This window comes from Cetorhinus maximus, chromosome 3 (assembly GCF_964194155.1).
Source record: "Cetorhinus maximus chromosome 3, sCetMax3.hap1.1, whole genome shotgun sequence".
Classification (NCBI taxonomy): domain Eukaryota; kingdom Metazoa; phylum Chordata; class Chondrichthyes; order Lamniformes; family Cetorhinidae; genus Cetorhinus; species Cetorhinus maximus.
In genome coordinates, this window is record NC_135881.1 from 182814434 (window position 1) to 183040110 (window position 225677).

The 225677-nt window shown below is 44.3% G+C and overlaps 4 protein-coding genes, 1 long non-coding RNA gene and 1 pseudogene across 11 annotated transcripts in view; 4 read left to right on the plus strand and 2 right to left on the minus strand.

Annotated features, from left to right (window-relative positions):
* The window catches only part of LOC144679077 (catenin delta-2-like), a 1449546-nt gene extending 1388196 nt beyond the window's left edge, over window positions 1-61350 (plus strand). For 6 of the 7 annotated variants that reach the window (XM_078539356.1, XM_078539354.1, XM_078539355.1 and 3 more), the window contains 5 exons: window positions 13279-13363; window positions 33196-33322; window positions 46376-46507; window positions 56707-56783; window positions 58704-61350. In XM_078539356.1, coding sequence (XP_078395482.1) covers window positions 13279-13363; window positions 33196-33322; window positions 46376-46507; window positions 56707-56783; window positions 58704-58964 — 682 coding nt within the window. In that variant the 3' untranslated portion in view covers window positions 58965-61350. Of the gene's footprint in view, window positions 1-13278; window positions 13364-15841; window positions 15972-33195; window positions 33323-46375; window positions 46508-56706; window positions 56784-58703 lie in introns of those variants that run through there. The other variant, XM_078539360.1, reaches the window with a different exon arrangement.
* Window positions 61351-90537: 29187 nt separating this feature from the next.
* On the plus strand, window positions 90538-152713 carry dap (death-associated protein). Its single transcript, XM_078539361.1, has 4 exons — window positions 90538-90711; window positions 100741-100843; window positions 148218-148263; window positions 152397-152713. Exons 1-4 carry the CDS (start codon window positions 90657-90659, stop codon window positions 152514-152516), a joined length of 324 nt encoding a protein of 107 aa, XP_078395487.1. The 5' UTR covers window positions 90538-90656; the 3' UTR covers window positions 152517-152713.
* Window positions 112062-119325, plus strand: LOC144679080 (uncharacterized). The gene is made up of 2 exons (XR_013576240.1): window positions 112062-112152; window positions 118376-119325. It is a non-coding gene; the product is annotated as an uncharacterized LOC144679080 (long non-coding RNA).
* Window positions 152714-154927: 2214 nt separating the features above from the next.
* On the minus strand, window positions 154928-155290 carry LOC144674367 (histone H2AX-like). Its single transcript, XM_078535768.1, has one exon. It carries the CDS (start codon window positions 155288-155290, stop codon window positions 154928-154930), a length of 363 nt encoding a protein of 120 aa, XP_078391894.1.
* A 7360-nt stretch (window positions 155291-162650) lies between these two features.
* Window positions 162651-209868, minus strand: LOC144679081 (ankyrin repeat domain-containing protein 33B-like). The gene is made up of 4 exons (XM_078539362.1): window positions 209234-209868; window positions 186594-186723; window positions 168220-168360; window positions 162651-163718 (listed from the first exon to the last, which is right to left on the minus strand). The coding sequence occupies exons 1-4, from the start codon at window positions 209579-209581 to the stop codon at window positions 162868-162870; spliced, it is 1470 nt and encodes a 489-aa protein (XP_078395488.1). The 5' UTR covers window positions 209582-209868; the 3' UTR covers window positions 162651-162867.
* On the plus strand, window positions 184898-185451 carry LOC144679082 (ubiquitin-conjugating enzyme E2 N pseudogene; annotated as a pseudogene).
* Window positions 209869-225677: the final 15809 nt, after the last annotated feature.

A 225677-nucleotide genomic window follows, 5' to 3' on the forward strand; every position in this document is an offset into this window, starting at 1 on the left:
TAATCTGGACTGTTGATAAGACAATCTTTTTCTCCCCAACTCCAAGATTTTATAACTAATAAATGAAAGTATTCAAAGAAAATTAACAAAACACCATTGTACTTATTTTATATGATTTATCTCCTGGTTGTTGTCCTGGAGATAATAAGCCTTCGATTCCTTGGGACTCCAGGACAACTCTGTAGGGTTGGCAATCCTATCTGAGGGGAGCATGCTTAATGGTTGGACACTGTTCAGAACTCAAAGTTGACTCCAGACAGTGTCAAGAATTCCAATGAAGGAAAAAATGTAATTGCAATTTTGCCTCAGAAAATCCAAGGAGTTGTGCTTTAGGTAGCAAGAATTTGGAGAAACATTGGGGGTAATATTGACTTTGAGTGATGGTGTATAATGGGTTCAGATGCCCATTACACACCTTTCCAAAATGTTTGTTTCCATTTGGATTTCCATTTGGAAATGAAAATTGGGGGCGATGCATAATAAGCGGCTGAATCACTATCATTACTATCACTAGTTTTATACTGTCGGTCAAAGTCAAATTTTTTATTTCAGTGCCTTTTTCATCCCTTCCTGTTTTCCCACTTTGAGCTCCACGCATCATCCATGGTTAATATGATGAGCAGGCAGTTGAACCACAGGCTCCTGGCAAAGTCCTTCTGTAACCATAAGCTAGGAGGTGTGCAGCAAAGCACTCTATCCAGCACTTCTTCACCCATTAATGCCTTTCACCTCCAACCTCACAGGTTTTAAGTGCAGTGAAAAGGATTGCCAGACCACCAGGACTTTCCTGGTGCCTCCATAAATGAGGGCATAATCTCCAGGTACTACTGCAAATAACCCAGGAGAAAAATCACAGGAGCATTAATAAAGTGTATTTCTTTATTGGAAGAAAGATGGTCTGACACAGCCAAGAAGCATCCAATCAAGTAATTAGGAATTTGTTTGCCTTCCAATTGGTGGGGGAAAGGCAGTATATCGTGAGGCTGTATGTTTGAGGTGATCAACACTTTAGGAAAGATGTGAAGGCATTAGAGAGAGTGCAGAAAAGATTCATGAGATTGGTTCCAGGGATGAGGAATTTTAGTTACGTAGATAGATTTTGGAAGAGTTGGGACTGTTTTCCTTGGAGAAGAGAAGGTTGAGAGGAGATTTGATAGAAGTATTCAAAATCATGAGGGGTCTGGACAGAGCGGACAGGGAGAAACTGTTTCTGATCGAGTACTACAGATCTGCAAAGCACCGCCCGAGAGCGTGGTGGAGGCAAATTCAATCGAGGCTTTCAAGAGGGAATTAGATTGTTATCTGAAAAGGAAGAATGTGCAGGGTTACGGGGAGAAGGCAGTCGGTGAATTGCTCATTTAGAGAGCTGGCGCAGACACGACAGCCGACTGGCCTCCTCCTGTGCTTCACTATTCTGTGATTCTGAGAAGAGTGAGGCAGGGGTGGTTGGAGGTACTCAGTCATGTGATGAAATCTTCAGGAAAAGTCCAACCAGAGTTGGTGACCCTGGCAGTGGACGGAAGAGCTCTTTCCAAAATCACAGTTACTGACTATATCCCAAAACTCACCCGACTTCCCAATAATGCCCTGGTAACTGCTGTTACAGAATATCTCAAACATCCACTTAAGATCTAGAAGTAAGTGTTAAAATGGCCAGGTTGCAGCTGCATTGCTTTCACCTTCTTAGAACCTTTCAAAGATAGAAATCGCCCTGCATCCTATCTAAATGAAATCGCTTGAAATTCCTCTCATCCTCGTCAAATAAAACTGTTAGAAAATGCTCCAGAGTGCTATCTAAATGAAATCATTACTCCATTTAAAATGACAGGTTAACAACTGTTAAAATAGCAAAGAAATACATTTAACTGAATTCATTAACCGACTCATTACAGATACTATGTAGGGGTAGCAAACAGATGGCATAGTCGAACTGTGCAGTGTGGCGAGTTAGACACAGGCTTTGCACCACTGGGACCTGGGTTTCAAATCCTCTCTCTTGAACACAAGGGTCCTTTATGAAATTAACCCGAACAGTCCGAGAAGTCATCGGAACTCCACCATGAAACTGCCATGAATACAACCCTGATTGACAATAATTCTGACAGGGCTAGGGATGGCCTGTGTGAGGCAACATTTTTCCACGTTAAAAGGACTATGTCAATGTAAGCTGTTGCACTTCTGAGGTTGGGCTAAGGCACGCTGTTTGGGAGACCGTAGAGGGAACTTTACCCTGAATCTGGCTTGTGTGACACTGGGGCTTGATTTTCAAATTGGTGTCAGGAACCCAACGCGCGGATAATTTTGCACCACATGTGTCGTTCACATGATGCAATCTTCAAATGTAAATGCCCTAATTGAGTCGGAGGTGGGTTTGGCGCTCGATTAGTGGCGCCAAGTGTTGCAAGGAGGCGGGAGCTGCCTGCAGGGCATGAGAGGCAAAGTAAGTTGGTAGCCAGTTGGCATCTGCTATTGCCTTGCAGAAGAGAGGAGGCATCACCTCGGAGGGCCTGCAGCCTGGATGCACGTGAAAATGGCCAAATTAAAGGTAATGCGATCAATCTGGTGCAAGGTCTCCCTGGCCCCGAAATTTTTCATCATAAAAGAAACCTCTAACTTTTTCCGGTATTGAACTGGACACCTGTGCGCTAACGTGTACCAGACCGTTTTGGTTCAGTGATTTACACAATGAAAATCGCCTTCTCGCCCTCCCTGGCCTTCAAGGAGCTTAACAAGCCGTTAATTGGAGGCGAGCAGGTTCCCAGCTCTCTCATCTCCGCAGTCACTTTGAAAATTTGAGCATATCCCAGAAGAGTCGGGACACTGGCACACCATCTGGGAATTATATTTTCAAAGCATGTCCTCCCTTGTTCCAATCCGGACAGGCAATTGAAAATCACAGCCTGGGTTTCTGAGACACAAAGGGTGGAATTTAATCCAGGCGACTGGGATCTCGTCTCCAATGGGGAAGGCCTGCTGTACAAAATGCCAGTTGGGCACTTAAGTCGCCAGCACCAGGCTTTCCCCGGGATCAAGGACCTTGGGGAGGAACTCCCGCCCCCTGAGAGCTGCTAGCCAATCAGAGGCCAGCAGCTCATTATTGCCGTCAGCACCATTGGGAGAGTGGTAGTAGCTCCCAGCAGTGCACCCACCAGAGGCCCAGGATCAGCGAGGGGCCTAGGCCACAGGTGAATGAGGGTGGTGTGGAGGTCATCACTGGCTAGGAGGGAGCAAGGGGTCAGAAGATATGGCAGGAGGGTAGGTCTCAGCCCCGTCCTTCCTGATGCTACGTCCCTCAATCAGGCACTGAGTGCCCTTCAATGAGGGACTCCCCTGGGAGCCCGCAGGCAAGTTTAATTTTCAGGCTTCCCACCTGGCAAGCTCCCCGCCCAGTGCTGGTTAAATACCAGCAGTGGCAGGATGATGCCATTAATTGGGCATTAGAGCCTCAGTTAGCATCGGGGTGGAAAGGCTGTCCACGAGCCTTCCTGCCCCAGACTTAGTTGGATTAAATGCCCCCCCGCCTCCAAACTCAACTCAGGGCAGGGCATTAAATTCTGCCCAAAGTGTTCCATTGCTCAGAGCTAATATTGCTCATCCTAACAGGTTCCATAATTACAGAGCTGTGCAGAACATTTTTGTGAATGTCGTGCTTATTTTAGTGAGGTGACGTCAGTGCTGGCAAATGAGTAATTTGACCATCCAGCACCAAGCACTCCCAGGTTAGATATGGCAATGTGAAATGATGAAGAGCAAAGCTCCATCTGCTCGACTCCAATTATGTACCTTGAACCCAACCTCAGAAGAGCCCCTCCTTTCCACTGCACCAGTATCATACCTCTGGGTGAACTTACCAATTGAATATAATTTAATACCATAGTTAACAGGTCCTTTTGTAGGAACTGAGTTAAGTCTGTTTAAAAGTAGTGTATCTTCAAGACAACTATTTAACAATAAGAATGTTGTCCAAGAAATAAGCACCACAAAACACAGTGTAAAAATGATATCTTTGTGTAGGTTGATGTGAGCTACATAACTGGGAGCATTTTCTATTCATCAGGGACCAATATCCTCGCATGCAGGTTAATTAGTGCTCTGGGGAAGGCATTTGGACATGAAGATGTTGTGTTAAAAAGTAGAGAAGTGAAAGTTAGAAAGGACTGGGAGAAGCATTAGAAATTATACAGAATTAGTGTGACCATAGAATATAGAGAGCTCCATGTTAGGTTTGCAGTGTAGGCATATAAATTCACAATATGTGGTTACTAAGGTTAGTGAGCTACAGACAGAAATAGCCACACAGGAATACAATGTAGCGGTGATAACTGAAACCTGACTGAGAAAAGAAGAGGATTCAATGTTTACTATTCCTGTTTACAAGGTATCCAGGAAAGATAGCGGGGGAAAGTAAAAAAAGGAGGGGTAGCAGTTTTGATTACGGAAAATATTACAATACTAGAAGGTGAATGTCCTTGAGAGCATCCATTTGGCTGGGCTGAAGAAAAAATAAAGGAGCTATTATGATATTTAGTCTATTTTATCGGCCACCAAATAGTGGGAAGGAGACAGAGAAGCAGATTTACAAGGAAATTATTGAGAGGTACAAGAATGGTAGAGTATTGATAATGGAAGACTTTAACTCAATATTGAATGTGACAGTGACTGTGTTAAGGACAGAGAAGGGGCGGAATTAAGTCCATTCAGAAGAATTTTCTTCAACTCTATATTTCCTGTCCAATGAGGAGGGAGTCATTGCTAGTCTTGGGGGATGAAGTAGGTCAAGTGAAAATTGTCATAGCGGGGAGCATCTCAGGGATAGTGATCATAGTACCATAAGGTTTGGATTAACTGTGAAGATGGTCAGGAGCAAACTAAAATAAAAATACTTAAATGGAAGAGGCTAACTGAGGACCCTGGGTGAAGGAAGCTCAAAGCCTATAAGGCAGAAATATAACAGAACAAAAAGAGATGTTTTGGGTGCAACCTAGGTACATTTCCATAAGGGGAAAAGGAGAGACAACCAAAGCCAGAGTTATCTAGTTGATGAATAAATTAGAGTGTAGGAGGAAGCAGAAAAAGAGGGTGAATGGCAGATGTCAGCTTGATATTGCAAGAGAGAATCAGGCTGAATATAAAAAATACAGAGCAGGAATGAAAAAGAAAATGAGAGGCAAAGAGGCAGTATGAGAATCGATCAGTGGCTAACATAAAAGGAGATCCTAAGGTCTTCTGTAGGCATATTAACAGTAAAAGGTTTGCCAGAGGAGCACTTAGGAACCAAATGAAGATCTGTTCATCAAGGCAGAAGGCATGGCTGAGATACTAATTTAAGTATTTTGCATCAGTGTTTACCAAAGAAGAGGATTTTGCCAAAACTATGGGAAACAAAGAGGTTGTCAGGATAATGGATGATATAAAAATAGATAGAAAGAAGTTTCTAGAAAGGCTGGCGTTGCTTAAAGAGGATAAGTCACCCAGCCTTGTTGGGATGCATCCTAAGTTGCTGAAGGAAGTAAGGGTAGCAGTTGCGAAAGTACTGGTCACAGTCTTCCAGTCCTCCTTAGCTATGGGACTGATGCCAGAGGACTGGAGAATTGCAAATATTACACCCTTGTTCAAAAAGGAGAGAAGGATAATCCCTGCAATTACAGGCCTGTAAGCTTAATGTCAGTAGAGGGAAAGCTTTTGGAAACAAATATCTAGAGAAAATTAACAACCACTTGGACAAGCATGGACTAATAAAGGAGAGCCAGCGCAGTTCTGTTAAGGGAAAATTTCAATTGACTAACCTCATTGAGTTTTTTGATAAGGTAGCAAAGACGGTGGATGAGGGCAGTGCAGTTGATGTTGTGTATATCAACTTTCAAAAGCTGTCTGGTGAAATAGCACATAATAGTCTTGTTAGCAATAGTAACGCCCATGGGATAAAAGGGGAATTGCCAGCATGGTTACAAAATTAGTTAAGGGATAGAAAACAGATTTGTGATGAATGGTTATTTTTCAGACTGGAGGAATGTATATGTCAATGTCTTATCAATTACATTGTTAAGGTTATGGGAAACAGGGTGATGGGTATTTGACACTGTGTGAGCGGGAGGAGAGCTGTGAGACTGAACAAGTCAATAAACTCTCTCAATCAGGAAAAGTTCCGTGTCTTGGTTTTGGCTTCACCAACTGGTTTGGATCCTGTTAACAGTGTACAGTGGTATTCTCTACAGTTCAGTAATAAGCCCACTGCTGATTTTGATATACATTGGTGACTTTGGCTTGGGGGGTACATGGCACAATTTTGAAATGTGCAGATGACATGAAACTTGAAGGTGTAGTGCACAGTGTAGAAGATGGTGATAGACTTCAAGGGACATAGACAGGCTGATGGAATGGCCAGACACGTGGCAGCTGCAGTTCAATGCAAAATAGTGTGAGGTGGTACAAATTGGTGGGAAGAATGAGGAGGGTCAGTATAAACTAAAGGAATACTTTTAAAGTGGGTACAATATCTGTGCGACCTGGTTGGTGATTGTGCCCAAATCTTTGAAGGTTGCAGGACAGGATAACGTAGCAGCTAATAAAGTATATGGAACTCAGGGTTTTATAAATAGAGACATTGGGCGGAATCTTAACATAATGATCTACCCACGACAGATGGAAAGCCCATGGCAGGGCAAGAACCCGTTTGTAATTGAACCGGGCTCTGCCGTGGCTCTTTACCTCAGCCATGGCATTAGCATTCCGCTTCTGGGTTTCCCAACCAAATGGAGAGGGCAGGCAGGTGATGCGCCACATCTGTCAAAGGAAGAATTTTGAGTTCAAGGGAATCTCAGCAGGAGTGAAAGAGCAGGATCTTCGTGGTTCCATGGAGGCTTGTTTGAAGGCAGACTGGAAGGAAAGTGGGACTGGAAGGCACAGGTCGATGGGCCAGTGGAAGCGGCAAGCGCTACCCGGCTGACAGCAATAGGTAGCCAATCTGAATGATTAAGTGTCTAATTGTGGGATCCTTTAGCAGTGGACGGGCCTTCTGCTGAGGCCAACGCGTGGCAGTGCCTGGAGGCACCCTTCCCACCATTAGATGCACAGGGATTAACAGGCCATAGATGCAGTTTCCCCTCCATGGGGATGACCTGGCTGTGGCCACAGTCTATTTTAACAAAGTTGTCTTCAGTGGACACCCCAAGATGGAGGCACTTTCATGCTCCCCATCCTTCAGAGGTAGTGCCCACCTCTGCCAGTGGGGCTACTGTCCATCCAAGGTTGCAGGCTCTCTGATTGGGCCTGCAGTCTCTGGAACTCACCTGCTTACCTTAAATGGACAGCAGACAGAGAGGCAGCCAATTAGGAAGCTGCCTCATGGAAGATTGCGCTGCCGGGCAAGCTGGACTAGACGTTAATTTCTGATGCTTCAGCAAGCACATGAATGGAAAAGAGACTTGGGAAGGCTACCCCTGTGTCTGACTATTGCCTGGAGATTCTGCTGCAAAATCTGAGGAACTGTAGTGAGTTGTTGGCCTGTCAAACCAAGAAGGCGTGGATGGAAGTGGCTGAGGAAGTGAGCAGCAGGAGGGTGGTGCCTCCAACCTGGAGACAGTGCACCAAGAGGATCCGTGGCCTCAAGAGTGCAGGAAAGGTAAGTAGCATAACACTTCCAGGTACCAACCCGCATGCTCTGACTTGCCCAGCTTTCTGCTGAACTACTCTCCTCAGACCAACACACTTTGCAGCTCCAATCATTCCTCAATCTCTCCAGACACCTCCCCACATCTCCACCTGAACAGCCAGCAGACACACTCACCCTCATCTTTGTGCCCTGTCTCCCATGTCTCACAGTCAGTTTCCATAAATGTTATCCTCCCCTCCTCTCTGCACGTAAGTCTCTGCTTTCTCTCCTTACGGGAGATGAGAGCACGCAACATCGGGGAGAGGCAGCAACCCAACGTAGGGTATGGGGGTGGGGGGAGGAGCATGGTGGGGGAGGTTACCCCTCTAATGACAGTCACCTTGACTGCCACTGGCAGTGTGTGCCCACCTGATCCACTGGAAAGGGGATCTTGATCCCAGAGGTTGTAGATGTCAGCAATGACCTGCCGTGAAAACCTGAGCCTCCTGAGGCACTGGTGTTCATTCATGTTGTGAGAGCTGATCGGCTGTTTATTGACCTGTGCACTGGCTGTTAAAACCAGGTATCTGGTTAAGTTCTGAGTTGAGGATTTAAGTATTGAAATTACTTTCTCAACAGCTCCACATGGGTTCCATGCTTTTCAGGGCTTTATTCCCCTACCCGCAGCCAAACTCACAGAATCTTGACAATTGACAATCTGCCCATACAGTACATAAGGCAGGACGTTACACTAAACTGATATAAAACAGTAGTTCAGCTCCAGCTGGAATATAGGGTGGAGGCTTGTGCCCTCCCCTGTAGCGAGTTTGGTGGCGTGGGCCATTTAATTGGGTGGGACAGTGGCAGGCGGGGACCCCACCACCTTCCCACCTCCACACAGATTAAGTCTGGAGAGGGAAGGCCCGGTGGACAACCTTCCCATCCTGCCGCCAATTCAGGCCCTTAACTGGGCAATTATTGTCCACTTAAGGGCCTCATTCCATCGGGCGTGTGGGGAGGGGGTCCACATGCAGGGAGCACAACAGGCAAACCTTGGCATGCTTGTTTGTGGGCTCCCACGGGGGTGGGGGTTCCCTTATTCAAAGACATTCGGTGCCTGATCGAGGGGCCCGGCACTGAACGGACAACCACCCTCCCCCACCCTTCCCTGTGACCCCCTTCCCATGACCGTCTTCTCCATCATTTACCTGTGCCTGGAGGGTCCCTCCATGATCCAAGCCTCGGTGGATGCTGTACCGGCAGCAGCCACCACCTTCCCAGTGGCACTGCTGACTATAGACGAGCTGCTGGCCTCTGATTGGCCGGCAGCTCCTTGTGAGCAGGATGTGTGCCCCTGGGGTTCCCTGATCCAGGGGAAGACCCACCGTTGTGCTGTCAAGTGCCTGAGTGGCACAAGGTGAAGTGGGCCTTCCTGAAAAAGAGGCAACATGGGGGTCTTGTCAGCTCTCCAGCCAACAGCTGAGACCCACATTGACTCCACCAGATTCCACCCATTATGTCCAATACTGGGTGCCACACTTTAGGAAAGTTATGAATGTTTTGGAGAGGATGCAGAAGAGATTTGCTAGAATGATTCCAGGAATAAGGGACTTCAGTTACCTGAATAGACCGGAGAAGCTGCTTTTTTCTCCTAAGAGGAGATTTGATAATGCTGTTTGAAATCATGAAAAGTTTAAATAGTGTAAATAAAGCAAAAATGTTTCCAGTAGCTGAAAGGTTGATAGCCAGATGGCATAGATTTAAGGGGATTGACAAAAGAACCAGGTGCAACATGAGGTAAGATGTTTTTTACACAAGTGTTTAGGATTTGGAATGGGCTGCCTGATACGGTGGTGGACAGAAGTTCAATATCAGCTTTCAAAAGGGAATTGGATAAATATCTGAAAGAGAAAAGAAAGAGGTATAGGGAAAGAGCAGGGAAGTGAAACTAACTGGATTGCTCTTTGAAAGAGCTAACGCAGATTTGATAGGCCAAATGGCCTCCCTCTACGCTGTACTGTTCTCATTCTCTGCTTCTCTGAAAGTCATGAGCATACATTTTGCACAATTGTGATTTGATTTTTTTTTGGAGATTAATTTTAAAAATTGAAGAACCACTGAAGGGGTAGGGTTAGGTGTTAGGTTTCGGGTTAGGTTTTGCCTCTCATTCAGGATAGGTGCAGCACACTCCTACACAATAGGCATGCACAATGGTGTCATCTGGGCATTAACCTGGGTTCGGCGACTGGTTCTGAACATGGGACACAGCCAGCCACTGGCAATCATCATCTACCTTTGTGAAAAGCATTTGAGATGTGAAGAATCTAGCAGACTGAGAAATTGTTGAAGGTATAAAGAGGTTATGCTTTGGTCTTAAGCAGGAGTGTTAATTGGCCAATGGCAACTCGGCAGTCTCCATCCAATTTTCTCTTCCGTTGACTTCAATCGGGGTATACAGATTTGTCATGATCCATTTTCCATTGCCCAAGATGAATTTACACACCTGCTAGAAGTGTAGGACAATAATCTGTGCTGTTGGATGCATGTGTAATTTACACAATTAACCACATTAGTATCTGGTCAGCAATAAATCCCCGGCATTGATAAGTGTTTCTGGGCTGGGAATACAATGCAAATCCCTAATGGTGTGTTTAGGAGGTTCGTCGTTCTCAGGTTCCCTGTCATTGCTGTCAATAACACAGCACTTTTACTTCCAAGACAGGTGCAGACAAGATCTGATCCTGCCTAAATTAATTTACCACCTCCTCCTCTTTTGCATCACTTTTGGAGATTACCGTGCCCTCCCCTGTGGGATTTTGCTGATTGCCAATGGGTATTTGTCTTGGCATTCTACATGGCTTGCGGCCAAGCTGAGGGGGTGGGGGAAGAAATTCTTGAAGGAAGAGAGGAACAGGAGTAGGCCATCCGGTCCGTCAAGTTTGTTCTAGCAGCCAATTAGATTGTGACTAATCTGTATCTTACCTCCAGTCATACACCTACATTCTGTAACCCTTAGTACCCTTGCCTAACAAAAATCCATCAACCTCAGTTTTTACATTTTCACTACCTTTTGTGTAAAGAAGTGCTACCTGTTATCACCCCAAACAGCCCAGCTCTAATTTTGCCCACTTGTTCTGGACTCCCCGACCCGAGGAAATAGTTTCTCTCTCCACTCTCAAACCTTTTAATTTTCTTCAAAGACTTCAATTTTATACCACATGACACTGGGTACCTCCATCAGGTTGCGACAAGCCTGCTTCGAAAACCATAATGCACATATGCAAATCAGTTGGGTAATCATTTGTTAACATTTTAAATTCCTTCTCGCAGTTTGACTAAAGGGGAAGGCATCATTCTGCTGAATTGCCCTACAATATAAAGTCTGAAGTAAGGGAGATTTGTGAGTCATTTATTTGTATCCCCGGGGATACGATTTAATGTGATAGTGTAAAACAGATGATAGAGAATCAGCAGACGATTTTACATCTCTTCCCATTGAATGAAAATAAAACTTGTGAGATGTGAAATGGTCTGCCGACTCGCTATTGCCCATTCTACACATTCGCACAGTCAAAAATCTATCCCCTTGTCTCATTTTATGCTTTGGATCCTGCTGATTGGTGGTAGACATTTCGGACCGAGGCAGTTTTCCAAGTTCACTTTGCAGAAGGTGCTGACAAGGTGCCTCCTCACTGCAGTTCCCCCCGTACAATAAGTCCTGGCAGCAAGTGAGGCTTCCTTGCCCCCGCAAAAACCCTCCTCCACCCTCTCCACCATCAATGTTTACCCAGAAAATCAGCCTGTCAGTGCAGAAGTGTCCCCTTTCATGAATTAACTTGGTTCTTCTGCTGACCACACTTCAAATGCACCTCATTGACTGAGGAGACGCAATGCGCTGTCTAAATACAAGTCTTTCTTCCCATTTCCTTCTATGGCTTACAACGTGAAGGTATTTGTTGTAAGCACCAGAGTTTTCGGCAGGGTCCTAATCCTTGCCCTGGCCCTAACTGTCCAAAAAGTACAGCAGCTCCCATCCCAGCATTTATGATGCCAGAACAGGACATGTTGCCACTTCATTCTGAAATGGAGACCCCCTGGTACAAAGACAGGGGGAACCTTGCTGGCGCAAATGGGTAGTCTTGATTTGAATCCATTAAAGAAACATTTATCTGTCAGTTAAAAAATCAGAATTAAACATTAAGAACTTTAAGGTGCCTTGGGGGTTGTGGGGTTGGTGACTATTTTGATATAATAGAGGAGCCAACCAACTTTTCACTGAGAACCTCGGCATTGCCAGAATAATTTGTTTGGCCATAAGCTGCTCTGTACATTTGTAAACTGCACCCAAGTTCAGGAGCATAAAACACAGAGAAAGTCCACCAGACAATCTTTGGTTTGATCTAATAAATGTCTGTGCATGACTCAACTTCCAACTGACAGAAAAATGTTTCTTTAATGGATTCAAATCAAGGCTACCCATTTGCACCAGCTAGGTTCCCCCTGTCTTTGTACCAGGGGTCTCCATTTCAGAATCAAGTGACAACATGTCCTGTTCTGGCATCATAAATGCTGGGATGGGAGCTGCTGTACTTTTTGGACAGATAGAGACAGGGCAAGGAATAGGATCCTGCCAAGAACTCTGGTGCTTACAACAAATACCTTCACGTTGTAAGCCATAGAAGGGAATGGGAAGAAAGACTTGTATTTAGACAGCGCTTTGCGTCACCTCAGTCAATGAGGTGCAATTGAAGTGTGGTCACTGTCGTAATGTAGCAAACACGGCAATCTGTCTGTGCACAGTAAGGCCCTACGAGCAGAAATGAGATAATGGCTAGAAAATCTGTCTTAGTAATGTTTGATGGATAAATACGGGCTAGGGCACCAGGCAAATTATCTCTGCAGTTCTTTGCAATAGTGCCATGGGATATTTGACGTCAACCTGAGAGAGCAGACAGGCCCTTGGTTTAATGTTTGATCCCAAAAACAGCACTTTCAACAGTGCAGCTTTCCCTTAGCGCTGCACTGGAGTGGCGACCTAGATTATGTACTCAAGTCTCTGGAGTGCGACTTGAAGCCATGACCTTCTGGCTCAGAGGTGAGAGTGTCACCACTAACCCACAAGTCACACCTGAGAGTCAATTGACTTGTGCCATGTAAAAAAAACAGATATTTGGTATCGGGCTTATGTTTAGGAAGTTCCAACCCACTCTCGTTCAATATCTAGGGTGGAGCTCTGCTCCCTCGTTTTAGCCATTGTACCAATGACTGAGTATCTCAAATTCTCACTACAGTTTCAGTCATTTCTACACTGGTGCTCTTGCCTATCAACTGCAGATTCACCCTCATTAGCCCTATGCTTTGAAGGAGAGTAGCAGTTCAACATTTTGCCTCTTGTCGTGGAGAGTAAATATATAGATCTTCAAGCTACAACTACTGAATAAAATCAATCATACACTACATTAACCTTTAAAAACCATTTGATGAGTCTTATTTATTTCAACCTTAATTAAAAATATCAGCTTGCTAGATAACAAATGTAAAGGTGACAGATTCATACTAACTTGGTGTGTCAACTTCATTCCTATTTTCCTCTGCAAAAACATTCCTTGACATTTTCACTCATGCCAGTCCTGCCAGCCAAAGTGTTAACGTGGTTTCTAACTTGTGCTATGGTGTTTTACACACAGGCATTCACCGAAGGTGGTGAAGGCAGCATCCCAAGTCCTGAACAGTATGTGGCAATATCGAGATCTGAGGAGCCTCTACAAGAAGGTAAGGCATTTTGTTCTTCACTTTCCTATTCTCCTCCTCTTCATGTTGAGACCATTTTCAGCATTGATAAAGTATCTCAACTTGGGCACAAATTTGCAGACAGCAAAAATTAGAGGGTGTCGTTGACATTGCAAGGATTTTAAGTGACTTAATGAGAACATAGATGGGTGGCAGGAAATACTCAGCAGGTCAGGCAGTGTCTGTGGAAAGAGAAACAGAGGGTGAAATTTAGTGCCCCTCCAGGAGGTGGGAGAGCCATTTGATGGGGACCCTGCCACTTCCTGCCTCGCCCCGCCTCCTCCACCATCCCCCCACAACTGATCAAGTTCAGGACAGGAAGGGCAGAGGGTGACCTTCCCTCCCAGAGACAATTTAAGACCCTTAAGTAGGGCCTCCTGCCACTGGTAGTCAACCAGTGGAGGCAGAGAATTCTTCATGAGGGTAAACCGCCCAGCAAACCCTGTTAGGGTTTGTCCGTGGCACCGTAGAGGTGGCCCATTCTCAAACACTCTGTGTTTGATAGAGGGATCCAATGTGGGGGAGAAAGGCCATCCCCCTATCCTCACCTTGCCAGCGACCCACATCCCATCCACATTCACCTCTACGTGGGGATCCAATGGCAATCTTCAAGGTAGGCCCAAGTGTAGCACTGTCATTGGCCGCCAGTACTGATGGCGCTGCAGTACTGGAGAGCAGCCGGCCAGCCCTACTGGAGGCTTGATTGCTCGATTGGTAGGCCTGACACTGTCCAGGTCAGTAAACAAAAACAGAATTACCTGGAAAAACTCAGCAGGTCTGGCAGCATCGGCGGAGAAGAAAAGAGTTGACGTTTCGAGTCCTCATGACCCTTCAGCAGAAGTGTTCTGCTGAAGGGTCATGAGGACTCGAAACGTCAACTCTTTTCTTCTCCGCCGATGCTGCCAGACCTGCTGAGTTTTTCCAGGTAATTCTGTTTTTGTTTTGGATTTCCAGCATCCGCAGTAGTTTTTGTTTTTATCTCTGTCCAGGTCAGTGCCTGATTGCCTGGTATTGAGTCAGGCCTCCCGGAGAGAAGCGACACAGGGTTCCCACCGGTTCTCCAACCAGTCACACGTATTAAATTCCTCCCAGAATTAACGTTTCAGATCGGTGACCTTTCATTAGGACTGAATTATTAATTCTGTTTCTCTCTCCAAAGAGGTTGCCTGAGTATTTCCAGCATTTTCTGTTTTTATTTCAGATTTCCAGCACCTGCAGTATTTTGCTTTTTTAGATGTGTTGCGGAATGGACAGATAGAGATTGGGTGTAATTTTCAGAAAGAGCTTGCATTTATATTGTGACTTTTATGATCTTTTTAAAGCTGATGAAGTACTTTTATCTTCCTAATTGCCCTGAATATTTATCTTAATTTTCACCTCTCCCAGGAGATTACATGACTCCGGTGGTAGGGGAGTGTCTGTATTGTGATGCAGAAGACATCACAACTTTATGGGCAAGCTGGGTGGGTCAGTGGGCCTTTTCCTAATCGCCATTTCCATTTGTTTGTCCGAAGTGTATTCACTTTTGTTATGTATAATCAAGAAAAATGTGAGATAGTAAATTTGGGGATGAAGAATAAGGAGAGAAAATATAAACTAAATGGAGTGGAGAACCAATGAGACTTAGCCCGGATTTTTGCTCCTGGGCCGGGTGCACAGGGTTGGAACGTTTCCCGGCTCCGCAAACCGAAACTGGGAAAAAGGGGCACAGAAGGTCGGACTTTTGTACCGGGGTGGGGAGGGGGGGGCCTCCACCCCTGGATCGGGAGCGGCCGCTGCCAGGTACGGAGGTGGGCTGGGTGGAAGGCCCAGTGATTCAGAGACCCAGGGTAATGCTCTGGGGGACCCAGGTTCGAATCCTGCCACAGCAGATGGTGGAATTTGAATTCAATAAAAATCTGGAATTAAAAGCCTAATGATGACCTTGTTGATTGTTGTAAAAACCCATCTGGTTCACTAATGTCCTTTAGGGAAGGAAATTGGCACAAGTTCAAGTTATTGAGAAAAATGAACAGAACAAAAAACAGCTCTCCAGCCTTCACCCCTCACATTCCCCCCCACACACTCTCCATGCCCCATTCATTACAATCCATGCCACCTCGTGCCCTCCACCCGCTCCCTATGGCTCCTCATACCCCCATGGCCCTCTATTGTGGGAATAGCATTTCTTGATTGAATTTATCCTCTCACAATAGAGCTGTTCAAATTTGTATCATTTTTAAAAAAACTTTCTTTGCTATGTTGAAGAGTCCTAGTTTCTCTCAACCCTCTAAGGGGAAGAAGAATGGGACAAACTGCCTGAACCACTCAGACAGTTGGCACAAGTGTGATGGCCCTAATGTTGGAAAATTCTACGATTCCTAATGTATCCCAGCAGCACCCAGTGCTTTATATTTAAGCGTGATAGTAAAAAAATTAACGTATCAATTGCTTGTGTATCTTTTTGATGACATGAATCAGCATGAAAGATGTCAGCTTTCAGTGATGCCGACATTCAGAACAAGGGCAGGATTCTGGAAGGGCTGTAACAGCCAATCCCAACAATCCCACAAGCACTTCTCCATGTACAGGCTGCTTGCCTGATTGCCAAACTTTGTAAGTCGGTCCATTGCCACTGAATTGATGACATGCCCAGAAGCGAAGGCAGTTGAAATGTCTTTATTGGTAATGGGAACAATTCATTTAGAGCCTCGGGGTAAAAGCTGCAAAAACCACCGGCTTAACTGGGAACATAGACAAACACTGATTGATTTCAGCAGATCCGCTTGCAGGCAAAAATAAAAATGTCTTTTTTTTGCAATATTTGTCCTTCTTGTTTCTCACTCTTTAATACTTCCCATCAGCTATTCTCTGCCTTTCTGTTCGTCTCCTGCTCTTTCCCTCTTAAAGGCTTCCAACCAATTTCTTTCATTATTGTCATTGTAGCTGTGGCAGAAAATTTCACTTTCTCTCTGCATCCATCACTGACTATTTTTCTCCCTGTTTCTGTAAGCTCCTTCTCCCCTCTATCTTATTTGTGTTAAACCCTCCCTGCGCTATGCTTGCTCTTTTGCAGATTTACTCTGTGTACCCAGTGTATTTTCAGTGCATGAGTTTTAAACTTTCACTGTAACCTGTGTGACTGCAATGTATTCAGTATACCGCCATGAGTTGCAGAGCTATGGTGTGCCTGGCCAGCCATATCAGTCTCCATGCTACAACTGATTAAAGACAGGTAGTAATTGTATTCTTTGTGTAAAATATCAGTAGATCTGCCTGACAGGGAATTAATTTAACGTTCATCTGAAAAGCAGCACCCCGACAGTGCAGCCCTCTCTCAGTACCGCAGTGGTGTTTTAGCCTCGATTATGTGCTCAAACCTGTGGAGTGGGGCTTGAACCCACAGCTTCTAGCTCAGAGGTGGGACTGCTTTGACTGAATCATGGCTGACATACATAGGATAGATAGGGGAATGAATTAATTGTGGACCAGCTCTGGCTCCTAATAGGAAAAAAGCCTCTAAATTTGGCTTCCATTACTCTTATTTTACCACGTGTATTGACTGGATTCCCTGGAGCATATTTGTGCTGTTCAGTGCTGCAGAATCCCAGTGGGAGTGTCTGTGATTCACAGTCTTGTGGAGATAAGCAACGCACAAAAAGGAAGAAAGGACTTCACTGAAACGTGTGTCGAATCTTGAAGTTTAAAAAAAAAACGAGCAGTGTAATTTGTTTTGCATTGTGAGCTCCATAAGCGTTCTGGAAATGGCGATGTATGGAGGCAAGTTTCACCGATTCCCCTGAGTGCGGAGTCAGACCTGAAATTTGCACGGGTTGCCGTGGGTAAGTCCATAGCTAATTCTGTTCAAAAGAAAAATCTCACAGTGATATTAATAGCGCCCTCTCCCCATTCAAAAGAAAAGTCTCAAAGGAGGAGTAGAGAAGATGGATCTGCACGAATTTGGTGAGGGAGAAGACAGTCCTCTGACCTCTTAACTGTGCCCAATTTTCAACACCTGACCACTGATGGTTATGCCTTCAGCTGCCTGGACCCTAAGCTCTGGAATCCCCTCCCTAAACCTCTCCATCTCTCTTTCCTCCTTTAAGATCTCCTTTAAACCTAACTCTTTAACCAAGTTTTTGGTCACCTGTCTGAATGTTTCCTCCTTTGCCTCGATGCTAGTTTTTAACCTATTATACTCCTGTGAAGCGCCTTAGGACATTTCTTTCTATTGTTGTAGAATCATTCAGGTAACCATTTAGCTGCTTGCCTGGCTCACCTGACTAACACTCCCACTGACTGACACCAGTATTAGTGGCTTTCAATAGCTGTCACATTAGGGATTACCAGCTCTGGTTGGATGTCTTCCTGGTGGTCTTATCACATGACCTCTCACTTCCATCCACATTACCCAGGGAAACAGCCGTTTCTTTTCTTTCCCATTTTTAATGCACTTTATAACAATTAAACAGAAATGCTCAAAAAGAATTTCAAAAAAGACACGCAATTTCACTGAGACAAGGGTAAGACAAGGAGGGAAAGGGGTAAGGAAATGGATCATTTGGTGTACTTTAAAAAGAACTTCCCAATTAATACCCTCATCGTCATTTTTTTAAATGGTGACAATATTCACTACAATCTGGCGTCTTAAATCGTACAGCAAGGAGTCTAGCATTCATCAAGGTATCCAGTCAGTGTTCACAAGCTGTGCAGTGTAAGGTCACATGCTGTAGAGCATATACCGAAAGTTGAGCGGCACAGACCCTTTCTGCCACCTGGTGGTGAAGCTGAGTAATACAGATTGCAACTGAATTACCAGGACAATGGCGATCAAGTAAATTTCAAAACAAAAAGCTAAAAGCTACTGCGGATGCTGGAAATCCAAAACAAAAACAGAATTACCTGGAAAAACTCAGCAGGTCTGGCAGCATCGGCGGAGAAGAAATCAGTTAACGTTTCGAGCCTTCATGGCCCTTCGGCAGAACTGAAGCATAGTTAGAACTAAATTTCAGCTTGCTAAATGGTCAGCTAATTTTTGTTGCCTTGACGAGCCCAGTGCCTTGTTTATCTTCATGTTTAATGTTGATGATTCCCTGTGAATTCTAGGTTCAATGGAATGAAATAAACATAATCAAGAAAATTGATATTGTCAGTGCCATCTATTTTAAGCATTCTGTTAGAAATCAGGAGCCTCTACGTGACAATGTTTCGTGATTGTAGCCGTGATTCTTTTAGGCTCCTCGAGTATTTCTCTCATGCTCAGCCCAGTAAGTGAGTGCTCACATCCTACAAACAGAAGTATGAATTTACACATACAGTGGAGGTAATTGTGACTTTTTGCGATTGTGTAAAATAAGCAACCATCCATTGTACATCTCCCCAATTTTCATTTCCATTGAAGTTGGACAGCTGAAACTATATCGCCTGTTTTAGACTACCTCGCAGAGTCAAAATACCTCACCAATACGGCACTATACAAGTAAAGAAATGAAAGTCTTGCATTTATATAGTGCCTTTCACTACCTCAGGACATCTCAAAGCACCTTACAGCCAATGAAGTACAATAATGTAGGAAATGCAACAGCCAAACTGTGCACAGCAATGTGTTACAAACAGCATTGTGATCATTCTCAGGTAATCTGTTTTAGTGATGTGCATTGAGGGACAAATATTGGACAAGATATCGGGAAAACCTCCTTGCTTTTCTTCAAAATACTGTCATGGGCTGCTTTATGTCCACTTGAAGGGTGTTGTGGGGTGAGGTGGTGTGGAATGGGACCTTGCTTCAATGCCTCATCCAAAAAAAACATCAGTCAGTCCCTCAGTACTGCACCAGAATATTGACCTAGGTTTTGTACTCGAATGGTTGGAGTGGGACTTCAAGCCATGACTTTTTGCCTCAGAGGTGAGAGCCCTACCACTGAGTCACAGCTGATACTGAAGGTCAAATAGAACACTTCTAGTATTGTTACGATCCCTATAGACAGCGTTAACTTAAAAAGAAATTCAAACATCCAGTTACTGGCTGAAATAATGGCACATCGAGATTTCACATTTTAAGACATTTACAGTAACAAATGACTAAAACACTGTGAACTAACCTCTATCTTTGTAGGCAACTTGTACTTTAAATCACAGAACAGAGTACTCACCTTCTTATTCTTAGCCCAACTCATAAAATACATTTCGCACATGTACTTTACATTGTTGTTCATGTAGACATTCAATTTCTCCAGAACCAATCCAAAGTGATTATTAGCTCCTGAGCGTTTATTCCTGTTCTTTTCTTTTCTGGTAACTTGCAATCTTAGAGCGGTCTTTCACAGTGATGTTTCTTTTCCTGGAGTCTCTCCCTCTAGCCCAAGCTAGGCGACTCTTCCAGCCTCATTTTAACTCCACACGAACTTGACCTTTCCAATCTGAGTGCGAGCTTCACGTACATTCCTGCACAGCGAACCATAGACACTTTTCTTGGCCACTGACTGCTCCCTCTTTCCTGGATCCAGGCAAATTCAAAATACTGTGATATTCTAGGAAAGCATGCAACCTGACCTTTATAATGGCTTCCTCTCTGTCCTTCCCCACGGCGACATCAATCACTTGGCCCTAGTATCTAGGTAGAAATGCGAGTGAACTATCCTTGAGAGCCCAAGTCTCTTTCGCCTTGGAACTAAATGGACTGTTTAAAGCATAACTCTTTACAACCTGACATTCTCAACACTTTTCTGGGATTTTGGAGACTTGCAATCTCCACTGTTAACACACAGGCTGCTACCATTGTCTCCAAGCATGAATACCTTGCACCTTCTTCCCAATAAAACAATCTAAACTTTCCTTTGATGTCTAACAATAAAACTACCCAGGCTTACTGTCAACCAGGCTTCAGAACAGGTCACATGACCTTTTCCTTTTATCTGAAAATTTAAAAACACAGTTCCAAAACATAACAATCTTATAAACCTCAAAACTGTAACAGATTAATCAATCCACTGAATTGATAGAAGCTCTCTCATGTTAAAATAGATGCAACACTTTTCTAAATAATAATAAACATTTACCAATGCCTGTAACTTAACTTATACCTGAGCTTTAGTCGATCAACATCACTCTATTTCAATGGGCTCAGAAAGACTGACAAACCAGGAGATAGCTCAGAATGGATGTTCCTGTCTGCACAACTGTTTGTCCAATGAACTTCAAAATATCAAAATCCTCTCCCCTCAGAAATTTGTCTCAAGCCCTTGCCTGAATTTGCCTGAATTTTTGAACCTGGGTGGGAAGTGCAGAGTCGGGATAATTCCCAGCTCTGCAAACCCGATCCGGGAAAAAGTGCCCCAAACAGTCGGGTTTACATGCCAGAGGTGGTGGGGGTGGGGGGGGGGTGGTTGCGGGCGGCAGTGAAATGAGAGTCAGCACAGGCTGCCGAGTGCAGAGGTAGGGTGGCCGAAAATGCCGGCTCGGCGATCCAGCACTGTGAAGAAAAGAATAAAACCAAAAACAGCACTCCAGCCGTCGTCCCTCACGCCCCCTCAACCCCACCTACCCACTCCCCATGCCCCATTCATGCCGACCCATGCCATCTCATGCTTCCCACCCACACCCATGGCCCCTCCATTTCAACCTATGCTCCTCTACCCACCCCCATGGCCCTTATAGCCCCTATGCCAACCTATGCCACTCTACGTATCCCCCTTGGCACTTTATAGCCAATATGCCAACTTAGTGCCAACTCATGCCAACCCATGCCCCCCAACCTTTGCCTTACGCCCTCCATGTAAACTTACCCAGTATCTACTATAGGCAGACCTCAGGACCCATGTTGAGATTATATAAAGTTCTTAATGGTCTGTCGATTAATTCGCTTTTATATTTCTCGTTGATTAAAACCTATTCACTACGTTTAACTTCGTTTAATCCCTTATAATTCCATTTGATTTCATAGACCCACTTCAAAGACTTTATAAGCACTTGGAACTGTGAAGCAAACTGTGAACTGACAGGCACCTCACCTGATAATGAAAGGTTGTGAAATCAGTGATGCAGCACTAATCCGGTAATGGTAACCTTCAGGCTATGTCAACAGACAGAGTGAAATAACAAACACTGATTTTTTTCAACACTGCAGACAATTTTTTCAAATAGTTAAAAAGCAAGATATTTAAATGCCTTGATAGCTCCCTTTGACAGTTCCAATGAGCTTGAAAGTTACAGTGAGTTTATGCGCTTTTTACACACATTCACATCTTATTTTAACAATCCAAAAGGTCACTTTATCTCTCCCAAAGGGCACCTTACCCCATCCAAAGGACACCTCACTTCTTCCAAAGGTGTCCCAGGACCATATCCGAAAGAGTACCTTACCTCTTCAAAAGAGTACCTTACCTCTCCAAAGAACTCTGATAAATTTAGACTTTCTCCTACCAGGTTTAATGTTCACAAGTCATGTTTTCCACTCCCTCCTTGCGAAAATCAGATCTGACTGAATGCAGCTGCACTCGAACATGTGCAGATGCCTCTGTGAAACACAGATCTGCCAAGTTTCACCCGCCCTGTTCCCCCCTCTGCGAAAATGGTGGGGGTGAGTTCGGGGGCAGGCCTTCCGCATTCAGGCCTTTGGAGCCATTTTCACAAAAACGGAGAGCCTTTCCATCTATGCAAAAATTTGTGCGCTTGTTTTAATTGTGAAAACTGGACAGGAGAAAAATAAACCAAGCGTTTCATACAAATCAACAGAGCTATCACAGTAGGTGTAACATCAAGCAAGCTAATCGTCTGCCAGATTCAATGGATTGATATCTCTGCAGGTGGTTGTCAGTAAGTGTTTGTTTCACTCATTCTCAGGATATGGGCATCACTGGTTTTTATTGCCCATTCCTACTTGCCTTTGAGAAGACCTGGTAGGATAAGTTCATGAACTGCTGCAGTCTGTGCAGTGAAGGGGTCCCAGTATTCTGACCCAGTGATGATGAAGGAATGGTGGTACATAACCAAGTATGGATGGGCTGTGACTTGGTGCAGAACTTGGAGGCGGTGGTGTTCCCATGCACCTGCTGCCCTTGTCCTTCTAGCTAGTCGAGGTCAAGAGTTTGGGAAGTACTGTCTCTGGTGAGAACAACACTACTGTTTTTTCAATTAAAATCTATATTGACGCCTGCTCATCTGACTCCAGTAACCAATGGCAGCATCACCTGTACAGCTTCCTTTTCCCACAATGCAGTTTTAATGTAGCACAGACACTTTGGCCCTGATTTAAACCCACCCAGAAGGGTCTTAAAATATCAACTAATCATAACCTGACCCCATTCATGCCCTTTTAAATTATAGTGTGCAGAATTAGGCCACGAATGAGGCTCCTGCACAAGGCAGGTGGGGAGCTAATTAACATGCCAGAGTCACAGGAACGTAGGACTTAGGAGCAGGGGTAAGCCATCTAGTCCTTTGAGCTTGCTCATCCATTCAGTAAGACCATGGCTGATCTGATCTGTGGTCTCAAATCCACTTTCCTGTCTGCTGCCCCATAACCCTGACTCCCTTGTCTATCAAAAATCTGTCTAACTCAGCCTTGAATAAGTTCAATGACCCAGCTTTCAATGCTTCCTGGAGAGGAGAATTCCACATACTAATGATCCTCTGACAGAAGAAAATTCTCCTCATCTCTGCCTTAAAAGAGAGACCCCTTATTCTTAAACTGTGTCCCCTAGTTCTAGGGCGCAATCATCCCAGATTTGCACAAAATGCGGGTAGCGGGCGGGAAAAAGGATGTTTTACCTACTGGCCGCAATGTTGGGTTTTTGCGCTGTATCATCCCATTCCCGGAGCTTCCCGCCTCATTAATAACGCATTCCCAGGAAACAGGCCAGATCGCTAGAAGGGCGACCGAGTCGTCACCTCAGGCCTTTCGTAATCCGGGCACCTTATTTAAAGGGTGCCCCTGCCCAGAGCTAGCACTGCCTAAGGGAGCGAAAGCTGCTGGAAAGTCATGGCTGCCAAAGGGAGGAAACAAGCTGCCCCCAAATTTAGTGACGCCTCCCTTAGGCGTCTACTGGGCACAGTGGAGGGCTGCCGTGAAGTCCTCTACCACTGCTCTGGGTGAAGACTAGCAAGCAAGATGACAAACCACACATGGGAGGCATTGGCAGTGGTGGTCAGCACCAACGCCTTACAAAAGAGGACAGCCACCCAGTGCTTCAAGAGGATGACTGATCTCTTCTCCATTCCGTCAGGGCAAGTCACTCTTTTCATCACTCTCACTCACACACTCACAAACCCAGCACACATCCACAGGGATCACACTCACTGCCAGTTCAAGGGACACCACCATTCACTCACTCACACACACCTTCATCTGCCCTGCGGATCATGTCCTCATCCTGTCCATGGCACCACTCACCACCCACACATGCCAGACATCCTTGTCATCTGGCTTGCCAAGCGTCCTGCTTACTCTGTCTCCATCTGTCTTCATGCAGGACAAGCTGACACACAACAAACAGAGAAATCGCAGACTGGTGGAGGAATGCCTGACATTAAGGTCCTCACAGATTTTGAAAATAGAGCTATCCAGCTGGCCGGCGACGATCTGGACCATTCTTGTGCTAACAGTGAGGTAGGCGGTGCTGAACCAAGTGAGGATCCAGCAGTGCAAGATCCATCAGACAACCACCTATGAGTCAGTTCCCCTGTCTCACAGCTCCCTACCATGCACTAATTATCTTTCGTTGCTTTCGCAGGCACATCTGGGAAGCAGCTTCAGTGTCCACAAGCTACGTCCTTGACTCAAGCCCCAAAGACACCTCGGAAGAAGAATTTGATGACACGCTAATTGAAGTCCCGTCACAGCACTCACCCACACCCTCCACCAGCGCAGAGATACACACCTCGGTGAGACCTAGTTCTGGAGTAGCCTCGGGGTCACAATCTGGTGAGCACATCGTGCTGTCTGATCCACAGCAGGTGGTGGCAGGGACTTTCCAGATTTCGGGCACTTGGAGACCTGCTGGAGGCCTGAAATCTGCTGAGTCCGAGTCAGAGGAGGACCCTCTGGACTCGGTCATACCTCAGTTGCTGGAGCTGCAAAGGTAAGCTCGGGAACATCAGGAAAGGATGTCCAATGCACTCCCCAGATTGCAAGGCATGATGGAAGAGTCTATCTGCCGTCAGCCTGAGGTGATAGTGTCGGCATGGCAATGCACCGAGGTCAACACTGGTAGGACGGTGGCCACCTTGGAGACCTTGCTTCAGGACATCGATCCTGCACTGCTGCGTGCGCTGAACTCCATCACTGACACCATAGTTGGCCTCCAATAGAGTCAAGGCGAGAGGGGTGTGGGGCAACTCGATCTCAGTCCAGCTTCCCCTTCTCCTCAAGGAGTCAGCCAGGGGTCCATGGTCGCCTGTAGGGAGGAGGATAAGCAGGCGCCTACCCTGGGCCCATCCAACCAGGTGACTCGAGGAGTGTCCGTCCCATCCGAATCCCCTCTTCCTGTGACCCCAGCAGCTCTAGCTCCACAACTGAGGAGGGTGCCACTGCCACACAGTAGGACCCCCAAAGACAGGCCAGGGCCCTCCAGGTCTCAGCCCTCCAGAGGATGCCCACTAATTTCATCACAGACAGGGAGTAGCAATCAGCAGGCTGCCTCCACCTCCGTTGTGGATATCGGGGAGCACCAAGGCATAGCGGCAGGGTTTGGATGTAACTCTTTCAGAGTCAAACAATTAAACTAAATGAACAAAATGAGGGATAAAGTAAACACAGCCCCTAAGTTAGGTTAACTATAAAACCAAAGACAAAGTTTAAAGAAAAATCAAATCAAAGTGTGATTAAGAGGGTCGATAAAGCACCCCAGCCCCCGCGGTGCCCACCGGGCACGGAAGGCCTCGATAGTGCTGGCAGACACCGCGTGCTCTCTCTCCAGGGACATCCGGCCACGGAAGAGGGGCAAACAGTCGGGTGGGACAGCCCCCTCAATCGCCCACTGCCTGGACCTGTTAATGGCCAACTTGGCCAGGCCCAGGAGCAGGTTCACGAGAAGGTCCTCCTCCTTCCTGGCCCCCCTCCGCACCGGGTGTCCGTAGATCAGGAGCATGGGACTGAAAGGGTTTGGATGTAACTCTTTCAGAGTCAAACCAATCAAACTAAATTAACAAAATAAGGGGTAAAATAAACACAGCCCCTAAGTCAGGTCAGCTGTAAAACCAAGGACAAAGTTTAAAGGAAACTTACAAACATCAAATCAAAATGTGATTAAGAGGGTCAATAAAACACCCCAGCCCCCGCGGTGCCCACCAGGCACAGAAGGCCTCCAGGGTGCCGACGGACACCACGTGCTCTCTCTCCAGGGACACCCGGCCGCAGAAGAGGGCTAAACAGTCTGGTGGGACAACCCCCTTGATCGCCCGCTGCCTGGACCTGTTAATGGCTAACTTGGCCAAGCCAGGAGCAGGTTCACGAGGAGGTCCTCCTCCTTCCCGGCCCCCCTCTGCACCAGGTGTCCGTAGATCAGGAGCGTGGGACTGAAAGGGTTTGGATGTAACTCTTTTTGAGTCAAAACAATTAACTGAATTAACAATAACAAGGGAGAAATCAAGCACAGCCCCGAAGTCAGGTCAGCTGTAAAATCAAGGAAAAACTTTAAAGGAACCTTACAAACATCAAACTAAGATGTGATTAAAGGGGTCAACAAAACACCCCAGTCCCCGCGGTGCCCACCGGGCACGGAAGGCCTCGATGGTGCCGGCAGACACCGCGTGCTCCCTTTCCAGGGACACCCGGCCACGAACGTAGCCGCGGAAGAGGGACAAACAATCGGGCGGGACTCCCCCGTCGATCACCCGCTGCCTGGACCTGTTGATGGCCAACTTGGCCAGGCCCAGGAGCAGGTTCACGAGGAGGTCCTCCTCCTTCCCGACCCCCTTCCGCACCAGGTGTCCGTAGATCAGGAGCGTGGGACTGAAAGGGTTTGGATGTAGTTGCACAGCCTGGGCATGGGTGTTAATCACTTGTACTTAATGTTCACTATTGTAAGTGAACTCCCAAGGATGTCTCTTTGCCTATGGCTCCTTCTTATGATGAGCAGTGTTCATGTTACTCAGATATGAAACTGTAGTTCCGCCATAAGATAAAGGCAGGTGTCTCAGACCAGGGCCTCTTCCCTGTGCCGTGTGTAACCTTCAGAACTTCACACTCACTGGACACATTAGTGGTGCCTGAACCTCAATGGTGCTTGTAATTGCTGCCAGAATGTCGTGGGCAGGTGTCACTGAGTTCCATCATTCTCTCTGTGTGCTCTCAGCACCTTTGAGGTGGGACTTGCCCCCCTATTCATCAACATCTGTGACCAGTGACGCTGTGCTCCTGAAGGGGTCAGGTGCTGAAGGCTGACAAAGGATCGGGTGCTTTTAAAGCACCAAGGCTGAGTCTCTATGATATGACCCTGATCACAGAGCGCAAGCGAGCTGCCCTCAGCCAAACAGGAGTCAGATATTCACAGAGGCAATGTGAAGATCTATGGCATGTCCTCACTGCATGTCGGCATCTTCCTCCTGGAATCTCGTGACTATTAGGGCCTCCGCTGCGTCTCCATGACATGAGCCTGAGCACTGAGGGTATGTGCACTGCCATCAGCCACACAGGGGTCAGGCATTCACAGATGCAAGGTGAGGATGTCAGGGCTGCCCTCACTGCAATAAAAACAGAAAATGTTGGAAAAACTCAGCAGGTCTGGCAGCATCAGTGGAGAAACAGAGTTAACATTTCAAGTCCGACAATGATGTCATGGACACAAGACAAAGGGAGTGTTAACAGTATTGTTAAAAACTAAAGAAGGTGCTGATAGTGGCATAAAGGTAAGCTAGCAGAAGATGTTAATAGCAGAACAAGGTCAGCACTCAAAACACAACATAGAAACAAGTGTTGGATTGGGAGCGCTGTGGGATTGGGTGGTGGGGGGTGGGGGCAGAAGGGAAGGATATAAAAAAGGATTTTAAAAACCATATAAAAAATAAATAAAACATTTTTAAAATTTAAAAATGAGTAAATAAAAATAAATTTTTTAAAATTGGATTAACAAGGGGCTAAAGATAGAGGAGAGAATTCATGGTCTGTAGTTGTCCTCTCTACATCTCGTCATCATCCTCCACAAATCTTGCAGCTATGAGGGCCTCCCGAATATGCTTGCCTCATCTGGCCAGTGCGATGACCTCATCACCGGCATCCTCACCTTGGAGGACCTCATCATCGTCATCCCCTTCAATGTCGTCGTCATCGGAGGATATGTACAGCTCCTCCACCTCCTCTTCAGCCAGGTTCCCCCCTGTTGTAGCGCCAGGTTGTGTAGCGTGCAGCAAGCTACGATGATGCACATCACCCTTTGGTGACTGTATTGTAGTGCTCCACCAGACCTGCCGCGGCGTTGGAACCTCATTTTCAAAATGCCTATAGTTTGCTCCACGAAAGTCTGGGTTGCGGCGTGAGCCTCATTGTACTGTCGCTCTGCTGCTCTCTGTGGATCTTCAGCTGTGGGGGCAGCAGGCGCTGCTGCCCTTTCATCTTGAGGGAGTTGCACCTCCACTGCTCTCATCTTCTTCTTCTCTGCTCTCTGTAAGCTCTCTGTTCTTTTCGTGTGTTGCATAGAACCCTTTGCTGAGTCCATCAGGAAGGATCCGGGCATAAAAGGAGTGACGATCCCAGGCAGTGGAGGCACTCAGATCAAAGCCTCCCTGTACATGGAAGATGTCGCCGTCTTCTGCTCAGATCCGCTGTCGGTGCGCAGACTGATCCACATCTGCGACCAGTTCAAACTGGCCTTGGGAGCCAAGGTAAATCGTGGGAAGAGCGAGGCCATGTTCTTCGGGAACTGGGCTGACTGATCCTTTGTCGCCTTCACTGTCAGGGCTGACGGCCTGAAGGTGCTGGGGATATAGTTCAGAGGGACCAGGGCATGCGTTAGAAACTGGAAGGAGCGAGTGTCTATGGTGAAAAGGAAACTGGGCATGTGGGAGCAATGCTCGCTCTCCATTGTGGGTAAGAACCTGGTCATCACATGTGAGGCACTCTCGTTGTTGCTGTACGTGGTGCAGGTCTGGCCTATTCCACACTCCTGCATGGTGGCGATCACCCGAGCCATCTTCCGCTTTATCTGGAGGTCGAGAATGGATCGTGTCCGCAGGGTCGCGATGTACAAGCCTCTAGATAAAGGGGGAAAAAACGTGCTCAACATCGCCCTTATACTGATGGCCACCTTTGTGTGTGGCTGCATCAAGCGGTGCGTAGACCCTCAGTACGCAAACACCAAGTGTCACTACGTGCTGAGGTTCTACCTGTCCCCGGTGTTGCGAAGGATGGGTCTGGCCACGCTGCCGCGGAACGCTCCAAGTAGTTGGACCGTGCCGTACCACCTGTCCCTTGTGGAGAAATTTATGCAGAGAAACACCTTTGACCACAAATCCATCAGGCAGAGGTCGGCACGTAACGTCTTAGAGGCCCTGAGGAAAAAGGAGAGAGTGGATACTGTGGGATGGTTCCCCGAGCAGACTGTCAAAGTCATTTGGCAGAATGCCTCATCGCCAGAACTTTCCAACAAGCACCAAGATGTAGCTTGGCTGGTGGTGAGAAAGGCCCTCCCCATCAGATCCTTCCTACACGCCAGGAGTCTCACCCCCTTGGCACGTTGCCCTTGAGGTGACTGTGGTGGGGAAGAGACCGTTGTCCACCTCCTTGTGGAATGTGTCTTTGCAAAGAAGGTCTGGAGAGAGATACAGTGGTTTCTGTCGAGGTTCATCCCGAGCAGTTCTGTGACACAGGACTCTGTGCTCTACGGGCTGTTCCCAGGGACACACACCGAGACAAACATCAACTGCAGCTGGAGGATCATCAACTCGGTTAAAGACGCTCATTGGTCTGCCCGAAACTTGTTGGTCTTCCAGCGCAAAGAGTTGTCCCCGACCAAGTGTTGCAGACTGGCACATTCCAAAGTCCAGGACTACGTGCTGAGGGACGCACTAAAGCTTGGGGCAGCTGCTGCAAAGGCGCAATGGGGAAAGGTCGCTGTCTAAGACCTTTCTGCCACAGTGCACCGAGGGACTGGGAACTGTGTAGAGCCCCTCGGGCTGTACAGCTCAAAATGAATGTCTGCAAATGATTGTAATATTCATTGTTTGTACTGATGCACCTTGTGATACATGTTGTAAAGGTTGAACCTGATTGTACTTTTGTAATGATGATTTTGAAATGGTTTGGAATGTGGTTGAAGATATTTTATGAATAAAGTATATTTTTGCAAACAAAAAATAAAAGCATAAAATGCTGGAAATATTCAGCAGGTCAGGTATCACCTGCGGATGAGAAACAGAGATAACAGTTCAGGATCAGACCTTGACTTGAACTGTTAGCTCTGTTTCAGTCTCTACAAATGCCATCTGACCAACGCATTGTTTCCAGTATTTTTTTTGTTTTTTTGGTATTGCATACAGTTATTTCAGGCTTACCAAAAAAGCCAAGAATATTGGTCCTTATCACTTGCTCCCCCTCACATGGTGAGAAATTGGAAAGGAGAAAGGAAGAACTTATATTCGCTAGTGCCTTTCACAACCTCAGGATGTCCCAAAGCAGTTTACAGCCAATTAAATATTTTGAAGTGTAGTCACTATTGTAATGTGGGGAAAATGTAGCAGCCAATTTGCGCTCAGCAAAAATGCCACAAAAAGCAACGAGGGAAATGACCAGATAATCTCTTAACAAACTAAATGGGATTGATGTGGCCAGACTACTGACAGAACCTTCTGCTCTTCTTCAAATAACGCCATGGGATTTTTTACATCAACCTGAGAGAGCAAACAGGTTCTTGGATTAATGCTTCCTCCAAAAGACAGCATCTCCGACAGCCTAGCAGTCCCTCAGTACTGCATTGGAGTGTCAACATAAATTATTTTCTCAGGTCTCTGCTATGGGACTTGAACTCTTGACCTTTTGACTCAGGTGAAAACCATGGTTGGCAGATGGATGAATGAGGTGCAAAATAATATCAAGAATGTAGGAAATAAAAATTGCAAAATAAAGAATGGAAGCGCTCAGCAGGCCAGTTGGCATTTGATAAAGAAGGGTTAGCATTTCATCAGAACGAGCCATCAGCGAGGTCTCAGTAAAATATTAGCCTTTTCCTTCAGATGCTAACTGGTCTGTCATGTCCTTCCAATTTCACTTAAGTTGATGGTTGACCCTCTTTGCATGCCTGGAAAAGTAAAGAAACTCCTACTTTGAAACATGTTTGGCAAACATTGCCTATTAGGAAGAGTGTGTGGTTCTGTTGTGATTGATAACGTTGAATATCAGGATGTGACAGGAAGCTTCAAACAACAATCAGAGAGAGCAGCAAAGAGCAAACTCGGGAAGGTGGGAAATCTGGCCTTGCTGATCTTAATTTCAATTTTAATTTAATTCATAGACTGATGCAATTGATGGGTTGGAAAGGATTTCTGAGGTTTAATCCAGGGTCAAGTGGATTTGATAAACTATCAGTGCTGATGTTAACAGCACCAGACTTGAGTTTCGCTGATGCTGCTGTTTGTCTTGTACAGTTTTTAGGGACTTTTTGATCTTGAACCAAGTGAGAACAATCCAGTGGTACTGAGCCACAGGCTGCTGACTTACAACTCCACTCTAGTCCCAGACCACTGACTCTCCAACAAGTTCTTCTGACCATCTTGGTAGAAATTTAGATTTGTATGCCTATGTCTTAAGTGACCTATAATAAGAGCATAAGTGGAACATTTCATTTTGATATTGTGGCAGGTTGCTGTAGAGATGGTGTAGCAACATTACCAACAAGCCCTCCACTCATCCTGGTTGCTGTAGAGTAAAGGGTTAATGGTTATGTTAATTAGACAATTATGTTAATGATGCTTTATATGCATGACATCAGGGTCAGATGACAAGAAGTTCCAAGACAACAAGACACAGAACAGCCTGGGTCCAGAGAACAATATATTTATCATGATGTCTTTGTAAATAGTGTAAATCAATAGTTTCAAGAAAAACTACATACTGATTATCTCCAAGTCACTCAGAATAAGTGCAACCTCTTCAAAACAGTTGTTACTGTATTTCCTTAAGTATAGAGAATTCAGAAAATGAGCTAATTGAGACATTTAAGATGATTGAAGGATTTGATAGGGTAGATGAGAGAAACTATTTCCTCTGGCGGGGGAGTCCAGAACCAGGAGGCATACATTAGAGATAATGGGCTGGATTTTTGCCAAGTTGGGATGACTCGGGAGCCCGGTAAAAATATTGGTCGGGACCTGATTCAGGGATTCCCAACTCCCTTCCTGGGGTTTCTGATTTTTGGGAGTGCCTTTTAAGGTTGAGGGCTGGTTCGGGTTGCGAGCCCATACCCCGGACCCCCAACCTGGCTGGCTCCATCGTGAGGATAGGCATGTCCTAGCCCTCTGCAATTTTCATGGATTGGGCCAGCTTTTCAGAGAGTCGTGTTTCACAGCATCTCCGAGGTGTCATGAACCATAGTCAGCATGAGGGGGCCTTTTGAAATGTAAGTTCAAAAAGTCCTCCTCATGCCCCCAGGCCAAGGTATGGGGGGGGCATTAGGGGCTCCAGGGGGTGTGTTGGGGGCATGAGATGGCATGGATGGGGCATGGGATGTGTGTGGGGTGTGAGGGGTGAGGGTTGGAGGGTCCTTTCTGTTTTTCTTTTAACTGGGGTGAAGTCCCACAGCACTGAGGTGGGCCTTTTAAACGGCCCACTTCAGCACCCAGCAGCCCCTGTGGCTCCTCCAAACTTTTTCCTGGATTGTCTGGCCCAACAGCAGCTGGTACCCAACCACCACGCACCCTCCTGCCACCCGCCCACGCACCCCACCCGCCCCCCCCACTCACCCCCACCCCCTCCCCCCACCACCACCATCCCCTCCGCAACCTCCACAATGAAAAATCCCATCCTTGTGGGCACTTTCTCCTGAGGCAGGTGTGCCAAGCCGGCAATGTTCCCGCTACCCCCCACCCCCAAGGATGAAAATCCAGCCCAATATCAGGAAGCAGTTCTTCACAGCTTTCAAGTGATGATTATAAATATTTTAAATTTTGCACTGGTGATTCAGGAATTCATCTGAACCATTATAATAGTGTTTTGTATTCATTCCCTGATGGCCAGTTTGGGAAACTTGTTTGAACCCTCAATTAGCTTTCTGGCTTTCTGTCTGGTAATAACTCCCAGGTAGCTGATATTGTGTGGAGTGTCTGAGCTCCTTGATCAGATGTCTGCCTGGTAATCATACCAGGTATCTTGTTTTTTGTCATTGCTCTCAAACTAGCAATCCTTCCTTGCTTGTTGAAAAAATGTTGCATTTCTCTCATTAACCTGTACATATGATTTGAGATGTTTGAGAATAATTCATCCTAACGATCATGCCTGCCTTTCATATTATTGCAATCCTCGCCTCAGTATTCGATAATGAGCAGGACTTAACAAGTTCTAGAAAAATTGAACTTTTTTTGACTTTATGAATTTGCTTATTTTGCCATCCCTGTCTGTTGCTATTGAAATTAAGATTGAAGGTTTTCATCTGTTGTTAGGCGGAACCATAAATCTGAGGCTAGATTGGATCAATTCACAGGATATTTAAATAGTCAAGTGTGACTTTGAAATCTTTACAGTGGCTGATGGGCCTCCATTTCCCCTCTTATTTTTCTTTCTATCTTATTTCATTGTGTCAGTGGAGATCCCTTACCTTCTGAGAATGCTTCTGGGGTGTCCTTTGTCCCAGCCTACATTTGTATTATAATACTAATAACATATAACATACTGATTTTGTTTTTTTATGTAGGACGGATGGTCTCAGTATCATTTTGTGGCCTCATCTTCCACAATAGAGCGGGACAGACAGAGGCCCTACTCCTCCTCACGCACTCCCTCCATATCACCGGTAAGGATGTCCCCGAACAATCGCTCAGGTAAGCCTCACCACAACACAGGTAATTTCCCAATCTGGCTGGCAGGGCAGATGTCTTTCCATTTGCAGGCACTTTAAGTCTCCACCGTTTAAAAAGTCTAGATTTGAAATGGCCAGTCACTTATCATAGAATGATAAAGGAAGGAAGGAAGTCTTTTAGCATGCTGCGCCTATGCTGGCTTTTTTAAAGATCGATCCACTTAGCACCACTCCCCCTGCTATTTCCCATTAGAACTGCAGATTTTTCCCTTTTAAGTAAATGCCCAATTCCCATTTGAAAGTTACCAGTGAATCTGCTTCCATCACCCTTTCACGCGGTTCATTTCAGATCATAGCAACTTATTGTGTCAAAAAATTTTCTTCACTTCTGGCTTTTTCGCCAATTATCATAAATCTGTTCCCTCGGGTCACCAAACCGCCTGCCTTTGGAAAGTTTTATCCTATCTATGCAATCAAAGCCCATCATGATTTTGAAAATATTTTTGGACAATGTGTATCTCCATTCAACTTTCCCTGCTTTAAGGAGAACAATCCCAGCTTTTCTAGCCTCTGAAGCCTTTCATCCCTGGTGCAATCCCAGTAAATCTCCTCCGCACACTCCAAGGCCTTGAGATTCATTTTGAAGTGTGGTACCCCAAATTGGACGCATTACTCCATCTGAGCTGTTTAGAGTGATTTAGAAAGGTTTACCATAACTTCCTTGCCTTTGTACTCAATGGGCTGAATTTTATACAGGGGGCAGGGTTCCTGCCCACCTCCAGCGTAAAAGTCAGGGGCAAGCCAACCCCATTTGGCCGGCTCGGCCCGCAGCCATTAAATGGCGATCAGGACTTTAATTGGCTTGAGGCGAGAGTGCCACCCGTCATGGGGGAAGAGGTCCAGCCTCTAAAATCTGCCAGCCAATCAAATGGCCAGCAGGACTCTTGCTCCAGCAGCACCACAGGGGGGAGAATTTTTCGCTCAGCAGGCGGGTACGTGCCCGACCCGCTTGGGCGTGAAATAACGCACGATGACGTTGGCCAAGCATGCCGACATCAACGCGCACTCTCGCAATATTTCACTAGGTGGGCACGCGATGGGGACGGAGGCACGCCCGCCATTAAGTAAGAGGCCAGTTAAGGCGCTTGACACACCAATTGTCTCTGACTTTACGTAGTCCGTGCAACTTTACGGCCATCACATGGGCAAAACAGGCAGGCGGGCAGACCACAATTATCAAAACCTCACCCGCAGGTGGGGTAAGAAGGATCAGTGGCATTGTCAATGCGAGTAGTGAGAAGTTTTGGATATAATTTGCTGCTGGTTGCTTCTGTGAACTGGACAGCTTCATCACGCTTCAGAGCTGCATTCTGAGCATTTCTAGGCTTCACTTCAGGACTCATTGTTGTCTTCCAGGCCCCCGGAAGATTCAGACTGCATGGACCCTTCCAGCTATCAGACAGCCTTCCTTTACCCTGGTAATGGGGGTTGTGGTCTTCGCTGGAGGCACCTCCCCTGAGGAGGAAGAGACGGGCAGAAGGGAGAGGAGGCCAGGTGTCCCTATGCAGCTTCCAGGGGAGCGACCTGTGGGAGGAGAGGCGCAGGCACAAGGGGGGCAGGGTCAATAGAAAGGGGCTGCAGAAGATGCCACTATCCTGCGGCCAGGGTTTACAGACGGCGATGCAGCTATCTGAGGTGCAATGCCGAAGGAGGCTCCGTCCCTCAAGAGAGACGGTGACCGTCATCTGTCAGAGGATCGGGCCTGAGATCAGCTCCGACTGTGTGGGTGGACACCCCATGCCAGTGGCAATGAAGATCACAGTGGCCCTCAACTTCTATGTCTCTGGCTCTTTCTAGGGCTCGGTGGGGGATCTTTGTGGATCACAATCAGCTGTTCAGCATTTGTCAAGCTGGTGACAGGAGGTCTGTTCAGTCGTGCATTGACTTTCATTCATTACCAAACGGACGAGGCCAGCCAGGCTGAGCGAGCCACAGGCTTTGCAGCGATTGTTGGGTTCTCCCACCATCCAGGGTGCAATAGACTGCACACATGTGGCCATCAAGGCACCAGTGGGTCAGCTGGATGCCTTTGTCAACAGGAAAGGATTCCACTCCATGAACATGCAGATAGTGTGTTATTAGAAAATGCAGAGTCTGCAAGTTTGTGCAAGGTACTCAGGCAGCTCCCATGACACTTACATACTGAGGCACTCCCAGGTGCCAGGGCTCTTCAGTGCTCCAGTCCGACTGGATGGATAGCTGCTGGGTGACAAGAACTATCCCCTCAAAAGGTGGCTCATGGTGCCTCTCCGCCACCCAAGAACAGAGGCCGAGCGGTGGTACAACAGGAGCCACACCTCCACAAGGGTGGTGGTAGAGAGAACCATAGGTCTTCTCAAGATATGCTTCCAATGCCTGGACCATTCAGAGGTGCACTGCAATACCCCCCCAGAGCATGTGTCACTGATAATAGTTGCATGATGCGCTCTACACAATCTGGCACTGGCAAGGAGGGATCCAGTGGAGGAAGAAGGCCTTGATGCAGCTGCACAGGCAACAGATGATGAGTCCAGTAGTGAGCCCGAGGACAAGCACGATGAGGAGAACGCTGAGGGCATGGACGCTGACCTGAGTAACCTCCAGAGAGGCAGGGACACCTGGGATGCTTTGATCCAACGGTCCTTCAACTAGCCTACCAAATAACCACCACCACATGCCAGGGCTGCAGGCTCCAAACTCGATCCTTGACAGGACCATTTCCTTGGCCAACAACATACATTCTGTGCCTTTGCAATAAATTTTCAGGGGACACACATCCATCGTTACATAATGGCTTACCCTGCACCTACAGAACAAATGAAGCATACAGAGGCCAATACCATAAAATTACATCTCATTTAATTGTGAATGTGAAACATAGCTGAAATGAACATTAACCAGTGTTTTTAATCACACCATGAAAAAATTTAAAGCAAAATTGGGGAACAAAATATCACCCATGAAAAGCCCGTCTTGTGCTTAAGGTGCTTTACATTTACGTTTGCGAGTGCTATGTCTAGGTGCCCCCACTTCGCTGGCACCGGCATTGGAGACAGCCTGCTGACTCTGCTGTCTTGTTGGCCTTGACGACCTTGGCGGTCGTCCTCTGGCCTGTGGAGCCTGTGTTGGCCCCGCCTGAGAGAGAACGGCCAGTGCCATGGCTGGCATCTCCCCAGTCACTGCAGCATCATCAGATGCCACAGACACTGGCAGAGGGGCAGAGGAGCTGCTAACGTCATCTGGAGTGCCCTGAGAGGACCCCGCAGAGATGACAGGCAGCTGGTGTGCCTCCCTGCTCACTATTGATGGACAGGCACCTAGCTGGGATACTGGGTGCCCAATCCATCTTCCACACTGACACTAACCAGCTGAGGTCATTGCCTGTGTCCGAGCATATGCCAGGAACCCCTGTTTGAGACCCTGGACCAGCCCCTCCATGAGAGTCGCCACTCTCTCCATGGAGGAGGCATTGCGCTCGGCCAAGAGGGTCAACGCAGTGGTCATACTGCACAGGGACTCCTCCACAATGGGCACCATGGCACGCATACCCTCTTGGATCTCTGCCAGATCCTCCCACACACCCTGCTGGACTTCCAGCATCTGCTGCCTAATGGATGACTCTAGTGGCCCATCATCAGCCATCGACTGAGTGTTGTCCTGGTCCTCATCAGTCTTCTGACTGCCGCGCCCTGGGTACTCTCTGCCTCTGCCTGCACTTCAAGCGAGTGTGAAGTGCCCTCACTAATGTGCACCGAGATACTCGACAGCGATCTTATGCCCACCAAGGCTCTGGTATCTGTGCTGGTGCCTGCATGACAGAGAGGGTGTGACACATGTGTGTGCTCAGCATGGTGGTCCTCCGGGGTCAGGGGTGGGCCTTCAGGCTCCTCATTGTGACCACCTGCTGGTGAGCCTAAAAGGGACAAGAAGGACATGTCATTAGTTTAAGTCATGACACTGTCACTGTGCATGCCATGCACCCTGGTGAGACAGAGATATGCATCACGATGCCCTCGTCTTTCGATTACATCAATATAGAGACTACACTAGAATGGTTGCAATAGCCAACATTCTCACCTCAGTGCACTGCACTCTTACCTCCCTCTGACACCCTAACCTCACCGTGGCCGCTTGACTGAGGTGCATGGCACCTCTCCAGCTCCAGGGCCTCCTGCTCATAACTCGTGAGGATTAGGAGGTGTGGAGGTTCCCCACCAGTCCACTACCTCTCAATATTGTTATGGGATGTCTTCTCCTGAAAGGATAGAGGAGCATTGATTAGTCCATTCTCTACCTGCAGTGCCATTGCACCATGGCCCACCCCACCTGAGGAACACCTCGCAGGGCTCAGCCGATTCATGACCCTGGAGCCGCAAGGCACTCAGTCCAAGCAGCCAGGGCTCACCCCCTTAGCCAGATCCTGCCTCACTGACATTTTCCACTCACACTCTAACACCCCTGAGGTCCATGGGGGGGATGGGCAGCTCTTAACTGTTCTGCAAAGTGACCCATGCCAAGATGGTACTCACCCTTCCCAATTGCAGCAGATCATTGAAGCGCTTCCGGCACTGCACCCATGTGCACCTCACCATGTCGTGGCTGCTGACCCTGGATACCACCTCCTCCCAGGCCTTTTTGGTGAGGTGTGGGGGCCTCCTCCTCTCGTCTCTGGGGACAAAGGTTTCCTTCCTGGTTGCAACCTCCTCCAAGAGGGCTGCGAGGAACTCGTCCAAAAAACGCGAGGCCGACTGCCCTGCCGACCTGTCCTCCCGCCTGCCGTGTCCACCTGCAATGGGATCCATGGAGACTTCATCGTCCTTCCATGGCAGCCTTCCAGGGGCTGCCTGGGTCAACTTTAAATCAGCCGCCAGGTTGCCATTGGACCCGGCGGACATCATGCCCCCACCCCCGCCCGCCCCTTCTAGCAGATTCCCCAGCACCAGCGTGAAATAGTGGTGTGCTGCCAATCGAGGGTGGCGGTCAGTTTCCTGACCGCCCCTGCCTGCCCCTGCCGAGCCCACACGCCAAGAGTAAAATTCTGCCCAGGGAGTGGTGACCACTACTGGGACTACATCAATCCCCAAGGAGAGTGTGCAGTGATGGAGCCCAGATGAAGCTAGGTCTGAAGTATTGCCTGGGCTAGGGTGGCAGGCTGGGGCGATGGGTGTCGGGGGGGCAGAGGTGGACAGGCAATGGGAAGGGGAAACACAGTAGGGATTAGCTTGGGGAGGGCTCCAATTGGCAAAAGAGCCAGAAAAGGAGGCACTTCCCCCCTCTTGCTTGGCCACCACTCCGTCAAATTTCACCTGGAGCGCTGGATACAGCACCATCCTCACCTAGCGCAGGGTGAGATCCCAGCTGATGTGGGAGCAGCCCCTTAAGGGGGCAGGAACCAAGGGACCTGAGATATATGTGCACAAATTGGTGAAGGTGGCAGGGCAGGTTGAGAAAGTTGTTCATGAGGCATATGGGATCCTGGGCTTTCTGAATAGAGATATAGAGGACAAAAGCAAGGAAGTTAAGGTGAACCTTAATAAAACATTTGCTCAGCCTCAACTGAAGTGTTGTGTCCAATTCTGGGTGCCACACTTTAGGAAGTATGTAAAGGCATTGGAGAGGATATAGAAAAGATTTACGAGAATAGTTCCAGGGGTGAGAGACATCAGTCACGCGGATAGATTGGTGAAGCTGGGGCTGTTCTCCTTAGAGAGAAAGGTTGAAAGTAGATTTGATAGAGGTGTTCAAAGTCATGAAGGGTCTGAACAGAGTAGGTAGGGCGTAACTGTTCCCATTGGTGGAGGGATTGAGAACCAGGGGACACTGATATAAGGTGTTTGGCAAAAGAACCAGGGGCAACATGAGAAAAAACGTTTCTTTGCAGTGAGTTAGGATCTCGCATACACAGGTTGAGAGCATGGTGGAAGCTGATTCAATTGTGGTTTTCAAAACGGATAATTAAGCGACACAGTGATGGGTTTGAGATCAGCACTGCTGCCTTCTAGAATTCTCTCCCTAAACCTTTCCCCTCACTACCTCTCCTAATTTAATACATTCCTAAAAAGCTACAACTTTGAACAAGCTTTTTATCAAGTGTCCTAATATAAAAAGGGGCGACTCATTGTCAAATTTTGTCTAATAATGTTCCTGTGAAGTGCTTTAGGATGTTTTTACTACATTAAAGATACTGTGTAAATGCAAGTTGTTGTTACTACTGATGGTAACAAGGTGATTTAAAGTGATGAACTAGAAGTTTCACATAACATGTTTGCACCAAGTAGGATTCCACACACCTCCCTCCTATAAGGTATTGCATGGCACCCAAATATTATGTAAAATAAGCTTGTTGACGTCACTAACTGTCCCACGCCGCTAATCCACCAAACACCATCGATCCTATTTCCACTTTACTAGATCATAGCCAGGGATTTTACGGCCTCTCTCGCCCTGTGGGATATTACAGTTCTGCCAAACTAAATGGAAATTTAAATGGCTCGCCACATCCGCCAGGGGTAAGATATGCTGCGGCAGGGCCATAAAATCCTAGCCCATAGTTTTGCCTACTGTGTTAGTAGCTGACCATTCCCTGTTCTTATCTAAAAGACCCCTTAAAGCCTCCCCCACCCTCCCTCTGAATGTGCAGCCAGCTCACACCCTCCACTGTACTGGCCCTGGCCTTCTTTGTGCCCTGCACTCGTTCTCTGCTCAACCATCAGTGCCAAAGCCTTCAGTCATCAGGAACCAGAGCTAGAAATTTTCGATAGCCTCTTCGACCTTGTCACTTTTGTCATCACTCTCAGGTCTCTCACCCATGGGATCATACCCCTGCACCCTGTAAAATACCGTCGGAATCATATTCCTGAACTCTAGGAACCAACTGTAGAAAAACATTCCTGTACCCAAGCGCCTATGTGTGGTCAAACCCTGTAACCTAGGAGCCACCTGTGGGATCATAATACCTCTGTGCCCCAGTACCTACATGCGTGATCCAACACCTGTACTTTGGGACCTACCTGTGGGATAATACCACTGTAGTCCAGTACCGACCCATAGAATCATATCCCAATATCCAAGTGTGGGAGCGTACCCCTGTATCCCAGACCTACCTGTGGGATCATACCCCTGTACCCCAGTAGCCAATTCGGGGACCATACGCCTGTATCCTAAGACCTACTTTGGGATCATTCCCTTTTACTCCAGGATATTCCTGCGAGATCATCCCCTGGTAAGATTCAGCACCTTCAGGACCTGATGGAAAATGTTCATGAATGGGGTTGAATGTTACCACTCAGAGGAGGAGGAGAAAAAAAAGCTTCAGATTGAAATGGGTTCATTGTTCTGGGTAGCATTTGAAAGGCTGCCCGACCATTCAAAGACTTTACGCAGGTTTCAGACAGGACTTTGTGTACTCAAATTCCACCACTGCCTTCCAGTATAAACTCATGGTGAAACCCATCCCAAAGTCGAAAGCCCCCCTGGCCTGACTATGTAAGAGAGCACAGGAATGCAATCTCAATGTGGCCACTTGGGAACAGGGCAGTCCTATTGCAAGAAAACTGAAGAACCGTGCAGCTCCAGTGAAGACTCTAGCTCTTCCTCAAAAGTCAAGAAGTCTTTGGGCTCACTGCCACATTTAGCTGAGCAGCAAACTCCCTAACGGGCAGTCTGTTTGTCACCCAAAATGGCTAGATGGACTAACACTATTGTATGTATCCACACATCTGCTACTCATTTCTGTTTTACATGGAAAGTGCCCCTCAGAGGGGAGAATAGTTTCACCAGATCATGTAAAATAGTAAATGAGTCAGAAAAGTCACTTATTTTTTTGAGACCTGGACCATCACTTATGTTTGTTTGGTCCATCATTGCCCTTTAACATTGTAATTTCAAAGTTTGTAAAAAAATATCTATCTGACCACTTATCTGATGAAATCATTCACATTAAACATTGAATCTGTCATCCCATTTTTTTAAAAAATGAAGGTTATCTGATTATTTTGTGACTGTGTTATTGATCAGTTGCAAGAATGCTCCCTTCTAAAATCTCCATGGCTTTAGGTTTAGTCAAACAGATTTCTTTAAGTGAAAGCGGGGAGTAATTTTTACGCTGCTGCAGGGGGAAGTCCCATCCAAAAAAAGTATATTGAGAGAAAACTCAATTTGTAGCTTTTACCATCCATCAGTGTCAGATGACCCATGTATCACTGCACTGGTATTAAGGAGGGAATGAAGAGCATCACCTTGTTTCAAAATAGAATTGATTTTCTGAAGGCGATTGAGTTGAATGCATCATTGGGTCTTGCAAGACTGGGCATCATTATATAATTGCAGTTCAGTGCTCTAAGCCAATGTGACCATGTCTGAGAGTAATAGATGTCTGTACACTTGTGCCACGATTTTGTGTTTTTATAGAACCACCTTCAGCTCCCATAAATGAACATTGGCTCCGCAATCCGGGTATTGTACCTTCTTTCTATTCTGTGCTCAAAGAGGTGCATAAAACTAAGGAAGTAACAGATGCCCAAGTTGGAGCAGTCTGCTTCCCCAACTTACAGATATTTTGAATTGCATTGCCAAACTACTTCTGAAACTGAACAAAAGGACAAAGCATATAAGTTAAACATTGAAAGAAAGAACTCTTATGACCTCAGGATGTGCAAAATCTCTTTACCGCCAATTTCCAGAAGTGATTTCAAAGTGCAAATCACTGTTGTAATATCGAAAATACAAAGTGCAATCACAAACAGCAAGCAGAATCAGTAATGGGTCAACCACCCTACATAAAAATATCTTTGGATAGAATATTCTGCAAACAAAGCACACTGAATTTGATCAGTTCAATGTCCACTCAAAGCTTACCTTATCAGCATTTCTCAGCTCTATCATTGTCTCTCAAACAGGCAGCAAACAGAGCCTCTTATGCAATCAGCTATCACAAATCATTCAGCATAACATTACGCTATATCTACATTTATTGCTTTATGAAGTGATGAAAATTTTTACATAAGGCACTTTCAGGGTTAATTTTGCAGAGACTTCCCCAAGTACCCTGGATTGATCTAAAACAGAAGCAATGTAGGAGAACGTTATTTAAATTCTACTGCAGTAACTCATCTGCTGCAATCATGCTTCTAAATGAGCCAGAACATGTAAAAGATCACTAGTTGGTTGATATTAAATCTGTGAAATTGACCTGAAATTGTACGTGTCATTGAGAAGAAAGGGAAAGAAAGCTTTGAACAGTGAGTCTTCCCACCAGCGTTTCTTGTAAAAACCAATCAGTCACGAAGATTTGTCACGACCTTCAAGGTCCTTTCGGGCTTTGATTATTTTTATTATTTTTTCATAGGTTATTTTTTTTTCCACCAATGTTTTCACCTTCCTTCATCTCTTGAAGACATAGGCACTCCTTGCTTCCCCAAGATCTCGAAGGCCCTTATATATCCTGTATGCATCTTCCATAGGTATTCAGACTGCAACCAGAGGAATCTAGTGTGCTAGATTGGAACAATCAGATCAGTCTTATTGATCCGATTCAATATTAGTCTGCAATCCTGCAGATCGGTGGCTATGTGGAAGCTGTGCCCAATGGCAGGAGCACTAGATAGCCTTTAGTTTTTTATTGTCTAGCAATGTTTATGTTAATTTAATGTTACTGTGCTCTCTACATGATCTTCCAAATATATACTACCGTTAAGTGACTTTGATCTACACCTGATTTCCCATGTGTCAGAACAGCGGGATTAGACTGATAAGTGTTCCGCCATCAAATTAAATATAATTTTCCCTTTTTTGAGTCTGCCAGGGATGGGGACAAACACAGGTCGGGGATCTGGTCATAATGGATTTGCCATCTTATTTCCCTCTTCTGCCTGACCATTGACTGTGTGGAAATGGGTAAAGTTACCCTTGTGTGTGACGTTTTATGTTTGGGAGGGTGTAGGTCTCAGTGCAAGAAGAGGGGATGGGAGATACCAGCTCCGAAAATCCACCACCTTTCCAACAGATTCCAGTGGGAGTCAGGCAGAATGGCCCAAACCTGGCCAGACTCAATTTTGGCTCAGATCCAAACCTGGTCCAGTTGTAGATACTCCTAGTCTGCATATATTCACTTGTGGCTGGTTTCACTGAAAGAAAAATTTGCAATTATATGGTGCCTTTCACAACAGTATCGCAAAGCACTTTACACTGAATTACATACTTTAGAAGTGTAATCATGATTGTAATGTAGGGAACATGGTAGCTAATTTATGCTTACAAAGATCCCACAAATAGCAATCCACCATAATAATAAACAGATATTCTGATTTGAAATGAAGGGATATATGAATATTGGCCAAGATACCAGGGAGAACTCCCTACCCTTCTTTGAATAATACCATGAGATCTTTCAAGTCCTCCTGAGAGGGCAGGCAGGGTCTCGGCTTCATATCTCATCTGAAAGACTGCACCTCCAACAGTGCTGCACTGCTTCAGTGCAGCACTGAGTTATCTATGATGCACATTTTGAATACACTGAATGATACAGAGCAAGAACTTAATAACCACAAATATGTTTGAGTTGCAGTCTGAATGTCTTTCATAAATTATTACATAGATGTCACTCAAATGCAATGTCACTCAAACCCCTTAACAGTGCCACCCACCCCCATATACTGTATCTTTAACCATCTGTCATTCTATATACAAAACTGTGCTCAAGTTTATTCAGTATAGGTAGTAAACAAAAAAAAATGACATTTGACAGCACTCATGATTTAGTAGTACAGAATATTATTTTCTTGTAGGATGCATGATGACACACTAATTTTCTAGAGTAGGAATGTTATCGTTTAAAGGGTTAAAGCATTTGACTCATCTCACAGCTACAGACACCAATCTTCAGGCCACAGGAAACATAATCATTGTATTTTCAAAATAAAAATGACTCGTATAAACCTAGCTGTCAGAAAGTGTGTCAATGCTTTTGATTAAATGTGCAGCTGTGAAACTAATTCACAAATGCAGTTTTTTTTAAAATCACCTTCCTCATATCCCACTTTCAAGACAAGTCCTGAGCAACAACTCAACTCAGGACAGTGTATGGTATTAGAACAGGTTACATAGCAGATTCAGTTGTAGAGCAGAGGGATGTTGAATATCATGTTTCACTGGCAGTCTCCTGGGCACATTTGGCAGTACTATTCTGCTCTGATGATTATGGATTGTACACTTGGTATGTAGATGGCTAAATAAAAGCCAAGGAGAACATTTATTGACTTGGCTTCCTATTGAAATCTCAGATGGAGCTCAGATCAGGTTTCTCGTCCCAGTGGTCTTGCAATGAAATTGACAGTTGCCAAGAAGAGATTTTCTGTCAAAATTTGCCGAGGGGGCAAACCCTTGATGAGTTTTAATGCAGGAAGCTGGAGAATGGAAGCATGATATCTAATACTTTTAAGAGAGTAAACCTGTGCCCCTGTTTCAGTGGCACTAACTGGGGATGTGCAGTTGGAATACTCAAACAAGCAGTATTCCAGTAGAATTCAGTAAAAGAGGTAACTTTGTTCTCCAACCACTAACCCTACTCACAAAAATATTCCACCGAGCTTTTAGTTCTTACCTTATATGCACATTCCATTTTTTCAAGCTTCTCAACAGGCAGAGAAAAATGGAATGGGGCTTTGACACTTTAAAGGATAACCTTCCCTTTTGCACAAAATTAGGGCCCAATTCTTAAGGTACCAAATTCATTGGGAGTAAAACATTTTAGAAGGCCTCTCTTCGCTTAATAACTTTAGCCAATTATTTTCAAAGCTGTATCGAATAGAAAAGACAGTTGACTTCACTTGTTAACCCTTTCAGCTCTGCTTACCCATTTAAAACAAGTATGCCTGAGATTTTCTATTCTGTTCAGTCAGTTCTTAAAATATGTAATTAACAGTTTAAAACACTGAAGTTTTTTGTACTCTTCGCCTAGGTGAATCAGTTTTCTCTAGTGTATCACTTACTGCTGATGTTTTTGTGTGGCACAGTGGTAGCACTCTCACCTCTAAGTCAGGAGATGGTGGCTTCAGCTCCCACTGCAAAGACTTAGCACAATACCTAGGCTGACACTCCAGCGCAGTGCTGAGGGAGTACTGCACTGTTTGAGGCGCTGTCTTTCGGATGAGGTGCTAAACCAAGGCCTTGTCTGCCTCTCAGGTGGACATACAAGGCCAACAGCGCTATTTGGAAAAAAAAGCAGGGAGGCGTTCCCCGGTTTCCTGGCTAACAAATATCCCTCAACGAACATCACTAAAACAGGTTATTTGGTCATTGTCACATTGTTGTTGTGGAACCTTGCTGTATGCAAATTCATTCCTGCTTTTCCTACATTAGAACTGTGACTTCAATTCAGAAGAATTTTGTTGGCTAAAAAGTAGATTGGAACATCCTGAAATTAGGAACATCCAACATTGTGAAAGGTGCAATATAAATAAAAGTTCCTCTTTTAACTCGTGCAGATGCTTTTTCCCACAGCTGCAGTTTTATTCATTCATTTACAACAAGAATTTGATACAAATTCTGATAATGCGTTGACTATAAAGCTAGCTCCCCTCTTCATTAGGTCATAGATCATAGAAGAACAGTGTTCCTGACTCCATTCTTCACCACAATCATTGTATTGGCCCTTTTATTTGAGCTTGTCTTTGCCCAATGTGTTTACCTTTAATGGGCCAGCGTATCATTGTAATTCAGTGATTCTTCCTTCTTTGTCAGAAGGTTGTACATTCAAGTCCCACACAATTCAATTTTCATCCCAATGATTTTCTTTTCCATTGTTTTCTATGGATTAGATAATGAGGTTGGGTGCAAAACCAGCTGCCAATTCCCTATTGCCCTCTCTGTGTTCCCACCCTAAGATGCGTTTCTGCCCCAAGTTATGCCTCAATCCTAAAAGGGTTTCAGCCAGTGAAACAGAGGGGACCCTCTGCCATCTTCAAGAGGGACTGACCTCTTGCTTGCTCAAGGATACAGGAAATGTATTGGAATAACATTGGTGCTCTCTTATTTTCAGCGAGTGCCCCAGCCTCTCCTCGAGAGATGATCAACTTAAAGGAAAGGAAGTCAGACTATGACACAACCGGGACCAACTCTGGCTACCATGGGAGTAAAGGAGAGCACATCTCTAGAAAAGATACTCTTCCAGGTGAGCAAACTGGAAGCATCCCCATGAAATAAAAAAAGGTCTGAAGGGGAATATTCCACAGCGTTTTCGATCCCCCCTTCCCCTTGCTGAAAATGGTGATGCATACTTGAAAATAGTTCCACAGAATGACCCTCCTACCTGTTCAGTTCTTTGCTCAAGAGGTCATCCATAAGTGAGTCATGGTGGCGTTACAAGACAATGAAAGGGCATCACAGCTGAGCTGAACTCTGTCCTCAGCTGCCATCCATTAATTCACTATTTATAGTGGTACCTATTGATTGGTCATCTGGAACAGGAAGCCTGGTCCCATATCTCCCCTCTTTCTAACCCAGGCCACTTAAAGGGTGGAATTTAATATTTCTTCCCCCACCCCCTCCACCCAAGGTGAGTTTGGAGGTGGGGGGATGGGTCATTTTGATCAGGTGCGAGGGTGTTGGGTGAAGATCATACTGTCTTTTTGCATCCCTCCAACTAAGTCCAAGGTGGGAAGGTTAATTAATGCCCACGTACGGGACTCACTCTGCTGCTGCCGCTGGTATTCAACCAGCAGCAAACGGGAGACTCACCATCTGGGGAGATTGTCCAGCACACCCTGCCGGGTTTGCTTGCAGCCAAGTGGGGGGTTGGGGTTCTTGCATACAAAGGCATTCAGTGCCCAGTTGAGGGATCTGGCATCAGGAAGTGGGGGGAAGTTGCCCCTCTGAGAGCCAAGCCTCCAGCCTTGCTTTTGACCCCACCAACCCCACCTCTCACCGGCAACCACCTCCATGCATCCCCTATTCCACCCTCTCTTACCTTTCTCCAGGGACCCCTGCTTAAGTCCTAAGTATATCACCAGCCACAGCCATCGCTCCCAGTGGCACTGCTGGTAATGGAGAGGCAAGCTGCTCTCGGGGGTAGAATTTCAGCTCCACAGGGGGAAGCCCTGCTATCAAAAGTGCCCCGTGGAGCCGGGAGCTCAGATGGAAGGGTTCCTGTTGCCAATTAGAAACTTAATTCCCTCGGAGCTCCCAGAGATCTGTTTGGCAGAGATGCCGGTTTTGGTGGCAGACGTTAAGCCCCCCACTGCCCTCATTAAATTCCACCCATAATGTCTCACTGTAAATCTACCCGAGGTTCACTAATTTTGCAGTGCACAGGGGCAGTACTGAGGACTTCCCTGGACTGTACAGCTGAGTGATGTACCGGGGTGGGAGTGTATGTACTCACCCAGCCATTTAGGGTTTTTTTGGACAGTAAGAGGTTTGAATTGCTCCAATGAAACCACAAAATCTGGTAGCAGTCTATGTAGATGAATAGATCAGTCTATGAACCATGCCTGTGACAATGTCTGTGTCTCTGCATATAACACAGATCTTAGGATTACTATCACTCTGTGCAGCAATAATAACAAATCTGTAATTAAATGCAAGTGAAATTTGATAACTCTTTAACTTGTGTTTATCTGGTGCCTGTAATGTATTAAAACATCCAGTGCTTCACATGAGAAATCAGACAAAATTTGACATCAAGCCATATAACGTGGCATAAAGCAGACAAGAGGTAGGTTTTAAGAGCATCTTAAAGGAGAAGAGTGAGGCAGAGAAGTTTAGGGAGGGAATTCCAGACCATAAGGCCTAGACAACTGCCAATGGTAGGGTGAAGGAAACGGGGGATGTCCTAGAGGCCAGGATTAGAGGAATGCCGATTTCTCAGAAAGTTAGCCTGTTGATTTATAAACCTTCGGTCAATGGTAATGTCCGACCTCAGAGTCTGAACATTACAAACCAGTGAGCTATAAAATAAATTACAAGTTGATACTTTAATCAGCAGACATTCAAGTATGAATGTTTTATCACCTGTCTTTGTCCTTGTCTACGTTCATTTGTTGCTGAAACCCTCGTCCATGCCTTGGTTACGTGAAGTGTCAACTATTCCAGTGCTCTCCAGGCATGCCACCCACCATCCACACCCCATAAACTTCAGCTGATCCAAAATTCTGCTGCGCATATCCTAACTTGCACCAAGTCCTAAGCATCCATTTCCCTTGTGTTTGCTGACCCACATTGGCTTCTGGTCTGGCAGCACCTCAATTTTAAAATACTCTTCCTTGTGGTAAAATTCCTCTATGGCCTAGTCCCTCCCTATCTCTGTAAGCTCCTCCAGCCCACAACCCACTGGCAACTATGCCTCAGCTGCCTGCACCCTAAGCTCTGGAATTCCCTCCTTAAACTGCTGTACCTCTTTACCTCCGTCTCCTCATTAAAGCGTTTCTTTAAAACTACTTTGTTGACCAACCTTTTAGCCGCCTGACCTAATATCTCCTTATGTGGTTTGATGTCTGATTTTGTTTGATTATGTTCACGTGAAGCACAGTGGGACGTTCAGGTACATTAAAGGTGCTATATGAATGTAAGTTGTTGTTGTTTACCCTGTTTCCCTGACATTCCTGACAAAGGAAGAACTCACAGATAAAGCTCAAATCCACTCAGCTCCTATCACCACATACTTACACCTTCAGATTAAAGCTGCTCTGTGAACATTGCTATCAAGACCAGTGACATCAGCAAATGTGGCAATATGTGCACCATGTTGTTCTGCAGCACTGGAAGAATTCAGCAGGAGCAGCATGTCATGTGTCTGGATTTCTAGTTTTAGTCTCCCTAATTTCATACACATTGGACATTCCGCATTCAGCAGAGGTGCACAGCAGCCCAAAGATCCCCACACCGGTCACGCATAAGTCAGGCTCTTTAGGCTACTATGCATGCACAGCACGCAAAAGAATTTACGGGGCCACGCACTTAATGCTCCTGCACACTCCAAAAAGTAATTGGAGGAAATGTTGGTAAAATCATCATTATATAAAATGCAAAGTAAATCCTGAGGCATCATAAAGCTTGCTGAGAAAATGTGCAAATTCCCTGCTATTCAGGTCAATTTAGATTCCCATTCCTGCCCCTTCCCTTTAACTAACGGACTTCTTATTATTCAGTATGATTCAAAGAAGGGCAAGGAGTTCGCCCTGGTTTCTTCTTACTATGTACCTAAAATAGATTAACTGCTTATCTATCGCATTGCTGTTTGGGGGACGTTGCTGTGCATAAATCATCTGTCATATTCCCTACATTACTACTTCAAAAGTAGTCAATTGGTCGGACACCATTGCGGCTGTCATTTTTCTGTGTAAGTCCATTGAGTGGAATGGTAGCACCAGAATGGCAGAATTCAGCTTTGAACTCCAAGCAATTCTTCAGTTGCTGACCTTAGCCTAGCAGCCAAATCAAACTGCCAAGTGCATTTCAGGCAAATTTCCCCACAGTAGGGAGAAGACTTATAGCATGAGTGTTTGTCAGGTTGCACAGTTAAAGAAAGAATATCAGGGCTTCACAAAGGCCCTTACAGCCAATGAAGTACAATTGAAGTGTAATCACTGTTGTAAAGTTGGAAATGCCGCAGCCAATTTGCACACAGAAAACTCTCTCAAACAGCAATATGCTCATGATTAGATGGTCTGCTTTAGCAATTTTAGTTGAGTAGTAAATATTGACCAGGGCGAGAACTCTCCTGCTCTCCTTCAAAATAATCCCATGGGATTTTTTTAAAAATTCATTCATGGGATGTCAGCATAGCTGGCATGACCAGTATTTATTGCCCATTCCTAATTACTCTTAAGCAGGTGGTGGTGAGTTACCTTCTTGAGCTACTGCAGGCCTCGGTGTAGGTACACTCACAGCACTGTTAGAGAGGAAGTTACTGGATTTTTATCCAGTGACATTGAAGGAACAGCAATGTAGTTCTAAATTGGATGATGTGCAACTTGCAGGGGACCTTACAGGTGGTGATGCTTCCATACATCTGCTGCCCTTGTCCTCCCAGGTGGTAGGGGTAGCAGATTTGGAAGGTGTTGTCGAAGGAGCCTTGGTGAGCTGCTGCAGTGCATTTTGTAGATGGTACACACTGCTGCCACTGTGCATCAGTGGTGGAGACAGTGTTCCATCACACTCCTGACTTGTGCCTTGTAGATGGTAGACAGGCTTTGGGGAGTCAGGAAGTGAATTACTTGCAGCAGAATTTCCAGCCTTTGAACAGCTTTTGAAGCCACAGTATTTATAAGGTCCAGTTAAGCTTCTGGTCAGTGGGAACCCCAGATTATTGATGGTAGGGCATCATTTAGTGATTGTAATGCTGTTGAACATCAAGGGCAGATGATTTGATTCCCTTTTATTAGAGATGGTCATTGCCTGGCACATGTGTAATGTTACTTACCATTTATCATCCAAGCCTGAATATTGTCTACATATTACTGTATATGAGCACAGACTGCTTCAGCATCTGAGGAGTTGTGAATGGTGCTGAACCTTGTGCAATCATCAGATCATCAATGAACATTCCCACTTCTGAGATCCTGGAGAGAAGGTCATTGATGAAGTAGCTGAAGATAGTTGGGTCTAGGATGTTACCCTGTGAAAACACCTGCAGCAATGTCCAGGGGCTGAGATGAATGGTTTCCAACAATCACAGCCATCTTTCTAAGAATGTGCTAAATATGACTCCAAGCATTGGAGTTTTTCCCCTCATTCCCATTGACTTCAATTTTGCTTGGGATCCTTGATGCCATACTCAGCCAAATTCTGCCTTGAGGCCAGTATCTCTCACTTCACCTCTGGAATTCAACTCTTCCATCCAAGTTTTTGGACCAAAGCTGTAATAAGACCTGGAACCAAACTGAGCATTGATGAGTAGGTTATTGCTGAGTAAGTGCCACTTGATAGCACTATCGATGACACTTTGCTTATATCGAGAATACGCTGATGGAGTAGTAACTGAGCAGGTTGGAGTTGGCCTGCTTTTTATGGACAAGACACACATGGACAATTTTCCACATTGTCAGGTATATGTCCTTATTATAATTGTACTGGAACAATTTGGCTAGGGGTGCAGTTAGTTCTGGAACACAAGTCTTCAGTACTACAGTTGGGATTCACCTTAAAGGGTTGACAGGGCTTTGGTTCAATGTCTCATCTCGAAGATGCGCTTCAAACAGTGCAGCACTCAGTACTGCACTAAAGTGTCGAACTCGATTTTGTTTCAAGTCTCTGGAGTGGAACTTGAACTCAAAACCTTCTGATACAGACACGAGAGTGCTACCTATGGCTGATACCTTGGAAGTGGGAGCAATTTGGTGCAATGAATTCAGATGATCAGCTTTAAAGTATGTTTCCTTAAGAGCATGTGTCTTTATCTCTATAGTGTAGTAACTATGCCTAGTGATAAGGAATAGGATTCAAATTTGAGTCTCAGTAAAACTAATTCACCAGCTGTTCTGTGTTTCTTCTGAGTATTTCTCATTCAGATTCATTGGAATACACCATTGTTTTAATCTTGTTTAAGCTTTTCCTTATTTTTAAACACAAGCTTTCATTGGTCCATTTTACATTTTGACACACTATTCTTCGAATGTTAGGAAGTGATTTGGAGCAGCACCTGTAACTTGCTGGCGTACTTGTACACCTCTTCTATCCCACCTTATTCTGGCTCAGGGTCCAGTTTTGGAAACACCAATTAACCTGTCCTCTATGAGGCATATCGAGATCTCTCATCTTGATGAGATTGTCTTATATTGTGAAGACAACAGGGTGAAATTGGGTTCAGACAGTAACACAGAGCACGTGTTAAAAATTGATAGGTTTTCCTTTCTATTGAAAGTGATGAGAAAGAAAATGGCTGTTGATCCACCTTAGCCCATTTTGCATTACTACCTAAGGTGAATTTTACCCCCGAAGTGTGAATATTCAGCTAATTCAGGGCCTTCAACAATGAAATTTGAAGTAAATTAGAAAAGCAAAGCATAAGTTCCTCCTTTGTTATGTCCCCACCTCTACTACCTTCCAGTTTCCTTGCTCTGCTCTTTTATTTAGGATGGCAAGTAGTCTAGACTGCATTTGGCAGGTAAGTTAAGTCCCTCAGGCTAGTTGTACCACATTTTGCAACAATTTTTTATGAAGGGTCATGCAGAATCAATACAGAATCTGCAGTAAAATGGATGGATGCGTTCAACCGTGTGAAACATAGGCACAAGACTAGGCCATTCAGCCCCTCGAACCTGTTCCACTCTTCAATAAGATTATGACTGATATGCGGCCTAATTCCTAACTCCTGCCTATGTCCCATGTCCCTTAATACCTTTGGTTATCGAAAAGCTATCAATCTCTGTTCCAAAATTAGGAATTGATCTCACATCAATTGTAGCTTGCAGATGAAAGTTTCAAACTTCTACCATCCTTTTGGGCTGGATTTTATGTGCCCCCACCCCGGATGTGTTTTGGGTGGGGTGCTAGCCCACCACCCTCCCAACCACCCCTGAGCTGACCCCCATAATACGCCAGGTGGGCAGGTGCCAAAATCAGCAGCCTGCCTGCCATATGGAAATAAATAATTAAAGGTCTATAAGGCTTGTTAGCAAGCCTATTGACCTGGATAATATACTGCCCACAGCGTAATGTGGCTGACATGGGCAGGTGGGCGGGGAGTGGATTGGCTTTTTCTTCATGGGCTACATGAAAAAAGATGGGAAGGAAGGGGGCAACTCATTTGGGTTGTGTCCCCTGTGCATCGGGGGCACCTCCCTAAAGATGTCACCCCACCCCCCCCGCACCTCCCCTCCAAAACCCAGACCCCCACCCCCACCTCCTTCTCCCCACTCCTTAGGCTCCAGGATTTCCCCCCCCTCCCCACCCCCGCCACTCTAAAACCCAGCTCTTACCTTTCTATGGCAGCCATCCATCTCCTTTGTTCTCCTTCCTGCAGTCCTGGCAGCACCCAGCCTGACAGCTCCCAGGAGCAGGACTTCCTCCCACTGAGAGGCAGAAGTCCCTCTCAACCGCCTTAGCGCACCTGCAGCATGTTATGGCTGCAGGTGGGCTTCTTCCAGGTGTGTTGGCTTCTGGCTAACTTTCCTTCCCCGGGGAAGGGCGGGGCAAGCAGTCCACCCTCTTGTAAAATGCAGCGCTTATGTGAAGAAATGTTCCCTAATTTCACTTCTGAAATGTCTGGTTCTAATTTTCTGACTAAGTGTCCTTGTCCTAGACTCCCCAGCTCGCAGAAAGGGTTTCCCCTGACCTACCTATATCTTCCCATTAATATTTTGAAAACTTTGATCAAATCAACCCTTAACCTCCTAAAATTCCAGAGAATATAACCCTAGTTTATTTAATCTCTCCTCATGGCTTGACCGTTGGAGTTAAGGTATCATTCTAGTAAATCTATGCTTCACTCCCTCCAATGCTAATATATGCTTACTAAGGTGTGGTGTGCACAAAGGCTCACAGTTTTCAAGGTGAGATATAACTAGAGACTTGCATAAATGAAGCATGACCTCTACCCCCTTCCATCACATTCTTATAGATATAACGATCAGCATTCTAATAGCCTTTTTGATTAATTTCTGTACATGCTCATGATGTTTTAATGAGCTGTGTAGCTGTACTTTCTCGACTTTCACTGTTTCTAGCATTTAACTATTTAGAAAGTAAACTCTTCTATCCTTTTTAGGTTCTAAGTGGTGACCTCACATTTTCCTACATTGAAAATCGATTTGCAACAGTTTTGCCCATTCACTTCATCTGTCAATATTTCTTTATAATTTTATGCTTCTATCTACACTGCTTACAATGCAGGCTATTTTTGTATCACATCCTGTCAATAGGAGTATCTGCCCAATATCCCTATCCTGTGTCTCCTTCTGTTCAGCCAGTTTCCTAACCAGGTCAATAATTTGCCTCCAACTCCATATGTTTCAACTTTAGCTAACAGTCTCTTAGGAGGTACTTTATCAAATGCCTTTTGGAAGCCCATATGAATAACATGTATGGTCATTACCCTGTCCACTACTTTAGTCACTGCTTCAAAAATTCAGTCAAATTCATCAGCATGACTTGTCCTTTGCAAATCAATACCAGCTCTCCCTAATCAGCTGAAAATTTTCAAGGTGTTCAGTTACCCAATCCTTAATTATAGAATCTATCAATTTCCCAACATTAGATGTTAGGCTAACTGGTCTATAGTTCCCTGGTTTCCCTTTGTAACCTTTCTTAAAGGGCAGAATGATGTGCAATTTTCCAGACTAAAGCAACAGTTTCCAAATGGAGAGAACTTTGGAAGATTATAGTTGGGGCATCTTCAGTGTTCTCACCTACTACCTTCAAACCCTGCATGGAAGCCATCTGATCCTGGGTACTTGTCGCTATTTGGTACCATAATTTCTTCATTTCTGTTATTTTGTTTATATTAATTTTCTTGAGACCCTGTCAGTGTTTCAAAAATAGTTTCCTTGGGATGTCTGCCACGCTGGCATGTGTGAGATCGCTAGCTGCAGTCTGTCCAGATAAGAGTTTTTCTACTGACTACTTAACTGTTACTATCGATAAAGAGCCCCCTATTTTGTCACATTTCCACTGCCGTTGAAGCATTTTTATATTTATACACAGATAATTTTTGACTAGATCAAGATGTGGAGCACGTTAGATTACGAAGGCACACGAAACAGGCTAAGTGAGTAAGGGAGCAATAACTGGCCAGGAAGGCCAGTCAGTAAATCCACAGCCAGTCACCACTAACTGAAGGGTGTGGAGGAGCCTGGTTCCTGAGATTGTAGCAGCAGGGACCAGGAAGAGAGGACTGGTTACCAAAGGGAGCAATTAAAGCAGAGAAATCAGAAGCAAAAGAGGAATTGGCAGTGGGAGGTGCAGTCGAAGCTGAAGAGGTAGCAAAATGGGACAAGTCATCGAGCTGAACAGTCAACGGGAAATATTGGAAACAGGAGGGAGAGGCAATGGGAAGGAAAGAGGTAGTAGGGGGTAGAGAGGTAATTGGGAGAGGAGAGGCAGTGGCAGAACCTGCAACTGGAGATCCAACAGGGGTGAGAAAGGTGTGAAAATCAGAAGTGGGGGAGGTGAGGTGAGTTGAGTTTTTATGATACAAGTTCATGCCGTTGCTCCCACAAGGCTTCCATATTAATAAAGAACATAAGAGTAAAAGCTGAATATATCTCACACACCTTCCCATTCCTGACCTCCAGCCTTTGATTTTCCTGCTGCCTCCCCTACTCCAGGAGACAGGAACAGAAGCACAGCTGCAGGCCTGAGGGGCCTTCAACTGTGGAACTGTGTTGTTGGCTTCAGAGCTTTCTGGCTGCTGTTGGAAGATGAACTAGAGCCTCTCCATGCCCAAAGATCTATTAAGAGACTTCAAAAGAATGGAATTAAGGTCTTGTGGCCTCTTTTGCCTTGCTACCTGTCTCCTCTCAGACCTTCACCTCCAACTTCCACTGCACACTATCTGACTTGGGCGCAAATCACTGTTCCTCCATCATCACTGGAACAATATCTTGGAGTTCCCTAACTAATCACATTCTGGTTTATAAGGGAGCCTTCACAACATGGACTGCTACCCCGTTCAAGAAGGACCCACTGGCACCTTTTCAAGACAGCTAGGGCCAGGCAATAGCCACAGCATTGTCTTGCCACCCACATCCTGAGGACAGAGGAAGAAACAGTATGGTTCAGCCGGTTCCCCTAAAACTGAGCATATTTCAGATGTGGTAGGATGGGAGGGCTGGGTAGAACCTTTCTGCACCTGTTTTGGCCTCAAGCCCAGGCATACCATTCTATAATGTAAAGACACAACATAATGGAACTCGCCCTGTTTCCTCTGCTCCATTCAAAAAATGAATGTTCCCCAAGCTCACCACCACCTTCTAAAGGGCAATTAAGGATAGGCAACAAATGCTGGCCTAGCCAACAATGAATAGATCCTCTGAAAGAATAAAGAAAGTGTGTGTTGGCGAGCAGTGTCGGGGCCATCGTTTTCAATGGGATTGGCTGCAATGACATGCTATGTAGCTGGCAGACGTTCAATACTGGGATTCCTGGAATGAATTATTTTTGAGAGAACTTAAGGCCTAGTTCTATAGTTCAAAACATCACCAAGGTTGATCACGATGTGTTGTTTAAAAGACACCATGCTCGGGGCTTCAGGGGCCCAGAGATTATAAGAGTAAGCAAAGCCTCAAGGGGAGGTAGGGATTTAGTTATGTAGAAAGGTCAGCAAATACAATTCACCAAAGAAGATTTAGCCAATACCTACATGACCTATTGTACAACAAGCTTTGGCATTAATTTTAAACCATTTTAATTATGTCTCTTTCTTTATTTCAATAGCTCAACTTTCTGTAGTAGCTGGATCAGGCTACAGGAATTCCTATGCTACTCCTGTTGAAGCTACCAAGCACAACCAGGTTTGTTACACACTTTACAGAACATCTGATCGATGTCTTTGACCTTCAGCAGCCATCACTGCGATAAGAGATTTGAGTCCAGCATTGAATTGCAACACCTTTCCTATATCTTAGTCTCACTCCACCACTTGCCGTTAGAGTGAAGTTTTGCTGCTTTTTTCTCTTGCTTTGCTTGGAGAGAAAATGAACCCTGTTAACCTTTCTGCCTCAGTGATATCATACACAAGTGTTTCAATGTAATTTAGATGACATTTACAAACCAATGGAAGAAGAAAATGCCACTAGGCATTTAAAAAAAAACTCATTTAGAAAAGAGAAAATTTCATTTTTCATTCCCAAATGCAACAGGTGGGGGCTGCGGACGTTGGGGGTGGGGGTGGTGGGGGGGGGGGGGGGGGGCAGGAGGGTGGGGCTTGGGGGGCAAAATTGCAGAAAACTGGCTCTGCCTCTGGAATGGAGATATAGCCTGGCCATGGGGTAGGTTGTGTACGCCATCCCAAATCTTGGTTCTGCCATTCAGTTAGAATGTGGCTGATCTGCACTCAACTCCATTTACCTGCCTTTTCTCCATGTCCTTTGACAGTCTTACCCAACAAAAATCTATTGATTTCAATCTTGAAAGCATCTTTTGACCCACAGCGTGCACAGCCTTTTGGGGAAGGGTGTTCCAGATTCCCGCTACCCTTTGTCTGAAAAAGTGCTCCCTGATTTTCCTTTTGAGTGGCCTTAGCCCTAATTTCAAAGTGAAGCTTCCTTCGTTCTGGATTCCCCCACCAGAGGAAATAGTTTATTTGTAATTATTTTAAAACATCTCCGTCAGACCACTTCTCAACTTTCAAAACTCTGGTGAGTGATCATTACAAAATCTCGTTGTAAAACACCACCTAGCATCTATATACACCACTATTAGCACTAACCACTACCATTAACAACCCCTTTGTCCTTTAGTTCATGACATCTTTGTCAATCCCTCCTTTGTTCCGCCTATCGGTGGCCTTCTATCCAGCTCCATCTGTCCCACCACCTTCCCCTTAAACAGTATAAATTTCATCACATTTCCACTTCTCTTCAGCTCTGCAGAAGGGCCATACGGACTCAAAACGTTAACTTTGTTTTTCTCTCTCCACAGATGCTGTCAGACCTGCTGAGTTTTTTCCAGCATTTTCTGTTTTTGTTTCAGATTTCCAGCATCCGCAGTATTTTGCTTTTACCTCGCACCTATGGTCTGGAAAGTTTCTGCAGATGGAATTTTAGAACAAAGTTTTATTCTGAATTTCAAATTCTGTTGATCGAGAAGATCATTGTGGTGTTGGATGAACCATTTCTTTGTAATCATAAAGTAACTGCGAGGAGACACTAGAGATGCTGGAATTGTTCTTCTTAGAGCAGAGGAGGTTGACAGGAGATTTCATAGAGGGGTTCAAAATTGTGAAGGGTTTTGACAGAGTAGATAAGGTGAAACTGTTTCCACTGGTACGTTGGTTATTAAGAGAACGCAGGTTGAAGGTAAATGGCAAAATAACCAGAGGGGGGATTGGAATTTATTTTACTCCATGAGTTGTAATGATCTGGAAGGCGCAGCCTAAAAGGATAATGGAAACAAATTTGATTGTACCTTTCAAAAGGGAATTGGATATTTACTTGAAGGGGAAAAATTGTTGAATTATAACCAAGCACTTATACAAAGAGAATGATAACTGAAATACCTCTTGCTTCAGAAAGCCACAGTTGCAGTAGATTGTATCACCAAACATTACGTCAAACCTATGATCAAGATTTTCTTCCCCTGCCCTAATATCTCTTTGTTTGGCTCAGTGTCAAATGTTGGGGCATTTTATTATATTAAAAGCACTAAAATAATACAAGTTGTTGTTAAAAGGAAAAGGAAAAGAATTATGGCCTGTATCTTCTTCTCTCTAGGTCTCATCACAACCTGCTGCACAGGAACCCAGTAGGAAAGACTATGATACCTATCAGCCCTATCAAAACTCAACAGCAAATTACGATGACTCTTTCTTTGAGGATCAAGTGCACAGTCGCCCAGCGGCCAGTGAATACAACATGCATCTCGGCCTGAAGTCAACTGGCAATTATGTTGATTTCTACTCTGCCGCCCGTCCCTATAGCGAGTTAAACTACGAGACGAGCCACTACCCGGCCTCACCCGACTCCTGGGTCTAAGCGGTTGGCCTCTTGGGTCTGAGCAGAGGCGGCAGATACACAAGAAAAGAATAATTATACAAGACCCTGGGAACTGTGCATGTGCATGAATACCACAAGACATTTTTCAGCAAGTCTTAGTCTATCAGTGGTCTGTTCCGTAGGACAGTCATTGGGTGAATCATGGCAGATGGCGTTCAGATGGATAAGTACGGAGAGAAATGCAAGTGACATTCAGCTCATACAAAGGAAATGGAAAATTTGCTCACCAGAGGGTGGGACGGGGGCGTGCTTTGGGTGGGGGTTAGGGAAGGATTAAATGATCTTGTTGTTCATCCAGAGAAGCAGGGTGGTGGGGGGAAAAGAATATCAAAAGCATGCAAAGATAATGGCATTGTGGGGAGGAATAAAAGTTGGCAATGGAAAGTGGTTGAAAGCGATAGGAGGGAAGTTGGAGAGGCCAGGTCAGAGGTCAAGCACAAGAACCTGAATGTGTTTACACTTGTTATGGGGACAGTCTGTCACCTCTTGGAAACAAACATTCTCAACTGATTGTGTGTCACAGCTTGTAGTTTGCAGTCGGGTTTTCTTCTGTACAGCAAGACCATTTCTCTCGCCACTTTCTTGGGTTCTTTCTTTCGTTTTAATGCTTTGTTGTGAAGTATTGGATGTACATTACCGATCAATGAGAGCATTGTGTCCATTACAGCAATGCCAAAGTACTCCTTCCGTATCTTGTTCTTAATACTGTTTTAATTATGGACAAAAAAAATGTTAAGCGAATTTGATCAGATGTGTGAATTTCTGAGCTTTCTTTTTTATGAAGTAACTAACTGAAGGAAGTATTTAGCAGTATTGTTTGTTCTGGTATGTGGATTTGTTTGTGTGGTCACTAACAGAAAACCCCATCAATCGCTGATATTACGAGCATCATTCCACACGCTCATTTGATGAGACGCGCTCTCTCTCTCTCTTTCACTGCCTAAAGTTTTAGATGTAGATATTTGAAGACAATTTTTCATTTATACCGGTTTTGTTTATGACAATACAGTGTTAACAGTAAATAAATGAAGTTGTCATCCATGTTTGTAAAAAAAAAATCAAGGGAAAAAAGGAAAAAAAGTCTTTTTTTTCCATGTTTCTTTCTCTTCATACAAAGTCAACAATGGTCCCGATGTGCCATAAAGTCTGGTCGTATTAATCCGCAGTATCCCTTTTTTGGCTTGAAGCACATTGAACTTTCAGGGGGGATAGTGGATGATAATTATAGCCCAGCTCGCTGGGCAGGGAATGCATGGGAACAGATGGAGAGCTTGTTTTATGCCTGCCCAATATTACTCTCCATCAATTTTTACTCTCTGCCCAATATTACTCTCCATTGACTTTTACATCCCACTCTATATTGCTCTTAATTGACTTTTACACCCCTCCCAGTAATACTCTCCATTGACTTTTACACCCTGCCCAGTAATACTCTACATCAACTTTTACACCCCGCCCAGTAATACTCTTCATTGACTTTTACGCACTTGCCCAATATCACACTTCATGGACTTTTAACACCCTGCCCAATATTATTCTCCTTTGACACAGGAAAACACAACCAAATTGTACTCTGCATTGACTTTTACACCCACCAAATTACTCATTGACTTCAAGGATTGGGGGAGGAGGGAGGGTTGTAAAAATCAGTGTTGCAAAAATCAGTGTTGCACCTAATCTTGTAGTGTTGGATCACAATGAAACCGCCCCCACCCCAGGTCTTTACTGAAAAAGTCTTGAAGCGTAGGCCCAAATCACAGAGCTCTTAAACTCGATCATGAAGCATTTCAATCCCTTTTCAACGCACTTGGGATTGATGAACCGACCCGTAGCCATGCAATTTATTGTACATAAAGCATTGTGCTGCACCCCATGCAAACTGGAAACTTTCTTTCAAAGATCATATTGTATATCACGAGGCACCGACTATTGGCCTTAAAAAAAAAAGCTACACAGTGTTTTGCCGGGCTATGAAGTTACCTATATAGGCAATCATAAAAGGGATACTGCCTGCTTTAAAGCAACTTTGTTTTCGGGAACAATAGTGCAGCAGTACTCTGGTGCCAAATGAGAGGAAAAAAACAAACAAAAAAAAAGACACTTTGAATTTTAATTGTAGGAAAAAATACTCTGAAATTGATGGCTAGCTAATTGTCCTGCTGACAGTTTGTAGATGTAGATAGATGAGATTTAAATTTGTTAAATGCTTTTTACAGTGTGTTTTGTCAACAACGAACAAAAAGAAAATATAAGGGTAAGCAGCATATTGGGTTACATAGCCTTTAAACCCGCAGTTGGAAAGAATCTGGGTGATGTGATTTAAAAAAAAGATAATAAATGATGCTATTAAAAACTTTAAAAAAAATGTTCAAAAAAGTTTCTTTAAGTAGTGCAACACAGTCAAGTGTCATAGTGTTTCCCTGATACATGATGGCTTTTGAAAATTCTCACAGATTGTACCAGTGTCTAAGGTCCAGGGCGTCACAGTGCCTTGTGTAATTATGATTTGATGTTGCAGGATCATTCGGTGGTTTGCAGAGTATAGACCTGGAGTTTCCAAGCTAGCGTAAAATATCACGGAATTTTAAGCACAAGTTATGTCAAGCACAATCAGATTTCTGTGATCTTCAGTGCTGTTTTGAAAAAAATCAAGCTGGAAGCCAACCCTGCCCCCAACAATGGTCATGACCCCAGATCGGAATAATTTTGCATGCCAAGTTTCTGCTAATTGCATCCATTTCCAATCATTCAAGGAGGCTTAGTTTTTAGGCACAAAGGCACATTTTATAAGTTTTTAAATTTTAAGAACTAATTTACTAAGGAATTGACTGGTATTCACCAATAAAACTAGTAAATGGATATGTTTTTTAAGTCATTTTCAGTGATTTAAAAATTTAAACTCACAGTTGGTGGTTGGACACTCTTATTAAAAATGCTTATTTTTTGTGATATGCCCATTTTCAGCTGTATCAATAAAACTGCACCAAATTATCACCCTTAAATATATCAATGAATATTTTTAATGCAAGGCAAAGAAATTATGGATCTATTGCATGGCCTGATTGCACTGGTACATTCAAGGTTTTACCTTTGTGATTATGCAAATAATTTTGGGTGGATCCAGGAACCATAACTTCACTTTAGAAGAACTGTGCAATTTCAAGCTCAGCCTGAGCCATGATTGCTGATTGTGCCCAAAGGGGAAACTCTACGTAATGTCAGTGAATGTAGGATCTAACAGTAACACACCATTAATAGGAAGCACTTGGAATTTTCAACAACACAAACCATTTGTCACATACTACGTACATCTATGCAATTCCATGAGCTCCAGAGTTTGCGCGATACTGGCATGTAAGCGATAGTGTGAAACTGGTGACAGTAAGTTGGCAGCTCACATTACACCTCTTCCAATTATTATTTCCATTGATGTCAGTCAAGTTTGAACTCCCAAGGAGAACACCTTGTTTTCGAATCTCGCATTGTGATCGTCTTATATTCCTTGTGACATTCTCATTAATAGGGCTGTCTGGAGCTCGGCATTTATTAGCCGCAACATATAATAAGGATTGACTAGCAGCAAATTCATTGAATTAAGTTGCTGTCAAGGAATAACAAGGACGATCTGCTCCATTTGCGAATTAAAGCCTCTGACTCGTCTAATAGCTTCATGAATTACAGGCTTCCTGCAATATAGCCATGTAACAGCACTTAACTCCACATCAGATGGTTTATTCCCATGATCTGGAGCTGTGAGATGTTTGGATGCAGTTCCAGGGTCAGCCTTGGCTCAGTGGTAATACTGTCAATGGTCATGGGTTCAAGTCCCATTCCAGGGCCTTGAGCACATAACCAAAGCTGACACTTTAATACAGTTCTGAGGGAATGTTGCTCTGTTGGTATGCTGTTTTTCGGATGAGATGTAAACCCCTTTCTGATGAACGTAAAAGATCCCACGACACTATTTCGAAGAGCAGGAGAGTGCTTTCCATTTCATGGCCAACATTTACCCCTCATCAGGTTAATTGATAGGTGGTCATACCTTTATTTAAGAAAGAGGATAGAACATATCCAGAACACTATAGGCCTTTCCGCTTAATGTCAGTAGTAGGAAAAATAATGAGGTTCCCCTACTTAAAGAAAAAATAGAAAAATATACAGAAACTAAAAATATAATCATGAACAGTCAGCATGGATGTTAAAAGGGAAATTTTTGTTGACCAATGCCATTGAATACTTTGAAGAGGTAATAGAGTCCATCTGTAATTATCCACAGTCCATGAGGCACTGTCTCTGTTTAGAGAGACTAGTGGTTATAGCTTGAGGGATGTACATCACTCCAACAGAGAAAGAGTAGGCAAGAGTAATATAGTAGATGTAATATATCTAGGGGCAGAATTTTTAGCTCTACCGGCAGGCACGATCAGGGAGTCCAGGATCAGCTGAGGAACAGACTGCCGACCACGATCAGCCCCCAACCGCGATTCACGTTGGCTCCAAGTAGACAGGAAACCTGTCTCCATGCCAAATAAGGGCTCCCCATCCCCAATTCCCCCACCAACCTTGTGAATATCTGAACTTTAATCAAAGTTCAGTTGCAATTTCAAAATTTGGTCAACACCAAATTGGGAGGAAATGGCAACACAAGGATGACTGCAACAAATTAAAAGACATTAATAAACTTGCTGCAGAATAGGCAAATTGATTTCAACATTTATAAAGTGCAATATTAAATTTTGGTAGAGAAAGTAAGGTCACATATTATTTAGAAAGTCAGAATTTAAATGGGTTAGAGAAACAAAGGAATCTCAAGAGTACAAATACACATATCATTATAAGTTGCAGCATAGGTCAATAAGCACATAACAAAAGCAAATTAAGCTCTAGAGCTTATTTCTAGAGAGATACAGTTGAAAAATAGAGAAGTTATGCTAATCTTGTATTGAATTGTGGTTGGATCACATTTGGAATACTGTATACAATGCTGGGTGTCATAATATAAAAGGATATAGAGGCACTGGAGAAGGTGCAAAAAAGGGTTAGGAGGTTATAAATATTAGGAAAGGATGAACAGGCCGAGATTCTTCTGAAATTAGAAGGCTGGGAAGTGACCTAATAGACATATGAAAGGCTTTGATAGAGTAGGCAGAAACATAAAATTTTACACCCCTCCTCCACAGTCGTGAGCTGGCAGGCAAAGGTCGATGGTGGAAAATCCTGTGGCATGATGGGGACACCTTGCCTGTTGCCTACCCAGTTCAGCTGGAGTTTTACCAGCAGTGAGGTAGGTGTTGGCTGGCCTGCCTGCCCTTGGGCCAATTGAGGCCCTTTCCCACTTTCACTGGTATTTTACCAACTGCCCACATCACACAGTGAGGCTGCCAGATAATCCCTGGTGGCCTGACAGTGGGCTGAATGGTCCCTCCAATGATGCTCCCTACCCCACCTTATTGCCCCACCCCAGCTACCCGATCATGGCCCCCCAGCCCCTCACCGGGGCCTGCCTATATTGCCTCTCTCTCATCGCTTAACATGTAGTACAACGTTCTGCTGTGTGTTAATCCTGCTTTAAAATGAGGCTGACAAGGAGGAGATGAATAGCTGGTCGATTTGGGAGTTATGATTCTGGTCTTCATTTGAAAATATATCATTGGAAGATTTATAAGTGTGTCCTTGCAATACTTTATCACCCTACAGGGCAGATGTCAATTCAAACACATGTAAAGGATCAAATCCTGTTAGTATTTAAAGCTATCCACAGCTGTTTATAGACCCTTCCGCTGTAGAAACCTCAGCTGATTTATTGTTGGGAATGAATATTACCTGACATTCTGATCATTTCAAAGCAACAAGCCAGTTTAATCACAGATGATCCCCATGTAATCTGGCGATTAGCATTGCAATATATGCGTCTGCACATAAACCATTTCATATACACCCATCAATCATTCTTTTTTCCTCTGCCACAATATTTGCTATTTATTAGTATTGTATTGCATTATGTAGAGCCTTTGGATAACTGCGGGTACCTTTCAGTATCACAACTATTTACTGTCTTTGTCATCAGTTTCTTAATTCAGACAGATGACTGATCTTATTTAAGTGTATCCTGCAAGTTCTGGTGAATCCGCACTGTATTCTTTGAGGCCATTATTTCCTTCCTGAGGTTGATGCCCAGAACGGAACGTGGTTCCCTTGTTAGGCTCTGACCAAGGCTCTGTATAACTGAAGCATAACTATCTCCCCTTCGTATTCAAGCCCCCCTTGAGATATAGGTCAATATTCCAGAATATTTTCTGTTTGCTTTTTATACTTGGACACGAGGATCATTTTGCTCCTCTGCAGTTTCTAGCATCGCACCACTGAGAAAGCATTCTGTCCTATCTTGAACCCAAAAGTTAAGGTAAAATTTAATCGAGGTGTTAAAAATTGTGAAGTGTTTCAAAAGAGAAAATACGGAAAAATTGTTCCCACTTCCAGGAGGGTCGGTAACCAAAAAGCACGGATTTAAAGTAATTGGCAAAAGAACCAGAGAGGAAGTTGAGCAATGTTCCCTCTAAGAAGCATGGACGCATAGCAACTCAGGAGTTCCAACGTGGGCTGCACAGAGGTAGGCCTCTTTAGTTACTACACGTGAGCAGCCATGCAAAAAAATCTAATGGGCCCACGCAGTTAAACAAATCATCCACTCACAGCAAAAAAAGAATTAGAGGATCGGTTCGATGTTGAGCGAATAGTTATGATCTGGAATGCACTGCTTTAAAGGTTGATGCAATAGTAACTTTCAGAAAAGAATTATATAAATCCTTGTAACTCGCAGCAAGCCCTGTTCCCCTAACGTCTCTGTGCACACTGACCTCCACTGGCTCCCAGTAAAGCAACATGTTGGTTTTAAAATTTTCATCCTTGTTTTCGAATTCTTCCACGCACTTGACCATCCCTATCTCTGTAATCTCCTCCAGTCAAACAACCCTCTGATATATCTGCACTCCTCTAATTCTGGCCTCTTGTGCATCCCCAATTTTAATTGCTCCACCATTGGTGACCATGCCTTCAGTTGCCTAGACCCCAAATCTGGAATTCCCTCCCTACACGCCTCCCCATCTCTGCCTTACTTTCCTCCTTTAAGACACTCTTTAAAACCTACCTCTTCCAACAAGGCCTGAATCTTGTGCTCCGAGGTCAGGAGGGCGCCCAACCCAAACACACGTAAAATTGCACAAAAAGGTGTCAGGGGGTCTGTCCCGATGTCATCGCGCACGTGTGCAATATTGAGGTCGGCGGGTACACACGGGAGTTGGAGCAGCAGCTGCCGACAATTAAAGGACCAATTAAGATCATTAAAAAGCCTATTGACCATGATTTTATGTTGCCCGTGCAGTTTTTAGTTTGCCACACGGGCAAAACGGGTGGGCGGCAATCACGTTTTAATCATTTCCTCATCCATGGGTGGGATAAAAGGCCCCTGGATCAGCAGCACTTTCTCTGTCATTGCCAGTCCTTTGCTGTGTGAGTACAGAGTTGTCCCAGAGTTTCTTGGCATATCATTTGATTGTCAAGCCTGCCTTTCAGCATCTCACGTCCTCATCTTCCCTGGAAGATAAGAGGCACGGGCTCAGTCGGTGCAGGGCCAGCAGGGAGGCCAAGGCAGGAAGGCATGCCAAAGACGCCACTACCCAGCATCTAGACTGTTTAGGCAGCATTCAAACCACCTCCAGATGTCCGAGGTCCAGTGCTGCAGGAGACTCCGCCTTCTCAGGGACACAATGACAGCATTATGCCACATGATAGGTCCAGAAATCACTTCCAACTGTGTGGGTGAACACCCCATGCTGGTTGCTTTGAAGGTCACGATGGCCCTCAACTGCTATGCCTCCGGTTCTTTTCAGGGCTTAGTGGGGGATCTGTGCTGCATTTCTCAATCAGCTGTTGTGTCAAGCTCGTGACTGATGCTATCTTTAGACACGTCCGCATGTTCATCCACTTCCAGGTAGATGAAGCCAGCCAGGTGGAGAGGCCATGAGGCTTCACTGCAATGGCTGGGTTCCCCTGCATCCAGGGTGTAATAGATTACACTCACGTGGGCATCAGTGCGCCAGCAAGTGAGCCTGGAGGATTTGTAAACAGAAAGGGGTTTCACTCAATGAATGTTCAGATCATCTGTGACCACAGAAAACAGATTCTCCAAGTTTGTGTCCATTACACTGGGAGCTCACACGATGATTACATCTTGCGGCACTCACAGGTACCAAGGCTGTTCGTGGCTTCTTCACATGCATGAATAGCTCCTGGGTGACAAGGGCTATCCCTTGAAGAGGTGGCTGATGATCCCACTCTGTCACCCAAGGATTGAGGCCGAGGAGAGATACAACAGGAGTCATGCCTCCATAAGGGCGGTGAAGGACAGGATCATCAGATTGCTGAAGATGTACTTCAGGTGCCTGGACCGGAAAGGGGGAGCTTTTCCGTATCCTCCAGAATATGCCTCTCTCATAGTTGTGGTATGCCGCCCACATCATGCCCACTGACCTGGGCAGCGACCTCGGTCCAGGCCTTCTTGGTCAGGTGGGGCAGCCTTCCCTTGCTGTCCCTGGGCATTAGGACATGCCGCCTGGCATTGGCCCCCTCGAGAAGCACTCTCATCGGAGTAATGGGGGACAGAGTGCCCAACCGACATGCCCTCCTGCTTTCCATGACCACCAGGTGCTGAGGCCATGACTGCACACCAGGACACTTCTTGGACAGCTTCCAGACAGCTCCCTCAGCACCCCCCCACAACTCCTGGCAGCCGTCAGGGAGCTGCCTCTTCCGTGTTTTGAACACACCACCGGGTCCTCATTGGACCCAGCGCCCAATGCGTTCCCACCTCCACACATGGAAAACATATCCGGCAATCATGTTTCATGCTGAGCAGGCCTTAATTGGCCACTCAGAGTAACATCACATTCACAGCGCAAACTCGGTCAGGAGCGGGTTTTACGTCCACTTCCAGTCGTGCCGACTTCAGGCGCACCCCGGGGGTAAAATTCAGGCCAAAGTTTTTGACTACCTGACCTATTACTTCCTTATATGGCTTGATGTCATACATCATTTTATAATGCTCCTGTGAGGTGCCTTGGGATACTTTAATACTTAAAAAGACAAAATGTTGTTGTTATTGATGATGATAATTATGGCGATGATGAGGAATAGGAAATATTTGCAGGGCTAGGCAGATAGATAAAGGAATTGGAACTAATTAGCTAGTTCATTCAAAGATCTGGCACAGGTACCACATGGGCCAAATAGCCTCCTTGCATGCTGTATGATTCTATGAACACATTGTGCAGGATCGTCCCAGATTTGCACAAAATGCAGTACTGGGCAGGAAAAAGGACATTTTACCTGCCGGCCGCAATGGCGGCCTTTTGCACCATATCGTCCCATTCCTGGCAAGTCCCTCATTAATAATGCATTCCCGGAAAACACGCCGGATCGCTGGCAAGGCGGCCTCTCATTCACCCGTCCCAAAGGTCGCCCCTGCACAGAGCTAGCTCTCTCTAAGATATCGGAAGCTGCTGGAAAGTCATGGCTGCCAAAGGGAGGAAACATGCTGTCCCCAAATTTAGCGACGCCTCCCTCAGGTATCTACTGGATGCTGTGGAGGCCCACTGTGAAGTCCTCTACTTTCCGCTGGTTGGAGTCATACCTAGCACAAAGGAAGTTGGCCGTAGTTGTTCAAGACCAATCACCTCAGTTCCAGGACATCGCTGCAGGAGTTCCTCAGGGTAGTATCCTAGGCCCAACCATCTTCAACTGCTTCATCAATGACCTTCTTTCCATCATAAGGTCAGAAGTGGGGATGTTCGCTGATGATTGCAATATGTTCAGTACCGTTCATGACTCCTCAGATACTGAAGCAGTCCATGTCCAAATGCAGCAAGGCCTGACCAATATCCAGGCTTGAGCTGACAAGTGGCAAGTAACATTCACACCACACAAGTGCCAGGCAATGACTATTTCCAACAAGAGAGAATCTAACCATCGCCCCTTGGCATTCAATGGCATTACCATCGCTGAATCCCCCACTATCAACATCCTGGGTGTTACTATTGACCAGAAACTGAACAGCACTAGCCATATTAATACTGTGGCACTGCGAACAGCCACACAGAAGTCAAATGTTCACAGAGGCAAGCTGAGGATGTCAGGACTGATCTCACTGCATCTTGTCATCATCCTCCACGAATCTTGCAGCTATGAAAGCCTCCTGAGCGAGCCTGCCTCGTCTAGCCAGTGCGGTGGCCTCACCGTTGACATCCTCACCTTCGAGGACCTCAGCACTATCATCCCCTTTGATGTCCTCCTCAACAGAGGAGCTGTGCAGCTCCTCCATCTCCTCCTCAGCCAGTTCCTCCCCACTTTGCAGCACCAGGTTGTGGAGTACTCAGCTTCTGTGTGGCTGTTCGCAGTGCACATACCCTTAGTGCTCAGGCTCATGTCAAGGAAATGCAGCAGAGGACTTAATAGTCACTAGATTCCAGGAGGATGATGACGACATGCAGTGGGGTCATGCCATAAATCTTCACAGAGCCTCTGTGAATGTCTGACTCCTGTCTGGTTGAGGGCAGCTCGCTTGCTCTCTGTGATCAGGGTCATATCATGGAGACACAGCCATGAAACTTTAAATGTATCTGATACTTTGTCAGCCTTCAGCACCTGACCCCTTCAGGAGCACAGGGTCACCGGTCACAGATGATGAAGAGATGAGGGGCCAGCCCCACCTCAAAGGTGCTGAGAGCACACAGAGAGAATGACGGAACTCTGTGATGCCTGCCCACGACATTCTGGCAGCAATGACAAGCACCATCAAGGTGCAGGCATCACTAATGTGTCCAGTCGGTGTGAAGCTGGACCTGCACTTTGGCCCGAAGGTTACGTACTGCACAGAGAAGAGGCCCTGGACTGAGACATCTGTCTTTATCTTGCGCAGGAGCCACGGTTTCACATATGAAAGACATGAACATTGCTCATGGAGCCATAGTCAGGGACACACTTTTGGGAGTTTACTTACAATAGTGAACAGTATGTAAAAGTGATTAACAACCGTGCCCAGGCTCTGCAGCCACATCTTCTTAACCTTCCCAACCCTGCTCCCCCAACATCCACAGCGGAGGTGGAGACAGCATTCACCATTTCCCTGTTGTCCGTTTGAAGTCTGTACTACGTAAGACCTTGGTTCTCCTGTGATTCCTGCGACAACAGCAGAGTTTCAGATCCCTTCATGCTGAATTCTCACTGCCTCTCCCATGTTTAGGTCAGGCAGAGGTCAGGCGCCTCGATCAAAGAACTTGTTCTGCAAGTGATGATGACGTGTAACACCCTCAGTGGACTGTATCGCAGTGCTCCACCAGACCTGTCGAGGCACCGGGACCTCATTTTCAATATGCCTATCGTTTGCTCCACAAAAGTCCGAGTCGCAGCACGAGTCTCGTTATACCATCGCTCTGCTGCAGTCTGAGACTACCGCATGGGCATCATCAGCCATATCCTCTGTAGGTAGCCCTGTCCCTGAGGAGCCAAACCTGCAGCATCTCTGGACCCTGGAATATTTCAGGGATCTAAGACCTGCTAAGGATGTAGGTGTCATGGGTGCTCCCTGTGAATCGTGCACAGACCTGCAGAATATGTTTGTGGTGGTCACACACCAGCTGAACATTTGGCGAGTGGAAGCCCTTGCAGTTGGTGTAGTTGACCGCTTGTTGTCACGGAGATCTAAGCGCCATGTGAGTGCATTCGATGGCACCCTGCACCTGTGGAAAACCTGAGATCTGCGCAAATCCCAGTGGTCTTGCTTTCTGGCATTCCTGATCCCGGGCAAAATGCACAAAGTTCTGCACTTTGGTGAAGGTGGCATCTGTGACCTCTTGGATACACTTGTGCATGGAAGCTTGCAAAATCCCACACAGGTTACCCGTGGAGCCCTGGAAGGAGCCACTGGTGTAAAAATTGAGTGCAACAGTCACTTTCACAGCCACTGGCAGTGGGCGCCCTCCATGTCCCCGTGGCACCAAATCCTGCAGCAGGTGGCATATGTGAGCGATCAGTTCCCTGGACATGCGCAGTCTTCGGCGACACTGGTTCTCAGTCACCTGCAGGAATGTTATGCGCTGTCTATAGACCCTGGGCCTAGCGAGGCACCTATAACCGACAGCTCGCTGTGGATCTTCAGCTGCATGCACAGCTGGCCCTGTCGCTCCTTCATCTCAAGGGAGGTGCTCCTCCCTTTACCAAGCCAGATGCCTCTACCACTCTCTTCTTCTTCTTCTCTGGTCTGACTCCACTCCTCCAGGGAACCAGCGCCCTCACCAGTATCCAAAATGGAAAACCTGATTAGCGAGCGGTACCTCAGGGGACTTCTGCACAGCCTCCTTGGTTCCCTTGGTCTGCGGTCACCCATTCCCTTTTTGCCTCCATGCTCCGAGCCCATGGTGTGATCACCTCTGTGAACAAGAGGCCATGGAAGGATTTGAGAACAAGAATGAAAATTCTAAAATCGAGGCATTGCCAGGCTGGTAGCCAAAGTAGGTCTGTAACTGAACACCAACTGAAGATTCGGAAGACAAGACTTTACCTGTCTTGTTTAATTTATTTTAAATGGACATACATTATTAAAGAAAATAGTGGGGTAGAAATTTAGGCGTGGCATTCTTGGGCTCATGGGGGCTGCAGGTGAATGGTGAGGACCGAGATGCCCCCGATATTGGGCCTCAGGCCTAATTGACATCAAACCAGTGTGGTGTACAGCCAGCCAGCAAAGGATCAACAATGATCAGGCTGCCACGATGCTAACATCTGTTCCCAAGTATACAAAGGACAGAAGTGTCAGCCTAAATTCCACACTTGGGTTTCTGGAGTGGAACTCAAACCCACAACCTTCTGAGTCAAAGGCAATGATACTACTAATCGGGCACTGTCTGACATCTAAGAGCTGTGATCAATGTTCAAATTATAGTGTTAAAAAGTTAATTCTTACTTTGCATATAATGCCTGGATGCAGGTGATGCTGAAACCCAGTGACAGCAAGCACAGTTAAAATAAAGGGAGATTTATGTTCTTTTGTCCTTGAACTGCAAGGAAAGAGAAGACTTTATCTTTGTCACATTATCCTCTGCTGATTACACACTGGGAGATTAAAAGGTGGAATAAAATTATTTAAAACCAAGGCTTTGAAAAGCTAATTAAAATCTGGCCGTTACAGTTTATTTTTAAGACTTGTCCAAACGATATCTTGGAAAATTCTCCTCATAGCTGAATTTTATCACTGATTAGTCAGATCACTTGAAGTGGAATTACCATAGTCGCACAAGGTATTTAGAGATCATTTAAACTGGAAGGTTTTATAAGGAATTAGAATGGTCACAAAAGGTCAGAAAGAAAATTAGCAATGGAAAGATCAGGGAGCTTTTGGATGTTCGAATGTTTAAAGCAGTACTTCCCGAACGTTTTTTTGCTGTGAGCCCAGAACAAAAAACAACTTAGACAACTTTTGCATTTTGCAGGCTCTGTTGGTGTCACTAATCGGGCCTCAGAGCTCATTGGATTAGGCCACGCCCATAGGCAAAAAACAAATCACACACATTTACCTCACAGCCGACCCCAGGACTGCCAAATTTGAGCTTTTTCCACTCCACAGCCGCTATTGCTGCCTCGGAGCTCACAACCCCAACTGTCCATCCTGTCACCCCATTTGGGATCACGACCCACAGTTTGGGAACCCTTGGTTTAAAGGTTAATTTGTAAAATTCAAACTAGTAGTGGAAAATGTAAAATGTACTAAAACAGTTAATTCTTAGCATGAGTTTTGAAGTACAGGGAGGAAGCACAGTTATAACAGAGAAATTGCAGTATCACAAACAACAGTAGTTGGTGAGGTTAGCTCGAGGTCAGGAAAAGGAGGCAGAAGGAAGAAGATGACCATGGACAGCTACTCATTATAGACATGCCCCAGGGATCAAACTGGACCATCATAGAGGAAGACAAATGTTGCAGCAAAACTGCAGCCTGCGGAAAGAGGTTATCTACTTTCATGCAGACATCACCCAGGGGACAGATTTATCACTGAAAGTGAACCAGTGACACCTTGCGGCATTGTCTGTGAACTTAGTTTTGCCAAGCTCTAACTGTAACCTTACACATTGAATATCATTGTTATTCAGTTAAAGCTAAGGTGTTATGAGACCTATAAGTTGCTATTGATCCCCTGTTAACCTATGTCCTCATTTAAATAAGTATCAATCACCTTTTCTCTCATGACTGATTCTGAATTTAATGATGATCGTGTTCAAAACATGCAGCTTCTAAACTTGCAACTGTGGTAGAGTGAAGTACCCTGTTCCCTTTAAGAGAATGCAAGTGTACTGATCATGTGACAGCACTGACGAATCACTGTACAGCGCGGGCAACTGGAAGCTGTAAACTGAGCTCTGGAGGTTTCTGAGTCAGCACGTATGATCTGTTGCTCTGCCCTGTGTCTCAATAAACCATCACTGTTTACTCTTACATCGATCTCTCCCCATTATTGAGTGCAAGCAGCAACTGAAGAGAACATAGAAAGGCGTGCAGTTAAAGTTTGGTTGACCAATGAACTCATTTACCCAAGACATAAAAGCAACGTACTACTTGATGCCTTTGGAACTTAAGCATAAAGTTGAACTTCACATCACACCATATTGTACAGTGCAGGTGGTATTTCTGATTCAACAAATAAATCAATATTTTTGAATTTTGTCAAACAGGAGGCTCAATAAGACTCTCTCCACATTTTGTTGGGAACACAATGCAGGTTCCAGAGAGGCCTGAAAGAAAGTAAGAATTTGCATTTGTATAGCACCTTTCATAACCTCAAGGTGTCCAAAAGCATTATACAACCAATTAAGTTTTATTTTGAAGAGCAATCACAATGATAATATAGGAAATGCAACAGCCAATTTTCACACAGGCCATAAACAGCAATGTGACAATGATCAGATCATCAATTTTAGTGGTGGTAGTTGAGGGATAAATATTGACCAGAACTCCCATGTTCTCTTTCGAATATTGTCATGGGTTCTTTTATGTCCAACTGAGAGGGAAGACGAGGCCTTGTTCTGGCAACACTCCCTCAGCATTGAGTGTTGGCCTAGATTTTGTGCACATGGGCAGAATTTTACAGTCTGACACTGCAGGTTTGCTGGCAGGGGGCACATAAAATTCCCTGGGCAGCCTTCCCACCCGCCCCTGATCTGTTTGCAATTTTACGTGAGGAGTGGGGCAGCCATCTGCCCTTGCCCCAATTGAGGCCCTTAAGTGGCCAATTACTGGCCACTTAAGGGCTGCTTCCTGCCCGGCCTCAATTTTGAGGCTGGCAGGAGGAGTTCAGGAGCAGAAGGCAAGCCTGTCAGGTCACACGGCTCAGGCCACGGGTGACCCTCAAGGGCCCCCTTTCCACATCAGACATCTCCCCCAGAAACATCTTCCCCTTGCGTGTGCTCCCTAACCAGCCCTCCCACCCCTCTCCATCAAAAGCCCCACCTCCTCCGTGCCACACCTCTCCTCCCCACTGTGAGAGTCCCCAACCCCAAACTTACCTGGTCCCGGACTCAGGGACTTAGAATCTGGGGACAGCTTGTAGTTCAAGTCCTGGTCACTGCTGCCATAGGCGCAGCAGGACTACAGAACTGACAACTAATAAAATTAGCTGGCAACTCTCTGAGGAGGGACTTCCACCCAAGTGAGGGGAAGAAGTTCCGTCTCCAGCCAATTAATGCTCCTCAGAGTGTTAAATGGCTGTGAGGCTGTTGTTATCAGCATAGATGCATTCCCCGACGACTCTCCAGGTGGTGGGGCAGAAAACCCTGCATCCGAAAAATCCTGCCCATGTGTCTGTGGTGGAACTCACAACCTCTGATCAGAGGCAAGTGTATTACAGCCTGACACCTCAAAAAGACCAAAACAAACAATTTCCCGATGAAAGACGATTGTCCTTTCGATATCTTTTCTCAGCCTCGCTGGGAATATGTTTGCATACCATCCCCAGTTTTCTCCTTGTATCAGATTTTCAAAAAGTCTTTTTGTTTGCAATTATGCCCATGCCCAATTATGACAGGAGTCAGCACTGTCGGTTCATGAGTTCTAATGATTGCTTTCTGCCCTTCTCCACTTTGTTTTGTTCATTGACGTTAAGGAACTCATTGGACCAGATTTACCGATCAGCGGCAATGTCAAGGCATATGATTAAAACTGCGGCCTTTCCCTCATCCAATGGAGGCTAAGGATCTTCTGATCCTGGCTGCAGGATTCAGCCATTGGTGAAGGCAGCCACGAATACTGGCGGGGCGCCAAAGTGCTGAGGCCATGCTTCCTTTGAGGTCAGATGTGGAAGGAATGCCCCTTGAGTTCGAGCAGACTTCTGGTGAGTGTTTTTCAAAGTTCTTCATTTTTTTTTTACAATTTTCAATCTTTTAAAGACTTGTAATTACTTTTACAAGTTTGTATAGCCTCAATTTGATGTCAGTAAACATGGACAAGTTTTGAATTGAATTTAAAAAGTTATTTTAATGAACAAATGGTAAAGTGCATGAGGTCTCTGAGTGCATTGATATATTTAAATTCATTTGTTTAGTCAATGGAATATAAGAATATATGCCTTAGGGCTCAGAATGCATTGGGTGGAATCTTCCCAGGTTTGCAGAAAGTGCGGTCCCCGTTGGGGGAAAAGTCGATTTACCCACCAGCTGCAATGGCAGGTTTTCACGCCTCATCATCCCATTCCTGCCTCATTAATTACTCGCTCACGGGGAGCATGCTGTTTCACTGGTGGGCGGCCTATGTTTCGCCCACCACGCCGTCACCTCGCCTCTTCCTCAAGCCGGGCACTATATTTAATCTGAAGCCACACACACACCTTTCAGTGCTTCCAGTGCAGGACTGCTGCACAGAAGACATGGCCTCGAAAGACAAGAAGGCTGCAGCCCTCCAATTTAGCGACGCGTACCTGGAACGTCTTTTGGACGCCGTGAAAGCCCGCTGTGATGGCCCCTACCCCCGCTCTGGCTGCAGTATGGGCAGCAATACCACCAATCTGGCTTGGGAGGTGGTGCCAATGCTGCACACAAGAGGTCAGCCATCCAGTGCAGAAAGAGGATGAATGTTCTCATCCGTGTCCCCAAGGTAAGTCAACCGTCTCATCAATCTCAACTCACCCACTCACAAGCCTAACACACATTCACTGGCATCTCACTCACTGCCAGCTCAAGGGACATCACCACTCACTCTCTTGCACACACCTTCACATCTCCATCTGGCCTGATCTCCTCTGGAGATCGCCTCCTCATCCCGTCCATGGCTCCACTCAGCACACACACATGTACAACTGACATCTTCTCATTTGGCCGGGCATGCACCTTGCTCACACTCTCTCCATCTGTCTTTGAGCAGGACAAGATCGCGCACAATAAAAGGGAGAGGTCCGGGGGTGGAGTGCCAGACATCAAGGTCCTCACTCCCTTTGAAGACCACACATTAGAGCTGGCTGGAGAGGACATGGACCATTCCTGCAGCGATGGTGAGGTCGGTGCCAAGCATCGAAGTGAGGATCATGCACCAGATCATTCCTTTGGCAACTCAACACTGTTCTGTGTACCGCAGCGGCCATGCACTAATGATCTTAACTTTCTCTCATAGGCACATCTACCCCGTCGCCCTCAGGCAACCTTGTCCCCAACTCCAGTGCCAACAGCGCCTCAGATGAGGACCCTGAGGACAGCACCCTCGACCACCCAGCACAGTGCCCTCCCATGTCCCCCACCAGTGCAGTGACACACACCTCGGTTGGACTGACGTGTACAGCAGGCTCAGGTTGTGAGCACAGCAGACAATCTGTTCCACAGGAGGCAGAGGCAGGGGCACCCAAGGTTGCCGGCATTCAGAGGGCTGCTGGAGGCAAGGGATCTGCTGAATCTGAGTCAGATGATGAGCCTCTGGACTCAGTCCTCAATCAGTTGTTGGACCTGCAGCAACAATCATGCGAACAGAAGGAAGGGATGACAGCTGCACTCCTCACATTGAAAGGCACGATGGAGTCCGTCTGCTTTCAGTCCGAGGTGATCGCGACTCATGCCTACGCACCGAAGTCAACATTGGTAGGATGGCGGCTGCCATGGAGTCCTTGGTCAGGACATCAGTCCTGCACTACTGCGCAGGCTGAAGTCCATCACTGATGCCATAGTTGGCCTCCAATAGTGTCAGCGCAAGAGGGGTGCGGGGAAGCTGGATCTCATTCCATCTACCCCTTCTCCTCAAGGACTCTGCCAGGGACTGTCAGTGACCCACAGGGAGGAGGACCATGCAACAGCTCAACACCCAGGGCCATCCATCCAGGTGACTCCGGAAATGTCTGGCCGATCTAACTCCCCTCTTCCTGCGACCCCATCGGCTCCAGCTCCACAGGCCGAGGAGGGTGCCACTGCTGCACAGCAGGAATTCCAAAGCAGGCCGGGGCCCTCCAGGTCTCGGCCCTCCAGAGGACATCCACCAAGGTCATCACAGATAGGGTATAACAGTCAGAAGGCTGCTTCCTCCTCTGCTGTGGATGTTGGGGGAGCACCAAGATGTAGCAGCAGGGTTAGGAAGGTTAAGAAAATGTAGTTTCACCACGTGGGCAAGGGCATTAATCACTTGTACATAATGCTGACTATTGTAAATAAACTCCCAACAATGTCATCCTGTCTATGGCTCCTTGTCATGATGAGCAGTTTTGTGTCAGTCTGAGTGAAAGCTTGGTTCCTGCAGAAGATAAAGATCGGTGTTTCAGTCCAGAGCCTCCTCCCTGTGCTTTGTGCAGCCTTCCCAGCACACTGATGGTGCGACTTCACAGTCACTGGACACATCAGTTATGTTTGTACCTCAATGGGGCTTATCATTGCTGCCAGAATGTCCTGGGCCGGCGGCACAGAGTTCCATCATTCTCTCTGTGTGCTCTCAGCACCTTTGAGGTGCAGCTGGCCTCTCATCTCATCAGCATCTGTGTCCGGTGACAGTGTGGTCCTGAAAGGTTCAGCCCATGAAAGATGCCATAGGATCAGGAGAAGTTAAAGTTTCCCAGCTGCATCTCCATGATATGACCCTGTTCAGAGAGTGCAAGCGATCTGCCATCAGCTAGAGAGGAATCAGACATTCATATAAGCCAAGTGAGGATCTATGGAGTGTCCCCACTGCATGTTGTCATTGTCCTCCTGGAATGTAGGGACTATGGGCATCCGTTGTGTCTCCATGACAGGAGACTTATCGCAGAGGGTATGTGCGCTGCAATCGGCCAGACTGGAGTCAAACGTTCACAGATGCAATGTGAGGATTTATCAAGTGTCCCCACTACATGCCATCATCATCCTCCATGAATCTAGCAGCTATGAGGGCCTCCCAACTGTGCCTGCCTTGTCTGGACAACGCAACAGCCTCATCGTTGTCATCCTCGCCTTCGAGGACCTCATCACCCTCATCCCCATTGATGTCCTCTTACGTGCAGCTCCTCCATCTTCTCCTCAGGCAGCTCCCCCCACCCGCCCCCCACCCCCCGTTGTAGTGCCAGGTTGGGTAGGGCGCAGAAGGTGACGACGAAGTGTGACACCCTCTGTGGGCTATATTGCAGGGCTCTACCAGACCGGTCCAGGCATCAGAACCTCATTTTCAGCATCCCAGTGGTTTACTCCACCAAAGTGCAAGTTGCAGCACGAGCTTTGTTGTACCTCTCCCTGCTGCACTCAGAGACCGCTGCACGGGTGTCATCAGCCAAGTCCTCTGCGGGTAGCCCTTGTACCTGAGGAGCCAAACCTGTAGCCTCTGTGGACCATAAGACCATAAGATGTAGGGGCAGAAGTAGGCCATTCGGCCCATTGGGTCTGCTCCGCCATTCAATGAAATCATGGCTGATCTGATAATCCTCAACTCCACTTTCCTGCATTTTCCCCATAACCCTTGATTCCCTTACTGATTAAAAACCTGTCTATCTCAGCCTTGAATATATTTAATGACCCAGCCTCTACAGCCCTCTGTGGTAAAGAATTCCACAGATTGACTATCCTCTGAGAGAAGAAATTTCTCCTCATCTCTGTCTTAAATGGGCGATCCCTTACTCTGAGATTATGCCCTCTAGTCCTAGAACCTCCCACAAGGGGAAACAACCTCTCAGCATCTACCCTGTCAAGCCCCCTAAGAATTTTATATGTTTCAATAAGGTCGCCTCTCACTCTTCTAAACTCCAATGAGTACAGCCCCAACCTACTCAACCTCTCCTCATAATAAAATCCCTCCATACCTGGGATCAACCTAGTGAACCTTCTCTGGACTGCCACCAATGCCAATATATTTTTCCTTAGATACGGGGACGAGTATTCTAGGTGTGGTCTAACTAGTGCTTTGTATAGTTTTAGCAAGACTTCCCTATTTTCATACTCCATTCCCTTTGAAATAAAGGCTAACATTATAATTGCCTTCCTTATTACCTGCTGAACTAATATGTTAGCTTTTTGAGATTCATGCACAAGGAGCTCCAAATCCCTCTATACTGCAGCTTTCTTCAGTCCTTTTCCATTTAAATAATATTCAGCTCCTCTATTCTTCCTTTCAAAGTGCATAACCTCACACTTTCCCACATTATATTCCATCTGCCACATTTTTGCCCACTCACTTAACCTGTCTATGTCTCTCTATAGACTCTTTGTGTCATCCTCACCACTTGCCTTCCCACCTATTTTTGTGTAATCTGCAAACTTGGTGCTAGTGCATTCACTTCCCTCATCCAAGTCATTAATATATATTGTAAATAATTGTGGCCCCAGCACTGATCCCTGTGGCACTCCACTAGTTACAGGTTGCCATCCTGAAAGTGCCCCCCTTATCCCAACTCTCTGCCTTCTATTAGTTAGCCAATCCTCTATCCATGCTAATATACTCCCCAGCAGCATGGGCTCTTAGCTTATTAAGTCGCCTTATGTGCAGTACCTTATCGATCACCTTTTGGAAATCCAAATATATTACATCTACTGGTTCCCCTTCATCTACCCTGCTTGTTTCCTCTTCAAAGAATTCTAATAAATTTGTCAGGTATGATTTCCCTTTCATGAAGCCATGCTGACTCTGCTTGATTATGTTATGCATTTCTAAATGCTCTGCTATTATCCTTTATAATAGACTCTAACATTTTCCCAATGATAGATGTTAAGCTAACTGACCTAAAGTTGCCTGTTTTTTGTCTCCCTCCCTTTTTAAATAAGGGTGTTACATTGGCAGTTTTCCAATCTTCTGGGACTTTTCTCGAATCTAAAGGTTCTCGGAAAATTACTACCAGTGCATCCAGTCTTTGTGTAGCTACTTCCTTTAATATCCTAGGATGCAACCTATCAGGTCCAACGAATTTATCAGCGTTTAGCCCCATTAGTTTCCCTAGTACATTTTCCCACATGATAATTATTGTATTTATTTCCTCCGCCCTTTTTGCCCCTTGATGATTTAGTATTTTTGGAATGCTACTGGTGTCTTCTATGGTGAAGATTGATGTGAAGTATTTATTCAACTCTTCTGCCATTTCCTAGTCCCCCTTTATTATTTCCCGAGCCTCATTCTCCAAGGGGCCAATAAGGGGCCCTGGAATATTCTGAGAATGTAGGAGTCATGGACACTCCCTGGGAATTATGCACAGACCTGGAGGATGTGTTTGCTGTGGTCGCAGACCAGCTAAACATTCAGCGAGTGGAAACCCTTGTGGTTCACATAGTGCACTGCTTGTTGCCATGGAAATCTAAGTGCTACATGAGTGCAGTCGATGGCAACCTGCACTTGTGGAAAACCAGAGATCTGCGCAAATCCTAGCGCTGTTGCTGCCTGGTTTGCCTGATCCCGGTCGAAAAGCACAAAGTTGTGTGTCTTCACGAATATGGTGTCCATTACCTCCTAGGTGCACTTGTGTGCAGAGGCTTGCAAGATCCCTGTGGAGCCCTGGAAGAAGCCACTGGCGTAGAAATTGAGCACCGCTGTCACTTTTACGACCAGTGGCTTCCAAGTCCCCTTGGTGCCGAATTCTGCAGCAGGTGGCATATGTGACCGACCAGTTCCCTGGACATGCACAGTGTTCGTCGACACTGGTTCTCAGTCAGCTACAGGAATGACAAGCACCAGCTGTAGACCCTGGGTCTAGCCATGTGCCGACCCGTGACAGGTCGCTATGGCTCTTCAGCAGCATGCGCAGGAGCCCCAGCCCTCCCTTCTTCTTGAGGGCGCTACTCCTCCCTCTGCAAGTCTGCTGCCTCCATTGCTCTCTTCTCCTTTGTCTCTGCTCTCTTTAAGCCTTGAGGCATACAGCCAGGTCACCGGGCTCCATGCTCCTGATGTACCCCTCCTGCAGGATGAAAGAGAGAGACACGTGGGTTAGCATTGTTCTCCTAGGGACTTCTCATGGCTACGTGTGCTGCTCCGACTCCGTCTCAAGGTCACTTAACACATCCTGGAGAGTGCTGGCCACCACTTGGATGGCCAGAGTTTAGTGCACTGCAAGGCTGCCCGAAACCTCATCCACCTCCGCCTCGCCCCACCTGACCAATTGGTGGCTGCTTCACTCACTGAACTGACTGCATGCTTTGCTCTCAGCTCAGGCACAGACATTCTCCTAACCTGCACTGCAAGGCTACGCTCTTAGCATGGACCAGGGGGGAAACTGGTCCAAACCTGAATGAAAATGTTGCAAGGGGCTGTGAGTGCCTCCACCAGTGACTGCTCCATGGCCAGCTTTCGCAAGGAGATTGTCCAACTTGCCCATTCGTCCAATTGTTCCGCAGCCCCCTAAGACGCTCATTAATTTGCAATCTGTGCCTGAGGGGGTGAATAGTTCAGGAGCATTTTGTGGCACTTTCATGCCTCTATTTTGCTTGACTGGGCAGATAAGCTAGAGGCCCGACTCCTATCATGTCAATGTAACTGTGCCTGAACTGTCTCAGTTGTGGAAGAATGCTCACTTTATACAAGGTTTCCCTAATACATGGCCACTTACCCCCCCACCCGCAACATGTGCTTGTGTACTACCATCAGACCGTGCTGCCTTGCCCCCCTGACCTCGCCCTGACTGCAGTGCAGCCCTTGACCCGGCACCACGCTGTCAGCCAGATGTGAAAAAATGACTTGCCTATGCCCTCGCCTGAATATATGGCGCCTCTTCCTTGAAGTTGAACGGGCGACTCTCGCAAGTGCTACGCAACGTTAGTGTGCATTCACCTCCGAGTTCCCTTCAAAGTTCCGCTCGCCAGGTGCATGCCTTTTAAATGTTGTTGTGAATCACGCCGTTCTGAAGTCACGCCGATGTGGGAGGTCAATTCAACGTGGGGGGGATGATTGCGGTGGCAGGCAAGACGATGAGATGCAAATACATTGAAATTATTATCCCAGCATTGGATGGTGGGAAAGGCAGCCTGCTGTTGATGGGTGGAGCGGACAATGGCTAACTGGTTTCATGATGGCATGAAACTGACTTTTAACCTTCCCATCATACTGCAATCCCCGCCGCCAATGGGGTGGACTATTCCGCCCATTGTTATCTTTTAATTGCAGAAGTGTTTAGCAATGGATAAGAACGGTTTACAAGTTGGTTGGTGAGTCAGGTGGGGATGTAGAGGGGTGGAGTATTGGTGGGGGGGGCGGTTGTGGGATACAGTGTGGGGGATGATGGGGGATTGGAGGGTGGGGAGTGTTAATTTTTCAGCAAGTTTATTTTTACATATATTTTGTGATCGTCCAGATACAGTTTCTGCTGTTAATCACTTTCAACCTAGGTCATTTGCCCGTGATTAATAGCATGCGTATCCTGAAGTAAATTCCTCGGCAAGTTCAGGACACCTAGCTGAACCCCACAATGGCAGGGTCAGCATCGGAGGCATCCAAAAGGAGTCCAGGCCACAAATTGCTGCCCATCAGAAGTTTGAAATTCCTGGGTAAGTACAGCACATGTGCGCACATCGGGACTTCCTCTGGGTTCCGATGCTCAGCAGTGGTGAACGTTTGAAAGTTTGCTGCTAATTTAATCAGAAAATCTGGGCCATTTACTTCCCAGTTTCCAGACTTGCTGACAAGTCTATATTAACTCAACATTACTGCTCCCAAATTTTTCTGGACCTGCTGTGTTTTTACAATTGTTGTTTTATACAAATACGGATTATGTGGAAGTATTTGACGATAAGGTGAAAAAGGTTGTGTGTATTAATAAACTTGCCACTTACATGTCAAGTCATTCTGGAGCAACTACTACCCCCTTAATAATGGATTCCCCATTTTCCCAATGATAGATGTTAGATTAACTTGCCTATAATTTCCTGCTTCCTGTCTTGAATCAAGGTATTACATTTTGCAGTTTTCCAATCCACTGGGACCTTTCCAGAATCTAGGGAATTTTGGAAGATTACAAGCAATTAATCCACTATCTCAGCCACTTATTTTAAGACCCTGGGGTGCAGGCCATCAGGTCAGCCTTTAATCCTGTTAAGTACTTTTTCCCTAGTGATCATGATAGTTTTAATTTCCTCCTTCCTTTTGCCACTTGATCCTGTACTATTTTTAGGATGTCTTTTGTGCCTTCTACTGTGAAGACAGATACAAACTAATGGTTCAAAGTCTCTGCCATTTCCTTCTTTTCCCATTATTATTCCCCTAGTCTCACCCTCTAAGGGACCAACACTCACTTTAGTTACTCTTTGTTTTATATACTGGAAAAAACCTTTTACTGTCTTTATATTTCTGCTTGCTTTCTTTGATATTCCAAATTCTCCCTCTTTATTTTTTTAGTAATCCTTTGCTGGTTTCTAAGATGTTTCCAATCTTCTGGGCTACCACTAATCTTGGCAACATTGTATGTCTTTCCTCAATTTGATATCATCCTTAACTTCTTTAGTTAGCCACAGGTGGTACATTCTTCTCACCGAGTCTTTCTTTCACAATAGAATATATATTTTTTGAGAGTTTTGAAATATCTCCTTAAAATTCAGTTATTGTTTCTCTATTGTGTTAACTTTTAACTTATTTTCCCATTCCACTTTAGCCAACTCCATCTTCATACCCTTTGAGTTGCCTTTATTTAAGTTGAAGACTCTAGTTTAGAACCCACATTTAGAACCCTCATACTGAGAGTGAAATTCTACAATGTTATGATCACTCTTACCTAGAGGATCTTATACTATGAGCTAATTGATTAATCCTGTCTCATTACACAATACCAGGTCTAAAATAATCTGTTCCCTGGTTGATTTCAGAATGTATTGTTCTAAGAAACTCTCCTGAATACACTCCATGAACTCATCCTGAAGGTGCTTTTGCCAATTGATTTGCCCAATCTATGTGAAAATTGAAATCTCGCACAATTATTGCAGTACATTTCTTACAATCCCCCATCATTTCTTCACTTATACCGTGTCCTACAGTGTAGCTGCTGTCAAGGAGCTTATAAATTATACCCACCAGTGACTTCTGTCCTTTGCTATTTCTTATCTCCACTCAAACTGATTCTACATCTTAATCTCTGAACCAAGATTATTTCTCACTACTGTACTGATCTCATCCTTTATTAACAGAGCTACCCACCTCCTTTTCTATTCTTCCAGTCCTTCTGAAATGTCAAATACCCTTGAATATGGAGGTTCTAGTCATGGTCACTTTGCAGCCACGTCTCTGAAAGGACAATCATATCATACTCATTTATTTTTGTTTTGGTATCAATTCAGTTGATAGATTATTGCTAATCTGTACCTCAACTAGGGAATATTAGGGCAGTAAGAGGCAGATTTTAAGGAGCATCACAAAGGAAGAAAGACAGTCATGGAGGCAGAGCGATTTAGGAAGAGCTTGGTTCCAAGGCAGCTGAAGATAGGATAGAATGGTGGGGCAATTAATACCAGGGATTCTCAAGAGGCTAGAATTAGAGCAGCACAGATATCTTGGAGCATTGTGCAGCTGGAGGAGATAATGGAGATAGGGAGGAACACATGGCACACAGTTTTGGTTACTAAAGCACAAAGGCCTTGGGATGTGCAAAAAAAAAGTGGCAAGGCTGTTCCTAGTTACCAGAGGATTGAGATATGAGGGAAGGCAAGAGAAGACGGCTTCTTTAAAACCTACCTCTTTGACAAAGCTTTTGGTTATCTGCCATAATGTCTCCTTCTAGCTCAGTGCCATATTTCGTTATATAAGGCTCCTGTGAAACCTTTGGGGAAATTTATTATGTTAAAGGCACTATATAAATACAAGTTGTTGTTGCTGTTTAGCCTTGAATGACGGTCACTGAGACAAGGGTTGGGATTTTCTGGCCCGGTCATGGCGGGATCTGCTGCGGGAGATTCGGCAGCCCTGCCAAAAGTCCATTGACTTTCGACAGGACAGGACAAGCCCGGTGGGTGGGCGGGGCCAGAAAATCCCACCCAAGGCCTCATGCAAATATATCCAGACAATAATCTTTAAAAAATCTTACAACTGCAACATTAGTAATCCTACAACTGCCTGCTCTTCCAGACAACTTTCTACTTGCTTTATGTAAACTTGCCACACGGTAATTGGAACCTCTCCAAGTGACTGGCATGAGAAGGTAATTATCTCACAAGTTTTGTTCATCGCTTTCATTAGACACAGATTTAAACAGAGATTCAAAAACACAAACAGGCTATTCAGCCCAGCTAGTCGACGATGATATTTACCCTCTACATGAATAGCAATCAGAGTCACTGTTCCCACATGCCTTTCCTTTAATCACCTAGATCTTTTTTAAAATGTTGACATTATCCCTGTTTCAACAACAACTTAAAATTATATAGTGCTTTTGATGTAGCAAAATGTCACAAGACATTAGGAATGTAATCAGACAAAAAATGGCACTGAGTCAAAGAAGGAGACATTATCAGAAGCGACCAAAAATTTGGTTAAAGAGGAGCATCTTAAAGGGGGAGTGTTGGTGAGGGGGAGAAGCTTAAAGGAGGGAATTCCAGAGCTTAGGGCCTAGGTAGCTGGCAATACAGTGGGGTCAAGACAAATCAATCACTAACTTTACAGTTGCAACTGCTTGTATAGAAATTTTCTCCTATTCTATGTGTTCAATCTCTGACATTTAATTTTCTATCTATGTTTTCTTCAATCTAGGCAACTCAACCATTGGAAATAGTCTGTTTCTATCTGCTGCTCCAAGATTTTAAACTTCTCTGTCAGTTCACCTGTAGTTTTTTCTTTAAACAGGGATTTATCATGTAATATAAAAATAAGAACAGTATGTATAATATTAAAATGGTGTCTGAATTACATATGTGTGCCCTGGTGCAACCATCACCTAATATCCAATCCCATTTCAACTAAAAATTGTTCTTGCTCTTGACTCCCCTTATGCAATGCCATGATTGTCAACAAGTGAGATATTAAACACTATAGAAAGACCATAAGACGTAGGAGCAGAAGTAGGCCATTTGGCCCATCGAGTCTGCTCCGCCATTCAATGAGATCATGGCTGATCTGATAATCCTCAACTCCACTTTCCTGTATTTTCTCCATGACCCTTGATTCCCTTACTGATTAAAAATCTGTCTATCTCAGCCTTGCATATACTTAATGACCCAGCCTCGACAGCCCTCTGCGGTAAAGAATTCCACAGCTTGACTACCCTCTGAGAGAAGAAATTCCTCCTCATCTCTGTTTTAAGTGGACACTCCCTTACTCTCAGATTATGCCCTCTGGTCCTAGGCTTTCCCACAAGGGGAAACAACCTCCCAGCATCTACCCTGTCAAGCCCCTAAGAATCTTATATGTTTCAATAAGATCGCCTCTTAATCTTCTAAACTCCAATGAGTACAGGCCCAACCGACTCAACCACTCCTCATAAGAAAATCCCTCCATATCCTGGATCAACCTAGTGAACCTTCTCTGGACTGCCTCCAATGCCAGTATATTTTTCCTTGGATAAGGGGATCAAAACTGTTCACAGTATTCTAGGTGTGGTCTAGCTAGTGCCTTGTATAGTTTTAGCAAGACTTTCCTATTTTTATACTCCATTCCCTTTGAAATAAAGGTCAACATTCCATTTGCCTTCCCCATTACCTGCTGAACTTGTATGTTAGCTTTTTGGGATTCATGCACGAGGACCCCAAATCCCTCTGTGCTGCAGCTTTCTTCAGTCTTTCTCCATTTAAATAATATTCAGCTCCTCTATTCTTCCTGCCAAAGTGCACAACCTCACACTTTCCCACATTATATTCCATCTGCCATGTTTTTGCCCACTCACTTAACATGTCAATATCCCTCTGTAGAAATGTAGGATTCTTTGTGTCATCCTCACCTATCTCCTCTCCTTCTCACCTATTTTCGTGTCATCCGTAAACTTGGCGATAGTACATTCATTTCCCTCATCTAAGTCATTAATATATATTGTAAGTAATTGTGGCCCCAGCACTGATCCCTGTGGCACTCCACTAGTTACAGGCTGCCATCCTGAAAGTGCTCCCCTTATCTCAACTCTGTCTTGTATTAGTTAGCCAGTCTTCTATCCATGTTAATATACTACCCCCAACACCATGGGCTCTTATCCTATTAAGTAGCCTTATGTGTGGTACTTTATTGAAAGCCTTTTGGAAATCCAAATATATTATGTTTACTGGTTCTCCTTTATCTAACTTGCTTGTTACGTCCTCAAAGAATTCTAATAAATTTGTCAGGCATTATTCCCCCTTCATAAAACCATGCTGACTCTGATTGATTATATTATGCATTTCTAAATGCTCTGCTATTACATCCTTTATAATAGACTCCAACATTTTCCCAATGACAGATGTTAAGCTAACTGGCCTATAGTTACCTGTTGTTTGTGTCCCTCTCTTTTTGAATAAGCGTGTTGCATTGGCAGTTTTCCAATCCTCTGGGACTGTTCCAGAATCTAAGGACTCTTGGAAGATTACTACGAGTGCATTCACTTTCTCTGCAGCTATTTTCTTTAATATCCTAGGATGCAATCCATCAGGTCCAGGTGACCAATCGGCCTTTAGCCCCATTAATTTCCCTAGTACTTTTTCTCTAGTGATAGTTATTGTATTTATTTCCTCCACCCTTTTGCCCCATGATTATTTAGGGTAAGTGCAGAATATTATTTAAATGTAAGCCATGATGTAAGACAAGAGATTCAAATCTGTTAGGATTGCTGTTCTATCGCTGGATTAAGAGGCAATTCAAGCATGAGTATACGAGAATATTGCAGAATCAATTAACATCTGAGCTCTGAGACAAGCTGGATGATCTGAATCTGCATGAGTGAAATGGATAGTTGGCAACTGAAGAGGGTATTTCCTCCCATCCAACAACTACCACATAGGCCAGTTGAAGAGGTGAAATTACAATCCCTGATAACACAACGACCACAGAGACTCAGGCTTATTTTTACCGGTTTTATTCAAGCATATCCAAGGGAGCCGCAATCATTCCTAAGAAGGAAGACCCAGCAGCTCCCTGATTGATTACATTTCATTACTTTTGTACTTTTTCTTATCAGAATACATTTGAGTACATTTGAATATATCCAATCGATAACATAGGTACCATGTTAAAACTATCCTATTGAATACATAAACATGTGATTTTGCTAACCAATCATTCTAAAGGGTGTATACATAATTATATTATCCAATCAAAATTAAAACACGTACACAAAGACCTTGGTTCTCACAACTCATGACTGCTTGTGTTTCATCAAAAGACCTCTCGTCTTTGTATGTCCTCCCATATCTAAGCTAAACCACCTGCCCTGTCCCTATCTGAGAGAGGAGTGTACCTAAACTAACTTTATGTTATGTTTTATCTCCAGTCCAGCTCTCAAGGCTTCACCGCATCGTTGCAACACTTGAATGGTTCTGCCTGTGACTGGACATTAGCTCATCTCTTGAAACTGTGTAAATCACACAAACTCAAAGCTCCTTTGTGTGCAATGTCCATCTGCTTACCCTCAGCTGTCAAAAGGTTTAACATCCATGGCTGCTTGGAGATTTGAAGTGTTCTTCAGTAAATTCTTACAGTGTTCTCTTTTAGCATTTTTAATTTTCCCCTAACAGCAACTATGGTGGCTGGTTATTTGAAGGGCGGGTAACTGAATCATACAACATAGAGTGTGGCCATTTGGTCCAGGATGCCTGTACTAGCTCTTTGAGCGAACTATTCATTCCATTTCCTCCATTTCCCTGCAATTTTTTCCTTTCAAATATATTTTTGGCACCCTTTCATTGGTAAGGAATGATAGGGATGCAGCCCTGGAACTTTGGTGAGGTGAGGTCAGATGAGGTCATCTCCCTCACTTCTTTTGATGGCTAAACAGACCAAACCAGTCCAGAATCGGCTTATTCAAATCATATCCATATATTCAAAATCATGAGGGGTGGTAGACAGAGTTGATGGGGAGAAACTGTTCCTAATGGCATAAGAGTAGAGAACCAGAGGACACTGATTTAAGGTAAATGACAAAGGGACCAGAGGCGATATGAGGAAAAATTTTCCTTGTGCAGTGAGTGGCTAGGATCTGGCATGCACTGTCTAGGAGTGTGGTGGAAGCAGGTTCATTGTGCCCCTGAGGGAATTCAAACCTAAAGGGAAAAAAATTGCAGGGCTAGCAGGAGTGGGACTAGCTGAAACAAAAACAAAAATACCTGGAAGCAGCAGGTCTGACAGCATCTGCGGAGAGGGATACAGTTGACGTTTCGAGTCCGTATGACCTTTCATCAGAACGAAGACATATAGAAATGAGATGAAATATAAGCTGGTAGAAGGGCGTGGGACAGGAGAGCTCGATAGGGGGCCAATGATAAGTGTTGACAACACCCCTTTGTCCTTTTGTCTATGACATCTTTGGCAGTCTCTTCTTGGCCTCCACCTATCACTGGCCCCCTATCGAGTTCTCCTGTCCCACCCCCTTCTACCAGCTTATATTTCATCTCATTTCTATATGTCTTAGTTCTGATGAAAGGTCATACGCACTCGAAACGTCAACCGTATCCCTCTCCGCAGATGCTGTCAGATCTGCTGAGTTTTTCCAGGTGTTTTTGTTCTAGATTTCCAGCATCCGCAGTATTTTGCTTTTATCTTAGTGGGACTAGCTGAGTTGCTCTTGCAGAGAGCCCCCGTGGACACAAATGGCCAAATAGCCTCCTTCTGTGCTGTAACCATTCTATGTTTCTATGATATCCAGTGCCCTTTTGCTATTGGATCTACCTCCACCCAGTCAGCCTCTCTGACAATCCATGCCACATCCCAATAACTGTGCAAAACAAACAGATCTCCTCCCTCCTCCCCCCGCCCCTCTGGTTCTTTTTCCGATTGGCCTCTTTACTTCCGGTGGCTTCTCTAAGTGGCTGGGCTGCGCATGACGTCACAAGCCACTTTGCATTCCCACGTGGGCCGTCTTTCCCTTCCCAGCTCCCAGACCCTATTATGTCATGGCCTGGCACGGCGCTGCGACTGCGCAATGACGCAACGCCCCCGCGTATGATGACACCATGGGATGGAGAGGAAGGAGGAATTGGAAAGTGCGCATGCTCGGGAGGTGTTGCTGTGTATGTAGCCACGTTGCCACTTTGTAGCAGCGAGTGAGCGAAAAAGTAGCTAAGGGCAAGGATGTCATCACCTCCCAAGGAAAAAGTGGAAACCAAAGCGGGGCACCTTCCTGCCGGTATGTATTAATCCATGGGTTGTCAAGATGGGCGGCTTGTGGCATCACGGGATTAATTGTGTTTTTCTCCCCTTTTTCTGAATCATTGGCTGCAAAGTTCACTCAACGTAAATAAATATGGAAGAGAAAGTTGCAGTGATGCAACCTTGCAGATCAGTGTAGCCCTAAAGTTTCCAACTCTCGTTTAAATTTATTCAAGATATCCTTTTCTTCGGTGTGTTTGGCGACTGGCGTTTCACTTTCGAAACAGAACTTTTTAAGTTGTAACATTGAAGTGAGAACATGATTTACTCCTGTTGTCCAAGGGTCAAGAAATGCCTGGTCTGGAGGGACAGGGTAAGGGGTCAATGGAAAGAAATAAATAATCGAAGGTTGTACAAATTGCTGTGGCAATTAGGTCTCACTTTTGTGGATGTTTACTTAAAATTAAGATCTTGGGTTTTTGAGAATGCGTTTTAATAGTTTGGCAGTTTCAAATCTATCTGTCAGCAGAAGACTCTTCTATAAGTTAAAAGCAAACAAGAGGCAGGAGCTGTAAATCGGAAGCATAAACAGACACACTGCTGGAAACACTCAGCGGGTCTGTCTGTCAGTGTCCGTGCAGAGAACAAGTTAAAGTTTCAAGTGTGGGCACTTCCGACTATTTCTGGTCCGTGATTTAATGTTCCACAAATAAGGATTTGGAAATATGGCTGCTTTTACAAACGCAGATTTAACTGTCTAGCAATCAAAAGCAAAATGCTGTGAATCCTGGAACCAGGCAGTAAAAAGAGAAAATGCTGGAAAACATTCAACAGATCGGACTGCATCTGTGGGGAGGGAAATAGTTAACGTTTAGGGTCGATTACCTTTCTTCAAAACTGCATGTTTTATTCAGCATTTTCTGTTTTTATTTTGAACAATCCACCTACTTGTTCCCTCGGTTTTAAAATTCTCATTCTTGTTTTCGAATCCCTCCATGGCCTTTGCCCTGCCCAAGTTCTGGAACTTCCTCGAGCCCTGTCATCATCTGCGATCTGTGCACCCCTTCCAATTCTGAAAATTGTACAGCATGTATATCCCTGAATTTAATTGCTCCACCATTGTTTGCTATGTCTTCAGCCGCCTGGGCCTTGAGTTCTGGAATTCCCTCACTCTTCCTTTTAAAATACTCCTTAAAACATTTGATTAAGTTTTTGCTCACCTGTCCTAATATTCTGCTCTGTTTCGGTGCCAAGTTTTGTTTGACAACATTCCTGCAAAATGTTTTGGGATGTTTTACTACATTAAAGGTGGTATATAAATGTATGTTTGTTGCGGGATAAACCTGCTTAAATATCAATTATGGATAGAAAAATTATGCTGATCAGCTTTCAAGAATTAGATGCATTTGATCAGCATTTATTTGATTTGTTGGCCTGTTTGCAATTGCCAAAGGGGTGTGGCGATCTCAAAATACTGCTTCTCAGATGAATTTCACATAATACTTAATTTGTCCGTTAAAAGATGCTTCATAGGTCACACCAATCATGTTGTGCTGCGTTAGTTAATTGGGGAGTGACATTAGAGTACAACAATTGACCTCAGTACCTGGACTGAGGAAGGGAAACATCAGCTCAGGTTCCTGTTCCAGATTACTGTCAATCAACTCCTGATCTAAGTAGTGTACATGCATTGGATGGCTGTAATGTCCATCAGCAAAGCGTGTTCTATCCCATTTCATGCTTGAAAAGTGGCCACATTGCAAGAGCTGAAGGGCCCTTGCTGCTTTTAGAACCCCAACCCATCATGAAAGCACTTTCAGCAGGGCAAATGGTGAGGTGGAAACTCTTTCGAGTTACCAACAGTCACAGATTGCAACTTCTTTCGAGTACAATCACAGTTCTTGGTTTTCCAGGCATGGGACATGAACCCACAACCCTCTGATTCAAAGGCGAGGGTGCTATGAACTGAGCCACAGCTGACACCTCAAAAATAAGCCAGTAACTCTTTCGAGTTATCAACAGTCACAGATTGTAACTCTTCCGAGTACATTCACAGTTCTTGGTTTCCGGGAGTGGGACATGAACCCACAACCTTCTGATTCAAAGGCGAGGGTGCTATGAACTGAGCCACAGCTGACACCTCAATATGAAACTCTTTCGAGTTATCAACAGTCACAGATTGCAACTCTTTCGAGTACAGTCACAGTTCTTGGTTTCCGGGAGTGGGACATGAACCCACAACCCTCTGATTCAAAGGCGAGGGTGCTATGAACTGAGCCACAGCTGACACCTCATGGTGAGGTGGAAGTAGGACAGATCAGTAAGAGGTGAAAAATAGACTTTTTTTTTCAGTACAACACCACTCTTCACTTTGGGAACCCTGACTTCAAAATATACAGTCTTAATAAGTGGACTATTTGAAGGTACATAATTTTTGAATTTGTATGAGTTCTAAATCTGCTGCTAGTGGGGCATTAGATTTTCCACCTGTTGACTGTGAGTAATTGGAGGTTTGACTTTATCTTTTTTCCCAGTTTTTGGAATGTTGAGGGTGTACCATAAGTAATGGTTTGGAAGCACTTGTGAGAATTTTAATGTGACAGATGATTGTGTTATTTTGCACATTTCTGTGACACAATAACAGCAGTGTGGGTATATGTGACACTATAGTACAGTTGTTCCTGGGAACTGTTAGAGTTGGCAAGATCCTTTTTAGCATCTCTGACTTTAGGTTCGTGCTTAAGATAATATGGTCTAATTTTACTTTCTTCCAAACATGATCTGAGGTCTGTATCCTTCCACTTTTGTCCACCTTTCCCCATCTCGCCCCATATTCAGAACAGCTGCATTTAAATCTTTAACCCCAACTTCACTTGGCAGTCCAAGAAATTTGCATTAGAATCTTGTTTCCAATGAATAATTGTTTTTGTTACAATCAGACATGAGACCTTGGAGGAAGCCATTTTTTTAAAAAAATGAAAGCTGGAAGAGTTGACCTGCAGATGCAGGCTTTCACGAGTTAACTCTCCCACCAATGGCAGAGAGAATCATTACATTTGTAGTTTTTATTGATCTTTTACTACACTGTCCGCTCTGATGTTCCCAAACAGCAAATGTTTTCTTTGAAGGAATGTGACTTTAATGCACAAAAAAGGTAGTAGTGGGGAATGAGATACAAGATATACAACACCACTTACATGGAAGGTTTGCTAAGCTGTTAGCATCATCTATGTTCTTTAATTGTTACATATCATTTAACCGTACAGGTGGTGGCCATTGGACCCATTGTGCCTACTGGCATTCCTGCTTGGCAAATGAAGCTTTGCACTGGGGCTGATAATTGGTTAAAATCTACCTCTGCATTTTAACATCCACCTAATTGGATAATTACTTCAAGGGGAGAAATTTGCAAGGGAAACTCTTTTGAGTTACCAACAGTCACAGATTGCAACTCTTTTCGAGTACAATCACAGTTCTTGGTTTTCCAGGAGTGGGACATGAACCCACAACCCTCTGATTCAAAGGCGAGGGTGCTATGAACTGAGCCACAGCTGCAAGGGAGTGGGATTAATTGAAAAGCTCTTTCAAAGAGTTGGCACAGCACAACGGGCTGAACGTCCTTCTGTGCTGTGAGATTTTGAGAGCACTTCCACTTTTGGGTGTGATGTAGAAACTGAGCTTTGTTTTTTAACATTTTTAACCTTTCCAGTTGTTAACTGTGGTTTGATTTCGCCCAAGCACTTATCATGCATAGCGGTAGCCGTAAATGGCCCTTAACCTCATACAATGCAGAGTAGTGTGGTAGTTGTTTTATATATGTACTTTCAGGAGGCATTCAATGAAGTGCCTCATAGGCTTATTAAGGAGATGAAAGTCAATGGAATTAAGGGGAAAGTGACAGTATGGATACAAGATTGACTCAGTGATGGGAAGCTTGGTGATGGATATGGGTTTTTCAGACTGGAAGGCTGTTTGCAGTGGTGTTCCTCACTGGCCAGTTTTGGGTCAGTTATTCTTTTTTTCAATTTGTATAAACAACCTAGACTCGGACATGTTGGGCAGCATCATTAAGTTTGTCGGGTGATACCAAACTTGGCAAAATAGTAGCTATAGATTTCAGGGTAATGTAAACAGGATGCTGCCATGTGCAAAAGCATGGTAGATAGAATTGAATATGGAGAATTATGAAGCGATGCACAATGGGAGAACTAATATGGAAAGGTAAACGGCATGAGTTTGCAAAGTGCAAATGACCAGGGGGACCTTGTGTCTTATAGTCAAATCCTGAAAGCTAGTTTGAAGCAAAGCATATGGGCTATTTAGGTTTATAAATAGAGGCAAAGAATGTAAAAGCAAATAGGTCATGCTAAAACTTTATAAGTCAATGGTTAGACCTCAGGTGGAGTATTGTGAACAATTCAGGAGTATGATGGAATACTCCATTTGCCTGAATGAGTGCAGCTGCAACAACATTCAACGTTCCATACCACCCAGGACAAAGCAGCCTGGTTGATTAGCATCCTACCTACCAACTTAAGCATTCAATTCCTCCACCACCAATGCGCAGTGGCAGAAATGTATGCCATCTACAAGATGTACTGCAGCAACCCACCAAGCCGCCTTTGGCAACATCTTCCAAACTTGTGGCCTCCACCACCGAGAACAACAAGGGCAGCAGATGCAAGGGAATACACCGCCTGCAAGTTCTTCTCCAAGTCCCACAGCATCCTGACTTAGAACTACATCACCATTCCTTCACTGCTGGGTCAAAACCCTGGAACTCCCTTCCTAACAGCACTAATGGTGTACTTACACCACATGGACTGCAGAGGTTCAAGAAGGCGGTGCACCACCACCTTCTCAAGGGCAATTAGGAATGGGTAATAAATGCTGGCCTAGCCAAACACACCCACATCCCATGAACAAATAGTAGAAAAAAAATCTGATCACCACATTTAGTAAAGGCCTTAGGATACTGAGGAGGGTTACCACGGATGAGGGACTTCAGTTATGAGAAGAGGTTGGCAAAGTTGAGATCCGTTCTCCTTGGAACAGAGATGCTAATAGGTGATTTAATAATAGAGGTTTCCAAGACGATGAGGCGTCTGGATAAAGCAGATGGAGAAAGCTATTTCCTCTGCTGATTGGGTCAGTAACAAGAGGTGATGAATTTAAAATCATTAGCAAAAAAATATAACTGGGAAATGAGAATTATTTTCAATCTCAATTGTCAGCATCTGGAATGTTCAAGCTGAAAGGTGATGGCAGCTGATTCCATAAATAACTCTTGTAAGGGAGTTAGACAGGTACTTGATGAAGAATTCAAGATTTACGGACAAAAAGCGGGGATGCGGGACTAAGCATGACATCCAAAGAACGGGCACAGGTCTGAATGACCAAATAGCCTCCTTTTGGGCTGTACGTTTCTATGAAAAACTGAAAATGAACAGGTCAGTCAGTATCTGAAAGAGAAAAATGGACTTTCATTTCTTTTATTCTAAATTTAAGTTGTTTGGGGCTTTGGCTGTTAGTTTGGCAGTTTTGTAAAATGCTGCAGACAAGAAAATTATAAGTCGTCATATATTCTGACCTCCATACTTATTCCCTATAAAATAAAATCCCTATTCAACATTAACTAATCAACTGACCTAGGTTATGTGTAAATGCTCTTTGGGATTCTCTGTTAATTTGTACATAGACAGAAGTGTTTCTATGTATGCTGTCTTGACAATCTCCAAGGGTGATGTGAGGAATGACTACATAATTGACTGGCTTGAAAGCCATTTTAATGTTCAGCACACAAGTGACATTCATCTGGGAGGCAGGATTAGAATGTGATTTGTCTTGGTAAAAGGCGGCAGTATATAGGATGGGCACTTACACATTTCAATAAGCATTCCATTAACAGAAAAATAAATCCTTCATTTGCATAATGGAAGACCTTGAAAATTTTGTAGTTGCATAGGTAGCATTTTTAGTTCAAAAATCTCTCCAGTTCCAACTTATTTATTTTTAACCTGATAAATGTTTTTGAGAGAAGCACAAACATTGGCTTGTTACTGGATTTTACATGTGAATCACTGCATGGTAATTTAGCTCAAACAATTCTGTTTCCTGTTGAATAGCAGAAGCATTTACTGGTTAAACCTGTCCTTGCCTCCTAAAATTAGTATTGTAGTGCCATATTTGAAGGTTATCCCTGCTAAGGTCTATATGACTAGTTTATCAGTTATCAAAAGCCCATCATACTTTGTACTTTTAAAGTGGGAAAATAAACTTTGCGTAGGTAGTTTTAAAACCAGCGATAACAAATCCGAGGTCACAATGTTGCTATGAAAATGCCCCCTCCCTCCTCTCCCCTGGTCTGTCTCTATGCCAAATACATTTCCTTTGTTTGAGAATCACAGGCTAGTACCTGACCTCTATGTCTGTGTTGTTTTCCATCTAGTTACAAGGAGTTGTGGTACATGTTCCTGAGCATACCCTTACACTGTTGTCCATCTCTAGCCTGCCTCCTTATTTTTTTTGAAGCATCTGACCTTTGCTGAATTCCACTCCGGAAAAGCATGGTAGATTTGCCAATTCTGGCGGAATGTATTCTTGGAGGTCTCATCACAAGACTTTCTGCAACAACCCCACCCAGTCTCACAGCCTTTTATAAAGCAAAAACGTTGGAAGGAAATTAAAACAAAATGAAAAAAAATGATTTTCTGCCTGATTTGCTCACAATGTCTAAGAAGAGAAAAAGAAGGACTTGTATTTATACAGCCGAAAGCACATTATAGCCACAACCAGAAAACCTGAAGTTGTCTTGCCTGCCTGGTGCCAGGGTTAGGGACATCATGGTTGGACATTAACTTGGATTGGGAGGGGGAGGATCCAGTTGTCGTGGTCCATGTGGGAACCAATGACGTAGGTAGAACTAGGAATGATTTTCTGCTGAGGGTTTGAGGAGTTAGGGCCCAAATTAAACACCTCTGGATTATTAGCTGAGCCATTTTGGCATAGGCCAAAAAAAATAGAGAATTAAACACATGGCTCAAAGAGTGGTTTGGGAAGAAGAGGTTTTGATTTATGGGGCACTGGCACCAGTACTCGTGAAAGAGAGAGCTGTTCCATTCGGATGAGCTCCATTTCAACTGGGCTGGGACCAGTATCCTCACAAACCATGTAACTAAGGCTGTGGATAGGGCTTTAAACTAATAGGGTGGTGGTGGGTGGCGGGGAGAGGTTTCAGGTGAAGGGAGATTTAGAAATCCTAAAAGAAAAGTTGAGGCAACGCGACAGCATAGCAATGTGGGTAAAGACTAGCAGAGTGGGACAGGAAGGAACAGCGAGATTACCAGTAATTGTGCATCAACGAATAAGGTCCATGCAGGGAATAGTTTAAAAAGAAAAGAAATTATATGCTCTTTATTTTAATGCACAAAGCACCCATGATAAAATAGATTGAACTAATGGTATAAATAGAGATAAATGGTTTGGATCTATTTGTCATTACAGAGACGTGGTTACATGGTGACCAAGGTTGGGAAATAAATATTCCAGGGTACACAACATTTCAGAAAGACAGTATGGCAAAGGAGAAGGTCATAAAATATGATACAAGAATATTAAGTGAGGAATGATCTTTGCTCAGAAGATGCTTAATGGCCCAGAACTTCCATTCTCCGAGGGTCATACTGGGAGGTACCCCAGAAGATGCGCTGGGGGACTCCCCTGGAAGTCCCCAGGCAAGGACTGCACAGAATTGGCTAGGAAGTATAAACTTCTGATGGGCAATTACCCTGTACTGGGAACCATCTGATACTCCAATTTTAAATTAGAGACTGATGGTTCTGACTCCCTTAGCAGAATAGTTACCCAGAAAAAGTTAGAAGGATTAAAATCACTTCCAGCTCCTGGATAGCTACACTACTGACCCACCCTCCTGACTATCAGAATCATCATGGGTGGAAATTAGGTATAGCAAGAGTCAGAACATGATACAGAAAAGTAGCTTATAGGCCTCCTAACAGTAGATAAACTGTTGGACAGAGCATTAAACAAATTATTGGAGCATATAACGAAGGCAGTGTAGTAATTCATATAGATCGGAGCAATCAAATTAACACAGTTGTCTAAAACATGAGTTTATAGAATGTTTTTGACAGTTTCCTGGACCAATACATTGTGGAATCAACAAGGGAGGAAGCGATTTTAAATCTAGTATTGTGTGATGAGGCAGGGCTAATGTGTAATCTCCTTGTTAAAGATCCACCGGGAACTAGTGATCATTAATACAGTTGAGCCCCATGTTAAGTTTGAAAGTGACATACTCCAATCACAAACAAGAATCTTAAATTTAAACAAAGCCAATTACATAGGTATGAGGGGCGAAGTGACTAAGGTTGATTGGGTAAATAGATTTAAAGGTATGCTGTAAACAAATGTGGGAAACATTTAAAGAAACGATTCTGAATATCCAACAAAAATACATTCTATTGAGAAACAAAAACTCAGCAAGAAAGATCCAGCCGTAGCTTGCTCAGAAAGTTAAGGATAATATTAGACTAAAAGAAGAGGCTCGTCATGTTACAAAAAATAGTAGCAAGGCTACTATTTCGTTCCTTCAGTGTAGCAAGGCTGAGGATTAGGAGTGCTTTAGAAACCAGCAAAGGGCCACCTTAATATAAAAGCAAAAAAACTGCAGATGCTGGAAATCTAAAACAAAAACAAAAATACCTGGAAAAACTCAGCAGGTCTGGCAGCATCTGCGGAGAGGAGCACGGTTAACGTTTCGAGTTTGAATGACCCTTCAACAGAACTAAGTAAAAATAGAAAAGAGGTGAAATATGAGCTGGATTAAGGGGGGAGGGGTAGAGCTGGATAGAGGGCCAGTGATAGGTGGAGATAACCAAAAGATGGGCAAAAGAACACCTTCGGTCTGTCCACAAGCATTACCCAGACCTCCCTGTCGCTTGCCATTTCAACACTCCACCCTGCTCTCATGCCCACATGTCCGTCCTTGGCTTGCTGCATTGTTCCAGTGAAGCTCAACGCAAACTGGAGGAACAGCACCTCATCTTCCGACTAGGCACTTTCCAGCCTTCCGGACTGAATATTGAGTTCAACAGTTTTAGATCATGAACTCTCTCCTCCATCCCCACCCCCTTTCCGATTTCGCCCCCCCCCTTTTTTTTTCCAATAATTTATATAGCTTTTTCTTTTCCCACCTACTTCCATTATTTTTAAATGTATTTCTATCCATTGTTTTATCTCTACCTTTTAGCCTTTTTTGATTCCTTCACCCCCACTAGGGCTATCTGTACCTTGCTTGTCCTGCTTTCTACCCTTAATTAGCACATTCCTTAGATAATATCACCACCTTCAACACCTCCTTGTTCTTTTGTCTGTGACATCTTTTGGCAATCTCCACCTATCACTGGCCCTCTATCCAGCTCTACTTGTCCCACCCCCCCTTAATCCAGTTTATATTTCACCTCTCTTCTATTTTTACTTAGTTCTGTTGAAGGGTCATTCAGACTCGAAACGTTAACTGTGCTCCTCTCCGCAGATGCTGCCAGACCTGCTGAGTTTTTCCAGGTATTTTTGTTTTTGCACTGGATTTAATGATGAACTGATTTCTTGTGTGCGTGCTTTTGAGGTAGCAGTGAACTTTGCCCAGTTCAGGAAGGTGCTCCACTCCATGTCTTGAGGAGAAACCACATGCCATAAGGAGATGTAGGTGATTAGGTAACTTTGGAATCTGTACTTTGAGGAATAAGGGCTTTTCCCAAAAGGCACAGTTTGTTACTAAGCTGCACTTCATACTCACAACCAATTTAAAAACAAGAAGTCAATGATTTTGTTTTGTAAATGATTATGATTTAAAATACAATTTGCCTGAAACAATGAGATATCCAGTAATTTGTCCATTTTTATTCTGTTAACTTTCTCTTTTTTTTCCCCCTCCCCCACCTGATGTCCTTTCCTTCTGTTACACTGGGGTTTGCCTCCTTCCTCCAACTCTTTGCCCACCCTCCCCCTCTTTCTTTCTTTCCCTGGTCTTATTCTCACTGTCCAGTCAAAGCAGGCGGTATGCGGATCGTGAAGAAACATCAGGGCCCTGTGAACCAGGCTTCTGCTGTGGAGAAAGATAAAGAGAGTGAAGACTGGGAAAGCAACAGGTGAGATTGACTTATCTCCAAGTGGAGCAAATCGATAGTCCTTAAATGTGCTAGAGAAAGCAGAGTGTGCGCTGATATGGTGACTTTGATCCCTGTGGTTACAGGTATGTTTTACCGTATGAGATTAGCGCAGATGATGTGATAATGCTACAATTAAGAATAGTTGGCACCATGAGTGGAAAGACATTTAGGGACTGCATGAACATATGGAATTGACTGGGATGTGAAGCCAGCAGGTGGATCCAGCCTGTCCCCACACCAGAGCACCATGACTAAACACCCAGCCCCTCACCCAACCCCTTGCAGCCAGTAATATCCTTAGAAGGACAAAATAAGAGAAAAACCCCAGGAGCAATCGGGGAACAATTGCGGACAATTCTTCTGTCTTTGGGTGATAAAAACCAGTTCAGGAGATCATGTGGACTATATCTGTGAAGTGTGTTACCTTTGGTATGCCGCGATCTCTGCCTCAGTCAAAAGCCAGTCCATCTTTGCCTTGAAGGAATACAGAGAATCGGTACCCACCTCACCAGCCAATGCTAAATATAGTATTCTTTATCCATTTTTGTTCCACTCTACCCTACCTTGATACGCCTTCAGTTGCTTGGCTAAGGTAAACTGAAACGTGGAAAAGCTATTTGATCTTATCGAATGAAATTAATATCTCTTCAACTTGCTAAGTGCACTCAATTAACCTTTTTGGATTGTGTTTGCTTTCACCACTTTTAAAATAAACATGATTACTGCTCATGGTCTCTCATGGAACTGTCCTAACTGTTGATATTACTCACAGGAAGTGTAAGAATAAAATTACTCCCAATCTTAAGGATGCTGATCCAGGAAACCTCATGAACTATTATAGAATCATAAAACGATACAGCTGTTCAGCCCATTGTGCTGGTGCTGGCTCTTGAAAGAGCTATCATTTAGTCTCACTTTGCTGCCCTTTCCCCATAGCCCTGCAAATTTTTACCCTTCAAGTATTTATTCAGTTTCCTTCTGAATATTATTGAACTGCTTCCACTAGCTCCTTAGACAGTGCATTCCAGATCATCATCACTACACAAGAAGCATTCTGCTCATCCAAAATTGCTCCATCAAATGTAAATACTGTTTTGAATTATTGCATATCTCAAGGCCAGTTATTGATGGGCAACAAATTCTAGTGTAGCCAGTGATGCCCACGTCCCATGAAAGAATTTTTAAAAATTAATTAGAAGAGTCAACAAGGGCTTGCATATATACATAGGTTATTTCTACTTGAAAGCCACTAAGGTATTTTGCTGTAATGAGATGGGAGGACTTTGAGTGGGGGGGGTGGGAAGAATAAAATAAATAGGACTAGATGAGGGACTGGTTAGGAAACATGGGTACAAGATTAGGAAGAAGCTTGGTTGCAAAGATGGGTCTTGAGAAAATTTTTCAAGGTAGAGCAAGATTAAGCCAGGCTCAGGGAGGTAGCTCTCGTAGAAATATTAACTTTGGATGGGTCCCTTGAGGTTTCATTGCATGATATCTTTTCTTTAACCACCCCACCTGTAATAATTTTGTAACTAATAGTTAAGAGTTCAGAGAAACTGCTAACAATACTCCATCCTCTTAAAAAGTCTCTGACTTTTTTCTCCACTGCTGCTTGCAGCAGGAGCCCTGGTGATTAATCTTTAATTCCTAGAGACGCTGGAAGGTTGCAAATCCTAGAGCAGGTTGAGGCAGCTGAAAGACCTGCTGCTAATGGGAAGAGGGAACGAAGGAATGGGAGAGGTGGAACAGGGACCAAAAGGCACGGGTAACTACCGGAACAGAATGCAGAGTTAGCGTTGGAAGAAATGTTTAAAGCTCAAGTAACTATTATTAATAGAAGTTACCAAAAAAATTATGTTAAAGCAGAGGCAAGTTCATTTGAGGGTAATGAACGTGTGGATAAAGGGTAGAAAGTAAGGTAGTTATATCTTTGCAAAAAGTTGAATGTGAAATGAAACTTAGAAATTTTTGATGCAACTGAAGGGCTTTAGAAATTGTACTTGGGATTCTATCAATGCAGAGCTCGATCTTGAAATACTGCTGCTAAGAATGAGTGCTTGGAATATTGGACCCAAAATCTCCCATTTCAATTAAACCCTAGTCAGATTTATTTATTTTTACTTGCACAAGAGAGAAAATGATTTTTTTTGAAAAAAGGAGAGAATTATTCCAGCCACAGACTCTGTATTCTAAGCTCCCACACACAAAGAAGATATTTGGCAGAATTAGGGTTATCCTTAGAGCATCACCTCTGCTTTGCTTTGTTGCATCTTTGGGCATGTACTCGAGAAACAGAAAATGTCTCCTTAAATGGAACCCATTGTTAACACCAGTACTTGTGCTGTGAGATTTACTTTTCACACCACACAACACTTGAAAATTTCCACAAAATGTGGTCAACAGTAGATAAAAATCTTGATGTTTTAAAAAAACATGATATTGAAAACATTGCAGTATAAAGTGAATGGAAGATAATTGTGGGAAAAACAATGGGATAAGATGTACTTGCTGTAAGAGGATGTCAAAATCAATTCTGATGATTATAGATTTGGAAGTGGCTGAAATAATAATTTGAGGTATACTCAATATCTGGCTATACAGATTTTAAGTGGGGCAGCTGAAGACTTGGGGATTTAAGTTGCTATCAATGCATAGATAAATGATGGCTGTATGATTATAAGTGGATAAATGTGGTTCATTATCATGTGGAGATATCCAAAAGTACAATTAAAGTAGTTTTAGCTCTGGTCTGTGATTTGACAGTTACAGATCTGGAATACATTGCTCTAAATGAGGCCCATTAGGCTCTGTAGCATTGATGCTAAGAGAATGCTTTTTTACTGAAGGGATTCAAAGCAACCATGTGTATTATAATTTGGCAAAATGATTATAGATTGTAAATTCTAGGAGAAAGCTAACTAACTATTCAAGATTAGAAGCACAAGATTGAAAAAACATGATGAGGGATTGGACGAAGCTTGTCTGGGCAAAATAACTGGGAAAGACGTGCACAGAATAGCTGCACCATGTTTTCTTGTTATTGAAGCTACAATGACTTAGTTGAGGAGAGTAGGAGGGAGCTTATAGAAAGAAAGACCTAAACCGGCTAGACGTACATGGAATGTTATGACCAAGTGAGAAGGGATGAACTGCCTCCCCTCTATTCAACCTCCCCATTTAGTCTGACAACAAAGGTTTAAGTTTCTTTTTTACGAGGATATGCCTCTTCCAAATTGGAATGTATTTTACTATTTAAGCTATGCAATAAGGAGCCAATCAAGCGAGGTTTTTTTTGACTCAAAGAAAGGGCAAATTTATGAACTACTAAACCAAGAGAAAAAATAATAACGTGATGTCAAGCATTCAGCTTTCATATAGTCATTAGGCCGCGCATGCCACACCCACACGCACACTCACTAACTCTCTGACACAGGTATCAGAAGTAAGGGGAGTTAAGGTCCAATTTTTAAAAAGGTAAAATAATATACAGTTAAGTGTCCTTTGATTGTCCTTGAGGCATAGGTTTTAAACGTTGCAACCGATTTAGGTTAGCTGGCTTCTTGGGTGTGGTCAGATGTAGAGATGTTGCAATTATCATGAGATCTCAGTTCGCTGGTAGGTTTTTGGTAGAGTTGGCTTCTCGAACCAGGTGACACACTGATTTCAGAAGAGAAAGATGGAGAGAGAACAGCCTTCAGCCGGTTTTCTCTGGTGAAGACTTTATTTACACTGCCTGTGTCACTTGCAATCTCTCGCTAATGGCTGGGCAGCCTTGCCTTGAAATACTTCACCCATTGTGTGGTTCCAAGAGGTTTTGGGTGTATCTGTCTATGGCAGCCATTGTTTCAATACTCAGTACTTTGCACTTTGTAATGTCTCTTCCTGTGATAGTTATGAGTTTTGATAGGTATCAGGGTTATAGGAAATGTCTCCATCTTCATGATCCCCTCGGGGTGATTTGCTGGTTTCTCCAACTTGGACTGTGGCCTTGCATTTTTTGAGCAGTTTGCTCTGTCGCAGTTCAAATTGCAAAATTTCCAGTCACTTGAAAGTTGAAAAATCATATTTTTAAAAAATGAAAGGGTGTAGCCCCACAACAAGAATAAGAAGTTTGCTGCTGCTTGGTAATAAAAGGGTAGGGCTTTCGAGGGAAGTCTTTCTCGGGGATTGTCACTACATAATCTTAAAATTGGAGCTAGGTAATTTAAGAGAAAAATCGGGAAGCACCTTTCACACAAAAGAAATATGGATTTTAGTCATTTGGTATTAACAGAACTTGAGTATTTCTGAAAAAAATACTTTTTTGTCGAAGCTTTTCACCTTTCACTCATCAGGACAATTTGCAAGAAAATGTCAAGGGAAACAACAAATGTATACTGTATGAGAAGAGAGTACCGATTGGTTGGCAAGTGGACTTTGGTAGAGGCGTTGCCATGGAGAATGCAGCAAATGATGGTGGCTGACAGTTAACTGTCAAGTGTTTGAAATTTAAACCAGGCAGCTTGACTCTGATTGGTCAAGACATTGCCCTGAGGAATGAGTCAGTGAATGGCTGTCACTTATTTTGTGAAGCTGAAACATGCGCAATGTGTGCACATCATCTTTCTGTTTGCAAAGAACAGGGCCCTGTGTATTAATATATGTAGCTTCCAGTATACACACATGTGCCACACTGCGAGCCCTACTGACCATCTTAAATTGGTTGTCAGCGTAATTCTTAGCACACTGAGTCACATCTGTTCATAGGTGACTGGGACTTGATGCAAGTAAGAAGACGGGCAGCAGAATTTTGGAAAAATTGAAGTTTATAGAAGGTGGAGGCTGTCCAGGGCGTCATTAGAATAGTTGAATTTGGAGGTGATGGAAAGCATGGACGAGGATTTTAGCAGTAGATGGAAGAGATGAAAGGGGTGGAACAAGTGGTTTGGTTGAAAGGAGGTAAAAGTATCAGGAGTAGTGGGAGATACCAAGGTAGAAAGTGTAGGCAGCTGGGCAGGCTTCAGTGAGGAGCAAGATTTCAGCATCTGTGAACCAGGCCTCTGTCAAAACAATCATCTACAAAAATGGACCAAGAGGGCAAAAAGTGATAGAGTAATGGACTCAGTTGACTGTGGTAGCCAAAATGTGCCAGCAAATGGGTATGGGATTGGCATGCCCAGTTTGGAGATTTTCCTAATACCAGTTGATATGCAGGGGTCAGTCATGTGAAACCTGTATATTTTTAGGAGAGCTTGATATTCAGGGCTATTTTGCAAAGTGTGGGGTTTAAAATTTGGTTCAAACCATCTGAACAAAATTTAGAATGGTTCAAAAATCTGAACAACTTAACAACTTGAACCAGAGACAAGTGTGTTAATAGTATGTTAATTATATTGTTAAGATACACTGGTGAAGGGCATTGTTTAACTAAGAAATTTGATCACAAACAGGGGACAGCTGGGAAACTGGGTGTTGGCGGTGAGGTATGAGACTGAACAAAATCAGAACACTTGCCTAGTAAAGAAAAGCTTCGTGTCTTGGTTTTGACTTCACCAACCAGCTTGGATTCTATTAACAAACTGCGATGTGATGTCACTCTGCAGTGGATGGCCACATGACTGAAAGTGGTGATTTGTGAACAAACTACTATTGGTTTGAGCAAGGCTTTAGCTTTCAGTCATGTGGCCATGGTAGGAATGAGCAGATTGCAACTGTAATGAAGAGAGGACAATCCATTACGAAACAACAAGAACAAGTTAAGCCACAAGCTGGAGAAAAAGAACAACCCTTGGTTTCCCATAAATGTTTCCATGAGCGAGATCAGTGCAGCACTGCCCTCGGAGATAGTATGATTGGTTGGTGGGGGTGGGGGTTGTTATAACAATATAGTGCCGTTAATATCCCATCACTATTTTTTTCAAAATGCAATGCTATTTCAGGGTATACTATCTGCCTTTGCTTCACTGACGGTCGATTTTAATTCTAGCAGGGAAGAAGCAAAAGGACTCTTTTTGGTTGTCCAGCTAGGTGATGGGTGGGATTATAACAGCAAGAGAACAGTGTACAGGAAAAACAAATTGGGCCGTAACTTCCAAGCTCCCCAGCGTCGGATCTGGGGGGCACCCAAAGATGTCCTGGGGAATCCCTCTCGGAAACTTCCAGATAAGGGTTTGCACGGCAATTTCCCAGAAGTGCTAACTTCCTTTGGACAATTGCCCTGTGGTTTAAATCGCAAACTTTGGATAGTTTCAATGGGGTTACACCAATAGTTACTCAGAAAAGGTTAGAAGAATTGAAACCTCTTCTACTCCTGGGTAACTATTGTAAACACCCAGGCTGACCCCACGAGGGCCTAGCCTACCACCACCACCACCACCATAAAGAAGGGGACGTGACCTCCTTGTATCTGCCGGAGCTGTACTTCACTGGGTCCTGCATGGAGTCTTTTTATGTAGGCCCCAAGCAGCTTTGATGATTGGAAGTGTTAGTGTAATTTTTAAGGGCAGGTAAGTATGTATTTATTTCTTCTAATTCCTGCGGACCATCACTTTCCGATGCTAGTTGGCAGTTACAGCCCATAAGATACTATGTAACTTAATGTAGTTACAGAACAGAAAATGGCAATTATGTTCAAGTGGTCTATGCTGGTGTTTATGCCCCCCACAAGCCTTCACCCATTTTACTTCATCTAACCCTTTCACCATAGCTGCCTATTTCTTGCGCCCTGATGTAATTAGCTAGCTTCCCATTCAATACATCTGTGCTATTTGCCTCAACTACTCCATGCAATAGTGAGTTCCATGTTCTAACCACCTCTGGGTAAAGAAGCTCTCCTGAATTCTCTGTTGGGTTTATTAGCAGGTATCTTGTATTTATGGACTCTAATTTGGACTCCTCATGCGTGGAAACTTTCTCTCTCTCTATCCTATCAAGTGCCTTCAAAATTTTACAGAGGTCAACCATCAGTATTCTTTTATTTCTCGAAAAAAGAGCTCCAGCCTGTTCAACCAACTTGTGATCAAAGAGATGATAAGATGCCCTGGCATTGCCTTTACCCTATAACACAAGCACAAGAGCTTCAGCTGATTTAAGATGATGAAATTTTAATGTTAGCCTAGGCTTTTGTACAAATTTACAACCTCTGTATTCAGTACTGGGAGCCAAAAGATAAAAACAACATTAACTCAATTAATGGAGTTAACAAAAAGAAACAGGATATTGCATTACGTTAATAAAAATTTTTTATAGGTTCTCCAGATATAAAATAGTGCCTACAAGGTTTTCACCAGGGGATGAATAGAGTATTCTGCTGTAGTCTTTAAAATGCAACAAAAAAGGCATTGGTATCAGAGAACTAATGAGGTAATTGCCAAAGGTCCTGAGATCAAGTTTGAATTGAATACATTATACGCAGTCAGTGCAGATTCTTGTGCATAAGTCATTGAATAAGTGGAGATGGTGGCGTGGTAATGTCACTAGACAAGTAATCCCGAGGTTCAGACTAATGCTTCGGGAACCCAGTATCAAATCTCACCATGGCAGCTGGCGGAATGTAAATTCAATTAATTAACAAGTTAAATTGATAAAAATTTGGAATTGAAAAGCCACTCTCAGTAATGGTGACCGTGAAAACTATCGTCAATTGTTGTATAAACCTATCGGGTTCAAAAAAAAAAAAAATACCCTAACCTTTCCACTGGTTGGAGTCATACCCAGCACAAAAGAATATGGTTGGGGTTGTTAGAGGTGAGTCAACTCAGTCCAGGACATCGCTGCAGAAGTTCTTCAGGGTATTGCCTGAGGCCCATCTATCTTTAGCTACTTCATCAATGACTTTCCCTCCACCATAAGGTCAGAGGGGGGGATATCTGCTGATGATTGCACGGTGTTCAGCACTATTTGTAACTCCTCAGGTACTGAGGCAGTCTGTGCCTATATTCAGCAAGACCTGGACAACACTCAGACTTGGTTGATAATTGGCAAGTAACATTCGCACCATGGTGCCAGGCAATGACCATCTCCAATAAGAAAAAAAATCTAACCCTCTCCCTCATTGAATCACCCACCATCAACATCCTAGGGATTGCTATTGACCAGAAACTGAACTGGATCAGCTTTAAAAATACTGTGGTTACAAAAGCTGGGAATTCAAAGAACAAAGAAAAGTACAGCACAGGAACAAGCCCTTCGGCCCTCCAAGCCTGCGCCGATCATTCTGTGGTGAATAACTCACCTCCTGACTCCCCAAAGCCTGTCCACCAGTTAAAAGGCACAAGTCAGGAGTGTGATGGAATACTCTCCACTTGCCTGGATGAGTGCAACTCCAGCAACACTCGGAGCTTGACACCTCATCCACAACCTTAAACATTAATTTCCTCCTCCACTGATGCACAAAGGCAGCAGTGTGTACCATCTACAAGATGCCCTGCAGCAACTCACCAAGACTCCCTTGACAGCACCTTCCAAACCTACGACCTCTACCACCAAGAAGGAAAAGGGCAGCAGACAGATGGGAACACCACTACCGGCAAGTTCCACATACCATCCTGACTTGGAACTACATCGCTGGTCCTTCATCATCACTGGATCAAAATCTGGAACTCCCTTCCTAACAGCACTGTGGGTGTACCTACACCACAGAGACAGCAACGGTTCAAGAAGGTGACTCACCACCATCACCTCAAGGGCAATTAGGATGGGCAACAAATGCTGGCCTTGCCAACATCACCCACACCCTATGAAATAACTTTTTAATAGTGCAGATAAAGCGGGCAAACTTGGTTGGCATGCCATGTTATTGGGAAAACAAAACATGCCTAATCTTAGAGTAGGAAAGTACCATCCATTCCATGAATATTAAGTAAAATCAAAATTAGTATGGCCCTTCAAAGTATTTTGAAGTGTGTACATTTAATAAAAGTGATCCAATTTCATTCGTCTAGAGTTTCTTTTGCGAAATCTGCTACTGGAACATTGCTTGGGCATGAATGCTCCATGAATTATAAAAACTGAATTTGAGGAATTCTTTCTATTGAGCAAAGGCCCCTGGTGGAGTTGGATTTGGCCCGGAGCTTGATGGAACATTAGGGAGAAAGGGTTTCTTCTAATAAACAATGCCGATAGCTTGCATTTATGCAGACCCTTTGTAGAAAATGTTCCATGGCATTTAAATAGCATCTTTCATGTCCTCAAATGTATTACAAAATGCTGGACAGCAATTCCTCACTTAACATTGTAGTAGCGTACCTAAAAGAGTTCATCTTTAAACCAAACAACATAAGCGAATCAGATTTTCCTATAAGAATTAATGTGTAAACTGCAGTTAAGTTCTTTTGGACTCGTACAGCATATTCCTTACAATAACTTTTAAAATGAAATGAATTTCTAAATATAAAAAATTGAACATCACTCTCCAGTGATGGTTGTGGTGCTTGTTTGGTGGAGTGGCAAGTGTTGGAGTTAATAGGACAAATTTCAAGGAAAAGGACAGTAGATGCATAGGAAAATGACCACCAGCTAGTTCTCCTCCAGGCCACACACCATCCTGACTTGGAACTATATCGTCATTCCTTTACTGTCGCTGGGTCAAAATCCTGGCATTTCCTTCCTAACAGCACTGTGGGTGTTCCTACGCAACATGGGCTACAGTTGCTCAAGAAGATGGCTCACCACCACCTTCACAAGGGTATTTAGGGATGGGCCAACAAATGCTGGCCTTGCCAGCAATGCCCACACCCTGTGAAATAATTTTAAAAAGCATTTCCTGTGTCAAAGGACACCTGGGTATCCTGGCAAAGTTGCAACCATTGGACAATGACGCAGCATCTAGCAGACTGTTTGGCTTTACTTCAAGCAGCTGTTAGTGCATTCAGAGTATTCTTGCTTGGATCTCTTTTGGAATTAATGAGAGCAGATCACTTTGTTTCAATGACGTGTTGCATTACAGCAGTGTTAGCCTGTTGGTGTGTTTCAGCACCTGCTTCCCATATGTTGAGTGTGGTATTTTCGATGGTGTGTTGAAGTACATTCCATTTTGCTTGTGTGGGAATGCCAGCGAGTGCCTGTTCAATTGAGTCAAGGAACCGCTGGCTCTTATCAGGGTAGGCAGTTTGGCTGACGTTGATATGAGGACAGCCTTTTTGCTTTGAATGAAAACATTTTCAAGGATTGTATTCTGGTGCACACCAGGGCATGATCTGTATCACAGTCAGTGTTGTGGTAGCTGTGTGTATTGAGAATGCTATTGAGAGAGTCATTCTGGGTGATCAGGTCCAGCTGGTCTATATCATAATCCTTGATGTACCCAGGACACCTTGTGGCATGGCTTGTTCTGAAAGGTGTTAGTTCCACAAAGCTCGTGTAGTAACTGTCCATTTTCATTTATGTTTCCCTAACCATGATGCCTGAAGCAGGAGGCCCATGCCTCATGGTCCGTGCCCACTCCTGCATTGAAATCTCCTGTAGATAAAGATGTTCTGTCTTGGATGCTGCTGATAGCAGTATTGAGCTCCCCTGAAGAACTGGTCATTCAAGGCTGAGTTAGAGAGATTTTTGATTGACAAGGGAGTCAAGAGTAATGGACAGGCAGGAAAGTGGAGTTAAGTCCACATCAGATCAGCCATGGTCTGATTGACTGGCGAAGCAGGCTGGAGGGCCAAATGGCCTACTCCCATTCTTCCTGTTCCTTATGTTGTTCCTTAGATTAGACTAAATTGATTCCAGAGATGCAGGGCTTGTGTTATGAGGAAAGATTGAGCCGTTAAGGCCTATACTGGCTAGAGTTTAGAAGGATGAGAGGCGATCTAATTGAGGTATTTAAGATACTAAAGGGGATAGACAAAGTAGATGTGGGGTGGATGTTTCCCCTTGTGGGGCATTCTAGGATGAGAGGCCATAGTTTTAGACTAAGGGGTGATAGATTTAGATCAGAGATGAGGAGGAATTACTTTTCCCACAAAGAGTCGTGAATCTGTGGAATTCACTACCTCAGAGTGCAGTGGATGCCAGGACGCTGAATAAATTTAAGGAGGAGATAGACAGATTTTAAATTAGTAACGAGTTGAAAGGTTATGGGGAGAGGGTGGGAAATTGGAGTTGAGGCTGAAATGAGATCAGCCATGATCGTATTGATTGGCAGGGCAGGCTCGAGGGGCTGAATTGCCTACTCCTGCTCCTAGTTCTTATATTCTTATGTTGTATCTTTCACCCTTGGAGCACAGCTCTGGAACACAGACACTCATTAGGTTAACTGGCGCTGCTTGAGTTGAAAGGCAGATAGAGTGAACAATCCCTGGTGGCCGAAAATGGAAGTATGGAAATTGTTATGCCCATGGCTGATGTTATTTGCTGAGCAAACCAAATCCCAGAGGGAAACTGGTCTTGCTGATCATAACCTTTTAATTTCTACTTTGAAAACGAGGGAAAGAACTACTGACCCCAGAAGCTTAGAATCCCAGTAACACTTTTATTAGGATTTTAAAATTAAAAGACTTATTAACTGAAGGAAAAAATAACTTAAGCATACAAGATTAAAGTTACACAGTTTAAAAACCAGTTTCACAAAACATCCCCATTCTCTCTTTCCCCCCCTCCCCCTCCACCCAAAAAAAAACCGACTTGGTCAAAACACACAAGTAAACTACTTGGCAACAGCTCCCTTATAGATTTTTAACCATAAAATCCAGTAATATTACCCAAAGCAAAAACTGCTGTCACTTTAGTAGAGGTATACCACACGACTTCTCACTCTCGTCCACTTTGCTGTGGAAATCCATAAGAAAGCTTCAGAGACTGGCTGCTTTCTGAAAACAAAAACTTCTCTGGCTTGAAAACTCAATGGCTGCTTCAAATTCACAACTTTCACACCTTTTCCCAGCGCAGATCTGGTCTCAGGACATAGCCGCCACAACTCAACTAAACAGCTTTCCTTAAATATCCTTTTCTCCTTTCGTCTTAGATTCCATTGTCCTCAACACCTCTTTGAATTCAACTTTTCCAAAATGTAACATTTTTTCATGTTTTCCTATTGCCTACACTTTTGGGTTGAATAAAATGTAATAACTTTTCCTTGTTTACTTATGAAATCTTTGTAAGTTGTCAAAGTCCCTTGCCAGAAACTCCCCTTTGAAATTTCACAACTGAAAATTCAAATCCCTACCTATAACCTAATGCCAATTTTAAAACCCAACCTATTTGCTTGTAAATCCACTTCACCAGAGCCTCTCATTACAAATGCTTGCAACTAGCATGTTTACCCTTTAATCTCTCAGTTCCCACAGACAAGCTTTCTTTACTAACCTTTCCCCAGTTTTAATTAATAATGGATGCACTCACATACACAGCCGCCTTTACAGAATACCACCATATTCCCCAAAATATTTAAAAAACATAATATCCATCTTCACAAAATGGAAATTAAGTAACATATTAACCCCTGTTGGAGTAATTGGAAGAACTACAATGGAGTGTTCTGTGTTAGCAAATATCGTTGAACCTGAAAGGAAAAATCTATGTCAGCTGTGAGACTGGCCTTGTTCTATAATGCAGAAACTTGGGCACCATGAAGAAGACAGGAACAATGGCTGGATGCTAATGAGATGTGGTTGAGACGGTTGTGTGGAGTAACACGAAAGGATAAAATCAGGAATCTGCACATCAGGGGGTCAGTGAAGATTGTGGGAGCACAGAATGAAGTAGCTGAGAAGAGATTGAAATGGTTTGGTCATCTGTCGCAGAGAGAGAGAGAGAGAGAGGCAATGTGATGAGGCAAGTGAGGGTGATGGGACTGCCAAGAATGAGAAGAGGAAGGCCTAACACCAAATGGAAAGATGCGGTGGCTTAAATGTGTTGAGATTGGAAGAGGAATGGGCAACTGCCAGAGGAGATGGGAGAAGGTTGATCAACCAGCATTGTGGCGATCCCAAGTAAAATGGGAGAAGCCAAAAGGAGAGGACTGTACTTGAATTTTGTCATGTTTCCTTTCCAAGAAAGCTGAAAGTAGATCTTTAAAGCTATGTGCTATATTTGTAATGACCAGGAATTGACATGGTACTTCCCTAATACCTTGAATTCCTAATTTTAAACTCTGAAACAGTAGACATACAGAGAAAACAGAGAATATCAGTGACATCTCTTGTACATCTATTGATTTCCCTGTGGTTCTTGGGTACCGCCCAGTGGGTAGGTTAGGGTGGCATTGATAGAAATGAAATGTAAGATAACTAGTCTCTACCTTTATTGGAATATTGCAGGAAAGACAAGATTATATATCTTCCATGTTTGAAAAAAAAACACTGCTGGTTGTGAAGCATTCTTCCAATTGCAATTCGTACCACCCACCCCCACCCCCATTTGCACCATTGTTCTCTTTTAAAGTCATCCTCACTAGACTCGGTTCCATCCTGTGCTTAAGGGCATCATTAATAGATATTGTCACAATTTTGTTGAATGGTTGCCATGGGCACTTTTAGATTGATGATGTCGCGGGTGCATTTGACAATATAAAGGAGGTAAGCTCAATGTTCCCCAAAACCATGTGGGACTCAACTTTCCTGGATCCCAAGAGTGATCAAGCCACTTTTTCCCACTGGCCTTCCCAATGGATTCCACATTCACCAGTGCCATGTTACATCAAATAAACTTGGGTGACCAACACTCAGACTTCAGAGTCTTCACTTTGATGTCCTTTTTCTGCAGCCCTAATTTTAAATGTGAAAGTGCTAGTAGACTCTCTTGTCTAATTTGAAGGATCCCAACAGAACATAATTGTTCCCCTTCCCCTCCCCATCCCATTTCTCTTGTTCTGCAATTAACTATGCAGAATAATTACAGTACAGGCTGATTCTTTGCCTTTGTCATATTGATTTCTAAGGTAAAGCCTTCTCTCTTTTAGGTGGAAGATTTTATTTTCTAGGTTTTCCATGATAGCAAATTTCCAATTCCTTTTATGTTAGTGCGATCAAACCCAGCTCCTGTGTAATATGAAAAATGCCTCATTTATTGAAATTAATGTTTTACTTACTAAGGGGCAAACTTGATTAGTTAGTGGTCTGGGCAGCAAGCCTGGTTTAACCTAAGGCCAGATTAAACAATTGGGCACAAGGTCAGTGTGCCCATCATAGCTCTCTCAATTATCTAGTCATTAAAATTCATTGGGGGAAAAAAAATTGTACAGGTCTCCGAGCTCATAGCTGACCACCAGGAGCCCAACCTGGCAAAACTCATGCCTAAATGTATAGAGATAACTTAACTTAATGCAGCTGATAAGAACTCTCATTAAAATTCTGAATTTTTTTTTACACACACTGCTACATACGTCTCTCTTTTGTTGTTCCTTTCTGTAGAAGGTTCTCAGCAGCTAAGCATGCATATAACAGCAAAGCTATCAGTGTGGCTTGATCACTTTGCTGATCACATACAACCCTTTAATCGGGTCTGTCTGTTCTTGATCACTTCAGTTTGATTTTTAGCACTTGTTGAAACAAGGGTGTGTTCAGATCTATGTTGTGCTGCATGTGTTTTTAACACTCGCTACTGGATAAGCAAAATAATTGGGACTTGTCAGGCACCTAAGAGATGACCAAGACTTTTTTCATGGTTCTCTTTCTTTTGTAACTTTAAAGCTGTGCCAGTTTTGTCCATATATGTTGCCCTATACTTTGAATCCTCTAGAAACCCTAAAAAGGAGTTGTGATCATAATATCAAAAGAAGTTGGTGTAGAACAGTGTACGAGCAAGAAATGTGCTGAGGTAGGATGCAACCTTGTAATCAGTGGTGAGTTCAGGACCTTAGCTGGCTATCTGAAGGAAGGTAGATGAAAGCAAGGCTCTGTATTCCTCCGCACCTCTCCCCCCCTCCACTTACTGCATTTCAAGATGAAAGCATGTTTAATTTTGACCAAGCTTTTGGTCACCGATTCTAATGTCTCCTTGTTTGGCTTGTTGTCATTTATTTCTGATTACGCTCTTGTAAAGTGCTTTAGGACCTTATTCTATGTCGTCTTTTGCATGAGAAGTTAAATTGAGGCCCCCATCTGCCAGCTCAGGTGAATGTAAAAGATCCCAAAGCACGTTTTCAAAGAAGAGCGGGGAGATATCTTCTATCCTGGTCAACATTTATCCCTCAATCAAAATCACAAAAACAGATAATCTGGTCATTCTCACATTGCTGTTTGTGGGTGTTTGCTGTGCGCAGCTTGGCTGCCACGTTTCCAACAGTGACTACACTTCAGAATATACTTATCTGGCTGTAAAGCACTTTGAGATGCCTTGTGGTCATGAGAAGCACTATATAAATGTAAGCCTTTCATTTTTATTAAAGGTACTATGTAAATGCAAGTTGTTAATTCATAACACAAGGAATAATATTTATGGGCAAATAGGAGTGTAATCAGCTTATAGATTCAGAGTACATGGGCCTGACTAACATCACTGCCTCATGCCATTGCCTTAAATGCGATTAAAGCTTGCCCTTTTATTTCCCTTTTTGCAGTCATGCATCCAGAAAGGGAATAATCCACTCGTCGTCATATTGTTAATATTTGCATGCGTTCTTTAGCAAATTGGACTGTAAATGAGGATATGTGCAATTGCCTTTAAATTTAAATATTTGCAAGTAACAGTTGCAACAGTGACTATAAGAACGTGCTGTATTAGCATCCTGCCTCTGGGCTGGAGGTGTTGATACAGCAGTGATAATTATAAATTGGCATTCTCTTATACATTTTTTTTTTTAAATTCTCTTGTGAAGTCCTGACTCTTTAAACAATGTGAAAAAAAAACTCTGTCCCAATACATCTTTACTTTATTCAGCAGCCAGCTTGGTAATTACTCCTGCATTCGTGAATCTGTGGACTAAATTGCTTGAACATTTAACAACAGGATTTTTTTTTAAACTTCAAATAAATGTTTACTCAAAAATAGACTGCTCTCTGAATTTGGTTCAGCATTCATTTAAAAATGCATCAAGTTCCCTATTTAAACTATATTATTCATTTCTTGACTTAATCATTAAGGGATTTTTAAAGAAAACATGTTTATACAAATTTTAAAATCCAGGAGTTTTGCACTGAGGCTAAAAGGGAAGACCCACGACTAAACAGATTATTGTAATCAAAATTAAACCACCTTAAACCAGAGAAAAAGAAAATCATAAAGAACTAATTAGATGTTTTAAATGGAGACATTTTACAGCTGTTCTCAGGCAGATGGCATCAAACCAAATGATGTTAAAATGCAAGCCACAATAAATGTTCAGACCTGACTATGTGCCATGTGCGCAGGGCTGTGAAACTACGAACACCCAGCTGATTACATAATTGAATTTTCCACGGCTAGAGGTCTTGACAATTGCATCAAAAACCAATGGGTTGGATAGAGGCAAGCATCTAAAGGAGAAACTGGACAATAAAGCAGAGCTTCAGTTACTCTAGCATCCTCCTGTAAAATCTTAATTGCTTATTGAATAAATAATTCAGTATTAATATTTTGCTATAGAATTTTTATTGTTTACAATAAATGGATTGCCAGCTGATGCATTTAGAATTAATCCAGCCCGTGCTTGCTGTCCTAAAATTGGAATCGATTGTTGCAATACTTTCTTAGCTGACCTAATATTTGCCACCCTACATGATCCTGAGCTCATCCAAATCTCTGCTGCCTGTATCCTGACTTGCATCAGCAAGTGACGTTCACTCATCAGCCCTGTGCTCACCGACCAACATTGACCTCTGGTCCACCAACTCCTCGATATTAAAATCTCATCCCTTTTATGGCCTTTCCCCTCCTTATTGCTGTAACCTCCTCCAGCCCTACAACCCTCCAAGGACTCCACATTCCTCCAACTCTAACCTCGTGTGTCCCCCCACCACCACTTCTCCACCATTGGCCACTGTGCTTTCAGCTCTCTGCCCAAAGCTCTGGAATTCCTTCCCAAGTCCCATTACCTCTCTCCACCTCTTATCCTTTTAGGATGCTCCTTTAAAAGCTACCTCTTTGACCAAGCATTTGGTCACCTGTCCTAATATTTCCTCCTTTGTCATGGTGTCAATTATTGCCTGATATACACTCTCCTCTGTGCCTTCAGATGTTTCACCTCATTTAAAGATGCTATATAAATACAGGTTGTTGTATTCCTATCTGATTTTAAATTGTTGGTTGCAATGCAACTTGATGTTCTGGCATTGGGACCTTTTTTTTTAAATGGCATCAAATGCATTAATTAGTCATTAATCATTTTTTTTGGTCCATTACTGAAATGTTGAGTACACTTCACTAGGTGCATATGCAGTACTTCATCTCACGACATTACTTTCCCAAGGCACAATGTCTTGACATTGAAATGTTGTAAAGTGAGCTGTGATTAGAAGTGCTCGGCCGTAAGGGAGATATCACTGCAGTAATTCTATCTCAGTGTGTTGTTGTAGCTCATTAAGATTTTTACCATTTATTTTAATTACTTGCTTGAGATATGTCCTGAATTTTTAACTGCAACGTTTTGTATTCATACCAATCTTCAGCTTCACAATTTCCCAGCATTTCTGAGGCCAACAGCCAGAGGATTTCACCTTGACACGTAGAATAAATAGCCAGGGACACAAAGTTGTCAGTGGTTATTGCCAGCTGTGTCTCTATTCGAGGATGATGTCTACTCAGGGCCGCAGGTTTCTGCGTGGGTCTTCATGTGACTAAACAGGCCAGTTCTGGAACCGCGGATCTTTGGGCACGTGGGGCAGGATGTCCCACGAGGTAATGGGGCTCTGCCTTATCATTAAGGCATTTGGACTTGATGCAGCTTGATGTGCAATTTGTTGCTATTTTGAATGATTGGTAGCAAGCTCCTCCCAGTCATTTAATGTCAACGCTGCTGTGCTTCAAGGAGAGCTTCATAGTATCTTTGAAGTGCTTTCCTTTCAGCCAAGCTGCACAGCTAATCCGGTGTCGGATCTCCCTGTCAGTGGTGGCCTTTTGGGAGAGGTGGCTGCCAAGGTTTCCAGGGGAGGACAAAGAAAACATTTCAAAGATGCTCTGAGTGTTTGACAACGAAGACCTCTGCAAGTCATCAAAAGCCCTAGTGTACAGAGCATTGTCATCACCACACTCCTGTACTGCTGTGGGACCTGAATTGTGTATTACCGACACTCAAGAGTACTAGAGAAATTCCACCAGCATTCTCTGGATTCGATGGGAGGACCGGCGAACCAACTGCAGGCCCTGTTTTCTCAGTGGTCGTACTCTTGACTTGAGCTAGAAGCTAGTGGGTTCAATCCTGCTCTGGAGACTTGAGAATATATTGTAGATTGACACTCCCAATGCAGTACTGAAGGAGTGCTGCACTGCTGGAGGTGCCATCTTTTGTGTGAACTGTTCAACCAAGGCTCTGACTGCCACCCTAGTGGCCATAAAAGATACCATGGCACTTTTCTGAAGAAGAGTTGGGGTGGTTGCCTCTCAATCCTCAAGTATTAAAACAGTTTACCTGGATATTAACTCGTTGCTGTTTATTGGACCTTGCAGTGTACAAATTGCCTGCTTCATTTCCTACATTGTACTGTTGAATACACTTCAAAAATTCTTTGTTAGCTGTAAAGTGCTTTGAAACGTGCTATATAAATGCATCTTTTTCCTTCTGACTGACTGACGCTTCTTCCCCTTGCCTTTGTGTGTGTCTCTTATTCCTCCTCTCTCTTTGCCTAATTCTCTTTTGCTCTTTCCTTAATTTCTAGCACAATTAATTGTTGAGAATACCTGCAGTCCGTTATATACTGTTTATACTAACAGGCTGGCACAGTTGCACAAGAAGCTAAAATTTGTACACTGATCCATACATCTATCTGGGGTAAAAAAGGGTCACAGTTCAAGCGTATCTTTAATTTCACTCCTAAGCTTACGTGTACACTTTACTGATAACACAGCAATGCCAGAATGGAGATGGTGAGTTTCTGTACTTGTCCAGCCCACTGATTGCAAGGTTTTCATGTGTCAGTAACCTCTGTTACTGCAGGCTACTAGTGAGGTAATACAGGGCTTAGCTTAAATTGCAGTGTGTTTGGAGCAAAGAAGAATTAATAGAGTTCAGGCACAAATCAATCATGGTTTGATTGCCTGGCTGGATGGGCTCAAGGTGGTGAATGGTCTACTCCTATTGCTCTAACAGATTTGTACTTGTGCAAGTGTTTCACCATTTGGCCTTAAGCAAAATATAGAATCATCTTGCATTTTTCTCGGTAATGAAATTTAAGTACTTCATTTGGATAATTGTAGCATGATATTCATTTACCTTCAGTCCTTAGAGGATTCTCTAGGGAAAGCTCAAATTACATTCCTGAACCTTGCTTTAGTAACTAATGTAATATTTATCTCCCATTACATCCGCTGCCATCTTCCTGTTTTAAGTCTATATCTTTGACAGGCTCAATACGAAAACGTACTCCATCTGTGATCAGATAGAAATCTAACTGCTGTTTCTGCAGCGTGCTGACTTAGGCTCTCGAGTGCATCTGTAGTCTTTCCTGATTCATCAGCAATCTTTACTTTCTAACTTCAAGTTGACACATTGGATGTATTTTAAGTCGAAACTTTAACTTGTTAAATAACCGTTGCATTTATCTCTGAATTGCCTTAAGAACAATTTAATATATTTTTCTTCAAATTCACGTGGCTCCTGAAGATTAAGGCGAAATAAAACCTCACCTTTTATTTCAGGCAATCAGACATGTTAGTCGCTCAACCCACTGCACCCCCGCTAAAACCATGCATGGAAACTTATCCAGACAGCTCCATCTCTGAAAGACTCTTCACTTCTGGTTAAAGATGAGAAAGTAGTATTTTCCTGGCAATAGTTCCAACACCATAACTTTGAGTGTTGATCACTAGCCAATCACACAGAAACTCTTTCAACAGTTGCCAAAGATTGCTCCTATAATGTTGAATTGCTTTTGCTACACAGTAATCCTGATATGTGTTTTGCCTATTAGGGACAATACTAAAGTAATAATCTGAAGTTGTTGTCGTGGTTTCAAACGGCATAGTTATTTGGGGAAATGACTTAGTTTTTCTTTTGCATTGGTGCAAGCTCCCTCTATTTTGATTTCATCTGCTTAAATTCCAGAGGCTTAGAAAGGGCTACCCTCGCTGCTATTGGAGGATAACTTCAGCAGATGAATAACATCGAAGCAGCCAATCACTGAGAGCAGACCTTTCCAAGTCCTCAAAATTCAGGCAGGTAAAATCAGTGGATGAAGAAGTAGACACTCCTGGTGTCATGGGACAGCTGGAAGGAGAAGCAAGTGTCCAATGAGTTGGCAATCATTGCACTTCAAATATGTATACTCATAGAATTTAGGCTGTGTTTGCCTACAATCCTGCAATACAGCTGCACTATTTTAATGGTATCATCTCCCAATTGCCTTGTTGTAGGAATTGATGGTTTCAATCACTTTGGAGTTCTATTTGGGAGAGTTTCTTCATCTTGCTGTGAATGGAAGTAAAGAGACATTGTCTAAAATTTACTAGGAAATTTAATATGTAAGCGATTGTTAGTTTGTACATAAGATAGCAATTTGTGGTGAAGAGGAGATACACCTTGTTGTGAATTGCCACCAATTGCTGGATGACTTACACCAGTCTTAACCTGGTAACAAAGGAAGCTTGCTCTCAATCTCTCCATTAGTTTCAAGGCATTGACGCATTTGTGCTATTAGAATAAAGTCATTGCAGAAAGTTACTGACATAAGAGCCCTTCTAATGACAAGATTAATGTTTCTGCAATGTCACTCAACCTCTTAAGCTATTAAAGGGAATGTTTAATATCTATGGCATCTCGTTCTGTAGGAAGTAAATTGTTCCTGGGGTTTTTAAAATTTAAAATTTTACATGTTAATTTTTTTTCTCTCTCAATCTAACCTCTTCCCCTTTCTGTACCTGATTTGATTTTTAATTCACCCTGTTCCTTTTCTGTCGTTACGCTGTTTCTCTCTTCATCCTTAAATTTCATTAGTTGAAGAGAAAGGCTGTTGTTTCTGTTGTTCACCAAGGTACCAGATGCCCTGTTGTTCTCGCCATGCCATTATCAGCTTCTACTTCAGCTATTTGCAGTGCAAATATTTTTCAAGCTGACTGATGAGGAAAAAATTCTAACTTGGCCTACTGCAAGATGCTTCCCTCTGGCAAATTTTTGGCCAATATCAGCTGTTACATTCTGAGTCTATTGGTGCAGACACCAATGTGCTTTTTACTGTGTTTTAACATATTGCTGCGATGTTATACATCTCCTCTTGAAACCAGTTTTGATGATGCCAACCATATTAGCAGCATCCAGTGCATGATGGTCAGGGCACTAGACTAACGTAGGCTATCTTCCCACCATTGGCCCTGATAAGGGTATTGACTTCAGTGACGGCAAAATCAACGTGCATTTATATAACTCCTTTAATGTAGTAACATGTCCCATGTCCTTCATAGGCGGATTATTAAACAAAATTTGACACTGACGCCACCTAAGATAATTTTGGGACAGGTCTGAAGAAGCTTGGTCTGAAAGGCAGATTTTAAGAGATCTGTTAAAGAAGGAGAGAGAAGTAGCAACATAATTCCATATTGTTTCTTGACAGCTTATTTGATTTGATGCTCGTTGGCTTTGATGTCAAAAATTGAAGTCTTGAAGTAGGGAACATTACTGTGTTTTTCTCTTCATATCTGGCCTTTCTGCATCCCCTGAGTCCAATTACTTGGAGTAGTAGTTTAAATTGCAACTTTTTTTAAAGCTCACTATCAATGGTTCACTCATTATAAATGATAAAGTATTAATAGTCCTTTCCACCAGTGGTATTCAAACATTTCAGACAATAAAGACTGGAAACTGAAAGGGCAGCATTTCAGACACAGTACATCAAACACTGGACATCTGGCAAATTCCTATGATTGATTAATAATCATCTCCACAGGTTGCCCTTTTATCTGACCCATCCCTCCATCCGGGAAAATATAATTCCAATTGCAACCAGTCAGTTCTCTTGTTTCCGACCGTTCATCGGGTTGTTAGCTGCACCTGCTGGTTACAAGTGACTCCTGCTCAGCTGTTGTTTCCTCCTAAACAATCTTTATCTGACTGTTTGCCTAATCACTCGGCTCCCCCATCCCCTTCTCAATCCTGTTATTCCCTAGAAACAAAAGCATCAACAGAATGCTGTGGACAGAATAAACTATTGTTTGACTTTTTTTAAATTCCTTGTGCATATATAAAAATTATATCTAAAGTTATATTTTTTTCTTTCAATCTTACTGTGATCCCTACACCTTAAATGTCTGGTTTTACTATAATGCAAGTTGTTGTTGAGCAACAGGTAACTGTTGGAGGAAAAAAAAAACCCTGAATTTGCCTGTTTCATATTTTGTATGCAAGTCTTGTACCTACCTGTCAAAAGCAATTTAGGTTGTTTCGGTTAACGGTTTTTAACTGAGCGCAAATGAACACCTGTGTCAATACAAAATAGGGCCAAAGCAAAAACACCACCACTGCGGAAATAGAGCCCCATTAATATCAATCTGTGGGACCAGGTTGCAATTGGACCATGCAACAACTGTCTCAGCTGGTGGTAAAGTAACCTTGCTTGACAGGAGCTAGCTTCTGTATACTGTAAATGTCCCAGTCTAGACACACAATCTAAGCTAACACTCCCTGTGCAGTACCACGGGAATGTAACAATGTCAGAGGTGCTGTCTTTTGGATGAAACATTAAACCGAAGACCTGTCTACCTGCTGAGGTGACTAGATAACGTGTTGTAGAGAGAGTGCTTGAGAAGTAAATGTTGGCCAGACGACTGGGGGCGATCCCACTGTTGTTCTTCTAAGTAGAACCATGGGACCTTTTACGTCTAACTGAGACATGTCCTTGGTTTAATGTCTCATCCATATAATTAGTGACTATAGCTGAGCTTCCCCATCTATGGGCCACAACCCCCATTGGGGTCGCAAGATGAGATTTTGGAGTTGTGAGCTCCGAGGCAGCAATGGCTTCAGAGGAGCTCGGACTAATTTCTGACAGCTGTGAGGCTCTTTTAATACATTTTTTTTCTACTGGTGGGCGTACCCTAATGGACTGCCCTCTGAGGCCCAATTACTGCTGCAAAAAAAAAAGCCTGTGGAAAGGTAGGTGTTAGTTTCTTTTTTTGGAGATTCCAGCCTTTTCATCAACTCCCCCAATGCTCAACTCCTTTGTCCCCACTGTGTTCTCCTTGGTCAAGAACTAAAGCCTCCCTGCACCTTCCCTCAGTAATACTGAGGCCTTTTTCTCCCCGCCAACCTCTTAGCAACACTGAAACCGTTTCTCTCCACCCCCCCTGCCCCAATCCCACCAGCAACTGAAGCCTGCCAGTCCCCACTGAGCAACTGAAACCTTCAACCCTTCAGCAGCTGAAGTCTCTCTCTCTCCCCCCCCCCCCCCCCCTCCCCCAAATCAGCAACTGAAGCCTTCCATTTCCCACCACGTAACAGGAACTGAAGCCACTCCCCCATTCCCCCAGTTCAACAGCTCTTGTACTCCTCAAATTTCACTCTGGGGTCACAAAGCCTGAGGCATTAAAATGGGGTCACACTGGGGGAAAATCAGGACTAGAGATGAAGGACCCAAAAGAGAATAAAATCACCACTTCTCAGCAGAGACCCGCGTATAAAGTGGGGAGAAAAACTTTCATTTATAAGAGTGCCTTTCATCACAATGTCTCAAAGTCCTTTATAGCCAATGAAGTACTCTTGAAGTGTAGCCACTGTTGTAGTATAGGAAATGCTGCAACCAATTTGTGCACAGCAAACTCCCAAGAACAGCAATGTGGTAATGACCACTGTTTTCGTGAGTTGGAGGGAAAGATATTGGTCAGGACACAAGGAATAATCCCATTGCTGCTCTTCACATTAATGCTAAGGGATCTTTTACATCCCCCACTGAGAGGGCAGATGGTGCCTTGGTTTAACGTCTCGTCCAATAGATGGCACCTCCAACCATGTAGCACTCCCTCAGAATTACAATGGATTGTTAGCTTTGATTTTTGTGCTCAAGTCCTGATGTGGTACTTGAGCCCATAATCTTCTGATTCAATGGCAAGAGTGTTGCCAACTGAGCCATGGTTGACAGTGAATGTGAAGATGAGTGGGATTCTATGCCTTCATTGCAGATTGTATGTTTTCCCTACCTTTGAGTAACAGATTGGAAATTGTCACGCTGATGGAGGCTGAGGTGACATTGGATGCTGTGTAGTTCTTCAATCCCCACTTTAGTCACTACAGAAATCAGTCATTCATGGAATAAAGTTAATGCAGTTATGCTTGATGAAATATAAGGCAGCCATCCTGTCTGTTAATATTCCCCATGGCTGAAAAAATGTGGGGGTGTAATCATCTGGGTACGTACAACCCAAAAGCCAGCATTAGTGCTGCACAACTTCTAATTTATTTCTCCAAATCTATTGCCTTTTTTAATAATACCATAAAAAGGTTTAATTCATTCCTTGTTAAAGTTCTGTTTCTTATTGAAGTGTTGAGGTGTTATATTTTATGTTAAAACTGTCATTGAATTACAAGGACACTAACCTGATTTTATTTCAGATATCAAATCTAAACATTATTTAAAGGCACTTATCACCATCTGCAAAGCTTGAAATCTGGTTAAGTCAGGTGCCGACTAAGTCACATGATGCGCACCGTTGCATCTATGCAGATGAGTCACATGCATGGTGCTCTCACATTTACAAAAGCGTAACCACTTAAAACTAGGTTATATGCAGCCAGCAGCAATGCTTTTGAGATTTGATAGCCACCCTTTATTGAAATAATTTCTTGCATAAAATCATATTTTGATGTACAGTTGAGTAATTTGAGAAACTGCATAGTGTAACTGCCTAGATGGCTAGGGGGAACAGGTGGCTTTAGACCTATAGTTACCCAAACCTTTCCACCACTGAAGATTTCCTTGCCTCCTGTCAGGATCTGTTGTCGACTAACTGATGGAGATTAATTTCCATAAGATTTGTCATTGTATCACATGACTACCAGGATTATAGAACCCAACTAGACAGACTTTGGGCTTTTTTTTTTTATCCAATAATTTCTATTTCTTGTACAACTGGGAGCCACTCTAAATATCGCTTTTGGATTATTTTACTCTAGTTTTTATTTTGAGCAGTTCAAGGTGTCTATGTATATTCAGTGCTAATGAGGCTGTGAGTTCAGGGGGAGATGGTGGCATAGTGGTAGTGTCACTGGACTAGTAATCCAGAGGCTCAGGCTAATAATCTGGAGTTCAGGGCAGCTGGTGAAATTTAAATTCAATTAATAAATCTGGAATTTAAGCTAGTCTGATGTGAATAAAAATCCATTTGGTTCACTAATGTCCTTTATGGTTTTAAAAGAAAATCAACTGTCTTTGCCTGGTCCAGCCTACATTGCTCCAGACCCACAGCAATATGGTTGACCCTTAAATGTTCTCTGAAATGGCCTAGCAAGCCGTTCAATTGTATCACACGGCTCTGGGTGAGTCCCTGCAGTGGCAACGTGAGAGGGAAACGGAGCAGCTCGACATCCCTCCAGGTGCCCCTCCCCCTCAAGGAGTCAGGCCTGGGCCCTAGGGTACCCGAAGGGAGGAGAAATGGCCGCTAGACACCCCTGGGTCACCCACTCAGGAATCTCAGAGGCTGTCCGCTCCCTCCAAATCCCCTTTGCCTGTGAAACCCTCAAGCTCTTCCTCTGTCACAGCAGAAGGAGCAGCTGGCTGACAGGGCAGCCAAAACAAGCCAGGGCCCTCAAGGCCCCACCTCTCCAGAAGGCCCATGCCGAAGTCATCAAAGGCAACAGGGCTAACCATTGCACAGACTGGCGCCATCCTTCCTGTGGATGCCAGGGCAGCACCGAGAAGAAATGATAGGCCAAGAAAAGTTAAGAATTTCTGATCACAAGTGGCTGCACGGGTGAACATGCTTTGTCACTTAATAATCTGAAAATATATTCGCTTTCACTGAATAATGTGTAATGGTGCCTTTCAGCTTCAGTGACAGACTTCGTGAGTCCTCTCCCTGCATCCACCCCCCACACTGGCAGTTCAGCTGCACACAGTTGGCCCACGAGGGATTCTGGAGGGAGGAGTGTTTGTGTGGCAGGCCATTTTGGAGCCTCATGCAAGCACAATCCCACGCACGCAGAGCCTTCCTCCATCACACTCATCTCAATGTCTCGAGCATTTTCAGCGCCTTGTTGGGGTTCTCCTTCAGCTGTCCATCTGAGCTGACCTGTATCTCTGCCTACCCACTGATCACACTCCCGTGCAACACCTATGCCCGTCCAACACAGGCTCCTCACGCTTTCAATTTCAGAAGCATGGTTGATGTAAGTATTGTTTTCAGCTCCTCCATACTTTCCCCTCCCCCAGTCAACCATGTCATTTCCCCCATCACTGTCGACCTCCTCCGGCATCACCTTCCACCTCCCCACCATCACCTACCAACTAGAACCCTTTTCTTTCCAGGATGTCCAGGTGAACATGCGCATTCCCCATCTCCCTGAGATTCCCACCCCCATCCACACTCACCTCCCTGACCACTTCCCTCCCACCCCTAGGGTCCGTGTCTGTCTCCAAGTCCCCTCCAACCACCCTTGCTGTCCCTGCTACTGCTACCGCTACCATCGAACCCTCACTCTTTCACCCTACTGGCCACTCTTTCACCCTACTGGCTCACTATGCCCTCTCTCGTACTCCCCATTCCCTCCTACCACATCCACCCTCAGTCCGCTCCCCAGGAGGCAGTCATAGACTCCACAGGCCCCTCCCTTTCGCATTTACCTGGACATCCTCTTCTCTCTCTCTCTCTTTCTCTTCCCCCCCCCCCCCCCCACCACCACCCCAACCTTTATTCCCTCCTCCACTCCCCCTCCGGACTCCGACCTCCCTGGTTGCCGCATTTCCCCCCCACCCCCATTACACCTTCCCTTGACGCCTTCCTCTCCCAGTCAAACCTGGTCCTTCCTCTCCCACCACTGCCCCCCCATCTCCACCCTGGTATACCCCTCTCCCACTCCCTTTACCCCCACCCCCCGACCCCAAACCTGGTATACCATCCTCTCCCACTCTCAGCTGGTCCTTCCTCTCTTCGCTCCTCGACAACCATCTGTAGCAGCCCATGGCCAAGACACTGATGTCCTGAAGCAGACCCCAGACATCAACGAAGATCTCCCACCTTCCGTGAGCTGCTTCGCGCCGGAGCCACGCCTTCAAAAATCCACCCGGCATGCGATGCACGTGTTCCTCCAGGGTCTGGGAGCTGTCGGGTTCCAGCATCTTCTGCTGCTTGGATGCCCATAATACGCACAAGGCCCTAATGCTAAGTCCCGACTTCTGCAAGTCACACTTGTCAAGATGTGTTCTGGGCTGGCATGTTATCCCGCCAATGTGGGCGGTAAATTTAATGTGAGTGGATGATTTCAGCCAGCAGTGCTTATAATTAGATGCAGATATATTAAAATGAAGTTCCCGACATATGGCGGCAGGAAATGCGGCCCACCATTGATGGGTGGAGCAGATGATCACAAACTGGTTTCACGATGGTGTGAAACCGATTTTTGGCCTTCTCACGATATTGTTTGCCATGACGCCTGGTGCCAATGGGGATGAAAAATTCCAGCTAATGTCTCAGACACCATCACCACCATCACCATCCCTGGGTATGCCCTGTCCCACTGACAGGACAGAGCCACCAGACGTGGCAGCACAGTGGTATACCGTAGGGAGGGAATTGCCCTGGGAGTCCTCAACATCGATTTTCAACTGCATGAAGTCTCATGGCATCAAGTTAAACATGGGCAAGGAAACCTCCTGCTATTATCACCTATCGCGCGACCCCCCACCTCAGTTGATGGATCAGTAGTTTCCCATGTTGAACACCACGTGGAGGAAGCACTGAGGGAAGGCAAGGGCACAGAATAAACTCTGGGTAGGGGAACTCAATGCCCCATCACCAAGAGTGGCTCAGCAGCTCCACTGCTGACCAAGACTGCCGAGTCCTAAAGGACATAACTGCTAGACTGGGTCTGGTGAAGACGTGTGCTCCAGAAGTAGCCACAGCCCTAACCAAGCTGTTCCCGTACAGCTACAGCGCTAGCATCTACCCGGCAAGGTGAGGTAAGAGTGACTGCCTTTGAAATCAAGGCAGCATTTGACTGAGTGTGACATCAAGGAGCCCAAGCAAAACTGGGATCAATGAGAATCGGGGGAAACTCTCCACTAGTTGGAGTCATACCTAGCACAAAGGAAGATGGTTGTAGTTGTTGGAGGTCAATCATCTCAGTTGCAGGATATCACCTCAGGGTTGTGTCCTCAGCCCAACCATCCTCAGCTGCGTCATCAATGACCTTCCTTCCATCATAAGGTCAGAAGTGGTGATGTTCACTGATTATTGCACAGTATTCACCATTCACGACTTCAGATACTGAAGTACTCCATGTCTAAATGCAGCAAGACCTGGATAATATCCAAGCAAGTGGCAAGTAACAGTCGTGCCATGCAAATGCCAGGCAATGGCCATTTCCATCAAGAGAGAATCTAACCATCTCCCCTTGACATCCAATGGCATTACTATTGCTGAATCCCCCACTGTCAACATCCTCGGGTTTACCATTGACCAGAAACTGAATTGGACCAGCCATATAAATACTGTGGCTACAAGAGCAGGTCAGAGGCTGGGAAGTATGGAGGAGCTGAAAACAATACTTACAGCAGACAGTAACTCGCCCCCTGATTCCCCAAGGCCTCTCCACCATCTCCAAGCCACCAGTCAGGGGTGTGATGGAATATTCTCCACTTGCCTGGATGAGTGCAACTTCAGCAACACTCAAGAAGCTGGACAGCATTCAGGACAAAGTAGCCCACTTGATTGGCACCCCATTCACAAACATTCACTCCCTCCACCACTGACGCATATTGGCATCTACAAGATGCACTGCAGAAACTCAGAGGCTCCTTGGACAGCAGCTTCCAAACCTGCAACCTCTACCACCTGTAAGGACAAGGGCAGCAGATACATGGGAACATCACCAGCACCTGGAAGTTCCCCTCCCAGCCACACGCCATCCTGATTATAACTATAATGCCATCCCTTCACTGTCACTGGGACAAAATCCTGTAACTCCCTTCCTAACAGCACTGTGGGTGTACCTACGAAACATGGACTACAGCGGTTCAAGAAGGCAGCTCACCAGCACCTCGAGGGCGATTAGGGATGGGCAATGAATGCCGGTGCAGCCAGTAACGCCCAAATCCCATGAATGAAAAAAAAGTTGATTTTGCAACAGTTATTGCACTGAAGCACAGAGCATGTGCGTATTTGCACAATGTTTTCTAGACATCTATTGCATCGTACAATATGCTACAGGCTTGAATTTTGCCCTCCTTCCTGTGCACACCTCTTCCATCACACCCCCTTACTCCCACCCCCCATCCTTGTAATTCAATGTTATTTCAGTTATTCAAAAGTGGTTGTGTGTATCAGATTAAGTTGGCTGCATAACCTGGGAGGCAAATTCGTGACGGAGGCATTTAAACACATTCATAAGTGGAAAGCAAAGTTATAGAAAATTAAAAACAAAAACAGAATTACCTGGAAAAACTCAGCCGGTCTGGCAGCATCGGTGGAGAAGAAATCAGTTAACGTTTCGAGTCTTCATGACCCTTCGGCAGAACTGAGTATAGTTAGGAGAAAAGTGAAATATAAGCTGGTCTAAGGTGGGGGGGGCGGGGGGAGAGAGAAGTTGAGGGTGTGGTGATTGTGGAGATCAAACACCAGGAGAGAAATGGAAAGCAATGAAGGTGAGCAGGGCAGAAGAGACAGGCAGAAATCCTGTCGGAGAACAGAACAATACTTCTTCAGAGAGGGCATTTCTTGAAGAGAGGTGGCAGTCAATTAAACACAGAGATAAAAACAAAAAGCTAAAAGATTTCTTCTCCACCGATGCTGCCAGACCTGCTGAGTTTTTCCAGGTAATTCTGTTTTTGTTTTGGATTTCCAGCATCCGCAGTAGCTTTTAGCTTTTTATAGAAAATTAAACCCGCCCTGAGCCTGTTTCAGTTCCATAAACATTCAGGGGATAAAAGTGCATGGGAAACAGATATCATAAGGACTACTTCTGTTTCTGCCACCTGGTGAGTGATGAGGTTCACACTGAGGGTTGGAGAATGAGATGCTATTGTGATTTTATTGAGACCTTTTGGAATTGACTGTCAGATCTGACCAGTGCAATGTAAAAGGCAGCTTCTGTAAAAAGAAAGACCAGAATTAGGCCTATTATGATCTGGTTCAATATCAGCTCATTCTGCTGGGTTTGTTTGCTCTTTTGCCACACTGTCTGAACATTGAAATTGGCCTTTCTATTGTCACTCTTAGTTCCACTTTGTTTCTTTCTTGGTAATTCGGTATCATTCATTGTATTACTTCAGTTCTACATTTTATTAGCTTAAGAGTGTTTTACAACATTAACAGGAAACACTGGAAACACTTGGCAGGTCAGGCAACACCTGTGGAGAGAGGAACAGAATTAATGTTTCAGGTCTGAGCTCTTCCACCAGAATTGGAAAATATTACGGATGTAACAGATTTTAAACAAGTGCAGAGGTAAGGGAAGAACAATGAAGGTCTGCAGTAGAGTGGACTACAGGAGTGATTTAAGTGACAAAAGGGATAATGGTGCAAGGCAAATGTGGGTAGTAATGGGACAAGTAACGAAACAAAAGAAGTGGGCAGAGGAACTGTAATCGGCAACAGAAAAATCATTACTAGTACCTGCAGTCTGAAAGAACTGAGCTAGTGGTTATGATCTGAAGTTATTAAACTTGATGCTGAGTCTGGAAGGCTGTAAAGTGCCTAATTGAAAAGTGAGTTGCTCTTCCTTGAGTTTCTGTTGAGCTTCATTAGAACAGTAAACGCTGGAAATGCTCAGCAGGTCAGATGGTATATGTGGAGAGAAGCGCGGTTAATGTTTCGGGCCATGATGAATAAAGAATGAAGGGCCAATCATGATCTGAAATGTTAACTGTGTTTCTCTCCACAGATGCTGCCTGACCTGCTGAGTATTTCCAGCGTTTTCTGTTTTTATTTCTGGTTTCCAGCATCAGCAGTATTTTGCTTTTGTTTTGGTTGGAACAGTGTTGGAGGCCCAAGGACAAAAAGAAAGGTTAGAGTGGGAGCAGGGCGGAGAATAAAAATGACGAGCAACCGGAAGCTAAGGGTCATGCTTGCGGACTGTTCTGCAAAGCAATCACCGAATCTGCTTTTGTTCTCCCCAGTGCAGAGGAAACTGCGTTGTGGGGGAAGCACTGCATACTGAATTGAAAGAAGTGCAAATAAATCATTACGTCACCTAGCCATGGACAGTGGGAATGGCAGAGGTGAAAGGGCAGGCGTTCTATCACCTACACTTGCGTAGAAAAGGGACCAGGCGTTGGGGATGATGGAGAGTGGACCAGGGTTGTCACAGAGGGAACAGTCCCATTAGAATGCTGAAAGGGGAGGGGTGGTGGCATCATGTTGGTGGTGGGTGATCTATTTACTTGTGGAGGTTGGTGGGGCGGAAGATGAGGACAAGTGGAGCCTTATCGTGGTTCTGGAAGGGCAAAGAAGGGATGAGAGCAGAAGTGACAGAAATGGGACAGCCAAGGTTGAGAGCTCTGTCAACCACATTGCAGGGGGATCCTCGGTTGAGGAAAAAGGATGGCATGTTGAAGGCAATTGAGTGGAAGGTTGCATTGTTGGAACAGATGAGACCAAGAAACTAAAGGAATGGAATAGAGCCCTTGCAGGAAGAGGAGCTGCAGAATGTGTAACCAAGGTAGCTTTCGGAGTCAGTGGGCTTGTTGTAGGCATTGGTTGATGACCTGTTTGCAGAAATGGAGATAAAGAAGTCAAGGAAGGGGAGAGAAGAGTTAGTGATGGACCATGTGAAGGTGAGGGAAGGCTGGAGATTTGAGGCAAAGTTAATGAAATTTCCCAGCTCATGGCGAGAGCAAAAGCAGCACTGACATTCATCCATATAGCAGATAAATAGGTGAGGGATGGAACCTGAGTAGCAGTGATGCAAAGAATGCCCTACGCATCTGTGAAGAAGCAGCATAGCAAACAGCACTTTTTTATTTGGAGGAAGTGGAGTTACAGGAGAAGTTGTTCAAAGTAAGAACATTTTCATCTGGAAGGGTGGTGGTGGGTGAGAACTTGGTTGGGCCTCCATTTCTAGGAAGAAGCAGAAGGCTGCAGACCATCATGTTGAGAGATGGAGGTGCAGAGATAAAAGGAGACAGTTAGCACCTAGGAACTGTTAGTGTTAGAGGCCGTTGGAAGAGTCGTGGATGAACATTGGAAGAGACTGGACAATGGGAGAAAAGGAGTCCAGAAAGGCAGAAGTGTGTTCTGTTAGGCAAGAACAGGCTGAAATGATGACTTTAACAGGGCAGTGTTGTTTGTGGACCTTGGGATGGCTGAACGTGTTCTTACCTCGAATCACTTTGGGGTCAGAGGGGATGGTGATCACATGGTGACAGGTGAGATTGGAAGGAAGGGTAGGTGGGCTCAGAGAAACGTGAAAGGGAAGAAGGATCGGATGGAACTTGAGTTGTTGAAGTGCAGTCCTTGACACCTAAAAGAAAAACTTTTTGTCAAAGCAGTGGATGAGGCGAAGGATGAAATCAAACTACTGACGAGAGCAGTCACATTCATGTGGCAGCGCGTGGCATTGGGCATTGACCTGCAAAAGCTGAGAGCTGTGATTTGAGGAATGCTAAATATCATGCAAATATCTAATCATGGGTTGATCACAACAAGTAGGGAGGAGTTTCAATTGGAAACCTTGTGGAATAAGTCTGAGCCGGAGAGAGTTGCTGAGGCAGGAGATGTGGTTGTGAAAGCAATCTTTAGGACATACCTGATAAAACACAAGATGACAAAGAGATAGCAAGTTGAGATGAACAAAAGTCCCATTGGAGACAATCCACAATATTTTGCTTTTTGTAATATGTTGCATTTATTGATGTTTAATGTGCAGTATGCCTGCATGACTAACCCAAGTTGTTAAACAAATGTTGACTCTTATCTTGAATTTTCTTTCTGTAATTGCTGTATTGAGTCAACAGTTCTCTTAAAAATCTCACTCTGTTGAAGTATTCTGGAGCAGAAGCTGTTTGATATAGTGGAAATTCAGCTCAAAAGTCAAAGTAGGGCCTCCTGTACTGACTGCCACCCAGCCAAACTTTTGAATTTACTGAAGGCCTCTTAACTCTTGAGACCTATCCTTCTGTAAGAAAGCTGTGTCTATCTTTACTTTATCATTGCATTTCTGTTCTCTTTTACTAGTAATGCCAGTAGGCACGACTGAATAATATTCTAAGCCTGATGGCTTGCTCCTGGTGCTTTTCGCTGGTTGATGATGAGGAGCTAAGAATAGACCTACTCAGAATGCAAAATTATAACAATAAATCCCAGTGCTGTTGAGCAGAACAAATAACGTGGAAAATACAAAAGGAGCACTTCCTGCAGTCACCGGGGCTGGGAGTCCATCAGGAAATATGTAATTTGGTAGGCTGCACTTTGGTGCACAGAGATCCTACTGTATGTGATGAAAAGGCTCTGTGAGATACAAAAGAACTTCAGTATAATCTGCGACATATTCTTTGTTATAGCACACAGAATATTGCAATTTGGAGCATGCAGATACTGTGCTGATGCTGAGAGGACCAGTCTCTGTTGGAGCTGTCATCATTCTCTGCAATATGACGTGCCTTTGTAAATGTTGTGGTCCTAGACTGCCCCCAGGTGGCTAATTGAGAAATTATAGTGTAAACGTATGATTAAGTATAAACTGCAGTATGTCATTGTATAAATGATTGGAGTGTCAGCTTGTTTTTTTTTTGCATTTTGATGTTCGTAAGGAAGGCTAGGAGAAGGAGAAAAGCTGTAAATAATTATCAACTTGGCAATGGATTTTTTTTTCTTATTCATATATTTCTATATTATGCAATGTCCAGATTTCCAACCTGCCTTTTCCCTCTATTCTGTTGTGCTTTATTCCATTTATGTCTTTTTTGTTTGCTTTTTGTTTTGTCACCTTTTTAATGTTCTTTCAACAACATTCATGTTTCATGATGCACTGAACAATGTATAACTCGTACACACGAGTTTATTTGGCTACAGATAGACTAACTTTCTGATGATGAAAGTGATCACTGTGTCATACCGTATTGAAGACTTTGTATCGTTAACTGCTCAGTCAGGATCAATTATGAAGGGTGTTCTGGTTGTGACACTCATTGGGAATGATTAACTCTGCTGGCTTTTAAACAGCTATTTCCTCAACTTGTTTTCATAAACTCAAGAGTTTTTGTAAATATGCCTACCCATCTGAAACTTTCATTTGTTCTCTTTCCACCTTTTAGAAATATGAACATATAAATGATGGGCTGGTAAGAATCCTCTGGTTCATCCATTAACCAATATAATGGTGTGGGGGGTAAAAATGTTCTAAGAAATTCCTGTCCCATCCACCTAGATGATGAAAACTAGTCCAGGCAATCACTTTGGCCCTGAATTTGTAAGAGGCCATCTTCACTCCAGCTGGAAACAGACCAAGCGCTCACTTGAAGGAATTCAGCGAATTGAATTCACTGCACAAGTTGGCATCCTGTTCCGTAGGTCCGCTGTTCTGTGTAAAGAATAACATAAAACTGTGACCCCTGGTCCTCCCTAATCTCTTTTACTGCAATACAATCCATTCCCTTCATCATCTTTTAAACCTCAATCAGATCACCCCTAAGTCAGCACTTCTTAAAATGTAGGGTTGCAACTTTTCTTTATCCTTGATAACTAAGATGCTTTATACTGGGAATTAGTTTAGTTGTCTTCCTCTGCACCCTTTCCAAAGGCACAACATCATCCACTATGAGATCAGAATGAGACACAGTATTCCAAGTGAGACCTAGCCAAGGTCTTGCATAAAGACAAAATAATATGCCCTGTTCTATGAGTGCACCCCAATACTTTATCCACTCTTCACTGCATTTCTCCTGTATCTCTCGAGATGTGTATGCGCAAATGTCTGAAATTTTCCTTTCTGCACCTTTATGCGTTTCCTTGAATGATGTAAGTATGTTGAGCATTTGCTTAGTCCATCTGTGCTTAGCCAAATGAAAAATCATATGCCAGTCATAAGCCCAATCTCCAACACATTTTTTAAGACCAAGCTGAAGCCATTCAGCATCATCTTTGGATATACTTGCACAGACCTCAGTATTATCTACAAATTTACAGATTGTGTCGCCAACACTTAAATCTAGATCATTAATAACAATAATGAAGAGCAATGGTCCCAAAACCAATCCCTGCACAGCACTAATCCAAATCCATCGATAACTACTTTCTGCCTACATCCTTCCAGCCAGTTCAGCTCCGTATATTGCCAGAGACTTTGATCTTGTAGTGAAGCCTCTTGTGCAGTATCTTACCAAAAACTTTCTGGAAGCCAAAGTAAATATTGTCTACTGGTCTTTCCTCATCTATCATCTTGGTGACTTCTTCAAAAAAAAACAACCAAATTTAAAAGACATCACCGTTTCATGAAGCCATGTTAGGTGCCTTTAATATGTCCCTCTCTATCCAATCAATCATATATTGCAACCCTAATGATTCTCTCATGCATCTTTCCTATCATTGACCAGGATTTTCCCCTTGGCAATTTGGGGACGGGGCCCGCTTGCCGAGGGGAAAATAACGCGGGATGATGTTGGGAGGAATCCCCGACGTCATCCCGGTCCCTTTAAATTTTTAGGAAGGCGGGCGGACAGCGAAATCAGCTATCTGCCTGCCGACCTGTCAATGGCCAAGTGAGGCCATTGACAGGCTAATTAAAGTAATTAAATACCCGCCCGGCCAGGAGCCCCAGCGGGCTCCAGATTATTCATGAAACTTCATCCACTGATGGGATGAAGTTTCGTGTCCGTTTTGTAAAAGTTATAAAGTTTGTGTTTTTTATTAACATGACATTGTCACATGAGGGGGACATGTTAATAATTTTTTAATTTTTGTATTTTCAAAGTTTTTCGGACTGTCACTGGTCTCCCTGAGACAGGACTTTGTCTCAGGGAGAAGTGCGTTCTTTCGCGCACGTGCACAAAAGAGTGCACTTTGACAGATGGGTGTTCCCTCTCTCTCTCTCTCTCTCTCTCTCTCTCTCTCTCTCTCTCTCTCCCCCCCCCCCCCCCCAATTGGCCCGCCCACTTAAAATGGCGGTGGACCCCGTTTCAGTGGCAGGGGTCGGCTGGCCGCCTGCCGCCGAGCCAGTGGGGCCTACACGCCATCCAAGGACAAGATTCTGCCCTTTGATATCAAGCTAATGGGCCTATGGTCACCTTTTTAACGATGGGGACTACTTTAGCCTCCCTCCAGTCTGTGAGAAACATCCCAAAGTGCAGTGAACTATTTTTAAAAATGGGTGAACAGTTTGCACACCACACTTCCCATCTTCCTCAAGTGAATATCATCTGGTCTGCCTGCTCCACCTACTATCAGGTTCTCTATTCTATCTAAAACTAAGTGCAGACTGAGGTTATTGTCTTTGGTCCCTGCCACAAACTCTGTACCCAAGCCTCCCAACATTTCTTCTAATCTGCATGGCTCCGCAGCAGTCTGAACTTTACCATGCAGAAAATAATCAGGCAATGCATGACCCTTTTAAGATTGTCCCTACATGGCAATGCAGCAATCTTAACTGCACAGTGCAAAAACAGGCCACACCCAGTAAAGGAAAGGAGGCTGAACCAGACTGTTCTCAACCTTGGTGTCATATTTGATCCCAAGATGAGCTTCTGACCACAACTGTGTCATCAGTAAGGCCACCTCTTCCCACCCCCTACCCCCGTAACATTGCCCAATTCCAGCCCTGACTTGGCTCACCTGCTGCTGAAATCCTCATCCATGCCTTTGATACCTCATAGATTTGCTTATTCCAGTGCACTCCTGGCTGGCCTCTCACATTCTACCCTCTGTAAACTTGGCCAACCAAAACTCTGCCATTGTCTTTAGTCACACCAAGTTCTGTTCACCCATCAGCCTGTGGTCTTGACCTACCTTGGCTCATATTTGAACAATGCCTCATTTTTAAAAATTCTCATCCTTGTGTTCAAATCTCTCCATGGCTTTTATCCTCCCTATCTCAGCAAGTTTGAGCGGAGCATAAGCACTGGCATGGATAGGTAGGGCTGAATGGCCTGTTCCTGTGCTGTATATCTTGTGCAATCTCCAGTGCTACAATTCTCCAAGATATCCAATTCTGGCCTCTTGAACCTCCCTGGATCTAATCACACCATCTTTGCTTTCAACAGCCAAGGCCCTAAACTCTGGGGTTCTCTGCCTCAACCTCTCTGCTTCACTCTCTTCCTTTTTGTGTTCTCCTTAAAACAAATCTCTTTAGCCAAGCCTTTGCTCATCTGTTCTATCATCTCCTTATGTGGCTCGGCATTTATTTTTGATTGCTCGTGTGAAGCACCTTCGGGGCACTTTGCTTATATTAAAGGCGCCATATAAATCCACGTTGTTATTCACCTATGTTAGAATTTAATCATTGTAATAATTATTAACTGTCGAGCATCATCTTCAAAAGTAAAGTCTGATGCAGAGTGCTCATTTTAATATTTCTGCCATACCCAGTGAGTCCTTGGTAACCTGCCCTTGAGCATCCTTCACTGGCCCAATACAGTCTTTGACAGTTCTGACTCTTCACATAACCGAAAAAGCTTTTCCCATTACTTCCACTATTGACTGTGATTCTTTTTTCCATTATCCTTTTAGCTGATCTAATAGCGGCCTTCATTTTCTTCTGCTGTTCCTTGGGCTTACGCTCACACGACACAGACTAAACTGAGTCAACAGTTATGTACCGTGACAGCAATAAAGTTTAAGTGCCGAGGTTTACGTGGCATTCGTTTACATTTTATTGGGTGGATTTTTTTTTTTTAACACTCGATGTACAAAAACAGATGTGTTAGATACATGCTGAATAATATGAGTAGAGTTTAAAATAACACGTACATCTAGAATGTACATTTTAGAAGGAACAGGTCATTACTTTGAAAAAAAATACATGTGGAATGATGCACAATTTTGCCTCAGATGGAGAGTTGCATTTGGAACAAATGAACCAGTCATCATGGATTCCTTCGTCCTTAAGTAAATTGCAACCAGGGGCCTGATTCCTGCCTCAGTCCCCCCCACTGACTTGAGATTCAAATTGGTCTTTTTTTAAAACAGACTAACGTTGATGGTTAGATTTTTTTTTAAAAGGTAGAACAATTAAAATGCACTTTAATAAAAATGTCAACAAAAGCACAATACCTGAATGCAAGACACAATCTGCCTGCTGGCTTAGAGTTTCATTTCTATAACCAAACAATGACATGGCTTAGAAGTACAAAGAACAAATAAAAATTTCTGTATGACTCCAATAGCACACTTGCTTCCTTTAGAACAAGATTACCTGTCTCATTTCACCTTATTCAGTTACCCTTATTCAGCAGCACTAAAGCCATTTATTTCATTTATTTCTTGTTTTTATCCACAGATTTCCAGCAGACAAGAATCCAGACACATTTATTAACAACAAGATTGAATTGTTCTCAGTGGTGCACAGAGCTAACTAATTATGTTAATTAAGATTTGACCACTGCTTTAATTAAAAGCTCAGAACAACGCGCTTTTCTTAATTAACCCTTGACGTTTTCATGCCAACCAAAAGAAAGCAAAAAGGCATAAAAGGGTTCACTAACTGCGGGCTATAATTGAGAGAAATGATCCAAGGATGTGATTGATGGTTGTGTAGCCATCTCACTTTGTGGATTCAGTGGATGGCTGTGAACTTCTCCAGCTTCCCTCTATCAGTTTATGAAATCATTCAAACACTTTGAGGTTACTGCTTGCTAAACACTCTTAAATGCCCATCCTTTCTCCAGTTAGTTAGCTTGCTCCCTCTATATGTTTCAAACAATTAATAGAAATGCACCTCTTCCGTTCATTCCACAGATTCCACTCGCCTCCCCATCCACACAAAGTTAGAATGTGGCATAGCGCAAGGCAACCAACCTAATGATCTGAAACCCCAAATTGAAGCTAGGAAATTTCCTCTTTTTCAAATCCATTGTTTTGTATTTGTAAAGGACATTAAATAAAGGCTGTTAACAAATTTGGATTGTAAATTAACCACCTTAGGATCAGACCTGAATGTAGTAGTAATAATTCTCAGGCTTCAACCTCAGTTCCCTGCACTCGTTGATCTTAGTTCATCCTCTCACCAATTTTTCATCCTAGTCCTGCCAACAACCTTGGAAAAATTGCAATCTCCTCCTGTTGATAATTCAGACAGAAGTGAGGAAAGCAGAGTGAACTGTGAATAACCTAGGGCGGGTGGCCTCAGATAACGCATAGCTGTGGACACAAAACACAACAGTAGGAAATTCTTTGATGATGGGGAGTGGTGAGAGGAGAGGTTGATATGAAGAGCAAACGCAAAAGTTAATACTCTAAATTACGTTCCCCAAACATTCACAAAGGAAAACATCAACAACATGAGCTTCATTAGCAGCATTAACAATTTCATTACAAAGTCATAGAGAGGCTACATTACACCAGTAACTACACTTCAAAAATACTTAATTGGCTGTAAAGGACTTCGCGAATACTGAGGTGAAAGATGTATAAGTACAAGTTCTTTCTTAAAAGGATTCAGGCAAGTAAATCTTGCGGCACAGAGAGACTGTGAATATCCTTGAGCATCCTTCACTGGCCCAATATAGCCTTTGACAGTTCTGATTCTTCACACAACTGAAAAAGATTTTCCCATTTCTTCTACAATTTGTGAACCATTGACTGTCATTATGAGGGAATCAGTAAACAATGGGGAGATACCAGTAGATTGGAAACAGGCTAATGTGCCCACATTCTTAAAAGAAAACAAGAAAAGAACATTGGTAACTATAGAGCATTAGTCTTCACTACTGTGTGAACCCATAGAATCAGTTATCAAGTAAATATGTAGAGTATTTTTGCTTTTATTCATTTTTGGGATGTGTTGCTAGCTGCAATTATTGCCCATCCCTAGTCGCTGGCGAAAAGATGGTGGTGGACCATGTGCTTGAACCACTCCACTCCCTATGGCTTGTACAGTGCGGTTAGGTAGGGAACTCCTGGATTTTGACCCAGTGATGATGACAGCAAGGATGTCAGAATGCCGCATAACTTGGAGGGGAAAATAATAGTCTAGTTGAAGATGAACTTAAAAGGAGAAAGTCATGGCTGGCCAATGTTCAGGACTTTGTTGAGTAAGTGAAATACCAAAGGGGCTATATGAAGTCCTGTGCCATGGTAAACATAGATATTGAAAACACTTTGCAGCAGTTTAACTCAGAAGCTGGAGGGATTTAGGACAAATTCAGAATGGGAGAAATTAGGCGAAGGGTAATGATAGTGTTATCTGGCCCAGACTATTGAAAAATTTGAATCTCTCCTCCCGCCTGCGTTGCAGGCCTCACATACTTCCACAAATGCTGCCTCAAAAGGGTATGCTCATGCCTTGCCATTTCCATACATGTATTTTGTAATGGAACATTACAATGAAACAATAGTGGCAGGTGTTGACTAATCACAGCAATCAATCTGTATCATTAGCCTACAACAGACCTAAACTCGAGAGCTGAGCGTTCTGCAGCCTGTTCTAAATTATCACAAGATGGACAAAATATATACATGAAATATTTTAATTTCTTTAAAATCATGAAGGTATTTGATAGGGTATGGAGAAGCAATTTTTTTAAATGGGGGAGTCCAAATCTAGGGACCAGTAGGGATTTCAGGAACAATGGCTTCATGCAGAGTGTGGTTAGAATGTGGTACTTGCTACAAAAGGAGTAGTTGAGGTGAATAGCATAGTAGCCTTTAAGGGGAAACTAGAAAAGCACATGAAGGAGAAAGGAATAGAAAGATAAGCAGATAGGGTCAAATGAAGTAGGGTGAGAGGAAGTTCATGTCGAGCATAAATATTGGCATAGACCAGTTGGGCCAAATGGCCATGTCTGTGTTATAAATTCTGTGAAAATTTGATTTCAAATTATCTGAAGTTTTCCTGAGTAAATATCTAAGCATTGAGCCACAGAGAGCCTTGACTTGTTGGAATATGCTCTGTTACATTACAAGAACAGTCAGTCACTCGAGAGAGAGAGAGAGAGAGAGAGAGAGAGATAACAACAGTTGAGATTGTGTATGTGTGTGTGATGCACAGCTGTGCTCGCTGTCAGTTTATTTTGCGTGCAGAATATACCTGCAGGAAGAAGGATGTTAGCAGTTCTTTTCCATTCGCCACGCTTCACTTGCTGTGGAAATGGTGGAAGAAGCAGCTGGAAAAATGATAGAAAGTTCATTTTTAAAAGAGATATAGTGAGCCCTTCTTACCTCCGACAAGATTGGCATCATCTTCCCTTTCTCCCATCATTACTTCTATTAGATTGTTTGCTAATCCACAGAGAGGGAGAAATTAGATTTGTGTTTTTTTCATTCTCCCAAGTTTTAGCTTTGTGTTTGCTTCTAAATTGGCTACAGGAAATCTAATCTGACTAGAGATGATTGGAGTGCATCATCTGCTAAGCCTCAAGTTTTCTTTAATTACTTACAAATTCTGCCAAGACTTTTAAGAAAAGTGCCAATAAAAGCCCCACAGAGATGATAGTAAGGTAAAATGGGTGATCCAAATTCCGGGCAGAACAGTGGTTGGGATGAAACTTCTGTCACTTCCTTTCTTTCCCTCCCCACTACAGGTTCCCCAGAGTTAGAAATATTTGCTGAGTCAAATATAAAATATACTTGGGCAGGTACTATAATGTAGTCATTATGTTGCTGCATAAATGATTTAGAGGCTTTGGACTAAAAATCCAAAGAACCCAAATTCAAATCCCAAAATCACAAGTCAAGTTAATTTTTAAAATCTGGCATCCGTTAAACTGACCATGAAGTTATCATATTGTCAAAAAATCCAACTGGTTTGCTAATGTCCTTTTAGGGAAGGAAATTTGTTGTCCTTACCTGGTCTAGCCTATATGTGATTCTAGTCGCGTCTCAACAGGGTTGACTCTTAACTGTACTGTGAAGTAGCCTAGCAAGCCACTCCATTGTATCCAGGACTAGGGATATGCAGCAAATACTGGCTTTGCCAGTGATGCCCACGTCCCGATAGTTGAATTTTTAAAAATATATTAATTAAGTTTAAGGAACATGGCGCCAATAAAGAACATAGCTTAGTTATCATCATCCCAACAATATTGCAGTATCTTCAGGATTCTGGAAATTCTGATTATGTTGGTGCCCTGCTTATATCTTGGGATCCTCCAGTATGCCATACCGCTGCCCTTTTTCTCTATCTCCTTCTCCAGCTTTCTAAAGTGAGGCAATAATGCAAACTTCATTACAGCTCAAAAAACTAACCCTTGACCCCTCCATCCTGGAAAGCCACTGCCCCATCGCTAAACTCCCTTTCCTCTCAAGTCCTTGAATGTGTTGCTGCCTCCCATATTTGTTCCCACCTTTCCCAGAACTCCATGGGGAGAATTTTCTCCCTGTCGGGCGGGCCAGTTGGGAGCGGGTGCGGGCAGGTGTGGAGCCGATCGCCGGCTGCGATCGGCTGCACGCCGCCATTTTACGTGGTCAGGCCAATTAAGGCCCGCCCAGCGTGACACGCGCCCGGTAGCACTCAGCGCTACCTGTGCGGGCAGGGGGAGGAGGGAGAGTCGGGGCCTGCGCCGCATGCACGAAAGAGCGCAGAAATCTCCCCTGAGGCAGTTCCGTGCCTCAGGGAGATTAAGTTCAGTGTCAAAGATCGTAAAAATAAAATATTAAAAATTGTCCAGACATGTCCCCTCATGTTGTCACATGAGCTGGGACATGTTTATGAATTTTCATTAAAATTTTCATTCAATTAATAAACCCTTCATAAAACCTCATCCCGCCCATGGATGAGGTTTCATGCAAAATGTGAAGGCCGCCTGGGCTCTTTGCCTGCCCGCCAACCTTAAGGTTGGACGGGCAGCCCCAACAATTGCTTTAATTACTTCATTAATGGCCTTAACAGGCCTTTGACAGTTCGGCGGGTATGCAGCCGACTCCGGTGCGTGCCCGCCGAATGGAAGATCAGAATGATGCGCGGTGATGTCGGGACACACGCCCGATGTCATTGCACGTCATTTTACATGTCAGCCCCGCACGCCGAACAAAATATTCTGCCCCATGTTTGAATCCCTTCAATCAGTTTCTGCTCCATCACAGAAAACTGCACTTCTATGAAAGGGATCAAAGGGTATAGGGAGAAAGCGGGAGCAGGCTATTGAGCAGGCTCGAAGGGCCAAATGGCCTACTCCTCCTAGTTCTATATTTCTATCAAAGTCAGAAATGACATCCTACGTGTTTAAAATTTCCGTCCTTGTCCTCCTTGACCTGTTTGCAGATTTTAACATGGCTGATGATCCTGCCCCCCTATCATTGTCCCTCTTGTTGTCCAGCTGGGTGGAAATGCATTCACCTGGATTCATTCTTGCCTATCTAATTGTAGTCAGATCTGCAATGGCTTCTCTTCCTACCCATGCACTGCTAGTCCTGGTATCTCCATGTCATGAAAAGATATTAATGTGTATAATGTTATTGGAAATTTTTTTAAATAGAATTCCTATGGAGGTCTGTGTCTATGTGTGTGTGTTAATTGGATTAAAGCCAGCTAGCCTGGGTGCTTTGATGTATAGTAGTTTTGAGATATTAACTGGGTGAACAGTAAGGTAAAGTGTTCATTTGCACTTGTTGAATAAACCATTCAAGACTGTGGGTAAAATCTTGCACCTAGCTAGAAGAAGCCAAACAATGCATTTATTTTTTCAGCTTACTAATAAAATTGGTGCTATGAAAGGGGTTTTATTGTTAGAAGAGCTGAAGTTCAAAAGATCTAGTGATACAATGGAAAGTTTACATTCAAAGGGAAAGCTAGGTATATAAAGAAAGTAGTTTGTGTGTGTAAGGTAGAGGCATTTAAGACCTAACCAGCCTGTATGCCTCCAACCAACTTGCAGAGGAACCTCATTTGGAATTTGTCAGGTCAAATATGCTTTGCCTGGTGTCTATTTAAAGTCTATGGGTTACTGTTGCCTTTTTGGAGATTTACCTGGGGGTGGTTAATTTGGGGATTTGTTAAAAAGTTATTATAGTAGTATTTGTAGCCATGTGTATGTGTTTAATTTGTTAAATTAATAAATATTTAATTTAGTGTTATATAAAACCACGAGACTCGGTGGTCTTATTCCTACTGAATCCGAAGTCTGCATTTCAAAATTACAAATTGCAGAAAGTGAATTATGACAGTTGTTTCAAGTTTCGCTCTGGGAATTGAACAACTCGGCCTTTACCACCGGCTGTGTCATAATACTTCCAAGGCTCTATCCTTGGCCCTCTCCTTTGTCTTGTCCACATGCTGCCCATTGATGAGATCATCCGAAAAACACAGCATTTGTGACGACACCCAGCTCTACCTCACCCTCACCTCTCGACCCCTCCACTACCTCATACCACTCATCTAACATCCAACGATGGTTGGACAGCAAGCTCCTCCAGCTAAATATTGGGAAAGCCCAGACCATTGGCCTCATTTTTGCTGTGTACTGATGGGGAAACGATCAGCATCCACTGTCATTACTGAAATTGACAGCAACTTCAGAAGTTTGGATATCTGCAGAAGAACATGGAAGTCCAGAAGTTGCTGTTACTAAGTCCACAACCCTACATAGAGTGTGCTGTAGAGATCTCCACAGACTCCCTTACGATCATGATTTGCTGAGAACTTTGATTCTAACACCGTTAGTATTTCTGTAAAAAGATAATCCTGGAAAAATATTACCATGTGCTGAATGAGTTGTAGCTGAGCTTTATGGTGCACTGACTTCATAATTACTGCTATATACCTGTGCTGGCCCCTGAAAAGCTAATCTTATATGTTATACTTGTGGAATATCAGATATCTCCACACTGACTTGTTTAAATTCCACATTTTTAAAAATGATCTTTTATCTTTTTTTAAGAAGTCTGTTACCTTTACTTTGGCTTCCATCTTAATGCAGTCGTGCATTTATTTCACTACCTGAAAATTTAAATTAAAAGCAAAGGATTTTAAATGCTTTTAACTTGCTGATTTGCCATGTGTGAATGCTTCAATTTGATTGGTTGCCTACCTCCTTGCTGAAATCTCAGCCTAAGCATGCCAAGACACCCCCTTAACTAGACTCCAGATTTGTGGACAGTTGTCTTTGAGGTTAGCAGAGAGTGTGCTTGCTTTGCTGCTGACCCCCCAAAAGTGGATTATTGCCTTCAGCCTCTGCCACAAACTCTGTTTACTAGCAACCAGCTCCATACCTCTCCCTGGCAACTGGCTGAGGCTGAACCAGACTTTTCACAACCACCTTGTCATATTTGACCCTGAGAGAGAGGCTTGCAACCACACGTCCACGCCATCACTAAGACAGCCTATATAACCTCACCCAATTCGACCCCTGCCTCTGTTCATCTGCTGCTGAAACCCTCATCCATGCCTTTGTTACCTCTAGGCTTAACTATATTAACACAATCCTGGCCAGCCTGCCACATTCTAGCCTTCATAATCTTGGGATCATCCAAAATCCTGCTGCCCATGTCTTAACTAGTAGCAAGTCCCATTCCCCATCACCCCTGTGCACACTGATCTACATTAGCTCCTGGTTAAGCAATACTTTGATTTTTACAATTCTGATCCATAGCCTTGCCTCTCCCTATCTCTGAAGCCTCTTCCAGCCTGATAACCTTCTTGAGCATCCCCGGTTTTAATCGCACCACAATTGGTGACTTGTGCCTTCAGTTGCAAATTCCCTAAGCTGTGAAATTCTTTCCCAAACCTCTCTCTGTGGACTTGAGGATATAATCTAGGTGGCCACTTCCAGCAGAGCATCAAGAGATTGTTGATCTGCAGATGAGATGTTAAGCTGAGGTTAAACCAATCCCTGTAGATGAGTTAGATGTTGCAGATCTCATGGCACTATTCCAAGAGCGGAGAGTTCTTCCATTCTCCTGACCATTTATCCCTCCACCGCTATGTCAAAAGATAATTAATTGGCCATTAGTTGATAGTGGTCTGAGTCATCTTGCTGTCAAGAATGTGAGCTTGTAGACAAACTCAATGCTAGAATGAATTCAACCTGCAGTCAAAAACTCGAAATATTAAAGATTAAGAGCAGGATTTTAACCGTTAGGAATGGGTGGTTTAGGGGCAAGTGAGAAATTTTTCTTAAAAGAGTTCTCACCCAGTTCCAAACCACCCATTTCTGAAGGTCACTATAATCGTTTTAGAGGCCATGTGTTCCCATTTTACCTGCATTTTTATTTTAAACTAATGGAGCTAGAATTCTTGAGCCTTGGGAAAACTGACAGGTAAAAGGAGGTGAGAAGGGCTGGATTCATGAGTTAAGACCCTTTTCTTGCACTGTTTGTGGGCCAGAAGCAGGAGTATTTCCCCAAGCCCAAAAAAACTAACCTACACGTGATGTACACTACGATTGACCAATCCCCAACCCCCTCCCTACGATGTGTGAAACCACCTAGAAAGATAATTCTTCTCCTCTTCCTTACAACCCTCCCCCCACCACGCCGCCCCCGTGGTGCCAGACATACCTAACCTCTGTGTCCCGGCACAGGCAACCAGGCTGTCAATCCGTGTAGTTGTCAGGTAGGAAACCACTCAAAAATTTAAAGGACGTTCCCAACTAATTTCGGTCTTGACATCCAGGCAACCTGTACTTCTGGGTTTCCTGTTCGAAATTTTTTTTCAGGAAGAAACTGCCACCCGTTACTGGAATGAATTAACAGCCAAGTCACAGCATGTTTACTTCATCCTGTAAACTGTGAAATGTCGGGTGAGGTGGGAAATGCTAAATGTATAGAAAGACTTGAACTTGCAAAAGTGATTCCAAGGATGAGGGGGGGAAAAACAAACTAAAGGAATATGATTGTAAATCACTTTTTTACGTAATGATGAATGAAAAATATGACAAACTATTAGAATATTGCCTCTGCTGTCAGTAATGTTGATTATTGTTTAAGCCTCATGCTTTTATCTAAATATTGCTGTCTTTTTGGATTTTCTGCAGCATTGGGCTGTGCTGAATTAAAATGTTGAGTGCGCTTTCTTTCGTTATCTCTATTAGATGTCAGATTATAACAGTTTCAACTAGCATAGCTACATGTTAATTTTTATTTTCTTTTCCAGCCCTAAACCAACTGTACCAATCATCATCTCTGGTGCTTTGGCCAGGGTAAGACACAACTACTTCTCCATTTTACTCCATTTCAGTGAGGGGCGATTCATATTTTTGTATGTTTAGAGAGCGAGGTTTTAAAAGCTGGAGGTTCTTGGAAACGTACAGTTGGTCTGTCAGCATATGGAAAGTGAAAAACACTGGTTAAAGTTTCTGATGTTGACCTTTTGTTTATCCCCTCACCAAGCGCACTCAAAATGTTTAGTATCCTTTTCTCTTTCACCTGCAGACCGATTCACTGTGTATTTCTAGCGGTTTTATGTTTTGTTAAAAGGTGCGATCATTTGCAGCTTTCTCTTTCGCTTGCACTTTAACATGTTCATCAAATTTGCAGCCCAAACAGGCCATTTGACCCAACTGATCTTATTGGTGTTCATACTCCACACTAGCCCCCTCCGATCCTATTTCATCTAACACTATCTACATAACCTGTTGTTCCTTTTCCCCTCGTGTACTTAATCAAGCTTCCCTTTAAGGCCATCCATACTATTTGCCTTTGTTATTCCTTCTGGTAATTTCACATTCTAACCACTCTCTATGGAAAGCAGTTTTTTTTATGAACTCCTTATTAGATTTATTCCTCTTGATTGATTCTCTTCCTCCGCTTAGAGACACATGAGGCAGATGAAACACATGATTGCGGCTGTTTGCTTAGCTAGCTTTTCCTAGGACCAGTTGCTAGCCTGTCACCAGAGGGTACAGCTGGAGGGGTGTCACTTCACATCAGGCTTAGCTGACCAGGAGACACTCCTGCTCTTATTGTCTGCCACAGGCATATTGTAAGGCATATCGATAATCAACCTGTTTGGCCGCATTGTGAATGCACCTTCCGTGGCCACCAAGCCCTGGAGCCGGAATCTAACCCAGAGCTTCTGGCTCAGAGACAGGGACGCTATCCACTGCGCTACAAGACCTCCATTAAATTTATTAATGATCTTATATTTATGGTCCCTTAGTTTTGATTTGTCATATTCTGCTTTGGTTTAAGTACGCTTATTCTGCCCTTGGTATGGTATTTTGAAATCTCTAGAAAATAGGGAATTCTCTTCTAAACCTGTGGCCTCTTCTGAATTTGTACCTGGTCATTATGTGCATTTGCCCTTGTATATGCAGTTTGGAGATTCCATAATCACCCCACTATCTACCATTGCTGCTATTGCTAGCTGGTGACTAAGGATGCACGCAATTGCTTTGCAAATGTGACTTAAAACAACAACAACTTGCATTCATATAGTGCTTTTAACGTATTAAAATGCCCCAAGGCACTTCACAGGAGCGCTAAATTTAACACCAAGCCACGCAAGGAGTTATGAGGGCAGCAGACCAAACATCTGGTCAAAGAGATAAGTTTTAAGGAGCACCTTGAGTAGCGTGGAGTAATTAAATAATATTTTAATAGTGGAGCAATTGAAATCAGGCATGCCAGAATTGGCAGAGTACTCAGAGGGTTGTAGAGCTGGAGGTGCTTAGAGATAGGGATGTGTCAGGCCAGGAGAGGATTTGAAAACAAAATGAACATTTTTCAAACCTTGTTGTTGCCTGACTGGGGACTGTTGGAAGCCAGTGAGCACAGGGGTAATGAGCGAACGAGGACATGGTAAGCATTAGGATACAGGCAGCAGAGTTTTGGATGAACTAAAGTTTATGTAGGATGGAAGATGGAAGGCCAGCAAGAAGAGTATTGAAATAGTCAATTCTAGAGGTAGCAAAGGCATGAATGATAGTTTCAGCAGCAAGTGACCTGAGACAGGAGTGGAGCAATGTTACTGGGGTGGAAGTAGGCTGTCATGGTGATGGGGCAGATATGTAGATGGAAGCACATATTGGTCAATCAGAAAGCCAAGACTGCAAAGGGTCCAGTTCGGTCTTAAGACAGTTGCCAGGGAGTGAGATGGCATTGGTAGTTAGTGAATAGAGTTTGTAATGGGGGACGAAGACAATGGCTTAGGCCTTCTGAATATTTAGTTGAAGGAAATTTCTGCTCATCCAATATTGGATGACTGACAAGCAGCATGTCAAATCAGAGGCAGTGGAAAAGTCAAGATATGGTAATAAGGTAAAGCTAGATGTTGTCAGGTGTACCTGTGGAACCTGATATGTTTTCTGATGATGTCACCAAGGGCTAGCATGTGGTGAGAAGTAGGAGGGGCTAAGGATAGATCCTTGGGGGATAATAGCGAAGGAGTGGGAAGAGAAGCCATTGCAGGTAATCCTTTGACCACAACTGGATAGATAAGAATGGAATCAGGTGAGTGATTCATCCTGGACAATGGTGGAGAGATATTGGAGGAGGATGATGCGGTCAACCGCATCAAAGTTGCAAGACATATCAAGGAGATGAGGATGCTCTATCATGGTCACAGTCACGTAATATGCAATTTGTGACATTGATTAGGGTCTTTCAGTGCTGTGGCAGGGTAGAAAGCACGTTCAAGAAGAAAGGGGAGGTCAGAGATGGGTGGCAGTTTGCAAGGACAGAGAAGTTGAGTGTCTTTTGAGAGGGATAATGATGGTAGATTTGAAGGAGATGGTTCTCCACCTGAAGAGAGAGAACTGTTAACATCAGGGCCAGGATGGGAGATCGATCAGCAATTTGGTGGGATTAGTATCAGGGAGCAGCAAGTGGTTTTCATAGACAAGATGAACATGGAGAGGACATGAAGAGAAATGGAAAGAAACTAGAGGCAGGGGGAGCTTTGGGGAAGTTTGGCCCAGTGGGCTAAAAAAAAACAAGCTGATGTGGTATTGCAGGTTAAACCTTCCAGCTGGTTTCCATTTGAGAAATTCACCTCTACTGGTGGGAAAGACATGGACAGATGCTAATCCTAAAACGTCCTTAAAGGTGTAAAATATTCAGGAGTCAAACAGACACTTTCCAAGATTGTGCCAACAGTATTTTTATGCTACAGTACTGTATTTTCACCACTAGATGCTATCTCTAACATATGAGAGCAATAAAACTCACCACTGAAGTCCCATCTATGTTATACAAATACTGTCTGAATTTCATAATTTATTGCCCACTCATTTAAAAATGAAACCCTTGAGTTATTTACCAGTTATTTCTGCGTGGGGATTCTTCCAATATCTCATTTTGACGTTGTTGGGAAGATTGGGGAAAATCCTGCAGAACTGACTTATAACAGGAAACCCCTCTTGGAAACTCTAACCCCCGTTAACTTCTGGAAATCGATTTCTTTCCCAACCTTTGAGCGTCCAAATTGCACGGTTACTATCTCACCAATGTTTGGGAACTTATATACTGTAAAAAAATAAATAAATTTAATTTAGCCAAGGAAAGATTGTGACTTAATTGTCAAGTAATAGGGAAGGGAATGATGAGGTCATCAGAAAAAAAGGAAGGAACCTGCATTTATATAACGTTTCAAGATCTCGGGGTGCATTACAGCCAATGAATTAGATCTTTGAAATATTGTCACTGTTGTAAACAGAGCACTTTTACTGAATTGTGGCGTCTGTGATTACCCACAGCTGCACCCAATAAGCCCTTTCCTTCTGAGGAGAAACGTGTTAACTATGCTTAAGTTGGTAGGACTCTCGTCTCTTCCGAGTCAAAATGTCGTGGGTGCAAGCCCTACTCCAGAGAGTTCAGCACACAGTTCAGGCTGGCGTTCCTAGTGCAGGACAGATAGAATGCTGTATGGTTGTAGGGTGCTGTTTTTGACAGTAGAGCAGTGAGAGAGAAACTGTTCTGTCTGGTGGGAAAATCCAGAACAAGGGGATAACCTTAAACGTAGAGCTGAATCACTCAGTGGTGATCTCAAAAGCAATTCTTCACACAAAAGAGTATTGGAAAACTAGTGGAAACTCCCTCCACCTCAAAAAGCTGCTGAGGCTAACTCAAGTTGAAAATTTCAAAACTGAAATCGATAGCTTTTGTTTGGCATATTGTTATTGATCCAAGGTGCGTAGATGCAGCAGTGACCACGCTTCAAAAAGTGCTTAATTTGCTGTAAAGTTCTTTGGGATCTCCTGAGGTTAAGACACCATATAAAGGCAAGCCCTTTTTTTTCCCCCACAAGTCTTTAGAGACAGAGAGGGCTATCTTTGTTTGTTTCCTTTAAGTTGTTCGCTATGGACTAATTGTGCCTTGATCATTCCTGCCACAGGGGGATAAAGACTTTCCTCCAGCTGCTGCCCAGGTTGCCCACCAGAAGCCTTACCCGTCAGTGGAGAAACTGCCTGTTTCACATCAGATCAATCATTCCATCCACCAGCCTCGCAAGTGAATGATGTGACCTCTAAGAATGAATATCCAGAAATCTTTGGGAAGTGTCGATTCATTAGTTGGACTCCTAATTTCTGATATTTGGAGCAAATTTTCTTTTGCTTTTGGGAACGGAGCTACGGTTTTAAATTTTGTAAACCTTGTTGAAGCACATTTGAACAAATAATAGCCATTTTTTAATTAAATTGGTACCTGAGATACTATTTTGTTTTTGGTATTTCAGAAATAATAGATAAATCTTTGCTACTGTAATAGGAGAGATTTGTTCAACACTCATGCATATGTGTTTGTGTAAATGCATGTGCACGTATGTTGTGTATGCATATTGTGTGTGGTGCATGCATGTGTGTACGTAATAGACAAATTTAGTGCTGTTTCACACTGTGACTCCATATATATGTTGTGAATTTTTGTAGAACTTATAGCTGAGGATGTCACTGTGCCAGAAGTAAACTCAAAGGTAACCAAAAGTAAGAACGTGTGCTGTGAAATTGGACTATTCCTTTCAGGTCCTGGAGTTCCAATTTTCTGAGTCTGGCAAATTTAGGTCTGCGCACACCTACATCAGCAGCAAGAGGAACTGTCCTAGACCACTTGTCAAATGGCTTGGTTTATGGGTAATGTCATGTCCACTTGTGTACGACTGTAGTGTAACTTAGAGAAGCATGAGGTGCAATTGGACTTCACTCTTCTGGGAAGTGTAAAAGAACTAGCATTTGTATGGCTTTTCATGATGTTGGTCGAGGGATAAATATTGGCCAGGACACCAACCACAGCAACAACATGTATTTATGTAGCATCTTTAATATTATAAAATGTCCCAAGATGCTTCTCAGGAGCATTATAAAGCAAAATTTGACACTGAACTACATAAGGCAATGTTATGGCTGCTGGCCCAAAGCTAGATCAAAGAGGTAGGTTTTAAAGAGCATCTTAAAGGAGGAGAAGAGAAATAGAAAGATGGAAAGGTTTAATAAGGGAATTCCAGAGCTTAAGATCTAGGCTGCTGAAGGCACAGACACCAATAGTCGAGCAATTAAAATAGGGGATGCTGAAGAGGCCAGGGTTAGAGGAGTGCCAATATCTTGGAGGGTTTTGGGGCTGGAGAGATTACAGAGATAGTGAAAGGCGAGGCCATGGAGGGATTTGAAACAAGAATGAGACTTTTAAAATCGAGGCATGGCTTAACTGAGAGCTGGGGTTGGTTGGCAAGCACAAGGGTGATAGATAAGCAGGATTTGTTGAGAGTAAGGGCATGGGCAATAGAGTATAGAATAACCTCAGTTTTACGGAGTGTAGAATGTGGAAGACCAGCTTGGTGTACATTGGAATAGCCAAGTCTAGTTTTAACAAAGGCTTCAGACTTTGAGGGTCTCAACCGCAGATGAGCTGAGTCAGGGCTAGAATTAGGCAATGTTATAGAGGTGGAATTACACGATCTTAGTGATAGCGTAGATGTGTGGGTGTCAAATCTCTGTCACGGTCAAATATGACAAGAAGATTCTGAACATCTGGTTTAGTTTCAGGCAATTGCCAGGGAGAGGGATGTAGTCTAGTTAAGGAATGGAATTCGTACCAGGGACTGAAGATAATGGCTTCAGTGTTGCCATTATTTAATTGGAGAAAATTTCTGTTCATCCAGTACTGGATGTCAGGCAAACAGTCTGATAATTTATTGACAGTGGTGGAGTCAAAAGGTGGTAGTGAGGTAAAGCTGGCTATTGTTAGGGTACATGTGAAAACTAATACTGTGTTTTTAGATGATGCCGCTGAGGAGCAATATGTAGATGACCAAAGGAGGGGGCAAGAATAGATCCTTGGGGAGACACCAGAGGTAATGGTGTGGGAATCGGAAGAGAAGCTATTGCAGCTGACACTCTGGCTACGATTAGATAGATAAAAGTGGAATGAGGTGAGTGCAGTACCATCCAGCTAGATGACCAGAGAAGCTTTGGAGGAGGATGGTGTGGTCAGTTGTGTCAAAGGCTACAGACAAGCAATTTATATAACACTTTTAATGTAATAAAAGGTTCCAAGACACTTCATAGGAGCATTATGAGGCAAAATATGACACCCAACCAGATAAGGAGATATTGGATCATATGACTAAAAGATTGGTCAAAGAGGTAGGTTTTAAGGAGTGTCTTAAAGGAGGAAATTAAGGTAGAGTATCAAGTGTAAGGGAAGGACTTCCAGAGTTTAGGGCAGAGGGCCTGATAGTCGCTTAGGATGTCAGGATGGGGGGGAGAACACCCCCACTTGTCTTCAAAATAGTGCCATGGAATCTTCTGTGTCCATATGATAAGGCAGATAGGGCCTCAGCTTAACATCTCATCTGTAGGATGGTATCACCAATAATGCTGCAGGCCATCTGTGCTACATTGTTGCTGATCTTTTTCTGATCTCGCCCCTTCAGGCACAGACCTTGTTGGGGTGGCTGGTCTGCTTGGGCAGCAGCACAGCCTGGATGTTGGGCAGGACCCCACCCTGAGCTATGGTGACCTCTCCTAACAGCGTGTTGAGCTCCTCATTGTTGCGGATAGCAAGCTGCAGGTAGCGGGGGATGATGCAGGTGGTCTTGTTGTCCCGGGTTGCTTTGCCAGCCAGCATGAGGATCTCGTCTCGGGGACGGTGGCCAAGTAGACGGAGCCCGGCACAATGACCCTTGTGCAACAGCCAGTGAATACGGCCGATGGGTAACTGGAGACCGGCTCTGGAGGAGTGAGTCTTGGCCTTGGCGTGCTCTTTGCCTCCAGTTTTACCGCGACCAGACATCTTTCAGGTGTTATTGTCAGACAATGCACAATTCCTCTGTTCCACTGAATGATGAACACTCAAATCAACAAATTCAAATAAAAACAGAAAATGCTGCAAACAGGCAGCAGATCTGGACAGCGAAGCATAGTTAACATTTCAGGTCATTTAACATTTATAAGCAAGTGCAGAGCCAGGGAAAGGGAGGCAAAGAAAGAACAAAGGAAAAGGAAGAGATCTGTGACGGGGCGGAAGACGGGAGTCATTAAATGACAAAAGGGAATAATGGTGCAAATGGGACAAGAACAAAACAGATGGATCCAGTGAACTTCAAATGATGACAGTAAAATCACTACCAGCACCTGCTAGCTGAGAAAATGGGATTGTTGATATAGCCTAGAATTGCTGAAATCAATATTGAGGCCTGAAGGCTGTAAAATACTTAAGTGAAAAATGAGGTGCTATTCCTTGAGCTTCCATTGAGTTTCATTGGAACAGTGCTTGCTGGCTGAGGTCAGAGTGGAAGTGGGATCTCAGCTGTGAAAGAGGGAATTAGACCCAATTAACTGCTGCTTGAGTGCGTTTTGTGCATACAGACTGCAAACTGACTAAATGAAAATGACCCTGATTGCAATGCACTCAAAAGAATAAGTTTCCACAGGGACCAATGCAGAGATACTACAAGTAGTTAGGCAGCTGTGTTTATTTACTAATTTGCTGTTTACATTTTCTAAGTGCCATACGTTCTCTGTGTATTTACCTACTGTGAGCATTAGATGGGCAATTTTCTATGTATTAAAAAAAATTCTCCTGGAGTTGCATATGTTATGCTATATGCCATGGGGAAGCCATTGAGCAGTTGACAGCAGCTATTTCCATAAAGAAGGAAGATGGCACTTCAGACTGCTCAATAGAGTCCCAAAGTGACTGTTCTTTAAGTGACAATGGCAGATGATAGGAAGAACTAACTTGCTCCCTATTTTGGGCAAAGGTCAGGGTACAGTAGGCATCAATAAACCCACTTAGTGTTGGTTTAGTGGATGGGGTTTGTTGTGTTTATCAGTGTAGCCTGGGTTCAATTCCCAGTTGGGGGTGTGACCTTTATAATTCATGAAGGACATGATAACCTACTATTCCTGTGTGTGCAGGGAGTGAGGGTGACAAAAGAGGATTTCACAGTCACTTCAGCGTATTCTGAAACTATGCTCAAATGGCTGTTGAAATGCTGTTTAGTTAGAGATTGTGTGGATCAGGACAAAGTTAAAGAGCAAGAGATAAAAATGTTGGTATCAAAATATCTTATACATAGTCTTAAAAAGTTTCTCCTATTGAGTGGGTGGTGGAAGCAGCTGCAGCAGTAACTTAGAAAGGGGAATTAAATATACACTTAGAAAGGAAAAACTTACAGTGCTATGGGTTAAGAGCTGAAGAGAAGGATTAATTACAAAGCTCTGTCAAAGCATTGGCACAGGCAGGATGCTTCGCATGACTGCCTCTTGTACTATGATTCTATTGCCACCTTCTTAGTTGTTAGGAAATAGCTGATAAATGATCACAAAAGATTTTCTGTATTATCTGAATCTCTTGCTACACAAACATAACTGTATATGTTTCCACCATCTATGCCCAGTATGTCTACGCCACTATCCCCTGCCAGGAAGGCCCAGGGAACTTCCACTTTCTCCCTTGAATAGAGGCAGAACCAGTTCCCAGCAACCACTACCCTACTCTGCTTGGCTGAACTTGTTCTCACATTGATTTACTTCTTTGATTTATTTCGTTTCCCAGGTGAGCACCTGTATGAGTTCTAGCTATGCTTGTATTTTCATGAGATATTTAGAATATTCACTCTAGTGCTACTTGGATTCCCTGTTTTGGCACATTTATGACTGTACTGGTGCCACTTCTGGCTCTTACCCAGAACTGGAAAATTTCATCAACTTTGCTTCTAATTTCCACCCTTCCCTTGTCTTCACAAGATCCATATCTGACTCTTCCCTCCCCTTCTTCAACTTGTCTACCTCCATTTCTTTTGTACAGATTGTAACCAACATCTACTATAAGACCACCACAACCTTCAGTGCACTCCTCGTATCTCTCCTCTTGTTAGGGCACTATTACATTCTTTGTTCTTTAAAGCTATCTTCCCACCACCACCACTCCACCACACACTCCGCCCCCCCCCCCCCCTTCCCCCACACCACCCCAATTCTGTCTCTTGACTTGGTTAAAAACTGTTACATCTTTAACTTCTAATTCTGAAGAAAGGTCAATGAACAGAATTATTGGACAGGATTTTCCAGGGCCTACGGAAGAAGGTTTGGGGTGGGAAGGCCAGGAAATTAAGGGGGAGCCATGTTGGGATGGCTCCCCCGTACATTCCTGCTGGCAAGCGGCTTTCCTAAGGTCAGTCTAGTAATGGAGGCGGACAGCCAATGAGTGTGGTTAAGGCCCTGGTGAGGGATGATTTTGCAGCGTTGCTGGAACTTTACCATCAGCAGAGTAGCTCCGGCTGCTTGCAGAGGCTGCTAGCTCATTGGAGATGGCTTGGGGGAACCATTGGAGATGGAGGATCCATGTCCCACAGCGGGGCTTTGTGGATGAAAGGCCGCAATTGAGGCTGCGTACAGTCCTGTGAATGGGTTTCCTCCCCACCCCAAGTCCCGACTGGCTACATTGAAGATTGTAGCCCTTTTGTGGACCAATGAGGGCACCTCACCATTGATGACCTATCTCAGCGGCACCCACTTTCCTGAAGGGGCTCCCGAGGCTCCACAGCTGCCAGGCCTCTGAGTTGGCAGCATCAGGAACCCGTGTGCTGTCCTCAATGGGATGACAAGCAAGGAGGCAGCCAATTAGAAGACGACCTCCCGGAAGATTGCGCCACCGGTTTTGCTGCCACCAAGTGTGGGATTCGGACCCCCATTGGGTATCAAAGCCTGTAGGAGAATCCTGCCTTTTAACTCTGTTTCTCTCTGTCTCTCTACAGATGCTGCCTGACCTGCTGAGAATTTCCAGCGTTTTTCTGTTTTTGTTGCACCTTGTACAGAATTTGTTTTCTATTTAAACAATGAATAGTCCTGTAGGATAAAGCATTCCAGATAGCTCTGTGGTTCCCTTTTTGGTCAATAAGTGGTAATCCTTGAGTAGAGATGAGAAATGAATTTACAGTTCAGTTTGTCTAGTCACATAGCCCAAGCGTGGGCTGAGACAGACTGAAATTCATTGTCAGATGTTCCTAAAAGATTTAAAACTGACACAAATTGCTGGCTGTTATATACCTGATCAGCTGCAAAGGAAATCCATTGGGACCCTGAATGTGCTGAAAAAGAATATCTCTGTGATAAAATGAGAATAGTCTGTAATTTCAGTCGGGTTTATTATTTTTTTTGCAAAAACATAATGTTTTTAAAATTGATTATAGTGTAAGTTTCAACCTTTCATTTATGACATTCAATATTTGATGCATTTTTGCAAGTGCATATAATCATTGTCATACTTAGTATTTTTTTTCCAACAAGGATCAACCTTGGTAACATTCAAACTGACACATCCCATGCCAATTCAACAAATCTGTAAAATTATTTTCAAATGAGACCTAAGTAGTATTATAACTGATTTATAAAAAATAGCTTGGTATTGCACATTTTAAAAAAAAAGTTGCATATAAACATCGTACTCTGACACAGTGTAGGACTGTTTACATTTTCAATAATGATGACACCTTAGCTTATTCCCCTCTAATAAAACATTACAAGGGGAAAAGGTGAGACCATATATTTTTTAATTATTGCTAATTGGCAAACTAGCAATAAAGACAGCAGAATCCTGTGCAAAAGCATCCTGTGTGCCATTGCTGGTGCGCACTGTCTCATCCCTGAGTGCCCTGCCTTATATTGTTAAATATGTTCCACCCTAGGGCTAAAACGTGCTACATCACTGAATGAAAAGAGCGCTTAGTTGGCTGTAGGTCAGTTGGAGTTAGCTGCTGCCAATAAAATGGAGGACACATGCCAAGGTTATTTCTGGGACAATACTTTTCCAAAGCAAATGATTCCCAAGTAATGACATTTCTTTTATTGGGTGAATGTTGCAGCCAATTTCCCCCCCGAATTTACTGTTTCAATTAGGATTTGTGGCTATTTCTTGAGGGGGAGGGGGCTAGATAAGATTTGAGAGGACACATGATTCGGGTGCACATGGTAAGGACCATTATCATGAGAAGATGCAGATGGGTACTCTGGTATGACTAGTAGTACAGCTAGAAACCTTTAGTAAATCATTAATTATAGCCCAGGGGTGTAAACTGTACAGTGCTTTAAGCACTTTCCCTTGGGTTTTTGAATTAGCCTCATCTCAAACCTGTAAAACTGTATTTTGCCTCAAAACAGTTGGGATAGTTTGTGACATGGACCCAGAGGGCATACAATTCACAACCAAGAACAGACTACCAATGGTGCCCTGTGCGATTTAACTACCGGATATCTCAAAACACTTAATAGCCAATGAACTACTTTATAAGTGTAGTCACTGTTATAATGGCAACCAATTTGCATTCAGCAAACTCACACACAGCGCAATGTAACAATGGCTATATTTTTTTGTGTGACCTTGATTGAGGGATAAATGTTGGCCAGGACACTGGGGATATCTCCCTTACTCTTCCATGAGATCTTTTGCATCCACCCAAACAGACAGATACGCCTCACCTGAAATAAGGCACTACCAACAATGCAGTGCTCCCTCAGTACTGCACTGGAATGTCAGCCTCAAATTTTGTTCATGCCCTGATGAGACTTGAACCCAAAACCTTGTGATGCGCAGGCAAATGTGCTTCCAACTGACCCACGGCCGGGACAATGACAGAGTGGTATCTTGGGATAATCAATATTTGTAATCTCTCAATTTCACGCTACAGGCAGACATGATTGTTTTGTGGACCTGGGACTGGCTACGTTTTACTAAAGCTCTTATCTAAATCAACTGGAAGCACATGAACAGCACCAAGTGATTTCCTACCTGGAATATAATTAGTGTAATCCCACTGATAATGCTAGCTGTACAATGATACCAATAAGAAATTGATTCCCTGCTGTGTAGGCTGCGAAGCTGCCACCATCAAGGAGCATATCCTTGGGTGACCTGATCTAGTGCTGCCATTGTACAACCTCTATGACTCCCATGTTAATGAAAACATATTATGGCATGTTGATGCTCTTATGTGTAGCTACTGAAAACTGCCTTAGGTGTTTCTAAACTGAGCCAGGTGTCTCAAAGGAGCTGTAGACCAATAATGAGCCTTTTGAACAAGAAAATATTTCAATTGATTCGGACAATCCAAGTGTTAAATTATCCAAATGTATCAACTTGTAGAAAAGTGAGAACAGTTGGCAATGATATAATACCTTTTCTCTTGCTGAACTGCAAAGCCTGCCTGCCTGTCACCAGTCCCCCATATAAAATGTCCATATTGACCTTTTCCAATATGGGCAACAGTAGTACTTTGAGGATGATGTTAAAGAGCTTCAAGTCTGATTAAATACAGTCAGTTTGGTTCCTTTCATGAAATTCAGGGGAAAAAAAGTGGAGCATGTGAAAAACAGGAATGATGTCACAGGCTTATTCTGTATATAAAGCTTAGGGCTTTGTTTTCCTGAGTTTGTGCGATTATCTTATATTGCATAATGTTGCACGTTCTTTAGCTCTACATCTCATCGATGTGAAGGAAAAGGGGATAAATGGCACACCCTGAAAATCTGACAATATGCATATGGCCCCAAGGACCACTTTTGGCTGAACTCCTTCCCCTGCTATAAACTCTGGCTGACTTGCTGCTCAGGCCCCTCAACCTGACTGGCTATATAGCGGATTCAGGAGGTGGGATTTAGTGTGATCTTCTGTTCCTCACCCCTTCAGAGGTAATCCGAGGAGCGCAAGCAGAGTCAGCAGGCCATTGAGTGGGGAAGTGCTGATTCAGACACCTGGCTCATAATCTTTTGTGGGACCGTTAGTTGGACTCTACTTGGATTTCTGGCTCTCAATGAAAGTTTAAATTTATAAATGGCTCTAAAGATTTATTATATGACCCCCATTTTCTCTCTGAAAGATTGAAGGGGCCCACTACAACGGACACGGGAGTTTCTATCGTCTCAGATTGCACCTCTTTCCAGTCGTTGGTGTGAGCTTGGACATTTGCTCAGTTTTCAGATTTATTGCACATTTTTAAAAAATGTTTATCTGGAGAAAAAAAATGCTGATTAGTTACATCCCATACAGATCTTTTCAAACAAATAAATGGTCACACATTGCTCTGTCCAATAGACAACTGAGAGTGTACTGAAAATGATGCACATAAAACTCTCACTCCTGAATGAACCCATTTCCATTGTGTGGACATTGTCTCTGCCCTGGAATAGATAAGGATAAGCAAGTACTCCAAATTCTCCCAAGCTGCCCTTTTGTTGTGTGAACCAAGCGTTGTGTGAACCAAGCACAGTGACTGTATTGCGTGAATGAAGAATTCGACTTCAACAGCAACTTGTGAGAGACAGCAGGAGGATATGACTTAAAGCTTAATCAAAGAGGTAGATTTCTCTCAAAATTAAAAATTCTTCCCATATTACAAAGTGTTTTCTTTAGAACATACATGTCAGCGAGGAAAATTCTTTGATTCTGCTACTAGTAGCTGGTTTTCTTACAGCCATTCAATCCCATTCTCCCAACTTCAGAAATGTCTCGACATCATCCACCAGTTCACTACCTAATGAACGATCCTGTCCTTCAAACAAGTTGTGGCCATGTGGCCAGTACAGTCACCGTCAAAACAAATTCCCTGCCCTGGGATCAATATCCATTTGTAGTTTGTTTTGGAAGGACAATCAAATAACAACAGATTCCACTCTATTCTGGGGCATTAAGTGAACATATCAGTGGTTGGTCATCCAATGTAGTTGCAGCACTGGTGCACTGTACAATTTAATTTAATGGACTGAATTGAATTCCTGTTGACGTGCCAGACTGTTCAGACCAATCAACCAATTAAATCTATTAAAAGTGTAGGATGCAATGGCCAGACTGATCAGTGTGTTTGTTGGGTGATGAAAGAAAATAAGCAGGGTGCTTCATCTGTGCAGTCACTGATACTGTGACACCCAGCTTATTAAACTGAAGACCAAATAGTCCATATGGCGCATTAAAGTCTTTGACAATTTGCAGACTTATGTGCTGAGCAGTTTTAAAATTGTCAGGTTATATTAAGAGGCCTAATTTATTTTGCCTCTTGATGCTATAAGGGCTGATTGTATTAAGTGAACTGAAGATTTCAGAACATGTAATTTTAGGAAAGTGAACAGGAAACAGCTTACCATTTCCTGTGACTAAAATCATATTCCCCACAGCATACCACAAATTATTCACTACATTCAACTGCTTAACACTGATATCCCAGAAGCTCCAAATGTAGGAAGAGTCATTCACAACTCATAGCCTTCTCCTCGCAGTTAATAATTCTTCCTATTGATCAGAGGAATCAATCAGAAGCGCAAGATTACAATTTCTTTGTTTTGATCTACTTTTCATTTTAAGAGGTCTTTTTGACATTATGACTTTCTTTTCGCTGCCAATTTCTCTGCTCTCTCTCTCTCAGCTTCTTCAGCTTTTCTCTTCTCTTCTTCCTCTGCTTTCTTTCTCTCCTCTTTCAGTTCCTTGTACCTCCACTGGGGTAGTTCCAGGAAGTTTCCGCCCTTCACACTGCTCTTTCGCCGCACTCTCTCAGGCTCATAGGTAGGGGTGGGTGCTTTGAACACACGCACCTTGGGCACCACGATTCCAGGTTGCACACTGCTGAACTTCATCAAGCTCAAGGGTATCAGGCTACCCCTCCTGGAGGAAGCGCCGGTCGTGTGTTTGGAGAGAGAAGTTAGCGGTGGCAAGCTGGCTCTCCTTTCTTTCCTTTTTGAGACCACGACAAGCTGAGAGTTCTGAAATAATTTTTGGTGTTTAGTATAATTCTTGACTGGAGCTTTCACTTCCTGAGACTTCTGCTTCCTCAGGATCTCCTGCACCGTGAACCTCCTCTCTCCCACACAAGGGGGGTCGCTCGGGCAAACTGTCCTGCATCCAGTGGCAACAAAAGGGCTGCAAATTGCGGTGGTCATCCTGACCATGTGGTCAAGGGGCCCATCTTCTTCTGGATCACGAGGAAAGTTGATGGTCAAGGCTGACGTGATACTCTCACAGATTTTTTCCAAACAGCTCTTGGGCTCATTGGCTTTGGCTACGAGTTCTTTCAATTTTGGCCACTCAGGCTTATACCTGTCACTGAATTGGACAGGACAAGGGCTGGCCAGGAGTTTACGCATAAGAAAGATGGTTCCATACCGCCCTGTAAACTGTGCCCACTGTTCTGGGGTAAAACCCCTTCCGGAATCCCTGGCATTAATATCTGCACCTAGAGAGAAAACATATATGAATATAATGTATTTCTTCTACTTTTGGAATTTAACATCATTACCTAACATTACCTAAAATAAAGTCTATCTCACAGAAGGAAGTCCATCTGTAATTAGTTAGTATCTAGAATTAAGTGTCAGGCTTGGCTCAGTGATGTGTAATGGAAAATGTGAAATTGTCCACTTTGGCAGGAAGAATTGAAAAGCAGTTTACTACTTAAATGGAGAAAGATTGCAAAATTCAGTGGTACAAAGGCATCTGGATGTCCTGGTACATCAAAAGAAGCTAGTATGCAGGTACAGCGTATGATTAGGAAGGTAAATGGAATGTTGGTGTTTTTTGCAAGGGGATTGGAATAGAGAAGGAGGGAAGTTTTACTGCTGCTGTTCAGGGCCTTGGTGAGACCATATCTTGAATACCATGTACAGTTTTGGTCTCATTTTAAAAAGATATAATTGCATTAGAAGCAGTTCAGAGAAGGTTCACTTGACTCATTCCAGGGATGAAGGGCTGATCTTATGAAGGAAGGTTGAACAGGTTGGGCCTAGACCGATTGGAGTTTAGAAGAATGAGAGGTGATCTTATTGGAACATGTAAAACCTTGAGGGGACTTGAAAGGGTGGATACTGGGAGGATGTTTCCTCTTGTGTGGTGGGGGGGGTGGGGTGTGTGCGGTGGGGGGACACGGGCTATAGGACACAGTTTAAAAATAAGAGGTCTCCCTTTTAAGACAGAGATGAGGACATTTTTTTTCTCTCAGAGGGTTGTTAGTCTTTGGAATTCTCTTCCCCAGAAAACAGTCTAGACTGTGTCATTGAATTTATTCAAGGCTGAGCTAGATAGAATATTAATAGACAAGGGAGTCAAGGGTTATGGGGGAGGGTGGAGTTGGGACCACAATCAGATCAGCGATGATCTTATCGAATGCAGAGCAAGCTTGAAGGGCCGAGTGGCCTGATCCTGCTCCTAAGTCTTATATTCCTATGGCCAGGTCCTCTTACAATTGACCTAGATGCCACAACACCAGAATGCAGCCTAATACTACAATCAAAGCAATTTGCCCAGATTGAACTTAATGATCCTCATTCTAGCAGGAGTCAATGGAAGGTCCTAAAAAATCAATAGGATTTCTCTAAACAAGGTCACCTGGGAGAATGGAAACTGACCTTAGAGTTTCTGAGAAAAAAAATTAGTAGTGTAAACTAACCAAATTTGCTTGTTTAATAGGAGGCAAAGTTTTGGTCCCTGATCAGTAACTCAGATCATGACTAAATAAACCATGCACAAAATTCTGTGGGATATTCCACTTGTACTGCGAGAAAAGATGATATTGCTGTTACTGATTGGGACTGGTGGAGTTCGATAAATGAAGTGACAGAGCAGCAGTGTGAACCCAAGCGTCAGTCCAGCTCATTGTCCAACCATCATTAGTTCAGGCCCACTCGAATTTCCATCCCTACGTAACTGAGCTGCCCAAACTCATTTCACATCCATGGACCGAGCAGTCGCTTTCTGTGCTGGTTCTGTAACAATTCATTTTCAGCTTGGCAGCCCAGCCTAGATCAGAAACCAGGTTGCCTACTGACATTGATGTGCTAAAAGGACATTATCTATCAGTGGGTCGCTGGGTCAACATCCTGGAACTCCCTACCTAACAGAATTGTGGGAGCACCTTCACCACATGGTTTAAGAAGATAGATTATCACCAACACCTTCTCAAGGGCAACTAGGGATGGGCAATAAATGTCAGCCTTTTCAGCAACTCCAATATTTCCAAAATGATTTTTTTAAAACTTTTTGGTCAGTGGCTAAATATTCATTTTCTATTAAATTCCATGCCTACTGCTGTTGTTCTATTGAGGCCTTCTGTAACACATTAACACAGCATAATATTTTCCTTTCAAATTGGCCTATGTGGGAGTCAGTTAGCTCAGTTGGCTAGATTGCTAGTGTATAGTGCAGAATGATGCCCATGGTACAGGTTCAATCCCCATATTGGCTGTGGTAGTTCATGGAAGCCTGCCTCCTTACCTTGTCCTATGCTTGACATGAAGCAGTTATACAGCCCCTCAAGATGCATAACTACTGAGATGCCTATGGTGCCTTGTGGACAATGGCTAACTACCTAATTGGCCTGTACAAATCTCTGAACTCAAGGTGAAGCCATTGGAAATTAATGATCCCTTCGCAAAATTCATTAGCAGTGCCACCTATGAGGTAGTGCAATGTGTTGAACACCAGTTTCTTGCTCAACTACAATGGTAGGGCATGAGTCTTAAGTATCTCCCTCCACAGATTTTGGCTATGCTATTGTAAGGAGTGGCCAGACCTAAGGTTAAGGAACTTTCATTGGAGAAGGAAAGAAGGAAAAATAATTGATACCCCCTCTAACACAGCACCCAGCTGAGAAGTACCTGTTTCAAGTGAAATTACCGTGTATTGCCATACACCAGAATTTCAAAGCTGCTTTGGCACATCACTCTGCAAGCTGATGTGATTGTTTGTTTGAAATTTATGCCAATGAACGGCTTTTTTGTGGTCCAAAAACTAAACTGAGATTGAAGGTTCGAGAACCATGCCAGAGGGAGCTGTTCTACTGGGAGCTTCACGTGCTGTTGCTCATTTAATGCCTCTGTCAGCTCACACCTTACAGACATTATCCATGCTAAAATACTGCAGAGGATTATATGGTACCTGCCTGGCACCTGGGATTAGAATCATAGAGCAGAGAAGGTAGCAATTTGTGTCATTATGCAGCTACCTGGTTTTAGAAATGAACCCCACTCCCCTGCTCTTTCCCCATTGCCCTGCAAATTCTTCCTTTTCAAGTATGTATCCAATTGTCTTTTGAAAGCTACTACTGAATAAATTTCCATCTTAGTTTCAGGCATTGCATTCCAGATCATAAATGACTGCATAAAAAAATTCCCCTTACCTCCTTGGTTCTTTTATCAATTATTTTAAATCTGTGTCCTCTAGTTACTGATCGTCCCACTTGTGGAAACAATTTCTTACTCTATCAAAACCTTTCAGGATTTTGAACACCTCCATTAATTCCCTCCTTAACCTTTGCTCTAAAGACAACAATCCCAACTTCTCTGATCCCTCCACAACTGAAGTTCCTCGTCACTAGTACTAGTCTAGGATCCTCTCTGCATTCCCTCCAAGGTCTTGACATCCGTCATTGAGTATTTTCAAGACAGAGGTAGATTTCTAGATATTAAAAAATATCAAGGGAGATGGGGATAGTGTAGGAAAATGACATTGTGGTAGAAGATCAGCCATGATCTAGTTGAATGGTGGAGATGGCGGAGCAGGCTCGAGGGGCTGATTGACCTACTGCAGCTCCTATTTCCTATGTTCCTAAAGTGTGGTGCCCAGAATTTAACACAACACTCAATGTAAAATTAACCAATTTGTTACAAATTGTGCAACCAATAGAACTTAAATTCTTAGCCCTACGCTCTACTTATTTAGTTTAATAGTAACATGGCTCAAAAAGCAGTCAAAGCCCATTCCCTTATTACCTCAGCGTAGACAAGGGATCAACTCTATGTATTATACTGTATTGTTACTATGTTACAGAAGGTCTCAATAGAACATCACCAACAGCGGGCATGGAATTCATTGGAAAAAAAAAGGTTTAGCATAACTTATTCCTTTTGTACTCTATTCCCCTATAGGGAGTAGGTCTCAGTGTGCACAAACAAATGTTTCAGCAAAAGCAAAGCATTTCAGTAGATTGCAATAGAACTCATTTGCTTCTGTGATCTAAATTTTAATCCACCAGAGAATGATGGGATGCGTTTCGTAACATTGACTATGAGAAAGAAAGAACATGCATTTATGGAACTTTCACAAACACAGGATGTGTTAAAGCACTTTGCAGCCAACAAAGTACTTTTCAAAGTGAAGTACCTGTTGTACCGTAGGAATCACAGCAGCTAATTTGTTCAGCAAGGTCTCATGAAGGGCAACATGATAATGGTGATAATGGCATGATCATTTGTTTTCACCAAGTTGATTGAGGAACAATTATTGGCCAGGACACCAGGGATAACTCTCCTGCTCTTTATCAGTGGTTTTTCAACCTTTTTTCATTAAGGAGCCCTATAATATATTGTGAAATTCTGTGGAACCCCAACCCCCTCTCCTTCCTCCCCTCCTGCTGTGTGTGTGTGTGTATATATATATACATATCTAAAACAAAAATGAAAACTAAGTAAAACACTATTGAATGAATTAATGATTATTTTTCATTAAATGTAAGAACAATATATCTTTAAAAATTGAAAGCCATAGTACAATTTTCAAATGGCCTGAAAATTAGGGTGCTCCATGAACCGGGGGAACCCTGGTTGAAAAACACTGTCCTATTTATAAGGCCCAGGATCCCGTATGCTTTGTAAACTGCCTGATTAACTTGACCTCCCACCTTCAATAGGGATTATACTGGGAACAGGGCAAGATAAGTCGTCAAAGAAATCGTAGGTACCTACCCGCCAACATCAGGGCTCTGACACAATCCGTTTTCCCTTGCATGCTTGCTTTCATCAGCGGAGTGAACCCATGGACGTTTCTCCTCTCAATGTCAATTCCGGGAAAATAATTCAGCAAGTGATTTGTGATCGTAATGTGTCCTGCAAAAAAAGTATGGTGCAATAGTGCTTAGAGACTGCAAATCACACAGAAACAGCCACATACAGGGAAGTAGGTCTCAGTGTGCACAAACAAATGTTTCAGCAAAAGCAAAGCATTTCAGTAGATTGCAATAGAACTCATTTGCTTCTGTGATCTAAATTTTAATCCACCAGAGAATGGCTACGTAACATTGACTATGAGAAAGAAAGAACATGCATTTATGGAACTTTCACAAACACAGGATGTGTTAAAGCACTTTGCAGCCAACAAAGTACTTTTCAAAGTGAAGTACCTGTTGTACCGTAGGAATCACAGCAGCTAATTTGTTCAGCAAGGTCTCATGAAGGGCAACATGATAATGGTGATAATGGCATGATCATTTGTTTTCACTAAGTTGATTGAGGAACAATTATTGGCCAGGGCACCAGGGATAACTCTCCTGCTCTTCATCAAATTAGTGCCATGCAATTCTTTACACCCACCTGAGACCATGACACTGGGACATATACATAGTTCAATTTGGAAAGGCAAAATTTACAGAGTGTATCTTCCTCCATTTTCTAATTTGAGTGAATGAAAATCAGCACGAGTGTAGAAGGAGAAAAAAATCCACTTTACAGTTTACCACTTTATCACCAATATCAACGAAAATGTGGAAAAATATCTCCCCCGTTCCTCACGGGCACAGATCCAGAGCACAATGTTGTCTGTATTTCAGATTTGATTCACATTAAGTTGCCACACCCACAGGTTGGCATGGCAAGCTTCTGCCAATTACACCCAAGCAGAAGGGTTTATCACATTAAACCCAGGTTCTTCAGCGCAGAGGCTCCCAAAGTCATATGAATCCAGTGTTAATCACCTGACCTGAAGGGACATATAGTTGCAGTCATTTGCAGCCTGACCTAGGTATGGTTCTTTTCCTGCTGCTGCTGCAATTTAACTTGCTTTAAATTCAGTTATGTTAGTCTAAACTCATCAGTTGATCTGCCTTTGGTAATTATGGACCTGTGACCAGCCATCAATTGAAGCCACGTAGCTGTGTCCTCTGTTGCAGTAATTGGTTAATTGAAGACTGCCGTGACCAGCAATTAATTGAAGCCGATTACAAAGTAAGGCCAAGATCTTTAAATGAATAATGGTATAGTTCCTGGAAATTCCACTGCTCTTTGTGATGCTGGAGGATGTAGTCTATCAGCCATAAGTCGATTACGCTGTTCAACTGTGTTGATTCATGGAAGATGTCACACTCGGACTTAATACTAACGAGTTCCTGCAGAAACCTGGGTGTAATTTATCCATGGCAAAACCGATGCAACATCCAGCGCATTCTGCCAATTGCATCCCTATCGGAAACCCCAACGTCATGTTGACATTGTGAAACCTGTCTGCAATTAGGGGGCAGCTCACTTACTCTTTTGTCTGGTCAAATCATTTGGACCATAACTCAGGCCCATCACAATTTGTTTCTGATTTCCTATAATCTGTCTCGGCGGGTGAAGCTACCCTATTAAATTCTCCACCTGTACCCCTTCCTGATGACTGCACATTGCCCACTGCCCTTGGGAGCCCAGGCTTTCCTCTGTTCTAGTGAGACTTGTGTTGTACTCACATCATCATATAATAGAAAACAATCCAAGCAACAGGCATGTGTTTCACAGTTCAAGTAGAAACATTTATCCCTTTTTCAGTTTTTATGTTGAGCCTCTACATTTTTATATCCTTTCTTATAAATCAATGTAAATCCTTTGTAGATATGTAGATTTACACATAGCAATAGACATATTTTAAGTGAATTGCCAAAAGAACCAGGGGATGTGAGGAGAGTCTTTTTTTTAAACAGCCTGTTGTTATGATCCTGAACACACTGCCAAAATGGCTGGTGGGAGCAAGGTCAGCAGTCACTTTCAAAAGGGAACTGGATGTGGTCTTGAAAAGGTAAAAAAAATTGTGCTGGGCTATCGGGAATGTGCGGGTGAGTGGCACCAATTGGATGAGCTCTTTCAAAGAGCCAACACAGCGTGATGGGCTGACTGGCCTCCTGCAGCACTGTAAGATTCCATGATACCTATAGGTGGGTGGATAGATTATCGTAGAGAGAATGTTGAAATTCTATCATACATTATAACATATAAAACTAGCTATGGGAGGGTACTTACTGTCATGGTTCTAAATGATTGGGCTATTGCCTCTTCATAAGTAATAGGTAAGAGGTTAGCAAACCGCAAGTACTTTGATTTCAATGGTAACAGCTTTTTTGCTGCTTTTATTCACTGTAGTGCTTTGCGACCGAGAACTTCATGGGTTATCTGCTAACCGTACAAAAATTCACCTTCCTTTCGGCACTTTGATTTTATGTAAACTGACAGTAAAAACTGGGAAGGAATGTGAAGCTGACAATTGTGCTGATAATACCAACAGCAGTAGGGGTGATGACATTGGATTGAAGGATAATGTTAATCCTGCAAATAGGCACTGCAGTGTCATCATTTTCCGTCCTTCAGCAGTTGGCTGGTTTCTATTCCCAGGAATGTCTTTCCCTTCCTTCCCTCCCGAGGGATTATAGAGCCATGACAAGCTGTTCCTTGTGGGTTCTGTTTTCGTAGAAAAAGCATAGAGGGCTACCAGATTGCTCCCGAGGGTAAGAAGTCAGGAGTGAATGGATCAACCAGGGGACGAAGTGAGAGTGAGCGTGTCTCCTGTATAAAAAAGAGCGAGGAGTACTGTAACCATGTTCTGGGGCCTTGTGTTGTATTCTCAGTGACAGAGCAAAGGTGCTTTTGCACCATAAATCCAGTTTAATGTACAATTCAAAAGAGGTTATCTAGACTAGTCAATCTTCTTGTCACATTGTGTAAGCACAGTCAAGATAGAGTGTTAAGTGGGGTTAGAAGTCAGGGAAAAGTTGGACAAGGGTGATTCAATCATTCATTCTGTCCTGATTTTTACACTTCTATCACAAATTCCCATGTACACGTTTATTGTGGAAATTCCCCATGTAAACTTGTTACGTGTTAATTAAACCCTCCTATCTCTGGTGCTACAGCAGTGCTACTGACACCCATATTCCAAAACTCACGAATAGTTAGCCAGTTCATTTCATCAGTTCAACCATTTAGCTCAGATCTGCTGACAATTTTAACTCTACCATTGAGTACCACAGTTCATAATATCTTTCTCTAAAGGCGGTGCCTTTGGAATATTTATGCTGCAGAATATTCCAATATATTTTCTAACTGTTAATTGAAATTCCATTTGAATTGTAATCAATGGCATGTTTAAATTATATTTGAATGGATAAAGCACCACTAATGAATTCTATACACAGGGGTTTCAGCAACTAATGACTCAACAAAGGGCAATCGCCAGTGTGGCAAAGCTTTACCAATTTGCAACAGCTCGTTTGGGGGTTGGGGATGTGGTGATACATCAGCAGAATCATTAAGATCCTGCTCTGTCATATCCAGGCTGATTCAATCAAATCCAGTTTCCAACCAGTTCACTGGCCCTGCAGTATTAGCGCTAGTGACACAAGGTATGCTCGAGGATCATTTCCTTGGAAAATTCTGCCACATTTCAGAAAGCGTCCAAACTCACTCTGGATGGACCTGTCTGAAGGCTCAGTACAATTGTATTGGTTTGTGTGGGGTATTAAGATTGGCCTTTCTAGAGACTAGAGCACAAAATCAAGGCTGAGACTCCAGTGCAGGACAAAGGGAAGCTGTACTATTGAAGCTGCTCTCTTTTGGATGAAACATTAAACTGAAGCCCCCATCTACTCTCTCAGGTGGATGTAAAAGATCTCAAGGCACTATTTTGAGCAGGGGAGTTCTCCCCATTGTCCTGATCAATATTTATTGGTCAGGGGAACTGGGGATGGCGTAGTGGTATTGTCGCTGGACTAGTAATCCAGAAACGCAGGATTTGAATTCTACCACAGCAGATGATGGAATTTGAATTCAATAAAAATCTGGAATTAAAAGTCTAATGATGACCACAAAATCACCATTGTCGATTTTTGTAAAAACCCATCTAGCTCACTAATGAGGCTGTCCTTACCTGGTCTGGCCTACATGTGACTCCATGAACCACAGAAATGTGGTTGATTCTTAAATGCCCTCTGAACAATTAGGGATGGGCAATAAATGCTGGCCTAGCCAGTGACGCCCACAGCCCATGAATAAAAAAAAAATTAACACTTAAAATAGATGAGCTGATCATTACCACTTTGCTGTTTGTGGAGCCTTGCTGTGCACAAGTTGGCTACTGCATCTCCTACATTATAACAGTGACTGCCATTTCAAAAGTACTTCATTCTTAAGTGTTTTTGGGATGTCTTGCTATATAAATGTAAGTCTTTCCTTTCCTTTGAAATTTGACGCTGTACCGACTTGGGTTTTGTTAAATGTAAGGTACATAATTCAAGTAAAGTGTAGTTTTTTTGGCTGCAGAAGTCAGTATTCTACATTGTCTCTTGGTACAGATGTCCTCAGCCTTGGATTTGGGACCCCTCTGGGCGCCATGTGAAGATTTCAAGGGGTTCGCCAGTGGCTCCCTGTCTCCACCAAACAGACAATTTAAACTAAATTTAAAGCTGATCCTCGAAGGCTACATTATCCAGAGCACAGAGTTTTACCATTATCCAGAGCACAGAGTTTTACCATCATCACTCGACACCAACAAGGTATCACTTCAGTCCCCAGTTCCGGCCCTGTACAGGGTATCAGGAACCAGAAACCACTGCTTTGTCCCAGAGGCTCATGGTCATTGGTCCAGAACCATATTGTCAAAGCGACAGTCACGGCGGGAACACTTTTGTTAGGCCTGCTCATAACAGCCAATACCATTGGTCTCATCAGCACCCTATCAACTCCAGTGACAGTCTACCAACCTCAGTGATAGTCTATCCACCTTCGTCACAGTTTACCAACCAGTCAGAGATCACCAACTACAAAGCAGCACTGGCTCCCAAATCATGGAGATATGCAGGCATTCCTCCCTGTTCGCATTCTCTCTCTCCCACTTCCTCCTTCATTCTCTTTCTCTGTCCCATTTCTTCCTGCTCACACTGGGGGGTATTTTCCATGCCCACTGACTTTGGGCGTGTTTGGCGGTGTGAGCAGACAATATGGCGAGAAGCTCAAAAATCGGTTTCACGTTGTCATAAAACCAGTTTGCAATAATCCGCTCTGCCCGTCAGCGGCGGGCCATGTTTCCCGCCGTTGGATGTCGGGAACCTCAGAAACATCTGCATATCATTATAAGCCCAGGTCACCGGAATCATCCCTCCATGCTGGATCATCCGAGCACACCGACATGTTTCACAACTGTACATAAGCAACGCGCACCGGGCGAGCTGCACTTCACTCGGGACTTCAAGGTTTGTTTGCCTACCTTGCTTCGGGCAGCACTCGCAGGCATCAGCACCAGACTTTGCAGGCAGCACCACATCACTTTTGGGGGGGTTCACGGCAGGCCTCTACCTACCAGACCCGCAATAAGGCGGGGGTGGCTTTTCAACAGCTGCAAGGCTAGGGCTTGCTTGGGAAGGGGGAGAAGTGACCCCAGGCAAGGGAAGAGGCTGCAGGGCGAGAGTTGTACTAAGGGAAGGAGGGTAACTCAGGGTGTGTGGGGGGGGCACAAGTTGATCTGTGCAAGTGGCCTCAAGATGGTGAGGGCTGAGGAGGCAGCTGAAGCCTGATGGAGATGTGATGGTGTGCATGAGAGAGTGAGTGGTGATGTCCCTTGAGCTGGCAGTGAGAGAGATGCCAGTGAATGTGTGATGAGCTTGAGTGTGTGAGTTTAGAGTGATGAGATGATTGCCTTATCCTGTCGGCAAGGATGAAATCATTCATCCTCTTTCTGGCCAAACTCTTCTGAGCAGCAGTGGCACTGAGCACCACTGCCATCACCTCCCAAGCCAAAGTGGTAATGTTGCTGTCCCTACTGCGGCCAGAGTGGTGGTAGAGGACATCACTGTGGGCCTCCACAGCATCCAAAAGGCGCTCGAGGGACACAACGCTAAACTAGGGGCTGCAGCATCATTGTCTTTCGGGGCCATGTCCTCTTTGCAGCAGTCCTGTGCTGGAAACACTGAAAGGTGTGCGTGCAGCTGCACTTTAAATGTGGCGCCCCGCGTGATGAAGCGGTGAGGTGACGGTGTGGCGGGAGTATAGGAGTCCCCACCATTAAAATGGCGTGTTTCCCAAAAATATGTGATTAATGAGGCAGGATTAGGATGATGCGGCATGAAAAGCTGCCATTGCGGCTGGCAAGTAAAATGTCCAATTCCCCACCCACTACCGTACTTAGTGCAAATCTGGGATGTTTCTGCCCATTGTCTCTCTCTATCTTGTTTCCTCCCTGGTCACATTTTCTCTCTGTCCCGCTTCTTCCCTGCTCACATTCTCCCTCTCTATCCCACTTCTGCCTGCTCACATTCTCCCTCTCTATCCCACTTCTCCCTGTTCACATTCTCTCTCTCTGACCCGCTTCTCCCTGCTCACATTCTTCCTCTCTATCCCACTTCTCCCTGTTCACATTCTCCCTCTCTATCCCACTTTTCCCTGCTCACATTCTCCCTCTCTATCCCACTTCTCCCTGCTCACATTCTCCCTCTCTATCCCACTTCTCCCTGCTCACATTCTCCCTCTCTATCCCACTTCTCCCTGCTCACATTCTCCCTCTCTATCCCACTTCTCCCTGTTCACATTCTCCCTCTCTATCCCACTTCTCCCCTGTACACATTCTCCCTCTCTATCCCACTTCTTCCCTATTCACATTCTCCCTCTCTGTCCCGCTTCTTCCCTATTCACCTTCTCACTCCATCCCCCTTCCTCCCTGCTCACATTCTCTCTCTCTATCCCACTTCTCCCTGCTCACATTCTCCCTCTCTATCCCACTCCTTCCCTGCTCACATTCTCCCTCTCTATCCCACTTCTCCCTGCTCACATTCTCCCTATCTATCCCGCTTCTCCCCTGTATACATTCTCCCTCTCTATCCCACTTCTCCCTGTTCACATTCTCCCTCTCTATCCCACTTCTCCCTGCTCACATTCTCCCTCTCTATCCCACTTCTCCCTGCTCACATTCTCCCTCTCTATCCCACTTCTCCCTGCTCACATTCTCCCTCTCTATCCCACTTCTCCCTGTTCACATTCTCCCTCTCTATCCCACTTCTCCCCTGTACACATTCTCCCTCTCTATCCCACTTCTTCCCTATTCACATTCTCCCTCTCTGTCCCGCTTCTTCCCTATTCACCTTCTCACTCCATCCCCCTTCCTCCCTGCTCACATTCTCTCTCTCTATCCCACTTCTCCCTGCTCACATTCTCCCTCTCTATCCCACTCCTTCCCTGCTCACATTCTCCCTCTCTATCCCACTTCTCCCTGCTCACATTCTCCCTATCTATCCCGCTTCTCCCCTGTATACATTCTCCCTCTCTATCCCACTTCTCCCTGTTCACATTCTCCCTCTCTATCCCACTTCTCCCTGCTCACATTCTCCCTCTCTATCCCACTTCTCCCTGCTCACATTCTCCCTCTCTATCCCACTTCTCCCTGCTCACATTCTCCCTCTCTATCCCACTTCTCCCTGTTCACATTCTCCCTCTCTATCCCACTTCTCCCCTGTACACATTCTCCCTCTCTATCCCACTTCTTCCCTATTCACATTCTCCCTCTCTGTCCCGCTTCTTCCCTATTCACCTTCTCACTCCATCCCCCTTCCTCCCTGCTCACATTCTCTCTCTCTATCCCACTTCTCCCTGCTCACATTCTCCCTCTCTATCCCACTCCTTCCCTGCTCACATTCTCCCTCTCTATCCCACTTCTCCCTGCTCACATTCTCCCTATCTATCCCGCTTCTCCCCTGTATACATTCTCCCTCTCTATCCCACTTCTCCCTGTTCACATTCTCCCTCTCTATCCCACTTCTCCCCTGTATACATTCTCCCTCTCTATCCCACTTCTCCCTGTTCACATTCTCCCTCTCCATCCCCCTTCCTCCCTGCTCACATTCTCTCTCTCTATCCCACTTCTCCCTGCTCACATTCTCTCTCTCTATCCCACTTCATCCCTATTCACATTTCTCTCTCTCTGTCCTGCCTCCTTCCCATTCACATTCTCCCTCTGTCCCACTTCTTCTCTATTCACATTCTCTCACTCTATCCCGCTCCCTCCCTATTCACATTCTCGCACTTTGTCTTCCTTCCTCCCTGCTCACATTCTCTCTCTCTATCCCACTTCTCCCTGCTCACATTCTCTCTCTCTATCCCACTTCTCCCTGCTCACATTCTCTCTCTCCATCCCGCTTCCACCCCATTCACATTGTCTCTCTCTATCCCACTTCCTCCCTGCTCACATTCTCTCCCTCTCTATCCCACTTCCACCCCATTCACATTCTCTCTCTCTCTATCCCACTTCCACCCCATTCACATTGTCTCTCACTATCCTGCTTCCTCCCTGTTCACATTCTCTCTCTATTCCACCTCTTCACATTCTCTCTCTCCATCCCACTTCCCCCTCTTTACATTCTCTCTCTCTGTTCCGGTTCCTTCCTGCTCACATTCAGTTCCCTCTCCTGTGCTGTGCTGGTTCAGCTGCTTTGGCCCATTCATTGTACTTCGCCAATCCAAAGTGGTGGAAGTCATGCTACAGCTGTACAGAGCTCTGGTTATGCCCCATCTAATCAACGTGTTTAAGATGATTAAACAACTTAATAGGGTAGATACAAAAAAATTATTTCCTCTGGTTGGGCAAGTCCAGAACAGGGGGACATAACCTTAGCATTAGAGATAGGCTGTTCAGGGGTGATGTCAGAAAGCATTTTTCACACAAAGGGGAGTGGAGTTCTGGAACTCTATTCCAGAAAGCTATAGAGACTAGGTCAATTGAAAATGTCAGAACTAAGACTGATAAATCTTTGTTAGGTAAGGATATCAAGGGATATGGATCAAATGGAGTTGAAATACAGATCAGGCATAATTGAATGGTAGAATAGGTTGAATGACCTACTCCTGTTCATATTCTCCATTCCCAGGGCCTCATCAGACCTCTTAATGCATCCGTCTGACAATTTTCAGACACGCCTTGGAAAACTGCTTTGCGTGTTTTAGAAACACTAACAAACGCCAGCTACGAGATCGAGATCATAAATCAATCTCGGGGTTCTGCTGATGAACATAAACCACCTGAGCTTTGCTTCTGTAGTTTCCAATCCCAGCACAACTGCCAGATTAAATTACTACTTTGTGGCTTTGATGCCTTCTATTAACTGATATCTGTGTTTTACAATGTCATGCTCCTTTCAGTTTGCACTGCCTACCTTTAACTGCCTCTAATATATAATACCTGTACAACACAAGCCACAGATAGATTTTCAACATTTACTAAGATGCTAGCAAGAGATATGAGCTGAACCGTCATATGATTTCCAATGGCCAATTACATTGCTTGAAAATGACGCTGATAATTGGAATGGCTATCTGGTTACTATTGATCTCAAGGGCAATCGGAGATGAGCAACATATGCTAGCCTTGCCCGTGACGCTCACATCCCATTAAAGAACGTTAAAAAAAAAGTGACCCAAAAGGGCACCCGACAATTATTTTGACTTAGATCATTGTGTAGGTTAACTGATTCCAGCAAAGATTCTCTAAGTCACCTCCCATTGAGCTGCTGGGATTGCTGAATTTTTCCCAATGTGTCTCCTGTCTTGCAAGGAAGCCAGCTTGGTAACTATGATTGTAAAAGCACTGGACTCCGTGTGTGTGCCTTTGACTTTGCTCCATCCTCACATAAGTGCTAAGCAGTGTGGTTTTGCTTTGTTTCCTTGCTTCGTTCCCACAGGCTGTGCTTTACCCGGGAGAAGCATCCCTAGTTTATTTTTCCCTTGAATCAAATTAGCATTTCAGCCTTTTCTGAAGAAAACACTGCTTGGGAACTCTACCGTCATGATCTGAAGTGATTTAAATGTCACAACCCTTTAAATTTGAAAAAAATAATCTCTGCAGCTTTCACTTAGAGTAAAAGGTACAGACTCTTGTTCCTGGACTGCACTTTTTGACAGGCCATCTGGGAGAGCTTAAAAAAAACCTAACCATCTTTTGTTGCAGTTTCCATAGCCTTCATGGTTTACATTTGTAATGGTTTGTTTTGGCAGTTGGAGACAGTATTTATGCGTGGCTGAGTTTCAAAAGCTTAGAACTGCTTCTCTCAACAGGGTTCTGTTTAATCAGTTTGAATGACGGTTTCAAGAGGTTTTAAAATATTACCTGTCTTTGACATGGTTACTGAATAGATGTTTGTTTGTTTGTATAACAGATTGACCAGTTGGAGCTTTAACTTCTTTGACTGTCATCTTTGAATTAGTGGTTTTTGCACCATGAAGTGTATTTGAGTGAGAGCTGTATTAGATTGTTAGAAGTTTATATTTTTCATGTCTATTTCAAAGACATGGTGACTGAGTGGATACTGGGTGAATGGCTCTAGAGGATATATGGGGCATAATGGGGATCAGATTAATTTAATCTTTACTTCACCAAAGTGGTCACATTAATGAAGATCAACAACCGACATCTAAGTTAATCCTGTCTGAGCATCATTACAAATAATGAGTGCAGGGGGGTCATGGAGGGGGCATGGGAGGGGCATGTGGGGTAGTGAGGGGTGAGGGTTTGAGGGCCTGGCATTTATCATGACAACTGGGCTAATGTCCCAGGAACCAGAGGCTGGCCTCACCACCTTGAGCCTGCCTCCAGAGACAATGGGGCCCAACTCCACTCTGCCTCCACCTCCCCAGAACAAAAATATGGCGAAAGGAGACAGATCTGCCAGGTCGGGAAGTTTTCCGACTCAATCTTCCTGCCTTCTCCATGAAAGTTCAGCCCAACATTTCAGGTCAATAACCTTTTGCCAGATTAATTTAACCTTTGGGTCTCCAAAGTGATCACATTAATGAAGGTCAACTAGCGACATCTAAATTAAACCTGTCTGAGCATCATTACAAATAATGGGAGGGCCTTTTACTGGAGCTCCTAGAGGCACTTACAAAAATCTACTAGTGGCTGTAAAGGCGGCCTTTATGGATGCTACAATTACCTCCAAAGTCTCAGTCACAATTTACTTCACTTACATTTCTAAATAGAAGATGTGAATCTTGAATGTTATTAAGGAGTTGGAATTACCAAGATCAACACAATACGCTGGAAGCAACTCAACTCAGCCCAAGGCCTAAGGAGCTTAAAGGGGCATCACTGCAGTTCCAGATGGAAACTGAAATTTGGATATTAAATTTGGACATTAAAACTGTCAGGTTTAAGAAGACAGCTGAACGGATGGGCATCACCCTTTGAGGAAGGTACCCATCTTTGAAGTAGGGCCCCCTGCTTTGAGGAAGGTCACGCCACAGTGAGGGTGAGGCTGTTGAAACCTAGCAGCAGCAAGTGCAACACTCCAGGAACATACTCTTTGTTCCCACTAACCCTGGAAGCAAACTCCACATAATCATAAACTCAGGGCGAATTTTCATTTGGGTACAGAGGCGCATTTCACTGCAAAAATGGCCACACTTTGATTCTTTTTTGGAGGAAATCAGATTTTTTTCCCACATTTCTGACCGTACACCATTTTCTTCTGGCCTTTTTTTGTGGATTGGGAACGTCTAGAGTGTATATCGCACCTCCCCCCGCAACCCGGTGAGATCGGGTTTCCCACTTTAAATGAAGATGAAAATAGGATTTCCTCCCACTCACCATTTTCATCTGGTGGTGTGGGGTTTTGGAAGCCCATTAAAAACTTGCCAGGTTTGAGAGTTTATGGAGAAAACAGGTAGCCTGCTGAGAAGTCGGGAATATTCTGTAAGGTAAGTCTAAAATGTTTTCACACCTGCAAATGAAACTATTAGGTGCTCTAATGCAGACGTGTTTTTAATGTAGTGATTCAGTAGAAGGATCTCTCCTGCAAAGGTGAGTTGACCCTTACATTGACCAGCATTGTGTAATTGTTCACATGCATTACAGTACTTTTCCAATGGAGAAGATACCATAATGCAGTGAAAAATGTTCGACAATGTCTTGTCAGCCTGTAGTGTGATTTAAATGGAGTGACAGCACTGGCTGATTTTTTAAAAACCCTGCTTTTGACACTTGAAAAGAATCTAACCACTTTCTCCCATCCATTGATTGACAGGCACTCTGCATTGAAATTGAAATGAGCATCTTCTGTTCCTTCCATCTCAGACAGTATGCTAATTTTTGGACAGCTGTGGCCATTATGAATGCTTGGCTGAATTTCAAGTGCTAATGGATTTCAGCACAGTAAGTTTTCCATTCATCTGAGTATGAACGACAGTTTTAAGAGGTTGTAATTGTGATTGTGACTTTGATGTGGTTTCTGTATTTGCAAGCTAATAGGATTATAAGTATTACACACTTTTTTTCATATGGCAAAGTGCAATTCTTTCTCAGTATCAGTGATAGTTGATGGAGGCTTTTATTAAATGGTGAGAGTTTTTTCCCCCAAGGATTATAATATATTTTCCATTGATATTGCATGGAATAAGAGGACTGTACATAGTGCAGACTGGGTGAATGGCTATGGAGAATACACAGGGATGCATGGAGGCGGCGTGGGGTGGCGGGGTGGTGGACGAAGTGAGGGGTACAGTTAAAGGCACCTTTAAACAATGTTCAGAGCCATACTGCTGTCACTGAGAATCGAGTAAAGCCTTCACATCAGCCTGCCTCTGCACCCGCATGTCTCCCGCACGAGTCCGCAGCTTGGAAACTGCACTGTGAGCCCGAGCCCTGCTGGAAAAGAGAAAAGTCGCAGGCAAAGTCGTACATCAGTCGGGGGTCCAGTTTGTGAGCCACGAAATGGCCTGACTCGCAAAAGGCACTCCCAGGAGGAAATTCTAGCCCCTTACCTTTGAAGAATCTGGATACTTAGCCTCTTAAAATAAAAAGACTTTACAAAAAAATCTGGAGTGATAGGAAAAATGTGGTAAAAGAGGACAGGTTTGTCACAACCTTTATCAACTCAAAAAATGATCCTATAATTTTTGAGGCCAGTAAACAATTCTTTTATAAAAAGGAAACTTATATTTCGAATCACAGCGTGCATCAATGCTGCTGTTTATATTTATTAATAGATAGGAGGCTGCGGTTGGTATAGTTTGCACATATCTGCTCATACTTGAGGCATACAGAGTGCCCTAGGCACATAACCAGAATGGCTGCCAACTACAACAATAACTTTATGATGCCCTTTGACCCAGGAGCAGTACTGTAAGGAAAATTTGTAATTTCTTTAAAATGTCTAGGGAATCTGTAATTGCTTTTAAGAATGTTTCAAAATGACTTTAAAGTGTTTGCATCAATTGCAAAGGGATCAAATGCAGTTTTCTTGGACAATAAGAAATACTGGTCCATGTGACCTGATGACTGTTGGCCCAAAAGCGGTACCAACAGGAAGCAAGTCAAGATACGGACCCTGTGTAGCCAGAGGCATAGGAACATAGAACTTAGGAGCAGAAGTAGGCTGTTTGGCCCTTTGAGCCTGCTCCGCCATTCAATATGATCATGGCTGATCTGGTTGTGGTCTCGGCTCTGGCTTCCCGTCTGCCCTCCATAACCCTTGACTCCCTTGTCTATCAAAAATCTATCTAACTCAGCCTTGAATAAACTTGAAAGACCCAGCCTCCATTACTTTCTGCGGACGAACGACCCTCTGAAGAAAAAAATTCTCCTCATCTCTATCCTAAAATGGAGGCCTCCTACTCTTAAACTATGTCCCCTCGTTTTAATCTCCCCCACAAGATGAAACACCCTATCAAGTCCCCTCAAGATCTTATATGTTTCACTAAGATCACCTCTCATACTCCTAAACTCCAATTGGGTAGAGGCCCAATCTGTTCAACCTTTCTACACAGGATAAGCCTTTCATCCCAGGAATGAGTCAAGTAAACCGCTGAACTGCTTCTAAAGCAGTTATATAATTTTTCAAATAAGGAGACCAAAACTGTACACATTACTCCAGATGTATCCTCACCAAGGCCCTGTACAGCTGCAGTAAAACTTCCCGACTTTTATATTCCATTCCTCTTGCAATAAATGTCAACATTTCATTTGCCTTCCAGAACGTGACTTTATGTGATTCAGCTCCCAGGACACCCAAATACTTCTGCACCACCGAGTTCTACAATCTGTCTCTATTTAAATAATATACTGATTTTCTCTTCTTTCTGCCAAAGTGAAGAAGTTCACATTTACCCATGTTATACTCCATCTGTCAAATTTTTGCCCACTCACTTAACCTGTCTATATTCCTTTGCAGACTTTCTACCTCCTCTTGATAACTTACTTTCCTACCTGTATTGGTGTCATCAGCAAATGTAACTACAATACATTTGGTCCCTTCATCCAAGTCATTGACATAGATTGTAAAAAGTTGAGGACCCAGCATTGATCCCTCTGGTACTCCAATAGTTACAGCTTGCCAATTAGGAAAAGATCCATTTATCCCTACCCTCTGCTTCCTGTTAACTAACCATTCTTTTATGCATCTCTTAACCTATGCATATCTTATCCCCAATACTATGTGCTCTTATCTTGTGTACTAACCTTTGATGTGAAACCTTATCAAATGCATTTTGTAAATCTAAGTACAGTACATCTACCGGTTCCCCTTTATCTGCCTTAAATGTTACTTTGTCAAAAAACTCTAATAGGTTAGTTAACCACAATTTCCCTTTCATAACGCCATGTTAGCTCTGCCTGATCACATTTTGAATTTCTAAGTATCCTGCTATAACCTCCTTAATAATGGATTCTAGCACTTTTGCCTATGACAGATGTTAGGTTAACTGGCCTATAGTTTCCTGTTTCCTGCCTCCATCCTTTCTTGAATAAAGGCATTACATTAGCTGTTTTTGAATGCAGTGGGATCATTCTAGAATCTAAGAAATTTTGGAAGATTATAACCAATGCATCTACAGCCTGTGACGCCACTCCTTTTAAGACCCGAGGATGCAGGCCACCTGGTCCTGGAGACTTGTCAGCCTTTAGGTCCAATAGTTTTCCTAGCACCTTTTCCCTGGTGGTCATGATTGTTTTAAGTTCATCACTCCCTATCATCCCTTGATTATCAAGCATCTTTGGGAAGTTTTCTAAGTCTTCTACCATAAAGACAGGCACAAAATGCCTGCTCAATACCTCTACCTTTACTTTGCTTGGACAAAGAAGCTGCAGCAAGGGAAGAACAGAGAAGGCACATTTACAAGGATCTTTGTTTGTAATAGTTAAAAGGGATAAAAAGCTGAAGACAGGTTTAAAGCAGGGATTGTGAATCGGACAATTCCACTGCTACGCTTCAGTTTTTTCACAGCCGACCATATTGCGTAACGAGATTTATTAAAAGATCAGCTAAATGAGTTTTTGGGGAATCTATGCCATCCAGCCTATCATCAGTCTAGCTAAGGAAGTTCTCAAGGAGTGTGCCACTCAGGTGATTACTGTCCCCGGGGACCTCGGATGGAATAGGGCTCCCGGAGAATGCCACCCGAGGGCCGAATAGATTGAGTGAGAAAGAGATCCTGTGCACCAGAGGCCAGAAAACGTTGGAACTGCACATGTTGCCACATTGGGAGTGCAGGGAGTGATGTGAATGCTTGTAATCACATGAGATAGTCTTTGTTGTATCTGCTTTTCCATGTGTAATCTATTGTTCATACTGACTGTAATTTGCCTGTTAATTCATGTTTAACTTACGTTGATTCTGATTTGTGTTAAAGTAAAAATTACCAAAAGTGAAATATTGTAATTTCTTTATTTGGGAGTTGTTTGGTAAATTTGGTTATTTGAGTTTATGGTTCTCAATGGGGATTGCAAAAAGATGCATTTAGATAATGCTTGTATTGTAGTAAAACGTTGCAAGGATTTCCAAAGGAACGTAATCAAAGAAAAATTGATACCAAACCAAAAAAGATATTTGGACAAGTGGTGAAAGGCTTGGTCAAAATGGCAAGCTTTAAGCAGCATCTTAATGAAGGAGAGAGAGGTGGAGAGGCTAAGGGGTTTAGGGAGAATAATCCAGAGTTTAAGTCGTAAACGGCTAAAAGCATGGCTGACAATGTGGCAAAGGAAGTGGGGGATGTACAAGAAGCCGAGTTGGAGGATCACAGACATATCAGCAGAATGTAGAGTTGGAGAAGGTTATAAAGATAGGGAGAGGGTGAGGATTTGAACACAAGGGTGGAAATTTTAAAATCAGACGGACTGGCATGATTAGCGAACGCAGGCCTACTGAGGAATGCTGTCCTCAGAGGTCAGATATTGAGCTACGCGCAAAGTAGTGGACTGACACAAAACAGCGCAAACTGGTGCTCATGGTGTGTGAGCATTGAAGAATGACCTCTCCTATATTCAGCTTGTTTCAACCAGGTCACCCTTAGTACACCAGGCCGCTAATGGCGATGTCTCCCCCTCTCGGCAGGCCTCCCAGACAGTGTCTGTGTCTCAGCAGCGACTCGGGCGGACATGCCTGGGCTGCCGCAGCGCCTTGTGAAGGAGACACAGCGTCTGATAATGGAGCCAGTACCAATGAGGCCAATGCTCGATACTTTCATGTGGTGATTGCCGGTCCCCAGGACTCGCCCTTCGAAGGGGGCAATTTCAAACTGGAGCTTTTCTTGCCTGAGGAGTACCCCATGGCAGCACCCAAGGTCTGGTTCGTCACCAAGAGCTCCCACCACAAGCTAGGCAGAATCTGCTTGGACATTATGAAAGACAAGTGGTCTCCAGCACTGCAGATCCAGAGTCCTTATCTCCATCCAGGCTTTACTCAGCGCACCCAACCCCGATGACCCACTGGCCAATGACGTGGCAGAACAGTGGAAAAACAGCGAATCACAGGCCATAGAAATCGGACGGGTATGGACCAAATTGTATGTCATGAGTGGTTAAGCTGACGGTGCCTGCGACTTGTAACTTCGAATGCCACCCCTACTTTGCCGCCCAACTTCACCCTGCCTGTCTCGGCAACCTCTGCCCCACCCCCTGTGACCTCTCCGGGTGCACAGTGGCCGCGGAGCTCCGGAATCAGGGTCCCATTATTTGTATCCTGGCTCTGTACAGAAATGCTGTGTCTCCCTTTTTGTATGGGACAAGGCATTCTGCTGTGTATGATGTACATATCAATATATCATTGTATGGTTTCTGACTGGAAAAGAAACATGCCACTTCCACTTCCCTACAGCACGATCTGTTAGCATTAATTACAAACAAGTGCACTTGCTTGAATTAATCATTAGAACTGATATAAAGAATCATTAATTATGAACCACCTGCATCATTGCAGGACATTATCCAAGACAGAACCAAATGGGCTTCAGTGCATTGACTGCTGCTCCAACTAATCATTTTAACCCAAAGCTTTTAACTAAAAGGCTTTTGGTTGTGTGTCAAGATTATTACTCTTCCCATTGAGTGCTGAAACCTTTGATAAATTTCTTTTTGTTGCTGTGGCTGCAATGCTACAGTGTAGTGACCCACCCTCAGGTCGAATTACTATCTTACTTTTTAGGATGCCTTGAGGAACTTCTTTGTTACCTTGCAGAGCAATCTAAAACTAGGAGGATAAGTGTGGACATGGTAACTTGCATTGACGTTCAGAATGTTTTCACACTGGTGAACCAAAATAGTGTCAGAGAGGAAGCAGCCTTAAGCTGTGGTTTTCCCACGGTGCTGTGGGACAATCCTTTTCATTTAAACATTAAAATGGTTAGGCATGATCATTTCTTTTTCCTACATGTCAAGATTTCATGGGAATCACAAAAACCAGCTTTGTTCCCCAATCGCAATCAGAGGTCATCACAATCAAACAATTGGATCATTTAGGAGGAGGAACTGGGGTCACTTGGAGCCAACGGATCAGTTGCATTGTAGGACTGGAGATGGCCATTTTAAAAGTGTGCAAGTGGTAAGAGGCACCAAATACAGAATAAAATGGGGTGGGGGTTGGTGGTGTGAATCCTCTTTCACACGCCTGATTCAGCCAATTGAAATGTGGGATTGCACTGGAAGAGGTATGTGAGTAAGCCCTGATGCCTCCTCCCTCCTCAATTGCTGGGGAGAAGCAAGGTGAGAAATAAATTTAAAATGGAGGGGCGAGGCAGAAGCAGTGGTGACAGAATGGACTTGAAATAATAAATGTACTGGACATTCCCGTTCTTACCTGCTTGCGCTGCCATAATCAGAGCTGTGTTTCCCTCTGTGTCTTGCCAGTTGACATCTAGGTGAGGGCATTCGGCCAAGAGGAAGACAATATCTATGAACCCCTGGTAACAAGCCACCGTCAGCCCAGTCTGGAAACAGAATCCACGCAGCAGTTTTAGAGAGAGTTTAGTGTAGCACAAATCAGAAATTGCATAGAAATCAACATGTGCAAAATTCTGATACATGGATGAACAGAAATGAAGGAAATGCCAATAAAAACGGAACACGCGAAAGAACTGGGAATTGCTGAGAAGCCGACGGAAAGGGGAAGGGGAAAACCAAGTCGGCTACAAGATTGATTGTAGAAACGAAGCATCTGTAAGTATTTAAGCAGTCTCAGTGGTTAACAGTTCACAAAAAATTACTGTTGACTAGCAATGGTGAAAGGGTCCAACATGAGTAAGATTATAAAGGTCACAGAATCTCCAAACAAGGTCATTCTCAACAACAAGTGAACTACATTTCTTTGGTATATTGAGGATAAGAGAAAGTGGAACTGAAGTACAGCACTCCAATTCCATCAGCGATCAGACCTATGTGACCGAGAAGAAAATCAATGTAAAGCAAAACCCTGCAGATCTGAAATAAAATGGAGGGGTGGAGTGCGGGGGCTGGGTGGGCGGGTGGGGGAAGTACTGGAAACATTCAATAGTTAGGTGAGCATCTGTGGAGAGAGGGAGAGTAAGATCAAACATTTCATGACCTTTGGTCAGAAACAGGAGATGTCACAGACAAACAGATGATAAAGAGGAATGGAGCCAGAAAAGAAGCAGAGGGGAGATAAAAGAGATGCCAGAGGACAAACTATGATACAATGAAAGGACAGATGACAGTGCAAAACAAAGGAGGCAATAATGGGAAAAAATATAGAAAAAAAAAGGTATCACTGAGACTGGACATTCATGAATTCTGAATGGTGCAGTGGAAAACAAAAAAATATCTAGCCACCAGGTCATTAGAAAAGCATAAAATGGTTATCTGACTGTTCACCCCCATGCTTGGCCCTGTTTTGCTGAGCATTATTTAAAAATGAGCAATCACCTTACACAGCAGCTCATTAAAAATGGTGGTTTATTGACACAGATTGGGCCATTCCTATTGGCCTTGCAAATTTGCACCTTTGCCTGTAACAGAGTGAATCGATACCTTCCTGATAGATGCTTTGCCCTAGTCAACTCTATAACAAAGCCTCACGTTCAGAATCACTGACTAAAGTTTATTACTCAAAGGGTTACCAGCCATGTGTCAGTCACATTTAGTTGCCGATTCCACCTGTCAGTAAATTTTAATTATGTAATATTATAGGAGAGTTCATTGTGCATTTCCATGGACAAGCAGAAACTTGGCAGGAAATGCTTTAAACCACTTGATGTTTCCCTGCAAATGTTTCTCATTATTTATTGCAAACTTTCCCAGCTCCTCCACCAGTGCCTAGTCATGTATAAACAATCAGACTTTTAGACGAGTGAGAGATGATATGATGAAAGATTATTCTCAGCAAGAGGCCTTTCGAGTCCATACTGTCTTTCTGCAGAGCACCCAGTCAGTCCCATTCCCCTGTTCTATCCCCATGGTCTTGTAAGTTAATTTCCCTCATATTACCATCCAATTTCCTTTTGAAATCAATGATAGTCTCTGCTTCCACCACCCTTATAGGCAAAGTGTTCCAGGTCATTACAACTCACTGTGTAAAAAAGTTCTTCCTCACATCCCCCTTGTAGCTCTTATCCAAAACCTTAAATCTGTATCCCCCTACCAGCAGCTAATGGGAAAAGCTTTACTTATTCTACCTTATCTAAACCTCCATGATCCTGTGCACCTCCATCAAGTTTCCCCTCAATCTGCTTTGCTCCAAGGAGAACAACCCCAGCTTCTCCAACCTAACCTTGTAGCTAAAATCCCTCATCCCTGGAACCATTCTGGTAAATCTCCTTGACGCCCTCCCAAGGGCCCTCACAATTTTCCTAAAGTGAAGTGACCAAAACTGGGTGCAATACTCTAGTTGTGGCCTAACCAGAGTTGTATGAAGGCCCAGCACTACTTTCCTGCTTTTGTTCTCAATATCTCTACTTATGAAGCTCAGGATCCCATATGCTTTGCTAATTCCTTCCTCAATATGTTCTGCCACATTGAAAGATTTTTGCACATGAATGCCCAGGCTCCTCTGTTCTCTGTGCCATTAAATCTATATTGCCTCTCCCTATGCTTTCTGTCAAAATGCATTACTTCACACTTTTCTGTAAATCTGCAAAATCTATAGAATAGTCAGTGTAGAGGAACAAAAATTACAAGGTGTTATGGGTAATGCCTGCTGTGTAAAAAGGATTAAGAGTACATCTAATTCAATCCCAGATTAACATGACGGATATGAGTCAGAATGTCGTAGGTTCAAGTCCCACTCAAATTAATACTGATATTTTAAAAATGTGTGATATGAGGTGCCTCCCATTCTGTAACTTGACCTTCCACATTTCACTGCTTGTCTACTTGAGAGCACACTCATTAACAGATCAGTTCATTACTGGCAGTTAAAATGGCAATTTAACATAATTCCACCCAATCCATCAATAAATGATGTGGGGTGCTGACACGGCTGATTTGCCATGGGGGCATGTGGACAATTCTGTACCAATGGTGTCAATTCCTCCTAGCTCCACATAAGACAGTTCCCTTGAAAACATCAATCACAAACATGCAAAGATTAACCAGCAAAGAACTAGGGATGAGGAACTTTAGTTACGTGGAGAACGAGAGAAACTGAGATCGTTCTCCGAAGAGCAGAGAAGATAAAGGGAGATTGAACAGAGGCATTCAAAAACATGGGACAGGATTTTTGGAAGAGTCGATGGGAAACATATCCTCACTGATAGTGGCTAAACCATGTAACAGTCGGCTGTTAATTGGCTAAGGGTGAGACTTCCGCCCCCAGCTGGGGAGGGGGTCCCACCTTAGAAAGCTGCCAGCCAAACCGATTAGCCTGCAGTTATGTAATCCCAACAGCACCAGGTTTGAGTGGTGGCCACTGCTGGGACTACAGGCAATCCCCAAAGAAGAGGAGTTTTTGGAGGCTGGCCTTCAGGTAAGGGGCCTGGGCTGGCAGGGTCCAGCGAGGCAGGTGCGGGGGGCTGGGTTTGAGAGCCATTTGGGCAAGGGTTAAAAGGGGGTATGACTTTGTGGTGGGTGTCTCTGATTGACAAAGAGAACCCCCAGAGTTGGGTCCAACCCCCACGCCCACCACCAGCTCACGCAGTAAAAGCTGCTGGCCTACCCACCTGGCGTAGGCCTGCCCCTTCTGTGGGTAAAATAGTGGCAGGGGCGAGATGAGGCCCTTAAGGGGCCATTAAGGGCCACAAAAGACTCAAGGACAGATGGGTCGACCCATAAAATGGGAGACAGTTCGGGGCGGGTGGCAGGCGATGGGCAGACCACCAACTGCATTTTACGAGCTTCCCACCCCCCCCCCCCCCCCCCCCCCCCCCACACCAAAGCAACCGGCGGACACTGTAAAATTCCGCCCATGATGGAGTATATAACGAGAAATGGTTTCAACTGGCAATAAGGCTCAGCAATCAGAGGAAACACATTTAAGATAATTTGGCAAAAGAGCCAGAGGTGACATTGGCAGAAGTCTTTTTAAGCAGCTAATTATTAAGATTTGATTGCACTGCCTGAAAAAGTGGTGGAAACAGATTCAACCGTAACTTTCAAAGAGAATTGAATGTACTTGAAGAGGAAACATTTGGTGGGCTATGGGAAAAATCAAGGGTGTGGGGTGAATTGGATAGTTCTTTCAAAGAGCTGCCACAGGTATGATAGGCTGAAAGGCCTCCTTCTACACTGTACGATTCGGTGATCTGGAAGGAACTACATACGACCACATGCAGTATTCGCACATTAGGGGCACAGTTCAAAAATAAGGGGTCTCCCATTTACGAGAGGGATGAGGGAGAATTTCTTCTCTCAGAGAGTCGTTAATCTTTTGAATTCTCTGCCCAGAGAGTAGTGGAGGCTGGGTCATTGAATATATTCAAGGCTGGGTTAGATAGATTTTTAATTGATAAGGGAGTGAACTTTTATGGGAGCCGGCAAGAAAGTGGAGTTAAGGCCACAGTCAGATCAGCCATGATCTTATTGAAAGGCAGAGCAGGTTGGAGGGGCCGAATGGCCTACTTCTGTTCCTATTTCTGATGCCATTACAGAAACCAGCAGAAACCTGGCAGTTAATGTTTTAAATAAGGATGTTAATGGCACTCGCTGTTCCCTCCCCTCTTGTCATCTCCCCTCCAGACCCTGCTGCCAGTATGATATATGTTAACATGGCAACGGGACTTTTTGACACCAGTCTTGTGGACAGCAGATTGGAATTCCCATCTGAAGGGGCTTTCTGGCAGCAGGCATGGTTCTAGCGTCTGACTCATTTACTTTGTTGTTTGTCTTTCTGTTTATCACACATTGTTGCTCACAGGGGAACAGAAATATCAGTCAAAAGTTACTGATTACAGTCAAGTCCCAAGCAGGCCACTTCAGAGAATTGCAAATTCCACAGCAGCCAAATGATTGTTTGGAGAAGAAAAAATCCCAATAAAATAATAGACTTGTGAGAAGTAAAAATTGTCTGAAGATCTTTGAGTGTGGGAGGTGGTGGCATGTGCAGATGCATCCTTTATTATCATAACATTGCATATACATAGCTTGTATTCCTCCCTTGAGCTTAAAAGATTGAGGAATGGTCTAATTGAAGTTCTGTTGAAGGGCCATGAGGACTCGAAACGTCAACTGTGCTCTTCTCCACCCATCCTGCCAGACCTGCTGAGTTTTTCCAGGTATTTCTGTTTCTGTTTTTGTTTTGGTCTAATTGAGGTGTTTGAAATGATAAAGGCGTTTGATAGAGTAGACACGGTGGCCAGAATTTTTCCCTCGGCGAGTTAGGGGCAGGGCCCGCTCGCCCACGGAAAAATGACGCGGGATGACGTCGGGAGGAACCCCTGATGTCATCCCGCCCCACTTAAATATTCAGGAAGGCGGACGGACAGCGCAATCAACTGTCCGCCCACCGACCTGTCAATGGCCAATTGAGGCCATTGACAGGATAATTAAGCCCATTAAAGGCCATGCCCATCCAACATTAAGGCTGGCGGGCAGGCCAGGAGCCCCAGCGGGCTTCTGATAAAACATGAAACCTCATCCACCGGCGGGATGAGGTTTCAGGTCTGTTTTAAAAAACTTTAATAAACTTTATGTGATATTTATTAACATGTCCCATCTCGTGTGACATTGTCACATGAGGGGGACATGTTAATAATTTTTTTATTTTTCTATTTTTTAAGTTTATAACATTTTCCGCGCTCTCCCTGAGACAGCACTTAGACTCAGGGAGCTGTGCGCTCTTTCGGGCATACGCGTGGAAGAGCGCACTTTGACAGTTGGGGAATCCCTCCCCCCCCCGCACAGGAAGCGCATAGCGCTTCCCGTTGGGTGGCCCGCCCACTCAAAATGGCGGCAGGGCCCGTTTCGGCGGCAGCAATCGGCTGCCCACCCGCTGCCGAGCCAGTGGGGCCCGCCCGCCCATCATGGGCAAAATTCTGCCCAGTGAAAACTTTCCTCTGGCAAGGGAATCCGAAACAAAGAGGCACAGTTTAAGATCAGAGTCAGGTCATTCAGGAATGAAACAGCATATCATTTTTCACACAAAAAGTAATAAATAACTTGGAATTCACTCCCCCAAAAATCTGTGGATGCTGGGAGCATTGAAATCCTTGTGGGGTTTTTATTAGGTAAATGCATCAAAGGCAGAAAACTCTGAGGGTGCAGATCAGCGATGACCTAACTGAATGGTGGAACAGGCATGAGAGGCTCCTATGTTCAACAACAAACTGGAGTGGGTGACAACTCACAACATCTGCACAGCCCCACAGAATAGGCCTCCAGACACATACTGTATGGATATATTGAAGAATGAAATCTCTCCCACTTTGACACACAGTGCCTTACTCTCCCCTTCTCTCAAACACCGAGTCTATCTATCTCCATCTCTCACTCACAACGCAGTGCCTGTCCCTCCCATCTCTTGCATACATATTCACATACTAAGTACCTGTCTCTTTTACTCTCACACAGCAACTGCCTCTGTGTCTCTTTCCCCTGTCTCATTCATTCACACACACACACAAACTGACTGTGTCTCTTCCACAGAATGTACATCATTCAGGAACAGAAATTCATGAAAGTTTATCCTGATCTTCACGGTTTTTGATCCTTGCAATTTTTAAAAATACGACACGAGTGCTTAAAGTCCAATACTCTTCACTCCCTTCTTTCTCTCCCCCACTCCAACCATACATATAGCCCCCACATCCAATTTGGGCTGCAGAAATAGTGGCAGCTGGATTCACCATCTTTGTTCAGAACTAGGCACAATGCAGAGTTCAGGAGCACAGTTCATGTCAGATTATTTCCTCTACCACGCGACTAACACATTCAATTGGTTGCAGTGGATTTATTTATTTCCATGAAGCCTTTCTGTTATGACTTGCATTATTCTTTGTATTAGTATCGATTGCTTGGAAATGATTGTTGTTGTTGTCATTGTGAAAACACTCAACAAACTGTATCAAATTTCTGCCTGCTATTTTGATGGAAGTGGTAACCACACATACAATTGGGAACAGGGGAAGTTTGTAAGATATTTAGAACAAAAACAAAAATAGCTGGAAAAACTCAGCAGGTCTGACAGCATCTGTGGAGAGGATTACAGTTAACATTTCAAGTCCGAATGACTCTTCATCAGAACTAAGGAAAAATAGAAATGAGGTGAAATATAAGCTGGTTGAGGGGGGTGGGACAGGTAGAGAAGGATAGGGGGCCAGTGATAGGTGGAGGCCAAGAAGAGATTGCCAAAGATGTCATAGACAAAAGGACAAAGGAGTGTTGATGGTGGTGGTATTATCTAAAGGATGTGCTAATGGTAACATTATGGATAGAAAGCAGGACAAGCTAGTGGCTGATGGCCTTAGTGCAGGTGGGGTGGGGGGAAGGGATCAAAATGGGCTAAAAGGTAGAGATGAAACAATAGATCGAAATAAATTTAAAAATAGGAGGGAAAAGAAAAAAGTGTGTAAAAAAATATATATATAATAAAAAACTATAAATTATTGAAAAAAGGGGGATCAGAAAGGGGGTGAGGATGGAGGAGAGAGTTCATTATCTGAAATTGTTGAACTCAATGTTAAGTCCGGAAGGCTATAAAGTGCCTAGTCGGAAGATGAGGTGCTGTTCCTCCAGTTTGTGTTGGGCTTCACTGGAACAATGCAGCAGGCCAAGGACAGACATGTGGGCATGAGAGCAGGATGGTGTGTTGAAATGGCAAGCGACAGGAAGGTCTGGGTCATGCTTGCGGACAGACCGAAGGTGTTCCGCAAAGTGGTCAGCCAGTCTGCGTTTGGTCTCTCCAATGTAGAGGAAACCGCATTGGGAGCAGCGAATGCAGTAGACTAAATTGAGGGAAGTGCAAGTGAAGCGCTGCTTCACTCAAAAGGAGTGTTTGGGCCCTTGGACGGTGAGGAGGGGGAAGTAAAGGGGCAGGTGTTGCACCTTCTGCAGTTGCATGGAAAGGTGCCGTGGAAGGGGGTTGAGGTGTAGGAGGTGATGGAGGAGTGGACCAGGGTGTCCCGGAGGGAACAATCCCTGTGGAAAGCCGCCGGGGGGGTGAAGGGAAGATGTGTTTGGTAGTGGCATCATGCTGGAGTTGGCGGAAATGGCGGAGGATAATCCTTTGAACGCAGAGGCTGGTGGGGGACAAGGGGGACCCTATCATGGTTCTGGGAGGGAGAGGAAGGTGTGAGGGCGGATGCGCAGGAGATGGGCCGGACACGATTGAGGGACCTGTCAACCACCATAACCTCGGTTAAGGAAGAAGGAAGACATATCAGAGGAACTGTATTGGAAAGTGGCATCATCAGAACAGATGCGATGGAGGCAAAGGAACTGAGAGAAGGGGATGGAGTCCTTAAGATATTTGTAAGATATTTATTTTGCATGTGAAATGTCTTTCTGAGCTGTCATAGTGAGATTATTAAAACACTAATAATAATGAAAGTATTTGGCTTTGTCAACCCCAGCAAATTTGGTGGGGCTGTCCCAACTGAGATCACACCCACGGAGGGGTGCAGTTCCCATGGGTACAGTAAAACCTTTGCCTGCAACACATGCTGCTCTATGTCGTGCGACAATGTAACTCAGAATGCTTTGAACCAACTGCACAGTACCTCTCTCTGACTGAGTGCGAGAGGAAAGAGGGAAGGAAAAAACTTGTTCCAGGTTCACAGTCAATGAATGCAACCGCCAACATGCAACCAACAAGGTCCCACAAACAGCAATGAGATAAACATCTTTTGCTGGTGTCGGTTGAAAGATAAGTGCTGGCCAAGAGGAACTGATCATTTCTGAGGTGACGAAGGAAAAAATATTTTTTTGATTAAACCAGCAGTAAAAATGGAGAGTGGTTAACCCAAAGTAAAAATTTTTGTCCAATGATAACCAAAAAGTGATATTCCTTTCATATGTTAATGTTTTTTTTTAGCAGCCTGGCAAAATGAGACCTTTGATTCTATTTATACATGGGTGTTTAATATTGTTGGTGTTTATTCTTGCCCTATTGTTAATTAGAAGGAACAGCAATGCTGATCCAGAGTCTCCTTGATCACCCAAAACTATTGTGTAGAGCCCAAACTCATGACTCTTGACGGAAAGAAATAAAGAAAAAGCTTTTATGTCCTCAGAGTATCCCAAAGCATTTTTTTCATTCATTCATGGGTTGTGGGCATCACTGGTCAGGCCAGCATTTATTGCCCATCCCTAATTGCCCTTGTTCAGACAGCATTTAAGAGCCAGCCACATTGCTGTGGGTCTGGAGTCACATGTAGGCCAGAAAAGCAGATTTCCTTCCCTGAAGGACACTAATGAACCAGATGGGTTTTTGCAACAATGGTTTCATGGTCATCATTAGACTTTTGATTCCAGATTTTTGTTGAATTCAAATTCTACCATCTGCCGTGGCAGGATTCAAACCCAGGTCCCCAGAGTATTACCCTGGGTCACCAGTCCAACAACAATACCACTACTCCAAAGCCTCCCCTTCACAATCAGTTAACAAATTTTGAAGTGTAATCACAGATAAACATTGCAGCCAAGTTGCACATGGCAAGCTCCCACAAACGGTAACATAATGATGTGCAATAACTCCCCTTTCCTTATTTGAATAGTGTCATGGAATCTCGCACATCCACCTGAACAGCAGATGATGCCTTGGTTTAATAGCTCCAAGAGTACAGCACTCACTCACTACTGCACTGAAGTACCATTCTAGATTACCTGCTCAAATCCTGGAGTGGGGCTTGAAAAGTGACCTTTGGACTCGACAGAAAGCAGGGAAAGGGCAGCAGCAGCATATAGAGTCGCTAGATCTGAAAGGACATATTCCTGGAGGTTTCATCACATGACCTCCTCCCTCCAACCACTCCACCTATTTAATCAACTTTTCTCCATCTCCAATATTTTATAACTATTGAGGTGTTCAAAGAAAATAAGTAATACATTTTTTTTTTTAAAAGGCTGCTACGATTTTTCCCCAGTTTGCACATAGCAGTGTCCAGCAAGTTAATCAGAATTTCTGGAGACTCCAGGACAATGATTAAGGGTTGTCAACCCTATCTGTACATCAAACACATCACTATCATCACTGATAAACATACACAGTAGGAAAAAAGGCTCTGTGGTCTTACAGCCTTTGGCAGGTTACTAAATATAGCCTTGCATGATGCAATCACCTTCCTAATCGCCTCCACGACTCTAACAGACTCCGAATTTGTCAGAGGGCAGCTGATGCAGCGTAAACTCTTCCTGTTGGGCAGCATGCAGGAGTTCTTCTGCCAAAGATGGGTCCAGTAACTGTTGCTTAAGAAACGGAGTTTGCTGCTGTTTCAGAGACTCTCTGATGTCCCAAAGCACCTCGCAATCAATTAATACTCAACCTCCAAATAGCGTTACAGGAAATAAATTTTAAAATGCAAATGTAAAATATTCCTCCTCTGACAGGCTCAGGCTGGCTACCTTCCGGGTAACTCAGTGGTCACTGTTTCTATGAGCATTGAAGCTACATACAATCACGGTCAGTCTCTCACTCCTGGGATTTCACCCCTGACATTTCTCCATTGCTGACGACTGCATTATAAATCCAATAGGTCACCAGGCCTTGGGTCATAAAATCAATAATAGCCTTTGGCTTACTCAGTGCTGTACTATTTTACCTTCAAATGGCACTGCAGCACAATTTACAGTGTTCTCTCTACCAGATGGAATAAATTTCGGCTGATTTAAGGCAGTTAGTCCAAATGAGTAGTTGAGGTGACAAATGAGAAAGAGAGAGAAACAAAAAATGAGGTTGCTCACATGGAGGTAGATTTTATTTCACGAGAACTGTATAGCCTAGAAAATAGTGTGCGCTGTTAGGGATGGTACTATTTGTCAAAAGACTCTGAAGCTGTCTGAAGTCACCTCTTTGCTGAGGTCCCAATGATTACCAATGATATTAAGCTGAAAATTTCAAGGGATGAGAAAAAAAATGGTCCTCACAATAGACTCACTGATAATTATCATTTCTGGAAGCACTTTTATCAGGTAGCAAAGTGGTCAGTGAAATTGTTCAGTTTTTTTTGACCAGCTGCTGGTAAATAGGAGATTCGAGCCCTTCATCAGTCAAGGGGCAGAATTTTGCCGTCGGTGAGCAGGGGGCGGGGCCCACTCCCCGACGTGTAAAATGACGCGGGATGACATCGGTGGGGAAACCCCAATGTCATCCCGCCCCATTTAAATTTTCAGGAAGGCGGGGGCACAGCCAAATCAGCTGCACGCCCTCCGACCTGTCAATGGCCGATTGAGGCCATTGACAGGATCATTGAAACAATTAAAGGACCTGCCCGTCCAACCTTAAGGTTGGCGGGCAGGCCAGGAGCCCCGGCGAGCAATAGAAAAAAACATGAAACCCCATCCACCGGCGGGATGAGGTTTCATGCAGGGATTTAAACAGTTTAATAAAGTTTTAGTGTAATTTATGAACATGTCCCATCTCATGTGACATCGTCACATGAGGGGGACATGTTAAGGATTTTCTTTTCTCTATTTTTAATGTCTTTAAAAGTGTCAGCAATCTCCCTGAGGCAGCACTTTGCCTCAGGGAGATGTGCGCTCTTTCGTGCGCATGCGGAAAAGAACGCGCTCTCACTTTTGGGGAATCCCCCCTGCCTGCACAGGGAGCGCATAGCGCTTCCCCCCGGACGTCACGCTGGGTAGGCCTTAATTGGCAGGCCCACGTAAAATGGCGGCGGGGCCCGCTTCTCCGGTGGGGATCGGCTCCCCGCCCACCGGAGATTGGGTCAGGCCCGCCCACCCGACAGGCAGAAAATTCTGCCCAAGGTGTCGATCAGTCAGCAAGTGAGTTCTGCAGCAGAAGGATCCAGGAAGCATGTGGTGCTTATGAAAAATTACACTTGTGCCCGTAATCACTTTGCACTGTTCGGATCTGCAGGGATCCAATTCCTTGCCTGGTTGGTCCTTGGGAATAGTTAAAATGATGTCAAATTGTGAATAGGATCATTGTTTAGAAGAATGCAAGGTAATCTTATTGAAACATATAAGATCCTGAGGGGACTTGACAGGATGGATGCTGGAAGAATGTTTGCCCTTGTGGGAGAGACCAGAACTAGGGGACACAGTTTAAAAATAAAGGGTCTCCCATTTAAGATGCAGGTGAGGAATTTTTTTTCTGACAGAGGGTTGTGAGTCTGTGGAGCTCTCTTCCCCAGAGAATGGCAGAGGCAGGATTATTGAATATTTTTAAGGCAGATATAGGTAGATTCTTGGCTAACAAGAGAGTCAAAGGGATAAGCAGGAAATTGGCACTGAGGCCACAATTCAGTCAACCATGATCTTATTGAATGACGGAGCAGGCTCGAGGGGCCATATGGCCTACTCCTGCTCCTAATTCGTATGTTTGCATGTTTGTATGGAACTCCAGTAGCCAAGTGCCTGAACATCTCTTTAACATCAAGCAACAACATGACCAGATTCCAATATTGTCAGATAGTGGATTAATTCATATCCTAGGAGTTCTATGAATTATGGTTATAGCAGCTCAATTCTTCAAGTTTTAAATTTTGATTTTCCAAGAACAATATGGGATGGTTGGGATTGCCACTCATCGTTTGATTTAAAACAGTTTTTTATTTGTGATTAATGTATGCATAGACATACAATATTTTATGAACTTTTGCTCCTGACATGGAGCTTTAGATACCCAGAGTGCATATTGGGGGCTGGATGCACTGTCCTCCCACTCTCCATTCCCATGATTTTCGATCTCTTAAAATTACTGAAGGGAACATTATTAGCTGGATGCTCCCTAAATTTCCGATACTTGTTGCCTGTGTGACACTCCACACCAACAATGGAAATCTGTAAAATCGCCCCCAAGATCCAGCTCTTCATGATGAAAGCGGGTAAAACATTCTTTTTTGTATCCAGCTACTCCATCTCATCTGCACATCAGTGGGAAGGAGTCACATGTGCATGCTGACCAAATGATAAGGTTCTGTGTATACGTTCCTCCTCTCTGTTTAGAAAAGAAGCCTAGGGGGGCAGAATCTTCTGTCCGGCGTGCGTGGGCGGGCCCCGCACGCCGATGCATAAAATGATGCGTGGTGACGTCGGGTGTGCATCCCGACGTCACCGTGCGTCACTCCGATCTTTAGTTTGGCGGGCGCGCACTGGAGTTGGCTGCACACCTGCCAAACTGTCAAAGGCCTGTTAAGGCCATTAATAAACTAATGAAAGTGATTATCAGGACTGCCCGTCCAACCTTAAGGTTGGCGGGCAGGCGAAGAGCCCAGGCGGCCTTTATATTTTTCATGAAACCTCATCCATGGGTGGGATGAGGTTTCATGAAGTGTTTATTGGTTACATAAATTTTTTCATGAAAATTCATAAACATGCCCCAGCTCATGTGACAGTCACATGAGGGGACATGAGTGAATAATTTTATTTTTTTTCTGCCATCTTTATTACTGAACTTAATCTCCCTGAGGCAGCTCCATGCATCAGGGAGATTTCTGCGCTCTTTCGCGTACATGCGTGAAAAAGTGCAGGCCCCGACTCTCTCTCCCCGCCCCCCCAACCCACCCCCACCACCACCCGCACAGGTAGTGCTGAGCACTTCCGGGCACACATCATACTGGGTGGGCCTTAATTGGCCCGCCCACGCAAAATGGTGGCGTGCAGCCGATTGTAGGCGGTGATCAGCTCCGCGCCCGCCACTGGCCCACCCAACAGGGAGAAAATTCTCCTCTAGGTATTAGTCGTGGCTTAGTGGTAACACTTTTGCCTCAGAGTCAGAAGGTTGTGCATTTAAGCCCCGTTCCAGAGACCCGAACATAAAATCCAGGCTGGCAAACCAACACAGTACTGAGGGAATGTTACATGGTCAAAGGTGCTGTCTTTTGAATAAGATATTAAACTGAGGCCTCATCTGCTCTCTCAGGTGGATATAAAAGATCCCACGCCATTACTTTGAAGAAGAGCTGGGAGTTTTCCCAGTGCCCTTGTCAATGTTTATCCCTCAACCAACAACTAAAATCAGATTCTCTGGTCATTATCTGATTGCTTATTTCGGGAGCTGCTGTATGCAAATTGACTGCCGTGTTTCCTACATCACAACAGTGACTACACTTCAAAACTACTTCATCAACAAAAGCAAAATACTGTGGATGCTGGAAATCTGAAATAAATACAGAAAATCCTGGAAATACTCAGCAAGTCAGGCAGCATCTATGGAGAGAAACAGAATTAACGGGCAGAATCTTGTGGAGGCAACGAATCTGGTCAATGACCTTTGTTGTAAAGTAGTTTGGGATGTCCTGAGGTCATGAAAGAAGTTATATCAATACAAGTTCTTTCTTAAATTTTATGAATTAGCACTCCCAGCACACAGATTGGCAATAGAGTACAGGGGTTAGAATTTCCACGCCATGCTTGCTTCGTATTCAGTCCTTTTATTGCAGCCTCCATACCCACAATTACACAATGCCCTTTGAGAGGTTTGTCAATTGATAAATCCTATTCCCATATTTAATATATAATTTGTTCAGTGTGGGTTTATTTGGTTTATGAGGCTAACAATGATTTTTAGCTCCCAATATTTCTTTAAGTTTTTTTGTATAAACTGGGGCTAAAGGGGTTAAATTATGAGGACAAGTTGCTTGAGTATTGGAAATCGAAATGCGATCTAAACAAAACACTCAAAATGATCAAAAGATTTGATAGGGTGAGGGAGTCAAAAAAAGGGTCATAACCTACCAAATAGAGCTAGGCCTTTCAAGGGTGATGTCAGGGGAGCTGTGGGAATCTGAAACACTCTCCCCAAAGAGCTCTTGCTCTTTTTGTTAGGTAAGGATTAATAGATATGGAACCAAGGTGGAGAAAGTGGAGTTAAGGTACAGACCAGTTATCTATTTCTTTCACTGACTGAAAGGCTGCCTTGCCTAAAACAGTTATCAAGACTTGAAAGATATAAGTGACCTTGAAGTCATGTTAAGATGAGCCTTTTCCACAGATAATTCATATTAACTACTGCAAAGTCACTGATGTGTTTAATTTACTGAGTCCCAGGCCTAAGACCTGCTACATCCTGCAGAGTGTCTTTTAATACTGAACTGGTATTTTGCTTTTATGGTAAATTAATATCATTTTAGTAATGCATCCTAATTCAGAATTCCACATGAAAGGGAGGTGTCTGGTGATGGACAAAAACAATGGCCTGAATTTTTCAGATGGTGCGCCTTCCTTTCCCTCCAAACGAAGAGTCGACAGGGAACACATCCCTGCCGACTCCGAGTGTCCCACGGCCATTTCACACTTGAATGAGGTCAATTGGTTGCAGGCAGGCCTACCGCCCCTCACCCGGGAGAGAGCCTTAGAGAGCTGCCGGCCTAGCCGACTGGCTGGCAGTTCTCTAGTCCCTGCAGCAACAAGAGCTGCAGTGGACTGAAGAGGAACTTCAGGAAGATACCTGAGCATAAGTCCTGGGATCAGAGGTAAGTTTAAGGGTCCCAGGGTGGGGAGAAAGTCTGGGGATGTGCAAAGGGGGCAGTCGGGGTGTTGGTGGAGAGGCCAGTGGGCAGGGGGATGAGGGAGGTCCAGTGCCACCAGACCTTAAGTTGGGTGGGGTGGGGGCGCCCTCTGTTAGAAGGGGGCTTCTGATGGCGGTGTACCCTCTCCCCTTTCCCACCTGAGGCCTAAGCTCGTTCTTTTTCGGGCTTCCCCCATGCCAAGTAAATCCTACCACCAGCCTAAAAATTGAGACCAGGTGAAATGGCCCTTAAGTAGCCAATAATTGGGGCAGACGGGAACCCAGAGGGAATCTGGTTCCTTCAATTTCACGCCCTCCCCCAAAAAACCAGGGCAAGCGTGAAATTCAGGCCTCTATCTTGTTGCTTTTGTGAGAAAATATTATGTTATTCAAACAGAAAAATTAACTTTGGAATGGAACACTCATCTACTTAAAATATTGCAGATTTACTTTTTCTTAATGAATAAGCAAGCCTTCAAAGCTACTTTTTATACTGACAAACCTAATGGCTACCCTGACAAACTAGAGGCTAGCTGATTAAGAAAATGCTTCTCCAGAAAAGAGTAGCTTGGTGGGGGGGTAACCTGATTGAGGTCTTTAAGATTAGGTTTGCTAGTGTAGATATAGAAACCAAAACAAGGGAACCGTCAATATAAGGTAATAATAAATCCAATAGGGAATTCAGGAAAAACTTGGAATGGTGAGAACATAGAACTATCAACCAAAGGAAGTGGTTGAGGTGCAGAGCATAGGTCCATTTAAGGGCATGCTAGATAAACACATGAGGAAGAAAAGAATACAAGGTTATGCTGATAGGGTTAGATGAAGCAGGGTGGGAGAAGGCTCTTGTGGAGAATAAACACCAGCATGGACCTGTTGAGCTGAATGGCCCTGTTTCTGCGCTACTTAATTCTATGTAACTGATTGGCAGAACAGGTTTGGTGGGCTGGATGGCCTACTCCTTTTCCTGCATTTCTAACCAGAATGTTTCAAGTGTGTACTACCAAGCAACTGTTTGTATACCTCAAAGTTACTTCACTGGCTGTAAATCGTTTGGGGACATTTTGAGGTTGTGGAAGGTGCTATAAGAATGCAAGCTCTTCCCCTCTCCCTCAGGCTACTAATACATAGGAAAGGAACACTGGAATGAAAGTATTGTGGCCAGTCCTCCAGTTTCCAGCAGAACCAACAGAACCTCCTGGAGAAAAAGGCAGAAACAGCTGTTCATACCACGAGACAGGAATTGACCACAATAAACTGGGCAGAACTGTTAATGGATTAAACTGCCTATGTACAGTGGGATATGTTTGGAAAATATTTTTTTTTAGAATACAAGACCTATGCATACCCTTGAAGATCAAGAGCTCTACATGTGCAATTAAACAACCTTTTCCTGCTGGAGTCACAGCAGGGGGTCAGGAGAAATGTCCCTGGGAATCCAAGACCATTCTCTTCATATTGGCAAGGGAGGAGTAACTGAATAGTCTGTGGATAATTGTTTGCCATGTGCCAGTAACACAACGAGGTTTTCAGAATGCAGCATTCCATTTCAACACTTTGTGTACAGTGTTTTGGCAAACAACACCCACTCCTCAAATAAATACAAAGCATAAAGCAATATACCAAGGTGGCCAGACTCAACCAGCCTGCATTTGCAAAGCCAAAACAAAACGTCAACTGTTGGATGTGATTCCGCGATTGGGCAGCACTTGCTAAACAATCCTGAGTGCGCTAACAGCTACACTAACAACCAATTTAAGATAATCAAACGAGTTCATAATGTGGCTCATTTATGTTCAAACATATGGACCTGTTCTCTGCAAACAAAAGAAACATGTTCAAGCCTTGAGCCTTTTTCTAATTACTAGGGAGCTTGGGGAGCCTATAATTCCCCATGGTAAAGCCTCCATGGTAAAGCCTCGGCCAATCAGAGTTGACTTGCCAACAAATCAGCTCCCTTTTCTCCTGTAGTATAAATTGATGTGATTGTTTGAAATTTGGCATTCTTGCCTTTGGCCTGATGAGTGTAAGATGAATAGCTTCAGCAACATGTTTCTCTTTTCAACAATTATTAAAAAAGGATGCAAGACTCTAATGGGAGTTGTTTATAGTCCTCCGGATAACGATGATAAAACAAAGGGATACAGCAAGGTCATAGAAACTTGTTGCAAAAACAGAGTTATAATGGCATACTTTAATTTTCACGTGGAATGGGATAAGCAACAAATCTTGGCAGAAAATTTATCACATGTATTGGGGACAATTTTCTGGGAAGAATATATTCTTGAACCAACAAGAGACAAGACATTTTAAATTTAGTCAAGTGTAATCAACCTGAATTGGTCAATAAACTAACGGGAAGGGAGCACCTAGTTAACAGTGATGATAATATAATAGAATTCAATGTTTGGTTCTCCATGTCAAATCTGGCTTTTAAATTTAAGTAAGGTTGATTTCGGAGGGATGAGGCAGGAATTGACCACAATAGACTGGGCAGAACTGTTAACGGATTAAACTGCCTATGAACAGTGGGACGTGTTCAGAAAGTAATTTTTTTTTTGGAATACAAGACCTATGCATACCCCTAAAGGTCAAGAGTTCTACATGTGCAATAAAACAACCTTGTTCAACAAGGAAAGTGAGAGGTGGCAGAATACTAAGGGAGAGGGCAGATAAAAGGATGAAAAACAAGAGGCATTCCACAGACTGGGAGAGATATAAAGAACAGCAAATGGATACATGGTTTCATCAAGGGGAGGTCATGCCTGACAAATTTGCTAGAATTCTTTGAGGAGGTAACGAGTAGGTTAGACAAAGGAGAGCCAATGGATGTTATCTACTTGGACTTCCAGAAGGCCTTTGACAAGGTGCAGCACAGGAGGCTGCTCAGGAAGATAAGAGCCCATGGTGTTAGAGGCAAGGTACTAGCATGGATAGAAGATTGGCTGTCTGGCAGGAGGCAGAGAGTGGGGATAAGGGGGTCCTTCTCAGGATGGCGGCCGGTGACTAGTGGAGTTCCGCAGGGGTCAGTGTTGGGACCACAACTTTTCACTTTATACATTAATGCTCTAGATGAAGGAACTGGGGGCATCCTGGCTAAATTTGCCGATGATACAAAGATAGGTGGAGGGGCAGGTAGTATTGAGGAGGCGGGGAGGCTGCAGAAGGATTTGGACAGGTTAGGAGAATGGGCAAAGAAGTGGCAGATGGAATACAACGTGGGGAAGTGTGAGGTCATGCACTTTGGTAGGAAGAATAGAGGCATAGACTATTTTCTAAATGGGGAAAGAATTCAGAAATCTGGAGTGCAAAGGGACTTGGGAGTCCTAGTTCAGGATTTTCTTAAGGTTAACTTGCAGGTTGAATCAGTGGTTAGGAAGGCAAATGCAATGTTGGCATTTATTTCGAGAGGACTAGAATATAAAAGTATAAAAGCAGGGATGTGCTGCTGAGGCTTTATAAGGCTCTGGTCAGACCACATTTAGAATATTGTGAGCAATTTTGGGCCCCGTATCTCAGGAAAGATGTTCTGGCCCTGGAGAGGGTCCAGAGGAGGTTCACGAGAACGATCCCAGGAATGAAGGGCTTAACATATGAGGAACGTTTGAGGACTCTGGGTCTATACTCGATGGAGTTTAGAAGGATGAGGGGGGATCTGATTGAAACTTACAGAATACTGAAAGGCCTGGATAGAGTGGACGTGGGGAAGATGTTTCCATTAGTAGGAGAGACTAGGACCCGAGGGCACAGCCTCAGAGTAAAGGGAAGACCTTTTAGAACAGAGATGAGGAGAAACTTCTTTAGCCAGAGAGTGGTGAATCTATGGAATTCATTGCCACAGAAGGCTGTGGAGGCCACGTCATTGAGTGTATTTAAGACCGAGATAGATAGGTTCTTGATTGGTAAGGGGATCAGAGGTTACAGGAAGAAGGCGGGAGACTGGGGTTGAGAAACTTATCAGCCATGATTGAATGGCGGAGCAGACTCGATGGGCCGAATGGCCTAATTTCTGCTCCTATGTCTTATGGTCTTATGATACAAAGGAAGTGGCAAGAGCTGCAAAGGGGGAATTCGGGGAAAAAGCTCAAGAGAATCATCAAATATTTTTACACATATGTTAAAGAGAGGGAGGGTGGATAAAGAAAATTGGGTCCCTAATGAGAGACATGGATAATGTTGTAATTGAAAATCAGGAAATGAAAGTCTTCCTAAATATCTACTTCGTACTGTGTTTACAGTAGAAAATGTACATGAAATACCATATATAAAAAGAAAACCAAAAATAAATCAAGGAGAGGAACTAACCAAATTAAATATATTTTTAAAAAATGTATGTCTGGCTATGTGTATGTCTGTCTGTCTGGCAGGGTATGTCAGTGTGCATGGCAGTGTATTCATGTCAGGCTGTGTGTATATCACAAGCAATATCTATACACGTTGCCTCACAGTGTGAGTGAAAATGTGCCTGGCAGTATGTGTGAAAACGTGTCTGGCAGTGTGTGTAAAAACGTGCCTCACAGTGTGTGTGTATATCTGGCACTGTGTGTGTGTGTGTGTGTGTTTGAGTGTGTGTGAGTATGTGTATGTTGCACTGTGCATACGTTTGTGTGTGTGTGTGTGTGTGTATCTATCTGGCACTGTGTGTGTTTGTGTGTGTGTATCTGGCACTGTGTGTGTGTGTGTATGTGTGTGTCTGGCATTGTGTGTGTCTGTATCTGGCTCTGTGTGTGTGTGGGTATGTATATGTTGCACTGTGCATGTGTGTGTGTATCTGGCACTGTGTGTGTGTGTATCTGGCAGTGTGTGTGTGCATGTATGTGTGTGTGTGTGTGTGTGTATGTTTGTGTGTGTATGTTGCACTGTGCGTGTGTGTGTATATATCTGGCACTGTGTGTGTGTGTATGTGTGTGTGTGTGTACATCTGTGTGTGTATCTGGCAGTGTGTGTGTGTTTGTGTATCTGGCACTGTGTGTGTGTTTATCTGGCACTATGTGTGTCTGTATCTGACTCTGTGTGTGTGTGTGTGTGTGTGTATGTGTGTGTGTGTGTGGGTATGTGTACGTTGCACTGTGAATATGTGTGTATATGTGTGTGCGTTTATGTGTGTGTGGGTATGTGTATGTTGCACTGTGCGTGTGTGTGCGTATCTGGCACTGTGTGTGTGCATGTATGTGTGTGTGTGTGTATATCCGTGTGTGTATATCTTTGTGTGTATCTGGCAGTGTGTGTGTGTGTGTGTGTGTGTATATCTGGCACTGTGTGTGTCTGTATCTGACTCTGTGTGTGTGTATGTGTATGTTGCACTGTGCGTGTGTGTGTGTGTGTATGTGTGTGCGTGTCATAGAAACCTATAAAATTCTAACAGGACTAGACAGGGTAGATGCAGGAAGGATGTTCCCAATGGTGGGGGAGTCCAGAACCAGGGGTCACAGTCTAAGGATACGGGGTAGACCAGTTAGGACTGAGATGAGGAGAAATTTCTTCACCCAGAGAGTGGTGAGCCTGTGGAATTCATTACCACAGAAAGTAGTTGAGACCAAAACATTGTATGTTTTCAAGAAGGGGTTAGTTATAGCTGTTGGGGCGAAAGGGATCAAAGGGTATGGGGAGAAAGCGGGAGCAGGCCATTGATTTGGATGGTCAGCCATGATCTCAAAGGGCCAAATGGTCTATGCCTGCTCCTAGTTTCTATGTTTCTATATCTGGCACTATGTGTGTGTGTGTGTGTGTTTCTGGTACTGTGTGTGTCTGTATCTGGCTGTGTGTGTGTGTGTCTGGCACTGTGTGTGTGTGTGTGTGTGTGTGTGTGCGTGTGTGTGCGTGTATCTGGCACTGCGTGTGTGCATGTATGTGTGTGTGTCTGTATGCGTGTATCTAGCGCTCTGTGTGTCTGTATCTGGCTGTGTGTGTGTGTGCATATCTGGCATTGTGTGTGTGAGTGTGTGTATGTTGCACTCTGAGTGTTTGTGTATCTGTGTGCATATCTGGCACTGTGTTTGTGTGTGTGCCTTTGTATGTGTATGTGTGTGTGTATCTGGCACTGTGTGTGTGTATGTGTGTATCTGGCACTGTGTGTGTCTGTATCTGGCTGTGTGTGTGTGTGAGTGTGTGCATATCTGGCACTGTGTGTGTGTGGCTGTGTGTATGTTGCACTCTGTGTGTGTGTGTGTGTGTGTCTGTATCTGGCAGTGTGTGTGTCTGGGTGTGTGTGGCTGTCTGGCACTGTACATGTGTGTGTGTGTATCTGATACTCTGTATGTGTGTGTTTGTGTGTGTATCTGGCACTCTGTGTGTGTATGTTGCAGTGTGTTTGCGTGTATGTTGCAGTGTGTGTATATGTATCTGGCACTCTGTGTCTGTGTATCTGACACCGTGTGCGTGTATGTGTGTGTGTGTGTATCAGGCAGTGTGTGTGTGTGTGTGTGTGTGTGTGTGTGGTGTGTGTGTGTTTGTGTGTGTATCAGGCACTGTGTGTGTGTGTATCAGGCACTGTGTGTGTGTGTGTGCGCGCGTGTGTATATATGTGTGTGTGTGTCTCTCTGGCACTGTGTGTGTGTGTGTGTGTGTGTGTGTCTGTATCTGGCACTCTGTGTGTGGGGGTGTGTGTATGTAGGTCTGGCACTGTATGTGTGTGTGTGTGTATCTAACACTCTGTGTGTGTGTGTTTGTGTGTGTGTATGTTGCACTGAGTGTGTGTATATGTACGTGTGTGTGTATCTGGCACTGTATGTGTGTGTGTGTGTGTATGTTGCACTGTGTGTGTGTGTGTGTATCTCTGTATCTGGCACTGTGTGTGTCTGGGTGTGTGTGTCTGTCTAGCACTGTATGTGTGTGTGTGTGTATCTGATACTCTGTATGTGTGTGTGTGTATGCGTGTGTGTCTGTATCTGGCACTGTGTGGCTGTGTGTATGTTGCACTGTGTGTGTGTGCGTGTGTGTGTCTGGCCCTGTATGTGTGTGTGCATCTGGCACTGTATGTGTCTGTGTGTGTATGTTGCATTGTGTGTGTGTGTGTGTGTGTGTGTGTATCTCTGTATCTGGCACTGTGTGTGTCTGGGTGTGTGTGTCTGTCTAGCACTGTATATGTGTGTGTGTGTATCTGATACTCTGTATGTGTGTGTGTGTATGTGTGTGTGTCTGTATCTGGCACTGTGTGGGTGTGTGTATGTTGCACTGTGTGTGTGTGCGTGTATGTGTCTGGCCCTGTATATGTGTGTGCATCTGGCACTCTGTGTGTGTGTATGTTGCACTGTGTGTGTATGTATGTGTGTGTTTCAGGCACTCTGTGTCTATGTATCTGGCACTGTGTGGGTGTATGTTGCAGTGTGTGTGTGCATGTATATGTCTGTGCATGTGTATCTGGCACTCTTATGTGTGTGTGTGTGTATGAGACAGTGTGAGCCTTGCCCCAGTTCCTCACTTACCTTGCCATTCTTGTCACTCTCCATCACGTCCTGCTTGCTCAGTCCTTGGCACATCAACTCTTTGAGTCCAATGGCATTGTTCGTGGCGCAGGCCCGGTACAGGCTGAGTGGGCCACTTGTCGCAATCCCTAATTCACTGCTAATTGACTGCAGGTCAGGGGGGTAGAAGGAGTCATCTGACAAGATGCTGCAGGTGTCTGGCTCCTGGTCCATATCATCTCCTAACTCAGGATCATCCCACTCCTCCTCCTCCTCAGGCAGTTGCAGGAGGCAGGTAGTGTTGGGGGACATGACAGTCCTGGTTGTTCCACTGTTCTCTCCTCCTCTCGCTTCCGTCATCAGCAGCATGTGGGTCTGTCAGCTGCCTGCGGGGTCCCCAACAACGCAATGAGAACCCAAGGAAGGGTGGCCAGGGAATCCCCCTGGAGACCTCCCACCCTGGAGTAGAGGGTGAGATGGCGTGGAGTCTCCTGGGCTGGAGTGCTGCCAGGGGACCCCAGGTGGATGGGGATCCTGGTTCAAATGAATGAGGGTTGGGTTCTTGTGATCGTGGGGCGGGGAGGGCGGTGGTCGGGATCCTGGGATAAGGGTCCGGGGATCGGGGATCGGGGATGGGGTGGCGGCGGGGAGTTTGATGTCCTGGGATAAGGAGGTTTGGATACTGGTGTATGGGTCCTGGGATGTGGGAGTCCGAGTGAAGGGAGGTGGGGGTCTTGGGATGTGCGGATCCGAGTGTGGGGGAGGTGGGGGTCCTGGGATGTGCGGATCCGAGTGTGGGGGAGGTGGGCGTCCTGGGATGTGCGGATCCGAGTGTGGGGGTCCTGGGATCTGGGGATGGGCTGGTCCTGGGATATGGGGAGATGGGGGGTCCTGGGATCTGGGGGTTGGGGTCCTGAGATGTGGGGATGGGGTGGTCCTGAGAGTGCGGGTGGGGTGGGGGAAGGTGGGGTGGGGTGAGTCGGGGAACAGGTTGGGGGGGTCGGGGGGGGGTGGGGGGGCAGCAGTCGTGGTCTCCTGTGTCTCTGGGTGTCCCGCGGGCTCCTTCCTCTGCCCAGCTCCCTCTCACCGATCATCCTTCAGCCCCATCGCCTCCCAGTCGCTCTCCAGCCCGGAGTTGTCTCTCTGCCGGCTCCGCTCCGGTACCAAATTCCGCTGGGCTCTCACTCTCCAGCCCGGCTCCGGCTCTCAGTCAGAGCCGCTTCCCTCCTCCGGGTTAGAACCATTGCTTCCGACCCATGTGGAGACAGAGCAGCAGCTGAGAGGCAGAGAGCGAGCTCAGGCTCCACTTTAATCGGATGAGAGGAGATTGTAGCTGGGGTTTAAACAGCAGCAGCGATTTGGGAATCAGCGGGAGGAGCCTCCAGCCTGGGAACTGGAGTTTTAGTTTGGTCATTGGGAACCCCCGCCCCACGGTCCCCAACTGAGAGACTGCGGGGAACTCCCCAGCTCAAACTCAGCTCCTGAGCGCAGGGAGTCATCAATTAACACCCCCCATCCCCTGTCAGCCCCGCCCCCACCCCCTGTCAGCCCCGCCCCCACCCCCTGTCAGCCCCTCCCCCACCCCCTGTCAGCCCCACCCATCCCCTGTCAGCCCCGCCCCCACCCCCTGTCAGCCCCTCCCATCCCCTGTCAGCCCCTCCCATCCCCTGTCAGCCCCGCCCCCACCCCCTGTCAGCCCCTCCCATCCCCTGTCAGCCCCTCCCATCCCCTGTCAGCCCCGCCCCCACCCCCTGTCAGCCCCGCCCCCACCCTGTCAGCCCCGCCCCCACCCCCTGTCAGCCCCTCCCATCCCCTGTCAGCCCCGCCCCCACCCCCTGTCAGCCCCGCCCCCACCCCCTGTCAGCCCCACCCACCCCCTGTCAGCCCCGCCCCCACCCCCTGTCAGCCCCACCCACCCCCTGTCAACTCCCCCCACCCCCTATCAGCCCCTCCCACCCCCCTGTCAGCTCCTCCCACCCCCTGTCAACTCCCCCCACCCCCTGTCAGCCCCGCCCCCACCCCCTGTCAGCCCCGCCCCCACCCCCTGTCAGCCCCTCCCATCCCCTGTCAGCCCCGCCCCCACCCCCTGTCAGCCCCGCCCCCACCCCCTGTCAGCCCCACCCACCCCCTGTCAGCCCCGCCCCCACCCCCTGTCAGCCCCACCCACCCCCTGTCAACTCCCCCCACCCCCTATCAGCCCCTCCCACCCCCCTGTCAGCTCCTCCCACCCCCTGTCAACTCCCCCCACCCCCTGTCAGCCCCGCCCCCACCCCCTGTCAGCCCCACCCACCCCCTGTCAACTCCCCCCACCCTCTGTCAGCCCCGCCCCCACCCCCTGTCAGCTCCCCCCCGTGTCAGCCCCCCCCCCCCCCCACCCCCTGGCAGCTCCTCCCCGTGTCAGCCCCCCCCCCACCCCCTGGCAGCTCCGCCCCCCACCCCCTGGCAGCTCCCCCCACCCCCTGTCAGCCCCCCCCCCACCCCCTGGCAGCTCCGCCCCCCCACCCCCTGTCAGCTCCCCCCACCCCCTGGCAACTCCTCCCACCCCCTGGCAGCTCCCCCCACCCCCTGTCAGCTCCCCCCACCCCCTGTCAACTCCTCCCACCCCCTGGCAGCCCCTCCCCATCAACCACTCCCCATTCCGTCAGCCCCCAAGTCAGCCCTCTCCACATACCCTAACATACCCCACCTCTCCCATAACTCCTGTTTTCCCCTTCCCCATCCCTCTACCTCTTCTCCATCTCTCTCTCTCCCCCTCCTCATCCATCTCCCCAAACTGTTCCCTATCTCCCCTTCCAACCATCCCCCCATTCCCCCTCCCACATCTCCCCCACTCCCCCTGCCCTATCTCCCCATTCCCCCTCCCCTATCTCCTCCATTCCCCCTCACTAAACCCCTCCCTCATTCTCAACCCCCTCCCACATCTCCCCCATTCCCTCTCCCCATCCCTCCATTCCCCCTCACTAAACCCCTCCCTCATTCTCAACCCCCTCCCACATCGCCCCCAATCCCCTCCCCACCCCATCCCATCCCCAACTCGCTGCATCCCCTTTCCCATCAATCTCCCACATCTCCCCCACCTCTTCCACCACCCCATCCCATCCCCATCTTCCCCATTCCCCTCCCCAACTCCCCCTCTCCAAAATCCCCTCCCACATTTCCCCAATCCGCTATCCCTCTCCCCGCGGCCCCCATCTCCCCAACCCGTTCCCAGTCACCCATCCCCCTCCCCGTCACCCTTGCCCCTCTCACCCCAGCCCCCTCCCCATTTGCCCTCACCCCTTGGGGGTAAAGATGCGATACTCCTTCCCCCCCCCTCCCCAACCTCCACCCACCGCTCAGGCCGGAGATCACCTCCACACCGAGGAGGGTCAGCCAGCCCCCAGCCCTGGGACACCCTGGCGACAGCGGGCTGAGATCTCACAGCAATTGAGAACAAATGCATGAATAAACCAGGGGATTTCACTGGGCTTTCAGGCTTGTGTCCCAGCCACACGGTCATGTGTCAGTCCAGTTTCCTAGGTGTGGTGTATCCAGTAAATCTTTGGTTGACAGTGGTTTCTAAAAGACATTTTGCATGTGTTTGCATTTCGAGGGAAGTGGCTCTGATTGTGTAGATAAGGCGGAGGCAGCAGTCAGTGGCCGAGTGCCTGTGCTCTCGACCTCAATCTGTCATTGACAGGCTTTGCAAGGGCTGCTCTGAGCAGATGGGTAATCGGATGGGCTCTGAAATTACTTTCCTCGTTAAGCACTGGAGTTTTGTTTTTTTTTTGCAACCTTAAAATAAATTAAATTAATGTTTTACTTCTGTGTCGGCTGTGTACTTTCGGTTTCATTTATTTTAAAATAAAGTTAGGGGCAGGAAGAAAACAGCTTTGGAGGGGGGGGTGGAGGGGGAAACAATCATCAACAAATCCTGGGTTTCGATCATGCATGGTCTAATTTTCTGGATTTTACATTGCTGTGGGATTTTTTTGCAGTCAACTTCAAAAGCACTTATGGGTCAGTTGCAATTAATTTGATGTCGGACACTTCCAGTCACATCGCAGTAATGCCATCTTCAGTCAGACACACGTGTTGTTCAACCTAACCGTGGTCCAACAGATCCCCCAGCAGATCGCAACCATTGTACGGTGTATTCAAAACATTATCACCATTGTAGTGTGGGGAATAATATTTATTGTTTTTCTAAGGTCACTGTATCTGTCTTTATCCTTTCAGATCGTGTGCTTGAGCAAAACCTACACAAATTGACGCTATCTCTGTAAATAATCGCTCTCAATTGGAAACAATTATTGTTTTCGTCTCAAGTACAACACAGTCCCTTTTCTGAGTAGTGTTATTTCCAAAGCACTTCAGAATTCTTAGACAGGAATTAATTCTGGGCACAGGGATCCTTGTGGTCCACTGACAATTTCTCACATCTTCATATATTGTGTGTGCTTTCCAAGTCAACACAACACACGAGCAGAAAACAAGGACAAGTTGGGCTTTCTGAGGTGAAACAGCTGTCACAATTTAAGGAGGCCAAGGTTCATTTTGGTCTTGGGTCTGTATTGGGTATAAATGAGGACAAGTTTGGAGGTAATGCACTACCATCCAGCAAGATTCCTCCATAGTGAACTCAGAGTCCACTTGCCAACCAATCAGCACTTTTTTCTCATACAGTATTAATATGTTGTTTCCCCTGATATTGGTATTTTCTTGCGAATTGTCCTGTTGAGTGCAAGATGGAAAGCTTTGAGAAAAAAAGTCTCTTTTTTCAGCAATGCTTGAGTTTTGTACAACCAAATGACTATAAGACTATTCACAATACATATCAATGATTTGGATGAGGGAACCTGATGTAATATTTCCAAGTTTGCTGATGACACAAAACTAGGTGGGAATGTGAGCGATGAGGAGGGTGTTAAGAGGCTTCAAGGCGAGTTGAGTGAGTGGGCAAATACATGGCAGATGCAGTATAGCGTGGATAAGTGTGAAGCTATCCACTTTGGTAGAAAAAACAGAATGGCAGAGTATTATTTAAATTGTTAGATTGGGAAATGTTGATGTACAAAGGGTGCCCTTGTACACCAATCACTGAAAGCAAGCATGCAGGTGCAGCAAGCAGTTAAGAAGGCAAACAGTGTGTTGGCCTTCATTGCGAGAGGACTTGAGTACAGGAGCAAGGATGTCTTACTGCAGCTGTACAGGGCTTTGGTGAGACCACACCTGGGGCAGGATCTTCCGGTCAGCGAGCGGGAGCGGGGGGTGGAGCTCCCGACATCACCCTGCGTCATTTCAATTTTCAGGTCGGCGGGGGCGCAGCCGAGTCAGCTGTGCACCAGCCGACCTGTCAACGGCCTATTGAGGCCATTGAAAAACTAATTAAGGTCGTTAATGGACCTGCCCGTCCAACCTTAAGGTTGGCGGGCTGGCTGGGAGCCCTGGCGGGCATTAGGAAAAGCATGAAACCTCATCCACGGATGGGATGAGGTTTCATGAGAGTATTTAAATTTTTAAGAAAGGTTCCAATAAAACTTATGGACATGTCCCAACTCATGTGACAGTGTCACATGAGGGGACATGGCAGGGAAAATTTTTAAACATGTATATTAAAAGTTTTAAATCGGAGACGATCTCCCTGAGGCAGCACTTAGCCTCAGGGAGATCTGTGTGCTCCTTCACACGCATGCACAAAAGAGCACACTTCCAGCTGAGGGACTCCCCCCCGCCTGCACAGGGAGCGCATAGCGCTTCCTGGCAGATGTCACGCTGGGAGAGCCTTAATTGGCCTGTCCACGTAAAATGGCGGCCCGATCGGAAACATGCCCACCCGTGCCCACTCCTGCACTTCCCCCACCAACCGGGGGGGGGATGGGATTTTTCCCCTGGAGTATTGTGTGCAGTTTTAGTCTCCTTATCTAAGAAAGGATATACTTGCCAAAGAATGAGTGCAGCAAAGGTTTTCTAAATTGATTCCTAGGATGGCAGGATTGTCGTATGAGGAGAAATTGGGTCGACTAAGCCTGTATTCACTGGAGTTTAGAAGAATGAGAGGGGATCCCATTGACACGTATAAAATTCTGACAGGGATGGACAGACTGGATGCAGGGATGATATTGTCTCTGGCTGGGGAGTTGGGGTCTAGAACAAGGGCTCACAATCTCAGGATACAGCGTAGGCCATTTAAGACTGAGATGAGGAGAATCTTCTTCACTCAGAAGGTGGTAAACCTATAGAATTCTCTACCACAGAAAGCTGTGGAGGCCAAGTCACTGAATATATTTATGAATGAAATAGATAGATTTCTTGACTCTAAAGGCATCAAGGGGTATGGAGAGAGGGCAGGAGTATGGTGTTAAGATGGAGGATCAGCCATTGAATGGTGGAGCAGCCTTGAAGGGCTGAATGACCTAGTCCTGCTTCTATTTTCTATGTTTGTATGTTTCTAAGTATCCTCCATTTTTTATTATCCTTCCTAAACTCATTCAGAATCAATTATCATGGTAGGGGTGAACTTTACCCAACAGAGGCATGATGGACAACTTTCTCCAATCAACACTGACAGCCACAATTGAGTCTTTAAACACGTAATTCAATTGCTGCCAAACTGGGCAGACTGGGTGCCCAGTTGGAAAGAGCTATGACAGTTATAAGTACTGTGGCTACAAGAGCAGGTCAGAGGCTAGGAATCCTATGGAGAGTAACTCATCTCCTGACTTCCCAAAGCCTGTCCGCCATCTACAAGACACATCAGGAGTGTAATGGAATACTCCCCACTTGCCTGGGTGAATGCAGCTCCAACAACACTCAAGAAGCTCAACAACATCTCGGACAAAGCAGCCCACTCGATTAATACCCCATCCACAAACATTCACTCCCTCCACTATTGATGTACAGTGGCAGTAGTGTGTACCATCTACAAGATGAACTGCAGGAACCCACCAAGATCCTCAGACAGCACCTTCTTAAACCACAAATGCTACCATCTAGAAGGACAAGGGCAGCAGACACATGGGAACACCACCACCTGGAAACTCCCCTCCAAGCCACACACCACCCTGACTTGGAAATATATCACCGTTCCTTCACAGTCGCTCGGTCAAAATCCTGGAACTCCCTCCCTAACAGCACTGTGGGTGTACCTACACCACAGAGACGGCAGCAGTTCAAGAAGGCTGCTCACCACCACCTTTTCAAGGGCATTTAGGAATGAGCAATAAATGCTGGCCTAGCCAGCAACATCCAAATCCCTGGAATGAATATAAAAAAAAGTAGACTTCACCCTTAATATAAACACAATCTGCTCTAATGCAGATTATTGGTCATCAACATTTTGAGAAATCCATAAAACAAATCTGGGCCCTGAGATTCCTGGGCTTGGTGAGGATGGAAAGTCTGGGGTGGGGGCAGGGGCGTGCACAGAGAAATTTGGAATGGATGTCAAGGATTACATCCCATTTGGGTAAGCAGGAGTTCTAAGGACCTCCAGAAATCTCACGCCCATGATCACTTTATTGCTCTTTAGCACTTGTTGGGAGATACGCTGGAAAAGTGACACACGATGGGTCGAATAGACTGCTGTTCAATTTCAGTAGTGAATTTCTATGGCGCGGGAAGTGCAATGGTTTCATTAAAATGGCATTGTCGTTCAGTGGTAAAATGTGGCAATTAACGCGAGCAGTTTCTGATCACAGAATGCTGCAATGATCTCCCAAACTATTCATTAATTTCCTCCTGCATATCACCCTTCTCCTCTTCTTGTGAGTCAGCAGCTCCATGGGGTTTCTCGTCATCCTGCTGCATGCTCACTCCTGCCAGCAGCAAAGGGAGGTGGAAGCCTTGGCTCTAGGGCACCCAGCCTGAGTGCTCCAAACAACAGACCATCTTACATGGTGTATTAGACAGTAAGAAAAAAATAAAGGAAAAATCTTGCATTTATATTAGCGTCTTCCTCAGCCTCAGGAAGTCCCAATACTCCACTCCAAGCCATTGGTGTATTTTTTTTTAAATGTCACTGGTATAATGTAGGAATCGTGGCAGCAATGTGTTAACAACCAAATAAACTGTTTTTCAGTGGTGATGGTTGAGGGGTGACTGTTAGCCAAGGCACCAGGGAGATCTCAACTTAAAACAGAAAATGCTGGAAAAACTTAGCAGGTCTGGCAGCATCTGTGGAGAGAGGGAGACACAGAGTTAATGTTTTGAGTCCAATATGACTCTTCCTCAGAACGGGAGAGGTAGAAATGTGATGGGTTTTATGCTGTTGAAAAAGAGGGGAGGTGCAAGATAGAAAGTCAGGTATAGGTTGGAGGTCAGCAGAGATTAAATGACAAGGATGCATGGAATGCAAGACAATGGGAGTGGTAATGATAGTATTAAAGACTAAAGCTTTAAATTTACACCAGGAGACCTTTCCTGTTCTCATGCTGTTTGTACTCGTTTGCTAAGCGGAGGCTTCTAAATGGAATCATCAGCCATGAATACAAAGATCCTGCTCTCGGCACAAGCTTTTTTAATTTTTTCAGGATCTTCAAATAAAAGCATCATTCAGTCCTCATCATTAACATGCAGTGTCAACTTTCACATTAATGGAGTGGTATGCTTTCCTGTCAGGTGTAAATGACAGTTGAGAGATGGGATCCACATGTTGGTAATGATTCTATTTTCCCATTTATATTTCCTGTCAACACGTTTTGTTTCTCTGTTTGTCCCGTTACCATCTCCTTTTGCCTTGCTCCAAAGTTCTCTTTATCATTTAATCTCTCCTTCCTTCCACCCCATCGCACCCTTTGTTCTTTTTTTCCCCTCCACAAACCACCCCCTTCCCCACCTTACTTAAAACCTGTTGCATCTCCAGGCATTCTCAGTCTGATGAAAGGTCATTTACCTGTTAACTCTGTTTCTCTCTCAAGAGATGTTGCCAGACCAGCTGACTACTTCCAGCATTTTCGGTTTTTATTTTACCTGAGAAGAAGGAATCTTGCCAGCCACTAAAACTTCTTTGCTCTCTTCAGTCGATACCTTCTTTCTATTGGGAATGCTGGAGAAGTGTTTCCTGGGGCAAGCGTGGTATCATACTCGCTTTACAGTGGAATGAACTGCAGACGGGCTTCTCTGACACCAGTTGTCTGTGGTGCCCTGGAAGAATCCTCTACCATTGGAATCCTCAAAGCCATTTATTACCTTCACAATCATGGGATGAGCCAGCCTCATCCTTTATGGGTTATACAAGTCAGAATGCTGCAGATGGCACAGTCTGATTGATGGCACTGCAGTGGGGTGAAGACAGTTGTCCTCTGGCATACTCAGGTAGTAATGCCATCTATAAATACAGCTCCTTAGATAGTGACTGAAGCAAATATTCTGCTTATGGCATCATTATCCCATGTATGAAAGAGTCCTCTTTAGTTAATTAATGTAGCACAATGTTCCCAGCATAAACAATATTCACTCTCACAATATTTTAGTTGCAACTTGCAATGCAGGAGCAACTAAAAAAATACAAACAAGTCTTGCCTTGCAAGGTGAAGGATTTCGTAAAATGCACAAGCGAGGAAAGGCTGTACACATTGTTAAGTGTAAAGCACTGATTCACTGTAAGCTGCTGCCTGGTATTGCATTGTGTGTCTTCCATTTCCTTTGGCCCATTGGTGGCTCAGCCTTCAGCTAGCTGCCTTGGTCTGAAGTGCTGCAATTTATTCTCTAAATGTCACTGCCTCTGAATTTCTCCCCTCCTTTAAGCAGCTCCTTAAAACCTCCCTCTTTGACCAAGGTTTTAGTCACTTGTCCTAATAGCATCTGCTTTGGCTTGGTTAGATTTTGTTTCATAATCACTCCCGTGAAGCACCTTTGGATGCTTGAGTATGTTAAAGGTACTATATAAATGCAAGTTGTTGTTGTTGTTGGCGGATGTGAGGGGACAGAACAACAGAGACTTAATTTGATGAAGGTGTTGAAAATTTTGAAATAAAGGAGGAGTTGGTAAAAACAGCTTGCTTCCTGTGATTGAGGGGCCTAGAACAGAGGGACATAAATATAACATTAAATACGAAACGTTCAGGACAGAGAGGGAGAGAAAACTTTTTTTTAAGAGGTTTATGAGGTTGTGGCATGCGCTATCAGTGTTAGTGATTAAAGCAGAGATTCTGTGGGCTTTTAAGAATAGGGATTTGAGGAAGTGGATAAAATGTTAAAGGAACAGAGCGGGTACATGGATTTAGGTCAACTGCTGGTGTGTTGGATCAACCTGAGAAGAACCAGTTGGGCTGAGTGGCCTGCTTCTGTGTTGTAATTTCTATTTTATTCATTGTAAAAAAATGTTCACTGGCAATAGCTCACCTCCGATTGCAATAACAGCACCTTTGCTTTAAGGATTACACTTAAAGCAGGTCAAGCGTTTGGAGTAGTCATGTGCCCATGTTACGTGAGCAAGGTGTGTGCTGGGGATGGAGTTTGGCTCAAACTCTTAGCGTCTGTCATGGGACCTTCTTTAAATAATTCTTTCATTCAAACAAGCCATTTACTTAGCTCAGCCTCAGCCCTATTTTGGCCAGCAAAATAACACCCTGTAAAACTTGTCACACTGTACTTGCAAAGCGCAAGATCGCACACCTGTAAAAATGGCCCTTTCTGTGTATTTTTGAAAGCCTAAAATTCTCTTAGATTACATCATACTGAATGCTTGTGCCTCCCCATTATATGAAGAGAAGCAGGTAAAGTTACTAGTGGAAAGTGTCGTTTATTGGAATTCAGGAGAACCCAACATTTGATGTTCTGGCTCAGAGAAACTGGGTGGTACTTCCAGTTAAACAGGAGGAGGGAAGTTAAAGATGCACTTGCTTCCAGATCTAGGAGATATTAGCAAAAAAAAAACAACCAACTGAAATCAAGCAACTGCTTCAGCCTCAAGTTGGTAATAGATTAACTTTTCACAGCATTCTAATAATATTATCCCAAGCTGCATATAGCCCTGAGATCTAGGCAGGGGCCAGTTAGGGCTGATTGACAACTGAGCGGAAGCTTAGGGAGGATCAAGAGCTTAAAGACAGTTACAGAACGATGAGTGACACCCAGAAAATAAGACACAGTTGGAAGAAAGCATTAACTCAGTGTAGAGAAAGTATACAGTTCAGTAAATAACTAAAGATATTTTGGAGCTAACTGACAGAGGATGTGTCAAGAGAGCATAACTTTGAAAGGAAAATAAAATGGAGGTCTGAATTGTTAAGGTGTGAAGGCCAAATTTATAGAAACACAAAATGAACCTATTGCGGTAACATTAATGTAGGGAAATTATAATCAAATATAACCAGCTATCATAATGGCATTCGTTAGACGTGTCTGCCAGTTGAAGTACATATACGTAGAATTTACAGCACAAAAACAAGCTATTTGTCCTTGTTGGATGATGCCGTGTTTATGCTCCACACGAGCCTCCACCCTACTTCATCTAACATCCAATTTATGTGTCGGGGTAAGTGACTCTGACAAATGGGCTTGCGTCCAAGCTAAGAGGAGATAAAAAGGATAGTTAAAGCTGAATATGTTGTAAGATCATGAGACCAAAGCCCTTGTGCTGCAGAATAAAGGAATGGACTGTACAAAGGATTTGAAAAAAGCTGTAAATTAAATCTTGCAGCAAAATTAAGAACCACAAGATACAAGATGGTTCAAACAAGGAATAAATGCTTGTAGGTTTAAAAATATCTAGAATAACTGCTAGAGTTTAGCCAAAAGGAAGGCAGAGAAAAGTCCAGAGGGAAAGAGGCAAACAAGGAGTAGACTAGTGAATTTTCAATATATCCTCTCCTCCGCTCTCAGATTAAGAACAGTAGGACACTTACAATTTTCCATGTCTTAACTCGCAGAAAGTCCCATTCCCCTATTATCCCTGTGCTCACTGATCTACATTGGCTCTCGGTCAAGCATTTTAAAATTCTCATCCTGGCTTTCAAATCCCAAATGCCCCTTCCAGTCTCTGTAATCTCCTCCAGCCCCGACAACCCTCTGATATATTCTCTAATTCGGGCCTCCTGTACACCCCCAATTTTAATCTCTTCACCATTGGTGGCTGCACCTTCAGTTGCTTAGGTGGCAAACTCTGGAATAGCCCCCTTCCTACGCCTTTCTGCCTCTCTACCTCACTTTCCTCCTCTAAGGCACTCCTTAAAACCTACCTCTTTGACCAAGCTGTTGGTCATCTAACCCTAATATCTCCTTAAGTGGCTCGTTATCATTTATGGAGCACCTTGGGACATTTCATTACATTAAAGGTACTAAATAAATATAAGTTGTTGTTGTTACTAAGGACTGCATTGCAGCCTTATGAGTTTTACATAGGAATTGTGACAATCATGGTACACCAGGCAAAGGTTCTTAGGTGCTGATGGACCTCAGTTTGGCCACAAGGGCTGCTGTCATTAATCCAGATCTTCTGGTCCCCAGATTGTCGGAGACTGGACATAACCTCCAAGATATGCTTTGAAACCCCACACATGTCCTGATGCAATGACCCTGTGGGAATTGCCTGGGAAGTTTGGACTTCCGATGGGCAATTCTTCTGCTCCCGAGGACCCCCCAAAAAGGTCTCCAACTCTGAGTTGGAGTCAGAGGCTTTGGACAATTCCAACTTATTTATCTGAATAGTTACCCAAGAAATGTTAGACAGAAAAATACTAATCTAATTCCTGGGTAATTATACAACTGACACCCCAGACACACCCCCCCCCCAACACCACCCCACCCCTCACCCCCCCGAATAACCCCCCAAGACCCTTCGGCCTCCCCTGACACCCCAATTTTGCCCCCTCACTCACAACACCCACCAAATCGACCTGACTAGCCCCCAGCACCTGATTCCCCTGATCAGACCAGACTAGCCCCCGACCTGACAACCCCTACCAACCTGACCCAACTATCCCCTGACCCGCCCCCACCCACTCACCAAGCCTACTTATCTCAACCACCTACCACCCTACCCAGCTGGCACCCTACCCACCTACCATGCTATCCACTTACCTCACCCACCTACCCACTTACACACCTAAACACGCACCCATTCACTCATACACTCATTCACTGACACACTGAAAAGCTTGGGTACTTTTAAGCACTTACCAGAATACGGCAGCTAATGCTATAAAAGAGGGCATGGCTTCTGTGCAAATTGTCTTCGCTGCTCTCTGTGAGGATTCCTGTGCTGAGGGAGTAGCAAAGGCGGAGCCTTTTCAACGTACGCAGGTAAGTAGGTAGTTTTCTGCCTGATCAGAGTCGGACAAAGGGGTTCTGACTCTGATCAGACATTTTGGGCCATTATATTGTGGAATTGGGTTGTACCTCTGGAAAGAACTATTGAGCTGTGAAGGATTGAGAGAGTTTCATACTAATTGTTCATGCTTCAGTGTAAGTCAAACTTGCATTTGTTTCAATTCTTCTCATTTAACTGCACATTGTAGAATTCATGTTAAGGACTTATTGGGTGGAATTTTCCCAGGTCCAAGCAGGTTTGGAGGGCTGGGAACAAATTTAGAAGGTCGCGCACTGGATCAAGAGTCAGGGTCAAAACGATAGCGGCAACATGCCCAGTAGCAGTGGGCAGATGGTTGAGGTATTAATTGAATAAATTAGGAGCCATTCACTGAAGAATCAGGATTTTTTTCAAGGGCACACAGGGCCCCTACTTTGTCTGCAACTCAGAGTAGGCGAGGGTAGAACAAGAGGTCAGGCCACTGTGAGGTCAGCAGGAAATCTGAATTTTGAGGGTATAAACTGGCAAGGCCTTCCACTAACAAAGGCTTGCAAGTGGATTCACCTCAACTGCAGAGTCCAGTGGGGAGCGTGGATAGGTGAGTTTAGATGCCTCCATCTTGTGCTGCCCTCTCCTACTCTGTGCAATTCAGCAGCACCCAGCCTACAGAGTGGGGCTGGAATATGCCCTTTGCCTCAAGTGTGCCAATTGGCCCTCCCGCCTACGCAGCCCCACCCACAGTCCCTAAATGGAGAGCAAACAGGGAGGCAGCTTGTTAATTGGCTGCCTCGGGGAAGATAGTGAAAGCAGATATCAGTGGGGCTGGGATGTGGAAAGAGATTGAAATGGGCTGAGAACTTTTAAAGAGTAGAAAGTTCTGCCCATTATCACAATATGCCTCCTTACATTTTATTATCTAAGTCATTACTAGTGATTCATATTTAGGACAGGATGTAATAACTAAGTTTTACCAAACAGTATGGGAAGTATTAAACCATACTTAGAATGGTACATACCACCCATGTTTAGTGTGCATTGCACAAAGAATTTGGCAGTTTGTTTTTTGTACAATTAGCCCGTCCTGCAGTGATTGGCTTGTAAAGAACTTTGTTTAATGCACAAGAATAAATTACATTGGGTCAAATTCAATGCAGGCTTGGAAGTAATCACAAAGCCAGAGCAAGTGATAATATGCAATAACATCATCGCAACAAAATTCCGGGGTACACTTGTATCAAAAGCCCAACTGAGCACAAATCCAAGGCATTCCACAACTTCTATAAACCAGCCAGAGACTGTCACCTCCATGGAAGGAACTTATACACACTAGCTATGTATAGTTTAGTGGCCCCTGGCATCTGAATGAGGTTGCCACCAGCAACAGATGTTAAGGCCCGAATTTTCGCCACAGTGAAGAGCCCCTCCATCGTGGCAAAAATGGTTGAAATGCCCAAGAATCGTAAATCTCATCCCTGAATACGGCGCTTTCCCATTTTTGTGGGGGCATGAATGGGGGTGGTTCACGTATGCGTGGTTTATGGAAGCAGCTGGCTGTTTGCATCACTAGCTTCCTCCATGGGACTGTGAAACCCGAAGTATGCAGAGTAGACCTGGTAAGACCAGGTCTGAACTTGGTGGATTCATTTGGATAGTCAGGGGTAAGGTACCCCTATGGATCTGGTCCCAGGATACATTTGGGGGAGGTAGGGTGCTCATTAGGGGAGCTAATGTGCCATTTGGAATTGGTAAAATTAGGCAAGAATGTGCATAAAAAGTGCATAAGCTCAACTACTGTCAAACTCATTGGAACTGTCAACAGTCTTGTGAAAAGCAACCGTCAAAACTGTCAAAAACACCTGTCAAGAGGACCTGTCAAAACGATCACAAGGACCTGTAAAAACTGTCAAGAGGACTATTCAAGAGGACTAGTCGAAAGTATCAAGAGGACCTTCCAAGAAGAGGAACTGTGAAAAGTATCAAGAAGAACTGTCAAAAGAACCTGTCAAAGGAAGCTGTCAAGGCATTTAAAAGTCCTGCTCTATAAGTCTTTGAAAAAAATGTCTGGAGTGTTAAAAACAAAATCAATGCTTGCTATTTCTCTCTCTGCTTGTTGACATAAACCTGAAGGCTTCCATTGCTGGATTACTGCAACATGATTGATTTCACAACCATCCATTATCACAGTCACGTGTCTGCCATTTCACAATTTGATTGACAGCTCCAAGTGGTTATAGTCTCTTTCAGTAGGGCTATGGGTTCCAATGTTTGTTATAAGGGGTTATACACTTAAATCAAATGTTTGTTGTTATAAGACTTTATTTAGTTGAAGGAATGTAAATGTAGTAAATGGGTTTTTATGAATAAGTCTTTTTTTCAATATAGTGAAATCTGCAAGAGACACTTAGAACTTCATTTTATTTCATCCATGGGTCCTGAGCTCTGCCCAGAGTGGATACTGGTGAGTTGGCATGGTAGGTGCGAGGGCAAAGGGTGAGGGCATGGGTTGATATTAAGTTGGCATAGGGGCTATAAAGGGCCACACGGGTGGGTGTGCAGTGTAGGTTGGCATAGTGTGTATGAGGGTCCATGGGGATGGGTACAGGGGCAGGGATTGGCATTGAGGGTATGAGGAGTTATCAGTATAGGCACAGGGCATGAGGCATGCAAGGTATGAGGAGCCATGGGGAGTGGGTACTGTGCCATAGGTTGTCATGAAGTTGTCATAGGTTGGTATGAATGGTTGGGTGGGTACAGGGCATGAGCTGGCACAGATAGGGCATGGGGAATATGTGTGGGGCAGTGGTGAGGGCTTGAGGAATGGTTCATTCTTTTTTAAACTTTGGACACAGTGCCGGAGCCTTGAGGCAAGCCTTCCTCCCAGCCCGCCTCTGCCCCTGGCATCCTCCTCAGTACTTCAGGGTCGCCCGCCCTGATTTCTAATTTAGTCCACCCCACTGGACCAAAATGCTGATGGCTGGGCAACCATTTTTAAAAGTGGGGTTCGCAGAGCGGGGAATTCTCCTGACTCTGCTCACCCGACTCGTGAATGAAAATCCAGGCCTTGGTAAAGATCCTGGTATGCATTGGTGAGGAGTACTGTAAAATGGAAACTTTCTATTTGGGCGTTTTGAGACGATTATCCTGTAACAGAGCAGACAAGCAGCACAGCCAACATCCTGGCTCGCTGCAGTTTACCTGGACCATTCAGCTGTCATCTTGGGCCAGAGAAACTCA

Bases quoted from the DNA above. Each gene is read 5' to 3' on its own strand.
- dap (XM_078539361.1), top strand. From the start codon at position 90,657: ATGTCATCACCTCCCAAGGAAAAAGTGGAAACCAAAGCGGGGCACCTT. The intron at 90,712-100,740 runs GTATGTATTAAT...CTCACTGTCCAG, and splicing joins AGCGGGGCACCTTCCTGCCG to TCAAAGCAGGCGGTATGCGG. The intron at 148,264-152,396 runs GTAAGACACAAC...TTCCTGCCACAG, and splicing joins TCTCTGGTGCTTTGGCCAGG to GGGGATAAAGACTTTCCTCC.
- LOC144674367 (XM_078535768.1), bottom strand. From the start codon at position 155,290: ATGTCTGGTCGCGGTAAAACTGGAGGCAAAGAGCACGCCAAGGCCAAG.
- LOC144679081 (XM_078539362.1), bottom strand. From the start codon at position 209,581: ATGCTGCTGATGACGGAAGCGAGAGGAGGAGAGAACAGTGGAACAACC. The intron at 186,724-209,233 runs GTAAGTGAGGAA...TTCTGTTTCCAG, and splicing joins AGAGTGACAAGAATGGCAAG to ACTGGGCTGACGGTGGCTTG. The intron at 163,719-168,219 runs GTAGGTACCTAC...TTTTCTCTCTAG, and splicing joins CAGAGCCCTGATGTTGGCGG to GTGCAGATATTAATGCCAGG.